The 288,358-nt window shown below is 41.3% G+C and overlaps 1 long non-coding RNA gene and 1 other non-coding gene across 2 annotated transcripts; one reads left to right on the top strand and one right to left on the bottom strand.

Annotated features, from left to right (window-relative positions):
- Positions 1-102,086: 102,086 nt before the first annotated feature.
- Positions 102,087-102,948, bottom strand: LOC123459514. Its single transcript, XR_006636304.1, has 2 exons — positions 102,826-102,948; positions 102,087-102,467 (listed from the first exon to the last, which is right to left on the bottom strand). It is a non-coding gene; the product is annotated as an uncharacterized LOC123459514 (long non-coding RNA).
- Positions 102,949-151,609: 48,661 nt separating this feature from the next.
- LOC123459698 lies at positions 151,610-151,712 on the top strand. The gene has a single exon (XR_006636456.1). It is a non-coding gene; the product is annotated as a U6 spliceosomal RNA (small nuclear RNA).
- Positions 151,713-288,358: the final 136,646 nt, after the last annotated feature.

Raw genomic sequence — 288,358 nt, forward strand, 5'->3', positions numbered from 1 at the left:
TATATTATCCAAGACAGGGTCTTGCTATATTGCCCAGGCTGATCTTGAACTTACAACCTTCCACTCCAGCCTCCCAGGTCGCTGGGCCGCAGGCATGCATCACCACACTAAAATATGTAGGCCTCTGTCTGTTCTGTCTGTGTTTATGCAGTGTATGTACTGGCATGGCATGCTTCTGAAAATTCTCCTACACACTCTGGCAAAACAAATGCATGTGTATTTATCCTGGACATGGGGAACTGTAACCATTCCCTCAGGAGTTCTAAATAGTGCAGCTTTGAAAGTGTGGGTGAAGCCTTTCTGTTACCCACACGTGGTGGTGGTAGTTAGGAAGGGGGATCACAGAGGAAAGTTGTACTCATGGGGTCAGAGGTGGACAGTGGGGAAGTCCGAGGACAGCAGGAGGAGCAGAATCCCAGTGCAGTGTGAAGTCGTGGATGGAAACCAGTGCAGAGCTCTGCCCACAGTGTCTGCTTCCTCTGGGCCCTGCTGAGATTTGGTGAGGTTCATGACTTCAGGGTACAGATGGTCACTGGGAGGATAGAGGATTTAAACCTACGGATCCTCTTTTAACACCTGGTAATTTTACAGTTGGGGTGGGATTATCTGACTCTAGGAGGGAGAGGCTGTTTAATTTTTTTGTGGGTGTGGGAGGGTGGATAAGGCCTTGCTTTGTACACCAGGCTAGCTGCAAACTTCTGAATCTCCTGCCTCAACTTAATCCCTTTACACTATTAGAAACCAGTTCAAAGGATCCTCTTCCGACTGTCCAGGACCCACATCAGCCAGAAGCACAAGGGGGGCGCAAGAGTCTGCAATTGGTTTGCAGTGGCTGGAGGCCCTGACGCGCCCATTCTTTCTCTCTCTCTCTCTGCCTCCTTTGTCTCTCAAATAAATAAAAAATGTATATTTAAAAAAAGAGAAATGGTCTTTTAGAATTGGAACTTTATTAGGAGAGTTGAAGCCAGCGAGAAGGACTGAAAATACAAAAGCACACAGCAAGGTTCTTCCTTTCTTGTGTCTTAAGATAGACATTATCACCTAGCATGCACCACACATGCCTATAACCCCAACACTCAGGATGTGGAGGCAAGAGAATCAAGTAGTTCAAAGTCATAGTTGGCTACATAGCAAGTTCAAGGCCACATGTCACCCTGTTTCAAGAAAAAAATTTAAAGAAAAAAACAAATCTTTCTGCCACCATTACTTCCTTGTCCTAGATAGAAGGACCAAGTCTATCTTAAGAAACAACAGACCCAAAGCTGAAGAACAAGCAGCTTTGGCTGGAATGCAGACATAGAGCCTATAGTTTGGAAGCATGGAGAGGATGGGGATGTACAAGAGGCTCCTGGTGATGTCCTGTTATTTTGATCTCATTGATGAGAAACACTGTCAAGAAGGAAGCATTAGAGCCTGGCAGAGTGGGTCATGCCAATGACCCCAGGGAAGGGACCAGGGACCATCCTGGGTTCAGAGAAAGGAAAAGACATGTCACTACATTTGCTCCAACTTCCTTGGTTTTAAAAGAAAATTTTTGAGAACCTGACTTTGGGAAGTTGAGGAAGAAATGGTGTTATGCATATGAGACTAGGTTGGTCTACACAGAGAGCTCCAAGCCAGCCTGGACCCCAGAGTAAGACATTGTCTTAAAAACCACTCTCCTAAAACAGTTATTTAAGCCTGGCATGGTATTATCCCAGTGCTTACGAGAGAAAGGCAAGAGGATCAAGAGTTTGAGGCCTGCCTGGGCTAAGTCGTGAGATCTTGTAGCAAAATAGCAAAAGCAACCAATTAATAAAACACACACATAAAAGACCAAGAACAAGAAAGGAACATGAAAGTTCTAATGTTACCCAACTGCAAGATGAATTTAACCCAGGTCTATAAAATCCCAAAACTTAAAAGAGAAGTGTTCTGGTAAGTGAAAGAAAATTAAAAAGGAAGGGAAGAGGATTTTGAAACCAAGCTCAGGTACTCAAAACATTTCATTTAAACCTGAGGAAGGTAGAGCAAGCATAGTTTCTTGATGTTTCCTTTATTTGGACACAGATAGGTCCATGGTCCCATTCTAAGACCTGGTCCTTCTATCTAGGACAAGGAAGTAATGGTGGCAGAAAGATTTTTTTTAAAAAATTTATTTCTTGACACAGGGTGACATGTGGCCTTGAACTTGCTATGTAGCCAACTATGACTTTGAACTACTTGATTCTCTTGCCTCCACATCCTGAGTGTTGAGGTTATAGGCATGTGTGGTGCATGCTAGATGATAATGTGAGAGAAAGGAGCTGAGATGAAATGGCCTTTTAGGGATGGAGAGATGGCTTAGGAGTTCAGGTGTTTGCCTGCAAAGCCAAAGGATTCTGTTTAGACTCTCCAGGACCCACATCAGCCAGAAGCACAAGGGGGCGCACGAGTCTGCAATTGGTTTGTAGTGGCTGGAGGCCCTGACGCGCCCATTCTTTCTCTCTCTCTGCCTCTTTTTTGTCTCTCAAAAAAAAAAAAAAAATATATATATATATATATATATATATTTTAAAAAAGAGAAAAAAAAGGTCTTTTAGACTTGGAGCTTTATTAGGAGAGTTGAAGCCAGCGAGAAGGACTGAAAATGCAAAAGCACACAGCAAGGTTGTTCCTTGTGTCTCTGAGAGGAAGGGTGCTGCTGGGCCCAGATGATGTGAGAGAAGTCATGGAGGCAATGCTGGGAGGGACAGTGGGAGGTCAAGAACGTCCTTCAAGGTCTCTGAGGGAGAGAGGGGCCTGTCCTATCCATGCTTGAAGCAGGCGAGGGACTCCGGGGAGGCAGCAAGGCACATGGAAGAGTAAGTTAAAATGTAAGTTTGCCTCAGCTTGTGAGGCAGGGGAGCTGGGCTCCCCCTTATCCTCCTGCCTTAGCCTTGAGCATCAGGGGAACTCTTTGGCTTCAGAGTCAGATGCCCTAACGGCTAAGCCATTTCCCGGTCCCCAGGGGTACTCTTAAGGTGACCGCACCCATGGTCTAACACTAGGCAAGACCTTTACCAACTGAATAACAATTCCAGCTCAGATTCAGATTTGAGAGTTTTTAAGAATGTGGGGGAGAACCACAGATGCGCTTGGGTTTCTTGAATTATGAAGTCCGGTGTTTTCTTTTGCTTTTCTCTTACACTTTCCTTACAGGAGCTTCTTAGAGAACTGTGACCAAATAGTCTTAAAAAAATTTTTTTTTGTTTATATTTATTTGAAAGCGACAGAGAAAGGCAGATACAGAGAGAAAGAGAGAAAATGGGCACGCCAGGGCCTCCAGCCACTGCAAATAAGCTCCAGATGCATGTGCCCCCTTGTGCATCTGGCTAACATGGGTCCTGGGGAATCGAGCCTCGAACCGGGGTCCTTAAGCTTCACAGGCAAGCACTTAACCGCTAAGCCATCTCTCCAGCCCCCAAATAGTCTTTTGTCCAGATCATGGTGAAGCCCCGGGTGTCATTCTTTGGTTCCAATCTTCTGTTGTGGTTTTAGAAGGATCTGAGAACAGCAAGTCTAGAGCAAGCCCTGACATCGGCTGAGCTCAAACAAGACGACGATCTCTGCTCACGGTTTGAGAATACCCTGGCCAGGTTCAGGCCTGGCCCCTTCGAGTAGCGGTGAGGGCAGAGGGGCTGCGTAACACAAGCCCTTTGGCCGCTGGGTCAGCCGTTATCAGACACTGTTTTGCAGCACAAGTCTAGCAATGGGCAGTTGGCACCACTGGGTGGCAGCATGGTGCTCTTTGTGTCTCTTTGTTTCTAGTGAGCAACAGCGTTTTCCAGATCTAAGGAACCATGTTCCTTCTTGACATTCACCATTGCTGTGTCATTCCTGGTGTGTCTGCCCTCACACCTGACTTCCAGCGCGCGCGCGCGTGCTGCCTGTGTGTGCGTATGCGTGTGCGCGTTGATGATTTAGAAGCGAGCAAAATAATTTGTTAGGACCCATTCTGTCTCTTTACACCATCTTTCTGTACCTCTGAACAACTAGGTAAGATTTTTGCTTTTATTAATGGGGATTTCTAATAAGTAATTATAAAAAGAGCTACCATGAGCAGCACTGTAGGAAAAATACGTTTCTTCAGCCTAATGAGAGGAAATGCAGAGGCAGCCAAGGTAGTCAGGAAATTACATGTGGAACTGCTCTGCCATCGTGTGGACGAAATGATAATTGCAGGTTGCAAACTACTTGGGTTCCCAGATTTCTTTGAAACGAGCGAATAAGCAATTAATGAAGCAAACAAAAACTTCACAGTTATCATTAATAAACACATAACGTGATCTTATCAGGAATCAAGACACACAGGGCTCTCCTGTAGGTCTGTGAGGACGTTTCTAGGATTAACCTAGGAAGACCCCCCTCCCCCGGCCCCCGCAGAGTGGCCAGCAGCCCTTCTGGTGGCAGACTGTATACGAGGAAGCTCCAGGGATCATGCAACGCCCAGCTCCCGGCTTCCCTGGCTACTTGCGTGTGCGTGCATCTACTCCACTGCTGCCGGCTTTGCAAACATCGGAGCCCGCCTTCAGCGTCTTCCAGCAGCATGGACTGAAGACCGGCAGCTTGCTCTCCGGTAGCCCCAGACTGGTTCTGCTGAGGCTTCAGGCCTCGTGGACGGAGCACGTACAGGTTCTCAGGCTCCACAGCTGCGCACAGCCATTGTGGGATTCCCAGACTGCATCGTGGTGCCAGTCTGACAAATCTCCTTTACCATACATAGTCACACGAATGGCGCTTTCCTCTAGAGAGCCCTGACTGCTGTACCTTTTGATTTTGTGAAATTATATTCAAATAGCTTATATGTTTGCTGTCATCTACTTCTAAAGGGGATAGTAACTCCCCATGAGAAAATCTTCAGGCAATAAAGGATGGTCCTTTAAGTGGAGTATTTAGCTTGATACAATTATCAATACGTTTTTCTTATTTTTATAATTTTGTTACAAGGGGGAAATTTTTTTTTTTTTACCAAGGTTTTGTACTGCTCTGAGGATTTATACTTAAGACCCTCCTACCTAAGCCTCCTTAGAGCTGTTGCATGTGTATTTGTGAAGTGTGCACTGGGGTGTTATAAATAATTTACAAATTAGAAAAAGTTCAAATATGAAGTTAGAAAACATGAATGAACAGGTTCCTCTCCCTCTTCTGCCCCAGTCCCTCAGTGAATCTGGCTGTGTCCTCCAAGCTGTCCAGTTCTGTCAGCCCATCACATTTATGTATTTTCGTGTTCTGCTAAAAATTCATGCATAGCTTTTCTATATGGACATCTAATTCCACTACATGGTGTCTTAGACCATTCTGGAACCTTCCTCCAGTCTACCTGTACCAGTTCTGAAACATCCATACGTCTAGCAGCTGTCAGCTCACTCTGGTCTGGTCTTGACACAGCCCCTTCCCTCTCACATACATATACCTTTCTTCTCCAAGTTCAGCTGTCCTCTTTCTTTAGAGTCCCCTGATCTCTCCTGCAAATGCTGATGGGATTTTTGGACAACCAGCAGTGATGGAGGGAAAGCAGGCTTGTTGCAGGAAGGAAAAAGCAGTATAGTTCCCAAAATGGCACCACTCTTCCATCAAAGAAAATGGTGGTGCTTTAGGCTGCATCCTCCAGAGAAAGAAGACTAACGAAATGTATTATGTGTGTGTGTGTATATGTGCACATCTGTGTATATGTATGTGTATATGTACATGTGTGTATATGTGTATATGTATATGTATGTGTGTGCATATGCGTGTGTGTGTGTATGTGTGTGCATGTGTGTATGTGTGAGTGTGTGCATACATTATAAAAGGGGATTTATCTGATTGGCTTACACAGTAGGGGATGGATATTCCAGCAGTGACCATCTACATTCTGGGATGGTAGAGAATCTGATAGTTGATCAGTCCAGCAATGAGGACAGACAGGTAACACTCTTTCTTTGGATCACCAGTGGAAAAAGGGTGGCTCTTCCCTATCAATTGATAAGTTTACTTGGAAAACCTTCCCCAGGTATATACATATTTTTTGAGGTAGGGTTTTGCTCTGGCCTTTATTATTATTGTGGCCAACATAAAGGAAGGAGGATCTGACCCTGGAATTGTCTATCCCTGTGGCTCCTGACAAAGTGAGAAGTCAATACTTTTGACTCACAGCAGTTCCTAAGTGCTTGTTACAGTCTCTTCACTTGACATGTGCTAACTTGTGTCCTTACACTGAAACTGTGATCATAAGTATGGTGTATTACTGACATTTGTGAAAGCTTCCTGAAAATTGAGAAGGTTGTGGGAACTCCTAACTTCATATCTAACTGGTAAGAACTATGGATGACTTTGGTCTGGGGACCCTAAACTTGGCAATGTTGATGGCGACTGTGTCCTCAACCTGTGGGGTCTATGATGTCTCAGGATAGTTAGTGTCAGATTTGAATAGCAATACTGCAGTGCCTCAGCTTCTTCATTCATAAAATGGGAATTAATAAATCATATTCAGATGACACTGTTATCAGGGCATTAAATGCATTAGTGCTTGCCTAAGCCATGGAGAAAGTAAATAATGTTTAGATGACAATTCTCCTAAAATTCTCATGTAATCAAACTCACAAAGCAGGTCACATAGCAAGGAATCTCTTAGCCTGTTATAATTTCTGCTCAGTCCTGGTGCTTTTATTGAGCTCCAGCATAGGCCCCTATGTTAGGACCTCCCTGAAAGGTGTCCTGGGTCCAGGCCATCCTGTAGATGTTCATAGTATAACCTTTGACCCTTGGTGTGGTCTTAGGCCTGGGATAAAATCACAACCACTAAACAATTACAGATGGTCTTCAACTTAAAAGGATTGACATTCATCTTTTGATATTTGGATGATATGAAAGCCATGTGCATGTGGGAGAAATTGTACTTAGAATTTTGATGTTCCAGAGCTGGTCCTGTGTAGTTTATTGTACTCTTGTGATGTTAGGCAGTGAGAGGGAGTCACAGTTCCCAGTCAGCCATGTGATCATCTGATAAAAAACTGATGCTACTGAATGGTGTATTTTTTGCACATATGTATATGTGTGTGCATGTATGTATGTGTATAGGTGCATGTGTGTTCACATGTGTGGAGGCCAGAGGTTGATAGTAGATGTCTTCCTCAGTTGCTCTCTGTCTTGTTTTTGAGGCAGAGTCTCTTACTGAACCTGGGGTTCCCAGTTGGGCTAGTAAGTTACAAATCCCAGGACTCCCCCGTCTCTGTTTCCCTACCAGAGGATTATAGGCATATGACACCATGTTTGGTTTTATATGGATGCTGGGGATCCAAACTCATGTCCTCATCCTTGTCTAACAAGCACTTTACCAACTGAGCCATCTCCCCAGATCCTTAGTGTCCATTTCTTCTTTTGAACATTAATGTTTAGGCTCACATATGAAGTAATGGGTTTCATTGTAACATTTTCATAATATGTCATACTTTATTTTCATTCATGCCTCCCTGTTCTCCCCCCTCCCCCCTGACTGGATCCCTTCCTTTCCCCAGATAGTCCCACTATTGTTTTCTTAGCACATGTACTCCATTACCATCTCTTCTTCCACCTTACCGTCTCTCTTCCCCTCTCATGATTCCCTTTCTCATTTCATGGCCTACATGCACACACATATAATTTTAAATATAGCTTCTGCATAAAAGAGAAATATGAAGTATTTTGTCTTTCTGGCTTATTTCACTTAACATAATGACATATAGTTCTATCCATTTCCTGAAAATATTATGATTTAATTTTTCTTCACAGCTACATAGAATTCCATTATGAGTAGGTACCAAATTTTCATTATCTATGGGTCTGTTGATGGACATCCATACTGGTTCCATTTCCTAATAATTATGAACAGTGCAGTGATACACATGGGCATATAATTATCCATGGAGTCTTTTGGGTATATACTCAAGAACAGGATTGCTAGATCATATGGTAGTTGTATTTTTAGTTTTTTTTTTTTTTTTGAGGAAACTCCATACTTACTTCCATAGTGGCTACACCAATTTACATTCCCACCTGTAGTGAATAATGTGTTCTTCTTCCCCTACATCCTTACCAGCATTTGTATTTGTTTTTGTGATGGTTCTCCTTCTGAGTGGGTGAGATGGAATCTCAAATTAGCTTTAGTTTGCGTTACCTTGACTGGTCAATGTTTGTTGATTACTAAGGTTTGCATTTTTGTATCCCATCATATCTACAAGATGTTATGAGTACAGGAAACATTCAATCTTTTAGTATAAGATAGGCCTTGCCTTCCATTGTTTAGTTTAACTATGGCTTTAGGCATGTGTTCTGAGCACATTTAAGGAAAGTGAGGCAGAGCCATGATGTTCAGTAGGTTTGGATTAAATGCGTTCCAACTTCTATTTCCGTCTGTGATGGGTTCATTGAGACGTTGTAAGTTGAGGAGCGTCTGTATTTTGGCTTTCTGAATTTTACTCAGGTCAAAACAACAGGAGAGACATTTGCAGGTACCTTGAATGGCCAAGTAATAAAGGACATTTCCTAGCAGGTCACAAAGCATTGCTTTGAGCAGCATGATACTGGTGCCAGCAAGACACAGGGCCACTGCACAGAGCAGTCTAGGGACAGATGAGATCCTGAGGATGGAACACACTTTGTTTTTAGGTTTCATTTTATTTTTGAAAATTTTATAGATCCATAGAATGTATTGTGATCATACTTACCCCCATTGCCATCTCCTGCTTTCTTGTCTCCCTCTCCTCCTGCTGGGCCCTTTCTTCTACCTAATGAATCCCTCTTCTACTTTAATGTCTTTTTATTTATTGATTTATTTGTGACACGTGGAGCTTATTTAGGGTGCTTGCTTTCCTGAGCATGGATGGTGGGTTATTTACCAGATCCTGGGCAATTTACCATTGGCTATATCACTGAAATAAATGCTTCCCTTCCCTTAATGCATTCTAATGGCAACTGTTCACGTCAGCAGGAATGACATATGTCAACATGTAGGGCAAGGGCAGTTGGATGACTGGGCAAAAGCTGATTTTTCTCTGGGTCACAACGTAAGTCCCAGAGTTGCTGAAAAGCTTAAAAATAAACAGGGGGTGGGGAGATGCTTCTGTCATTAAAGGCACTTGCTTGCACATCCTGCCAGCCTGGGTTCAATTTCCTAGTACTCACATATAGGCAGATGCTCAAAGTGGTGCTTGTGTCTGGATTTGCAGGGGCAAGATGCCATGGCATGCCATTGCTCTCTTTCTTTTGCTCCCTCTTGCAAGTAAACAAAAGTATTTTAGCAGAGCATTGTAGTATACACCTTTAGTTTTAGCACTCAGCGGCTGAGGTAGGAGGATCATGATGAGTTTGAGAACAGACTGGAAGTACAGAGTGAGTTCCAGGTTAGCCTGGTCTGCAGGGAAACCCTACCTCAGAACAAATAAACAAACAGCAAAAGAGTAAACCATTAAATAGTTGGAAAAAATAAATGAATACCTATATGATGCTGACAGAAGATCATAAGCAGAGAAGTCAAGCCAGACAAGTGTGGTAGTGTACACTTGTAATACAGCCCTTAGAAGGACAAGGATCATGAGTTTAAGGCCAGCTTGGTTTGTATAGTCAGACTATTTCTCAAAACAACAACAGCAACAACAAATACAAGTATGCCTGGGTGGGTGGGGGGTGGCTCAGAGGATATGAGTGTTTGCTATTCAAGCATGTGGACCAGAGTTCAATTTGCAGCACTCACATAATAAACCAGCATGATTTCACATGCCTGCACCTCCAGTGTTGGGGTGAGACAAAGATGGCATGATTGCTGGAGCTCTCTGCTCAGCTAGTCTAATCAAAAAATGGGGAGCTCCAGGTTTAGTGTTATCTCAGGCAAATAAAGTAGAAGAGTGTGTGAGAGAGAGAGAGGACCCAGCATTTTACCCTGGCATGTGACGTGAGAATCTGATATACCACCCCTGCCACACACTCACACACACCATACAAGTCTACATTGATTGAACTGATTTTATGAAATAAAATCCTTACAGATGCTAAATCGCGGCACTGACAGATGGGGATATATTTACAAAGTGTATCAGAAACATTTAAAAATTAACTCTAATCATGAAGAGTGGCAGGGTTGTGGTACAGGTCAGCGATAGGCAAAGTTCTGCAAAGGGCCAGGTGGTATGGTATCTGCTTGTCCTCTGCAGTTCCATTCAACTCTGCTGCTGAAGCACAAAATCACCATGGACAATGGGAACAGATGGGCTTGTTGTGTTCCAAAGCAACTTTGCTTGAGGACAATGAAATTTAAACTTCATATAGTTTTCATGTGTTAAAAAATGGATTTCTTCCTGAAATTTTGTTTTTCAACCATTTAACAATGCAGAATTATTTTCAGCTTAGGCAGCTGGCCTGGTTGGTTCAAAGTCTGCCACGTGCTGACCACTGGTGAAGATGCCAAATCTGAGAGGGTCTTTGGGATTCTTTCATATTGTAGGAGATGATGGGTATGTGGGGGCCACGGCCACAACTTATCAGAAGATAGATCTGTTGGGATATGGAACAAATAGGTTGCTAGCTAGGGCACTTGGTCCCCAGGATGGCTATGATGACATACTGGGTAGCCCTTTAAAAGGTGGAGTCTAATGGAAGGTCTTTAGTTCAATTAAGAATGTGTCTTTCAAAGAGGTCAAGAGACACTAGTCTTTCTCTTTGGATGCTTGTTTGAGATGTGACAGTTTGCTTCTGAAAGAGTTTCTGCCATTACGTGCTGTCTTCCATAGCATCCACCAAAGACACAACTAATGTGCCTACTCAATCTTGGACTTCAGACCTCCAAAATTGTAAGCTAAATAAACCTCTTCTTGGTAAGTAAGCCAGCATCATTTTCTTACAGCAAAGAAAAGCTGACCAACACACTATCTAAAGTACAACTGGACAGATAATAGATGTGGGAACTACGTCAGGGATGTCTAGAAGAGTCAATGACTTTGTACGGTGCTCAGGACAGAAAGCAAGAAGAGGCAAAGGAAAGCTACCCAACTGAGTCATGCTGCCTCAGCCTGGCTCTATCACAACCCCAAGCACTGTTTGAGGGATTAGATCCTGCGGGAACCTTAGCAGAATGCAATGAGATCACACCTGATGGAACTCTTGTTAGACCACAAGCTATGTAAAGTGCATGCTGGCTTTTGCTGATGAGAGGAAAGAGTTTGATAAGTGAGGGGAGTTACGTTAGGAGAAGGGAATTTCAAGTTCCAGGGGCCTGACTGGAGACTGGCAGGCTATGGCTCCCAGAAAGGTGGCCACAGTCCTGGTGGGTGAGGTGCTGGTGTCTTCTAACTCCCACCTTGTTCCAACAGGGCATTTTAAATAATGTGTTAATGAAAGGTTTGCTTTCCTTCTATTTTCAAATATTAGTTTGGGATCGGGTTGAGCTCCTCTACTCCCCTATAATAACTTGGTTTTCTTGGTGATGTTAGAAGTAGAAAATGCTTTGATTGGCAGAGTGCTCCAGACACTTTACTGAGCACTTCCAGGGCCATTGCAGGGCTCTCTGTCCTGTCTAGTGCTCAAGTCCACCTGTGTTCCACCCCCACCTGCTAGAGCTGGTGCTGCAGACCTGCCTGGGCTGTTAAATAGGGGGGTGGGAGCCCGGAGAGCCCAGGACCATTCTGATATAAGCCTTTTGATGATTGCTTGCTTTAATTAGTGTTCTGAGACCCAGAGCTGCACATGTACCCTTTGGATGTAGAAACCTGGGTTTGGTGTGTTAAGTGTTTAATTTTCTTACATATTTTTTTCTCTGTATTTGTTCAATGAGTTACTGTGAGAAAAATAATAAAATCTCCAATTGTGATTGCTCCTTCCCTTTTTCTCTCCCTCCTTCCCTTCTTCCTTCATCCTTTCTTCTCACCCCTTCCTTTTTACCCCCCTTCTTCCCTTCCTCCCTTCTTCTTTTCTTTTTTGTCAGGGTGTCATATATCCCAGACTGGCCTTGAACTTCTTTTTCTTTTTTTAATTATTGTTTCAAGGTAGGGTCTCTCTATAGCCCATGCTGACCTGGAATTCACTATGTAATGTCAGGGTGGCCTTGAACTCACAGCGATCCTCCTACCTCTGCCTCCCAAGTGCTAGGATTAAAGATGTGCACCACCATGCCCGGCAACTGGCCTTTTACTTCTGTAGATGAGGATGATCTTTTTTTTTTTTTAATTTTTAATTTATTTATTTGAGAGCGACAGACACAGAGAGAAAGACAGATAGAGGGAGAGAGAGAGAATGGGCGCGCCAGGGCTTCCAGCCTCTGCAAACGAACTCCAGACGCGTGCGCCCCCTTGTGCATCTGGCTAACGTGGGACCTGGGGAACCGAGCCTCGAACCGGGGTCCTTAGGCTTCACAGGCAAGCGCTTAACCGCTAAGCCATCTCTCCAGCCCGATGAGGATGATCTTGAACTTCTGATGTCTCTTCCTCTGCCTCCTGAGTGCTGGGATTTCCAGGTATGTGTGCTCATGCCAGGATTATGTGGTGCTGGCATCAAACCCAGGGTTTTGTGCACTCTGAGCAAGCACTCTACCAGAGATGCCTCCCCAGCCTCTACTGTATTTCTCATTGCATTTCTATCCAAGTTTGCTTCATGAATTTTCACATATTTTATTACTGCTTCTACTCTTTTTTTTTGTTTTTTTTTGAGGTAGGGTCTCTGTCCAGGCTGACCTGGAATTCACTCTATAGTCTCAGGGTGGCCTCGAACTCATGGCGATCCTCCTACCTCTGCCACCCTAGTGCTGGGATTAAAGGTGTGCACCACCACACCCAGCCAGATAGATAAGATAGATTTTTAAGACTAAAAAGACTATCATGCATTCGGAGAACCCAAAACAAAGGACATATCTTAACACTTTCTAATTCTTTCATAAAATTCATACCATTGGTAATTTGGGTATGGGTTCAGTGTATATATGATCTTAAAATGTAGAAGCAGTAAAGCTGGGTGTGGTGGCACACACCTTTAATCCCAGTACTCAGGAGGCAGAGGTAGGAGGATCACGGTAAGTTCAAGGCCACCCTGAGACTATAGAGTGAATTCCAGGTCAGCCTGGGCTAGAGTGAGATCCTACCTCAAAAACCAAACCAAACAACAACAAAAAAATGAAAAAGAAAACCCCAAAACCAAACAACAACAACAAATCCATCTATCTGGAGCTAGATGAAGATGCTCATGGAAGGACTGCAAAAGAAAAATGGGCAGAAGGAATAGCAGAAAGCAAGATTCCATCTTTGTATTTCCTTTTTTCTACTTGAGGCCCAAACATTCAATAATCCTGGAGTTTTTGCTCCCACTCTACAATTCAGCAAGTCATTCCCACCACACACAAGATACTGGAGAAGAGCTGGGGAGGCAGGCAGGAGACCAAGCAGTCCAAAGGCATGTATGGGTGCTTAGTTTTCCATATGGAGACCATGTTTCTGCTAAAGGGGCAATTTAGGTCAACTGCTCTTGATTCAACAAAATCCAGGCTCGACCTCCTCCCACTGGATCGTGGCACTGTGAGAACACTGGCTGAGCTTGGTGCAAGGCAAGCTGCATTTTGTATCCCTCTGAAAGCACTGAGGGTCGTCTGCCCTCTCCTGCCACACAGAAGGATGTGGAAGACAAAGAGGGACTTCACAGGCTGTAGACCAAAGGAAGGCAGAGGCAAAGAAGTTTAGCTTGTGCTGGAGGGCTAACATGCAATCCAATTTGACTAAAATGTGGATGCACTTGAAGCAGTAATAAAGCAGAGGTCTCAAAAGTGGGAGTAACATTTTAGATGTTTAGAAATGTCGCACCACATGAGACATTTGTAAATGTGTATTAGAGAAATGGGCAGGTTTGAGTGGGGCGGAGCTGGGGGATGCTGGGATGAGACAACTCCTCACATAGCGGCCTCAATGTCTGAACACTTTATGAACCCCCAAAAGTGCCAACATAAGTCACTCCGCCTCGTTTTTAAAGTGGCTTTCTTAAACTTGGATGATGTTACAGTCTTACTTTTGTTGACCCAGTGGGGACCTCCTAATTGTATTTTGTTTTAATTTAATAGATTCTTTATTTGTCTGCTGATTTTCTAAGCTAATTTTTTGTGGACACAGATTTGTTATATATTTTTTTTCCAGCAGGTTGTCACCAAAAGTGATTGTCAAGTGCTTTGATAAAATCTTTCATCCAGTGACCCTGACAGTGACAGACCCAAGGCTAATCTGCATGATGTGTTTGTGGTGACCCAGTTTCAATTCTGAGTCATCTGCACATACTCCTGTCAGTATTTCAAAATGCCCTGTGGATATCCAATCTTTGTTGCTCAAATATGACACCCAACCAATTTCATTTTCAGAACTTTTTATCCATAAGCGTCTGAAAATTCCCTCACTTTCTACAATACAATATTTTCTCATTTATTTATTTATTATTTTAGAGATAGTGAGAGAGGGTAGGTGGAATTGGTGTGCCAGGGCCTCATCCTCTGCAATCGAACTCTAGATTCTTGCGCCACCTTGTGGGCATGTGCGTCCCTGTGCTTGCCTAACTTTTGTGTGTCTGGCTTATGTGGGATCTGGAGAGTTGGATATGGGTGCTTACGCTTCTCAGGCAAATGCCTTAACTGCGAAGCCATCACCCCAGCCCTTTTTTTTTTTTTTATCACATTTAAAAGAAAATATCACTGAACCTTAAAACTTTTCAGAATTCATAGTCCCATTGTAGGATGTTCCAGAAGAATGGATAACAGTGTTCAGACACCTGGCTTCAAGAAAAGAGATTTGGGGGCTGGAGAGATGGCTTAGTGGTTAAGCGCTTGCCTGTGAAGCCTAAGGACCCCGGTCCGAGGCTCGGTTCCCCAGGTCCCACGTTAACCAGATGCACAAGGGGGCGCATGCGTCTGGAGTTCATTTGCAGAGGCTGGAAGCCCTGGCGCGCCCATTCTCTCTCTCTCCCTCTATCTGTCTTTCTCTCTGTGTCTGTCGCTCTCAAATAAATAAATAAATAATTTAAAAAAAAAGAGAAAAGAAAAGAGATTTTATTTATTTTTTTGAGTCAGGATCTCTCTGTGTACCACAGACTGGCCTGAAAATTAATTTGTAACCCAGGTTTGTTTCAGACCCATGAGCCTCCTGCCTCAGTCTCCTGAGTTCTGGAGTCACAGACATATGCCACCATGTTTTGCTTCCTTATTATTTTAAGAAATTGATTCAGAGTAAATAATGTTTGTCCTTTAAGATGAAAAAGAAACAAAATTATAGTATATAATAAAATTCCTCCTAATACATTTTATTCTAACTAAATATTGGAGCTATTACACATAATTATTATTAATGTGTAATATCCCAAATAATTGATTTCACTGTGACATTTTCATACATGTATACAATTCTTTTTGATCAAATGACTTTCCCCTTAGTCATTCTTATCACTTTCCCCATTTTCATTGGTCTTCTATCCTAAAATTTTCTATCTATTTATATATAGATTATAAAAATTATTTTTCTGTTTATGTTGAAAATAGTTTCATCAACATTTTTTACATATATACCATTGTACTTTGCTCATATTTAACTCCTCACTGCCCTCCCCCATCCTGTCTTCCCCCTTCCAGTAGTCTCCTTCTTCCACAAATAGTCTGAATTCTGCTTTCATGCCATAAACACACACACACACACACACACACACACACACACGTTATATAAAGATCCACAGATGAGAGAAAATATGCAATATGTTTTTGTAACAATCCTATTACCCGCTCTTATTCTCCTTTTAAAAAAATATTTTACTAGCCAGGTGTGGTGGCGCACGCCTTTAATCCTAGCACTCAGGAGGCAGAGGTAGGAGGATTTCCATGAATTCGAGGCAACCCTGAGACTACATAGTGAATTCTAGGTCAGCCTGAACTAGAGTGAGACCCTACCTCAAAAAACTAAAAAAAAAACTAAAAATATATTTTATTTTACTTAGGCAGGCATGGGGGGCAGAGAAGAGAGAGAATGGGTATACTAGGGCCTGTAGACACTGTAAATGAATTCCAGATGCGTGTACCACTTATACACTGGCTTATGTGAGTACTGGGGAATCAAACCTAGGGGTTTTAGGCTTTGTAGGCAAGTGCCTTAAGTGCTAAGCCATCTCTCCAGGCCTTATTCTCCTTTTTCAGTCCTTCCACCCATACATTTCCCTTTCTTTTATGTCATATATACACACAAAAATGTATATACTTATATATGCAAATATATATGTATATACACACACACACACAAATTAAATTTCTACATATGACAAAAAACATGTGATATTTGTCTTTTGTGTTTGTGGATTACTTCACTTAACATGATCTCCAGTTTCAATTTTCCCCAAATGACACAACTTAATTCTTATAGCAGAATCGAGCTCTATTGTGTGTGTAAGTATATGTATATAATTTTTTCTTTATTCATTTATGTTGATAAGCATCTTGGCCATTTCCTTATCTTGGCTAATGTAAACAATGCTGCAAGAAACATGAATGTGCAAGCGTCTCCATGGTATTCTGACATGAATTCTTTCAGAGGTATGCCCAGGAATGGCACAGCTGGCTCACATGCTATGTTTCCTTTTAGCTGGGTGTGCGCATGCGGGCATCTGCATAGTACTGCACACATGTGGAGGTCAGAAGATAGCCTCAGGTGTCAGTCCTCTCCTCGCCTTTCGCCTTGCTTGAGGCAGTGTGTCTTGTTTGTCTCTGAACTCACCAGGCAGGCTAGTCCACAGCTCCTGGGAACTTCTCCTGTTTCCACAACCATCTCGCTGTAGGTGCTTCTGAGTTACGGACAGCCACCAGCATGCTAAGCTTTCCATGGATTCTGGGGATTGGAACTTAGGTATTCACACTTATATGAAAAAAGCTCTATCCACTGAGCCATCTACCCAGACCCAGTTTTTAGTGTTTTGAGGAACTTCCATCCTGATTTCCATAGTGATTGTACTTTTACATCCCATCGGCAGTCTCTAAGGGTCCCTTTCCCCTGAATGCTTGCCAGTATATGCTGGGATTTATTTCCTTGTAGAAAACCATTCTAACTGAGGTGAGATGAAATCTTTTTGTTGTATTAACTTGCATTTCCCTAATGGCTAGAGATTTTCAGCATTTTTTTTATATGTATAGAAACCATTTTGAGAACTTTGTTCATTTCATTAGCCCACATATTCATCAGGTGTTTAGTTTTTTGGTATTTACTTTTTGGAGTTGTTTATATATTCTAGATGTCAATACTCTGTCAGATATAGCTAAAACTGATTTTATCCTTCTCAGTAGGCTGTGTCTTCCATGAATTGTTTTCTTTCTGTGAAGAAGCTTTTTATCTTATTTTTTGAATTCATCATCTTCATACGTGTCATTATACATTGTTTTCATTCATTCTCATCCACGTACTGCTCTATCCCAACTCCAGCTTTGAGGCCCGGGAGAACTATGGGCTTGTCCTGTGAGTGGGACTATTGGTCTCTTCACTGGGGATGCGTGGTTTCCTTTGAGATCAGGCTCTGCTTCCCGTCCCCTGTCGGGAACCTCTGAGGCTGGAGCTGGCCCCTGCGCCATGTTACTGGGCATCCTTTCTGTGTCCCCACACTCTTCAGTTGTCCTCTTACCTCCTTTGTGATTTCTGATGTTCTTCCTCTTTTTCTCACTGTGGAAAACAGTTATTCTTTGTTACCCTCATTCACTGAATCACATGCAGTCTGCTTTGCATCCACTACTGTCTATATCGGGGTTTTTTTTGGTAGGGGTAGGAGTGCTTTATGTAGCCCAGGCTTGCTTTAAACTCATAATGTTCTTGCCTCTGCCTCTGAGCTATAAGTGTATTATGTGCTTATGTTAATTATAATCTTTGTGGTGAAAGATATACATATGTCTCTTATTATTTTTCTTACCTTTATAGTTTTATTGAGATGCAAATTCATTCAGGTGAAGTGTGCAATTTGATTTAGTATAGCACAGATAACCAGCTTATCTTGTATTCAACTCTCAGCAGTCTGCTACCATAATCTGTGGTCTTAGTTATCACTACGGTTTCTTAGAACATCCCTATCACCTCAAAAAGAAATCTGTATTCTTCAACCTTCATTCTTCTCTTTCCCTGTCTCCTCACAACAGCCCCTCACAGCCATATTTCTCAAAATAGAAGAGGTATTTCAAACATGAATTATTACTATTTAACCTGAGTGTTGGTGAAACATTTCAGATATTCATACAAAAATAATGATACACCTGGGGCTTTAAAGCACATAAGAATTTACTGCTATAGACTCCTATATTAAATAGATTCTTTTTCCTTTTCTAATATTTCATTTATTTATTTATTTGGGAGAGAGAAGCAGATAGAAAGCCAAAGAAAGAATGTGTGCACCAGGGTCTCTAACTACTGCAAATGAATTCCAGATGCTTGCCTCACCTTGTGTATCTGGCTTATGTGGGTACTGGGGAAGCAAACCTGGATCCTTAGGCTTCTTCACAGACAAGCAGCTTAACCACTAAGCCATCTCTCCAGCCCTCTTTTTCTTTTTAGTTAAAACATAATAATTGCAGGCATCCATAGGATATGGTATGATATTTTGACACATACAAAGTGCAATGATCAAATCAGGATAATTAGCAAACATTACACCTCAAACATATATCACTTTTTTTATTTTTTTGTAGTTTTTCAAGGTAGGGTCTCACTCTAGCTCAGGCTGGCCTGGAATTCACTATGTAGTCTCAGGGTGGCTTTGAACTCATAGTGATCCTCCTACCTCTGCCTCCTGAGTGCTGGGATTAAAGGTGTGTGCCACCACGCCCAGCCAATATATCACTTCTTGTTGTTTATTTTTATTTATTTATTTTTGAGCAACAGACAGAGAGAGAAAGAGGCAGAGAGAGAGAGAGAGAGAGAGAGAGAGAGAGAGAGAGAGAGAATGGGCGCACCAGGGCCTCCAGCCTCTGCAAATGGACTCCAGATGCATGCACCCCCTTGTGCATCTGGCTAATGTGGCTCCTGGGGAATTGAGCCTCGAACCGGGGTCCTTAGGCTTCACAGGCAAGCACTTAACCACTAAGCCATCTCTCTAGCCCTATATCACTTCTTAATGCTGGGAACTTGGATACTGTTTCTTTTTCTTTTCTTTTAAAATTTTTTATTGATAATTTCATATTTCCCTCCTCTCTCCCATTTTCCCCTTCATGACTCTGCTCTCTATCACATCCCCTCCCTTTCTCTGTTAGCCTCTTTTATTTTGATGTCATTGTCTTTTTCTCTTATTATGAGGGTCTTGTGTAGATATTACTAGGCACTGTGAGGTCATGGATATCGAGGCCAATTTCTGTCTGGACAGTTGCATTGTAAGGAGTCTTACCCTTCCTTACATTCTTACCTATTACATTCTTTTGCCACCTCTTCCACAATGGACCCTGAGTCTTGGAGAGTGTGATAGAGATGTTTCAGTGCTAAGCACTCCTCTGTCACTTCTTTTCAGCACTATGTTGCCTTTTGGGTCATCCCAGTGGCCACTGCAATCTGAAAAGAGAAGTTTCTCTAACCAAAAGTGACAATAACATTAATATATGAATATGAACATTAAGTGTGGTGCTTTCAGGGCAGTTTGGTGAGAATAATATATGACTTTAGCCAGATAAGAGCAAGCTTTATACCCCTAAGGCATATGACCTCCACTGCCATAGGCTTTTGATTAGGTGTTCAGTATCAGGCATGTATTCCCTCCCACAGAGCGGGCGTCCAGTCCAGTTAGAGAGCAGTTTGTTTCCCCCACAGTAGACATGCCACTGTTGTACCTGTTTGGTCATTTGGCCTGTCTGGCCAAACTTGAGGCTTCCAATGTCCACAGTTTTCACCAAAGATGACTTCTGTCTCCCATAGGGCTGCATGCAGTGCATCTTTTTCCAGCTTACAGTTGGCTGGTCTACAGGGAGAAGGTTTTCAGCTCAGCACCAGCTTGCTTTTTCAGTGATCTTACTGCCCATGCATGTGAAGTCTTTAGTCTTTTACTCGTGGGAAACCAAGGGCCTTGGCAAAAGCCTCTAATGTTTTGGAGGCAGCAGGGACCTCCCTGGCCAACACCTCACCGGTAGGTGGATACTGTTTCTTTTATAACTTTTTAATAAAAGATATACTCTTAATTTGTAGCCCTTGTTGGCCTAGCCATGAAGCTAGGCTAGCTTCAAAGTCATGGCAATTCTCCTGCCTCAGCTTTCTGACTGATGGTATTATAGGTATGTGCCATCATGGTTCTGGGGATTAAACCCAGGGCCTGGTGTGTGCTAAGCAAATGTTTTACCACTGAACTATGTCCCCAACCTTTTCTTACTATATAGCCCAAGCCGGCCTCAAATTCATTATCATCCCCATTCTACCTCATGTGCTGGGGCTCATGACACCATGTCCCGATTACACACATATTTTTCTTTAACAATGACTTAATCTTAAGGGTGCATCATTGCTTTGATTAAAGTTCTGGGAGGTATGAGCTGGAGAGAAGCCATTTTGACCAGATCCTGGCTTTTGGCATGGAGTACTAACTGCTACCACTTTCCTTTTTTTTTCTTTCTTTTTGTTCATTTTTATTTAGTTACTTGAGAGTGACAGAGAGAGAAAGAGGCAGATAGAGAGGGAGAGAGAGAATGGGTGTGACAGGGCTTCCAGTCACTGCAAATGAACTCCAGACACGTGTGTCTCCTTGTGCAACTGGCTAACGTGGGTCCTGGGGAATCGAGCCTTGAACCAGGGTCCTTAAACTTCACAGGCAAGCGCTTAACCACTAAGCCATCTCTCCATCCCCCTGCAACCACTTTCCCACAGCATGGCTTTCTGAGAAAACATGGATCCTGCTTGGAGGTAGGGCTGGTGCTCATTCTACATGCCCCTAAACATGACTAACTTGGCACAGACATGAAGAAGTCTGTCCTCTTGCTTTCTACGGGCTTCAGGAAGCCTTTGCTTTTCTGCTCATCATGTTGCGAACAAAGCAGGTACTCTGGAATTCCATTTGATACTTTGCTCTTCCTGTGGACCACCTGAGGGACTCCTTTACCCACCTCTCACTGGTATATTTGGGACCAGACTATATCACAGCTCATTGGATTCTGTAAGGCTTATCTCTTACCCACAAAAGATGGCCACTAGTGGGCAAGTACCTTCTGGGACAGTATATTCTAGGGAGCATCTGGCAATTCTGACTCTGGAAGGCTTGTTTCCCATGCCTAAAGTACAGTAGCCTTTATATTATTCACATCCAATAGCGTTCTGTGCTAGGGAATTGAATAACAAGGAACAATAAAAAGGTTTTCTATCTTTATTGCATTCTTGAATACTTCTAGTCTGATATGAAGGAAGGGTTTTCTCCCCAGGATTTGTGAGACAGTGATGGGGACTCTAGTTCATACATGGCAAAAGTCTGGCATATTCATTGAGCTGGTACACACTATCCATGGTGTGGATGTCTGACAAGGGTGGAGCTGTGATTAAGAACTTCCCACACAAAGGATGCCCATGGGCTTCTCTCCAGAATGTGTCCTGTGGTCACATTCTGTGACCTGTGAATCAGCTGTCACATCTGAAAGAAGCCTGCCTCATATTGTTACACACACAGCTTCTCTCTAGTGCACATATTGATGCTTGGTCAAGGATGATGCCTGATCAAAGAATCCTCTGCACTCTTTACTTTCACAGGGCTTTTGCTTGAGTCAGGTGTGATGGATAGTTGAAGCTTTTCCCACACTCTTTACTTGCAAAAGTCTTTTGTTATGTATGAATTCTCAGGCATTTGATGAGATTGTTTTCTGATTAAAGGTTTTCAAATACTCATTACATTTGTAGGGTTTCTCACATATATGTTTTAACAGATATTTAATAAGGCTTGAAGTCATGCTAAAGGCTTTGCCACATCCATTACAACTTCAGTGTGAATTTCCTCATGCTCACCAAGCTTCAGTGTCTCCCTACAGCTATCATCACATTCATTACACACATATGGTTTCTCTCTACTGTGAACTCCTTGAGAGGGTCTGAGGTATGATTAAATTAACCCACACACTGCATACATCCATGGACTTCTCTGTATTATGGATTTTTCTGATGCCAAATTAGATGTTATTCTTGTTGAAAGGCTTCCTGTACAATAGAATTTGCGCCCAGAGACCAACATGGTCTTCCATTCTTGGGATTTCTCTGCTGCATTTGTTTTGAGGGGACACTGACCATTTGCCTGGAACTTCCCTGTTAGTTCTGTCAAGACTCAAACTCTTGTGGCTCACCTCTTAGGAAAGCTTTCCCATTCTCTCCTTATAACTATTCTCCTGTGGAGCTGATGTTTGTTTCTGTCTGGATCTAAAATGTGTACAGGGAGGTCCCAGCAGAGGCATGGCCCATGGGATCTTGGAGATGACCCAGGATGTGGAACACGGGAAAGCGTCTTTTGATCTCTTAGGGGTGGCAATGTCCCAGAAAGACTGTGATGTGTTTCATTACTGTTTTCTGAAGGCAGGGTCAAGATGAAGGGCAGTGGGCGTCTCTTCTTTCCTGGGTGCATTGTTTAGTGCCATTAATACTTGGAAGTGGACATTGGTTGGTGGATACATTGAATTTCCAGGTTAGGAGTGATGATTAGAAAAATCAACCTTGATAGGTTTTTGGGAATACTAATGCTCAATTACATATGCTTAGGGTGATAAGTTCTGGAGCAGCAAGAACTAAAAGAAACATCAAGACATGGAAAGTGAAGGATATGGCATAGGAATGCAGAGATATAATTGAATACCATCTTATTAAAGTCAGTAGGCTTAGTGCCAATATCCCCACATGGAATTCGAAGCCTCAGTTTACATTTCTGCCTTGGTCCTTGTACACACTATTTAATTCTGCATGCCTCAGCCCTATAAAATCCAGGTACAAATTCTTCCCCTGCCTACTTTCCAGGTGTTTATTATCTCCACATGGAATAATGAGTTTTAAAACCTTTGTAAACACCAGATTACTGTAGAATAAACAGACCCTAGTTTTACTCTTTATTTGTTTGAAAAAATGTCAACTTGTGTTTTCTGGGCTGCTGTTATTTTAGGTGCTCAGAGAACCTGAATTCATAGGGCTAAAACTAAATAGGAAACTGTATTTGTTTCAAAATATCACATAGCATCACATGATTCTATTAGCAATGCTATGACAAATCATGTGGCTATGGTTTAGATAAGTGCTTCCCAAAGGTGCTTGTATTCCAGGATTGGTGCCCAGCCTGTGGCACCATTGGGGGCATGCCTTTGAAAGGCACAGAGGCACCAGGTTTCTCCTCTATCTCTTTCTGTTTCTTGGCTGTCAGGAGATAAATAGCTTCTTCCACATGCTCCTGTTATGATGGGCTTCCTTACCACAGGCCCAATAGCAGCAATTAGGCAAACTGCCTATGGACTCAAGTATCTAATTAATTCAAAATAAGCTCCTTCTCTTTTTAAATTGGTTGTCTCAGGTATTTATAACAGTGACAGCTGACTAGCTGGTCAATAACAACAATACATCTCTATAAATTTATATGGTTTCTTGCATCTTTTTCTTCCCTCCCTCCCTCCTTCTTTCACTTCCTCCTTTCCTCATTCCCTCCTTCCCTCCATGTTCTTTTGAGACAGTGTCTTACTATTTCTACCAGGTTGACCTTGAGCTCCAGACTTCCTGTTTCAGCTTCCCCAGTGCAGGATTAAGTGAGATCCACCACAACTAGGATCCTCATCTCTGCTCATTGTATTCACAGTATCAGCATTCTAGTTCTCATAGGCATTCTTATTCTTGGACTCAGACTACTAATTATAGGAACTAATCCTTCAGCTAATGCTGCTATCCACTAAATTTTGAAAGCTGTCTTTCCAGAGAAATACTAAATTATGCGATATGGACCAGTAAATGAAAGTTAGCTTTAATATTGTTCAGCTGATTAGCTATTAAGTGCCAGATATTTCCAAAAAGCACTTTCTGTTTAGTTTTCTAACATGCAAATCATTATCTTTATTTCATAGATGAAGAAATTGAAGTTTAAGAATGTGAGAAATTCTACACCCACAGCCCTATGATTTGTACAATAAGAAAGTCCAGGGCTGGAGAGATGGGTTAGTGGTTAAGGCACTTGCCTGCAAAGCCTAAGGGCCTAGGTTTGACTCCCCAGGACCCACATAAGCCAGAAGCACATTGTGGTACATGAATCTGGAGTTCATTTGCAGTGGCAGGAGGCCCTGTAATGCCCATTCTCTCTCCCCTCCAAATAAATAAAAAAAAATTTGAAAAAAATCCAATTAACAACTGTCGTGTTAATGCCATTTAAAAATACAATAGCATATCTGCTATTGTTGCTGTTTGGAGAAAAATGTTGACAGTGTTATATGTTCCCAAATTTGTCATTTTTACTGGTGTTGGGTGAGTTTGAACTTTTTCCCCTTGACTGCATAATCAGCTCACTGGCACCTTTAACTCACAAAAGCTGTATCGAGAAAGGTGGAAATACTTTAAGTACAAGTAGCATGCTTGAACAACAGCGAGATGAATGGAAACATGTATGACTAGCCCTATTGAGGTGTGATAATACACTCCAGCATTTTCCAAACTGCCTCTATACAGTCTTTCATACAGACCATAGAAATATGGGACCTCAAACATCATCCCAGACCTCCAGAATCAGAAGATGCACCTTAGCAACAATCCTGGGGCCAGGCATGGAAACATAAATCTGAATTCCAGCACTAAGAAGGCTGAGGCAGCAAGATTTTGAGTTAGATGCCAGCCTGGGCTATATTCTGGGCCACAGAGCAAGTTTCATGCAGCTTGGCCTACATAATGAGACTCTGTCTTAAAAATTAAATAATAAGTTAGGAAGGGGAACAAAACAGAGTAATAGAAAAAAATAATCAAATTACAGTATGTTCATGTTTTAAAGTTCTCCATAAAATGCTACAAACTTAAATAATGAAACAAAACAAAATAATAAGGAATAACTCTGAGGTTGGAAATATAGGGGGTAGATTATATATTTAGCATGTGTGAAGCCCTGGATTTAGTCTCAAGTTTTCAGACACATGTGGACAAACACACACACACATACACATACACACACCAAAACAACACACTAAAGAGAATGAAAAACAGAGAAGAACACCCTTGCATGATTCGTCTGCAAATTAAATTTTGAGAAGATTGCTCTGCATAAATGTTTCCTAAGAGAGAATGACAGGCTTTCTCTGGGCTGAGGGCATCTCTATCAAGCCTGATTGAGAGCACTTGCATTTAGCAGTGAATTTAACCAAAGACAAGTATCCTTTCTTGTATGGTAAGGGTGCGATAGACATAGGAGGGTGAGTATCTCTCTAATCTAAGGTTTGTTTGAGGTCTATGAGTCACTGATTCTATAATTTAAAAGATAAATATTCCATTAACATGCCTACCTTTCCCAGTTAACTTTGTGCTACTCTGCAGTATAATTTTATGACAATGTTACTCCATCAAGAGCCTATATAAACACTGAACAATGATAATCCCACTTGCCTTCTGAAGTGGACACTGCTGTGTCCCTGGTAGGTACATTAGGCACAGATGTGTTAATGAATCATCTCAAGATCACAGAGGTCATAACTGACAGGTTGTGATTCAAATCCAAGCAGTCTGGGGCTGTCTAAATTCATACTCTTATCCCTGACTCTGTGAGCTTGTTCAGGTCTCTGGCTCCATGGTCCATGGCATAGGAAAATCTATGGAGAAAAATAACCACAAGCTAAACTTATGATATTTAATGGAAATACAACATAAACCCTGCTAATATATGTATAATTAATATGTATTAATAAAATGCATAGATTTAAAGCATTCTACTTTTTCATAAATATCATGTGTGGCATTGGTGGTGGTGTGTGTGTGCAGTACATGCACATGTATGTTCATGGAGGTCAGAGAAGACCATCAGGTGTCTTTCCTCTAATGTTTATCTGCATATTTCCTTGAAATGGACTCTCTGAACACAAAGATGTGCTTTTTGCTAACACCAGTGGTTCTCTGTACTCTGTCTCACACAGGACTTACGTTATAGACCTGTGTGGCCATGTCCAGCTGTTTTCATGGGTCCCAGGAAATTGAACTCAAGAGGTCTCAGGCCCTCATGCTTATAGCAATTGCTCTTACCCATTGATCCATTTCCTTAGCCCTCATTTTAGTTTTTAAATGGTGCTTAATTTTCTTTTCATTGTATATAAAATATTGCCTGCAAAAGGAACTTTATTTCCTCCTTTGCCATATTTTTACTCCTTGTTTTCTTTGTCTAAATCAGTGTTAACCATAAATGCTAAACTAATGGTTAATAAATGAGAGTGTATGGACTGGGCATGGGCAACACCAAACCCACCATCTATTTTTCAATATATAGGTCTAGGGGATCAAAATCAGAACTGTTTTTTTTTTTTTTTTTGGTTTTCCAATGTAGGGTCTCACTCTAGCCCAGGGTGACCTGGAATTCACTAGGTAGTCTCAGGGTGGCCTTGAACTCATGACAATCCTACCTCTGTCTCCCAAGTGTTGGGATTAAAGGCGTGTGCCATCACACCTGGCTATAACTGTTTTTTTTTTTTTAAATTTTATTGAGTTAACGGTGGCTTTGCAAGTTATTACGGCAGAATTTCATGGCTTACAAAGCCATAATATTTGTTGTCTAGACCTTTACAGAAAAAGCTTGTGAATCTTTATGCTAGAATAATGTCAAATGCTAAATCATAATTAATAGGAGCCATCTTTGCTTGGTTTCTTACTTTAAAGGGAATATTAATATTACTGCTGATACCTGCCCATTAGGTATGATGCCCTGTGGTACTTAGGAACATATTTGCAAATTGGCACTGTCTCTGTAAGAGGCAGAGTCTAGGAATCTTCCCCTTAATGTTAAATTGACCTTTCTGGATGCCTCAAGAAATACTATGAAGAAAAATTGATTCTCTGGGTGTTTAGTCAGGCTTACATTGCTGGCAGAAAAACACCTGACCAAGAGCAACTTGTGGGAAAAAAGGGTTTATTTTGGCTTACAGACTTGAGGGGAAGCTTCATGATGGCAGGGGAAACGATGACATGAGCAGAGGGTGGACATCACCCCCTGGCAAACATCAGATGGACAATAGCAACAGGAGAGTGTACCAAACACTGGCAAGAGGAATCTGGCTATGTCCGCAACAATACATTGACTCCAGGAGAGTTTGATTCCCAAATTTCCAACAGTCAGGACATGGCATTTAGAACACCTAAATTTATGGGGGACACCTGAATCAAACATTGGACTTTTGTGGCAAGGTGTAAAAAGCTGTATCTGTTTCTCCCTGCTGGCACTGTCACTTCGACACTTCCAGTTGTCATTATAAACTGGAGCTCCCCTGAGGTGTTGATATAGGGGTCTCAAGTAAGAAGAGACGCATGGAGGTCCCCAGTTGCTGCAGCCTCAGCTATTTCAGTGTCTACAGAGTACCAGACACTCAGGTGGAAAAGCCTTGGCAACTTCCCTGGCCCCAGCCTGGGCCCAGCCCCAGCCCCAGCTCCAGTCCTAGCCACTGTTGACTGACAGACCTGGAAAGGCCTGTCTACAAAGCTCAGGCAAGCCCTAGATTTTTAAGCATAGTAAGTACTTGTTCTTGCTTTAACTCTACTACTTTTTTTTAATGGGTTGTTACATAGCAATAGAGAAATAGGACACTGGGTTTTCTGTAGGGCTAGGAATAATTTTGTGATGTTGAGAAATAATCCTATTAATAATATGTTTTATGAGGTGCAAATGAACATTTTAGCTAATGTTTATTCAGCCGCTATGAAGATGTATGGCTTTCTTCCTTAGAATTATTATAATGATAATGTATAGTAGTTGATTCCTAATAGCAAACTGTCCATTGCATTGGTGATACAAAACACACTTAACTATAATAAGTTCTATGCAGAAGAGATCTGTTTGAAAGCATTTTATTTAGGGCTATTTGCATTATATTCACAATCCTACTATCATTTTCTTATTTTGTGCATTTTTACTGAGTTTTGATTTTACAAAGGACAGATTTAGGTTTTAAGCAGCATGGCAGTTATATAATTTGAGAGGTACTTTAAGAAAAAGAAAAGCAAATAATGGCCATAAATATTTGACTAAGGATTTAGAAGTCATCCTTACCAGTTAGAAACTCAGAAATTTTAGCTTAATTTAAAAAAAGTACAATGATGGACAGTGGAGTTTCAAAGGATAAAGTGGGAGGGAAGTATCATGAGGTATTGTCTACAATTATGGAAGTTGTCAATAAAGAAATTTAAAAAATTAGAAGAAAGGTACAGTTCTTATCTCTTCAGAGGCATTTAACAAGTTCATTCACTCCACATTCGTTCATTCCTGAACATCAGCCATGTTAAAGACATTACGCTAGGAACTATGGCCTTGGTATCAAAAGGTAGAGGTGGGGACAAACACACACATTCATAACCCAGTGCAATGAGTACTGCCATGTAGGGAATGGAGGGTCCCATGGAGATACACAGTAGTGGCCCAACTCTCTGAGGGAAAATGTTGGGAGGAAGGAAGCAGTAAAAGAAGGCTTTCCCGTGGGACCAGCATGGCCAGTAAGTCAAGGTGAAGAAATACCTTGTGTTGTTCTTTCCATCAAGCTAAGAATCACTCCTGAACCTAATGCCACCTGGTGACATGGAAAGTCCTTCTAGAAGATTTAGTTTGTCAGTTGGTAGGAGACCCCAGAAGTGTCTCCCAGAGGCATGATCAGATTTAGAGGCAGGAGGTCAAACCACACAGCATTACTCAGCGGCAAGGGTGCTGAGGACAGAAGTGGGAGGCAGAGGTTGATCTTAGGCTATGGGCATGATTACCAGCCCTGGACATCACATGGCTCTGCTATGCTGGACATCACATGGCTCTGCTGCAAACCTGCCATATCCTCCTTAGCTTTAAGGGGGAAATGTTTTCTTGTTTGAAACAAAAAGCTCAATAGGGAAAATTTACCTGGCCCAAATCTTTAGCTGAAAAAGTTTTTGTGATTCTGTGTGAGGTTGTCCTTGATGGCTTGTGCTTCCCAGGGCTCCTCCAAGGATTTCGAGGGGTTAATGCCGGTTCCTTGGATTCCTTCATGTTAGACTAGCTTAGAGACTAGGATATGATGTGTAAGTTTTGAAATAGGGAGGCCACTTGGGTGAGACTCAGTTTCCTCATCTGCAGTATTAGACGTAACTTGGTGTGATTCCACATTGGTAACAGTGTCTTGCACAACCTTGTATACTATGTAGAAAGACCATTTTCTAGGGTAGTGATCCTCAGTCTTAGAGATGAGGGAAATGAGACCTGATGATTTGGCGATGTTTTGAGGAGACTCTGGGTTCTACCAAGTGCTCAAGGTAAAGCAGCCTCAGGTTCAAACCTTATCTAGTCTCAAACCCTTTTAGGGAGTGGACTAAAACAGGGTGGAGGTAGTGGCAATCCTCACTATGCTTTAGACTTACCCTATGCCTGTGTTTACACAGATATGTTTATCAACATGCCAGCAATGTGGGGGCCTTGCAATGATGTTTTTTGCAGCAGAAGCCCTAGGTGGCGTGGTGTGGAATTCAGTTTCTTGGGAAGGTTCAAGACTAGACTAGATTATGATATAGTAGAAGAAATTTAATAAAGAAACCACTGGGCTGGAGAGATGGCTTAGCGGTTAAGCGCTTGCCTGTGAAGCCTAAGGACCCCGGTTCGAGGCTCGGTTCCCCAGGTCCCACGTTAGCCAGATGCACAAGGGGGCGCATGCATCTGGAGTTCGTTTGCAGAGGCTGGAAGCCCTGGCGCGCCCATTCTCTCTCCCTCTATCTGTCTTTCTCTCTGTGTCTGTAGCTCTCAAATAAATAAATTTAAAAAAAAGAAACCACACCCAGACAATAGTCTAAATCACTGTTTCTACTGTACAAGTCTATACCAGGGAGATAGCATGACCTTGAGTCTCTTCCCTGTCTATACAGCCATACCCTGTACAGACATAGGCACAAATGCCCCGAACGCCTGAATAAGCAGCTCTACTTTTGTACTTCCTTATAACTGACTGATTGCTAAGGAATTTTCTGTTTGTGCCCCCAAATCATGTAACCTTAGAAACTTGTAACCCACCAATAGTGTGAGCTATTAAAGGTGATGTCAGACTGCTCGCCATATGGTCCATAAAACCTCTCAGAGCTCAGTACTCAGGCTTTGGAGGTTCGTTCCCTGAGTCTATGTTGATAGGAATAAATTTTCTGATTCTCCACTCTACCTCTGGTGCCATTTCTGTGTGTCTCAGTTTTCTATAACAATGACATAAGTATAGGTAGGCTAAAGCCAAAGAGGTTTTCACCAACAGAGCCAAATATGTGTCCAGTGGTCACCTAGAAACATCTCATTTCCATTCTCCCTGAATTGGCCTTCCAGAAACTAAAGAATTTGGCTCTGCCATATGATTCCCATCATTGCTGTTGTCACAATCTGAACGACAGTCTCTCTGCTGTGCAAAGCACTCAAATCTACCAAACTAACATCATTCCATTATTGGGGGGGGGTAGACAAGACTGGGATGCAGTTTGTTTTTTGAGACAGAATCTCACTCTGTAGCCCTGGCTGGTCTGGAACTCATGATCTGTCTGCCTCAGGCATGTACCACCACATCCAGGAAGACAGGCACTTGATATTCAGCAAGTTAAACCGTGGTTCAGTGGTTTGTGTACAGAAAGAAAGTTCTGTACCAGGTCCTTATGAGACACGTACTACTTAATCCTTTCAATAACCCCATATGAGGGGGATTTAATCTTGGCTCCCCAGTTGAGAAACTAAAACTATAGAGACTAAAGAAAGTCAAGTAAAGCCACAAAGCTGTCTTAAGCCAATGGCAGTTCCCCGGTTGGAATGGAGGGAGGTCAGCCCTCTGATTCAAAGGCCTGTGTTACTTCCACCTTCCTCCTTAAAAAAAAAAGTAAGAAAGAAAGGTGCTGTCTTACCTCCAATTGTTTCCAAATAGAAGCATATGTTTTGGCTGGTTGTTGAGTCTGAAATAAATCGCTCCTTTTAGACAGTTGAGACAGCCAAATGCTTTCAATATGCGCCCCAGGTTGGCGACTGGGTCTGAATAGAAGCCAGATGTCCTGGATTCCAGAGCCATTTCCTTGCGCGCTGCTCACCCAACCCCCAGCGCCCCATTAAACAGGGGAAGGAAAGGTGAGAACGGATTGAGCTTGCTTTTCTCATCTTTCCTTTTGCAAGAAGGAGGAGTGGGAGCCACTGGGGCTTAGATGGGCTGGAGCAGGCTGTGGCTTGGGGACTGGAAGAAAAATAGGCAGAAAGAATGTGCAATCGCTTATTCGGGGCCTGTGGAGCCCCTGCGCGGCCTGACCTTTCTGTATTCCTTCACAGTTGACAGCCCAGACTCGCTTCCCGCCAGGAGGAAGTGCCCTGCAGTCAGTCTGTTGATTACTAAAACAGAGCCGCCCGGCACTTGTCAGCCCTGCTTCCTCCATGCGGGTTGGCAGATTTTTTTTTTTTTTAATTTCTTGTTTTATTACTGTTTGTCAGACTAGGGAGCCTTTGAAGTTCCTTACAGATCTGACTTCTATCAGAGTATGTAGGAGTTAGGAGGTGGGAAGTGGGGTGGATGCAGCTCATCAAAATATTCTATTCTGCACCCAGCTACCTCACCCCCCATCCACCCTAGTCTTTGTCTGAAAAGGTTTTTGACATGGTGTTTCTATACGTGGCCTGCCTTCCAGATGAGAGAGTGACATCTATTGTGGTAATATAGGGAGGAAATTATGATTGCTTAATGATAGCATGTCGCAGCTTGTCGCTTCTTTATTTTCCTTTTAAATAGTTGCTGTCACGGCAACACACAATTGGCCTTCAATTCTGGGACTGAGCCTGGGACCTCGTGGAGTACAAGGTGGGGTGAGGAGAACTTATTGGAACAAGCTGTGGAGAGTAAGAGTGAAAAGCAGAAATGTTTCAGCAGGCCTGGCTCAGCTTCCTGTTCTTCCTGTCTTGATGTGAAGCAGGGGCCCTTCATCCCCCGTCATGTGGCCTGCACCGTGTACACTGGCCTTGAAATTGAAAGCACCGGTGTACGTGTCAGATGCACCCTTAGGCTCCCGATCCTAACTATTGATCTTTCCTTGTACGGACCACTCACCAGATCTGGAAGGCATTCTCCATGGAAATAGTAAGCAGAAGAGCGAAGTGAGGTCCCACCTGGCTTGTTCTTTCTTTGTGACCTCCTGCCATAGCTTTATGACCACAGCAGCACCTGCAGAGCTTCCTCAGCATGGATTCAGAATCAAAGGTGGATGGCATTCAGTTCAGCCATGAAGCTCGGGTGCTCACAGCAACATGTAACATCTTTCTTAGTCTGACCCGGATCTGCCAATACCTTCCTTTCACCACGTCTGGTCCTTTGTCCAGGCCAGGTACCCTTGTTTCCATAAGAAAATAACTTTATTCATTTTTAACTTTGACTGGATTTCATTTTGTGCATGTGTATGTATGTACGTGTGTTTGCATGTATGTGGACATGCATATGTATATGAAGGACAGAGATAGAGGGTGTTTTGCTCAGATTTTCTGCAACCTTAATTTTTTTAAAACTTAAAAATATTTATTTATTTATTTGTAAGCAGAAAGAGAGGGAGAGAAGAGAGACAGACACAGAGAATGGGCACGCCAAGGCCTCTAGCCACTGCAAATGAACTCCAGACGCATGTGCCCCTTGTGCAGCTGGCTTACGTGAGCCCTGGGGAATTGAACCTGGGTCCTTTGGCTTCACAGGCAAATGCCTTAACCACTAAGCAATCTCTCTAGCCCAACTTTTCAAAATCTTTATTGACAACTTCTATAAATATAGACAATAAGCCATGATAATTCCTCCATAATGCCCTCTTTTTTTTTGTTTTTTTGAGGTAGATTTTCCTGTAACAGACATGGCACTATTGTACCAGTTGGCACATTTGGCCTGGCTGGCCAGACATAAGACTTGCAGGGTTCACTGGAGTTTAATACCACTGGTGACTTCTCTCTCCTCAAAGGCTATATGCAGCATAACTCTTTCTAGCCTTCTAACAGTTGGTCAACAGGGTAGAGGTTTCCAGGCCAGACCCAGTTTGATTTCTCAGTGGCTGTAGCCCAAGTGTGTGAAGAATTTAGCAATAGAGTCTTGCTATCTAGTCCTGGTGGGCATCCAAGAGCCTATGTTTTGAGAAAGGGTCTCTCTCTGAACCTAGAGTCTCAGAGTCAGCTAATTTAGTGCTAGCAACTAGCCAGGAAACTCTAGGAATCTCCATTTCCACCTCCCCAGTACTGGGATTATAGGCACACACCCCATGCCTAGCTTTTATGTGGGTGCTAGGGATCTGAACTCAGGTCCTCATGTTTCTGTGACAAATACTTTACCAACTAAATCATCCCCTCAGCCCAATTTTAGAATTTTTTAGAAAAAATTATTTTTGTTTATTTACTTGAGAGTGACAGAGAGAGAGAGAGAGGGAGAGGGAGAGGGAGAGGGAGAGGGGGGGGGGAGAGAATGGGTGTACCAGGGCCTCCAGCCACTGCAAAGGAACTCCAGATGTGTGTGCACCCTTGTGCATCTGGCTAACATGGGTTCTGGGGAATCGAGCCTTGACCCGGGGTCCTTAGGCTTCACAGGCAAGTACTTAACTACTAAGCCATCTCTCCAGCCCCAATTTTAGAAATTTTGAGATAGTGTTTCATGTGTAGCTGAGGTTGATCTTGACCTCCTGTTCCCCTTGCCTCCACTTTAGTGCTGGAATTACAGAAACATGTCACCATGACTGGTTCAAAAAACTAATTTAGGGCCAGAGAGGTAGCTTAGTGGTTAAGGTGCTTGCCTATGAAGTGTAAGGGCCTAGGTTTGACTCCCCAGAACCCTCATAAGCCAGATGCACATGGCGGCACATGAGTCTGGAGTTCACTTGCAGTGGCTAGAGGCCCTGGTGTGCCCATACATTCTCTCTTCCCTCTAATAAGTAAATGAATAAATGAATGAATGAATAAATGAATAAATAAATGATAAGCATTTTTCTAAAAATTAAAAATTTTATTTAGGTCATGGAACATGCCAAACATCGGGAACAACTAGATGCTATGAATCCAGCATATAATAGTCTGCGCAGGTGTAGAAACAGTCAGTGTGAAAAGGAAGCTGAAACTTATATACAATACTCTTTGTGTAATCTTTGTTTTTAAATATTTCATTTATTTATTTATTTGGGAAAGGGAGAGAGAGAGGAAGAGGCAGATAGAGAGAATGGGCCTGCTGGCACCTCCAGCTGCTGCAAATGAAGTCCAGACGCATGTGCCACCTTTATATCTGGCTGAAGCGGGTACTGGGGAATTGAACCTGGGTCCTTAGGCTTTACAGGCAAAGTCCCTTAGTCACTGAGCCATCTCACCAGCCCCCCTGCATGTCATCTTTTAAAGGACTGAAAGCCCATTTTATCTTCACCTGGCAGGTGTCTAGTATTTGTTATGCTTAGAATCCAGTTCAGCTGTCATTCTGACTTGCTCTGTTCCTCCCCTGTGACTTCTAGGCATATATGCAGATTTCCACTGTATTTTAATACGGTGGGAAGATCGTGTCTGTTTTCACATTGGGTTCCCCCACTGAGCTGTGATCTCCTTATGACAACAATTGTGTTGCTTTGTGCACTAGGGGCATAATGTCATCAGGCTAAAATATTACTACAAGAAGCATAAACCTGATTTATAGGTACAACACATGATATAGCAACAGCTGTCTTTTATTGTTTCCAGAGTATCTTCTAATTCACTTATTCATCCTTTTTGTTTCACTTTGAGTCTTTTTTCTTTTCAGTGCTGAAGATTGAACTCAAGGACTTGCATATGCTAAGCAAGTGCTGTCCCTCTGAGCTACATTCTGAGCCCTTACTTCATATCATTCTTTAAATTATTCTATGAGAGAGCGCTGCCATCAAATGAAAGAAGAAATGATTCGGAGAGGCTAACTAACTTATTTATGGTCACACAGCTCATACATGATGCAGCTGACCAACTTTCACAATAATTTTCTTTTTGGCATGTGTATACATGTGTAGTGTGCATATACATGTTTGTATGTATGTGGGCACACATGCGTGTGCATATGTATGTGAAAGTAACACTAGATATCTTCCTAAATCTCACACTCATCTTTATTTATTTATTTTTGAGACAGGTCTTTCACTAAATCCAGAGCTCACCAAGACAGCTGCACAATTCGTCCACTAAGCCCCAGTGCTGAGATTTCAGGTGTGCACCACCATGTCTGCATTTTATCTGGGTGCTGGGCATCTGAACTCATGCCCTCATGCTTTCTTGGCAAGAACCTTACTGACTAAACTATTGCTGCAGACCCAAGATGATATTTTTTGTATTTACTTATTTGGATAGAGAGCGGGGGGGGAGAGAAATAGAGAGAGACAGAAAGAGAGAGAATGGGCACATCAGGGCCTCTAGCTGCTGCAAATAAACTCCAGATGCATGCATCAGTTTGTGCATCTGGCTTTATGCAGGTACTGGGGAATGAAACCCTGGTCGTCAGGTTTTGCAGGCAAGCACCTTAACCACTAAGCCATCTCTCCAGCCCTGATGATATGTTTCTATTACGACTTTTTGAAAGGAAGTAAATCCACAAATCAACTCCTCCTTCCCTCTCTCTCTTTTCTTTCTGGCTCTTTTCCATCTTCCTTTTCCTCATTTATTCATTCACATATGAAGAGTTAATTGAACACCATCTGTATGAATTGTATAATCATCTGGGGATAAAGTAGTAGGTAAAATTCATCCTGGCTGTGGCACCTAAAGAGGTAACAGTCATTTGGAGAACTTGAAACCTTTCTAAACAATGAACAGCATGTGGGCTGGTGAATGTTTGGTAACTTCTTGCAAGAGTGTGTTACGCTAGAATGGTGATAGTGAGATGAAATGTTTCCTGGTGCTTTGACAGAGTTCCCTGCACTTGGAGATTTTTCTGAAGCTAATTGGGAAGGGGGGATTAATTCACTTTGTTTAGCTCTGAAGAGCTCTTCCCTGTGTAGTGAATTGCTTAATGGTGGAGGCTTTGATGCTGGCAGGTACTTTTCGTGGAATATGACTGCTCTTGCCCTCTTTCGCAACCTGCACTGTTGTGTGGGCTGAAACCAATTAGAACTAAATTAATTAGCAAGAAAATGATGGGCCCACTTGCTGAGCCATTCACAACACCATGGGAAGAAAGAGGAACCGTGTTTGAAGGATGCTATGCGTTTCTGATGAACTCTAATGATTGAAGTATTTCCAAGTATGGAAGTAAATTCAAGCCACCACTGGATTAAGTGGCCTACTTCTTTTAACCCATGGAAGTCCTTTATTCAAAGACAAGTTAGGAAAGTAGAAGAGTTAGGACTTCTGAAACCTTTGTAAGCTTTGGGATAAATGAAGAAAGTATGTGGAATCATAATATAATTTGACCTTTTTTTGTTTTGTTTTTTGTTTTTTCATGGTAGGGTTTCACTCTGGCCTAGGCTGACCTGGAATTCACTATATAGTTTCAGTGTGGCCTGGAACTCACGGTGATCCTCCTACCTCTGCCTCCCAAGTGCTGGGATTACAGGTGTGCGCCACCACGCCCAGCTTTAATTTGACCTTTTAAGGCCCTAAGTAGTTGAGAAAATTGATAGCTGAAAACCACACAAGAATCAATATCCTAATACAAGAACCAATATTCTGATAAGTTAGCACAGGTAAATAAACTTTCTTTTGAAGGACAGCCTAGGTTCTCCTTGCTCTTAAGTCCCCTATTTATACATGAAGAGTTAAGGATTGAATCCAGGGCCTCACACATACTAGGCAAATGTTCTACCCCTAAGCCACACCCCAGCTCCTTCTTTCCAGTCTTCTTCATTGACACCTCTTCCTCTGTCTATTCCTCAACCCTATTCAGGAGCTCCAATCTCAACTAAGGGTCCCTTGAGGGGCATCTCGTCTTTCTCTGATGTCAATCCCACTTCCTAGATGAGATCATGCAGATTCTTTTAAATATATTTTATTTTTTTAAATTTATTTATTTGACAGGGAAAGAGGGCGAGAGAATGGAAAATGAGTGCACCAGGGCATCCAGCCACTGCAAACGAACTCCAGATATGTGTGCCCCCTTGTACAGCTGGCTAATATGGGTCCTGGGGAATCAAACCTGGGTCCTTTGGCTTTGCAGGCAAACACCTTAACTGCTAAGCCATCCCTCCAGCCCACAGATTCTATCTTAAGCTCCAGCTACTCACAATTCTTTTTCTGAGCACTCCACATTATTTCTAGAGCCTTCTGCTTCTTCTAACCAGGGAATGGAGCCACCGAACCTGGCAAGCTGGAGACGTTCTTGACCCTTCACTGTCCTAGGCTATTGAAGTGATCTCCCTTGTTTTGTGACAAGGTCTCATGCAGCCAACAATGAGCCTGATCCTCCTGTTTCTACCATCCATGGGTTAGTATTATAGTGTGTGCCACATTTTCTTCTTTCTTTCTATCTTTCTTTCTTTCTTTCTTTCTTTCTTTCTTTCTTTCTTTCTTTCTTTCTTTCTTTCTTTCTTTCTTCCCCCTCTCTCTTTTCTTTCTCTCTCTCTCCCTTCTGTCTTTCTTTCCTTCTTCCTCCCTCCCTCCCTCGCTCTTTCTCTCCCTCCCTGCCTTCCTCTCTCTTTCTTTCTTCATGGTACTGGGAATTGAATTCAGGGCCTTGTGCATACTAGACAAGTGCTAAGCTATATTTACAGCACTGGCTCCTGCCCCTTCTTTGGTCATCCTGAAATGTTTGTTCTGCCAAGGTATTTTCTGGCAGGATCTTTCTCTTTGAACACTGAATGCTACCACAGTGAGATTATCCACTTCAGAATTTCAGCTACTATTTTTGTGCTGATGGCCCTCCATGTATGCCTCTGGCTACAAACTCTCTGCTGAGCCACAGACCTATACATCTAATGATGATTTGGGCATTTCCATCTTCTATCACAGAAGGACTTCAAATTCAGTGTGTCCCTAAGCAAGCTCAGAGTTTTCCTACCAAAAGTTGTGTCCCTATTGAAAGCAGTATCTCTATCCATTCAGTTGCGTAAGTGTGTTATTTGCTCTTGCTCATCACCTTGATTAGATTGTTAAATGCCTAGGAGATTTGTAAATCCCACCTCTGTGTTTGAAAGCATTTCCAGAGAGGATTGACTAATGAGGGAACACTCACCATGACTGAGAAGGGCACTACCCAGTAGGGTTGAGGTTCAGGTGGAGTGAAAGAGGAAGACAGATGCCAGCAAGCACAGACACGTGATTCTACTACTCTCTTCTGTCATGGTACTCAGCCTCAGCGTGGCCCAGAATCATGGACCCTGAGACCTCTGAAACCATGAATCAAAATAAAGGAATCCTCTTGCAAATGGTTTTGCCATAGCAGTGTAAAGTCTCACTATCTCACTAATGTAACCAGCAAGAGGTCCAAGGGCTTCTGGCTACCCTTTCCTCTCACTGACTTCCCTATGTTCTCCATCAGCTTTCTTTTCTGGTGTGGAAACTCCATAAAATATTTTCACTTCTCTTTATTGTCATCATTACTGTCTTCATAGAGGCATGTCAACTCTTCTGAATTGCAGCAAAAGTCACTTTTATGGGGATCTTGCATATTATTTTGTAATCTTCTTTGGGAAGGGCGGTGGGGATTGAACTCAAGAGCTCACACACACTAAGTGTACACTCTCCCACTTAGAGTACCCTACTAGGATCTCTGCCTAAATGTGCTAGTTCATCTATCACACATGGTCAGATCAATGCTCTTAAAGTGATTTTTCTCTTTTAGTTTTACAAGGTAGGGTCTCACTCTAGTTCAGGCTGTCCTGGAGTTCACAATGTAGTCTCAGGGTGGCCTTGAACTCATGGTGATCCTTAAAGTGCTTTTTAATGTGGTATTGCCCCTGTCAGACCTTAAAACATTCATACTTAAGGATAAATTTCAATTTCTAACTTTGGCTTTGCAAGGCATTTCAAGAACCTGGTTTTCTAATAATCTGACCTCACTTTATTGCTGCTTGACTGTTGGCACACCATACTTTGTCCTGTCTGAATTCATTTTTCCAGTGCAGGGTCTCTGTACTTATTTCTGGTTGCAGATACAGCCAGTTCCAACTCATCCTTTAGGCTTTAACTTAGATGACACTTCTACAGCAGAAAGCCTCGCTATGCAGTGTGAGTATCTGTTATGTGTCCATCTTTCCCATGGACCAGAATTTTCTTGAATATAGCAACAACATCTTGCTTACTCTTGAGTACATTTGGAGAAGAAAGATGTTGCAGTAGTGGTTGGTGATTTTAAAATTTGCATCATGCCTCCTTGTAAATTTCCCTCCCATAAGACTCAGCCTTCTTAAGCTTCTCTTCCATACTGCTCCAGGGTAATCTTTCTGAAATGCAAATGAAACCATGCTGCTCCTGATGAATCTTTCAGCAGCTCTCCATTGTCACTTAGGAGAATGTGGACCCATGCTCTTTGTTATGGTCCCCTGTTGCTTTAGCCACACACTACCTATTTATTCAACTTTTGGCAGATCAAATTTTATTTTCTCCTCAATTTAAGAAGACTCTGAGACTGAAGTGAGGCTGACTCCATTCCAGCCTTCAGGGTACATGTTATGTTGGCCTAAGCTGATAATATCATCTTAATTCTTTTGGAGACAGTGACTCATTTAGGAATGGACGTGTTAACTAATTATGGCCAATGAATGTTTTATAGGGACTTGGGACAAAACAATGTAAGACAGAGAGTCCAGATATGACTGTCTGATCTGTGACCCAGGAATGCTTGACATTGGGACCTTGTGATTTTACCTTTCATAAGTCAATATATTTTCTTGCTTGCTTAAACCATTAGGGTTAAGATTTCTGTCATTCTGTTTACATATGTATTTATTTCACAGATATTCACTGTGCTCTTGTATTGCTCTAAGCACAGTTACTTATCTTGGAGTTATAGCAAGAGAACTCAATGATCCATATCTTATAACATCCAACAATTTCTAGGTGTTCTTTCAGCTGCTGTTCTGAATATTTGTTTTTCTATCCCAAACCCCAACATCATCATCTACTTGTAACTGTAACCATTAATTATTCAATGAGTACATTTTGCAAACTTGCTATATAAAGGGGCCATGCTGGGTGCTTCAATATGCTGACATATTCTCAAATGTGGTACATGTTAAAGGGAAGGATGCAATAGCAGGATGAAGTGATAGATAACCAGGAGCATAAACTGTTTGGAGGAAGATTTCATGATATTTCATGGCAGAAGAAAAATTCTAGGCCAATGAGAATGCCCAGCAGTGAGACTTTATAAAGATAGAGTATGGCTGGAACATGGGTCTTAAAGGGAATGTGGAAGGTAGCAAAGATGTAGAAGACTCTCCCACTTCTTTTCTTACCTCCCTCTTTCCTTCCCTTCCCTTCCCTTCCTTTCTCCCTCCCTCTCTTCCTCCCGCCTTCCCTTCCTCCCTCCATACTTCCTTCCTCTCTCCCTCTGTGTCTCCCTCCCTCTCTCCTGTCCCTTCTTTCTTCTTTAATGGAAATCAATACCACTTCACAATATCCCAGCTGAACCCTCAGAGGATGTCAGTAGCAGTGAGACCAGGAGGCACAGCTCCATGCTGACAGCTTGAAGAGTTCATTTTAATGACCTCTACTCAGGTGAAGCCTGAATGTTTCTTTATTGTTTATAATTTTTTTTATCAGGAAGTTTAATATATGAATAAGCTGTGAATTGGTCATATCCCATGAGGTTATCTTCTTTTGTCCTCTATACCTTCCCCCTTGCCACTGAGCTCCACCCTCCAGCCCTGTCGGGGTTTGGTAATTTCTACTGGGGTCATGAGTGTACCAGTTGGGGGGACAATGTCTCATAGTACACCTTTCCACCCTGTAAGCTAGAATTCTTAACTTCACATCAGAAATGAACGACAGGATGAGCCACTATGAAGCAGAGTTGGAATTTATTAAAATAAGTTTTTAAAGAGAACCAGTAATTGGCTTTATTAATCTTTTGTGTATATTTTCTTTCCTGTTTTTTACTTGCATATCAATGTTTATTTTATTTTTTGACCAAGTTCTTACACGAACATAATGTAATTTGACCATAATCTCCTCCCAATACCTTCTTTCAAAAAATAGTTACTTATGGGCTGGAGAGATGGCTTAGCGGTTAAGCGCTTGCCTATGAAGCCTAAGGACCCTGGTTCGAGGCTCGGTTCCCCAGGTCCCACGTTAGCCAGATGCACAAGGGGGCGCACACGTCTGGAGTTCGTTTGCAGAGGATGGAAGGCCTGGCGCGCCCATTCTCTCTCTCTCCCTCTCTCTGTCTTTCTCTCTGTGTCTGTCAAAAAAAAAAAAGTTACTTATTTGAAAGAGAGAGTGACATACACAGTGAAAGAGAGAGAGAGAGAGAGAGAATGGGCACGCAGAACCTCTAGCCACTGCAAACATACTCCAGACACATGTGCCACTTTGTGTATATGGCTTTATGTGGGCACAGGGGAATTAAATCCCTGCCTTCAGACTTTGCAAGTAAGGGCCTTTACCACTAAGCCATCCCTTCAGCTCCCAACACCTTCTCTACCTTCTCTTGTGTCTCACTTCACCCATCTTCCTTCACTGAATTCCTTTTTTCCAACAAAACCCTCTTCCATTTTGATGATTTTTTTTTTTTTGCTCTCTTCTGCCATTTATGTCAAAATGTTGATGAGCTAATTTTTGTAGAGGTAGCAACAGCTGTCATAAGTCATAATGGTCACTTTGTGCATCCCAGGGTTCTCCTTCCCTGTCCTCGGGCCCTTACACTTCTCTTCATTGCTTCCTGAGTTTTGGAGGGGGGTTAGAGATATCTCAGCTAATAGTGAACATTCATCCTTTACTTGCTCCCAGCACTTTGGCAAAATTTGAATCTCCCCAGTAATCACTGACATCTGCAAAAAGAAGCTTTTCTGACCACAGGTGTGATCAATACTAATCTGTGGGAATAAACACAACATAAATATTTATAGGGCAATTTTATGGGCACAACATATCCATTTGGTCAGTCAATAGAAGTGATTTTGCTCCTAGGGTCTATGGTCTTTGCAACCATAGATTTCTGGGTAACTTTTCAGTACCAGTCATGTATTCTCTCTCACAGAGCAGGTCTCACATCTAATCAGTGAGCAGCTGGTTACCCCCATACCAATCATGCCATTATTGCACCAGAGGGCACATCTTGGCTGGCTAGTCAGTTGTGTAGCATGCAGGGCTGCTCAGCAGTTGGGTAAGTCTATTGATGAATTTTCTCACCCTTTAGAGATAGGTGGGGAGTGGGAGAAACTGACTTAGAAAAAAGCCAGTATATCTTCAAAATGTCAAGAGGTTATTTGTGGATCTGGCCTTCTCAAGAGAGAGTCCTTGGAATCCTCTTTCACCCTCTTTTCATAAACAGGTTTCCATCCTAAATTCACACAGTAAGGGAGGGTATCACTCAGATCCAGTTATTCAGTCATTTCACTTTTCTCTTTTCTGTGCCCTCATCTCTACTTTCATTGTTGGCCAGTGTTCAGAGAGCCTCATAGCAGCTCTTACCTGGATTATTACCAAAGCCTCTAATCACCTGTCTTTTTTATCTCCAAAGTGTCCTCTACATGGAAGTCCAAATGATAGTTCTAAACTTCAAATTTGTATACATCACTCCATGTGTCAAACATAGTCATGGTCTCCTATTAGATCCAGATAAAGTTCAAATTCTTTGACATGCTATTTTAGTTGCTTTCATGAGAAAACTTGAAGAAGGAAAGATTTATTCTGCCTGTAATTTCAGCCCTGGGCTCGAGGTGATACTAAAACATTTTGTTGGGCCACCTGAGGAACAGAGACAGAGAATGAGGCCAAAGATAAGACATGCCCCCAGCAACACACTTCCTCCAACCAGGTCCTGCCTGCCATGGGTTTTGCCACCTCCCAATCATACATTAAATATATACTCATCAATGGGTTCACCCACTGTTGAAATTAGCACCCTCATGATCCAATCACCTTTCAATAGTGCCTCCAGCTTTTCAAGTCTTCAACACATGAGCCTATAGTGGAGATACATTATATTCAAACCATACCCAATCCCAATCAAGATGCCATAGGATTTTGCTTATGTACCCTGCTTGAGTGTCCTTTTTTATACCTGCCATGCTCTCTGGGCCTCTGTGTTATTGACCGTGCTTCATGCTTGCTTTGTTCCTGTGGTGGTTTGATTCAGGTGTCCCCATAAACTCATCTCTTCTGAATACTAGGTCTCCAACTGGTGGCAATTTGGGAATTGGATCCTTACTGGAGGAGGTGTATTGTTGGGGACGTGCTTATGGGTGTCATAGCCAGCTTCCCCTTGGCAGTGTTTGGCACACTCTCCTCCTGCTGTTGTCCACCTCGTGTTAGCCAGGAGATGATGTCCAGCCTCTTCTCATGCCACGTTCCCCCTGCCTCCTGGAATTCCCCTTGAGTCCATAAGACAAAATAGGCCCCTTTTTCCCCTCCAAAAGCTGGTTTTGGTAGGGTGCTTTGCACCAGCAATGGGGAGGCGACTCCAATAGTTCCAAAGTACTCTATAAATCTCAGCTGAAGCAGTATCGGTTTTGGTGAAAATATTTTTTCATCATTTAAAACAGGAAGATGCACCCCCCTCCAAACTCCCTGAGCTCTGTATGCCTGGGATTACATCTATAGTGAACTGTCATGGTTTGCTCATGGCCTGTTTCTGTCACAATTCTCTGAGCTTCTTAAAAACAGGTAATGGGTTATTCATGTCAGTATCAGTATCCAAGACATGGAGATGTGCAGTCAACCTTTGCCAAATGAACTAATAGCATAGCTTACTTCATGTGCAGGTCTGGGATATAACACATGGCCCAGGCTTGAATGATTTCCCTAAGTGATACTATAAAAATTTCATTTGACACAGCAATGCAAATTGTTTATAAGATCCCTTACCTGATACCCCAGATCACCTAGGTGTCTGCCTGCTCCCTGTGACAGGGTGCCCCTGGAGCAAAGAAGCCTTCTGGAATCTGTCCATCCTTTGAGTTGGTAGTTTATATCAGCAGAGACTTGGTTTAATATTTGAATTCAGTTGCTTTTATGCTTGTATGTGCTTATAATTTTAGACAGCAGAATGGAGCATTGTGAGGTTATATTCAGTCATCCTTAGCTGTGTTGTTTTTGAAAACTGCTTCTGTTCTCATCTCTACCTAAATCAGTCTTCACAGGCAACCCACAAGCAACAAAGTGAAAAGGAAAGGAAGGAGACTAAACAAATTTTTGTTAAATTCCCTATTTATTCTCCACCCACATTGGCAAGGCATTGCACGTACTATTTACTGCCACATATTCTGTCTTTCTGTTTATTATACACTTATATGTTCAAAGCACAATAATATGCCTTTTGCAACTTATTTAATCTATTCAATCACATTGTGAAGAATTATCATATGGAAATATGTGGAACCTATGTAGGGCTTGACACATGTAGGAAACCAGTAGTGGTTGTATCTGGCCTTCAGCACTAAGACTGTGGGTGCATGGGAGAGAGATGCTGGGAGGAGTGAAGCTGTAGGGTTAAGCCAGCACAACATCTGATAGTCCTTGTAGACCAAATCCAGAAGACTGGGGTTTCCCCAGCATAGTGGAATGTCACTGGGGAATAACCTTAGTAGATGTGTGCTTTATCAAGATAATTCTAGCTGCACAGTGGAGAGTGGGTCTTAAGATTGGAGGGAGAGAGACCAGCCAATAAGCTAAGGTAATGCCAAGGGTGGGCTGGACCAGTGGGGTGGGGATATGGAGATAACAATAGTAACAATTTCAGAATTCTAGGGCAAATTATAAGATAATTTATGCTGTGGTAGCCAGAATTCTGACCTCTCCCTATAGATTCACACCCTAACCCTCAGAACTTGTGAGTATGTTATTTTACATAATTAATAGTTCCTTTATTTTTTAAATATTTTTTGCAAGGAGAGAGAGAGAGAGAGAGAGAGAGAGAGAGAGAGAGAGAGAGAGGGGGGGGGGGAGGGAGAGAGGAGAGAGTGGGCATGCCAAGGCCTCTAGCCACTGCAAATGAGTTCTAGACACATACAACACTTTTTGTGTCTGGCTTTATGTATGTATTGGGTAATCAAGGCTTTACAGGCAAGCTCCTTAATCACTGAGCCATTTTTTTCAGCCCTGATTAATGATACCTTTCCTTATTTTTTTAAATGTTTATTATTATTATTAACAAGATGCTTTGTATGGATACATAATGCATTGGTAACCTCTTTTCCTTCATTCCTGTTCCCATCCTGTTGGGGACACTCCTCAGTGGGGTTTCAGGTATTCTACATGGGGTTGTAGTTTATATGTTGTAGAAAAGTAGTCAGTTATTTGTGGGGGGAGGAGAGAATGCCTCTGGGTATGATGTCTCAACCTGTGACTCTTACATTTTTCCATCCTCTCTCTGCAAAATTCTTTGAGCCACGGTAGGTGAGTTTTAAATCTACTTCAATGATGAGCTCTTAGGAGCCTCTGGATCTCTGCTTGGATAGGTGTTGAGTATCCTCAGGGTCTGTCTCCTACACCCTGGAGCTGATTATCAGGTTCAGCATGGAAGCAACGCTCATGCTCATCTCCCCAAGTCCTCTGTGGTTTCAGCTATGGCTTGGCTGAAGTGCAAGGGGCAGTTTATCTCCTTGGATCTCACTACCTTCTGAAAAAGAAGAGCAGATTTTTCAATGGAGAATGAAGTCAGTATAGTTTAAATGGGATAAGCATTATTAAGTTAGTGAAATTTCATGTATGTAGCCCTCTTTTAGCCAAAGACTAGTGAGAGCTTGACACTGGAGAGCCTAATCTTTGCATAGGATTCTGATCTGGTTCCCAATTCCAGATATGGGCTCCTCTACACCGAGTGGCTCTCTTAGCCAATCAGAAAGCTACTGGTTACTCACTGAGGTTGTGTGCCACTATTGCACTGGTGTTTACATCGTGTCAGGGTGCTTGCTTCTGAGTAGCTTAGACCTCTGGTTGCTCAGACCACTGTTGGCTACTTCCCCCCAGTAGCTCATGCAATGATCTCTAGCACTAGACAGGCTAACTGTCTGGGGACCGGCTTTCTTAGGGATTCCAGTTAGGTCTCTACATGCTCTGTGTCAGAAGTGTTTGGTGTCTTTAGCAACAGGGTCTTAGCTTTTGCCTCAGGCAGGTAATCAAATGCTTTGACAGAAAGCTATTTTGATTTGGGAGCCTTGTAGTTTTCTCTGATCAACAGCTCAATGTGGGTAGCAACCATCTCTTGTTTTGGGAGTTACAGGTCACAGACAGAAAAAAGAATTTCTTTTTAAGCTTAGGCTTCATCACATCATCACCAAAGCCCCACTTTTCAGGTGCTCCTCCTTACTCCTTTTGAGGGTTATATTTTTTAAGCTTTCTCCAAGGATAAAGGTTTCCATGGTATTAGTTCATTTTAAATTTAATTTTGTGTTTGTTTCCTCCACACCCCCACTTCCTATGCTCCTAAGCCCTTCCACCCCTATTGTCTGGGCTTTGATTTGCCTATCAGGCATGATACCAACTCTAGCAGGTCCAGGTGAGGAATCGCAGATAAGTGGCACCATACGGTGTTTGTCTTTCTGTGTTTGTGAGTTTGCTGAGTATGATCTGTTCCAAGTCTGCCCATTTTTCTACAAATTTCATTGTATAGTTTTTTTTTTTTTTTTTTTTTTTTTTTTTTTTTTTTTTTTTTTTTTTTTTACTGCTGAGTAGAATTCCATTGTGTAAATGTATCACAACTTTGTTATCCATTCGTCCAATGATGGGCACCTGGGTGATTCTAGTTCTTAGCTATAATGAACTGAACAGCTATAAACATGGTTGAGCAAATGTCTCTGTATTGATGCATGGAGCATTTACAATAAATGCCCAGTAAGGGAATAACTGAGTCTCTTGGTAGCTTAATGATACTTTTCTGATGTGAATAAGGCAAATAGTTCTGAGATGGGAGATTATCTCTGGTTATGTAGGTGGGCCAATGTAATTATAAAAGTTCTTAGAAAGGGAGAAGCTTTTCTAAGTATGGCCAAAAGGAATTGTGGTGATAGAACACAGGACCGAGTGATTATATTGGCACTGGAGGTGCAGGTAATGGGTCCTGACCTAAGAAAAGTGGATGGCCATTAGGAAAAGTCACCTGAATCTAGTAAGTCAATGAAACAGAAGTGAGCAGATGTGGGGGGAAAGAGAGAGGGGAAATCCAGAATTTACGTGCTTGCTATGACTTTGTTTGAGATATATAAGCAGCACGTTCAGTGTGTGGTTGGATACAGAAAAGGGTGTCTACAGGTTCACATCAGAGCTTTAGCCTTGATTGCTTGACCCTACAGAAGTGTAGAGATGCCGATCACTTTGAGAGATCAGTGCAACCAAGAAGTCTCCTAGTCTTGTGAACCCGGAGGATTTTTGATCGGTTTTACTCGTGCGTGTGCATGTGTGTACGCATGTGCGCAGGTCAAAGGACAACCTCAGTTGTTTTTTCTTAGGCACCACCCATCTATTTCTTATGACAGGATCTTTCACTGATCTGGAACTTGCCAAGTGGACTAGGCTGTGTGGCCAGTGAGGCCCGGGGATCTCCTCCCTGGTGCTGGAATTAAAAGCTCATGCCAACATGTGCAGCATTTTATGTAGATACTGGGGATCTGGACACTTGCGAGGCAAGCACTTTATTAACTGAGCCATCTCTCCAGTCCTTACTCTCCTTTCTTGAAGCCACAAAGTTGGGTTTTTGTCATATGAGAAAGCAATGACAGGTCATAGATTCCAGTGCCACGAACAGGTGGTTGATGCAAGGTGGGTACTCAGACTGACTTTTAAGATGTTGAACATCTCTAATTTCCAGAAGCTGTGCCAGGGGGTGGTGGTTGTAAAATGCTTTTATATTCCATCACTTATCATCCTCGGATCAGGTCTCTGCAGGGCTTTGTCTTGCTGTTTTGCCATATTATGTAATCTCTATGATTCACCTACATGTGTATATGTATGTGTGTGTGTGTGTGTGTGTGTGTGTGTAGGGTCCACACATACCACAGTACGTTAGTGGACGTTAGAAGACAACCTCAGGGTGTCAGCCATCACCTTCTCCCTTGAGACAGTGTCTCTTATTTTGCTTCTGGCCTGTGAGATGTGGAATTCTGCTGACTAGTTGAGTACTGCGTGTGGGTGGGCATCCCCCCACGCCCCACTGGTGCTGCTTCTCAGTCAGCAAGACCTTGCACGGTCAGGCTGGGCACAAAGGCTCATTTGTACAATCTCGCCAGAAAAACACGTCATGCCAGAGATTCTCTAGTTTCGAAGCCTGCACTTGTTGGATAAACCTCTGCAGCAAGTGCTGGGCCTTGCGGTGGCTCAAAGTCCATCTCAAGAAGGAACATCATGCTGTAATCTCAGAAGCTGCCATTATGGGAGGCCTGCTAGAGCTAGCACACGGCAGTAATCACCTTCATGCGCAGAACCACTAATTCCAACCACAGTTTAGTGGGAAAGCATTATCATTCCCATCTTTGTCTTTTTAGATAAGGAAAGAGCATCTTAGACAGTTAAAGTAAATTGCCCAAGCTAATGAAGCAGCACAGCCAGACTTCAAAATCACTTTCATCTGTTTCCCAAATTGATACTCTTTCTAATAGACATGTTAGCAATATCAATAAAAAGACAAAAGGGTGCATCTGGGAAGCATAGAACTTTCTGGTACTCCTGCCCAACCCACAGGTGCTGTGGGGACTTCCTATCTCCCCATCCTCCAGGTACTCAGAGTTCCCTAATCACCATGTATTAAGCACTGACTCCAGGTATAGTGCTGGATGAGGACCCTCGGGGAGCCTGCTGTCAGTGGAGCAAGTCAATGAGTAAGCAGACCTGTCCTTGAGGCTCTGCGCACTCTCAGTAGAGAGAAAGCTTACACTGGGGATCTGGATGGAGACCCATGTGTCCTTGTCACCAGGCTGGCTCTTCCTCACAACAGGACCTGCTTGCTGTAGGTTGGTTGCAGTTCTACCATATGTACAGGAATTCTTGGAGATGGGCAGATTCAACATGCATCACTGTGAACCTCTACCAGTTAGTTCCCTGCTCCATGTATCAAGGGGCAGCTCTCTTCTTCAACTCATATAAAATACTCAGTTATGTGTATAACAGACTCTGCAACAGGATATATAGACAGAATTTATTTATTTAGTGTGCATATGTGTGTGTGTGTATCCTGTGTGTACCTATGGGCCCATAATACTATAGCACATTTGTGGTGGCCAGAGGATAATCTCCGGGTGTTGGTCCTTGCCTTCCACCTTGTGTGAAGCAGGGTCATTCCTGTTTTGCTGCTACGAATACCAGGCTAGCTGACTGGTGAGCTTTGCGGTTCTCTTGTCTCTGCCTCCTGTTGCTGTGGGACCACTGGCATTACAGATGCATATATACCAGCATGCATGTCAAACTGCACGTGATTTGAGAGATCTGAACTTCAGTCATCAGGCTTGTGGACACACATTTTTAACCACTGTGCCATATCCCTGGCCCCCAAACAGTTTTTACTAACTGAGGCTGAGGAGCAGGACACCATTATCTCCCAACTGCCCAGATGCATGCTGGAGTGAGGAGTGGAGTGGGGCTGGGCCTCCAAAACCCCAAGATGAACTTCTTGGGGCTCTCCATCCAACCTGCTCCCTAAATAGAATGACAATGAAACACAATCACAATGCCGCAACATGCTGTTCATGAGAATCTAGACAGACTTCTACACATCTCTACCTGGGCTTCTTATTTCCATTGACATTTGTTTCCATTTACAAGTGAAAGTCAATGGCTGCCCTTGTGTTATGGACCTGTTCTGTGTGTCTGCTCACTCTATGATTTTGCTTTACCACTTGGATGAGATTTGACTGACAACCAAATGTGGCTGGACAGTGATTTTGATCTCTTCTTGTTTGTGCTATACGCTGCCCTCATTAATACATCAGCTTATCCTTCCTACATCTTATTTTTGCTCAAGAATCATTAACCAGGCATGGTGGCACATGCCTTTAATCCCAGCACTTGGGAGGCAGAGGTAGGAAGATCACCATGAGTTTGAGGCCACCCTGAGACTACATAGTTAATTCCAGGTCAGCCTGGAGCAGAGTGAGACCCTACCTTAAAAAATCGAAAAACAAAACAAAACAAAACAAAACAAAAAAAAGAATCATTAATAACAACTCATTTCTAGACCCTGTTCTGGACTGTGTGACATAAAATGATATTCAAGACAACATGGATCCAACATATCCACATCTGTGTAAGTTATTTACTGCCCCAATATGCTTCATTTCTTCTTTCTCTTTTAAAATTATTCCACCTGCTTCGCTCCTAATCATCCTTCAGAGATCTAGCCCCTTCCTCTACTGAGGAAAAGCCCCAATGGCCACTTTTGTACTTATGCTCTGAAGACAAATGTATGCCTAGCACATTGCTCCTTGTTTAGCTTGCTGAAATTGCCTGCTTATGCACTCCTTGCTAGTCTGCAAGCATTCTGAGGTCATGAGCTGTTAAGGTCTGGATATGAAGTGTCTTCCCAAGGCCACGTTCATGGGTGAGACTTTGACAAAATGATTGAGTTTGGAGGGCTGCGACCAAATCAATGATTTGATGGATGCATTGATGGACTCATAGTTTGATCTTGTTATTGGAGGTGGTAGAAATTAGAAGATAAGCTCTACTTGGGGGAAGTAGGTCAGTAAGGGCCTCCCTTGAAGGCTATGTGTTGCCCCTGGCTCCTGTCCATCTCTCTTCCTCCTGTCTGCCATGAAGAGAGCCACTTTGCCCCTAATAATGTGTTCTGCTCACTATGGATGGGTCCGGAGTGAGGGAGCCAAACCATCCTGGACGAACACTGAAATCTGTGAGCCAAGGTAAAGCCTTCTTTCCTTAAATGATTTTCTTGGGTGTCTTGTCGCAGTGATGAACACGTCCCTTATCACAGAAGCCAGACCTTTTGATGTCACCCAGAACTTCCAGCACAATGAGTCCTTCTGAGTGTCCTATTCTTGTTTCTCACATAAATACAAGTGAGCTCTATTTTCTATTGTATGATTTGGAAACAAAATTAATTCTGCAGTGTCTAGGAGAGTCGGTACTGAAGGTGTCCCCTGGTGGAAATGTGGGTCTCAAGATGGATCTTATCAGGCGGAGACATGAAGAGGTCATTTAAAAGAGAAAATCTGCAAGTAGGGCGCATCTTGTGCAGATTAAGAAATGAAGAAGTTGCAAGAAACTATAGACAATCAGCTCAGAGCCTAAGAGTTTCATCTGGCATAGTGAGGGCTGTGTATGGCCAGTGGAGGGGCAGTGACCACCTCTGCTTTGTAAGTTTAGTGGATTGGCATGTTTAGATTTAGCAACTCCCGAAGTCCTTTGTTTTTTCTTTAAAAAATATTTTTCGGACGCTGTGCTCAGGATTTCGAAAAGAAGTAGTCACATGTACGTAAGGCCTCCTGGGAGGATGCAGCGCTGGCGGGTTTTGTCCTCGCGTCTCCGCCACCGGAGGTCACTGTTGCACCATCGATGCGTGCGCGAAGCCCACTGATGCCCTTTTTGAAGTTCGCTTCTGCCAGTGGTGAATACAGTACCCCCTGGGCTGCTCGGAAGTTCCGTGGTGCAGACATCTTTCTGTCTCCGTGGCGAAGTGTGGCCTGGTGACCTGAAAAAAGTGGCTGAGAAAGCGGTGTCTGCCGCGAAAGGGGCTGAGGCCGGAGCCCGGGGCCAGGAGGGCCCAGGCAGTAATGCAATACCGGGAATTGAGCGGGCCTGGATCTCATTAGGCGCTGTCTGGCGCGGGAGGGGCTGGGGCCCCGTTGGGTCAAGGCGACTTTTCTCCTGCCGCATTTTGTTTCCAATCTGGTTGTGGTTAGAGAAGGTTATTGTTGTCTTACGGGCCCTCAGAGATCCAAATGCACGGAGTATGTCATTCCCCAATTTAGGACAAACCTGTGTCTCCCTTGCTGGACTCTGACAGTAGAACCTCGAAGTAGAGAAGGGAAACCGAGGCCCGCTCCGCAAACTCACCCTCTCCAGTGGCCTCCCCCCAGGGCCAGGCCTCAGTCGAGGAATGCAGAACTACAGAAGAAACGTAGTTTTACCCAGAGACTTCATGCTAGGCCTATGATGTTTCTCACTCAGTCTTCAGAGTAAATAGTCTCCATAGTAAATACGTGTCCTGCACCTCTGGAAATACGAAGAGAAAGGATGGTAAAACGACAACATGCTGTTACCGTCTAAGGATTTTTCTGAATTTGAAAACTCGAGCCCTGAGCCTCTGAAGCTTTCACAGTAACTCACAAAGGTTGAAAGTACCTTCTGGCAGGAGCAGAATCTCTCTATCTCTGTCTCTTTCTGTTAAAAATATTTTGTTTATTTGAGAAAGAGAGAGAGGGAGGGAGGGAAGGAGGGAAAAAGCAGATAGAGAAAGAGAGAATGGGCGCGCCAGGGCCTCTAGCCACTGCAAACTCCAGACAAATGCACCACCATGTGAATCTGTCTTATGTGGGCTTGGGGGACTAGAACCTGGGTCCTTATGCTTTGCAGGCAAATGCCTTAACTGCTAAGCCATCTCTCCAGCCAGAAAAACTTCTTAATAAATTACAATATGTTAATTATTTATAGACCCAGAGCACTTCTTCACAATTCACTTATTTGACTCTTATAATGATGTATTCTCATTTTTTAAATGTGCGCATGGGGGTGTGATATGCCTATGTGTACATATGCGTGTTTGTATGTATGTGTGGGGGTGCATGCATGTGTGTGGAGGCTAGAGGTTGATGTCAGATGCCTTTCCTATCACTCTTCACTTTACTTACTGAAGCAGAATCTTTCCTTTGAACACAGGGTTGCCGAATTGTCTAATCTAGTTAGCCAGCTCACTCCAGGGATTCTCTGTCTCTGCCTTCTGAGCACTGGGATTGGAGGCTGGCTGCTATGACCACCTGGCATCTACATGGGTGCTGGGGATTTGAACTCTTATGCACCAGGCACTTTATCCACTGAGCCATCTCCCCAGCTCCTCGTTCCCATTTTTTTTAATAGACAAAGGATCTAAGATGCCAAGTGTTTGACTTGCTTAGGATCATGCCATTAATTAATGATGGGAGTCAAACCCAGGGGTTCTTGCTCCAAATGCAGCACCCACTGTCTGACACTGGTTCATTACTAGATGCGTCTTGACTGAAGGAAACATTATGTTCCATAGCTGGGTTAGCGATGGATAGCCCTTACTTAGGCTGCACAGTGGTTTACTTTTAGAGATGAGGATGTTTTAACCCAGGAAGAGTCCATTCTTTGCCACAGTTTATCCAGCTCTGAGGAGAGTAATATGGTCACCCTAGGCCCAGGTTTAACCAATAGAGTACAGAACTCTTAGAACTAAAACTGTTGGCATTTCGTGGGATATATGTATGTATGTATGTATGTATGTGTGTGTGTATGTATATATATATATATATATATATATATATATATATATATATATATATATATATATATATATAGTTGCTTTTGTAGCATTTTATTATCAGGAAAACGAAATACCCAAGACTAGAGAGCAGATTAGTTTGCTATCTGTGGCATTATGTATCAGCAGATAAGTTAAAGGCAAATACTGGAAACCAGAACAAGCACATTGGTGACTTTAGAAGCTCCACGGTGAGAGTGAGTGCGCCACACTTGCTTTCTCTGTGGCACACATAGATTGCTGCTCTCAGAATTCTTCATTGATAGATATTCCCTGGCCTCTGTGATTTTAGGGTAACTGCTGTATCAGACACCCCCTTTACCAACAGATCCACTTTCCACTTTTTCACTTAACTACAGTCAACGTCCATCTGAAAACACTGAACGCCAATTTCATGAGTCAATAGTTCATCCATTTTGTGTCTGTGCCATTCTGAGGGCATGTCCCACGGGAGGCAAGCCCCTCTGCCTGTGTCTCCATGCTGCGCATGTACCCATGGGTGCTGGCAGGGACTCAGTCGTGGGATATATTTATAGTTAAAAAAATCATTGTTTAGCTGGAAATTCTGTGTTTTATCTGCCAACTCTTGCAGACATTCTAAAAGGGAATGCTAAGCTCACTGCTTTTTTGAACAGGCTTGAAATTTAGAAATGTGAGTACTTTGAAAAGGCCAGTTTGAACCCTCTAAAATAGTTTAAAGAATGTCTCTGGTTTTTTATTGCATCTTTGTCAACAGCCCCCCTGAGCCCTGCTTGTCCCACTGTAACACCTAATTGAATAATTTTTAAGTCTATCCTAAAAAAAAAAAAAAATGGCAAAGCTATTTGAAAATACAAAAGGGTTCAGGACAATTATAAAAGAAACCAGCCCAGTTAATCATACAAACTACTCGGGGGAAACCACATCATGGAAAGAAATCCCCAAGGAGTAGAGAGTAGAATATCCTAACTAGGCACACCTTTAATCAAAATTCAAAAGGAACACAGATAGCTCCCTTTGGAAACTATTATGTAATGAAATCAACCCTGCTTTGTACTCCCAAACTAATTACTGGATTTATTTGTCTTAATTTATTTCCAGGGTATCTGAACTTAAAAAAATAGTTGTTATTCATTCTTATTTTGCTAAGATAAGCAGCAATAAAAAAATAGTGATAATTTGACCTGGCAAGATATAAGTGACCAGGTATAATTTTTGAAATAGTATTAAGAGTTTGAATATTAAGCATAAGGAAGTTTCAAGCTTCTTAACTACATCTTTTTTTGATTTATCATATGTATCAAAGTAGGTGCATATCCTGTAGAGATAAATAAATCATTTTACAATTCTTTTTTGGTTTTTTGAGGTAGGATTTCACTCTAGCCCAGGCTGACCTTGAATTCAATATGGCATCTCAGGGTGGCCTCGAACTCACGGCAATCCTCCTACCTCTGCCTCCTGAGTGCTGGGATTAAAGGCATGCGCCACCACACCCGGTCATTTTACAATTTTTATTTATTACGAGAGAGAGAGAGAGAGAGAGAGAGAGAGAGAGGGAGAGAGACATAGAGGAGAGAGAGTGGAGGAGGGAGGGAGGGAATGGGCACATCAGGCCTTCTAGCCACTGTAAATGAACCACAGATGCGTGCACCACTTTGTGCATCTGCCTTTACGTGGGTACTGGGGGATCAAACCTGGATCATTAGGCTTTGCAGGCAAGTACCGTAACTGATGAACCATCTCTTCAGCCCAAGATAAATAAATCTTTATGAAAAGAAAAGATTGAAAGATTTTTTAAAGACATGGTCTTACTCTGTAGCTCAGGCTGGTCTGGAACTTAACATGTAGTCCAGGCTAGCTTTAAGTTTGTAGAGTTCATCCGCCTTATCCTCCTAAATGCTAAGACTACAAGAGCCTGGCTTAGCGTGTTGATTCTTACAGTCTTGTTAAATAGGGGAAAAGTAGACAATACACATATACACTGATGAAATATCCACTTACATCTTTTAGGATGGATAGTAACAAAAAATGTAGCAGCAGTGCTGGTAAGTATGTGGAAAGTAGATTGGCCTTTTACACTGTTGGTGGGGCTGTCCATTGTTGTTATTAAAAATACTATAGAGACTCCTCAAAATGAAAAAAAGAATTGCTACTATATGCTCCAGTAATTTCCCCACTTGGGTATGTGTTGGGAGGTGACCACACTATCTCAAAGTGTTATCTGTACCGTCCCTTTCATCACAGCGCCCAAAACCATAGCTACGATTCAGTCAACTGAGTGCTCATCAACAGGAAAAAGAACAAAAATTGTGAAATATAAATGGAATATTATTTAGTCTTGAATGGAAGTGACTTCTATCACTTTTGACATTGTAAGTAAGTCTGAAGCATGCTGTGCTAAACAAAGTGTCAGACATAGAAATACTGTATAGAATCATTGAATCCATAGAAGCTCAGAGTAGAATGATGGTTCCTAGAGACTGGAGTGGGAGGAATGAAGGAGATTTGTGAAGGGTCACTTATGCAGAATGAACAGATTCTGCAGATGTAATATACAGCTCGGCGACTAGGTTGATAGCCACATATTGGACACTTGAAAGTTGCCAAGATTGAGCTTAGGAATTTTCAGCAGACATTCAAGCAAATTGTTAACTGAGGTGATTAATGTGTTAATTATCTTGATTCTGAAAATAATCTCATAATGTATATTTATAGCAAAACTTCATTAGGGTTGGGGAGAGGGTTCAGTGTTAAGAGGATTTGTTTGTAAAGCCTACTGGGCCAGGGTCAATTCCCCAGCACACATAAAAGCTAGACACCAAAAGTGGCACAATAACTGGCAACAAGAACCTATAGAAACAGGTATTCATGTAAATAAATAAAAATGAAAAACTTTATGATGTGCATATAATTTTTAAATTTTTATTAAAAAAATTTAAAGATATTTATTTATTCATTTGAGATAGGGAGAGAGATATTGAGAGAATGGGCACACTGGGGCCTCTAGCCACCACAGATGAATTCCAGATGCATACCCCACCATGTGCATCTGGCTTGTGTGTTTACTGGAGAGTTAAACCTAGGTACTGAGGTTTTGAAGGCAAGTACCTTAACTACTAAACCATGTATCTTTCTAGCCCTAGAGTATTCAATTTTTATCTGACAAATACACATCAATAAAGCTGGAAAAACGGTGTGTCTATATCTCCTAACACTGGTAATGATTGGCATGTTGAAGTTTGTTTTTCTGTCAAGGATGTCCTTCTGCCTTTTACCTGAGTTCCCACCCACTCCCCACTTGTGCTTCTCCTTCCTCTCGCGAACTATCAGGCCTGTCTGTGCCAAATGTGAGTGTGGAGCTCACTGTGCTGGGAGCTGGCCAGGCCAAAGTGACAGCCAGAGCCCCCCCAGCTGGAGGTGGAAGGGGACCTGCACACAGGGAAGCTGAGCAGTGTAAATGTGAAAGCAAGAGGTGAAGCTGCTTCTGCCTGCAGAAGATGGGAGGAGGGGACTGTCAGATCCAGCTGAAGAGCAGTATTTATAAGGCAGGGGGCCTGTGATGTTACTGGGTGCATGGCAAGAAGTTTATTGAAGTGGAGGAAAATGTTACAGGGTAAGTAGTTGGGGTCTGTCTCAAAGTAATCTTTGTATACCAAGTGAAGTGATTTGGATATAAAAGGAAATCAATGAAAAAATTGGTGTGTGTTCATGTTGCAGCAACATCTTCATATATGCAGGTGCATATGCATGCATGTGCCGGCCAGAGGACAATCTCAGGTGTCATCGGAACCACTCATCTTTTTTGAGAAAATGTGTCTTACTGGCTTGGAATTTACCAAGTTGGCTAGATTCACTGGCCCGTGAGCCCCAAGGATCCTTCTGTCTCCAACTCCTCAGCATTCTACCATGCTTATTATTATTATTATTATCTTTTGATGTGCTTGTTAGCGGCTGAACTTTGGTCTTCATGCTTTTCAGGGTACCTTACTGGCAGAGCCATCTACCAAGCCCTCACTGGAAATCTTCAGCATGAGCACAATGGGAGCAGGTATATTTTAGATGGAAAGATGTGTGAAAGAATGAGGACCAACCAGAGGCACTGAGGCCAGTGGAGATGTCAGTACATCCTGGAGCCCAAGAAGCTTTGGCTAAGGAGATAGGGAGGAAGAAGATGGGCCTCCTGTTGTGGAATGAGACATCCCTCATAGACCAGTGTTCACTTTGGGAGGTGGAGCCTTGCTGGACATGGTGTGTTGCTAGGGGCAGGCTTTGGGGTGTTATAGTGCAGTTCCCTTTGCCTGTAGGAGCTTATCTCAGGCTTGCTGCTTTCTGTCTTTTGCTGTGACAAGATATGTCATATCCAGTTTCTGTCATCTTTTCCTTATAGGATGAAACTTCCTCCTGACCTCCCATCAGCTGCTTCTGGTTGGGTGTTTTGTCCCAGCAACATAAAGGTAAATACATCTCCTTTTTCATAATGTCATTTTTATTCTTTGGACCATCTCACATTAGTGCCCCGCAGAAGTTGAGTAGAATGATACAAATATATGATTAAATCACAAGAGGTATTTCTAGGGCTAAGAGAGACCTTTAGAGGGTATACAGACTACAATTGAAAGGGCATATCCAGAAATGTTATTCTAAACCTTATGTTTCAATCATGTTTAATAATAGTTCAAGGATGGAATCATTGGTCAAATTTGTAGATTTCAGAGTTGGAAGGAATAGTAAATACACTGAATGAACTAATTCTAAACAGATATATAAAATTTTCAGATATCAGATAAATCTGGTGAGAGACACTATAACAGAAATAAATGAACAGTGCTATGATTGGGTCCAAAAAGAATGCATAATTAAGGAATAGGTAAAATCAGTTTATAAATACATTGGTGTGATGTTCTCCCTCTTGAAATTAATGATTTCTTCTGTTGCCTTTAGTATATATGTAATATTGGGATGATGGCTGGTCCAAAAAAATAGAATACTACATTTCAGTAGCATAACATAATTAAAATTTATTTTTTGTTCACTTATTTAGTTATATATTCCTTGTTTCATGTGTTATTTTTCTTCATTTGAGGACTCAGGGTACTAGATTACTTCTTTATGGTAACTCAGTGATATGTTAAGTTCTGGCCTCAATGTATTTGTTTAGAAAAAGAGGAAAGAAGGGTAGAGAAGGATTACTGCTTTGTAAAACTTTGGCCCAAAAGTATCACATATAAGTTCTATCAATTCACTAAATGAGGGAGATTAAATAGGGACACAGAGACTAGTCTTATGAAAGTAGGACCCTATCTTGTTTGCCATCTCAGCCTCTAGGGTGTTCAAAGTGGAGGTGATATTCTTAGGACTAGTTAGTCCATGGATTGATGGAGTCATACTAATGAAAATCAAAGTAAGATAGATTTGGAAGCAACCGGGAAGATGATACAATGCAAAGGTTTGTGAGTGATTAGAAAGAGCAGGCCTAAGGGGAACACAATGGCGGTCCAATCTTTTAGAGAACACCCTCAGTGTTGCTGTTACCCAGGGTTCTATTCTAGAGTGTCACCTTCCTCAGGCTGTGCTTTATTTCTGGATTACCTTTCGTGCTTTTCAGTTCATACATACTCATTTATATGTTGGATTTATCTCCAATCATGATCTTCCGATGTGCTGCAGATTCATATCCAAATATCATTCATCTTAAGTTACAACAAACTTAAAACATCTTGTCTCAACTCCCACTATCATTTACTGCTTGGTATACCTCAAATTATCAGTATAAACACTTATTCATTAACTCAAGCTATGAACAGAGCCATGGTATTTGAGCTGACACCATTAATCTCCACATCTAACCAGTTACCAAGCTCTTTCAATTTTACTTCAGAACTATTTCTTAATATCATCATCACTACAGGCTGTATTTAGGTTTTCTTCCTTTTCATCTGACTTCCTGAAATAATTACCTTTGTTTCTCAGTATTGCCACCTGAGAAATCAATAAAGGTGAATCTAATGTGCTATTCTCTTTTTAAAACCACTTCAGAGGTCTTAGCTATGATGCGTGAGTCTTTATCTGACACTTACCTAGGCCTGTTGCCCAACTGATAACACCTACAACTAATATTCTTTATTTTTATCTTTATTTTTTATTTTTTTTAATTTTTATTAGCATTTTCCATGATTATAAAAAATATACCATGGTAATTCCCTCCCCCCACCACAACTAATATTCTTATATTTTCTTTAATATATCATCTTAGTTCTTTGTTTCTATTTTCTCCCTTAGGCAGTTACTTCTTTAGCTAAATTCTATTGGTCCTTAAAAATCCACAGAGAAAAGGGACTAGTTGAAAAGAAGAAGGCTTCAGGGAAAGGAGGATGGAAAGGGGCTAAGAGACGGTAAATGTGTGGGGGGGTTATGATCAAAATACGTTTATAAAATACATAAAAAATTTAAAAATGCACGTATAAAAATTATCAGGGCTGGAGAGATAGCTTAGCAGGTAAAGGTGATTGCTTGCCAAATCTGATGACCCAGGTTCTATTTCCCCCGTACCCATGTAGGGCCAGGTACACAAACTGGTGCATGCTTATGGAGTTTGTTTACAGTAGAAGGAGGCCTTGGTGTGTCCATTCTCCCTTTCTCCCTGTCCTTGCAAATAAGTCATAAAGATTATCAATAAAAACATTTTAAATTATTCACCTATGACTTCTCTAACTCTTCAAATCTGGGTCAAATGTTTCTTTTTATACTTTGAACATTCTGAGTGTACTCACCCACATCTGCCTCCCATTATAATATGTCTCTAAAGAAAAGATTATACCTTATTCATTAATTCACTCACTCATTCATTGAACATCTAGTACCTAGCTCAGTGCATGGCACACATTCAGTAAATGTCTATTGCCTTGAGTTGTTATGTGGAAGCGGAACAGGTTTGTGTGTTTTATCTCACAATGCAAACACACAAAATATAGAATCGCAAGATTTGGCTTTCATGAGCTGGTAATGCATAAAAGCGATTGGATGACCTTGGAAAATAGTAAATTTTTATTCATTTGTAGTGTTAAACTTCTGGTTGAAATATCCACCTGATTGAGTTCCATAGTAGGAATTTAAGCTCTCCTCCAGGGAGCTGGATTTATTTTACTTGTTAAAAAGAAATGTATTCTAATCATGGGAAATATGTTGTGAGCATACTTGATGGTCTTGGATGATATATTAAAAAGGAAATGTTTATATAATTTTCTGGTAGAGAAATTGCTAGGAATCAAATAATATATATATTTCAAAGAATTTGGGAATTCTTTGCATCAGACTCCTCTACCTTTCTTTGAAGTCCATGTAACTTTGGAGTTAGTAGCTGTTCCACAAAACGGGGTTAAGGACTCGTGGTTAAGATACTTTTATGAATATAATTCTGTTGTGTTACCTTCTTCTGCCCCTTATGAAGAATTTAATAGATGCGACTGTGAGTAAGTTTAAGTAAGCCCATGAGTAAGTTTTTAAAAATCTTTTCATTTTAATGACATTTCTATATATGAATGCATTTTTATCATAATCCACTCCCATTTACTTGTGTTGTCTCTCTCTTCTCCCCTCACTAAACCTTTCTTCACAGTTTAGTTCCTCTTCTACATTGATGACTTTTAAAAAAATTTATTTTTATTCACAACTTCCATGATTGTAAACAATATCCCTTGGTGATTGGTGTAAACAATATCTACCAAGTGTGAGAGTAACATTAATACAGCAGTATGAACATTAAGAGAAGTGCTTACTGGGCAGCTTGATGAGCATAGTATATACATTTAGACAGACAGCAACAATCATTGCACCCTAGGGATCATGACTACCCCTGTTGTAGGTTTTTAGTATCAAGGATGTATTTCCTCCCATGGAGTGGGCTTCCAGACCAATTAGAGGGCAGTTGTGTTGCAGTCTGGGTCGCATTGCTATTAGAAATCACCTAACCAAGAGCAGCTTCTGGGAAAAAGAGGTTTATTTGGCTTACAGGCTCGAGGGGAAGCTTCACGATGGCAGGGGAAAACGATGGCATGAGCAGAGGGTGGACATCACCCCCTGGCCAACATAAGATGGAACACAGCAACAGGAGGGTGTGCCAAACACTGGCATGGGGAAACTGGCTATAAAGCCCATAAGCCCGCCCCCAACAATACACTCCCTCCAGGAGGCATTAATTCCCAAATCTCCATCAGCTGGGGAGCTAGCATTCAGAACACCTAAGTTTATGGGGGACACCTGAATCAAACCACCACAAGTTGGTTTCCATCATGACAGACTATTGCACTATTGTACCCATTGGCTCATTTGGCCTGGTTGGCCAGATATAAGGCTTGCAGTGTCCACTATTGAGTATCTTCACTGGTGATTTTTCTCTCCCATTGAATTGCATGCAGAATGGCTTCTTTCAGCTTTCTGTTAGCTGGTGTACATGGAAGAGGTTATCAGCTCAGTTCCAGCAGGATTTCTCAGTGGCCTTGCAGCCCAAGTATGTGGAGTCTTCAGCAATAGGGTCTTACTATCTACTCCTGGTGGGAAACAAAGGGCCTTGGCAATGACCTGTAATGTTTTGGAGGCATCAGGGACCTCCCTGGCCAACAACTCACTGGAAGGTATCACATCTCTGGCACTGAAAATTTTCTAGTAACAATCTATGTCTCCTGAGCATTCCATTGCCCAAAAAAGTTGGTTTCCATATGATTTATATATATCCTCTTCTATTTTGATTAGCCCTCCCTCTACCTTTCCTTTATTCAACCTCTTCTCCTGACCTCACTTTGGGCCTTTTCACCCATATTATTCTATTCTTCTACTTACATATATACAATACCATCCTATTAAGTACCCCTTCCCTCCCTTCCTTTCTATTCCCTTTATACCATGAGTAAATTTTCTTGAAGGTTCTAAATACTCTGTTGATTTTTTTACATCTATTTAAAATGATGGCATTTGCAAATATTGTCGTTTAGCTTTTTGAAACCAACTTTAGAATAAAAAGAACATTCAATATATAAAGTGAAAGCTCTATTTTTATAGGAAAGAAATCATACCTTTATTTATCTCCCAGGGCACACTTTTCATATAGAAACTGAAATTGCAGAAGCATTTTTTATTACATAGCTTTTAAGCACCCAGAAAACTATCCTGAGAATATATAGGAGGTCTCTTTTTTCATCAACTATTAAGAAAGTTTTCATTGTTCTCATAGTGAGATAATATACTTTTATACTTCCCTTGCATGGAAAACAGTAGCTGTTTCTCTGCATGTAAACACTGTGAGGGAGTCATGTTGTCTATTATTCAAGAAAGAGTTTGGTATAGAGGAAAATAGTATGTGACTTGGAATTAGGTACCTCAGTTTCAAATCTAGACCCTGGCCATTGTCATTTGAAAACTCTGTCCACATCTACAGATGAGGTCATTGGACAAAATAGCCTTTAAGTTCTGAGAGTATAGAAACTATCTCCTTTGTAGCTGTACTTCAAACGTCATGTTATACTTTGTCTTCCTTCATGGACACTACCCTTCTCTTAAAATAAGGGCCTCCTCCTCTGTGAAGCCAGGCATGATGGCTAAAGCCTTTAATTCCAGCACTCAGGAAGCAGAAGTAGGATTGCCATGAGTTCGAGGCCAGCCTGAGACCACATAGTAAATTATAGGTGAGCCTGGGCTACAATGAGACTCTACCTTAAAAACAAACAGAATAAATAAATTAATTGATAAGGGCCTTCTGTTAATGCTAAATGTTGGCATAGGATTCTGTGCATCACAGTTATTGCTATGCATCCCCCTTTTTCACCAGTGTTCTCCTCATCCAATTTATCCTATAAAGTTCTACAAATCCAGTTTTCCTACTGATTTCTTACCATGCACCTGCTCAGAAAGACTTGTGAACTCTGTAGGTTATGAAATAAAATTCACAGTATTGTATATACTTTTCAGTCTCACATCCCATGGCCTCAATTTGCCTTTCAAAGTTGCTGAACGTTTCCCATGCATGCACTCTGTACACTCTGTTACAAGCAGATGCAGGGCTTTGCGGGTTCTATGGTGCAGAGCTGGAGCACATTCCTCCTTGTGTGCCTTTTTGTTCATGCTGGTTTCAAGCTGATTGTGGTGGTTTGAATTAGGAGTTCCCCATAAACTCATGCGCTCTGAATTCTCAGTTCCTAGCTGATGGCAATTTGGAGCCTTGCTAGAGGAGGTGTGTTGTTGGGGGCAGGCTTAAGAATGCTATAGCCAGCCTCCCTGTTGCTAGAGTTCAGCTCACTCTTCTGCAGCTGTTGTCCACCTGATGTTGGAAAGGAGGTGATATCCAGCCTCTGCTCTGCCATCTTTTCTCTATAATCATGAAAATTTCCTTCTAGACTGTAAACCAAATTAAAGAAAACAAAACAGCCACCAACTTTCCTCTATCACCTGCTTTTGGTTGGGTGCTTCATCCCAGAAATATGAAGGTGACTGCAACACTAATGTATCCCTTTTCTTCTTCTCTTACTCTTCTTTCTTTTATTTCAGTTTTTCACGATAAGACTTCTCCTTCCTTTCTCTATCTGTCTCTGTGTGCTTGCACTCATCACAAATCTATTTACCAATTTACCCATCTGTGTTACTTACTTTTCCAATTGTTGTGACAAAAATAAATTAATTAAGGATAAGTTTATTTTGTTTCACAATTTAAGGGTGAAACCCATCATAGTAGGGAGGGCATGGTAGGGAGAGTGGCTGTAGCTCTGGTGGTAGGAGGGTGAGGCCACTGGTCACGTTTTGTCTGCAGTCAGAAAAAATGGATAAATGGATGTTGATGGTTGACCTTCCTTGTCTTCTTTATTTAGTCCAGGAGCCCAACCCATGGGATAGTGTCTCCAACACCCTATCACAGTGTGGGCCTTCCTTCTTTAGTTAAACCTTTCAGGAGACATCCTCATGGACACTCCTAGATGTATCTTTCCAGTGTGATTCTAAATCTAGTCAAGTTGACAGTGAAGATTAACCATGGTCCACCATCAGTTCTGAATGGCTATTTATATTTCTGTCTTCACAGGTAAGCCACAAGTTTCTTGATTAAAATAAATCATGTGTTTCTCTAGGGGCAACCTTCAGTGCCTAGGGTACGGTAGACACTACAATGTTTACTGAAAGAATGAATGCAGACGTGCCTGCCAGAAAGAGCTGACTCCATGAGAAACTGATGGACTGCACTGCTCGGTGATCAGCATGAAACATAGAAGGTGATTGCCTCTGAAAACAGGATCCTTCTTTCTTTTGTTGGCATTTTCCCTATGAGGAATGGAATTTGAGCAGATTAAATAGGACTCAATCTTGAATCCACAAATGACACCAAGCCTGAAATGATACTGAGGTTGGAAGCGATTTAGTTCACTTGCATTTTATTTGGAGGATAATGTTTTCCTTCTGGGAAGAGAAATGTTAATGAAAAAAAATCGCCTTCTGACTATAACTTAGAAGTAATAAGAATTTGGCCAGAAATATGATCTTATGAAAACTCTCCAAGCAAAGCATCTTATACCATGCCTATGCCTTTGGATTGACTTTCTGCTGCTTGCCTTTCTCTGGTTTCCAGAGATCAGGGTGGAGAAAGGCGCCAGGGTAACCAGCCAAATAGGTCTATTATGGGATGTCATGCTCACTGGGCATGAGTGCTGTCTCCTAGGACATTTACAGCATTTATTACTCAACCCAACTTTAATAACACATGGACAAGCCTGGGGCAATTTGTAAAGGATCTGAGAGGTTTTTGTTATGAATGTTTGTATTATAAAATTAGTGAGTCTTGGGATTGGACTGGATTTGAAAGATGATCTCATCAAAGGAGCCTCAGCTCTACTGGAGAAGAGCTGTTTTCAATATTCCTAACATGCTAAGCAGGCATGGTACTGGGGGATCATTTATAAGGAGAAGCTGGCAGATGGTAGCTGTTAGGTTGTGAGATGGAATGTGGGCAACTTGGAAATGCTGCCCTACTTTTCCTTTTGGAGCCATGAAGATGGGCTAAGACAGGAGGGATCAGTATTCCTATCCTTTCTGCTGTGAATTGTGGAGAGGAGACTGATGGGAGCTGATATTGTAAATTAACTAAGAAAGATTCTCAAATCTTGTACATCAGTTCTTTTCAAACTCTATTATTCATCAAATCACCTGGAAATCTTTTTCAAGTTCAGCCTTATGCTTTCTGGGATGGGGCCTGAGAGTCTGTATTTCCAGCAAGTTTCGAGCAGATACCACTGATATTGACACATGAGCTATATCTTGTGTAACAAGATGTGAGAGTATACCACACTCTTCAGTCTATTGGGAATAAAGCCCAATGTTAACCATCTAAAACAGAAGAGACATAGGCTATTTACTGATAATTCTGAGAAGTTTTACCAAGTTATAGTCATCAGAATCAAAGAAGATCAGAAAAATATTTAATTTAATTTAATTTAATTTATTTATTTGAGAAAAGGTAGATGATAGATGATAAATAGATAGATAGATAGATAGATAGATAGATAGATAGATAGATAGATAGATAGACAGACAGAATGGGGCACACCTGGACCTCAAGCCATTGCAAACAAATTCCAGATGCATGTACCACCTTGTGCATCTGGCTTACATGGATCCTGGGGAATTGAAGTTAGGTCCTTCAGCTTTGCAGGCAAGTGCTTTAACTGCCAAGCCATATCTCCAGCCTGAGTTTCCTAATTTTTGCTTTTGTTGTTGTATTTTTAGAAATTTAGCAAAGTAAAATTATATGTAGAACTTCAACATATAAAACCCATAAAAACTTTGGTGAACTCTGAAATGGATGGCTTGGAGCAAACTCCTCCTCCAGCTCCTGTTGATCTTTAGGATTCTAAGAAACAATATTAGAAAACTACTAACCTTATTCAGTGTGTGGCTTCTGATGCAGGAAGATGACAGGTTCAAGGATGACTTGAGAAACATAATGAGTTTCCTTCTCAAAAAATCAAGCAGAATAAAATAAGTGAAATGAAAATGGAACTGAAATCTAAATATTCTGATTTCTAGTCTTGTGTTTCTGCCAGCACATCAAGATACTATAATTTGTTCATTATCTTGACTTGGCAGCATTTTTATTGGAAGGTGCAATAAACAACTACCCGAGCTTTGGCCAATCTCTGTCTCAATACACACTGCTTGCCAGATATTTATAGCTAACTGTGTCTTTCGGGAAGCCACCTAATCTCTCTGGGTCTTAGGTTTCTGATGTACATAATGAAGAGATTTATAACCTTTTATAAATATATCAACAGAAGAGCATGCAACAACTCGTTGGAGCTCAATAATCATTCATTAGGAATTGAATAAAAGGTAACAGAGGGGCTAGAGAGATGGCTTAGCAGTTAAGGCACTTGTCTGCAAAGCCTAATGACTCTGGTTCAGTTCTCCATTACTTATGCAAAGCCAAATGCACAAAGTAGTGTGTGCATTTGGCTTGTGTACAGTTGCTAGATGCCCTGATATGGCCATTCCTCCCTTCTGTGTTTCTGTATATCTCCTTGCAAATAAATAAAATATTAAAATTAAAGGTAGCAGAGACTATCTGTCTCTATTTCTTTTTTTTTTTTCTTTGAGATAGAGTCTCACTCTAGCCCAGGCTGACCTGTTATTCACTATGGAGTCTCAGGGTGGCCTCAAACACATGGCAATCCTCCTACCTCTGCCTCCCAAGTGCTGGGAATAAAGGTGTGCGCCACCATGCCCAGCAAGACTGTATCTCTTATTCATCATTATATATGGGTAGGTACTCAATAAATATTATAAACTAATTAAAAGATGATGATGATACTATGAGAGGCAAGAAACCATTTTAATACTTGTTAGTATTATTAGGATGTAAGGAATCATTAGACTGTCGTCATAGCCAAATAAACTCTAAAGCTTTTAGCTATTGGTGGGTCTCTGCTGTATGCTGGCAAGAGAGAGTCCTCTGCTGTCTGTCCTAGCATCTGGGACTTACAACTTATGGCAAGCAGCAACTAGAATATATACAGGGCTTAGCAAGAATAGAACACAAAGGTAATTTTTTAAAAAGGGCCTGGAAAGGAAGAGTTTTACATAAATGTGCAGATATGGGACTACATCACAGCAAGAACAAGGGCAAGTCTATTTTGGTAGAAAGTGCAGATAGTGTCACAGGCATCTTGTTTTCCCAAATGAGGCAAAGCCAGGAGAGTTTGGTAGCTTTCCTCTAAGCAACTGGAAAAGGCATTATGAAAGAAATGGGAATTTTCAAAATTTTGCCATTTTCAGCTCATCTGGCAACAGGTTAAAGCATCTGTGTGAGCAGAGTCACACTATCACCAGGCTCACTTCTGGTCCAAAGCCAAGGATAGAAAACAATTGCACTTTATGTAAGGAAATGCTCAACAGACAGGTGCATACTCTTCCTTTTGTATTTGTGCTCATTTCTGTGGAAATCAGGATAGTGGAGACATGTGTGTAGATGATGTATAGTGAGTTGTCTTGGACAAGACTGTGGAATTAGGATTCTGCAGCAAGCATGCACAGTTTAAAGAACTGCACCAGGATTCATTTATCTTCGATTTTTATTTGCAAAGCCTTGGCTGAACATATCTGTTGGTTCTGTTGGAGAAAAAAGATTTCCTGAGACATGATGTAATTTTTGCAAAGGGGAAACACATGTGGAGTCCTGCAGTACAAAATAATATTTAGGTGCTGATAGCTGGGGCTCTGAGTCACATGACAGGATACGGCTGTGGCCAGGCAGTGCTACCCAGGAGCCTTTGGAGCCTGGGGGGGATGGGGAAGGAAGCAAAAGTCTCTGGTGCCTTTTAATACACAGGCTGCTTGAGGTTTATGAGAGTCTGGAGAACACCTTTTCTGTTTTCAGTTATAATGTCTTCCCCCTCATAGTATAACATATCACACATGTGCTCCCTTTCTGCCTGGACACAAGAAGGTACAAGAAAAAGTTTCAGTGAATTTGTATTTGAATATTAAGCAAAATAGTGAGAGCTTTATCACCAGTATCATTCTTTTTTTTTTTAATTTTTTTTTTTAAATTTTATTTATTTGAGAGCGACAGACACAGAGAGAAAGACAGGTAGAGGGAGAGAGAGAGAATGGGCGCGCCAGGGCTTCCAGCCTCTGCAAACGAACTCCAGACGCGTGCGCCCCCTTGTGCATCTGGCTAACCTGGGACCTGGGGAACCGAGCCTCGAACCGGGGTCCTTAGGCTTCACAGGCAAGCGCTTAACCGCTAAGCCATCTCTCCAGCCCCCAGTATCATTCTTAATGAATGTCTCGTAATATTAGTAACATTCAGAGTAAGGAGATTGCAACATTGATATAAGGGCTTGAAGGAGATGGTAAGTTTTATTGCCCTTAAAAATTTAAAAATTAGATGCATAACCATTAGTATAAGAGATAAGTCAAAATTTGACTAGGAAGCAGGAGATGGGCTGAAATGATCTATTATCTATCAATCATCTATTTATTTACCATCTATCTCCTCTATATATTTTATTTAGTCCTTCCTCTCTCTTTTTCTTTCTTTCTCCTTTCTTCGTTTGAGAATCAATCAGCTTTATAGCCCAGAGTTAGATGCTACAAAAGTTACAAAGGTGAAAATAACTCAGTTGTCTTCTTTAAAGTTATTATTCTAGAAGGTGAGATGATATGACACAACCCTAGAATTTGTTACTGTACTTGGGAACTTGTGAAAGTTCAGATCCCAGGTGATTCATTTACACATTCAAATTTGAGACATACTGCTATAAATCACATATTATGGGAACCTAAGAGAGAAATAAATTACTTCTGAAACGATGACAATGGAAGACTTTAAAGAGAAGCATGTTCTTGTCCACTTGAAAGTGGACCAGAGAAAAAGGAATAATGCAAAGATAATGTGTTATAAGAGAAAATACTTGAATTTGAAAGATCCTTTAGAAGAGGTTACCATACTAGAAGATTGAAGTTTTGTGGTTTAGGTATAAAAACATGATCCCCTCATGTTTAAATAGTAATAACTGATAGTGATGAGAATAATAAAATAAAGTTAGTGTTTTGCTTGTTTATGTGTGGGGTGTATATATGAATGTGTGTGGTATATATGTATTGTATGTGGAGGCCAGAGGTTGACCTTAGTTGTCTTCCTCATTACTTTCCACCTTATTTTTGAGATAGGGTCTTTCCTTGAGCCTAAAACTCATTGATTCATTTAGCCTTGTTAGCCAACAAGTCTCAGGAATCCTTTTATCTCTGCCTCCCAAGTGCTGGCATTACAGGTTCATGCCACTACCCCTGCTTTTAAGTTATTTTTTAAAATATTTTATTCATTTGACAGGGTGAGGGAGAGAAATGAATGGATGGATGTGTCAGGGCCTTTAGCTACTGCAAATGAACTCCAGACACATGGGCCACCTTGGCATCTGGCTTTATGTAGGTCCTGCGGTATTGAACCCGGGTCCTTTGGCTTTGCCAGCAAGCAGCTTTCCTGCAGAGCCATCTCTCCAGTCCTTTTTCTGCAACACCTGCTTTTTATGTGGTATTGGGAGCCTCAACTCAGGTCTTCATGGTGTATGTCAAGCACTTTACCAAGTCTGAGCCATCGTCTAAACCACCAAAATTTAGTTTCTTTCAACTTTTTAATTGACAAATCTCATACATGCACATATGGGACTTTGATAATAATTCTGTTACCTTTTTTGTCCAACTCCCCTATAATTTTTTTCCACTGAAGTTTAGACTTTTTTAGATAAGTTATATTATTCCATTAAGTTCTCCTGGGATACATGTGGGTTAGGGACAGTTTTTATACTCATCAAGGGACAGATTAGCAGAGGTTGGAAGCTGTACTTCTGTTGTCTTTTGCCTGGCATTCTGGCATTATTACTGTAAGATGTCTCTAGGATTATGTGTTTTTCCTCCCTTTAGGTTGTGCATATTGCATTTTTTTTTCCTATGGAAGATTTTTTTTTGGTTCATTTGTTTTATTTTTTGAGCTATGGTCTCAGGTAGCCCAGACTGATCTTGAACTTGGTATATAGCTGAGGATGACTCTGAACTCCTGATTCTCTTGCCTCCACCTTCCAAGTGCTGGGATTAGAAGTATGCATTACCATACCTGGTTTCTGTGCATGCTTTTACAGTTTTCCATTTACCACTGGCTTTAGTAGTTTGATTATACTATGAATTGATGCTTCTTAAAATTCAAGTTGGGAAAAATTTCATGCACCATTTATTCAATTTTTTCTTCTTCATTCTTTTGCTCATCCTTATGATTTTTTCCCTTTCGTCTTTCTACCCTTCTTCCTTATCCCTTTCTTCTTTCCCTTCCTCTCCATGACACTTCAGTTGCACATATAATAGCTTGCTCCTTTTTATAAACTGTAGCCCAGTAAAAATTTTTTTTTAAAAGTTTTTTTTTTTTTTTTTATTTATTTGAGAGCAACAGATACAGAGAGAAAGACAGATAGAGGGAGAGAGAGAATGGGCACGCCAGGGCTTCCAGCCTCTGCAAACGAACTCCAGACGCGTGCGCCCCCTTGTGCATCTGGCTAACGTGGGACCTGGGGAACCGAGCCTCGAACCGGGGTCCTTAGGCTTCACAGGCAAGCGCTTAACCGCTAAGCCATCTCTCCAGCCCCCAGTAAAAATTTAATCTCATTATAGTTTTCATTTCTACATTTATTTGAACTATAGCTTTTACATCTTTGATTTTTTTCCCCATTTAAAAAATATTTCATTTGGGGTCTGGAGAGATGACTTAGCAGTTAAGGCACATGTCTACGAAGCTAAGGACCCAGGTTTGATTCTCCATTTCCCACATAAGCCAGATGCACATGTTGGTATATGTGTCTGGAGTTCATTTGCAGTGGCTAGAGGCCCTGGCATGCCTATTCTCGCGCTCTCTTTCTCCCCTTCTCTCTGTCTCTAATAAATAAATAAAACTAAATCTTAAAAAAATAAAAAATTATACCAAGTCAAGAGTTAGTAAATATGCCCTGTGAACCAAATCTGGCCAACTACTTGCTGTCACATGGGCTGTACGTTGAGAGTTTTCTTACATTATAAAGTAATGTGAAGAAAGAAAGAAAAAGAAAGTAAAGGAAGGAAGAAGGAAAAAGGAAGACATACACTAGAGATTGTTTATGGTCTGCAGACTGTAGAATATTTACGTTCTGGTTGTGTACAAAAGAAGTTTGCCAAACTATTTAAATTTCTGATTAAATCATATAACCACACAAGGCGAGTGCAGTTGTTTGAGCTTCTTTCACAACCTCTGTCATTTCTAAGTCTGTTTTGATTGACTCATCGTTTTTTCCTTACTTGCTGCTCCTTTATCAAATCTAGTAATTTTTTTATTAGATGTTGGATATTATGAATGTTATATGGCCTAATGTTTATATTTAATGACTTTTCTTTAAAAATATTTAGATTTGGGCTGGGGAGATTGTTCAGCAGTTAAAGGCACTTGCTTGCAAAGCCTGATAGCTCAGGTTCAATTATCTAGTACTCACATAAAGCCAGATGCATGAAGTGTGCATGCATTTGGAGTTCATTTGCAGTGGGAAGAGACCCTGGCATACCCATTCTCTCCCTCCCCTTTGCATATAGAATATTAAATATATTTTTAAATATTTATATTTGTTTTGGCAGGCTAGGTTATTTACAGATCACTTTCATACCTTTGAGAAATTACTTTTGGGTCCAGATTAGCCCTACTACCTAGACTCATCCTTCCTGTCTCTCTCCACTGCCCTGCATATCTGGCACTAGAATTTTTTTTCTATGTTTCTGGAGTAGCTCAGTTTATACTTTCCTGGAAATGAGTATACTTTGGATCTGCCCTGTGGAGTTTCACCCCACACATGCACAGGTGAGTATTACCTCAGGACTTGAAGCTGTTCTGGAAGACATAAAGGTATCTTTCTTTGCCTAGTTCCTCCTTCGTCATATTCCATTTTTCACAGGTTTCATATATTTATATATCTGAATTCTTTTTTATTTAACTTTTATTGGGAACTTTAATATTATGAACATATCGCGAATTGGTCATGTTCCCATTGGGTTATCCTCTTACGTCCCCTCTCCCCTGCTCCCAGCCCTTTGAGTTCCCTCTTCCCTGACCTTACTCCACTGAGGGCCCTCTTTAATGGGGTTATGGCATTTACTGTGGGGTCCTGTTTGCACCAGTCAGTTTCTGTGGGAAAGACAATGCTTTAGGTTACACCTTCCCACCTTGTGGCTCTCACATTCCTTCCACCCCTTCTTTGACAATATTCCCTCAGCCTTGGAAGATGTGTTAGGAGTCTCTTTATAGTTGAGCTCTCAGCAGCCTCCAGTTCTACTTTGATAAGTTTTGCGACTCTCAGTGTCTACTTCCATCTCCCTGGAGAAGGCCCTCTGGCTAGCTGTGAAAGCAGCATTCATGTTTAACCCACACTTCCTCTCTAACCCTTCCTGGGCCCTTGCCAGTATGACGTAGATGACTGCTCTCATGGTGGGCACTCCACGTTCACTTGTCATTTTCACTGGTCTTGGATCCTCCTGGTATTTGCCACCATCTGTAAAAAGCAGGTTTTCTATTTAAGAGTGAGAGCAGCATTGAACAAAGGGGATCAGTACATACAATTAGGAGACTTTTTATTGGGCATAGCCTTTAGAATTAGCCAGAGAATACTTTAAACTTCTCTCTATGACCTTTGAAGCCATAGGCTTTTTTTTTTTTTTCCCATGATGAGGCTTTTGACTTGGTTCTCAGTAGCAGCCATGAATTCCCTCCCATTAAACACACCTCAAATCCAATCGAGAGCAGTTGTTACACCTATAAAGCATGTGTCACTATTGCATTGATGGGTACAGCTTGCCTGTCTGGTTGACTTTGTATGTTGAAAAATCCACTGCTTGTTCAGTGTTGATGACTTTTATCCCCTGGCAACTTACATAGCACTTTTGAACATTGCATGAGCTAGCTAGCTGGCAGGGAGATGGCTTACATCTCAGTTCTAGCATGACCTCTCAATGTCCTGGGACCATTGCCTGAAGTACCATTAGCAAGAGGGTCTTACCATCTAATTCTGGTAGATGACCAAGTCCTTTGTCAATGGCATGTACTGTTGTGGTGGCCTTATGGGCCTTCCTGACCATTGTGGGGATTTACTCAGTTCTGGCACTAGGATTCACCTGCAATAGCCTATGGTTTTAGAATAAAGCTTTCTCAGGTTGGAGAGATGGCTTAGCAGTTAAGAAGCTTGTTTGTAAAGCCTAATGACCCAGGTTCAATTTCCTAGAACCCACGTAAGCCAGATGCACAAGGTGGTGCATGCATCCGGAGTTTGTTTGCAGTGGCAAGAGGCTAGCACACCCATTTTCATTCCCATTCTTTCCCTGTCTCTCAAAGAAAATAAATGAATAAAATATTTTAAAAAAGAATAAAGCTTTCTCCATCTCAGCAGGGTATTTCTGCCAATCTTCTTTCTCCCTCTCTTTCTCTTTCTCTCAGAATTGTCTTTTACTTAGCTAATGAAGAACTGTGTTCCAAAGTACTAATTCATAGCCGGGCGTGGTGGCGCATGCCTTTAATCCCAGAACTCGGGAGGTAGAGGTAGGAGGATTGCCGTGGGTTCGAGGCCACCCTGAGACTCCATAGTGAATTCCAGGTTAGCCTGGGCTAGAGTGAGACCCTACCTTGAAAAACAACCCCACAAAAACAAACTACTAATTCATGCCATTTTTAGTTTTGTGACTCCTCTCCACCCCCCCCCCCAGATCCTTGCCCCCTGTATTCTGTCCCTCTTGTCTACTGTCCCTTCCTCTAATCCCTCCCTGCTTCTCCTTTCTCCAAACCTCATCCTAGCTTCCTAACCACTACTACTGATGTTTACTGCAACTTATAAACAAATCAAACTATTTCTGCTAGGCTCCACATCTGAGAGAGAACATGTGATGTTTTCCTTTTTGAGCCTTGGTAACCTCACTTAGGATTTTTTGTATTTCTACCCATTTTCCTGTAAATTACATGATTTCAGTTTTTCTTGCTGCTAAATAGTATTGTATGTATGTACCACATTTTCATTATCCACTCATAAGTTGAAAGGCATCTGGGCTAATTCCGTGCTGTAGCTATTGTGAACACAGACGTGGCTGAATAAGTATGTCTATAATAAAGTGTGGAGACTTTAGGGTGTACGTCCATGAGTGGTATAGCTGTGTCAAAGGTAGATCCCTGGGCTACTGGAGTCTTATTCAGAAAATTTTCTTGCATCTGTATCTTGGAGTGCTCTCCCTACTTTACCATCTAGCTGTTTCATGCCTTATATTGAGGTCTTTGATCCATTTGGAATTGATTTTTGTGCAAAGAATCAGAAGAGGGTCTAGATTAATTCTTCAACATGTGGTTTTCCATCTTCTCCAGAACCATTTGTTAAACATGCTGTCTTTTATTCAGTGTGAGATTTTGGTCTCTTTGTAAAAGATCAAGTGGCTATAGTTACTACAAATTATATCTGGGTCTTCTATTCCATTGATCAATGTGTTTTTGTGCCAGTTCCCTGTGGTTTTGTTGCTATAGCTTGGTAGTATATCTTAAAATCAGGTATGGTAATTTCAGCAGTAGTAATCTTTTTTCTGAAGACATTTTTGTCTATTCGAGGCCTTTTATTCTTCCATATGAATTATGAGATTATTTTTTCCATTTCTGTGAAAGAATAGTGCTGAAATTTTGTTTGAAATCACATCAAATAAACATATTAGGCATCTGAATTCTTATTTTGGACTTTTTAATCAATAAAAACATAGGTTTGCTTGGGTTCTCATGCTCTGTAGCTGCCTGGACCATGATTCAAGCAGAGGGATACCACCATAGGGCTCACCTTGAAAATTTCTCTTATGGATTGCAGTAGCTCATTCTCTGAAAGGAATTATTTCATTTTTTTGGTCCAGTTTTCTAATTGTTTACAGTAGAAGGGCAGCTTCTGTGTCAGTTACGTCCACAAAGGTATAATCCCAGAGTATAGGCATTTGAGAGAAAGAAGAAGGAGCAGGAGGAAGAGAATGTGTGTGTGGGGTGGGGGGGAGGTAAAAGAGAAGGGGAAGAGAGGGAGGGAGGCAGGGAGGGAGGGAGGGAGGGAGAGACAGTGAGAGGGGCTGGGTTGCAACACCTTCAGTCCCACTCCTAGTAACACGCCTTCTCCAGCAAGGCTCCACCTCCTTTAGGTCCTCCAGCCTTCCAGAACAGCTCTACCTTCTTGGGGTTCAGCATTCAAACACATGAGTGTATGGGGACCATTTTACATTCTAACTACCACACTGCTTATTCCTTGAGCTTTTGTAGCTGGCTTCCTGAGCTGACATGGTCTTAAAGGGAAGTGAATTTTGAGCCCTTGTGTGTCACAAACCAGTCTCCCACTGCAGAGAGTTTTCAGTTGGTGTACTTCAGAGACCCTTTCCTAAGTAGAACTGGTTTCTGAGTCAGGAATCCATTTAGAAAGTAAGGTGACCTCTGCAAGTTCCCAGGCAGAGGAAAATGAAGGGGCCTCTGACAATCACAGCCGTGAGCTCTGACAACACCTTCACAAGTTGGTTCAGTTCCTGCACTGGGAGTGTACATTGGGAGGTACAGAGTACTCCTATAGCAGTTTACTTTGGAGATCGGAAATCCATGGTCTGTTCAGGCTGCCCTCTGCACAGTGCTGATCTCTGTAGATTTTTTGGCTCTTTCCTCTTCCTCTTCCTTTCCTTGCCCTCTGCCTCATTCACATGGTATCTATGCTGGGACACTCATTGTCACTGTCAGCTCCAATATCGAGAGTTCTTTGGTTTCTCCAAGTCTGTTCATCATTAAACTTTGGCATCAACCCACAGTTACTCAATCTTGATGAGGAGTCATTTTTCAGTTGTTTTGAATCTAATCTGTGGAGAAGAAGGTATTGGTTACTTTCTACTTTCTCATTGCTGTGAGACAAGAAGCAGCTTAAGTAAGAAAAAGTTTTCTTTTGGCTTAAAGTTTCAAGGACATACATCCCATCACAGCAGGAGCAGAAGGCCAGGTAGGCATCTTACATCCACAGTCAGTAGGCAGAGGGTGAATAGGAAGTGGGTCATGGCCTTAACACCTCAAGGCTCATCCTTAGTGACATTCTTCCTCTAGCAAGGCTTCACCTCCTCAAAGTACCATAATCTTCCCAAACAGCACAACCAAACGGGGACCCAATATTCAAGCACATCAGCAGCCTATGAAGGACATTTTACATTAAGTTTCAGATGCTTGAATACATTAAACCACAGCAGCAAGTACTGGCTGCCTCTAGTCTGCCATGTTGAATCTTCCTGTGGTGAGCACTAATTTCTGGGAGCAACATATTCCCCAACAGGAATGAAAATCAGTTTTTTTTTTTTTATGTGTGTGTGAGAGTTACACTGATATAGCACATAGCACATACTAGTCAAGTGCCTGGCAAATGCATGATGGCTGTTATAAACTTTTCACTTTGAGTACAATCAAGATGAAGTTGTTAATTATTTTGTAGCTAGTAAGCAAGTTCAGTATCTTTTTTCATGAACTCTAAAGCCCATTTTTTTTATCAGCATAACCAAGGCTAGTATACATAGAAATAATTGAATCACAGACACCAGAGGCAAAGGGCCCCCAAAAGACACATTTGTGCTGAGTGTGTTATAGAAAATGGAATCATGGTTGGATTTGAATAATGCTTGTAGTGGCAGACATTATATAATGGTGAGACATATGCTAACATTTACAATAAGTGGGTATCTTCCTCACTTGGTATTAGGTTACTCTGTATTTTGCCAATAATTGCTCCAAGTGGGATGGTTCTAATTGTTCCTACTTCCTACTCTTTCCCTCTACCCCCATGATGGAGGAACTTCAAGTGAGACTGGCTCCACCCCTTCCAGCTGCCTGCCATGGCCAGATGCCATTGTGAGATACTGTTTCAGTGCAACAGACTCCTGCATGTGCCGGGTGGGTGTTCAGGGCACAAGAGTAAACACCTGGTCAGCATGTTGAGGAGTAGCAGCCTAAGACGTGCATTTGAGATGTGATGTAATTATCCTGTGGCTGAAACTGTACAGATGGTCTAGCAAGATCCACATTCACAGAGCTTGAATGAATTTGGGTATAAAAATGATTTTCATGCTGGTCTCTGCTTTGCCACTTACTTGTCAGATGATTCTAAACAATTGCCCAATGTCTTTCAGCTGATCTATAAAATGATGAATGTAATTATTTTCTAAGTTTAGATGAGATCATATATGCAAAGTGCTGAGCACATGGCAAGAATTGGAGAAACATCATGAATTCCTTTCCCCAAATAACAATAAGAGCTCCTACCTATGAAACCTAACCTTGCAAATATCCATTCTATCCATTTTCCCCAGTTAAGAGCTTGGAGTCTCTAAGGCTCTTCTGAGCAACTACCTTCGTTCAGACATTGTGGTGGTTTGAATGGACAATGTTCCCCACAGCCTCAACTGTTATGATTACATTTTTGACTTAGTCCCCAGCTGGAGGAGCCTTTGGGAGGTGGAGCTTTGCTGGAAGCATCGCTGGGGGTGGGCCTTTAGGTTTATTGGTTCATCCCCCTGTGTGATCAGAGCTAGCTGGCTTGTGCTGCGTCTCTCTTTCTGAGGCGGATGTGTGAAGATGTGAGCTGGGTGTCATGTTTCTCCACCATGATTTGATGAAACAACCCCTCAAAATTTTAAACCCTTTCCTCCCATTATCTGCTTCTTGTCAGGGTGTTTTTTCTCAGCAATGAGAGGATAATTGCAACAGACATAACCCCAAGTCAGGCCCAATCTGAAAAACAAAATATATATTCAGAAACAGAGAAAGAGAGAGAGAGAAAGAATGAGAACGAGAATGCCAAGTCCTCTTGCTGTTGTGGATAAACTCCTGATGAATGGGCCCCTTTCTGTATTTGGCTTTATGTGGGACTGGAGAATCAAGCCTGGGCTGGTAAGATTTATAAGCAAGTACCTTTAATCACCAAGCCATCTTCAAGCCCAATTTTATTCTTTTTAGTTAAGACACAAAAATTTAGGTATCATTCATTCTGGCATTTTCAAACACAATTGGTTCACATGAGTCTTGAGCTTCCCTCCTCTCCCCAGGCCCCTTTCTCTTCCCCTTTTCTGTCTACACATCACGTGTGTCCTTTTCCCTTACCCAGACCGCTCTTCCTACTCATCGCCTTATACTTGCTCTTTGTAGGTTTAACCCATGTTTGCCCCCTCTATATACACACATATAAATATTTCAAACTAGGATCTGCTTATCAGAGAGAACATGTGGTTTTGATTTTTCTGAGTTTGGCTCACCTTGTTTAATAAAATTCTTACCAGCTCCATCCATTTTCTTGAAAATTTCATAATTTCCTACTTCTGAAAAGAATTCCATTTTGCATGCATATCACATTTGCATTAGAAAATGGGCATCTAAACTGATTCTTTTAGTTATTGTAAATAGAGCAGTAATAAATATGGATGTGGGGGCTGGACAGATGGCTTAGTGGTTAAGACATTTACCTGTGAATACTAAGAACCCAGGTTTGATTCCCCAATACCCACTTAAGCCAGATGTGCAAGGTAGTGCATGTGTCAAGAGTTTGGTTGTAGTGGCTAGAGGCCCTGGCATGCCCATTCTCTCTCTCCAATAAATAAATAAAACTATTTAAAAGAAAAACATGGATGTAGAAGTATCTCTATAATAGAGTGTACAGTCTTTAGGGTATATGCCCAGGAGTATAATAGCTGTTTCATATGGTAGTTCAATTTCTAATTTTTTGGGATATTTCCATGTTGATTTCCATAGTGGCTGCACTAGTTACATACACTCTTACCAGCAGTGAGTAAGAGTTTCTCTTTCTCTACATCCTCATCAGCGTTTGTTATCAGTTTTCTAGATAATAGCTATTCTGACTGGGGTGAGATGGTATATCAAAATAGTTTTAATTTACAGTTCCCTGATGGCTATGGATGTTGAACACTTTTTAAAATACTTACTGTCCATTTGTGTTTCTTCCTTTATGAACTGTTTGTTCATTTTATTAGTTATCCCATTTGCTTATTGGCAGGTTTTCTTGGTGTTTAACTTTTGCAGTCCTTTATAAATTTTGATTATTAGCCCCCTATCTGAAGTATATCTGGCAAAGATTTTTTTTCCCTATTCTGTAGGCTGGCTGTTTGCTCTGCAGATAGTTTCTTTTGCTATAGAGAAACATTTTAATTTTATGTAGTCCCATTTGTTGAATCTTATCTTGTGCTTTTGGAGTCCTGTTCAGAAAACTCTTTCCTGTGCATATATCTTGCAGCATGTTCCTGGAGTTTTTGTCTAGCTGTTTCAGTGTTTCAGGTTGTGTATTAACTTCTTTGATCCACTTTGATACTTGTATAGGAGAAAGAAAATATCATTCTTCTGCAGCTGGATGTCCAGTTTTTCCAGCATCATTTGCTGAATAGGCTGTCTTTTGCCCACTGAATGACTTCAGCTCCTGTGTGGAAGATTTGGTGGCAAAATCAGCATGGATTTATTTCTAAGTCCCCAGTTATATTCCATTGATCTGTATGTCTGCTTTGGTATCCATATCATGCTTTCTTTGTACTCGGTAGTATAGCTTTTGTCCTCTGAAGTATAATTTAAAATCAGCATAGTGTGTTACCTCTAGCTGTGTTCTTTCTTGTTAAGATTGTTTTGGCTATTCATGCTCTTTTGAGATTCTATATGAGTTTTTGGATTGGTTTTTCTAGTTCAGTTAGAAATACCATTGGAGTTTTGATGAAAATTGCTTCGGAACTATAGATTACTTGGGGTTATAGAGCCATGTTTACAATATTAATTCTGCAAATCCAGAAGCATAGAAGTTCATTCCATTTTGTAGTATCCTTTTTGATTTCTTATTTTAGTCTCTTTATGTTTTCATTGTAGCTATCTTTAACATTTTTGGTTAGGCTTATTCCAAGATATTTAATTTTTTTCAGCTATTGTGAATGGCATTTTTTTTTTCTGGATTTCATTCTCTTTAGCTTCATTATTGGTGCATATGAAAACTACTGATTTTTGTGTGTTGCTTTTGTACCCATCATGACCAAAATGCACTTTATACTGGGGATGCAAGGTTGGTTCAATCCACATAAATTGATAAATGAAATGCACTACATATATAAATATAAATACAGGAGTTATATGCTTATCTCAATTGATGTTGAAAAGGCATTTGACAAAGACCAGATAGCTTAATGATGAAAGTCCCTAAGATAGTAATAATAGATGAAACATACCTTAAAATAATAATGGCTCCAAAATACTAAAAGCCATATATGACAAGCCCATAGTCAACATTATGTTAAATGGAGAAAAACTGAGACCATTTCCTCTGTCAGGAATGAGGCAAAGATTCCCACTCTTGCCACATGTGCTCAATATTCTGCTCAAAGTCTTAGCTCCAGCAAAAGAACAACAAGAAGACATAAAAGGGAATATGATAGGATGAGAAGTCAAACTGTTCCTATTTGCAGAAGTTTTTGTTGCTGGGAAAAAGTGCTTGACCAAAAGCAGCTGATGGGTGAAAAGGTTTTATTTTGGCTTACAGTCTCAAGAGGAAGCTTCATGATGGCAAGGAAAAGATGGTAGAAGAGAGGGTGGACATCACCTCCTTACCAACATCAGGTGGACAACAGGAGCAGGGGAGTGGGCTGAGCTCTAGCAATGGGGAGCTGGCTATAATACTCCTAAGTGTATCCCCACCAACACACCTCCCCCAGCAAGGCTCACCTCCCAAACTGCCATCAGCTGGAAACCAAGTATTCAAAACACATGAGTTAATGGGGGACATCTCATACAAACCAGTATAGCAGATGACATACTTTTATACTTAGAAGATCCAATAGAATGTACAAGAAAACTTCTAGAGCTAATAAATGCTTTCAATAAAGTTACAGGATATAAAAATCCAACACAGGGCTAGAACGATGGCTTAGCGGTTAAGTGCTTGCCTGTGAAGCCTAAGGATCCCGGTTCAAGGCTTGATTCCCCAGGACCCACATTAGACAGATGCAAAAGGGGGCACACGTGTCTGCAGTTCATTTGCAGTGGTGGAAGCCCTGGCGTGCTCATTCTCTCTTTCTCTATCTGCCTCTTTCTCTGTCTGTCTGTCGCTTTCAAATAAATAACTTTATATTAAAAAATCCAACACATATGATTTTTAAATTTTTTTATTTTTGTTCATTTTTATTTTTTTATTTGAGAGTAACAGAGAGAGAGAGTCAGATAAAGAGAGAGAGAGAGAGAGAGAGAGAGAGAGAGAGAGAGAGAGAGGAGAGAATGGGCTTTCCAGGGCTTCCAGCCACTGCAAACTAACTCCAGACATGTGTGCCCCCTTGTGCATCTGGCTAACATGGGTCCGGGAGACTCAAGCCTTGAACCGGGGTCCTTAGGTTTCACAGGCAAGTGCTTAACTGCTAAGCCATCTCTCCAGCCCCACATATGATTTTTAAAATACATTTATTTATTGATTTGAGAGAGAGAGAGAGAATGAGGATGTGTGCACCAGGGACTCCTGCTGCTATAAATAAACTCCAGATGTATGCGCCACTTTGTGACTATGGCTTTGTCTGGGTACTGGTGAATAGAACCTAGGCCATCAGGTCTTAAAAGCAAGTACCTTTAACCACTGATAAATCTCTCTTACCCAGCACACATGAACTTTCATATACAATTTAACAAAATAACTTTAAAAACAGGCAGTAGAAGAATGAATACAGCAGCATGGAAGTAGTTGGCAGATAGAAGAGGAGAGAATCTGGTTGGATGACTGGCAGCTGAAATGATTGCCCTTTTAGCATTAAAGCTTTAAGCAAGCTATAGCACCATGGCAAGGTGGCATGGTGGATCTGAAACCAGAGAGGGAGAGGGAAGAGGAGAGAGAGAAACAGGGAGAGAAGAAGGGGGAGAGAAAGGGAAAGAAAGGGAGAGAAGGATAAACAGAGAGAGAGGGAGAGAGAGAGAAGAGAGAGAAACAGAATACAGGAATATGAAAGACAAAGTAAGGTGGTACTTTTTATAATTTTCTGGGGGAAAGGTCTCCCAGACCGATTGAGAGAAGTCACAGAGACAGTGGAGGAGAGAGCAGGAGGTTATAAAAAGGGCCAGTGGTTTTTCAAGGTCTCTAAGGGGAGGGGCTGTTTCTGCTTGTGGCAGAGTGGGTGATCCTGGAGGCAAGAAGACACATCGAAAGGAGAATGAAGTGATAATTTAAGGATATTTCAGCTTGGGAAGCAAGGCCTCTTAAAGTGATGGTAACTTTAGGACTCAGCCACCACTTCTGGGACTTCTCCTTTGAGGAGGATGGAGACAAGGTTTTCATGTTAGAAACCGAACTTAGTAACAACTCCATGAATCTGGGATTAGGACCTTAGAGGAGACCATTCTACCCTTGCTGTTGCCTCAGGAACTCAGGATGGATACTCTCCAGAGTTGGACTCAGGCACCTGAGAAGGGTATTGCCCAGGTGTTGGGAGCACTGAGGGACTATGAAAATTCTTGTCTCTGGAGCAGTTGTTACTGAAGTTAGCTGCTTCTTCTGCTGAGATGAAAAAGTTATGCTGTGTAGCTCTTAGAGAAACAAGAGGTAATCCGGGGAGAATAAGACGCCTTTCCTTACTAGCCCTGCAGTGTATTGGCAGATCCCAACAGGGTCTCACTGCCAAGAAGAGATGAGGCTGTCTGAGTCTTTGTACCAGCCTCAAAAATCAGAGTCTAGGAGGAAAAGTTTGAAGCTAGGAGTCAATAGTTCGGACACCATCACAACAGACCTTATGTACATGTGTAACAACAGATTCTTGACCTTTTCCTTATCTCCTTGGCTCCAGACTCTGAGATTCATTTCCTGTTTACAAGCTTCTCCTGGTGCTGGAATTGCTATTCAGTCTTGTGCATGCAGCTCTAGTCTCTGGGATTTTCTCCTTGGTTATAACTTGTATGATTTAAGATTCTTTGGGGTGCAAGTAAAAGAAGGTTAGCTTGTCATAGCTTAAAATTGTCCTGTGTTGGATGACATAGCTATGGAAGATGTGTGTAGCTGGGGACAACTCAAACAAAAGAGCAACATCGGTCACTCTCGTTCCACATCACTGGCATGTGTTCTGGTTCCCTTAAGTGCAGCATCTACCTCTCAGGGAAGCCTTAGCTCACAGAATCACACTGCATGGAAACAAAGGAAAGTGTTTTCTCTTTCCTTACTTTACAACTTCAGGGAAATATGATTTGTCCTGAGCCTGGACTCTGAGCCAGATTAACTATTAAATTTGTTATTTAGCTCAAGTCTTATGTCCATCCCCATGACTTGGTGGGACCAGGGAACATGAATGAATGTACTGGAAAAACAAAATCAGTGGTTAGGTATGCTATTTTTTTGCATGTATATTTCATTATGGACAAGAGTTATTTGATTAAAAATATAAAATATGTCACATGGAGTGTATGTGAAGGTAGGGCTGTGTGGAAATCATGTTTGCATTGCAAGCTGTAGATACCAACTAATTCCATGTTATGCTGACATTTGGACAAGATGTCTATGAACTCTAATGCTTGGATTCTTTTTTTTTAATATTTTATTTATTTATTCATTTGAGAGTGACAGAGAGAAAGAGGGAGAGAGAGAGAGAGAGAGAGAGAGAGAGAGAGAGAATGGGCGCGCCAGGGCCTCCAGCCACTGCAAACGAACTCCAGACGTGTGCACCCCCTGTGCATCTGGGTAATGTGGGTCCTGGGGAATCGAGCCTCGAACCGGGGTCCTTAGGCCTCACAGGCAAGCGCTTAACCGCTAAGCCATCTCTCCAGCCCATGCTTGAATTCTTAATAAGAATTCTTAACGAATTTTCTCTCTCTCTTGTTCTGAACTACCTGTGTGGCAGAAGATATTTAACAAAGAAACCACACCCAGATGATCCTCTAAAACATAAGCTTCTATTGTAAAAGCCTTTATCAGAGAGACAACGTGACCCCGAGTCTCCTTCCTATCTAAGCAGCTTCACACTGCTTGTTTGTTATCTGGTTAGTGAAGCTATAGACACAAACACCCCCAAACAAACAGCTTTCTTTGCTACATTTGTACTTTCTTATCACTGACTGATTGCTAAGGAATTTTCAGTTTGTGCCCCCAAATCATGTAACCTTGAAAACTTGTAATCCACCAATAGTGTGAAGAATTCAAGGCGGTGTTAAGACTGCCTGTCATGCTCTCTGTAATGCTTCTGAGCTGTCGGAGTTCAGGACCGAAGCTTTGGAATTTATGTCCATGTTGACATGAAGAACTTTTCTGACTCTCCACTCTCTCTGGTATTATCTCTGTATGATTCAGTTTCCTGTAACACCTGGAGACATGCAACCAGACATTAAATCTTAGATATTGCTTAAAAGATGAGTGAAGGGTTAGAGAGATGGCTTAGCAGTTAAGGCATTTGCTTGTAAAGCCAAAGGATCCTGGTTAAACTCTCCAGGACCACATAAGCCAGATGCACAAGTGGGTGCATGCACCTGGAGTACGTTTGTAGTGACTGGAGGCCCTGACGTGTTCATTCTCTCTCTCTCTCTCATAAATAAATAAATAAAATATATTAAAAAAATAAATGGGGACTGGAGAGATGGCTTAGTGGTTAAGCACTTGCCTGTGAAGGCTAAGGATCCCGGTTCAAGGCTTGATTCCCCAGGACCCATGATAGCCAGATGCACAAGGAGAGCACGTGTCTGGAGTTTGTTAGCAGTGGCTGGAGGCCCTGGCGTGCCCATTCTCTCTCTCTTTCTCTCTATCTGCCTCTTTCTCTCTCTGTCTGTCACTCTCAAATAAATAAATAAAATAAGCAAAAATAAAATAAAATAAAATAAAATAAGAAAATAAATGGGTGAAGGGTTGGAGAGATGGCTTAGTAGTTAAAGGTGCTTGCTTGCAAGGCCTTACAGTCTGGGTTTGATTCCCCAGTACCCAAGGAAAGTCAGGTGCACAAAGTGGTATATGCATTTGGAGTTCGTTTGTAAGGACAGGAAGCTCTGCTGTGCCCATTCTCGAACACTCTCTCTGCCTTCCTCTATCTCTCTCTGTCTCAAATAAATAAATGATATTAAAAATATTTTAACAAAAGGTGGGCCAAGGAGCAGAGGTAGGGAAATAAAATACATCCATTGGTTTTTGAGAGAAGACCTAATAAAGCAACAAATATATACCAATCTAAAGACAATAATCCTAGCATAACACAATACTTACAAAGAAATATTTGCTGTTGGGAGCTGGAGAGATTGCATAGTGGTTAAGTCCCTTACCTTCAAAGCCTAGGGACCCAGGTTCGATTCTCCAGTACCGATGTAAGCCAGATCCACAAGGTAGCACACGCATCTGGAATTGCAGTGGCTAGAGGTCCTGATGCACCCACACTCTCTCTCTCTTTCTATCTTCCTCATTCTCTCTCAAATAAATAAATAAATAAATAAATAAAATAGTTTTTAAATTAGAAAAAGAAATAGTTATTGTGTATGCTTAGTGCTTAAATAATTGGGAGACATGATTAACACATTGCTTCTTTATTAATTTGTTGTAGGCTCTCCCACTGTTTTTTTTTTTTTTTTTCCAAATTAGGCCATCTCTTAGTCCCTAGCACACCTTCTCTTTCTTTTCCTTTCCATTTCTTCTCTTTCTCTCGCCTTTGATTTTACAGTAAAAACTAGAGCATATCAGTCAGGATCCAAGCAGAGAAAGTGACGTAGGAGGAGATAGGTATTAAAGCGGCATGTCTGAATGCACAGGACATACTGGGAAGTTTGTATACATTTGAGCCAATCATTGTTTCCTCCTATAAGTGGTCAACATTACTACCAGTTCTCTGAGTCATCCTTTCAGGCTCCCAAACTTGAACTCTGGAGTAACCTTTGATCCTTTCCACTGCCCTCTCTCCCATATGAATCAGGTACAAGTGCATTTGTTCATTCTTCTTGATAATTCTTACAATACCACACCCCTTCCCACTCCCACTGCCACCTCTCTAGAGTGAACCCTTGGCTCTCATTCCTGGACAATTTTCTTAGGCTTCTATTAGGAAATTTCTGACTATTTTCTCATTCTTTGTGCATAATACCATCTGATTGTTAGTCATAAAATACTATTTTTACACTGCTTTAGCAAGATTGCTCTATGGCTATGACTTTATATATTAACTTGTAGAAATGTTCATATCAACATGTTAGATTAAAACACTTAGGTTCAGACTACTGTGGGGAATAATGTAGTGATCCAAGACTGTGTTTGGATATATTGTGCGTGCTTGTCTGAGCACAGAAATGAAGAAGAAAGAGGACTTGCATTAAATTATTAACACTGAATCTTTGATTGTGTAGAATGGTGGTTCTCAATCTAGATTTCACATTGGAATCTCATGGAAAGCTTTAAAAACTAGAGCTAACTAGACTGGGGTTTGGCCTGAACTTCAAAATCATGGAAGCTTTTCACATTATTGTAATGTGTTGAGAAACACTGATTTAGAGACTTATCCTGTATAAAATGATTTTAAAAGTTTCCGTTTTATATATAAAACGTCATGAAACCAAGCTCGATCAAAACTGCACGGGTAAAGTGTGTCCTTAGCCTTGCTTAATTATGTAAACAAAGAAAGAAAAAGACAACCTAACTTAAAAATATTTGTGGACAATCCATATAAGTGTATGAATGAGCATAATATATATGCCATGTACTAGTCATAGGTATTCATTTGTGTGTTTATATTTGGCATTTGATCATAGATATCCATACAGTTTATAACTGTTTTGGAAAGAAATAAGTTGTAAACACTTTCATTTTTATTTTGCATGATTTTTATTCTTCTAAATAAAGGAGATTAGTGAGAAGTCAATGGTTAAGGAAGTTGTCTCTTGAACAGTCCAGCATGGGAGGAAAGAGGAGGCCTGAGAATCAGCATTTGGATGGAAAACAAGCTTCATGGAACTTTGTTGAGGAAAATGTGGGTGAATGTTATCTGACCATCACTAAGTAGGAATCCAGGTTCCTGAAATTTCCTTTTCTCAAAGCCAAGTAACCCCAAAATAGCCAAGGGATTCCACAGAGGCAAACTTGAATCACCTTTCACAAGGGGAAAAGGGAGATAAGTCAGCCAAGAAGCCACTGGACATTTGTGGGGAACCTTAGCAACTGTAAATTAGGACCTACATTTGCTCAAAGTTATAGAAAACTGTCAAAAGCAAGAAACCAATTGCAGATTCCCTCCCTTTTCCAAGTTTGGACTTTTCCCTATGTCTATCTGATTTGACACTGACGCTGCTCAGCTGACGACAGCTGAGCTCAGCAACAGATGCAGCCTGGAGGCTGGAAGGCCACTCTTACAGAAGACCCGCTGTCCAAAGATCTGCGAGATGCTGATTGGCTGAGCACGGTGGTCTGTATGGAAGAAGCAGGCTGGTGTCTTTACCTTCAGGACTCTTCCCTGCTCTGCTTCCAGGCTTCTTGACGACTTGTGGTTTCATGAAGAGTCAGATCACTGACATCTATTGAGGGTTGTGTCATAATGTTTCAAGAGAAAAGACTTATATATGAGAATTTTAAACATGGTCATTCATAAATCTAGGCTGTATAGTTGTACATTAAGTTATATTAAAAGAAAATAATAAATGCTCATCATACATCATTTCTTGATTATCTTGCCACATTTTATTATCACCTATGCTCGTGAAGTTATTTCTTGATAATGAAAATGTGACGTCACTATGATATTGCTAAATTCTTCCTAGCTGTACTCAGAGATATAATATTGGTAGTGTGAAATCGGCCACATGGGGCACGAGGAAACATGAGAGATGCACATGGAGGCTAGGCATGTAGTGAGTGGTGCTATAGCTGAGAACTCAGGCCTAAAGCTGTAGGACTGTTTGCAGCAAGCAGTAAGCTATTTCCTCTTACATAGTTATGCTATGTTTTCTTCCATTTATTTGCTTGTTGGGCTAGCTATAAAATGGCTCAGAGTCATGTAGTCTAGCAAAGACAATCAGGGAGGGGTACCTGGAGCCCAGAGTGGACTGACTCTCCTAACAGGGATGGGGCAAGAGTGTGGCAGAAATCTGTGAATGTATTCATTCTGAGAACCAACTAGCTACATGAGCTTTATGAGAAAGTATTAAATATTTATCATTATTTGTAACTCATATACTGTTCTATATCCTTTTTATCAATAGCATTTTAGTAAACATCTACAAATATGTATATAGCACATAGCTATCAATCATCTATCTACTACTATTTAAAGACCACTGTTGGATACCTTGCATACTGGAGCTTCTTGTTCACAAGATAATCTGGGCTTAGATGGGAGACTACAAGAAGGGAAGGGAATTTCTCAGTGGACTGTTTATTGCGAGTGCTGAAGACTTTAGAGAAAAAAAGAGCTTCACTGAGAGTCAGGGACCAATGCTAGAGATAACATAAACTCCATTATTATGTTGGGAGGTAATCTGAGATATATACACTTTCTTTCTCCAACACACCTAAACTCATGCTATATTTCTGAAACATTAACACAGATAGTATTCTAAAAGCCTGAGTGGCCTGTAACAGCAGCTATGGGGGTGGAGCAAGGGGCTGGAAGAAAGAAGAAAGAAAATAGAATCCCCCTTTCTTTCCTGCAAAATATCTAATTTACTTGTTAGAGCCAACCTCACATTGTTTATTCAAACTGTCTATTTTTTAGTCTTAATTGATACTAATTAAAATCAAAATAAAATTACTGCTGCAAAACTTGGCTGGGGTTTTGATCTACTGCCAGCCTGCCCACAACCAATGAGAGTTACTATATAAACACTCTCATTTTGAAACTCCAGGTATTTTAATGGAGAATGCATATGAAAAGAAAAAGAAATTGAAAAATTGGCATGCCTGTTCTGTAATTTATTCCCAGATTCTACTCTGGAACATAACATTATTATTATTAAGATCTAATATTTTTCATTCATATTTAGAAAGCCAACTTGGTACATGTGAAAAAATACTGATATGGATCTAAAAGGGTTAAACTATTTGCTTATCAGACTAGACTTCTGGTTTCTGTACCCCTATAAGCTGATTATTTTATCTGGAGAAACTCAAATCTATAATTAGGAAGGAAATACGATTGGTGGGGTGTCTGGAAGGCTTAATAATTGGTCGTTTAGGGTTGGGCAAAATTGTGTGAATGATTAAAAAGAAATTGGCCACCACTATTCCTGCAAAATGACTCTGAAATATATCTTTTATTGAGGCTGGGTCCTAAATATCCTCTCTTGTGTGCTACAATACACTTAATTATGACACTGAATTGAAGATAAAACTTTGTCGTAACTCTTACTCAAAGGAGGTTGTTGGAAGTATCAAAAGGTAGGATGAGAGCTGGAGAGATGGCTCAGAGATTAAAGTGCTTTCTTGCCTGCAAAGTCTAAGGACCCAGGTTAAATTCCCCAGTACCCACATCAGCCAGATGCACAAGATGGTGTATAAGTCTGGAATTTGCAACAGCTGGAGGCCCTGGTGTGTCCTTCCTATTTCTGTCACTCTCTCTCAAATCAACCAATTGATCAATCAATCAATCAATCAATAATCAGTAAAGGTAAGATGAGATTAGAAAGAAGGTGGACATGGATATGAGTTAGACTACTTCATGTTAGATCCAGTTCTAAATGTCTTATGTTTTCTTGTATAACCTTCATCAAAGTCTATGAGGTAGGAACTTCTGCAACCCCATTTTCTACATAATAAGTTAATCAATTCATGTGATAAGCAGGTGAACTCATCATTCATATTTGACATCATGTCTGCAGAATTTCAAAACGCAGACCCTGTGCCACTCTACTATGCGATCTCTACACCCTTTTGTGCTAAAGATAAAATTATGTGTTTCTCAGGATATGGTTATTTCTCTTAAGCAATCATCATGATAATGCATGGTGTATCCAATTAAAGGTATGAGAATCATTAGATGTTGTAGGTAGATTTTATATAAAGGCTTGTCCAGATATAAGGTACTATAATTGGGGCTCAGTGCCTGCAAAGCTTGACACCCAGCTTTGATTCCCCAGTACCCATGTAAAGCCAGACGCACAAAGCGGTGCATGCAAAGTGGCTGGAGGCTCTGGCCCACCCATTCTTTCCCTGTTTGTCTCTCTCTGTTTGCAAATAAATAAATAAAATATTTTAAAAATGTAATCTTAATAATAGTATAAATCCTAGTAAGAACATTAGTGTAATGTGAGTATATGCAAATATTGATTCTTGTCTCATGTTTCTGATTTAATAATTTACTTGTAAGTTCATTTTGAACTTATTCATTGAGCTACTTAAATGAAAGAAAAAAAAATACTTGGCTTTGGAGTTAATCAATTTTAAAATTATTTTTGTTTTGTTTTATTTTGTTTTGTTTGAGACAGGATCTCTCAATGTAGCCAAGGCTGACCTCTTAGGCCACCTGAGTGCTGGGATTACAGGTGTGTAGCACCATGCCTGGCTTTCAATTTAACATTCTGGGCATCAAACCTTAACTCTATCACTCAAGAGCTGTGGGAACTTGGACAAATTATACTAACTCTGAGTCTGTCTAAGAGCTATTTCAGTAACTATGGGAAAGGTTCAGCAAGACAAATAACTAACTTTCTTTGTCTAACCCTAATATCTGCTGGAGAGGGGCATGCAAAGCACACCAAACAAGTGGAAGACAATTGACTACATAATTTTAAATATTTACTTTTTAGTTGACAGGGAAAGAAGGAGAGAGAGAGAGAGAGAGAGAGGCAGAGAGAGAGAGAGCGAGAGTACGAGTAAGCACACCAGGGCCTCCAGCCACTGCAAATGAACTGCAGATGCATGCGCCCCCTTGTGCATCTGGCTAACATGGGTCCTAGGGAATCGTACCTGGGTCCTTTGGTTTTGCAGGCAAGTGCCTTAACTGTTAAGCCATTTCCCCAGCACTTGATTACATAATTTTAGAATGAGAAAAATGTTTGAATTCAGCTAATCAAAAATTCTCACTTGATAGGCAAATAGATGAGGTGCAGAGGGATTGATCTATTATTATAGAGCTGATTCACTGTAGAAAGTACAACTGAAACTCAGGTCTCCTAACTTTCAGGTTAGTTGAGGTTCTGTGTTAGCTAGCTTCCCATTGCTAACATAAAACTCTTGAGATAATCATTCTATGGAGGAAAAGATTGTTTGGGCTCACAGCTTTGGAGGTTTTGTCCATGGTCCCTATAAATTCTGGGCTTTCATGAGGCAGCATATCACTGCAGAGAGTATGTCTGGAGGCAAGACAAGGTATTTCAAGGCAGCCTGGAAGTGAGGAGGGAAAGAAAGAGATGGCAGACCACAAACCCCTCTAAGACCATGCTCCTAATGACCTCAAAGCTCCTGCTAGACTCCACCACCTAAAGTTTCTACCATCCATGGATAGTACCAAGCTGAGCCCTTGGAAAAGCCAAACTATATGTTCCTGAACAATGAGAAAATGCAATTAGTCTTTATAGCCTCATTTTATAAAAGGCACTGGTAGTAGCATGGTGGGGACGCTGAAGGAAGAGCTATGAACTTAGGTTGGAAAAGTAGGTTGGAGATACACAGAAGGCCTCAATTGCTATATGGAATATATACTTTTGTACAGAAAATAGTGGTCTTCTAAAGCATCAGCAGTGGGGGAGTGACATGGACATAGAGGAAGATGTAACCTGGTAGTGCTGTGACGGCTAAGGAAAGAGACTGGAGCTATAACCTGAGGGTGGAGCTTGTTTCAGGGAGCTGGTAGGATAAAGGCCAAAATGAAGTGTGTGGGAGTTGTGAAAAAGACACTATAGAAATCTTTGTGAATTACAGACCAGGAAAATCAGATGATTTTTCAAGTCATCAACAGTATGAGAAGTTAGTGGTTCTTTGACAAAAATAGAAGATGGTGAAAAAATTTGAAGGGAGGGGAAGGTGAGTACTTTGAAATAATAAGGCCCTATCTAAAAATTTTATCATACCTTTCTATTTCTGGTGATTACTGAATTGGCATCAGGCAATATCCTGATTTATATTTGCAGACCATCCAAAGGCTGTAGCATACTGCAGATCTCTCACCCCATCTCTCTGTAATGGCTTCTCCCTTTTATTATTTTCTTCAGGAATTCTATCTGCCTCAGTGCCTCCAAATTTGACCCCTGTATCCTCAATTCACACAAGTGTCAGCCTGAGTTTTCTTCCAAGGTAGTAAGCTAGGCAATTTCATGGCTCAGTTTTATTTTTTGTCTTCTATAGGTGGTCATTAACAATTTTTCTTTGTTTAAATTTAGAAGGTAAATTTGGTTCCTGTTATTCCATTATGGCTGCTACCTACTGTATGTCCTTTTAAAGCCTTATTTCTTTCATTAAATATTATGGCTACCAGGCTGAAGGGATGGCTTAGAAGTTAAGGCATTTGCCTACAAAGCCAAAGGACTCAGGTTCGATTCCCCAGGACCCATGTTAGCCAGATGCACAAGGGAAAGCATGTGACTGGAGCTTGTTTGCAGTGGCTGGTGGCCCTGGTGTGCCCATTCTCTCTCTCTCTCTTTCCTTCCCTCTCTCCCTCTTTCTCTGTCAAATAAATAAATAAATAAATAAAATATTAAAAAGTATTATGACTACCATGCTCATATCTGTTGTTATGTGTGTCAGTGGTTTAAAAATGTCTATGTAGTATTCCACTGTAAAAATATCCCACAACTTTTATTTCTTTTATTGTCTTTGCATATTGGTGTTGGGTCTAAGTCTAGATTATTATAAACAAACCTGTTATGAACATTTTTATATCTGCCTTTTGTGGGCAAAAACCTGGTATTTATTTTGAAAAGCATTTGCTAAATCCTTTGAATAACTGCATTTTATCAGTAAACCTAATCCATATGTGATTGTCCTTGCTCAGTGCTGAATATTCTGCAGATAGACCTTGACTTTGAAAGATTGGCAGGATTGAAGAGAGGTTACTCATCAAATATCTTCCTACATGATGTCCCAAAATGGTGATGTGTCACTACACAAGCCATCCTTAATGCTTAAGGGCAATGCCACTAAAGAGATACTCTCCACCCGCCTTAACAATCCATACACATATGCCACCACAAGACTTTGCATAAGGGCTGCAGGTTTACACTGAGACACAAAATAGTGTGTAGAATACCCAACTTTCACATAACTAATTTTTTTTTAATTGAATTCTTATCTCCACCTTTCTAACTCTTGCCCCTAAGCAAATTATCGAGCTATTTGCCACTGTTTTCTCCTAGAGAATCCTATTAGTACATATGTTATAGGTGTAAGAATGCTTGAGCTGGCAGGTACTAAACACTCAAAACAGTACTATGTAGAGGATCCACTGAGTTCTTTAAAGGAAGGCCAAGGCATAAAGATTAGGGATGAAGCATTTTCCCAATATATATACATACAGACAAAAGGCATGGAAATAGAAATTTATTTATCACCAACCCTAGAGGGGTAGGATTATTTATTTATTTAGTATGACTAGAGGGGTGGGTTTGTTTATTTAACCCTTTTGAGACCAGTTCTGTCTCAGTAGCCCAGGATGGTTTAAAACTTGCTAATAAACCAGGCTGTCCTTAATTTTTTTTTTGGTTTTTCAAGGTTTTACTCTAGCCCAGGCTGGCCTGGAATTCATGACGGAGTCTCAGGGTGGCTTCAAAGTCACAGAAATCCTCCTACCTCTACCTCCCAAGTGCTGGTATTAAAGGCATGAGCCACCATGCCCGGCTATGGCCTTGAAGTTTTGACAATCCTCTTGCTTCAGCCTCCTGAGTTCAGACATCATAGGCATATGACACCATGCCCAGGTATCTAGAAGGGTGAGTTTAAAAAAAATATTATTTATTTATTTATTTGACAGAGAAAGAGGGAGAGGGATGGCGAGGGAGAGAGAGAGAGAGAGAGAGAGAGAGAGAGAGAGAAAGAGAGAGAGAGAGAGAGAGAGAGAATGGGTGCGCTAGGGCCTCCAGCTACTGCAAAAGAACTCCAGATGTGTGAACCCCCTTGTGCATCTGGCTAACATGGGTCCTGGGGAATTGAACCTGGGTCCTTTGGCTTTGCAGGCAGACGTCTTAACCACTAAGCCATCCCTCCAGTCCTAGAAGGGTGTTTTTGAAAAATAGTAAAAAATCATATGGAATTTGGGTATAAAGGCAGATTGAGACTGATTGAAACATTTAATCATTTCCAGATGCATGTTTCAATGCTACCCTCTAGGGAAGTGGTGTGTATGTATGTGTGTGTGTGTGTTTGCTAAATCCTTTGAATAACTGCATTTGATCAGTAGACCTAATCCATATGTGATCCATATGAGAATGAGCAAGTGTTTAGGGAGAAGCAGCTGAGCCATGTTTGAAAAGCTGAAGGAGAAGAGATAGGAGGCTCAGAAAATCTGTGCTTTTCACGGATGAATGAACCTTGTGGGATACTTCCAAATGAGGATTTTATTGAACTAGTCAAGCAGACCTGTCCACTGTTCTCTCGCTGGTCTCTCGCTATAGGCCATTTCCTTCCCTTCTCTCTCTGCCAAGTCACGTTCCAATCTTCTTTCAGAACCTGGCTCAAGGTTCATCTCCACCAGGAGACCTATTTGGTGTCTGGTCTATAACTGAGTTTTAATTTGGGTCAATGATCTGTTAAAGAAAAGTGGTACCACCATGCTGTACTAGTGGAGTGACTGCTGAGAGGCCAAGGTAGCATAGGCAGCTTTGAGAAACGGTACCAGGGGTCAGATCCACACCAGCCAAAAAAATAATGTCAGAGAGAGGGTCAGATAGAAATGAAATCATCTCTTCCTTGTTATATTTTCCTCTTTGTATTCTTTTCCTGGGATGATGCCCAGGTCCACGAAGAGGCTAATAGGCACTGCTCTGAATGGGTTCACTGCAAGCATCTGTGTTCTTGGATCCAACAGCCTTGGGAGAAGGAGGCTAGTGGTTGCAAGCAGAATGAAAAGTAGCTAATACAGATTATGCCCACATGGGAAATGGAGGAACTGCATCATGTCATTTTCTCACATGTTGAGACTGTTCATATGCTCGTGCTTACTCTGTGACAATGACAGAAAAGTGACAAGACCATACTGGGCTTGCAGTTGGCTCCAATATTCCTTCAACTCATTGCTTGGTCCTTTTAGTCAGTTTGTTATGGTCAATTTTGTTGTGGTATAATTGACATAAATACAATTCATTCTTTTCTAAACTTTCAGTTCAATGAGTTTTTGACAAATGTATAGCCATGTAGCTGAGGTCATAAAGAAGAAACAGGACATTCCTTATTTTCTTTTTCTATAAATCTTCTATTCCTATGTCTAGTCAATCATCTTATTTATATTGCTAGTCTTCTTGGTTCCTAGTGTTATACAAATTAAATTTGGCCTTTTTCAGTAAGCCTTGGAGATTTGTCCATATTGTTCATATACCAGAAATTAAATGTCTTCTTTCTCAGTGGTTTCCATGGTATGGATGCACAGTGCTTCGCAGTGGTATTCCACGGTATCAATGCAGAGTGCTTAAAACAGATCAAAATTAACTGATGGGAGTGTGAGTTCTTTCCAACTTTTGCTAATTGAGAACAAAGTTGTTGTGAATGTTAACATGCATATCTGTGGATGGAAGTATGTTTTTATAATTTGTTTTAAGGAAGTATGTTTTAATTTCTTCTGGGCAAATACTTCCAATAGGATTGCTGGTGTGTTGAACTTTAAGAAATGGTCATGTTGCATTTCAAAAATACAGTACTATTTATTTTTTATTCCTACCAACGAAATATAAGGGTTCCCATTGCTTTATATCTTTATCGGTATTTGGTATTTTCAGTCTTTTAAAATTTTAACCATTTGAGCCACGTGTGTTAACAATATATTTCACATGAATACATCATGTGTTGGTACCCTCTTTTCCCTTGTCACTGCCCCCATTCCACTGGGGATCCTCCTCAGTGGAGTTTCAGGTATTCCCAATGGGGTTGTGGGTTATGCGTTGTGGGAGCAGCAGTCAGTTATTTTAGGGGGAAGGAATACCTCTGGACAGGATGACTCAACCTGTGGCTCTTACAATCTTTCCATTCCCTCTCTGCAAAATTCCCTGAGTCATGGTGGGTGAATTTTAAGTCTACTTCAGTGATGAGCTCTTAGGAGCCTCTGGATCTCTGCTTGGATAGGTGTTGAGTATCCTCAGGGTCTGTCTCCTTCATCCTGGTGCTGATTATCAGGTTCAGCATAGAAGCAGCACTCATGCTCCTTTCCTTGATTCCTCTGTGGTTTCAGCTGTGGCTTGGCTGGAGTGTGAGGGGCAGTTTATCTCCTTGGATATCACTACTTTCTGAAAAAGAAGAGCAGATTTTCCCATGAAGAATGAAGTCAGTATAGTTTAAATTGGCTAAGCATTATTAATTTAATGAAATTTCATGTATGTAACCCTCTTTTAGCCAAAGACTAGTGAGAGCTTGATACTGGAGAGCCTAATCTTTGTTTGCATAGGATTCTGATCTGGTTCCCAATTCCAGATATGGATTCCTTTACACTGAGCAGATCTCTTAGCCAATCCGAAAGCTATTGATTACTTGCCAAGGCTGTGTGCCACTATTGCACTGGCATGTACAACCTGTCTGGGTGTTTGCTTCTGAGTAGCGTAGACCTCTGGTTGCTCAGACCATTTCTGGGCACGTTCCCCCATAGCTCATGTAGTGTTTTCCAGCACTAGATGGGCTAACTGGGGACTGCCTGTCTTCCAGATTGCAGCCAGGTCTATCCGTGCTCTGTGTCTTGCCTAGGTTTTTAGTAAGAGGCATAAATTCTCTCCTGTTGAGTATGCCTCAAATCCAATCAGAGAGCAGTTTGTTACCCCATAACCTTCTTACTACCACTGAAATAGTGGACTCATTTTACCTGTGGGGTTGGTTGTAGAGCACCTACAACTAGTCGCAGGCTGCTGATGATATTTTTCATCCAGCAGTGTGCATAGCATGAAGAAAGCTAGCTGGTGGGGAGGAAGTTTCCAGCTTAGTTCCAGTTTGGTTTTTCTACATCTTGCAATCAAAGTGTGTTTCCATGTGGCTTATTCATATGTCCTTAATTTTGTTTCATCCTCCCAGCACCCCCTCTTTCCTTTGACCATGTGCCACTATCACTGCTTACCTCTTTTCCTCTCACTGTTAATGCCTTCTACTTTCCTATCACATGCATCCTACTAACGGCTCATAAGACTCCTCTCTCATGGCTCCTTACTTCTTGGCTTCTACAGACATTCACCCCTTCTTATACCCATTAATCTAGATATTTTAAGCTAGGATTCACATATGAGAAAGAACACGTGCCATTAGCCTGGGTCACCTCACTCAGTATAATCTTTTCCAGTTCCATCCATTCATAATTTTATTTTTCTTTACAGCTGAGTAAAACTCCATTGTGTATGTATAACAGTTTCATCGTCCATTCATCAGTTGATGGATATCTATGCTGATTCCATTTCCTAGCTACTGTGAATAGAGAAGCAATAAGCATGGCTGAACAAGCGTGTCTGAAGTAAAGTGCAGAATCCTTAGAGTTTATGCCCAGGAGCTGTATAGCTGGGTTATAAGGTAGTTCTATTTTTCAGCATTTTGAGGAACTTCCACTCTGATGTCCTTAATGGTGGTATCATTTTTCACTACCACCAACATTAAACGAGGGCCTCTCTTCCCCACTCCCTTGACAGCATTGGTTGACACTTTTTTTTTTTTTTTTTTTTTTTTTTTTTTTATGCTAGCCATTCTGACCAAAATAGGATGGAATCTCAAAGTAATTTTCATTCACACTTGGTGGTTAAGGATGTTTAAAACTTAAAAAAAAATACTTTAGTCATTTTTTTTCTTTTGAAAATTCTGTTTAGTTCCATAGCCTACATTTAATTTTATATGAGAGAGAGAGGGGGGGGATGTCATGACAGGGCCTCAGCCACTGCAATCCAACTCCAGATGCTTCTGCCACCTAGTGGGCATATGTGACCTGGCGCTTGCCTCACCTTTGTGTGTCTGGTTTATGTGGGATCTGGAGAGTTGAACATGGATTCTTAGGCTTTGCAGGCAAGCACCTTAACCACTAGGCCATCACCTCAGCCTGATAGCCTATGTTTTGATTGAGTTATTTGTTTTCTTGGTGTTTAGTCTAAGTCCTTTATATATTCTAGACATTAATCCTTCATCAGATCTATAGCTGGCAAAGATTTTTCTCCCACTCTGTAGAATGCCCCTTCACTCTTGATTTTTTTTTTTCCTGTGTTTTCAGTTTCATGAGGTCATTTGCTGATTGATTATCTTATTTCTTGGGCAATCAGCATCCCATTTATAAAGTCTTCCTTTATGATCATATCTTGAAATGTTCTTCCAGACTTTTTCCTCTGGCCGCTTCAGAGTTTCAGGTCTTACTTTCATTGAGGTTCTCCTATCTGAAGATAATTTTTATATGGGGTGAGAGGTAAGAGTCTAGTTTCATTCTTCTATATGCATATATCCAGTTTTCTGAGAATAATTTGTTGAAAATGCTGTCTTTTCCTTCAATGTATATTTTTGACATCTTTGTCAAAAAATCAGATGGCTATAGTTACATGAACCTATATCTGGATCCTCTATTCTATTCCACTGACTCCGTGCCTATTATTGTTTTGATGACATATATGTTAGATGTTTAAGACTAATAACTAGAATGAAAGCTATGCTATGGAAATTTCCCATTTCTCACCTTTGATATCTTTGGAACATATACCAATATCACTGGTGACATTTTAGTTCAAAGTCAGACTTAGATGCTAATTATTAATGCTTTTCACACAACTGTCTGAAGCACATTCTGTTGGACATATGGGACTTTGTACTGATACTCTCTCATGATCAGTCTATAGGGATAAAGTAAATTGTTTGAGGAAATCCTTGAGGAGATATCTTGTGTAGTATCACATTGGGAACAGACAGGGCTCAGAATTAATCCTCCACTGTTCCTCATTTCCATGTAAATAGTAGAATCATCTATTATGGTGAAAGAATAGTGGCTTTTGGAGCCAAAAAGAAGTTAATACATATTTTTTGACCCCTAAATTTCCTAGGTATGTAGCTTGGAACAAGTTACTTAATCTCATGAAACTTAGTTTTTTCATAAATAAAATGGTGACTATTATTTACAGCCTAAGTTTATTTGAAAGTTTAATGTGCAAGAAATCAAGCCTCTTGTCTCAAAAAGTGTTCTCAGTAACTGAGCTTTTCCTCCCCTTGTTAGACAAGTGGTGTTGTTTGTTACTTACGTTGATTGTTAGTTTCCTCACTGGCAAATGACATAATGACACTTATTCACTGGGTTGTTTCAAGGACTATGCGAGTGATGTTCATGTGGAGTACATGATATTTAGTGGTTTTTAATTTCTTCTTTTCTTCTTTTCCAGTGCAATCCTAGGAGATGCCTGATGGTATTTTGAATTTGTCAGGATTTCTAGAAAACCTTTAGGTTCTTGTTATGTTATAGGTGACCTAGGAAGAGAGGAGCATGAGGGCATATTATTCCTTTTACAGTTGCATAATCAGTGCTCAATGGCTAGCTCTTGAGAGAAGTACCTGCTCTGTGTGGTAGATTCACCTTGGAGCCTTACTTCTTGGTCATGCTAACCAATGAGAAGTCCGAAATGGTCTGCTACAGCTCATTGGTTACTTGTGGCTGCCTATGTGTGCTGACTGACAGTTTTCAACGCTTTATCTGCAACACTTTGGTTGTTGTCAGGGTAGCTGCTGACTTCAGCTGAATCAAAGTTTCATACCCAAAACCATGATCTATTTTCTTCATTCTATACAAAACCCTTCCCACTAACTGATGGTAGTCCATTCTCTTCTACTACTTGGAAAACTGAATTTTCTACAGTCAACAGCTACAACAGAAACAAAAGTGATTTTTTATTTCTCTCTAAATATGACTGAAGTGATAGGTGGACTGGAATAACTCCAGTGAGGATGTCTTTATGATGGTGTGTGTTAGGGGATGGGTTTGTGGAGGCAAGTGTTTTTGGCAGATGACCATTGTGGAGAGCTGTTCCCCAGGAATAATGGAGTAAAGGAAGAATCTCACCACATTTTTTTAAAAAATTTTTTATTTGTTTATTTGAGAGTGACAGGCATAGAGAGAAAGAGGCAGATAGAGAGAGAGAGAGAATGGGCGCGCCAGGGCTTCCAGCCTCTGCAAACGAACTCCAGACGCGTGCGCCCCCTTGTGCATCTGGCTAATGTGGGACCTGGGGAACCGAGCCTCGAACCGGGGTCCTTAGGCTTCACAGGCAAGCGCTTAACCGCTAAGCGATCTCTCCAGCCGTCTCACCACATTTTTTATCTTGTACTATGACAGACCCTGCCGATTATCAGCTTACCTTTAATTAGTGACCTCAAAGACTCCTAGAGGATATGGGTGTGACATGGATGGGAGATGGTAGATAGAACATGGCTAATAAGAAGATGGGGAGAAGCAGAGACCATTTTTGGGAATGTGGGGTGGATGGAGGCCGTTTCAATGTAATGAGACAGTTTAGACATGGCAGAACCCCAAAAGTAACTAAAATGGCTAAAGATGAGAAATGTCCTTGATCTTGTAGGAAGAAGTGGGTTCCTCCTTATCTCTTTCTGCCTTAAGGAGTCCTTGCAGCCTCCACTTTGCTAGTGGCCAGGGATGTCAGAAGGTCTGATCTTTCCTTATCTCTTCTTTCCCACTCCTTTCCCAGAAGAGATAATCACCCCTTCCAAGAAGGGGTTATATCCTTTCCTGAAAGTGTAGTGGTGCTTGGATACCTGAAATGGGGGTTTGACTGACCAATTCAACCCTCATCCAGTAAATTTCCATAAAAGACCCAAATCTGGGTCTCTAGGTTAGTTTTCCCATTCCCAGAAACACTCTCTTGGGCAGGAACTCTATCCTTTTCTCTTCCCTTAAAGCTATATAAGGTCTATGTCTAAATGGCCTATAATAAATCTTTGTAACCTTAACCATCTATGCTTCATGAATGTCATTCATCAAATTCATAAGAACCTGGAGGTCACTGAGAGAGTGGAAGTATTTTGTGGCTGAGTTTCTGGCACCCTAACTCCTGAATTATTGCCCACCCAAGAGCAGAGAAAGGCTGCTGTTCTCAACCTCATTTTCAAATTCCTCTATCAGTAAGAAGCTTTTGGAATCTGGAGGCAAATAATTTATTAGCCAAACCTCCCATTTCCTTGAGAGACTGCTGTTGGAATGTGTCTTATTGAAAAAAAAAATCTGTGTTTCTTTGGGGGAAAAGCAGTGAAGCTAATATGGCATTCAAATACTACAGTGGGAAAGGAAAGAAGGCAAAAAACGTACTTGGCAAGAATTCAGAAAAGCTAATTGTCTTTATTGAAACGGCATTGAATTAGAAACTCAAAAGACATAGAAGGCATCTTCCCAATAGAGAGTTCAAAAAATAGGCTACCCCTTTCTAGTAAAGTGTAGAAAAATAGTCTATGCAAAGTATTTTTTCCTTACCACCAAACAAAGAGATCCCTGCTTGTGATAGAAATATTTAAACATATTGCTTAGTAGGGTGCCTACTCTGTGCCCCTCTCCAGAGGTTCAGGCAGCCAACCCTACTCCTCTCAAGACATTCCAGGCTCCCCAGGAACGCGCCCCACCCCCACACAGGGCTCTTGCTTCCAGAACATGCACTTTCTTGGGCAACATTTTTTCTCTCTGATGAATGGCCAAGAATGAGATTCTGGAAGAGAACAATTAGAAACTTTAATTACCCTCCAGGCACCACACAATTATAAACCACATTCTTATTTTTATAAGGAATTAGCTACAGATTGGGTCGCAGCGCTTGCCATGCTTTGAAACATTCCTTGCGTCTTCCTGGCAGAGCTATGTCCTAGTTAGAAAGCTGGCGCTTCTCGCGTTCCCACTCCCCTCCCCTCTCCCCCATCGCTCCCGCTCTCTCTCTCTCTCTCTCTCTCTCTCTCTCTCTCTCTCTCTCTCTCTCTCTCTATGCATGCATGTATGCAATGAATGTACGTATGTAATGTATATATATATATATATAGGCTTGCCAATTCCAGCACCTTCAAATACATTACCTCGTCCTTTCCTTTCGTCTCTAAGATGACCTGAAATGACCTTTTGCTTGGCACGAGACGTGATTCAACTGATAATAAAAAGGGTTTTGGGGGGGGGGGGGATGGTGTCTGGCTGCTCTGGGCTGCAGAAGAACCGTGGAGAGAGGGGTGCGGGGTTGCAGAAGGAGGGGCCGCACCACTTTAAAGACAAATACTGGTGCATTTTTGCTGTGGCATTTCCTGTAATTAATTTTCCACGTTTCACCTATTACACGGAGGGGAAAGAAGGATTTTTTTTTTTTTTAAAGGCACACCCGTCTCTTTGTTTAACTCAGGAGCCCGGGCTGCTCAGCCATGGCGCTGGAGGGAGTGTGGACAGGGATCCCCGCAGGGATGCCACAGCCCTAGGCGGGGACTGCGAGGTCCCAGGCCAGGAAGCTAGCTTGCTTTCTGAGCTCTCTTTGCAAAGCTATAGCGACTGGCTGCTAAGGTGAAAGACGCAGTTCCATTTTACACCAGCAGCTTTGGAGGGGAGTGGGCTTTCCCCCACAGCCCTGGGTTCTTTGTTTTAGGAAGCCCCACTTTTTCAGTAACTCCAGAACTCCGAGTAGATGTCCATGACTGGTTTTCCCCCTCCCGACGTAAGAAGAAAAAAATAATAATAATAAAAAGGAAGGAACTATTTATTTGGATACTCAGTGAGGTGGCAGGGGTTGCCACAGCAACGGCATTGGACCTTGCATAGCCAGAGGCTCTTATTGTAGCGTGTCCTGCCTTCCCAAAGACTTCCTCTTTAAAAGGACTTTGCTAGCGATACTATATCAATTTGCTGGGTGTATACATTGACATATCATCGAAACCATTTGAGGAGACAAAGGCAGCGGAGTATTTTTAGCCAAGCTCGACTAGATGTGAGAAGTGGAAAAATGGACCGCAGTCACGTTGGGACCTGAGACTAGAAAGCTTCCTGTACAAAAGCTTGTGAAATGCTGGCACACAGTATAAAGGTGCCTTGCCCTTCCTAGACTGAATGAAGGCTGACAGGGTTGATCCTGCAGACTTCTTCCCCCTCTCCCTTTTGCAGAGAACACAGCCAAGAACAGCTGAAAGCAGAGGGCGGCTAGGAGCTCCTTTCTGGATCTCAGAACTGCTCTGCAGGAAATGCCCACGGGTTGAAAGTTCCTCCACCTGCAAGCGGTTTCACATTTTCTGGCTTCCCTTGGGAATCACTCTCTCACTCTCTTCGTTCACTCATTCATTAATTTATTCATCTATTCACTCATCCATCCATCCATCACAGATAATATGCATTTTGTTTCTGTGCCAGTCACTACAGATAAAAAGACAATCCAAGATTAATTTTAGTCCTGTCCTCTAGAAGTTTACCATCAAGCAGCGGAAAGTTTTTTTTTTTTAAATATTTATTTATTTATTTATTTGAGAGCGGCAGACACAGAGAGGAAGACAGATAGAAGGAGAGAGAGAGAACGGGCGCGCCAGGGCTTCCAGCCTCTGCAAACGAACTCCAGATGCGTGCGCTCCCTTGTGCATCTGGCTAACGTGGGGCCTGGGGAACCAAGCCTCGAACCGGGGTCCTTAGGCTTCACAGGCAAGCGCTTAACCGCTAAGCCATCTCTCCCGCCCAGCGGAAAGTTTTAAGTACGCAGATCACTGAACACAGGACAGAGCAGTGAGGTTATTGCACTGCTCGGTGCCATACAGCACCGCAGACAGACCTACATTCATTCATTCACGTTTAGTTTAAGGAATGTTTGATCAAATGCTTACATCGACTTTTCTCTCCACCACCCATTATTCTTCCCTTTTCCTTCTTCTTTTTTTTTTTTTTAAAGAAACTTTATTTTTATTTATTTATTTGAGAGTGAGAGAACAAGAGAAAGAGGCAGAGAGAAGGAGAGAGAGAATGGGCACACCAGAGCCCCCAGCTACTGCAAAGGAACTCCAGACACATAAGCCCCCTTGTGCATCTGGCTTAAGTGGGTCCTGGGGAATCAAAGCAAGGTCCTTTGGCTTTGCAGGAAAATGCCTTAACCGCTAAGCCATCTCTCCAGCCCCCCTTTTCCTTCTTCCAAAGTGCTTTCTTAGGGCTGTACAGATGGCTTATACAGGTTAAGATCACTTCTTGTGCATGCCCAAGGGCCTGAGGGGGCACTAGAGACTGCCTGCTCAAGTTCTATTTTCAGGATCTATATAAGCAGCTGGATGTGGTCACACACACCTAGATCCTCCTCTAGTGGAGAGGAGAGAGTGGAGAATCAAATTGTGAAAAAATGGCAAGCTCTGGGATGGGCAAGAGACTCTGACTCAAGTAAGAAGAGTAATGGGGAGGAAAAGCAGCTCATGAGGGCAAGCCCTTCTGCAGGTGAGTGCCCAGGGTGCAGCTTGAGCACCTGCCACTCAGTCTCTCTCTCCACATTACCCACATGGAAAATGAGTGCCTCCCTTTAGGAAAATAATTGCTATTCTGGAAGAGATGGGTGCCAGCAAGCTGGCTGAGAGAGTTGCTAAGGGAAGGTGCTAGTGTCTTGATGGAAACTTCAGCTCTGTCTCTGACATGTTCTCCATATTACTCAGCTCCTTCCATGTGCCATGCACAAAACTATTTATCAATCTATATCTTACTGAACCCTCATATAGTCACTCGCCTCTTACCTGCCTTTATCTAAACACAAAATGTAGAAAATAATTCAAGCAGCTATTTTCTTACTTACCTTGAGGTTGTATACAACCATCACCCATAGGCTTAGAACAACTCAATTTATTTCACACAGTGGATGATGGTAGGCATCAGTTATGACTCTCTCCAGCATCCATATTGACAATGCTGTGAAGTACCCTAACAGCAAATGAGGAAACTGAGATTCAGGAGATTACTTGTGGTCACATGTCCATCAGTAGTCCACCAGGCATTCCTTGAATAAAAAAAAAGCAATAAAAGCACATCACATGAGGGTGGTAACACATCCTGCAGTGCCAGCAGAGGCCAGGGATTTCCCTTTTCCCTCCCCAAATTTATTGTCTTTCAAGATTGCTAGAAGACTTTTCATTATACTTCTTTTTTATCTGTAAAAAAGAGAAAGAAAATAGTGTTAGCTTTAAAATTTTCATGATTTACTTAAAGTCTTAACTGGACTTAAGGAATGAGTTTGATTGGAAACACTGTATAACAGCATTAATAAGAACGGAGTCTTTTTCTATAGTTTCTTTCTTACAACTGCTTTTGGACTTATGCAGTCTCATAAAGTTAACACTCGTCATGACATGAACACCAGTGATGAGGTCAGCCATCTCAACCCAGAGTGACCCCTCACTAAAGTCATATGAGTTGCAAAATCAGAGAGTGGATACCTTTGTCATCAAAATCAAGGCCTGAACCTTTAGTTCTAGTGCTGCCTCCCAAAAAGCTAGGTTACTCTTAGGAGCAAACCTGGCCTGTTTGGCAAAAGTGAATGTTTTCATAAGGACATCATTTTTAAGAGTTGTCCTATGAACCTCTCAGTTCATATGGTAAGCGCTTGCAGAGAGGATTCCCCTGAGCGCAAGTGTGTGTGCAGCTCTGAGCATGGTGCCATGTTCACACAAGACGTTCACAGGCTAGCAACTGTGATGCCAGGTATTACCATCACTTTAGTTTTATTAAAAGTGGTAAATTGGGGCTGGAGAGATGGTTTAGCGGTTAAGCGCTTGCCTGTGAAGCCTAAGGACCCCGGTTCGAGGCTCCGTTCCCCAGGTCCCACGTTAGCCAGATGCACAAGGGGGCGCACGCGTCTGGAGTTCGTTTGCAGAGGCTGGAAGCCCTGGCGCCCCCATTCTCTCTCTCTCCCTCTATATGTCTTTCTCTCTGTGTCTGTCGCTCTCAAATAAATAACATAAAAAATTTAAAAAAAAAAAGTGGTAAATTGGAGCGTTGGCATTTCATTTCCCATGTCTAGAGTGGGCCATTAGCTATGTTGTGGGGTTGGTGACTGTTTTCCCCTCATCTCAGTGCTTTTGTATGTATATATGCATATATTTTGAGATAGGGTCATATTATGTATCCCAGGCTAGCCTGTGTCCTTTTTTTTTCTGAGGTAGGGTCTTGCTCCAGTCTAGGCTGACCTGAAATTCAATATGTAGTCTTAGGGTGGCCTTGAACTCACAGACATCCTCTTACTTCTGTCTCCTGAGTGCTTGGATTAAATGAGTGCACCACCACGCCTGGTCATAGCCAGTATCTTTCTACGTTGCTTAGGCTGGCCTCCAACTCACAATCCTCCTGCTTCCACCTCTTGAGTGCTGGAGTTATAAGCATGTGCCATAATACATAGCCCATCTCCTAGTTTTTATTTTTTATTTTTGAGACATAGGCTAATGGAGCCTAGGCTGGCCTCAAACTATGTAGTTAATAAAGGCTGGGATTATGCTGTGCTGGACCACCACATCCAGCTCTTCTCTTGTTTGTAAACACACATTTGTTCTACCCTTTTCTCCTTGTCCTTTCCTAGCTCACTCAAACAATTCAAATAAATATTGCTCTTAAAATGGACTAGGGTGGTGGGGCTGGGCAGATGGTTCAGTGGAAAAAGTGCTTGCCATCCAAGGAGAGTACTTGAGTTTGGATCCCTAGAACCTATGTCAAGCTAGATACTGTAGTACTACTGTCTATAAAACCCAGCATTCCAGGGAGGCGGAGACAGGAGAACCTGCCAGAAGCTTGCATGCCACCAGCCTGGCCAACACAAGTGTGAACCAGAGACCTTGTTTCAATTAAACAAAGCAGAAGGCAGTAGGTGACCCTGAAGTTGTTCTCTGACCTCCACACATGTACCATGGCATGCAAACATCCACGCTGGAACATGCGCCCACAGAAATACATCATTTTATACATGACTGATTAGTGATTTATCTATTTATATTTTATTTATTTATTTGAGAGGCAGGGAGAGAGAGAGAGAGAGAGAGAGAGAGAGGGAAAGAAAAAGAGAATTTCAGATGCATGTACTGCCTTGTGCATCTGGCTTACATGGGTACTGGGAATTGATCCCAGAACCAGGGTCCTTAGGCTTTACAGGCAAGTGCTTAACCATTAAGCCATCTCTCCAGGCCTGGATTATTTATTTTTATTATTTTTCTGTAAGGAGCCATACAGTAAGGAAGGAGTTTAGGCTCTGCAGGCCTCATGATCTCTTGCAATTGCTCGACTCTGTCATCGCAGTGCAAAAGCAGTGATAGACATGGTGTAAATGAACAAGCATGCCTGCGTCCCAACAGAACTTTATTCACAGACACTGAAGCTATAGCTGGATTCCATCTGATGTTTACATGTCAGAAATACTTGAATTCTTTTTTTCTTTTGACTATTGATAAACATGAAAGCAGTTCATATCTCCATTGCTGTAGGAATGTAGGCAATTTGCTGACCCCCAACTACATGAGCTTCCACCCCAGTAACAACCTCAGAAGCATTTGCATTTAATCTTACTTCTGCAAGTTCTAGAAGCAAATACAGAAAGCATTTCTTGCCACAAATGGTTTATCACCCAATGGCGGCCTCCTCTCAGCTCTCTTTGGGGAGGATGCCTGGCAGAGCATGAACCAGTTTGGCGAGCTCAAGACATCCACTTACAGGAAACCTTCCAAGCATCTGGGAAAATGCAATAAAAAGTGCATTTACCATGATGTTGAACTTGGCTTCGACAAGACTTGGACACTACCTTCTTAGGGGTGTTCTGATTCAGGCCAGTCACTTAATGTCTTTGAGTTTCACTCTGCTTAACTATAAAGTGGAGCTAATGCCTACTTGGAATCACTGGTATGAGGCTAAGTTATGCAGAGGCTCTGTGTGACAACATATTTGAAGAGGATGATAATTATAGCGTGGTAGGCATTTCATAAATGTCCACAGGGTACTCATAGGCACTTGGCTCATGTTCCCTTCCATCAGTCACTTTCAGGGCCAGGGGAGGTCAGCCTTGACTGCTATGAAGCAGAATAACGGGAATACTGGACTTGTAGCATTACTAATATTTAAATTTTTCTTTCTGACCTTTTCAAGGGTAGACATGGAGGCTGGTGAGAAGACAGGACAGTTTTGGTTGAAACAGAAAATATAAACCTGTGGCATTTGTGACACTTCAGCTGGAGGCATGCGAGCAGTGGCCTTGTCCTCAGGTTAGGGCTTGGCTCAAATGACACAGGCTTCTAGAAAGGAAGCCAAGGTGATAGGGTCATTTCTGCACTGGCAGATGTCTTTAGGTAGACATCTGTCACAGTTGCATCTCACGAGTCAGAACTCCTACAAAGAAGGATGAGGGTTGTGTTATGTGAGAGGCTCTGTTCAAGCAAGTCAGAGAGGTATTTGCAAGAGGTGGGGGCCCTTCTGACAACTACTGTAACCCTGAATGGTAAGAAGCAGGGGAACTGTGGCCTGGCAGGCCAGAAGCAGTGCAGAGTGTGCTGGGGGTATTGTGCCCTTCTCGGGGCGGGAACCAGACACCTCTGTCCCCTGGGAGCTCGTAGTCAGGTCCTCACTGCTGGCAGAAAAGTCTGTTTTGGCTTATAAACTTGAGGCCATGGTGGCAGGGAAAAATGATGGCCTGAGCAGAGGGTGGACGTCACCTCCTGGGCAACATCAGATGGACAACAGCAACAGGAGAGTGTGCCAAATGCTAGCTGGTTATAATATCCATAAGATGGCTCGCAATAATACACTGCCTCCAGGAGGCGTTAATTCCCAAATTGCCATCAGCTGGTGACCTAGCAAGCATTCAGAACACCTAAGTCTATGGGGACACCTGAATCAAACTACCACAGAACTTGTAAGTATACCTTGTAAATATATGCATGCAGAGATTTATTTGCATTAAAGTAATTTATGTAATATTGCTGATATTCCTGATAAATTGATGATTCTTGGTCAAATTAGAGAGGTTTCCTTTAGCTGTAGAGTAACTAATTCTTCCCCCTGACTTTATAAACTTATAAATGTATGTTCATATAATATTTTATGTAAGACAGGATGTGGGATTAGTTTCTTATGATTTAAGACTTCTAGAAATTCTAAAATTTCTATGTAAGTTGAATAAGATATCATTATTTTAACAAATGGGATAAATTATAATAATACAGAATCATATTTAAATATGTGAACTTATAAGAATACACGTCCTGTACAAGGTATTCATCATGTGAATCTGGTCATGCTGCAAATTCTATGGATATGATTTCTTACTTGAGGTCACAATTTCAAGGTTGTTAGATAATCTCAGTGATAGATTAAATAGAGTTTATTAATATAAATTTTGGATGTGTGGGCAACTTCTAAGTCTGAAAACGATGCAAATATTGATTACTAAATATAATTTCAATTACCCAGGGTACATATGTTATATATAAATGACTAAACACTCAGAGGTTAGGCAAAGGACGCTAAGTAATACAGTGTATATGGTTACTTTTCTAAATTGGAATTAGGTAAAGTGGCATAAAATATGTGTGAAAAAATTAGCTACTTTTATTTTGCTTATTACATTTCAGCATTTTCATGTCTGCAGAGAAAAGGCCAGCTTGCTATACTAAGGGAAGTAATTAATATAAATTGTTGAGACAATTCTAGGCACAATGATCTTGAAATATTAAGATATGTACAAAATAAATATTATTTATTTGGTCTTTAAGGAAATTGTAGTCTATTAGGTTGGAAAATTCAATTATTTGTATATATACCACTATATTCATATACACATTGTTTTTATTTTATGTGCCAATAAAGTCAAAAGGCTTAATTAAAGTAATTTATTTTCCTAGCTCCATATTTGTATATGTCTAAATGAACACATATAAAGTCATATTAAAATTAATTTGAAGCATTTAAATTTTAAAAAATGTAATAAAAGACTAACATTAAGGCAAGCTGTAAATGTAAAAGGTCTGGGGAAGGTAAAATTTTGCTTTCCTGGGCTTGTAATGTTGCCATGAGTTTCTCATTAATCTTTTTGGAAGTAGAGCTTGGGGAAAGATTCTGGGAGTGATAGTATATATTTGGAGTCTCTTTCTCTCTCTCTTTTCTAACCTTCTAAGAAAAGGCTTTATTTAAACTTGTTCCATGTTTGTTCTTGTTTTCTTTTTCTTCAGCCTTACCTGATGTTCTTTACTCTCAAAATTTCACCTGCTGGAGACATGTACCTCTAATGAATGATACACTGCTTCCCTGCACTATTTTCATCCCAGTTTTTTGTCTATTAATAGAAAAGTGGATTCAATGACTATTACTGACACCTATTGTTGACCAACCACATCTTGCTGTACAGATGCTTGTATTCAAGATAGTCTTTGGATGTCATTAGAAATCTATCTTGAGCCATGAAAGATAAAACAATCTTTAGAAAATTTGATTCAAGACAAGAAAGGAGTGTCTTCATTTAGAATGAAAACTTGATGTTAGGACCCAGGCCATTGTCTCCTATTGATTTAAGTTTTTTCACATTTGACAAGAGGCTTCTGAAGTGCGAGAGCCCTATAAGGCATTGATCAGAGAAAGGAGAGCCAGACAACGCCACTGATCCAATGGAGTTTCTTGTCCATGAGACTTGTGACATGAGACCAATGGTGGCAATCACTTCTATAGCCATTGATGAACCCCCGGAGCTGTGGGAATGATGTGTTACCACAGTCCTTGAGGACTTTCCTGTTTGTCCTGGAAGTCAGTGGGAGATAATTCCACAACACTGGGAACATTTTAGTTACCATGGAAGTGTTTACTTTAAAAATGTGAATCTCAAACAAGAAAACAAGAATAGAACTAATGAGATGTTCATCACTTATTTGAAGGCCTCTGACTTAAAGTGCCCACTACCACAAAGCTACTGTGTCATCACCTTTTCCCCATTTCAGCCAATTTTATGCCCTCTTAGAATATCTCCAAGTCCTATAGCCCATGACCTAGAAACTTATAATTCTGTTTTTTGACCCTAATGCTCTGTGAGGCAGACAAACATAGGGGGATAATTTAGCAACCTCATTGCTTGGTTTAGCATTAAACACACCTTCTTCACAATGTACTTGAGCAACCTGCTGTCAAGCTGGGAGCCCCTAAAAACCAAGCTGTATCCCAAACCGAGAAATAGGTTTCTTCTCCAAAAGTAAACATTACTTGGGATCAGTTTCTCAGTTTTTATTCAAATATATTCTTACATATGTATGGAAATAACAGGGGGCCATCCAGCCTGGACTGATTTTGGATGCATGCACAGTTAGTCCAACTATGTTCCCTAAGTTAACTTGTAGGGAGCAATTCCTTTCTGACCATCTTATGCCTAGGCACGATTAGGCAAACATATGACTAAAATCAGATGCATCATGGGAAAGAATATGAGCAGGAAAGGAAAGGTTATAGAACTCAAGTCTGTCAGTCCAAATAGAGAAATACCCAAACTATGTCCTTTGGCAAATGACCCCTTTGGGGACTGATTCCTTTAAAAGAAGCCCTAGGCAATAACTGAGGGCTCTTGAGGGCTTTCCCAGTCAAACCATCTTCTCATCCTCCTGCAGTGTATTCAAACCTTTATTATTTTTCTCTTAATACAGTTTCTTGTTGCTTCACTATTTGTGTACACTTATCGTTAGTCCTTTGAGTAAGACTCCAAGACCTAGAAACACTCAGAGAACACTGGTAGCATTTATTTGAGAAAACTTTGCCTCTCTTACAGTAATTGTTTCAATGAATTTAGATTGGCTTATCAGTAGATTCTTTTTTCAAGTGGTTTTTGGAAGATTAACATGATTACTCAAAAATCAGGGGACTAGCTAGGAAAAAGTAAGGGCTTACTTGGCAAGAATGGGAGAGGGAAAAGAGACAGAAATGGGGGACAAATATGTTTAAAATGCATCATATACATATATAAAATATCAAAAATAAAATAAAAATTAAAAAAAAATGAATGCTCTTTAGAAGCTAAGTGTAGTGGTGCACATTTGTAATCCTGGCACCCAGGAGGCTTTTAGACAGGATGTGTGTGTGTATTTTATCTGGAATGATGTATTAGGTAGCTAACTACAAAAATCACCTTAAAACTTGGTGTCTTAAAAATCACACTGTGTCTGCATTAACAAATGAGCACAAGTCAGGCATTTTTGCTAATGTTTATACCATCACTTGGGGGGCTGAAACAGGAGGATCACTGTGAGTTTGAGGCCAAGCTGGGTTACAGAGTGAGTTTTAGGTTAGCTTGGGCTAGAGTGAGACCCTGTGTCAACCCCCCCAAAAAGAAGGAAAATAATTATGTGCATACTGCAGCTGTCCTTGTACTGATAGCACAAGCTACAGTCACGATGGAGGCTGTGGTCTCATTATCTCAACACTTACCATGGGAAACCTAGCTTTTGAGATCACATGACTCTTCAAAGAATTCAGCTTCCTTATGGACTATGGAGGTCTCTGCTTCTCACTGAAGATAGTTTACAAGCTACCTGCGGTTTCTTGCCATGCAAGTGTCTCCAAAACAGTTTGTTTCATCGAAGGAAACAGACGATGAACTGAACTGACTTTATAAGATGGAATTCACCTTTTTCTATCATCTGTATCCTGTTCATTAGAAACACCTCACAGGTCCAGCCCACACCCAAGGGTGGAGGAGCCGAGAGCATGAATGCTGGCAGGGAGCACGGAGCCCTCTCTTTACGTCCCGCCAGCCCGAGAGGAACACCGCACCCAGTGAAACAGTGATCCTACTGACCACAGAGACCAGAAAATCATTGCTCACTTGTCTTTCTCTAAAGTTGTAAATATAAAGAGCCACAAGTAAGTTTTATCTTGAAGTTTTGTAAAAGGCTAATTGATATGCACAATGGTTTTTATGAGCTCTTTCACACTTGTCTGAAGTATTTTAACTGTTTTATCAGAGCAATACTAGATATTTTAAAAATAGTAGTGTCTGAAAAGTTGTGCTACTTTTAGTACAGTATACTTTCTATACCTGTATGTACCTGCATTTATGAAATCAACCAACTGTAGATTAAAAGTATTTGAAAAATAATTGCATCTGTACTGAACATGCACATGAAGACAGACCCTGTCTTCTCCTCATCCTTACACAATACTGCATCACAATGCTTACATACCTTTACACCGTACCGGGTATTGTAAATGATCTAGAGATGATCTAGAGAAAGATGAGCACAGTTCTATGCAAGTACTACATCACTTTATGCAAAAGATTTGACCATCGCTGGATTTTGGTATCTTTGGAGGGATGGTATTCGAGAACTAATCCCTGAGAATAGCAAGGGACAACTGTGTTTGCTATTCCCTTCAATATGGCAAGGTGTATGTTCTTATAAATCTCCTTCCAGCCAAGTACCTGGTGTACAGTTCTCTTCGTAGAGTAGCTTACCTGAATGAAGCAGTTGGCTAACACTTAGCAAAGCACCCGCGCATATAGGAAATCACGTTCTTTACTTTGGAACCAGGAGAGGTTATAGTGTTTTCTATCAGAACTATTCTTTTTTAATATTGAAAATTTATTTATTTATTTGCATGTGTGTGTGGGGGGGGCAGATAGGTGCACCAGGGTATTTTACCACTGCAGATAGGATGCCAGACATCCACCTTTAAGTGTTCAACTTTAAGAGGGTGGCTGGTGAATGGACCCAAGTCTATAAGCTTTGTAAGCAAGCATCTTTAAATGCCGAGTCATCTCTCCCCAGCTCTCAACCCCCTAATCTCGACTTTTCAATTCATAGAGACAAGAACTTGGTTTTGCCCATATGTGGCAGATTATTGACAGATGTCAATTCATTCTCCCTTAAAAATGGAGAACTTTGGTGAGCACAACATATGTTTTAGTGGGTCAAAGATTTTATTGGTTTGTGATCAGCAATACTTGGTGAATGTCTTTATGAATGAAGGAAGGAATCAATGAATGAACAAAATCTCAATTTTATGATAGATATACTAGTTGAGTGATCACGGAAAGTTTGTTTCCTTTTTCTGTGCTTCAGTTCCTTTATATTTAAAATGAAAATTTTAGTACAGTTGAGTTTTGAAATTCTTTTCAGCTCTGGATTTTATGACTTGATGAGAAACGTGTCATTGGGTGATTTCACCACCGTCCAAGCTGCATGGAGTGAGTGTGCTTACACAAACTTAGATGGCTGTTTTGTCACCAGGCAGTGTTTTCTTCTGGGTTACTGCTGTATATATGTGATTAATCACTGACCAAAGTGTCATTATGTGAGCACCAGTGACCTCAAGAAGAGGAAGAAGAAAAGCAGCGTTAACAACAACTTCTGAGCACTTCCTGGATCATACAGAGGATTTATATAACAATGCTGTTTCATCCTAAATTCCCCTGATACAAGAGACATTCGGGGAGATAGTTAATGACCAATAGTTACTTTCATCTTACTCGGAGCCAGATACTCATAATCTTATCTTACTCCTCATTTTCATCCTGTGAAGGGACTTAATTGGCAATCATACAAGAGAATCAGAGCTGAGCTGACGTTCTGGAGCCCCCATCCGGAGTCACCCTGATAAACTGGGTGTGCACTGTACGTATGAGGTCTCGGAGGCTCACTGCACGGCTCTACCTGCATTTACTGTTCACTGAGGCTCATAAGCTTCAGCTCAGATACTTTAGCTTGTTTAGTTTCTTTTACTTTCCAGTCCTAATCAAGTCTTAAACTGCTAAGCAAGTTGCTGATTTGATAGATCTTATACAACAGTACCCCGTCACTTAAATGGTGGGTGGAAATTACTATACTCAGCACCAGGCTGTTTTGAAGACTGAAAATGGAGAAAAAAAATAATTGTGAAGTCATGTCTGGAGTGTGGTGGGTGGATGTTTGGCTCGCTCTGAAAAATTTAGCTGAAAACTCCAGAGTTACTCAAATGTTTGGACTGGTGAGGCTTTCTCTTCTGGCCAGTTGGCGGCAGAAAGACATTAACCAAACCCATGAAGAACGAGAAAGATGAAGCTGGGTGTTACAGATAAATATCTACCTTGTTTTGTTTTAATGTCGTTAGATTCTGTCTTAGAAGTATTGATTTTTTTTTTTTTTTTTTTTTTTTTTGTTTTTTCGAGGTAGGGTCTCACTCTAGCCCAGGCTGACCTGGAATTCACTATGGAGTCTCAGGGTGGCCTCGAACTCATGGCAATCCTCCTACCTCTGCCTCCCAAGTGCTGGGATTAAAGGTGTGCGCCACCATGCCCGGCTCTGATTTTTTTTTTTTTAATTTATGTATCTGTAAGGAGGGAAGAGGAGAAGACAGAGAGAGGGAAAGGAAGAGGGACAGAGAAAATATAAAAATGGGCACACTAGGGCTTCTTAGCCACTGCAAATGAACTTCAGCTGCACATACCACTTTGTGTGTCTGACTTTATGTGGGTTTTGGGGAATCAAGCCCACACTGGCAGGCTTTGTGAGCACGTGCCTTTAACCACTGAGTCATCTTCCCAGCTAAAGGAGCATTGAGTTTTATTTCTGAATGCCTGTTATGACTAAGAGTATATTAGTTGTGCATCTGATTGAGAAAAAGCTGAAATTGGACACTTTATTTTCTTTAAAAGCAAAAGCTGAGCATACTTATGTATACCTTTGATCCTAGTACTTGGGAAGCTGAGAGCAGCAGGATTGGTTAAAGCCAGCCTGGGCTACAGTAGTAAGACCTTGAATTATAAAAACCATGAAAATAAAAAAATGAAGTTCAGGTGCTGGTGGGGATACATAAAGGCACATGTTCTGAGCACTGTTATTTATTTCACTTGGGCTGAATCTACTGAGTACCTTGCTCCAGTCTGAAGAGCCTGTATGCCTGTGCCCCGGCTGTGAGAAATGGTATTTTGGGTAGTGTGAAAGAGAAATAGCAAACAAACTACTCAGTGAAGAAGTGCTGTTGTCAAGCAGGGTACCCAGTGGAGTGGAGCTCAGTCACCAAGTGGGGGAGATTTGAGAAAAGAATGCAGTAGCGTCAGCTCTTTTCTCTCCGATACTGTGGGTAATGTCTCTGAGTGTTGATTTGCTGGTGACTTCTGTAATTCACGCTTTCCTTAGGTCAGTGTCGCTGGCAGAGTGAAGGTGATGGTGCACTCTGTATATGGGGTGTCTCAGCATCATGATAACCAGCTTCTACTGATCTTTTGGTGATGTACTGTCATTATTTTATGCCACCTGCCCAGTGTCCACACACTATTAATACATCTATTTCAGATCTTGTTAGGATTAAGTTCAAGAGCTATATTCTAGTTTTGGATATTGATTTAGGTACATGCACCTGGACAAAACTCATATGAAACTTCTTTTTTTTTAAATTTTTATTTATTTATTTGAGGGCGACAGACACAGAGAGAAAGACAGATAGAGGGAGAGAGAGAGAGAATGGGCGCGCCAGGGCTTCCAGCCTCTGCAAACGAACTCCAGACGCGTGCGCCCCCTTGTGCATCTGGCTAATGTGGGACCTGGGGAACCGAGTCTCAAACCGGGGTCCTTAGGCTTCACAGGCAAGCGCTTAACTGCTACGCCATCTCTCCAGCCCCATATGAAACTTCTTTAGGCCTTAATTTCTTAATTTGTGAAATGAGAGAGAGCGTAAGTATAAATGTTTCATGTTCTGATGAAATATTAAAAGCCTGTACTTTCCACTCTGACACTCACCTAAGAAACACATTTGTGCATCTCCCCTATCTTACCTATGGAACTTTCCTTCCAGAGTCTCTTCAAAGAAAACTTTCAGGGCTGGGGAGACGGCTCTGTTGGTAAAGTGCTTACTAGGCAAGCATGAGGGCCTGATCTCAGAGGACCAACTGTGGTCGCATATGCCCATGATCCTCATGCTGGGGGTGGGAGCAGAGACAGGGAATCCCTGGAGCTCACTGGCTAGCTAGTCTAGATGAACTGGCAGGATCTAGGTCAACCAAGAGATGTTATTTCAAAGAATATGGTGGAGAGGAACTCAAGAAGATATCAAAGATGCTGAACCCTGGCACCCACATGCATGTGTACACATGTGCACCTGCACCTGCACAAACATGTGTGACACGGTATACACATGCAAAAGAAGAAAGAGACAGACAAGTTGTTTTTCTTTTTGAAATGACTGTTAAGACTCCTCTCTGCTCAAACATTCTATTAAATCAAGCATGAAACCATCTAACATAATTATTATATTTTTTAAATCAATTATAGTCTGACTGAAAACTTCATTGAGGGGGATTCTGAATAGAAGGTAAGTGTCTGAGTTTCACTTTTTCCTTTCCACATTGTAACCCTGCTTTTTCCAGATGCCTCTGTGCCCAATGGAAGCCTGGAATTGTGTATGTTTCATGTCTGTGAGCCTGTAGTTTAGCTTGGGAAACATATGAGAGATGTCCTGGCCACACAGAGACAGTAGCCTTCCCATGTGCTTTTCCTTAGTAAAGATTATTTACAGAAAGATGGCATCATGTTTTTCTTTCCCCATATAAAATTATTCAAAGTGCCCATTATCCGAATTCTCAGACAGGGGTATTTCTGGCAACTCGAGTGCCTGGTGCAGCCCTTCTTGGTTCACAGTACCAGGGCCTTGGGAGCCCTTAGGACCTCTGTGTTTTGTTGAGGTAGTAAAATGAAATTTGTTGGGCAATACATTACTGGTGATTAGCAAAAAAAAAAAAAAAAAAAAAAAAAAAAAAAAAAAAAAAAATTGTGTTGCAATAGTCACAGAGTATTGGTTCATGGAAATTAAAGTTGGGGTCCATATTTTTTTTGCCCAAATGCTTCATCCTTACATAACAACATCATTGAGGTGAGTGTTCTATGTTCTGTTCTCCTTGTGTTTGAGCCTCACTGGAGACTATTTGAGGCTTTTACCAGTGTATTTGCTGATGTTCCCACATGTCTGCAGGGAGCTTGCACAATTCTACCTGCAGAAGGCACTATTCAAATTTATGTGCTGGGGGGATGGAATGGGAGGATGCAAATCAATCGAGCATTAAGGATGCTACATTCAGCTTGGGCCATCTTCAGTAAGTGCCTGGCTTGGTTTTGAACGCTGTCTGGTACCCATGAGACTGGATTTGACAGTCATGGGCAATATAAGTGACTGGCACTGTTTTTCATATAAGGATCTTCATGCATGGTCCTGTTTCCTGATGTATCACAAACTACCTCAAGATTAAGTGAATTCAATTAGAAATAATCACTTATTGCTTGTGTGCCTGAAATTTAGGCAGGCTTGGTGGGGCTTACTGGGCCTGTTGTGCTCCATGTCTTAGCAGACTTTCTACAAATGGTGAGGAGCTGGAGTAGGTCCTGAGTGCAGGGGACTCCTACTCTATCTCAGGATCTCTCTTCGTGGCCTCTCCAGTGTGACATCTTCCAGGCAGTAGAACTTCTATACTAGCACAGGACCTCCAGAATTACTGTTCCCACTGGGCCACATTGAAGCCAGCCACAGAGATCTATCACCTAGTCAGTCACTTAGCCACTACATTCAAGGGAGGACATTGCCTTCTGTCATAGCACTAAAATTGGCCTGTTACCTAGGAAGCTAAAGTTACTGGAAATGCTGGTCAGAGTCAAAACTAGAATCTGATTTCCCTAAAACAGGCCCTTTGGAACTTTTTAACAATTTCTTTAATTTACAAGTAGGAGCCCCCCCCCCCAAAAAAAAGTCAAAAAAGTATCAAAGAAAGAACGAATGTTTGCATAATTTTTTTCTTTATAAGGGTAGGGGGAATGATTAGGATGACCTAAATCCAACACATTCAGCACATCATAGGGACTCTAGCAGAGCTTCCAAGGAGGGATCTGGAAGTCTTTTAAGCCTAGGTGCTACTGTGCTGGATGGAAGAGGTCATAGTGTGGACAGTCAGGGAACACCAGTATGTTGTCCCCTCCAATCACCATCAATGCCAGGAAACTGCACAAACACCAATGATTTGATCTTGAGTTTGAACAGTTGGGGAAAATTTATCTTTCAATGTGGTCTAAAATTGGTTATGTTCTATTTAAATGTATTTAAATGATTGTATTAAATGTGTTTGGAAACTCAAAGTGAGTAATCTGACTTTAAAAGGAAACTTTGAATTCTCTTGCATTCTAGAAGGTCGCTAAGGATGCCACTGCTTCACATTTATGGGCCACTGAAAGTCTTAGGCACCTTTGTAAATGGGAAATTAAGCTTTCCTTTTTTCTGTCTGCAAAAATGGTCTTGTGTCATCCTGTTGATATGGATACCATTGTAAGTCTCTGGTCTCTCCTATTGTGGCTAAATAGTGAAGAAAAGCAATTTCTTCTTTCAAAGAAAGAAAGGAGAAGTCCAGATAGAGTGCTGAACACTGCAGGGAGAGAGATAAAGAGGGAAAGAGAGAGAGTGCATGAGCCAGCCTCTGGCTATTAAATAACTTTCTTTTAGGGGAATAAAACCTACAAAGGAAAAAAAATATTGTGGGAGGCTTTATTTTTGTGTTTTATTTTATACCTGGTGAAGTTATTGGAAATCTCAGAAACAGGGACCACTGAGGTGGTGTAGTCTCAAAGCAAGCAGTCCATTTGTAATTAGTGTATAAACTTGGAGGCCGTCTGGGGTACATTTATCAGTGTCTATGACAGTTATGAATTAGTGCATGCCATGTCTAAATGAACCTACCAGTGTGGCTTATTTAAGGTTTTTGTAGCAATTAATGATAGTAGGGCTTTTCATTCCCTTTTTAAACAAAATACTCATTTTGAAAAAAAAAAAAAGAAACAGCAAAGAGGAAACAAACCTGCCTCCTCTGATTACCATGGGAAACCACGTAATTTGAACCACAAAAACCAAAGCTAATATATTGCTGGAGACTTTGCAGTTGCTTACTCTAAATGCAGGCCAAATATGTAAGAAACAAACAGGCAACCTTATAAACTCAAGCCCATAAAGAGATCACAGTTATTATACTTAACATAATGCAGACCACAGATTTACACAAACCTTATAGCATATCCGAAAAGTTCAGTTATCTGCTTTACATGGGGTCTTTGTGGACAGAGTGGAAACAGGGGAAAACATTACAGAACTAAAAATCAAAATTATTGTTTTAAGAAAGTTTAGTTTGGTTCACATGATCTTGGGTAGCTGGATATGAATTTCTTTGCCCTTGGGGGAAGATCTATAAAACTTCATAGAGCAAGTTTTTGAAGGGTTTTCTTTTAAAACTGGTTTAATTTGTTTTCCAGCCACAAAATCAAGACACACTAAAATCTCCAGGGGACTGTTCACTTCTCTGACTACCTGCAGTTCTAGCTGTGGGGCCCTCTCGCTTGCAGAGGCCCCCACTGCTCAAGGCAAGGCCCCATTGCCAGTCAAGACTGCCCACACAATACCAGATGTGGGGTGTTCTTGAGCGCTTTCCTATGCAGTTCACTTCTACGCCCCCTCTGACTTGATATCCACGAGCAGGCATGCATACTGCTAACGTGCAGTATTTGAAACCTAGCACACAAGCATGCCGCCCAACCTGGTAATGGTTCCCAGTGAAAATGAGAGTTGCTAAACACATTTTGGTGACTTGTATTTCTGTGTTTCTCAAAGGATACGCATACTTTTGTTTGCACTGCTAGGGATCAAACCTAGGTCCTTTGCTCATGCTCCACAAGTAGCTAACCCCCTCCCCGCCAGCCCCAAAGGATGTTCTCATGAACAGGGGAGAGGAAGTCAGCACAGTTTGGGTCCATGCAGTATTATTCCCAGCTTTCCTGGACATTCCTTCATAGCACACCTAGCTTTGACTGGACAGGAGGCATTGTTTGTTGCTCTGGACAAATCATTAGCCATTCTTCCTGCCCCTCCTTCACCTTCCAGCTCCTCTGCAGGTGGTTCTTAACTTCCAGCCCTCAGTGAGGACGGACTGGCCGACACTAAAGCCAGCACTGGCCTTTAGGCTCTGGGGTTTTGCTGAAGGTCTCACTGCCTCAGCCCTCAGAGGCCGGGCTGTTTTCACCTTTGAACAGGCTGCTGACTTTTTCTCTCTCACTTTGAGAGTGGTGAGCTCTGCCTTTCAGAACAGGAAGCCAAGAGAAGTTCTCATCTAGATTATCATCACTATATTTGTTTTGCTTCTAATGTCATGGTCATTTGCTTCTCAGAAGGTTCTAGACTGGGTTTCCTGGCCCCGTGACACCAAGAATCCTGACCTTGAACATAGGCCTTGTTTCTGGGGGAAAAGAGATAAATGGATTTTTGTCCATTTTTAAACAGTGGCTGAGCTATTGACATCAGTTGTCTTCAGAGGGCCAAAGCCCTGAGAGCTTAGAAGGAGCCCGCCCTTTCCTTTAATTAACACATAATGATTGTTCACATTAATGAGTGTCACCATGACATTTCCACACCTGCAGTGATCGTGCATGCCCCACTCCCAGGCCTTTTCCCGGTTCCCAGTAGTCTGTCACCCACTTTCATGTCATCCCTTTTCAGTTTCCACATAGGAGTAACAACATGCAATACATGACTTCCTGTCTTGATCTCATTTTGCTTAACACTATGTCCTATAAGATTTTATTCTTTATGATGTGCATGTGCGTGAACAACATGATCTTTTATTCATTTGTTGACAGATTCTATAATTTGGCTATTGTAAATACTGCTGCAGTAAAGGTAGATGGTAGGCATCTGTTCTGTATGGCGACTTTGCTTACTTCAGGAGCAGTATAACTGCATCATATGATAGTTCCATTGTCAGGAGTTTGGGGAATTTTCACAATGACTAGAAAATGTTACATTCCCACAAGTAGTGTATGAGGATTCCTTTTTCCCTGCATCTTCATCAGCATTGTTCCTGTTTTTATTTATTTATTTACTTGGAGAGAAAGAGTATGGGCGCACAGGGCCTTGTGTCACTGCAAATGAACTCCAGGGAATTCTAGACACATTTACCACTTTGTGCATCTGGCTCTATGGGGTACTAGGGAAGTGGGATTGAACCTGGGCTGACAGGCTTTGCAAACAAGTACCTTTAACTGCTGAGCCATCTTCCCAGCCCTGGTTTATTTATGCTAGTCTCTCTGACTGATTTGCTCTTTTGCCCTTCTGCCATCTTGTCTGCCAGGCTGTTATCAGCTGTTTCCATATACTGTGTTCTAAAAAGCCAGATGTCTGCCTGCAGAGTCCAAAGATACCACTGGGGGCAGAAGTAGGAGGAGACAGAAATATGGGAATTTTGTGCTTCTCTTCTGCTTCAACCAGAGGAGAATGCTTTTAACCTTTTCTGCATATATTTTGAAAAGGCCTTGAGATGAATTAGGAAATCTCTGGGCAATATGGAAGGATGGTATAGACATTTGCCAGAGGATGACATGAGTTTCCTCTGCAGCATGTTGGGCAGATTGTGGCAGAGGGACACTGAGCCAGGGCTCCTGGGGTCCTGCCAGTCTGTGGCTTGGGCTGCCATGGTTGTGTTTTATGGATTCTAGTACAGATAGGGACTAAGGAAAGGGATCTGTCCCTGGTTACATGATCTCAGCCCTTCCACCCTCCTTTTGTTGCTGCTGTTGTTTAGTTTTGAGACAGTGTCTCATGTATCTCAGGCTGACCTCAGACTCACTATATCTAGAAGAATCTTGAGCTTCCAGTCATCCTGCCTCTGCCTGCCTTGTGCGGGAACTACAGGGATGGCCAGCGTATGCAGCACTGGGAATGAGAGACCTGAGGCTTTGTGCGTGTTAGGCAAGCATTCTGCCACTGAGCTACATCTCCACTTCCGCTTCTACCCTCGTCTTACCTCAGGCTTATTTCTGTTCCATCTGGGTTAGCTTCCATTCATGACAGGCAAGAGTGTTGACCAGGTTCTGAGACTTCTGGAAGAGATAAGACATGATTATGAAGGATTTTACCCTTGTAAAATAATCTCATAAAAGACTTCTCTTTCCAGACGGAATTAAATGATGTGTCCTGTCCTAGGGTTTCTAAAGCCAGTCTGTCATTGTTACTTTAAGAAAGCAGTAAGAGGAACCAGCTAACTGAATTATATTCTTTGGAAGAGTTTTAATCCCATAACATTATTTAAAGTCATCCAGGATGGAGGGCACTTTAGTCTCATTCTCATCTTGTAGACATGCTGGGTTAGGATGCTCCTGGTAGGCTTTGCCTGGATACAGTGGCTACTGCTGGATTCAAGGAAATGGGGTGGTGCTGTCTACTCTTCTGGGTAATTGGTCAATAGATGGTAAAAAATTTCATCTCTGGGTCTTTTTTCCTCTGTAAGTATTTAATGCTAAGTGGCAACTTAATGGAAAGGGCTTTACTAAACTTCACATTTAGCCCATGGCAAGGAATTTAGCATCAAGATGGATGGACCTTCTGCCAATGACATGAATTAAGAATGTCCTTTCTTGCTGTATTTTCCCATCAACCCTCTAGCCGCCCTACAGGAATGATGTCATCTTTGGCTCCAGCCTACTTCTCCATTTTCCTAATCCCATTAGGCTTTCTTTAATATTTTATATTTATTTATTTAGCACAGAAAGAGGAGAGGGGGGTGGGGAGAATGGACATGCCAGGGCCTCCAGCCACTGCAAACGAAATCCAGACGTGTGTGCCCCTTTGTGCATCTGGCTAACATGGGTCCTGGGGAATTGAAGCAGTTCCTATGGCTTTGCAGGCAAGCACCTTAATTGCTAAGCCGTCTCTCCAGCCCCTAGTAGGCTTTCTTTTTCCTGCCTATGTCCCTGTCTAGTAACTGATTAGCACCTGGGAGGAGGGTTTCTGTGGTCATGCCAACACTGAACTTCCTGAAGGTGGCAGGGAGGGCGATGACTCTGAGTGCCACCAGGGTGAGCTATAGGCTGCTGAGGCATTCTCTTAAGCACTTTTGGACAAAACATCTGATGGGTAGGAATGGTCTATGCCTCTGAAAATAAATGCTGGCTTTCAACTTCCACAAGATCTGTGTGGTTTAACCTGAAGCTTTTTCAGTCTCTTGATTGACTGCACACTCAGCTTCAAGGAGGCCAAGGGTCTTATTAAGCCAAACAAAAATTTCCCTTGCTTCCATTTTTAATTCTTTGTTATCTTTGCTAGCATATCCAATTTGTTTGGTAGTTTCCTTAGCAAATGATATGTAGTAGAAGTATTATGATTCAACCACCAAATAACTGGAGTCACGCAAACCCAGTGACTGGTACTGACATACACAGTGCAGGCAGTGACCAGCTTGCTGAGTTTTGCACTGGCTATATTTCCCAGAGCCCATAGTATTTGACTTCAATCCAGACTTGTTTTTGGCAAGGTTATTTGTTATATGGGTATATGTCAATTTGATGTTACATTAAATGTTATCTATACAAAAACAAAGTTGAGTGCTTTGGAAAGATCTAAGAAAATATGGGGGAAGCTACTACTGTTGTTTGGCTATGTGAAAATGTACCCACAAAATTGCTTCTAAATATTACAGGTTAGTGCTGCTCTCCGCTTCGGGCAGAGAAGCTTCTGTTTGTGGCTGGTGGTGACTACCAGGAAGACTCATAACTAGTCAAAATGACAAGACTTCTCAGCGCTTAGAGATAAGTTAAACATCTACATCAGCCTCCCACCCCAAGACTCAGGGAACACTGTAGAAGAGGGAGTGAGAGGAATATAAGAGCCAGAGGATGAAAAGGAGGGCTGTGGAGTGTCCTCTTCTAGACAAGCCATTGCCTTCATGACCTCAGATCAACTGTGGTTACCTACGCAAGACCTGCACGATATTGAATCACCCACATTCTGTCATGGATGATAGAGGATGGATGAAGGCAGGGGGCCCCTTCTCTACCTGAGGAGCTATTGGCAGTTAAGGGTTGCTGGGGTCAGGCAGTAATTTTCTGCAGTGCTGTAGCCACTGGTAAGTTGAATGTGCTTTGGTAAATAATTTCCCTAGCCCTGGTCATGTGGGCAACTCTAATTAAGTTCAATGGGACACACAAATGCACATGTACACACATGCACAGACATCAAAGTAGGAGCACTAGCTTGGCAGATAAGGGATTCAGTGGTGGGGGAAGGGGAAAAGAGAATGTAATGGTAGATGATTATGATAAAAACACATTATACACATGTATACAAATCATCAATAAATAACTTTTTAAAAAAGAATGTGTAATTTCCACAGTTTGACCATCCATTTGACTCAACAAAATGACAAATTTGGGAACCAGCACTCAGTTGGTAAAGTGTTTTCCTGAAAGCTTGAGGACCTGAGTTTGATCCACATCAAAATGATAGGAATGGTGGCCTATACTTGTAATCATGTTATTATGCTTTCTTTTGAATCCTGTTTTAATGTCTTTGCTTGTTCTACACTTATAAACACATTATCCTGTGACTTATTATGCTTACCTTGTGTTATAAAAGCTTGTCAGGGAAAAACAAGATTTTAAGAAGCTCATGGTAGCATATCATGCTGGATGAGTCTGTGGAGGTGGGTGACAGGAAGAATAACCAGGAGGGTATAGCATATTCCTAAATGTCAGGAATGAAATCAACCCAGAATATGTACATAGGACAAAGAGAAGAAGACAGAAATGAGCATTGCAGATGAGAGACAAATATTCTTGTCTGCTTGAAATGAGAGAAATGCAGATGAGAAGTCTGGTATAACCTTGAGACTTGCTTGAGGACTGAGAAAGTTTGAAATCCAGAGAATTTGTATTTGTAAGCTCTGTTAAAGAAAATGTGTAGCCAATATTTGCCATGTGTGAGAATAAACCAAGTGGGAGAGGAGGGACTGGAGTAGTCTACTGGGGTAGGGTGTTGTAGGTCTTTATTGGAGAGATATCAAACGTGGAACCGACCCCACATTGATTTTGATGAATAGAGAGAGCGCTGAGACAGGACATCACTGCAATGCACTAACCTTTTAACAGCTTCAGTGACTTATCAGCCTTGCACTGGACACTGAGTCATGGAGGTCATTTACCATTGTCATACAACAGCTGTTTCACTCCAAGAAGAGCTGGAATTGCTAATTTTATTTTGCAAAGCAGTAGTTGATAACTTCCATGAAAAGTCCATCTTCTGCAATGCTCCCCTAAAATACACATGTCACATTTGAATTGCTTGTGCCTCAGGATTCTCTATGCAGACTGCAACTGAATAACGTCACAAGGGAAGGATTCGTGTAAATGCTTTAGAGAATGAAACGTGGAGTTTAGTTATGGTTACTACTTCATTTTCACTGTGTTCTACTGAAAGATGTGTTTCTGTAATTGAGGTAAGCAATGCTTCCCATAAAATTAGCAGTTCCTAGCTCAGGATGCTGTGTAAAATTGGTGTTGAAGATGTTATAGTTTTTCTACTGGCAGTTGCACTTTATTCAGAGAGGATGAAAGGACAAACAAAGAATGAGATATGCCAGGACTCTTTCTTTTCTTTTATGTTCTTCATATCATATCTGAGTCGCCATTCCCATTACTTGTGCACATCTACCTGCCTTTGCTCCTAATCTGTCCTCAGGAACCTGGGTAGTGGTAAGTGTCATTACAGGCAGAGCTTCATTGACAGCATTGTGGCTTTGCTCACAGCTTCATGTCCACATGGACTTTAGCCTTCTGGAGACACAAGTCCTTACCTTATTCCTTGCAGCTCCCAAATGTCTTGCCTAGATTGGGCCCTATACATAGAGAATACTTAAATACTATTGAATAAAAATTAGGTGCCTACTTTAGGAGAATATGAGTGAGAGATCCAAGCATTGAATTTTTGGTGATTTGGCTGGCCTTATCTTTGATCACAGCCCTTCACATAGTCTGGGATCTAATCACAAACTGTATATTTGATATTTCTTGGACATTATCCCCATGCATACCTATAACAAACATAAGAAAATATTTTTTTACAGAAGGCATCAAGAACTGAGGAAAACCAAAATCAACAAGACAAGAAAAGATAGCTGAGTCCCTGTCAGCAGATGAAACATCCCTTGCATATCACCCAGGGCCCAGATGAAACCACAGAGCAATTGGCAAGATGAGCATCAGTGATGCTTTCATGGCGAGCTGGACAACCTGTGCCAGGGTGATGGTGATAGACAATGAAGATATTTGAAATGTGCAAAAGCAGAAATCCAGAAGCTGCTGAGAGCTCAACACTATAGTAGACTTAAAACACATCTACCAAGGCTCCGGGAATTTTTCAGAAGAGAGGTAGAAAGAATGTAAGAGCCACAGGGTGGGAAGAAATATCTAGAGGTATTACCCCCACCACATTGACTGCAGCTGTCCCAACTCATAACCCACAACTCTGTGGTGAATGCCAGTAATCCCATGGAGGAGGACCCTCAGTGGAATGGGGGCAGGGAGGAGGGAAATGATGATGCCAACACATGATGTGTCTATATAAAGTTTCTACTTAATAAAATTAGCTAAAAAGAGGACATAATACTAAGGATTGGTAAGGATGGGAAGCAAGTGGAATCCCAGTGCATTGCTTGTAAGTTGGTACAACTACTTTGGAAAGACAGTTTGGCATTACGTAATAAATACACATATCCTATGATTCACTAGTGCACACACACTCAAGAGAAATTACTGCATAAGTTTATCAAAAGAAACTGAGAAGAGTATGCACAAAACTCCAACCTGGGAACAACCTAAATATCTGTCAATTATTCATAGTAATATAAATTATAATAGATCATGCAATGGAATTCTATCCAGCAACAAGAGGGACAAATTAAAACAGCCACAACATAGATGGATCTTTCAGACATTGCTTGGGAAGTGAAAAAAGCTAGTGAAAAGAAAGTATATGGTAAGATTTACCAATTTGTCAGTATCAACCTCAACCATGGCGGAATGGGAATGGACCTATCTGTGATGGTCAGGATGGAGTGGGAGCCATTGCCAGGGAGGGGCCTGATGAAGGCTGGGGTCTTGCTGACAGTGTTCTGGTTCTCTCTCAGTACACAACTCAAAAATGACTCATTGGTCTAGAGAGAGAGCTCAGTTGACAAAATGCTTTCCTCATACATGAGGACCTCAGGATAATACCTGAGGTGGTATGCACTTGTAATCCCAGCTCTGGGGAGATGTAGACAAGCAGATCCCCGAGGCTCACTGGTCACCCAGTGTTGCCTACTTGGCCAGCTCTAAGCCAATGTGAAGCCCTGTCTCAAAAAAAGGGTGGAACTTGAGGAACACCTGAGCTTGTCCTCTGGCCTTCACACCCATTTTGTACACCCACCACTCACACACAAACATGTACACACATACACACACACATGGACACAAGAAAACTATTTTATTTCTAATTTAGATATTAACACATACAAAAAATGGGAGATTTCCATCTTAGAATCTGCATCACTCCTGTGGTTTCTGCCTCTCAGCAATGGGTTTTGCCCATCTCCCAAGGTCTTCTTGCTATCTTTTCTGCCCTCCTGAAGCATGACATAATGTCAATGTGGACAGAGACAATATAATCCCTGTTCCTCCCCAGGCACACTCCCTGGTGGATTGTGTTTTATGAAGGAAGAGGGCTGGTGCTGTTATCTGACTTACAAAGCCTAAGGCAGACATTTTTGAAAGATATATTAGTAATCACATTCCCTCCATGCCTTTGGCCCCAGTTTTCCTCTCAGGGGCTTCACTATCTTTGGCTCTGTGTACCAGCTCAGAAGTATGGACTGGGGAGACTGCTCCTACATGATCTTAGATCAGTGATTTCAGGAAGTAGGAAATTTTCCTGATAATGCTCCAACTCTGTCTGCTGCTCTGGTTTATAGTGACCAGTGGAGTTCACTTATGGTAGCAGCTTTGGAAGGAGCAGTTTTCAGTTTCAGCAAACAAAAGCAGACACATGAAATCAACAATATTGCCTCATAACAAGAATTGCTATTAAAACTAAATGCACATAGCTGGCATGCTGGCACACACCTATAATCTCAGCACTTGGGAGGCTGAGGGAGGAGGATCACCTTGAATTTCAGGCCATCCTTGACTACATACTGAGTTCCAGGTCATTCTAGGGTAAGGTGAGACTTTGCTTCCAAAACAAACAAACAAAAAATAAAGGCACATACAGAAAAATCAGAAGTGGAATGTGTAATAAGAATGAATTATTGTAAGATAGGGCTTTTCAAAGTTATATTATATGCATCTCTCTAAATTGATTATGCTTGTCCCCTGTAACCTATGATGATCTCATTCTGTGTTGGAGAATTGGTTTGTCTTTTACAGAAGGCAGTGAGAACTGAGGACAACCAAAATCTATGCCAGGATAATGGTTGATAGACACTGAAGACACTCAAGATGCATCAGAGCAGAAATCCTGAAGTTTCTGAGAGCTTATAGTAAAGTAGACTTATAACACACCTGCCAAGGCTCAGGGAATTTTGTAAAAGAGGTGATCAAAAGATTATAGGAGCCACAGGGTGGGAAGGAGTACCCAGTGGCACTCTACCCTCCACCCCCATGACTGACTGATGCTCTCACAACTCATAACCCATAACCCCATGGCAAACACTAGCAACCCCACTGAGGAGGGCCCTCAGTAGAGGGGAATGGTACCAATACATGGTTTGTCCATGTAAAGTTTCTACCTTAAAAAAAAAAAAACTAAAAAAAAAAAAATCCCCCTCAATACAAACAAAGCTAAAATTCATTATCATTCTTATTATTTGTCTTACTAGGTAACCCTGGGTGTTGTGGTACCTGCTCTGTAGCCCAAGCTGGACTCAATCTCACTGTAGTCGTCCTTTCTTATCTTTCCAAGTACCAGGATAACATGTTTGCATCACCTTACCTGACATCAGTCATAGTGGTGGTTGGAATGTATTTGTATGTCTCCCACGCCTGAGCCATTTTTGATTAAGATTAAGCTTCCTACTTAGTCTCTAGCAGTTGGAGCCCTGTTGCAGGAGGTGCAACACATTGGGGTGGAAACTGAGTCCAGCCCTACTAGGTGTGCCAAAAGCCTGCTTGAGCTCTGTCTGTTGCTTCTCTCTGTCTCTGCTAGGGATGGATGAAGTGAGCCAGCTTCTTCCACCATGATGAAGCTTCTCCTGAAATTTGTAAGCCTGAAATGAACTTTTTCCTCCCTTAAGCTGCTTCTGGTTGGATGTTTGTCCTAGCAAGGAGGAGGTGACAGCAACAGTCATGCTATATGGCAAAAAATGGCCTACATATGGGTTTCCATTTAGTTAATTTTGCATTTTAGGTTCTGTTACTTATAATATGTGTTCCTACTAGCAATTATCTGAGGAAACTTGCCATTGAAAGAACTCAGTTCAATGCAACAGGAAAATTCAAACAACAAAAACTAAATGTAAGGAGTTTGTTAGAAAATTATTGTCAAACCTTCAGAATAGATGGGAGAGACCTCAGGGCAAGAAGCTCCTAATAAGCAAAGAATTCAAGTCACAGGTTCAGTAATGCCAAGACTTTCCTTTCTCTTTATTTTTTCCTACTGTCTTCTTCTTTTTGGCTTTCTTTCTCCCTCTCTCTGTTTCCTCCCTCTGTTACTTTGCTTTCGTCTCGGTGTGTCTGTCCCTGAATAGCTCTCTGGGAACTTTTACATACAATCTTGATATCCAGATGAGCCACAAGCCCACCCCTTGTCAACTTTATACCTGAACAGTCTCCTTAAACCATTACGCCCCACTCTCGATCCCCTAAAGCTTAATTTCATCTTGCAATGTAAAGTGCATTCAGTTCATGTTCCTGAGTCCCCATAGTCTTAACTGTTTGATGGTATTTAGAAGTCCAGATCTCTTTTCAGAGGCATGCAAACTCTTAGCTATGTATCACAGTGAAATCAAAAGAAAATCATACATTGCCAATTCACAATTACACTTTTGAGCAGACATTCCCATTCCAAAAGGGAATGCATATAAGGAAGGGACGGGAAGACCACTCAGTGTGGCAAATATTAAATCCTACAGCTCCATGTCTGGTAGCACTGGGGTACCTGGTGGTGGGACGTGAGCTCTGAAGAGCTTGGGAAGTCCCACCTTTGCGGCTGTATCTCTTGCAGCTCGCAAAGCCTCATTCCTGGGCCGGATCTGCAGGCTGCTTTGCAGAAAGGCTATATCCCGACATCTCTCATACCACAGAATCTCCATTGAAATTTGACTTCATTCTCACTGCTTTACACTTTGCATTCTTGGGAGCTCCTCAGAGGAATTCTGATCTTGCTATACATTGATATTGTGTAGCTATATTTTAAATTTGAATGGTTTTCTCCTAGGGGTAAGAGGTGGTCTTGAAAGACCCAGGAAGCTAACAAAGTTTACCAGATACATGAAGTTCATAAAAGACCCCTCCCCATGCAAGCCTATAGAGACAGTAAACAATGTCGAGGAAAGAGACTCTTCACTGGAGTGACTTGCAAGGTGGGTAATGTCACTGCAGGAATGCCACTTTTGTCAGTCATCACCTTCATCTGGATGGGCTTTTTGATGATGTGCCTTGTCTTTGAATCATCCATGTTTCTACCAGCAACCCCAATAAACTCATTGGTTCACCAAGATAGACTTGGGTAGATTCATTTCTTTGGTTGGTCATTGGTGCCCTATCTGAATGATTAGGTGTTTTTTCAAGTCTCTAGGAAATGTGCTGGAATACTTGCCTATCTGGATCTTTGAAGACGTGGGTGGAAGCCTTCACAATGGCCTAGCTTTTACATTCTGCATACCTACAGAATCAGCACAATGAGGTTATGCCAAAGCCTACTACTAGCTCAAACCCCACTGATCATAGCTGTGACAGTTTCTGACTGCCTGGATGAGGAACACTGGAGGCACTTGACTAGGTAGCCCAGGACGGGCAGGAAGCCTTGTAGCTTCTTTATCAATGTGCACACAAGAACTTTAAAGTCTTTATGCCCTTGAACCAGGCATGGGTGGGGCTGGTCAATTCCTGAGATGCTTTCTAGGCATCTTTTCTATTGTCTTTTCACCAAGTATGTGGGCACTTTTTAATGATTCCAATTTCTTTAGCAGCCACAATATTTTAGTGTTAGCAGTTACCGTCTCCTTGCTGGGACAAAATACCATACAAAAAGCAGCCCGAGGGAGGAAAGGGCCCACTTCAGCCCAGAATTTCAAGAAGACGCTTCATCGAGGCAGGAAAGCATGGCATGAGCAAGATAGTAGGGCATCGCATCTCTACAACAGACTGAATGAGCTAACTGGTAAGAGGGCTGGTCCAGAAAACCTTAAAGTCCATCCCCAGTAACATACCGCCTCCAGCAGGGCTGTACCTCCCAAGAGCTCCACCAGTTAGTGGAGTGTAAGGAGGGGGCTTAATCACAAACACTTGAGGCTGCCAGGGGCATTTCACATTCCGACCACCACAATAAGCTCCACCCCACTCCATGTCTTCAGCCTGAATCCCCATGGCATTTATTTTTCTTGAGTTTGCTTCAGTGGCATCCTTCCAGGGCCACACGGGCCCACAAAATAGACACTGGTAAAACTTTCTCTGTGTTCCAAGGAACTCAGTTTCCCAAAGCAGCAGGCTTGAAAGCCACCTCCTCAAGATGGCTGTCCAGGGCCATGCTTTCCTGCGGAGAAGTGGAGAGTCTGCTCAAGGACCAGCAGGCTGCGCGGCCCCCACATCAGTTAACTGCCGCGCGCCTTCCTGTTCTGCCTCTTCTTCTGTGCCAACTTCTCCAAACCACTTCTCCCCCTTTTTCACTCTCTTGTTCTCCTCCCCTCTGCTGTATCACCCCAGCCATGGGAGCTCAGCCCATGTCTCATGCGCTGATGAAGGGCTTCTCTTAGATAATCACCAGGGCCTGGAGGTCTCTGTAACCCTATCTTCCCAGCATTATGTGTTCATGTGCTCCTTGAGCCACTCACCTTTCTGACAAGCTGTTTTCTCTTTGTTTCTTTCTGGTATGAACTGCAGAGAATCTGAAAGGTTCTGTTTACTTCCATTCCACCATCTTGCTTTTCTCCAGGGGGAGTCATCTGACTGACAAAGTTTAGGTCACCAGAGTCATAGTTTAGATAACTATTGCGTTTTCCTTAGCCTGAGTTAAGAACTTGCCCTTGAGTGCAGGTAGGAAGACATGAGTAAGATTAGGCCTTTAATGACTACTTGCCTGATTAAAGATAGAAAATGTTCTTTTTATGTCAAAACATTTTTCTCTTTAGTTCTTGTGCACACTTATTGCTGTCAAGAACTGCTGAGTTTTCACTATCTCTTTTGAATGTGTGTCTGTGTGTACATGTTCATGTATGTGCACATATGTGGAGGCCAGAGGCCAGCCTTGTGGTCATTTGTCAGGACTGCCATCCATCTCTCTTTGGTCTGGAGCTCACTAAGTAGGCTATAGTGATTGTCCAGTGAGCCTCAGGGCTCCACCCATCTCAGCTTCCCCGCTGCTGGGATTACAAACACATACCACCATAGGCCACTTTCACATGGATTCTGGGAATAGAACTCAAGTCCTCATGCTTGTAAGACAAGCACTTGACTGAATGATCTGCCTCCTGAGTCCTTCACTGATTTTTCAGTCATGTTTATTTTCCCAACATGGAGATAATAAGAATGTTTTGCTTTTCCTTGAGTTTTAAAGAATTGTGAAGAAATGACCACATAGTACTTTATTTTACTTTTAAATCTATTTATTCACCAGGAATATGCCAATCTTCTCAATAAATATATTGCACCCTTGACATTTGCTTATGTACATTTTGTGTTTGATGTCTTGAAAAACATTAAGTATAGTTTTGCAACCCAATAAGGGATATTTCTTATGAATTTACTATTAGTTCTATACTTTTTAGTGACATCCCACTAGTATTTTCATCAATCAGGAATAAAGTAAAAATACCAGATAACATTATTGAAAATTATGCATTTTTCCCAAAGTTGTAGCTAATGTAATAAAAATGAAAATGGAAAGAGGTAATACAATTATGAAAGAGGGAATTAGGCATTCTAATTATTGCAGAATTTTAAAATGATTTTCTCCAGTTAAAAAAATTTCCCTATATTCCTAAATCTTGTTTCTTATCATAGTTCCCTTTCCTGATATAAAAATCTTTAGCTGTTTCTTATTGTTGTAAACATGTCCAATCTGTGGCCACCGGGCCACATGCAGGAAAATGTGGCTATGAGTGAGACTAGCTATGAGTGCAGCCCTACACAACATCATGAACTCAAAGAGTGAGAATTTTTGGGCTGGAGAAATGGTTTTCTGGTTAAGCACTTGCCTGTGTAGCCTAAGGATCCCAGTTCGGGCTTGAGTCCCCAGGACCCACGTTAGCCAGATGCACAAGAGGGTGCACTCCTCTGGAGTTCCTTTGCAGTGGCTGGAGGCCCTGGCACACCCATTCTTTCTCTCTATCTGCCTGTTTTTCTCTCTCTGTCTATTGCTCTCAAATAAATAATTAAAAATAAACACAAAATTTTTTTAAAAGAATGAGAATTTTAATGATTGCTTTGTAACTGGGTTGTGTGGTTCTCAAGTGTGAACTTTGTAGATGGCATGTGACAGTGCCAGAAGGTTATATGTGCCTATTATAGTTTTGAAACTTTAATGATTATGTATGTTAATAGTAAACTAAATCGTATGTTATTTATATCTCCATATATTTATATAAGTTTATAAAGTAAATACCCCTAGTTATATATTAACATTAGTGTTTTTATGCACTGAAACACAAAACTCAAATTAAACAACTGAAAATATAAAAAAAAATAAAGAGAATTTCTAATGCTTTTGTTTAACATTTCAGTGAATTTCTTTGAGTCCCCTGGAGACCACATACATACTTCATTTTGGAAACTATTGGTATATAAGATGAAATTCAGATCCCACTAAAGATGAATGTGGAAAGCCAAATTTTATTTCTTATATTATCTGTAAAAAAGAACTCTTAGAAAATAAATAAAAAGGAACTCTTTCACAACTTTTTTCTTTTACAGTTGGATGAATAATTGAGTAACATTATACATGTTCTTAAATGTGTCAGTTTCCTACACAAGATTGTATTCTATAAACTACCATTCTCAAGCTAAATTTACTGGAAGGGTACTTGCACATGATATCCTCTTCTTCTTCCATGTGTGTACGTACGTGTGTGTGTGTGTGTGTGTGTGTGTGTGTGTGTGTTGGTTCCATTGATGAATAATTTTAGAGAATTAATATAGTCAGTATCTGTCCTTGCATACTCACATTAAAAATATCAAAGATCTGGGGCAAGTCCTAAAGCACACAGCTAACTAAATTTTCAAGCTTAAATTTCCATGAAATTTTATATTCACAAAACACTTATTTTGCATTTCAGAGGGGCCATTCCACAAAACCCACTCTGAACCCTCCTGTAGAGGATTTTCCAGATTGGCTTTGTGACACTGATTTCAACTGTGTCAACTAGAGTGAAGAAAAGTTGTTGGTCTCAATGAGTTTGGTAAGGTATCTTGTCACAACTGAAACATGGAAATAGTATGTTTGCCCTTTGCCACAGGAGATTTAAGTTAGGGTCCCTTATACATTTTGAGAGAGATTACTTCCAGTAATCTTCTCAGTATTGCTAATATGTCTGAATCCTCTTTATTTTTCCATGGAAGATGGGCTGTTGCCTTTTTGATGTGATGTTGCTTCTTTGTCAGAGTATCTTAATTAGAGCCAATGGGAAGACCTTCATATTCTTGATGTTCTTTCAATGAGAGGTTTTCCTTTCATTCTTTCCCAAATCAGCAACATAACCTTCATGACTGCTCTCTGCCCTGTTAAATTCTACCTGACCTCTGCATTTCAATCTGTCTAGAAATTTCTTAAGCTGTCTGATAAGCTAAAATAAAGGGGTTCAGGAAAGTGGTACTTTGGCAGAAGGGTAGTGAAAATGTAAGCTCTGTAGGCTCCTGACAGAGGACATTTGACTGAGGCAGAAACTTATGACACTTATTCTACTATACTGTGGTTCACAATCTCGAGAGAACGTGAGTGAAGGAAAATGACGATGCATCAAATAAAGTGCGCCAAGAACATGGTATTACCAAGATACCTGCTGCTTGGAACTAAGTGACCAGAAACCCAGGAACCAAGTAGGCAAGGGTCCCCACAATCACCTGATTGGCCCCAAGGCTCTGAGATAGCAGAAAACAAGTATGTGGTCATGTGACCTTTGCATCACTCACATCCCTCTTGAATCCCTCCATTGTATGTGGCTCATTATTATATTACGATGACTTCATTTGTGTGAGAACCAACTGTCTTCACTCATTTTCTGATCAAACCTCTTCAGGAGAGTGACCAGCAGCAATGTGGGAGGCATATGAAGGTTATGAAGACACGCTACCTATGATCCCAACCCCTGTCTCCATCTCCATCATCTCTCCTCTCCTTCACCCACTTTAGGTTTTCTTTCTCTTCAGCCCTTAGTTTTTATACTTAGCTGAGTGGAAGAATGGTCTAGATTTCCACCCCCAGAAGGGTTTTTGCAGGCTGAATTGTTTTATCCTGAGCTGTGGAGGATACAACTACTTGTTTGTTATTTTTTTTTAATTTTTGGCTTTTTGAGGTAGGGTCTGACTCTAGCCCAGGCTGACCTGGAATTCACTATGGAGTCTCAGGGTGGCCTCACACTCATGGTGATCCCCCTACCTCTGCCTCCTGAGTGCTGGAATTTAAAGGCGTGCTCCACCAGTCTGACTTACTTGTTTGTTCTCATTGTTGGACACAGAAGTACAGAGTGAAGCCTCAGGGAGATGCTGAATTCTGGCTCATTCTTCAGAGTCCCTGTTGTCATTGTGGAGCAAACATCCCAGCTTTTGATAGTAATCAGCTTGTTGACATCGATAGTACAGTGCTTCATGCATTTGACTTTTGATCTACTTTGATAGGAGTTAAAAGTGGTTTAGCTGTCTGCTTTGAATTAATAAAATTCCTGACAGAAGATTTACTTCTGTGGGGTAAGAACCTCTAACCTAACCTGACATTTGCAAGCTCTCCTTATCTGTTCTATCCCTCTTCCCTTCATACCTGCTCCCCTGAGACTGTACACATAGATGCATGGACAGGTCATAAGCTTCTGCCTTCTCAGCTTCTGCTTATCCAAAGCCACTATCAGGGTGGAGGTTCTTGCTTCCACCAGGAAATTAATGCATTGAGCTAGGACCTGATGCTGGAAGGAGAAGTATAAAGTGTGGCAAGTAGATCATTGGGAATGATCCAAACTTCATTGCTAGCCTTTCTTTTAAGATTCATCTATCTCAGTTTAAGTATGTTCTGGCCACTCTGTCTCCACTTGGCTGGCTGCCTCTGGTGAATCAGGTATATGTTAACAGCAGAAGATTCTGTGGCAATATGTGCACAGGTGTACCTTACACTGTGGCCTGAAGCAGTGTTGAGTGTCAAAACATGTCACCAGTTTAGGCACTGGAATAGTAATGTAGTGACAGCTATTGGGGGGCAGGAGAAAGAGAGGGAGGAAAAGTCACTTCCTGAATAGACAAGACCTTGAATAAGGAAGAGCCAATGTCTCCAGTTGGAAAGGCTGTGATGTACTCAATATGACAAGTGTGGGCTACTTTCTGGGGCAGTACTACTCAAACATACTCCACAGACCTAAGCTGTCTGCACACTCACGCTCCGTCACATGCATCACATTCTAAGTGTTCAAAAGTTTCTTTTAGCAAGCTGGAATATATTTGATGAATTTTCTTAGTAATCTATTTCATTGTGTTATTTAAAAGTGTTTCCCACATGATTTGGAAATTAAAATCAGAACAAAATCTGGCTATTGACCAAAGATAGTGCTTTTCTAAAAAATTGCCTCATGTAAAGTGATATAGCTGCTGGATCTGGGGAGATGCTTACTGGTTAAAGGCCCTTGTTTGCAACACCCAATGACCTAGGTCCAATTCCCTAGTGCCCAAGTAAAGCTAAATGCACAAAATGACACATGCACCTGGAGTTCATTTGCAGTGGCAAGAGACCCTAGCAAGGCTATTTTTCTCTCCCTGTTTCTCTTTCTCTCTCTGCTTATAAATAAATAGAAATATTTTACCAAGGACTCACCTCTACTGATGGCAGTTTGGGCAGTATCAAGAGCTTTGGGTGAGAGGGATTCCAGCTATTTTGATCATTCACTCCTCTAATTTTGCACTGTAGCCTCTCACCTCATGGGCCTTGAGCCAGTACTAAGCCAAGAAGAATGGCTACTGGCTTCAACAAGAGGCCATGACATATCCCTGGAGACAAGTAGACTGAAAACAATATCTTAGGAGAAGGCACTTTGATGCATAGGACTATGAGACTGAAGATCCTTGTGCCTTTTGCCCTATTTACTTACGTCTACCCACAAACTCCTGCCAATGCCAAATTTATGGTATGCTGGTCATTGCTCCTAGCAATATTGAGGCCCACTCTCTGAGATTTATAAATGTTATTTCTCTTGGGAAAAGCAGTCTCTGTAGATACAGTGAGTTAAGGATCTTGATAGAAGAGATCATCCTGGATTATCTGGGTAGACTATGAAGAAAATCACAAGTGTCATGAAAAAAGAAAGGCAGTGGGAGTTTCCACACACTCTGAAGGGGAATGGCAGCAATAAGATGGGTGCAGAGTGATGCCCACAGGACCAGTGGAGGCACCAACCAGCAGAAGTTAGAAGAGGCATGAATTTTCTCCTCTACTCTTCCACATCTTGCTTTCAACCACGTGATTCCAATTTCTGAATCTATCCTGGCCTCTAGACCATGAGAAAAGAAATTCTTCCTTGTTTACAGCTACAAGTTTTGGGGTTTTCTTTAGGTAGCTATAGGAAACTAATAGATTAACATTTCAATGTTGTTCACTTGGGGAAAGAAAATTTGCCACCTCTTGATAAAGACATATGTGTACATCTATGTATGTATGTATGTATCTATCTATCTATCAATCACCTATTATCTATTGGTTTATCCATCCATCCATCCATCCATGCATCCATCCAATATTTATCATCTATTTCAGGCCTTCCAACAGATGAACTGAATAGCCCTGGTTACAGCTAAACTGTGGGAGAATTTTTCTTCATCAAGTCCTTTAGCACCACTTTTGAGGAAGCCTGTCATGTGTCAGCACTCCATTTTTGCTTGCAGCAAATACTGTCTATTGACATTATTGGCAAACCAAGCTTGAACTAGTTATTATTTTTCATGGGTATGAGTTGAGGCAAAAGCCTTAAAAAGTGATATGAAAATATGACCACTCACTCATGTCTTTTCCTTGGATTTTTACGAAATGTATCCACACTGCATTACAAACTCCTCCATTGCCATCTTAGCTTAGGAAGCACTTAATTGGACAGTATCTTTCTTCTGTTGGGCAGCTCTGGCTACAAAGTCACTTGGTATCTCATTGACACTGCTTCACTCAAGAGCTTCTATTCAAACGAGAGTGATTTTGTGATGAAAAATGCATGGTTTCCCCCCAGAATCAGAGATCTGTGTTGCATCTCCTGGCAGGACCTACATCTTTATGCATCTCCATTTTCTCCATTGAGCCCAGGCCTACCTGGCCAGGAAGTTAGTCTTAATATACTGTGGACCTTGTCTGAAACTCCACAGAGAAGCAAGAAGTTCATATGCATATCAGAAAGTGTTACAGTAAACTTAACTAGTTTGTTAATTAATACATGCCAATAAATTTGTTTATTAAAGTTCAGATTTGGAGCTAAGGAGATGGCTCAGTGAGAAAAATGCTTGCCTTGCAAGCATCAAGACCTGAGTTCAATCCCCAGAACCCATGTAAAAATGCTGGGTGTGGTAGCTCACACTTGTAATCCCATTGTTGAGGAGACAGATACAGGAGGATCTCTGGAGCTTGCTGGCTAGCTAGTCTAGCATTATTGGCCATCTCCAGGCTAGTGAGAGATCTCATCTCAAATATAGGTGGATAATGTTCTTGAGGAATAACACCTGAGGTTTTCCTTTGGCCTCCACATGCACCCACAATGTGTATCTGCAAATACATGAACATGCACACACACAAACAAACATGCGCTTCAGTTTCATTTTCTACTGTGGGCAGTCACTACTGAGCTTCTCAAAAAAATTACCAATGGCTCTTAATCTTCTTCTTCGTTTTTTTTTTTTTTTTTGCATTAATGAACATAGTGTGCTCTGGAAACTTCCAGCATGATGGATTCTAAAATCTTACATACCAAAGCTCTAGTGATAAGGGAGAACTACTCAGAGAGCACAGTTAGGCCCACTGGGTTTTGATGAACCAGAAAAAAGAGGTGGAAAGCCTTTGACCCTCTGCCCAGGATTATTTGACTGGAATGATGAATAGTAAGTAACCTTGAGAGGAAAGTGGTAGAGGTCAGATGGGAGCAGAGATCCAAATGGGTGGTTAAAGCAAGGTTATCTGGGCTGTCTTGAGTGCAATCAATAAAAGAATATTGTATTCTTCTGGCATTTCTTATCCCATGTTTGGCTATGGTGACAAAGCGCTTAGCAAAGAATCAAAGGCATCAATCCATGAAAATCATGAATGCTTCTAATTCCTGTAAGACTTGTTTTCTCTCCCATCATCTCTGCTGACTAGAAAGCACTCTGTGATCGGTGGTTGCTCACTGTGCAAAGGAGGTGGCCCAGGCCTTGTCTGCGCGTGGGCTTTCTCCTTTGCTTTCATTGCCTTGTCTCTTCTGCCTGACCTCACCTTATAGCTCAGCCCTGGAAAGGCTGAGTCTACACTGCCTGTACAATGCTAGGGGTTATAGCCTGATTCCTATGCTTCAGAAGTGAGTAGCGAGCCAGGAAGTTTACTGTCTGCCTCCTGAGCTTTTTGTAAGCCACCCCACTCTGACTGGCTCAGTTAGTTCTGAGAAAGAGCGATGTTCTACTGCTGGACAGGGGGAGTGGTTGTCCTCAGCACCACTTGTCAGCATTTAGTGCACAGTTATACCTGAGGCGGAGCAAATCTCCTCACTTGAAATAATGAGCTTCTGGGATGAATAAAGATGGCCAAATACAAAATAATTAAGAAGACAAGGTCTATGCATTTCAATAACTCATGTTCCTTCTCCTTCTTCCCCTCTGAAAGGGAAGCCTGGGCCAGGGCTGGAATCCTTTCCAACTGGAAAGAGAACCTGTCTCCATTCAGAGCCAAGACAGAGTTAAATAAGCCATTGTGCCATGTGCTCATGGGTAATTAGCCATGAAAAGAATCTGCAGTCTCCCTCCATTGTTCCTCACAAGCTGTCCTTTTGCCATTGCCCAGGCCCCCAGGCCTCAGTGCTGGCTCTCTCACAGAGATATGGATGTCGTAGCCATGGAAACTCCTCTGTGCTAAGCAACTTCATGGTCTAATATTATGAAGGGGGCAGGGGTCAAAAGCCAGTGTGGGGCTTTGTCTCTGAAGCCCAGGAAAACTGTATCAGGAATGAGGCAAGATCAGGAGCTAATGGGGGAAGAGGGGATCTCAGAAACCCAGAGCACCTCCGCCCTCCAGAGAACACCTGGGAGGCAGAGATGATCAAGGCAAGACATTGCAATATGTCTCTGAGGGTCCTAATTTCTCCTTTCCCATGTTTCTCTCTGGGTGTTTCACAAGTCTTCCTTCAGGTGCCTGTTTCCTGCTGATCCCTCCAGGGAACCATGTGACTTCCACAGCTCCATCTGAATGTGGAATTTTGTCACTCCGCTTGCTGCTTGCTATTGTATTTGAGTTTCCAGAACAACCATGCACCAGGACATGGTAGAACTATTGAGAGGAGAAAGTTCTCTGCTCCCTGAATTCTTAGAGGTTTCTTTGAAGGTGACATAGAAGAGGGAGTGTTAGATTCTCCTGGGGCATGCTTGGAGCACAGAATGAGAGGCTGTATATCAGTGCTGTCCTTTCCCCACAGTCAGAAGACCTGAGAATACACTGGGCTCCAGCTGGTGTGGGTGTTGAGGAGGCTGACCTTCTAGACGTTCTGTGATTACTTGTGGCATTGCTTACCTGGTTTGCAGTGGACCAACCTCACACCATACCATTAAGAGGTCTGTGCTGAGCCTGAAAATCCCTTTACTGTGTTGACTAAGAAACTGCTTTTGATCCATATAAAGTGGGGTGCCTCCATGCCTCCCACGCTGCTACTGCCTCAAGTTTTCCCAGCATCTGAGACTGCTATGACTTAGTTCTTGGTCCCATGGGCTGGGAGTGGGGGGTATGCAGCTTATAAGGTTTCATGAAAACAAAGTTATTCTTACTTATGCATTAGTGAACTTGTTCCCATTAGTGTTTATTAATTATAATTTATAATTAATTATAAAAATAGTGGTTTTCATTAGGACATTTTTATGCATGTATATAAGGTACTTGATCATATTGATGTCCTCTGTTAACTACACTTATCCCTCTTTCCATCCCACTGCTGTCTTCTATCCCCTAATAATCTTCTTTCTACACTTTCCTTCCTCCCTTCTTTTCTCCCTCCATCTCTCTCTTTTTCCTTTTTCCTTCCTTTCTCTTATTCTGCATATGAGTGAAAACATGTGGCACTTTCCTTTTTGATATATTTATTGTGCTTAATTTAATGTTCTCCAGCTTCATCTATTTTCCTAAAAAACATGATTTTTGTACTTCTTTTTAATGTTTTTTTTTGTATGTGTGTGGTTGTGCATCTATGCTGTATGTGTGTTCATAGATATGTGGACACATGTATGTGTGCATGAGCATGGGCCAAAGATTGATGTCAGATGTCTTGATAGGTCTTCCACCTCATTTACTGAGGCAAGGTCTCTGTCTTGAACACAAGGCTCACTGTTTGAGCCAGTCTACCTAGCTAGCTGGCCCAGGACTTCCTGTTTCTGCCTTCCCAGTACTGGAATCATAAGTGGGCACTATGTCTACTTGGGATGCTGGAGATCTGAACTTGGTTCCTCACTCTTGTGCAGCAAGCACTTTACCCAGTTAACTATCTCCCCAGATCCAATTCTGGTCTTAATGGCGGTGTGAACATATCACACTTTCTTTTCACATTCATGTGCTGATGAGTGTCGCTAGGCTGAGTCTCAAACTCTGCTGCTGGAACTGCGCTGCAGTGAGCATGAGCATGCAGGCTTTGACAGGAACGCCTGGGTTTCCTCAGGTATGCATTCAGGAATGGCTCACCTAACTGGACCATATAGTAGTTCAAGTCTCAGTTCTGCGAGAAACCCCCACAGTGATGTTTGTAGTGTAAAACTATGCATCTTGGTTCTTCCCCTCCCCTGACATCCCTGTCAGCATTTGTTGCTTTTTGTTTTCATAATGGAAATGTGGTGAGATGCATTTTAATTTGCATCTCCCTGATGGCTAGGGACATTCAGCCATCATTTCATGTATTTATTGTTTCTTCATTAGAAAAGTGTCTGTTTGGCTCATTTGCTTGTTTATTGATTAGATTACTTCTTCTGGTGTGTAGCCTTTAGAGTTTCTTATGTGTTCTGGATATTAATCTCATGTCACATGCATAGCTGGCAAACCTTACCTGTCTTTTGTAAGCCAGTGGTTGCCTTTGCTGTGCAGAAGCATTTTAATTTAATGTTATCCCACCTGTCAATTCTTGTTATTTAAATTAGATTTTTGGTGCTTTCAAAATATAATGAAACTTGGCATAATGACAGGAAGACAATACTTGTGTTTTTTAAAATCGGTCAATGCAGACTCTCTGTAAGGTACAGCTTTTTGTTGTTTTGAGATAGGTTCAGAGTCAGAGATCCTCGTGCCTCCTGTATTTGTTGGTTCCCCAAGCCCTAGACATTCATCACTCAGCCAGAATTTAAGGACAGTATCAGCAACATGAGCAGAGAGCTCCATGCCCTGCATGAAAGGGCAGAAGTAGGCGGGAGTGGAAGTTGTGTGGCACTGTGTAGTCAATCCTATTTGATCTTAATGGAGAGGAGATGTGCTCACTGATTGCCAGGACTGGCATGGCTCACAATTATTAACATCTCCCATGTCAACTTCTCCAATCTCTCAACATAACCATGAATTCTATGTGATAAAGAGATAGGTGCTTATGATTGCATGTTTTAGATAAGTAGATGAAGATCCAGGCTAAGTGAGTTATTGAATAATGGAATGAGCTGTGTGAGCATTGGACCCAGTCCAGAACTAGTCCAGAACTCTTTAGGAACAAATCAATAAGGCAAACAGCCTGGCTAAGTCAAAGTAACTTATTTACATATTTTCTTTCCACTCCAATATCCATATATAAATATATATGAACAATGGAGTAGAAATATATATATTCATATATATACATGAAGTATATAAATATACGTATATTTAAATATATGAAATATATATTTCAAATTGCCCTTGACCTGCTACTACCCAAACATATCTTCATAGACATGTTTTTAAAAATTATTTTATTTTTAAAATTATTATTGATTTTTAAATGTGCAAATACAAGTTGAATATATTTGTGGTATATACTTTGATGCTTTGATATATGTATATGCTATAGAAAGGCTCAGTTCAGCTAATTAACATAGTGCTTCTCAAACATAATTCTTTTGCTGTGAGACTATTTAATTTTCAATTATTTAATATGTAATTAACTATAGTTGTTACACTTTCTAACAGCTGTCCTCAACTTATTCTTCCTGTGGAACTGAAATTTTATATTCTCTGATCACCTCTTCCCAGTCCTGCCCTAACCCCCGCAGGAACCATGCCGTTCCACTCATGGGCTCAGAGTTCAAGACTGTGTGTTCCACATATAAGGCAGCTTGTGCAGTATTTGTCTTTCTGCACCTGACTTGTGTTATTAAGCATCATGGCCTCCAGCTTCACCCATGGAGATGCAACTGGTGGGATTTGCTTCTTGAACAGGATGAATAGCTCTTCATTGTATACATGTTTCACGTTTTCTTTATCCATTTACCCAGTTGTGAACATACAAGCTGATTCCCTACCTTGGCTGTTGGGAATAACACCACAGCAAACAGCTAACCTACTGCCACACCAATTTCATTCTCTTTGGACAAGCATACAGCAATAAGATTGTTGGATTATCTGGTAGTTCTGGTTTTCTTACTTTTTCTTTTTTTTAAATCTTTAAAAAAATTTTAAACTTTATTCTTATTTATTTGAGAGAGAGAGAAAGAGAGAAAGAGGCAGAGACATGGAGAGAGGAAATGGGCATGCCAGGGCCTCCAGCCATTGCAAACCAACTCCAGACACATACGCCCCCTAGTGAACCTCACCTACATAGGTCCTGGGGAATTGAACCGAGGTCCTCTGGCTTTGCAGGCAAACGCCTTAACCACTAAGCCATCTCTCCAGCCCCTTCTTTCTTTTTCTTTTAAAGAAAACACCATCCTGTTTTCTACCATGGCTCTGCTAACTTACTTTCCCACCAGTGTGAGCCAGGGCTCCCTTTTCTCCACGTATTTGTGAGGCTTGATGATTTGTTGTTTGCTTAATGTTAGACATTCTAACAGGTGTGCAGTGATAGCTTCTGTGAATTAATTTTTATTTCTTTGGAGACTATCGGTGCTGAGTACATTTTTTCATGTGCTTGTTAGCCATTGAAATATGTATTGAAATATGTATGAAATATGTAGAAATGTCTTTTCAGGTCCAGTGCTCACTTTTAATGGAGTTATATCTTTCATTATTGGGTTGAGCTCCTTATATGTTTTGGATATTTATCCCTTATCAGACATAAGGTCTGCAAATATTTTCTTCTGATACTGAGTTTGTCTTTCCCTCTGCCAACTGTTCCCCTTGCTTTGTATGTGCTTTTTAGTTTGATGCAAGTTCATTGATCTATTTTTGCTTCTGTTGTCCAGATTGGCCTCCTTTAAAATTAGCTTTAGTTAGCTTCTTCTGGCTGCGAGTAAAAAAGGATCAGCTCAAATTAACTTGAGTAAAATAAGAGATTAATGTGAAAGTGCACCGGAAATGAAATGTTCTCTGGGGCTGAGGGAGCCGAGAGTCTGTGATTCCTGATTCTACTTTAGTGCCTCACTTGTATTTAATTCCATTTTCTTTTGATCTAAAGATTCCTTAGCCTACTTCAAGCTCAGTCTTTGCATATCCTTGTTTTATATGTGGTCCTTTGTGGATATGCTAGCTTCTCAAAGATAAAACTCTGATAGTGTTTCTTCTACTACTAGCTAACATTCTCATATTTCCTTACTTGGAGTCAGGAGAGAAACCTTGATTGCCTAGCACACTTACAACTTAGGATTCACTGTGATTATATTACATGATTGTGCCTGGTCCAGCCAAAGACATCCTGTATTGGGCTTCATATAGGCTGACATGGTGGCTTAAGCCTACCCTTTGCCAGTGATATAGGAGAAAGGGAAAGGGCCGGAGTCAGTTCGATCTAATCTCACTTTTCCTATTATTTGCTATTCAACACTGACAGGGTAGGGTGTATAATTCAAGGCTGCACTCATTTTCAGGTGCCAACCCCACTCTTGTATAAAGTTGAGAGTGGGTGTCACCTTCCAGTCTATTCCGAGAGAACCTCAGCTTCCTCACCTTGTTACCATTACCTCATTAATATGTTCTCATCATGACACAATGTCCTCCATATTGTTAAATTGAATGAATATTTTCAGACTTTCAAAGTCTCCCAGGTCTCTCTGTGTTAGACACTTCCCTGCTGTAAATTTCTCTCATCTTGTGGGGGGCACTCTGTATCTTTCTCTCCTGTGCTCATACACTTAGTCTCTTGAATGGATTCCCCTTGACAACCAGCCTTTGAATTTGGCCTATCCCATCTATTACTTAACATACTCCATTTGTACCAGTGGTTTAAACACAGCACTCCATGTTGACATGATGCAGAAGACATATTATAAATGTATCTCTTCTGATTGATTTTTATATTTTATTTTTCTTTCCAACTTTCCATGTAGTTCCATGTTTCCATGATGTTCTTTCTACCAAAGAATATCAAACTCAATATGTCTGGCACATATTTATAGCAGATCTACAAAGCATGCCCTCTGAATTCTGCACCATCCTGGTGAGAAAATTCACTACACCAGTGAAAACAAATGACCATGCCATTCATGGTTGCCCCATTGTAGCCAAATGGTCATGGAGATTCTTGATTATCTTACATATACCTTTCATTTATCCGTTCTTATCCATCTTGACATAGTGAAGTAGTGCCCAACATGTAGAGACACAGAAGGAAACTTGGAAAACCTGAAAATATTTTAACAATATAGAGGTCATTGTGACCTTGGAAAGAACATATTTGGTGATAGGAATTTTGTATCTTACCCCCTCCCTTGGACAACACAGTTGTCACATTAATAATTCTAAGTTCAAACTTTTTCACCTTGTCATCCACTTGCCATCTTAAGGCCAAAGTTGGCTTCAAAACTGAAATTCTGAACAGACTGACTCTTTACTTAAAATATTTTAAATTGCTTATCATTGTCTGAAAATATGAAATCCAGTATTTTTATCATAGCATTCAATATCTTTCATCACCCAACACCATATTATCATCAAGTCTTATTGACTATCAAAGGTCTTCTCCAGTCTTATGACCTGGCCACTAATAGTCTCCTTAAAGCTTTATTGTATGATTTATGTTTTTAAAAGCACTTTCCCTGTTTGCCTGAACATCTCATATTTACTTGCATACCACCCCTCAAGTAACATCATGTGCTAGCTTCTACATCACTGTTGAATACTGTTTCTACACTACATTGGGGCAATTCTTCTATTATTTAGCTCTTATGATACTCATTGGCAATGCATTTCTCCTTACTACATTCTAAATAAAATCCTTGGATTGAAAGGAAATTTTCCTTTTTCAGTCATAGAGCTAGCACTCAATATTCAACATTTGGAAATTATTTTACTTAGTTGAGTTCAGTGAATGTTGTTTTATTGAATGAACAAATACTATGGTCTCTAATGCATCTTCCTAGGATTCATATTGTGTAGACTTACTTCTTAATTTCTTTAAACTTCCTATCCATTCATGCCCTCCTTGATTCTCTTTACAAGAAATCCTCTTGGATTGGGGAGATGGCTCAGTGGGTTAAGCACTTGATTTGTAAGCCTGGGGATCTGAGTTTGAGCCCCAGAACCCATGAAAAAATGCTAGACCTCATGGCATGTGCCTGTAATCTCAGTGCTGTGGAGGCAGTGACAGGAAGATTCCTGGAGCTCTTTGCCTAGCCTGTCTAGCCTAATTGATGATCTCCAGGATAATGAGATAACCTGCCTCAGAAAGAGATGAGCAGGGCTGTGAAGATGGCTCATTAAATAGAGGGCTTGCTTGCAATGCCTACCAGCCCTGGTTCTAATTGCCCAGCACAATGTAAAGCCAGACACAGAACATGGCACATGTGTTTGGAGTTTATTTTCAGAGGCAATGCCTCGGCATGCCCATATTCTCTCTCAAGTAAATATACACCTTTTTATTTTATTTTTTAAAGAGTCAGACAGCACTCCTGAGGATAGCACCAAAGGTTATCCTCTGGCCTACACACGTGCATGCTCTACCATGAACATGCATGAACAACTACACATGCCACTGTACACACAAAAGAAGTCCTTTTTCCATTCTCACAAAATAACATAATAAATTAATTTACACTGAAGTCAAAATATTTCAAGTGTCAGCCATCAGGAGACCATGAGACAACACTTTCACAAGGTGGGGTTGGCCTCCTCCTTCCACACTGCCTTCCCACGGCACAGTGTGGATTTCTTGCCGGAGATGACAAATACATAGCAGCATTGACTGTTAATACTCAGTTCCCCTTTCGTTAACTTTTACTGCTTTCTTGGCACTAATTAGTCATGTTATCTTACTTAGCAAATGACTTGGGGAATAGCTGCCTGACCAAAGATAGGATAAAACACAGGATAATTCCGGAACAGTGAAGTTCTGAAAAGAATTGGATGTCCTTAGTCATTTGGAGCAGAGAAGTTACTTGATGTTTTGGGGAAGTGGAAGGGGAGGGAGGGAGATGAAGGGAGACAGAGTCTGTTTGGTGATTCATTCAACACTTTTATTAATTTTACTATAGTCCAGGAACCAGGGATTATTAAAGAATAATAAGGTGATGATTCTGCATTGCAAGAGCTCATTATCCTGTGAGAAAATTGGGTAGTGGAAGTCACAAAGCAATATTTTTAAACACAATGGTAGGTTTAAATATAATATGCTCCTGGAGCATAGATGGAGGAGCAAATAGCTCTGACAGGGAAGGGAAGGCTGTAACTCTGAGAAAGCTGCAGAAAAGGTAAGATTGACTTCTGTCTGAATGGGTGCATGTATTTTACTGATGGAAAATACAAGGAAGAACATTCTAGAGGTAATGTTTGAGGGACTCATTTAAACATTTTTTAAAAAATGTATTTGTTTATTTATTTGACAAAGAGGGAGAGAAAGTGAGAGAATAGGTACACCAGGGCCTCCAACCACTGCAAATGAACTCCAGATGCATGTGCCCCCTTGTGCATCTGGCTTACGTGGGTCCTGGGTAATCAAACATGGGTCCTCTGGCTTTGCAGGCAAGTGCCTTAACCACTAAGCAATCCCTCCAGCCCCCATTTAAACAAATATTTGTTGGGTACCTACTATGTGTGCTATACTTCTGGTTGCTTGGAATGTACAGATGACCACAGAGAGAGAGCCCACTTTCAAGACATCCATGTCTCAGTTACCAAGGAGACTCAATAATTGCTCTAAAGATTTACAGTTAAGTAAGTTGCCAAGAATTGAGTTGATAAAGGAAACTTGCTTGATGAAATGTAAGAAGTCAGTTTTGGGCATGTTTCATCTTATGTCTTAAATATCTAAGCAGTGGTGTTAAAACGTCACTTGTGGGATTGAAAAGGTGGCAGAGTGGATGAAGCAATGGCCGCACAAGTGTGACTACCTGAGTTTAGATCCTCAGAGTCCACATAAAACAGCAGGAGGATGTGGTGGTCATCTATAATCCCAGCACTTAGGAGGTGGAGACAGAGCATCCCTGGGGCAAGGTAGTCAGATAGACTAGCTGAATAGACAAGCTCTGGGTTCAAATAAAGGGCTCTGTCTCAATAAATGAAGTGAAGAGTGATCAAGAAAGATAGTTAATGTAAACCTCATGTTTACACACACACACACACACACACACACACACACACACACACCCCCCACTTCTGCATGTGGGGAAATATATAGATTGAAGTTAATATTAAAGGTTACTATCACCTGTGATGGCTAATAGAGGAAATGAGTGCGAATAGTCATATAGGAAAAAATTCCAGACACAATTTTCAGGGAAATTTCACATTTACTTGTGAGAGAAATGAGGACATACTAATAGAAGAGAATGGGTGTGGCTAATAATGGAGAGAAGAGAAAATGATGTGCTGTCTTATGGCCAAGAATGCAGTGTTTCACTCAGGATTTGCACCTGTGTCTGCAGATGCTGATAGATACAGGAGAGATGAAAACTGGGACATGAACTTTGGATGCGACAGTGTGGTTCCTGCAGGCTGCTAGGGAGCCATTTCATTGCAGTGCAGATGGCGAGCTGAGCTCAATAGGAACCTGTTTAAAGAGAGGGAGCAGGTAAGGAGAGAGGGGGTCAACAGTACTGGTCCTTAGGGAGAGGAGTCAAAGCCATCATGAGCTCATACTTTATCCCCACCTGGCAGAGTGATAATAAAAACAATAGATAAGATGGGTGGCTGAGGCTGTGGAGGCACTGGAACCTTGGTGCACTGCTAGTGGGAATGAATGGAAAGTCACATGGTGATGTACAACATAGTTTTCCAGATCCTCAAAAAGTTAGTTACCAAGTGACCCAACTATTTCATTCCTAATGTGTACTCAAGATAAATGAAAATACATACCCACCTAAGTTACACAAGATTGTCCACAACAGCAATACAACATAAGAGTGCAAAATGTAAACAGCAATACTTTAGCAGCACATACACTAGAGTTGGGATGATGCAGAGAAGATTGACATGGCCCTTGTGCAAGGATGACACTCAAATTCATGAAGTGCTCCACATTTTTATATGTCACATGACCCACAGGATGCCACCCTTGAACATGTACCCTAAAGACTACACTTTGCTATAGAGGTACTTGCTTAGTCATGTTTGTTGCTGCTTTAAAAACAATAGCTAGGAAATGCAATCAGCCCATATGAATAGAAAATGAAGATGTGGTCCATTTACACAATGTAGTTTTATTCAACTGTAAAGAGGAAAGAAATTATGAGAAGCTTGATGGTTCTGGAATTTTACTAAATGGGGTAATCCAGGCTTTGAAAGACAAATATCGAATATTCTTTCTCTTATGTGGATCTTAACCTGGAATAGTTTAATTTGTTTGTAAGTTGTATTAAGCAACAGTAGTTCCATTCGGAGAACTAAAATGAGGCTTGGAAAGAGGAGAAGTAGGGAGGGATTAGAGGAGGAGATAGTAGACACTGAAGGGACAGAATACAGGAGGTAGAAAAGTCTAAGAGAGAGACAGGAAAGGCAGGGAGAAGAAAAGGAGGGTTTCTCAAAATTAAAGACCTAAAGACCACATGAATGAATACTATAGAAAACGACTTCTTTGTTAACTAATTAAGATAGAACTTTCTTACAGAAAAAGAGACAGAGAGTTAAAGAACCTGGCTAGGAAGGAGAAAGCTTTCCTCTGAAGCCGTAGGTTGTTGCAGTTAAATCCCAGCTCCAGAAATGAGTCATGCCCCTCCCATCCTACCCCAGTAAGCCATTGGTCAGGGAGGCTCATGAGGCCCCCAGAACAGTACAGGCCACTGCCAAAGCACTTGGTTAGCCACCAGAACTAGATAGTAAGACCTTAAGCTGAAGATACCACAGGTACAGCCATAGCACATTGAGAAATCAAGCTGGAACTGAGATGGAGCTCATTACCTTCTGGATAGTGCTGGAAAAGCACTATGTGAGCTACTAGAGTATAAAAGTCATCAACAGTGTGAACAAATGGTGGATCCTGCAAAACTCAAAAGCAACCTGACAGGCAAGATGTAGCCATGTGTGCAATAGTGACACATAAGTTATGGGGGTAATCAGCTGCTCTCTTATTGGAGATAATTCATATCTGGTACTGAGAATCAAGTCAAAAGCCCAAGGCTTGGAATGATATAGACCCTAGAGAGATACTCCCACTGTTCTTCTAAATGTTTGTGTTTATCTTTAATTAATTTAGTGATGCTTTAAGTAATGCTGCTCTGAATTTTGGTTAGAGAACCTGTTTTGTACTGATAGTAGTGAATACCAGGGAGCCTTAAGACTCACCAAAATGACAAGAACAGAAAACTAAATGTTTAGCACTGGGTGAGTCATCTCTATCACACTTGCCAGGGCCAAGAGAACACTGGAAAAGAAGTGGAGGATTTAATGAGTGCTTCTGTCACTGATAGCCTGGGAACCTTCTCTATGTAGATGGCAGTAGACACTGAGGAGACTCAAAATCATCAAAGGGAAAAAAAGTTAGAGGCCGTCAGGAGCTTGACACTAAAGGAGATTTCTAGCATGCCCTCCAAGGCTCAGGGGACTTTGAGGGAGAGGGACAGAAAGAATGTAAGAGCCCAGGGCAGGAAGAATTCTATGGTACTGTCCATCTGTCATGAACAAACTGGTGATTAGGCAGTGGTTACCAGTACCCACACAATACCTGCACTGTTCTGAGATCATCAACATTTTGATGTAGAGGATGGAAGAAGATAAAAAGGAATGAGACCTCAGAACAGAGGAAGGACAGCAATGAAAGAGGAGGGTTCTCAGTGGATGGGGGGCAGACAGAGGAGACAGGAAAAAAGAGGGTAATGTGATGGGAGCAGGACCAAACTATAGTATATTAACATATTAACATTCTCAATAAAACTTTTAAAATTGCTAGATTTGAGTGGTCCTGTTTCCTGGAAGGCTGAGCTAATTATAAAAATATAATTATTTTACTTTCATGTGCCTGTTGTCTTGTATTTTTCAGTTTTTAGCAACATAAAAACCTGAAAACTTTAAAAAAAAAAGCCCACAAAAATGGAAGCAATCTAAATGTCTATTAACTAATGTAAAGATAAATACAATGTGCTATATTCTTACAATGGGATTTTACGCAGCCATAGAAATGAATGAAGCCCTGACATATAATGTGAGTAAGCCTTGAAATCATTGTGCAAGTGAAAGAAAATCATTATGAAGGACCAGATATTGGATGATTCCACTTGTAAGAAAAGTCTAGAATAGGGACGGAAGATAGATGAGTGGTTGCCTGGGGCTAGGGGATGGGGCATGGAGATGAGTGGAGTATTATTGCCAATTAGTTGGGACTTTCCTTTTGGGCTAATAAAAATATTCAAAACTGACAGTGCTAATAATTTTATAAGTCTATGAATTTTAAAATCTTGACATGTTTTACATGTTAAATGGGTGATTGTTATGGTACAAAATTATACCTGAAAGGTTTTAAAAGTAAGACAAAAATGGAAAGATAGACATTAGAAAAATCTAGTGGAGTACTCTTTCAAAAAGTCATTCAATGAAGGAAGGAGAAATGATCCATTAGTTGGAGAGGGAAGCTGGCTTAAAGAATAATTCTTTTTTTAGTAAGGGAAATATCAGCATATTTTATGTTGTAATTGATATAATGGAGAGTGAAAGTGATTGATTGGCAGAGAAGGAGTGAGGAAACATTAGTGGAAATGACAGGAGAGAATCTGAAATAGTTGTCCTAGAAAGCTACAAGAAGCAATGATCCCTGGGGAGAGTTGAGGACCACTGTGGGCATTAGTGAATGCGTGTATAATAGGAATAGTTGACATGCTTGAGTATTTTCTAGGACACCTTCAGCAGCATGGATAAAGGTATGGAGTAAGAGAACAGTAGGATTTTAGCTGTTTCACTTTTGCTAGAGTATACTGGATTCCTAGATATCTGGTTATAGGTGGAGATTTGTATGTAGAATTTATTGAGAAATGTTCTCAGAAGCAATGTCTGAAAGGTGGGGAATAAGGGAGACTGGACAGGGCAGGCTGATGAGCAGTTATAATGGAGGCCTCAGGCAATCCTGCATGGAGCTTTGAGTTGTCCTGCCTTAAGGCAAGAAGGATACTCCTTGATGGGGAAAAGATATCTCCAAGGACAAGGACACTCCATTCGGGTAGGAGGAAGTCTTCAAGAAGGATGTACCTTTATGAAGATACCAATCTGTGCTGCTAGTAGATATGATCAGTGCTGAGTCCTAAGGGGGGTAGGATGGCATGTCCCAGAACTGCTGGCCACCCACTCTCACCTCTGCTTGCTGTGTTATGCCTTCTAAGAAAAACCTCCTCCTGTATTCTCATTGGACCCTGTCTGCAGATGAAGTGATACAGGTTTGATGGGGCTAATCTTACCTTGAGACCCAAACTAGAGGCTGCCTCAGATCCTCATTCATCCACATTCTATTATACACTCTGGGTTCCACTCTGCATGTCTATGTGGTTTACCTGCTGATGGGAACAGCATCCTCAGCTACAATGAACATGAACTCCTGGATCCCTGGCCACCAAGCCATGGTGTGTGTGTGTGTGTGTGTGTGTGTGTGTGTGTGTGTGTGTGTATGCCCACGTGCATGTGTGCGCATATGCGTGGAGGCCAGGTCAACAGACCTTAGACCCTCTCCATTTTATTTATTTATTTATTTTTTTTTGAGACACAGTTTCTCCTAGAACATAGATCACATTGATTAAATCAGCCTAGCCAGCCTGGAAGCCCTAGAGATTAGCCTGTGTCTGTCTGCCTTCCCAGTGCTGAGATTATAGGAGGGTGCTGCCTTGCCCAACATTTTTACATGGGGAACTGAACTCAGGTCTTCATGCTTGCACAGTGAGCACTTAAACAGACCCAACTCTCTAGCCTAACCAAGCCATTTTAAAACATTGACACCTGTATTTATTTGTTTAGAATTAGACAGGAAAGTATTCAGGATGGGTCACCTGGTGAACAAACACTTCATTTTCTCCTGGAAGGGATGGCTTACTTGTCCTGATGGCTACGATCAATCTCTTCTACCTGTACAGTGGCTTCTTTTCTGGACTGCTAAAATTTTGGTACAAGGACTCTAGAGAGTTGATGAGAGCTATAGTTTTATTTAAAGTCTAGGGAATGAAGATATCTAAAAATGTGGGACAAATTTTCCCTTGGTACACAGACTTATGCATTATAGTTATGGGGAGAAGGCCTAAGATAGTCATGGAATTAAAATGTATAGTCTGACCTGGAGGACAGCGGGCCATCTCTCAGGGGATCATCTCAAGCTTGGCGTCTCAGCTGTGCTTTTACAAAGCCAGTCTGTGGCAGACATTAAGAAAATGATTCACCCTATAATTCCAGCATTTTGGAGACTAAAGTAGGAGTATCACTGTGAGTTCACAGCCATCCTGGGCTATAGAGTGAGTGTCAAGTCAGCCTGAGCTAGAGTGAGACTCTGGCTCAAAAACCAAACAAAAAAAGAAGGAAAGCTAGATAACAAACCCCAACAAATGTTGATGAGGGTATGGACCAAAGGGAAACTTTATACACTGATGGAAGGACTATAAGCCACTCCAGCCACTACTGGGAGCAGCACGGAAGCTTCTCAGAAAACTAAAACAGTTCTACCCTACCCCCAGCTATACCACTCCTGGTGTCTACCCAGATGTCAAGTCAGCATGTCACACGTACCACCACACCCTTGCTTACTGTAGTGCTGCTCACCATAGTTAAGTCTTGGAACTGCCCAGGTGTCCAGGAACAGAGGAGTGAGTGAGGAAAATGTGGCATGAATGTTAATAAAATGAGACTTTCACTGCTTTGTTTTTCTTTTCAAGGTAGAGTCTCACTCTCACCCAGGCTGACCTGGAATTCACTATGTAGTCTCAGGCTGGCCTCAAACTCACTCCTACCTCAGTGCTGGTATTAAAGACATATGCCACCAATAAGTAGAACAAAGTTATGTCATTTGCAAGAAAATTGATGCAATGGAAAATGATCATGTTAAGCAAATTACGCCAGGTTCAGAAAGACAAATATATTTTTTTCAATTTTGTTTTCTAGATTTTATATAGTAGATACATATACTCACATATGTACAGATGACAAGAAAGTGGAGGGAAGCTATCTAGGGGAACAGAGAGGACTCATGGAAGGAAGGGCTGGCAAGGGGATATAAGGGGGTTTGGGGAAAATATGCTCAGCATACAGTATACATCTATAAAAACGTATCCTTATGTATTGCAGTACTATGCACAATGAATGTAGACAATGAAAAATTTGACAATTCTGCAGAATCCCGGCCCCCCACACCACTGCTCAAGCCCTTCCAGGCTCCGTCACCTTCCGTGCACTCGCTTCAGCTCATCTGGAGAGGTGGAGGGGCCGTCATGGACAAAGTGGAATAATAGATGTTCTGCAGGATGTCGAAACAGTTCAGTTTTCTTTAGATAATGTTATCAAACAGGAAAGCTAGTCTTGTGGCAAGTGTGTCTGTATGTCCTTGTGTCTATCTCCACATGGTGCAAACTGCATCTGCTACTATTTTCTGGCCGGAATGGGAAAGAACACGTTTTCCAGAGTGGTGGTTAGCATACCATGTGCTTAAGGCTTTATATGTGGTAACTGTAACTGAGGTGACTGCTTGGTGAGATTTTCTGTGAACCGCTGCCCTTCATCCCATCTATCTGGATTGTGCAGTATCCAGAAGGGTGAATTAAATGGGATATGATTGGGATGTCAACCCCACATGCCTTTGCTCTTGAGTTATCTCTACCATTTCCTGCAGGGTTGAAATACTGTTTTGATTTGGTCAGAGGGGATGATTTAGAGAATTCCTCTTGAATTGGATTCTTTCTTTCATCGCTCTTATGTCACAGGCCTGGGAGTCATTGTTTGGATCCTGCTAACTACCAAAGGGTGTCAGAACTGGTCGGTGGATGGGCTTGTGGAAGAGTGAAGCCACTGTAATTTGGACCCAAAATAAGGATCCAGGTATTACCTGGTTCTCAAATGCTCCACACCAGCCTCAACCTCCAGTGTTTCTAATAGTCCTCCAAATATGTAATCATGCCCGTTCCTTGATAAAAATGGCTTTCATTCTTTTAGCTCTCTGCATGTGTATGTGCTGTGCATATGTGGTGTATGTGGTGTGTGTGTGTATGTTCACATAAATGGGTGCACAGGTGTGTGCACATGTGTATGTGAGCCTAGAAGCCTGAGGTCAAATTTGGGTATCTTCCTCAGTTGCTATCTGATTTATTTTTGGAGGCAGGGTCTCCAATTGAACTGAGAGCTTGCCTATTCAATTAGACCAGTTAGCCATAAAGCCCTAGAGTTCTGCTGCTATGGCCAACTTGGGGATTCAAGGACTTGAGGGTCCTTGTACTTGTATGGCAAACACTTTATGGGTGGAGCCATCTCCCTATCCAAAACAGCTTTCTTTCTCTAATCTTTCCCTTCCTAGGAAGATTGGATATATTATTTTCTCTCTCTCTCTCTCTCTGTCTGTCTCTCTCTCTCTCATTCACACACATACATACACACACACATATAAGGTACTGTCTCACAAATTATCCACATGAGAACAAATCCTGTTTCTTTATTCTGTGAGTTCTGCATTTGTTATAGAAATTAATCAACAGCTTTATATTTTTCCTGGAGTGCCTGCCTTCCACCCCTAACCATTCAGATTGGAATCCTTTATTCATCTGAATTAAGATACTCCCTTGCTGCCTACCCACTGTTTCCTCCTAGATTAATAAGAACTCTGTGTTTTAAACCATCCCTATAGTATCTGTGGGTCCTGTAAGAGATGCAGGATAGTGTCTTATAACCAAGGCATCTTGATGTTTTTCAATAATGATGAAAATGCCAGCTTGGGAGTGGGAGTGGGACACTGTTGCTGGTCCAGAGGGTCCAAAATAAAAACAAACAAACAAACAAACTGGAAATTGTAGATTTTCAAGCACATAGATGGCGCAGATTTTCCCATTCTAGTTGTCAGGGTTTCATTCTTTCTGAAAATGGGGTCCAAACCTTAGCATAGTAGCCTTCCATGGGGTTGAGCAATGTGTCTTAGAATTTTGTTGAATCTATGCATTAGTTTTGTGACAGTACCTAACAAAAGTAACTTGATGAATGAGGCGTTCGTTTTGGCTACAGTATAAGAGTATAATTCATCATGGCGGGAACGCATGGTAGGAGGAGCATGAGGCAGCGGGTCACGCTGCACTTGCCGTCAGTTGCAGAGGAAGGTGACCTCAGCTCACTTTCTCTTTTCGACTCAGTTTGAGAACCCAGCCCATGAAATGGTGGCATTCGCATTTAGAGCAGGTCTTTCCACATTTCTACTCTTTCACAGGTATGCCCAGAGGTTTTTCTCCTAGATGATTCCAAATCCTGATGAGAGTCAGTACTAATCATGTACCTGTGAATAAATGCTGGTCCTATAAACCTATAAACCCTTCTTTTCACTCCTCAATGTACCAGTAGTCCCCACTAATATTCTATGTAATCCCAGAGTCTGTATATTTCAAGGTTGTTGCTAGAACATTTTATTCTCTCAGTATCCTACAGAAATCACCATTAGCTTCTCTAACCATGACTCCATGATACCATGCCCGGAGCTTTCTGCTATACATGCCACCAGTGCTGACATCAGTGATGCCCATCAGCCAGCTGCAGGGTTATTAGACCTAAAATTCATTTTAGATTTTGCTCCCAATGATTGGAAGTGCCACATGCCTTGGGTAAAATTCCCTGAAAATAGACTCTGAAGTGGAGAGTTACATGCAAGAAGTTTTAGTGAGTAATGAATTTTTTTTTTTTTGAAAATACCTATAAAGGAGTAAAAGGAATAAGTCTGGGCAGAGTATGGCGGGGGGTCTGTAATGTCATCACAACAGAACTGTTAGGCAGGCCTTCAGACTTGTTTCAAATTAAGGCAAGAGTGGTTGGCTTTTGTAATTCTACTATGCAATGAATCACTGGGGAGAAGACAGGAGAGAGAAGAGTGCCCCAGCTAAGACCTGGATGTCAGTCCCTTTGGTTTGGAACTGTGCTGGGGGCCTTGGATCTGAAGCAGGCCTCTGCACACTATATACCCCTCTAGCTGTTGAGTATGGAGTGAGTTGGTTTGTGAGAATTGAGGGTATGCACAAAAGGTATCTCTGAGATGGTTGTCCATACTTTTAAGTTGGATGAGGATCAATAGGGAGAGCTTAGGATAATGATGATGAAAAGGCCATAGGGTAATTAAATTGTCAATTCTCTTGGGTTTGAAGGAGAGTTGAAATTAGGGCACAAGAATGAATGGGCAGAAGGAATTCAATGTTCTATGGTGGGCTGATATGTGGGATGTTTAAGAGTATGGAGATTGTACAGATACTGGTAATGGTGGACCCTGATGTCATCATGGGAGTGAGTGGATGAGATAACGTGGAAGATAACACTTTTGGAGGTGAGCAGGAAATGAGAGGCCAGGGTAATAGACAACAGAGAATCAAAGTGTCAGGGAATGGGGAAGAATTAATTGTTGGAAGTCACCTCACCTACATTACATTTGTGGTGATAAGTGGTGGAAGTTAGTCAGAAAAGGTAGTGTAGGGTGAGTATTCAAGATACCTTACATGCTAGACTATAAAGTCTGGCTTTTATTCTGTAGCCATTAGGGAGGTAATGGAATTTTGTCTTAATAATGTACATAATCAAAATTCCTGCCAATACATATCACTATCATCAAAGGAAGCTTGTGTTTGCTTTTTCTTATAGGTAGGAGTGACTATTAAAATGTATGATGAAGGCACCGAGTGAGGTTTGTGAAGTCCATGTCCTTTGTAAGATAAACCAGCTGAAGGCCAATGTGATAGTAGTGACTACATTATGTAGAACTGTTCATTGCTTACTTGATTATGCATTGTTTTAAGCAAATGCTTTCACCAGAAATGAAGCTCTCTGAGGGCAGGAACTTTATTGTCTCCCTCACTCTCTACTTCTCAATGCCCAGGCACATGTCAGTGCCAGGGAATGATTTGTCAACTGAGTGGCTGGATGAACCCTGATGTCATTGTTAAGACTGCTTACCTTTGACAGAGAGTGCTTTTACATTCCAGGCAGAAAAAAGCATGGCCCAGTTTGGCTGCTGAGACCAGCACCAGATCCAGGGTGACTTTGATACTCAGGGAAGAAGAAAAATAGAGGCACTCAGCCTGTGGCAGCCGGTCTGCTGGCTGAGGTCAGGTGGCTGCTGGTCAGGGCAGCAGTGCAGACGGAAGGCACTGTCCTCCATGCTGTGAAGCCTGTCTGATCTCTGGGATCAAATAAACATGTGTCCTTACCTTACTGGTGGCCACGAGGATTGTCCAGCCTTTCCAAGTGTGATTCTCTTGGGCTTCATCTAACTGCTGAAAACTTCCTTTGCTTTTCCCTGGCCTGAATAACACTTGCAGCAGGGGGCTCGGTTTTATTCTTCCCTAAGGCAAAGCACAGAAGCAAACAGAACAACCCCATGACTAAACACTCTAAACCCCTCATAATTACAGGAAGGAAAATATGTCAGAGGACATATTTTATTTATTCAATAGTGGTCAAAGATATATTTTATGTAGCAGAGACTTAAGATAAGGGGAAATATATCACAGCAGTCCAGTGGGGCTGGGGGAGGTGTTATAGGCAGGGGAGGAGCAGGTTATTAGGTACTTAGGATTACTTCCTTTTAAACTATTTTTGCATGTGCGTGCTGTGTGCAGTAGTGTACATGTTTGTATGTGTGTGGGCCATGTGTGTATGCATGTGCATGTGGAGGTTAGAGGCTAAAGTTAGGTTTATGTCTTAATAACTCTTATTTTTTTGAATTTATTATTTTATTATTTATATTATTATTTTGTTGTTTTTATTGATGTAGGTTCTCTCTCTTGAACTCAGAGCTCCTGTCTCCATCTCCTGGATGCTGAGATTATGAGTGGGGCTGTCACACCCACCCAGAATTTCTATGGGTGCTAGAGATCCAAACTCCGGTCATGTTTGAGTGACAAGGACTTTACTGATGGATCCACTTCCCAGCACCCTTAGAAGTATGTTTATCAAGCCATGGGCCAATGTTTGCTGGGCAGGCTTTGTGTCAGAGAAGCTAGGAGCACTGTATTCTTTGTATGCTTAGAGAGTTCCTTCTGCTTTTTGAAACTCTGACATCACTGCCTTTCAAATACAAGTGTGTGTGTGTGTGTGTGTGTGTGTGTGTGTGTGTGTGTGTGTCTATATAGACAAGCATTTTAATTCAAATGAGTACCTATTAATATTTATACTTTGTAGCTGGTTCCTATAAATGGCACTGTGAAAATAGCTGGTTAACAAAATATATTTCAGTATTTCTTAAAATATCAAATGTTCTTGCATTACTATGCTGTCTGCAATGGGTCTTCTCCATTTCCCCTCTTCCTTTCTCCCATATCACCACCCCAACCACCCTAGAGTAAGAATCTTGTCTTCTCAGACTGTCAGAAAAGTAATCTATTTTTAAATTTTTAGAATTCTGTCATTCACCATGAGAGATGGCTTTAGGGAAAGAGAAGGCATTGCTCAAGAAAGAAATCCTTTTGGAACGTGACCTTCATGTATACAGATGCTTACATACACCCAGCAGGTTAACCCTGATCCTGAACATATTGTCACAGTGTGCCGTGGCATGTAGCATTTCAGAGAGATGGTGAGGAAATTCTCCAAAAGAATACATTTTTGGTAGGAATTTTATTTTAACCAGGAGCTAAGAATCATGAAGGAGGGCTTTAAGAGGCAGACAGCCCTCATTCTGAGTGGCTTCGGAACCGTGATCAAGAAAGGCCTGTATGCTGGCGTTCAGGAAAGCATTCTCTTTACAAAGAAGAAGGCTGTCTGTTTTCTTTTCTGTGGGAGAGCTACAGTTTAGGACAGGAACAAAGCTGGGAACATAACCAAGGGCAGAAAAAAATCGCCCCCATGTTCTGTTTGCCTGCCTGACCTTCAGGTCACAACCTGAAAGTTTATGGATCGGGGAGGGAGGCCTTGTCTCTGTATAAGCGTGTTTTCTGGACTTTGGCTGAAGCTAAATTCCTGACTTCTGAAAGAGGGGTGGGTGTGGACTTCCAGCGGGAATAGCCAGTGGGAAGGAAGTAATATTCATTAAGAGTGTCTCATGCAAGCTGTGCAGGCCAAGCATGCTCAGTGTAAATTCTGGAGCCTGTCAGCTATGTTTGAACTCCTTCCAGGATGCTGGCCTTATTTTTTTTTTCTTACCAGGAAGAATGCTCGATTAGACTGTGTTTTGTTCTTTCTTTCTTTCTTTCTTTCTTTCTTTCTTTCTTTCTTTCTTTCTTTCTTTCTTTCTTTCTTCCCTCTTTCTCTCTCCTTTTTTTTTCCAACTTCTTTTCACCAGCACACTGGAAACAATGTAGTTTTCTGATCAGTTCAGTAGTACAATGCCCGTCAGTGTCCACGCCGGCATTTCAGTGGAGAAGAAAAGAACTTTTGCTACCTGGAAACCGAAGACTACTTAGGTCAGTAAAAGCTAATAAACTCCTCCATAGACTTACAGAGCCAGGAGTTAACTTTCTTTGATATTTAAAGGTAATCTACAACACTTTAATTGCCTTTCAACTGGTAGGAGTACATGGATATTATTCATACAAATTCCATGCTTTTCATATAAGTGATTTTCCAAACACAGGAAAAGTATGTCTTTTGGTTAATTTGCATATGAAAGAACTTTTTGTATGAGAATTTTTTTTTCTTCTACCACAAATTATGTGTTTTTCAAACACATGTTGTGGCGAGCTAATGTAGCCATAATAGTAGAATGTGGATGTGATCTGTGTGGCATTAATTCTTGGTCTGGGTGGCTTTGTGAAAGTTACGGCTTTCGTCTTGCCGACGATGAAAGGGAGTGTGCTCGTTGTTGTTGGTTTGGGTACTTTGGGTGGGCTTTGAGGCTCTGTCGTGAACCCCTTTGGGGGAGAGGCATCTCTTCTCACGTTCATTGTACACTTTTCCAAATATTCAACTTTCCTTCTAAGCAATGGCTATAGCTTTTAAAGAATTTGTGGGAGAAGGGAGGTTTTATTACTTTTTAAGTTTACTTTTGGAAAGAAATGATGTATAGGAGAAACAAGATTTGTCATGAGGAATTTAAATCAAGACCCTCATGGCCAAAAAAAAGTCCATTCTGTGTATGGACTGATTTACCTTCGTTTAATAGTTTTATTTTTTACTGTCTTTAGAGAAAGTAGATATAACATTAAGTGCTGTCTTGTGTACCAGCTGCTAACATAACACTCATTGGAGACATGCTTGCCTCTCAGTGCCTTTAACTGGGGTTATGAAACCATGTGGCCTCACATAAGAATGATGCATCTTGGGCTGTTTAGTTTTATTCAAGAATCTTAAGAGTAAAAGGGGATTTATTTCTTTTCAAAACAGAACGTCCAGGGGAGGATTATTGATTGGTCAGGGATTAAATATTTGCCCAAATACAAAGCATCACATACCATCAGTGTGTAAATCAGATTGGCCAGCTATTCAGGGGATGTAAATGAAGACCCCACTGTTTCATGGAGAATCAAATGCAGCAGCCCCTCACTCTCCATCTCTGTGCCCCAGGAGGGGTGAGAGAGGTGGAGCAGGGTATAAAATAAGACTTAGCCAAGAAGCTGACCTTGCTCTTTCAACTTCTGTCCATCTGTTCTCACTGGGCAGCTGAAGCAGTGAGTGGTGAAAGGGCACCAGGGGAGACCAGGAAGGAGAGGCCAGACCCAGCCCAGCCTGGGACCTTCTCTCTGGCCTGTGCACTAATAGAACCAGACCAGTTAAGTGGATGTGTCTAGTTCATTTCCTTCTGCTCCTGGTTTAGGCACCTCTACTGTTCCCCTGCACCTGCCTCTGATTTTCCATCAGTAGAAACCTCTGCCCATGTGTAAGGGCGGGGGGGATATTGATATAGATCAGTCTCAAAGGAGATAGTCAAGATAATCGGTTTTGGTTTTGTCTTTTCTTCCCTAATATCTGGCACAAATCGTTATTTAATTATAAATTCCTTCTGGAATGAGTGTGTGTGTGTGTGTGTGTGTGTGTGTGTGTGCATGTGTGGTGGTTGTGTGCATGTGTATTTTTGTGTGTGGTATGTGTGCATGCATGTGTGTAGTTGTATGTGGTATGGGTGTGCACTCATGTGTTTGTGTAGTGTGTGTGCACCTGTGCATGTTTGTGTGTGTGGAGTGTGTTCACATATTTGTGTGTATGGTGGGTGTGTGGTATGTGTGATTGTGTGTAGTGTGTGTGTGCACACATATTTGTGCGGTATGTACACACATGTGCATGTGTTTGTGTGTGTGTTGTGTGTAAATGCACATGTGTTTGTGTGTATGGTGTGCGTGTGTACATGCATGCATGTTTTTTGTGTGGTATGCATGTGTGCACATGTTTTTGTGTGTTGTGTGTATATTGTGTGTGTGTACAAGCATGTTTGTGTGTGGTGTGTGTTACATGTGTTTGCGTGATGTGTGCACGTGTGTTTGTGTGTGTGAACGTGTGTTTGTGTGTGGCATGTGTACCCTGCAACCTGGACTCTGAAACTCTGCTCCTTGGCAGGCTGTGCACAACCAAGTGTCTGCAGTTAGGGGACTTTCTATCACCTTGCTTCTCTACTGACAGGAGCTACATGTTCAAGAACCTTCAATATCTGTTTCCTCCGACTCTTCTTTCCCATCACTGCCTCTATTCTCCCCAGCTCTGTTTTCTTTTCATGACCTGTGTTTTGAAGGATAGCATTGACACCTTTCAAGGTACAAAGGAAACAAAGACTGGGCCTCATTCACATCTGGATAAAATTTAGATTGTGACAAGGGAAACTGGTAGGAGGAAACAAGAAAGCCTGACATTTCAATTTTTAAACGGCTTATAATTGACTTCCTAGTTTTTCTTATTTCCAGCTTTTGAGTGTTACTGTATCCTATCCACATCCCACCCGTGGGAATTGCAGGAAGGAAAGTTGTGTTCATGGATTGTAGAGAGCCCAGTGAGTTGCTCCAAACAGTGGCCAATAAGATATAAGCACACAGATCCTTCAAGCTCCAGCCCAAGGCTGTACCTACTCAAGAGTAGGAATTATCTATGTCATTTTCTATTCCTCGGACTCAGTTTCTCCCCTTTACTGTGAGGTTATGGAGTCAAGGTAATTATTTTGTGCCACACTTTCTCTAGTGAGTTTCCTGGTATCCCATTATCTCCCATTTGAGAAGTGCTTGAACATTATATGGAATTTTCTCATCTCTCTCTTGTTTCTTGTCTTCAATGTCATCTATTAAAATAGATGAGTTGAGAAAAATAATAAGATAATGAGCTGAGAAAAACTAAGATAAAATTGATTGGGCCAAGGTTGACACTTTCATCAGACAAATGATGAAACTTAAAGATTGATTGACTTGCTGCCTCTGGTCTCAGGATGGATAGGAACTGCCATCCATCTCAGCTGCCTAGCTCAGGACTAGAAATTCTAGAACAGGCTGAGTCTGAGTCATGGAGCATTTTCACAGCCTGTGAATGTGAAGAGCATAGTAATCCCTGGGTGCCAAGGAATAAACTCTGGCTGAAGAAATTGCATACTTTGCCCACAGATGTTCTGGGAATTTGGGGAGCTGGATTTGCATCTTCAATGTTGTGACCAATGACTGGGCGTTACTGGATTTCTTGTCAGCTGTTACATCAGATATTAAATGAGAACACTGCGAGGATATAGTGAAGAGTGTACATGATTGTGCAGGTGCTAGGCACATGTTCTTATTTTTGGCTGTGTTACTCCAAACAAATAATTCTTACCACACATCCCCAAGATCTCAGGGTGGTTGTGTGGTAAGACAGTACCAGTGGATAAATGACTCTTGAGGCATACATCATAGTCTCGGCCTCTTGCTCTTGGTCCAGGAAGAGGCTGGAAGGATGTGATCTGGGCAGATGTTCCCAAGATAAATAGTGCTATTGAGTCAAATGAAGTTACCTTTGGGGAGCTTCAAATGCTGCGGAGAGGCATCTTGTATGTGAAGAATCTGAGGGGAAGGCTGGCTAGTCTGAGGTTATGACGGGCTCGTAGGTATGGTGAGGACTGGGAAGCAAGAGAAGGTCTGTGCGGTGATTTCCAGATCATGTTTCTCTTGGGCCCTCTGGCCAGCACTGCCTGAGCTGCTGAGATCAATGATGTGCCTGCTCTAAAGCTCCTGGCCTTAACATGGAGTTGCAATAGAAAGGTCTCCTCAGAGAGGGAAAGACCAGGCCCCACTCCTGAGCAAACTGGTCATTGATAATGGCAGCTTCTCTTACAGAGAAATCAAACCTATAAGGACACACTATACCGTGTGGAGAAAGGGCCTGTCTGCTTAGGTCATGCTCATTCTAGATGAGAAAATGGTCCATTTAGGTGCCTATTGCAATGAAGTGCAGGTAGGCAAGGCAGGTCTGTTGATGCAGAAGGGTCAGGCAGACTTCAGGAAGTGGATGGTGATGGAAGGTTTAATGCCTACTTCAAAGCTTTCAGTTCAGAATGTTTTAGTTCAGAGTTCCTTTTCAGATGTTTCCCATGGCCTTCATGCACATGTCCCTGAAGGGATGGAGGGCCACTCCCAGGGGACAGGGCAATGGGAATGGGTGCTGGCTGACAGAGCACCTTGACTAATGTGATCTTCTTTCAAACTCGCAATCTCTTGTAAGCTTAGAGAGGAGGTCATGTGTCCCAAGAGGGGAAGGGAATATAATAGTATAGGTAGCACCAGAGGCTAAGGGAGTCCATATGTCCTCCTGACCAAGCTTATGATGTATTGCTATAGAAAAGTCACCAAGAAACATTTTAGGTGTGAAGGGACTGCAGTTGTTAATAGACTGTCCAGAATTGAGGAATATTATTATTTTTGGTGTTTGTTTTGGTCAGTGAACCTCAGAGATCCTTTGGTCTCCACCCCCTGCAGGACTGGGGTTACAGAGGGGTGTGGCTATGCCCATCTGTTTATGTGGGTGCCAGGGAATTGAACTCAGGCAGTTTCAGGTCCTCATGCTTGAACAACAATATTCTTAGCCACTAAGCTACCTTTTCAGCCTCCTGAGGAGTATTTTTTTTAAAGGTCCTTTGATGGATGATGCTCATGTCTTATCAAATCTCAGATCTGCTGACCTGTATAGTTTACTAGTGGGCAACTCAAGTGCATGAAATCAGGGCTCAGATAGCCCTGTGCTGCCTCCCTTAGAGAAACTGCTCCTACAAACCTAAGTTCTGGTCTTTTTCTTTTCGTATTGGACAAATACTTTGTTAAAAGATTTGCACATTCCGAATCAAAATCCTTGACAATTATTATGAAATATTGTCTAGCAGACAAAACTGGATTTGGAATGAAGTTACTAGGTTTTGGGTTCTGGCCATGGACTTGACTGGACGTGGTAGATTTATGTATATGATTCTACTTCTTTGTATCTGAAATTGTCCATGAGGATTTCCCCTGCTGCGATGGTCAGATCTGCTATTGAATGTTATACCTATAGGTAGATGTGGTTTAATAAATACAGTTAGAATGTGTTGAGAGGGTGGTCTTATGCTAACTTTTTTCAGCCACAAGAAATGAATTAATGAAGTGAATGATTCTTGACTGTGCAGGCTGGGGGCTGCAGAGGTGACAGTAGTAAATGGTTTGTCACACTAGCATGAGGATCTTGTGTTTTAATCCACAGTATCTGTGTAAAATGCCTGATGTAGTGGCCTATGCCTGTTATCCCAGTCCTGAGGAGGTGGAGACAAGAGCATCCCAGAGGCTTGTCGGAGAGCTTCTCTAGCTGAACTGGTGCAATCCATGGTCAGTGAGATACCCTATCTCAAAGAATAAGGTAGGGTTGGAGAAATGGCTTAGCAGTCAAGGTGCTTGCCTGCAAAGCCAAAGGACCTCTATTAAATTCCCCAAGACCCACGTCAGCCAGATTCACAAGATGGCACATGTGTCTGGAGTTTGTTTGCTAGAGGCCCTGGCATGCCAAATAAACCCCCACATAATCATAAGGTAGAGGTCTGGAGAGATGGCTTAGTGGTTAAGACACTTGCCTGTGGAGCCTAAGGACCCATGTTTGACTGGATTCTTCAGATCCCACGTAAGCCAGATGCACAGGGTGACACAAGCGTGCAATATCACACATGTGCACAGGGTGACACAAGCGTGCAATATCACACATGTGCACAAGGTGACACAAGCGTGCAATATCACACATGTGCACAAGGTGGCACATGCGGAGTCTGGAGTTCAGTTGCCATGGCTGGGGAGCCTGGAACACCAATTCTATCTTTCTCTCACTCTCATGTTACAACCCCCCCCCCCCAAAAAAAAAAAACCCAGTCATTCTGTTGGGCTTGCCTCAAAAAATTATTAGAAAAAAATGAGGTAGAGAGGGATCGAGGAATGTATACCAATGAAGGTGCGTGCAGCCCCTCCCCCAATACACACATGTGCGCACACACTCACTGGATGCAGTCTTCTCTAGGAATCTGAGCCATTGCTGTCATGCTCATGGCTTTCAGTGTTTTTTTGGTGGGTTTCAGTCCTTTCAACTTTTCAGGTATAAAGGCGTTCACTCTCATTTACTTAGATGGGAGGAAGTGAGAATCACTGAGCTAGTAGGCCACTGTTTTATATCAAAGTACTGACAACATTTTAACTGCTCAAGTTAACTTCATGGTTCCTGAGCTAGTGAAAGATGCAAGAATTGGAAGAGACAGAGACTCTAGAAAGACAGTGTAGCCAGAGCAGAATTTGGTTGTTCATAAGAAATTCCTGCATCCAGGATGATCATGCTCCAGTTGGCGGCTTCTAGGATGTGCTTCTCCTCGCCCTGCCCTGCCCTGCCCTGCCTGAGGCAGCATGGGCATCAGGGACTACTGGGAAGGGATTGTCCTCACTAACCCCAGCCTGCAAAATCAAAAGAACACAAAAGAGAGAACAACAAAAACAGAGGCAGCTGAGCAGCTGGAGAATTCCATTCAGCATGGCAGAATCTCACCTCCTCCATACAGCAGCACTAGTAACATCACTGGAGATAACAGGAGGCCGATGGATCCTAGCCTCTCACCCCTGAAATACACATACAACATCCAGGCCAGCTGATCCAAAGGACTGACTGACTTAACTAGCTGAAATGAGCCCATCATGCACCCAGGAGGACCAGCTTCACAATTCAGTGTAGGTGAGATAGAAACTTACTGCCAAAGATGGCGGTGACTACTGGGGAGGCTCAAAACTCATCAAGTGTTGACAAGGAGGAACAATGGAGTGGTCAACACTGAGAGACTTCTCTATCATGCCCTCCAAGACTCAGGGACCATTGCAGAAGAGGTAGGCTTTGGAATACTGACTTCTAGACACAAAGTGGCTGTGTCATTCATGACCTCGCAGCGGTGGACCCTACCTTCACACGACATGAATAATATGAGGGAAAAAAAATGATAACATCAAGGGCTGGAGAGATGGCTTAGGGTTAAGGCACTTTCCTGGGAAGCCTAAGGACCCAGGTTTGATTCTCCAGGACCCACATAAACCAGAGTATGTTTGCAGTGGCTAGAGGTTCTGATGTACCTGTGTTCTCTCTCTTTCTCTATTTGATTCTCTTTATCACTCTCACTCTCAAATAAATTTATTAAAACAGTTTTAAAAATCGATAACATCAAAATAGAAGTGGAACTAGTTGGACGAGTTGGAAAGAAGGTTCAGTGGAGGGACATATGGTTGCCCAGTGATCCCAGAGACCCTCCTGCTTCCAACTCCCCAGCATTAGGCTTACAAGTGTATGCAAATGTACCTGGATTTCTTATGCGGGTTCTGGGGATTGAACTCAGGTCCTCATGCTTGCAAAGCAAGCGTTTTACTCACTGAGCTATCTCCCCAGCTCTTAATGTGACCATTTTATAAGTGGATCTTTCCAATGTATGCTTCTGAGTGATGAGGCCAGAACTGGAAAGCAGTTCCAAAGCCTGTGTGATTCAGCACATCACACTTAATGGATCTAGGAGTTCAATGTCATCTCCAGATGATGCCTCCCTAGCTCTTGCTATCAGTAGCTATGGGGGGGAAGGTTTTCTTGGGACAGATATATGTCCCCCACACTCAGCTTATAGCCCTCCTGGGGCTTCCAGAGTACCCAGCATTAACATCTACAATCTGAACATAAGTACTTATTTTCGCCAATACTAACATAGCAATATTTAGCTTTCCTGGGGTAAAAGTGTAGATGTGGGTATGCTGTCTGGGCTTCCTGTGTGCAGGGCCCCCTCACAGGAAGCCATTTCTCAGGCTCCTTTGTTTGGTGCATGTATGGCGTCAAAGCATCTTTCCTTCTGCAGCTGTTGAAGAATCCTGTCTTCTTTATTGATTTCCCACAGAACCATTACTGCTCTCCAAGGTGTGACCTGTGCCTCTAGCTAATTTATTTCTGTCATGGCTGTGGACTTAGGAATGAGGTAGGGGGATGGGAGGCTCAGGGAATGGAGGGTGGGGGAAGCTGGGGAGTGAGAGAAGTGTCCAAGGATGTGAGAAATAAATTCAGCATTGGAGCAGCCCCCCACCCAACCCCACCGCAGTCCTGCAGACCTGGAGGGCAGCACACACACAGCAAGGGGACTTTGAAAATCTGCTCTGTAAGATGGAAGCCACCACGGCGGGAATGCAGAGGACCAGGAATCAGAGTGCGGGGCTGGGGTAGGGGGGTATGGACATGGGAATGGAAAAGCAAGGAAAGAATATGTTTGAAAATGACATCTTAACTGGCCCAGAGCCAGTCACCATGAAGAGCAGCGTGTGGGAGAGCTTTTTTCTTCTCTTTTTAATGAAACTTCTAGGGGCGGGGAGGTGGCCAGTGAAGTCTCATTCTCTTCTTCGTTATGGGATTTTCACCAGCAGAGCATTCAAGTGTCAGTCCCTGAGAATGCACTCACCACGAGTGGCATGGGAGATATTAAATTGAGCCATTTTGACATAAGCCTCCCAGTGCTCCATGCCTGGAACAACGCTGTAACTCAGCCTGCGCATGGTGTGCTTTCACTACATCAGTGTTTGCATTTTCCTGGGAAAACGACTTAAACAAAAATCTGCCAATAAACTAAAACAAGGAACAGGTGATTATCTTTACTGTAATGCTACTTTCTTTTGTTTGGTAGAGAGATAAACCATATTTGAATGGCATTAAAATTTTTTCAAAGCTACCTAATCTCATTGCATTTCTTTAACAATTGTGAGAAATAGGTATTACTGCTTTCGGCACAGTCTCTGTTGCTACTGCTGGTGTAGCCTGCTGCTCGTTAAGGTCACGTGGCTGAGGATCGGGAAACACAAGATTCATGTCTGGAGCTTGTAATTCCAGAGCAGGCTGCAGTTCCAGGCCCCGGGGCGAGAGGACACAGTATTTTACCATGGTCACCCACTACTGCTTAGCAGGAAGCAGAAGGGTCAGGGGCATGGTGGTGGATATCTGCCCAGCCACTTTAAAGACCCCCATGGGACAGAGCAGAGCTGAGTTGAACAGACTTTTTTAAAAAATTAATTAATAATTTATTTATTTAAGAAAGAGAGAGAGAGACGCAGAAAAAGAAAGAAAGAATGGGAGTGCCAGGGCCTCTAGCCACTGCAAACGAATTCCAAACACATGTACCACCTTGTGCACCTGGCTTTGTGTAGGTAGGTACTGGGCAATCAAACCTAGGTCCTTTGGCTGTGCCAGCAAGTGCCTTAACCACTAAACCATCTCTCTGGCTCTTTCTTTTTAAAGCTATTATACAAAATAATGAGTTTCTTTCTTCCTTTTCTTTTTCTGTAGTCTAGGCTGGCCTCAAAATCTTGATCCTCCTGCCTCTGCCTCTTCAGCAATATCCTACCGGCATGCGCCACCACAAGAGAGCTGGAGAAATGATTTAGTGGTTAAGGCATTTGCCTGCAATGCCAAAGGACCCTGGTTCGAGTCCCCAGGACCCACATAAGCTAGATGCACAAGGTGGCACATGTGTCTGGAGTTTGTTTACGGTGGCTTTAGATCCCAGATCACTGATTCTCACCCTCCCTACCTCCTTCTCTCAAATAAATAAAATGAAAAACAGATTTAAAAAGTAATGAGTTTCATCATGTTATTTTCATATATATTATTGAATATATATTATTGTATTAGTCAGTGTATATTATTGAACCTTGATTCCATTCATCCCATTCCTCTTCCCCAACTATTGCTTGTCTTCTTCCTCTCCCCAGGAGTCCTCCTTCTGCTTTCATGTTGTGTGTGCGTGCGTGTGCTTGTGTATTCTGCATATGTGAGGAAACATGCTGCATTTTCTGTTTTATTTCCTCACACCACCCTACTGTGCCCCTTCTTCCCCATTCTTTTAGATCTCTTCTTCCCCTCGTGGTGCTTTGTGCTCTCATGTCACGCATGAGTACATACATGAATATAATTCTACATTCTGCACATGAAGGGAAACTGGCAATATTTTTCCGAGTCTGGCTTTATTTATTTGCATTGAGGTTCCTGGAAACAGTGAAATTTCATTCTTCTCCGTGGCTGCATAAAAGACCATTGTGTACATGTGTCCCAGGCCCTTCATCCTTTCATCTGCTGATGGCCACCGTGGCCCCTTCCACAACTTGGCTATTGAGGACAGTGTAGCAATAAACATGGAGGCATAAGCATCTCTATGAACACAGACTTCTAAGCTTCCAGTTATATGATTTGTGCCCAAGGTCAGTCCACATATAGTGAGATAAATCCTTAGACAGAAAGGCCAGATATTTCTAGAGAGCATCTTCTCCCTCCTTTCCACACAGCAGCCCTCAGCCCAACCCCAGTGGACATAGAATGTGGTGGTTTCAATCAGATGTTACCAATAAATGCCTGTGTTCTAAATGCTTGGTGCTTAGCTGATGGCAATTTGGGAGGTGGAAGCTTACTGGAGAAGATGTGTTGTTGGGGGCAGACTTAGGGGTGTTACTGTCAGCTCCCCTTGCCAGAACCCAGATTATGTTCCTGCTGCTATTGTCCACCTGCTGTGGCAGAGGTGATGTCCAGCCTTTGTTCATGCCAAGATTTCCCCTGCCACCGTGTAGTTTCCCCTGGAGACCAAAAGCCTGAAATTTTAAAAAAAAGCAAACAAAAAAACCCTTTCTTCCCATTAGCTGCTTTTATTCAGATGCCTTATTCTAGCAATGAGAATGTACCTGAGACATATAGGTACTCTACTATCCTTATAGGAACTAACAAAATAAATCACATCTACGTAGCACATCAGTTACCATTTACCCTGTGCTGACTGAACAGCAATTAACTGTGAGGCTAATTCATGGAGCTCATCTCTGTGACCTGGTGTCTGAAGGTCTTCTTCCATTTCCACCACATCATCATGGCAGAAAACACAGCACTGGACTAAGGGACTCTCTGCAACTTGGACCCTCATCTCCAATCTTCCTGTGCCAGTCTAACTATGGGGAAGGATGTCCATTATACCCCAGTCACTAGCTATGCACCCCTCTCAGGGCTTGGAAACCCAGGAAGAGACTCCAGAATTGAGCCATTGCATTTGGGCAACATGGCCAAATAGCACCAGGGGTTATCTGTTTACTTACTTCCTAATCACCAGAGGTTTGGCTGAGTTTGTTCAAACCTCCCATTGGCCCCTGCTCCTCTTTGGAGGTATGTTTGGAAATCTTTGATGTAAGCCCCATTATCAGTAGGACTCCAGCTTACTGCTACAATTGGGAATTTCTCAATAATTAGAAAAAGCTGAACATGGTGGTATGTGCCAGTAATCCCACCACTTGGGGGGCTGAGACAGGAGAAATGAGTACCAGGGCAGCCTGGATTGCACAGGCAAAAACTGTTAATCCTGAATCTCCCACCACCAAAACTAAGTTTGTACAAAATGGAGAAGCTATAGTGGGGAGGAGGGTAAAGAGCACCCCAGCCTGGGCTGGGGGGATGGTTCAATGGACAAAAGGTACACCATGTAGTACGAATCCTTGAGTTCAGATCCCCAGAATTCATGCAAACTTGGATGCTGTAGCATGAGCACTGCCATCCCAATGTCCCTCTGGTGAGATAGGAGGCAGAGACAGGAGAATCACCTACAAGTGTACAGGTGAGTTAGTCTAGTGAATTCATTGGTGAATAAAGAGAGAGCCTGCCACAAACAAGAGGGAAGGCTAGGATTGACAGGCCATAGGTGTCCTCTGACTTTCATATGCACACCTATACACACATACACATGCACACCCTTCCAAATGTGTAAAAATATTTCATAATGGATGTAATGACCTTGACTGCAGTCAGTGTGGGGTAGAGGATGAACGAGATACTGGGCAGAGGATCAAAAGATCGGACTTCTGCCACTTGCCCCTGACACTGCAGAGCTATGTGTGCTTATCACATCTGCGTCTTCATGTCTAAAGTAAAGACGAGACTAATGGTGCTCACCTCACACAGCTAGGGTTACTCTGCGCGACACAGCACGTGGTGGTCCTCACCTCTCGGGCTCTGCAGGACACAACAGATTATAAAGAAGAGGACTCCACATTGATTTGGGGCAACGTTAACACAGCTTTTTGAACAGGTTCCTGAGGGAGCAGCGTTAGGAGTTTTAGTTGTGCTCATGCTTGGAATCTCAGCTGCTTGGGAAACAGTAACAGGAATACTGCTGCAAGTTTAAGGTCATTCTGGTAGCTTTGGCTGCATGCTGAGTTCCTGGCCACACTACATAGGTAGATCCTGTTTCCCAGAAAAAGAAAGAAAGGTAGGAAGGGAAGGGAAGCAAGAGAAAAAGATTTATAAATTGTTGATGGGATTCAGTGAGTACTAAAGAACAAAACCATCACCAATAATTGACATCACCAATAAAATGACTATGTGTGACCTCACATTTTTCAGCCAGGCTGGGCGTGGTGGCGCGTGTCTTTAATTCCAGCACTCTTGCAAGGCAGAGGTAGGAGGATCACCATGAGTTCCAGGCCATCTTGAGACTAATGAATTCCAGGTCAGCCTGGACTAGAGTGAAACCCTGCCTTGAAAAAACAAAACAAAAAACAAAAAACAAAAAAAAAAAAAAAAAGAGAGAGAGAGAGAATATTATTTAGCCAAGAAAAGAAATGAACACAGACAAGATTCTACAGAATGGACAAACCTTGGAAACATTCTGACCAGTGCAAAGAGCCAAACACAAAAGGCCACCAGCTGTGTGATTGTCTTTCCATGAAATGTCCAGAGCAGGAAAATTCACAGGAATGAAAAGCAGATTCTTGATTCCCAAGGGCATGTAGTTCCCAAAGGCTGGGGAAGAGAGAAAAGGAGAGAAATTCCCATTGCTGTTGAGTTGTTTTTTTGCATGGATTAAAAAATTTAATTAATTAATTAATTTGAGAGACAGAGAGGGAGGGAGAGAGAGAGAGAAAGAGAGAATGGGTGTACCAGGGTCTCTAGCGGCTGCTGCAGCAAAAAAATTCCAGATACATGTGTATTTGGTTTAGGTGGTGTTGTGGGGTCATGGTTGATTCTGGTGTCCCCTATAAACTTAGTTGCTCTGAATGCTAGGTTCCCAGCTGATGGAAATTTGGGAATTAATGCCTGCTGGAGGCAGAATATTGTTTGGGACAGGCTTATGGGCATTATAGCCAGTTTTCCCCTGACAGTGTTTGGCACACACTCCTGTTCCTGTTGTTTACCATATGTGGGCCAGGGAGTGATGTGCATGCTCTGCTCATATGATTGTTTTCCCCTGCCATTGTGGAGCTTCCGTTTGAGCCCATAAGCCAAAATAAACCTCTTTTTCCCCCCACAAGCTGCTCTTGGTTGGGCAATTTCTACCAGCAATGCGAACCTGACCGCAACATGTAGGTACTGAACCTGGGTCCTTAGGATTCCCAGGCAAGCACCTTAACCACTAAGCCATATTTCCAACTCCTGCTATAGGGTTGTTAGAGAAAAACAACTGCTTTAAAGCTAGGCTGTTTTGGAACATTGAGAATGTGCTGATGTCCACTAGAGTTCCTTGTATTAAAAGACGCTGTTGGAGCCCTGGTTGTGGATGCTCACTGAGAATGCCTTTGTGGTTCCTCAGAGAGCTTTGGCCACTTGGTGAGTCTCATGCAGAAAGTCTGTACTATTTCTTCCCGTTACCCCCTGTCGTAGCACCTTGTTGTCCCATGACTCCCAGAGTCCTCCAGGTCTGTTCTTTTATTTTTTCATTCACACATTCACTGGCTGGCTGCCTAGGTGACTGGCAATGAGCATGTAGTCTGGGTCAGAGGGCAGGGAATTGGTCCTGCTGTGGGACATGTGCAGGTGTCTTAACACTCTGGTTCTAGGGAGACAGTCACTAAATTTCTTATCACTTTCACTTTTCAAGTTCTTTAACTATTGTGTTAGATAATTTCTCTGATTCTTTTACTTTGAATTCATGTATCAAATCTAGCTAGGCAGACAGGAAAAATAAGCCACCCTTTGAATTAGTCTCTTCTGTTTCATTACACTTCAATAATAAGGAGAATACCCAGCTCTGGCCCGCCATGGGATTTCTTTGACCATGGCAAACCTTTCTTCACATTTCTCAAGATGAATAAATGTGCAGAGCAGAGGACTGACAGGCTTCTAAGCGTTGAAAAGGATCAAAATGATCTTTATCTGTAATTATAATATGTAAAAGAAAGTTGAGACTGCAGCAACTTAATACCCCACAAAACACTCTACCCAAAGGTCAATTAGCATTTCCATGATAAGCTGCTATATCTAGAAACTTAGGTAACCAAACAGAAGCTGTGGTTTTGACCATGAGGCTATAACTATAAGGACTGATCATGGTGGGAGGGACAGAGAGGTCTGAGCTTCCCCTGAGACACAGAGCCAATCACAGGGGACACAGCAGAGCAGGCAGACACAGACGTGCTGTCTCCTCAGTGTTCTTTTGCTACAGTCAGGGCAAAACTGTGTGGGAAGGGTGATGTCATCCTTAGCTGATAAATACTCAGGAGTGGATTCTCCTCCCCACCTTGGAAGCTGGAGGAAGAAGAAAAGAAGGTAGTCTTTACTCATTATCATCAACCTTCTAGCTTCCCTTCTTCTACTTCTAATGGAAATATAAGAATTGAATGATACTCACCCAAGGTGTACCATTCTTTCCATATCAAACACCTACAAATTGGCATCAGGTATAAATGACCTTCCTACACGATCCAATCACTGCAGCAGAAGTAATGTCTGCTTCCCATCACCAAGCTCAGTATTGTTCCTGAGGCTGGATGACTGGAAGGACGTGGGGTAGAGCTCCATGGAAGTGAGGTACTGTCTGAGTAGGGTCTCCAGTGGACGGGAATAAGCTCTATCCAGTTATGAGCACACACTTTCTATCCTTTGTGTTTCTCATGCTCCTTCTCTACATGATCTTAGCTCTGTTAGATTTGGCTTTTTTTATTTTGAGAGAAAGGAAGAGAGAGGGAGGGGGCAGAGAGAGAGGGAAATAGAGAGAGAGAGAATGGCATGCCAGGGCCTTCAGCTGCTGTGAAAAGCCTTCAGACGTGTGAGTCCCCTTTTGCACATGTGTGACATTGCGTGCTTGCATCACTGTGTGTCTGGATTATGTGGAGATGCAAACATGAGTTCTTAGGCCTTGCAGGCATGCCTTAGCCACTAAGACATCTCTATAGCTCGCAACTGCCTTTAAAAAATATTTATATATAGTTTTTGTTGTGTTGAATTTCATTACACATACTTACAATTGATCCCAGACTATTTCATATGCAATTGGGTGTTGAGGAAAGGTAGACACCATGCTCTATTGGGGTTCAGATGCCTTCATTTATCTGGAATGTGACTTGTCTTGCAGAAATATGAGCATACATCTATTCAGCCCAGATAAGGCATAGAGAACAAACCCAAAAATGATTCTACTAAAGGCTAGCATTGTGATGAATGAGTTTATTTGCACTAACAAGAGGATGAGAATTTATTGATATGGGAGCATGAGTGACTCAAAGGCAGCTGCTTTCTGGGAAAGCCCACCCCAGCACAGGTAATAACTTATGAACATTGCATCTCCTGAGTGTCCGGTACAAGTTACAGGCAGCTCCCCTGAAGAGTCTTTCCACCACACAGCTGCTCACTGTCTATATCACCCTGGGAAGGGGCCTCATGAGTCTTGTAAGTTTGATGAACTTTCTGAGCATAAGGAGCCTCTGCTTCCCTCTAGGAGGAAATAACTGCACAACATATGCAGTAGAAATAGAGTACAAGAAATATAAAATACTCATGTGTTAAAATGTCGTGCTGTCCCTGTCTATTCTACCTGTGAATCATCCTTTGTGCCGTGTGTTCTTGTTGTACACACTACTTGTCCATCCTCACTAAGTAGCTGTGATGTTCAGTCCTCTCTGCCAGCTTGACTGGATTTGGAGTCACCCAAGAGAGACCTAGGTGTGCCTGTGAGGATGCTTCAAGGAGGTTTAGCTGAGTTGAGAAGATCCAACCTGAATGTGGGTGGCATTATCTCATAGGCTTGGGTCCCAAAGTGAATAAATAGAGAATGCCAGTTTAGCACCAGCTTTCACCACTCTGCTTCCTGACTCCAGACACATTTGACCAGCTGCCTCATGCTCCTGCCACCATGTCTTCCCTGGCATGATGAAGTGTACCTTCATGCTGGGAGCCAAAATAATTCCTTCCTTCATTAGTTGATGCTCATCTGGATTTGATCATAGTGACAAGAAAAGTAACTAACACAGAGACCATCTAATTTATTTGATAACTAGCAGCATTGCCACATTTCTGTAGAGTTCAAAACTGTCACTGACCTGGCAGGAAGAAGATTTTATAAATAAAGACGCTTATGCTATCAGACTATTGAAACAATAGACTCCAAAGAATTATAATTTCCAGAGCGGCCTATGCTGAGGGAAGCAATAGGCCTAAACCTTGGGTCCAGGCAGAGGAAAGACTTACCTCTCAAAAAGAGTTTTCATGTAGTTCTGGCAGGTGCTGTGAGAGTTATAGGAAACAGTGTCATGCCCTGTGTCCGTCCCCAAATGCCTGAAATCATATTATTTTGATCCTTAAATATTTGATTAAAAATTTAGAAGGAAGCTTTTCTTATGTAATCATGGTATTATTATATCCAACAATACTTTCTTTGACTTATCTAATTTATATACAGTTTTCCATAATTGCCCTTCCACCCTCACATGAGTGAACTGGAGCCAGGAAAATGGCTCACATAGTAGAATCAATACTCAAGATTCTGTGGTTTCTCGCACTATGGGATGGGATGGTACAGGTCTGAGACTTTACTGTCTACTGGAATCAACACTGGTGACCTGGTGAAGCACTGGTGTTAAATGATGGGGATTCATGCTCCTTAAGTAGAAGTGACTGCCAACAAGGGCAGCTGTAGTATATTCCATAAGCCTTTATAATGACAGAGAGAGTAGCCCAGACTCCAAGGGAGGCACTGAGGGAATAAGAAATGGATGAGTTGGGACCCTGGGCCTCAGAGATTTGGGGTGAGCAAAAGGTGATCTGGGAGCACAAAGCCACAGTCACAGATCATTGTAGGAAAGTGGGGGCAGGTGCATCTCTTCTGTCTTCAAGTTCTTTTTTTAAAAAAATATTTGTTCAATTTTATTTATTTATTTGAGAGTGACAGAGAGAGTAAGAGGCAGATATATATAGAGAGAGAATGGGCACACCAGGGCTTCCAGCCACTGCAAACCAACTCCAGATGCATGCACCCCCTTGTGCATCTGACTAATGTGGGCCCTGGGAAATCAAGCCTCGAACTGGGGTCCTTAGGCTTCATAGGCAAGCACTTAATCACTAAGTCATTTCTCCAGCCTTTCAAAATTCTTTTTAAAACAGAGTTTGCAATATAGAGGAAAGAATCTGAGACATTTCCAGGACAGGTGGGGACCATGGATTCAGAAGGAGATAAAATGACTACCAATTACCTCAACACTGAGTTTTGAAAGTTTCTGCTATGTGACCAGTCCATGAGACCCTGAGGTTGAGGCAGGAGAATGGCTCCCCTCAGAGACAGTCAGAGCACAGCGCTGCAGATTCAGGCTAAATTCCCCCTCCCACCCCAGGCTCCTGGGTTGGTGCATTAGACAGCAAGGCATGATGTTACGTTTATAGCCCAGTTGGAAAGTGCTCAGTGATTACAGAAGGTTCTGGGTTCTGCCCTCCATCTCTAACACCCTTTTCCTCAGTGACATGCTGTTTAATGTTGCCCTGCTCGATAAGTAGAGATTGTGTTTGACAATTCCTGAGTATGATAAATTCACTGCAGTGGGGGGAGGGGGGAGCAGGCTCAGGGGAGTGTGTGTCGGAGGCAGCATGTTCCTAACACCAGAAGTGATCACAGAGTGTGGGGAGTGGGTTGTGCAATGGAGTGCTAGGACCTGAGACCCAGAAGACCAGGGTTGAACTCCTCACTCTCTGCTTACCTGCTTACTTGGCTTCATAAGCCACTCTAATTCCTTAAGATCAGTTTTCCTACTAATAAAATGGATCCAGCAATACTTTTTCATGTAGTTTGTGATGAAGATAAAATAAGTGCTGGCTTTGAGAAGTTTGAGATTTTTGCAGCATCTCCTTCAGATAAGAAAGGCATACAACTTACTGCTTTCATGAGAGAGAGGAATCCTGTCTGAATTCTTTGAAAGAAGAGTTATGGGAGAGGCATGTGTAGATTGGAGGGTGGGAAGCCAGTGTCTTTGGAATCCATAAAGAACAATCATTTAAGACTATTTATTGATTTTTCAGAATAAAGAATAATGGGAATGCTGATGAATTTAAAAAATAACATAGCTTAGTCCCTATGTCTATTAGTGTGGTTGGAGAAATAAAATAACCACATAGATACTGAGTTAGGCTAAGTTTAGTGGTGATATTAATGAGAAGAGACCCTGTGTCCTGAGAAAATGTTACAATAATGAAAAATGGGCTAAATGAATATAATATGAACTTAATAGGTGATCAGCCTGAGCATGCAGTAGACAGGGCAGTGAAGGTGTAGTCACAGGGCATATTGGACACATGAACAGATGTCATGGCTCAAATGCAGAGAAACAAAGTGGGTGTGGAGATTGGGTTCCTTGACTTTCACACAACTTTGAGCTGGGACCTTAAAACTGAACCAGCTGTTGTGGCTTATAGCTGTACTCCTAGCACTTAGAAGGCTGAGATAGGAGGGTTCCTGAGAGTCTGAGGCCAGGAAGGACTGAATAGCCTGGACTAAGCAGTAAAAGCTTGTCTCAAAGAAAACAAAATGAAAGGAAACAAAACACAAATGCAAACAACATCACCCACACTGGGAAATGGAAGTGATGTCCTCAATGTATGACACCGCGATGCACGACAATGCAGGGTTGTGTGAAGCTAGCTACCTGCTTTGTTCTCAGCATTCATGGACAACCACGAGTGAACCAGGCCTTCACTCCAGTGCTCAAGTGAGTGCATCTGGAATTGGTAAACAGAAATTACTGGATGAAGTTAGAGGGTGAAGAAATATCAAATATGGTTTGGCAGATAGTTCAGTTGGTAAAATGCTTTCTTTTCCAAGCATAAGGATCCAAGTTCATTTCCAGAACCCATGCAAAAATGCCTGGTATGGTAGAATCCCAGGACTGGGGAGGTTGAGAGAAGTGGATTCCTGGGGCTTGCTATCCAGCCAGTCTAGACTACTTGATGAAATCCAGGATAGCAAGTGAGTCTACCTCAAAAAAGGTGGATGGCACTGACAATGATACCCAAAGTTGTCCTTTGGCTTTCACCTGCATATACATGCATACATAATAAGTATATGCGTACCTGAAAGAAAAGAAAAATATAGAAGTATCTAATGCATGAAGTGATGCTCAGAGGGAAAAAATGATCACTGGGCAAATGACCTTTCTGGCAGTGTGGTCAGCACAGGCACACTCAAACTTCACCAGGATTCCAAGTTGTATGCATGGAAGCTTCGTAGAGAAATAGGACTAAGAGTGGGCAACTGCTCCATAACAGGGCCCTAGGTATTAGTTGTTCTCTTTATAGATATGTAACAAGTTGCTTCTAAAACATGATCTTAGGACTTTATCAATGATAGAAGAGTAAAATCCATGACGACAAGGCTTTGCCTACCTTGATTATAACAAATCTCTGGTCTGGTTACTACAGCATCTCTAGTCACTCTGGTTATCTTGACAATGAGTGGGAATTGAGTTAAATTAAAAAAAAAAAAAAGAGGGCTGGAGAGATGGCTTGCCAGTTAAGGCATTGCCTGCAAAACCAAAAGACCCAGGTTCGACTCCCTAGGACCCATGTAAGCCAGATGCACAAGATGGTGCATGTGTCTGGAGTTCATTTGCAGGGGTTGGAGGATCTGAAGCCCTGATTCTCTCTATCTGTTTCTTTTGCTCCCAAATGAATAAATAAAAATAAAATATTTTTTTTTAAATTGAAACTTGCTGGACAAATATTTTCTTTGAAATATAAAATTTATTTAAAGTTACCACATATATCATGAAACTCTGAGCGCATTAAAATCTGGAAAAGATTTGAACAATTTTAAGATCCTTATATTCCTCCCACAGATAATCACAGAAAATCCATGCCCAAGAGGATTCACTTCTGTGAACCTTTTGGTCCTCTGATCTTTGATACGTAGCTTGGAAAAACAAAGTTAGGGAAAGTAACATGAAGTGAATATTGTACTTTGAAAGGTTTAGACCTTAAAAGTCAGTATGTGATCAAAGAAATAAATCTTTTCTTCTGGGATTGCTTGTGACTTTTTTCTGGCCAGTACTCCCTGTCTCTTGCAGCTTCCTCCTCCTGGGGTTCTTAAAGTTCTACCCATCACTCACTTGCTGAAACGTTCCTCATCTGGGAATGAGAAGTTTTTGGCATAGCTTGGAGTTTTTGATATAAGAGGAGATGTCTGTGGCATATATAATACCTTCAATGTGTTTCCATGTATGGAACCATCTCTGATGTGTCCCTGGAAATTCATAATGGCAGATGGGCCCAGGAGAAGGAGGTGTGCTCCCCAAGTGGGAGTTTCTTTAGAAAGCAGCCCTCCTCCCCAGGTGCGTGGAGATATTCTTAGCAACTGGGGCTCAGCACATTCACCCCCAGCAGAATTAGATCTCTGCCAAAGGGCTGCTCGAGACAGCTTTGTTGCTTAGCGTTTTGCTCCAAACAAGAGTTAAGCAAGGCAATGTAGTCTTAGACACAGAACAATCTAGAGCCCAGCAGGTAACTCTTCCAGCTGTATGGCTGGGTTCATATCACTGAACTTGTTTAAACCAGGCTGCTTCAGTCCTATAAGGGGAGTGATGAATTGTTTTTTTTTGAATTTGAAATTCTGAAATAAATTAGGAGAACATTTTTAATTAATGATGGAGATCATGAAAGTTTAGCTTTCTGTGTTCACTCTAACTACCTCTTAAAATATTTTTATTTATTTGCAAGGAGTGAGTGAGAGAGAGAGAGAATGAATAATGAATGAATGTGTGCACAAGGGTTTCTAGCCACGGCAAATGAACTCCAGATGCATGCATCGCCCTGTGCATCTGACTTTTCATGGGTTCTGGGGAATTGAATCCTGGTTGTTAAGTATTGCAAGCAAGCAACTTAACCACTAACACATCTCTCCAGCTACCACCTACTTTTAAAAATATATATAGCATGGAAATAATTAGGAACACTAAGGTTTTTTTTCCTTGTTTTCCTCAAATCTAATCTAGTTGTAATCACATGTTCTTGGATAATGCAGCATTTCATTTGGGGATGAAGAGTGTGTGATTTGATCATTTATTACAAGGTTAAGTTACAAACAAATGAAAATACAAGCTGAAGTAGAATTAGCAATATTTCAGTGTATGGCTTCATGGAGAGCATCTGTTCCAATTTCTTTTTACTACCATTTGTACAAGATGATGTGTCTATAGATTATTTCATGGTTCTTTCTTAACATGTACCATAAAAGTTCAATTATGAGAGTATGGGTGTATATGTTTGATGTGTGCATAATGGGTGCACATGTGGGACAGCACATGTGTGGATGTCTGAGGACATCTTTGGGGTGTCTGTCCTCTCCTTCCACCTTGCTTGAGAGAGGGTCTCTGCCATGTTTTTGTTGCTGTGTTTATATCAGTCTAGCTGGCTCTTGAGCTTTCAGATTCTCCTGTTCCACCTTCCACTGCCATAGGCCTATTAGGACTACAAACACATGTACCACTTTGTGTTAGACTTTACCTGGGTGCTAGGGAATTTAACTCAGTCTTAGGCTTATAAGCAAGTGCCTTTCAATGCTGAGCCATCTCCACAGCCCTTAGTTTTGTTGTTTTTCATCCCTTGGAACTAAGAATCAAACCTAAGGCCTTGCAAAAATTTCTAGGCAAGTGATCTACTGAGCTGTCTCTAACCCCCATTTTTAAAATTTGGGCACAACTGCTTTCTTGTTTCTATCATACCAATGTATTTTACTGAGACAGCCTGTCATTTTTTTAACTATAGCTTTTCTTTGTGTGTGTGTGTGTGTGTGCGCGCGCGCGTGTTATTTTAGCAGACAGATAAGATACATAAGAAATACGGACAGCATGTTCGAGTAGGATATAGTTGAGAAGTTATTGGAGTTGATGCCGAGATTTTGCAGATGATACAAGAAGGACTTAGAGACACAAAGTGACTGTGTTTTGGAGTTGGTGACTAAGCTGGGCCACAGAGGCTTTTGGAAGAACCAGCAAGAAAGAAACCTGAGATTGTCTTGAGCTAATTTAGGATTATTATTGAAAATAACTTGTATCTTTGTCATATAGGAAATTAAGCATATGATCTTGTTTCTCTGAACTAGTAAGAATATTCATTAAATTTGGAAATATTATCTATTGCAGATGTTAATAGACTATATCCATCATATAGCTTTACTCAATTTGAAACATGTTAGACAATGTAGAGTAGAATAATTATAAATAAATGGAACATTTTCTATTCTGAATTTGTAATACATCCATCATGCCCACTTGACCTGACCTTCCCCTGTACCCTTCCACTGCTTCTGTCCTCTCTGTGCAGCCTGAAGACTCTAAACATGGTCTCCTGGCTTTGCTTCCCAGGGGGATCTCCCTCATCTCTGCATGTCTAGGTTGGCAGCCTTATACGCCATTCTTGGACTTGGTGTTTGACCTTGGTTTCTGTAGTGTTTGGATACTGACCTGTTCAGAAGAGGAAACAGGGTTAAATGAAAGCAATACCAAGTCTTAAACTGCAGGTGAGCACAGGTTCTCTTCCAGGCAGGACTTGTCATGCATGCCTTACATGTGAGTATCACAGAGGTGTGGTGTCACAGTGGAGGATCCTCCATGCCAGGGTCATGTCTGTACCTTCCTTACTTCCTTTTGCTTTGATCAGGTTTTTAGTTAGCAGTCTCCTGGTTCTAGATGTTTCTTGTACTACACCTCCGTTTCAGGTGATACTGTACTTCTTTTGGGTAGATCCACAGGTGTGTATAAATTGTTCTTTAGTGAAATAGAGTATAAATGAATATTCTTTAGGGTAGCATTTATCCTTGTGCCAGTGTGTGGACACACACACACATACACACACACACACACACATTAACACTCCTTCCAGATAGTAGTTTAGCTCTTGAGCTTCTGATCAACATAAACAATGCAGATTCACCCTAGAGTAAGGGACAGATGAAGGTCAGGAGACCTGAACTCTACACCTGGCCCTTTTATAGACAGTGTTATTTGGCAAACAATGAGTCATAGCTTGTATAGCTGCAATATTACTGATTTGAAACTGAAATATTTTACAGATTATTTCTGTGAGATAGATACCTTTAGCATGGATTTGGGGAATCTATCCTCATGGGAAATTATTGTTGAAATATACTAGATCTCATCCACCAACTATAGTGGTTTTTAGGATACCTACATGTTGGTTCAATCACTACTCAGAACTCATGAGAAAGGAGCTCTCAGAGTAGGAAATGCATCCCTAGCTATTATTCTGGTCCTGCTTACAAGTCCCCACACTGCCTCAGTACTGCTGACAGGATGGCTGGCCTAAGAGGATTCTCTGCTTCTAGCATCTGACTGGCATGGACTACATTTTGTTTAAGATACTTTACTCTTCTCACATAAACTAATTAACTGTCATACTTTATCTTTCACAGCGTATCCAAATATAAGGTTGGCTGACAGTCAGTTGGCTGAGCCCTAGAGGATAATAGCTATTGTCTCAAAACAGCCTTGGTTTAAAGATTTTCGATTCAATTCTGGCATCACTTGTGATGCAAAAGATATTTATGAAGCTTGGAAGAAGGTCATATGTTGGGTACTAGCTGTTTGGGGTAGATCAAGCAATTTTAATTTTCTATTCTATAGCTTTTTGTTACTGGCCAAGACATTGAATGTCCTTTCACTATATGCTGAAAAATGTCTGAAAGCGTGGATATCTGACTTGCTTTGAATGGTCAACTGCAATCTCAAGTATACGAAGAAATTAGGGTTGCATAGTAGTCAAAAACTTCAAACAGTATGGATTAGGAGACAACAATACCCTACTCTATGTAGGTTCCTCTTCTGTAAAAACCAACCTCCATATATAAGAAGAAAATTCACTTTCAACAGCTTTAATGAGAGGGAGAAATTTTCATCTTCAATGGCTCATTTAAACCAACATATTAATGATTTATAAACAAATGAAGAAATAATATAAGGATTGCATTTCTTTTGAACTAAGTTGTAAGAAGCATAGAAAAAAGGACTTAGTTCAAGATAAATGTTTGTGGAACTGATTTATTGAAACCTTCTATATGCTCTTGGATGGAAAATCAGAATCAATTTGTCATATATATACTAAGCTTTCTAGAATCTGGCTTTGAAATTTAAATTTTCACCAGCATAAGCACAATTTTAGCACTTGTAAATTCAGTTGAGGTTGTAGATGCCACATGTTCCATTCAGGAAAGACAGTCAGTTGAGCATTTAGCACCCTAAGGAGAAAAAGAAGGGCTGGGAGAGTGGTTTTTACACCTTCAATGCACTTCTGTTCCATTATGGGTCACTGAGTATTTGCTGAGTTCCTTCTATGTGCTGTTACTAAGTTGTGTGCCGCAGTTACAATAGCATAGAAGGGACGCAGTCTTTGTCTTCATGTTTATGGCAAAGTGACATGGTCTAGACAGAAATGCTGATGATTTTTTATTTTTTGTGGTGCTGGCAATTGAGCCCAGAGCCTCATGCATGATAGGCAAGTGCTCTCTTACTGAGCTGTGTCTCTAGTCTGTAGGCAGGAAAGCTGAACTCTCATTGGGCAATGAAATTACCAGAGACCAAGAAGAGGATTTTGGAAAGCTGATGCACCCCAACTCACAATGGAGGGAAATTTTGGCAAGCCTGTTTTAAGTTGGAACTACCATAAGTTGAAAATGCACTGAATATGACTAGTCTACTGAAAAAATGCTGGCTGAGCAGCACATACACTATGAAGTATTAGCTCTTCACCATCATGATTGCTGGCTGCTGGAAGCTGCTGGACATTGCTTCTGCTCAGCATCAGGAGACAATACCCCACTGCCAAATGCCAGGCTTGGTCAAGATCAAAGTTCTGAGCACAGTTTCTTGCGAATGTGTTAATGCTTTTGTACCACCATGAACTTGACATAGGAAGGGACGGGAAAACCTTAGGTGGGAGGGGAAGGCTGAGCCCTGGATGATGGGTAAGTGGCCCAGGTGGCAGTTGAAGGCAGTGATGGAAGGCAGAGATAGCAGTATGTGGTAAGCCCTTTCATTGTCATAGAGCAAATGTGTCCACAGAAGAGTAAGTGAAGGGTGGGAGTTGTCACAGAGAGAATGTTCTCACAAGGATGAGGTTGTGAGCAACTGGCAATGTATGTCTCTCTCTCTCTCTCTCTCTCTCTCTCTGTGTGTGTGTGTGTGTGTGTTATCTCAGAATAATTAGGAATTGTCTGCTTCTTGTACCAGAACTTGGGAGGCATAGGTAGGAGGATCACTGTGAGTTCAAGGCCAGCCTGAAACTATATAGTAAATTCCAGGTCAGCCTAGAGTAAGACCCTAACTTGAAAGACAAAAATTAAAAAAAAAAAATTGATTTCTTGCCTGTTATCACACTTGATTCTCACATTAGAGTTATGGAATAGTATATTCTTAGTCTTTTGGAATGAGGACCAAAAATATGAGGACTTTCCCATGTAACTTCATAAATAGCTGCTAGCATTGTTGTGAAGAAGTGCCCTTCCTGAATACCTTGAAAGAGGAGGGTCTTCAGTGGGTGAGGGCAGAGGATAAGGAGCCAAAGAGGGTAATAGGATGGATGGGAACACAGTCAAATTATAGCATTGATATATTAAAGTTCCTAACAAAAAAGAAGTTCCCTTCCTTTTCTACTCCCTCTTCCTACCCACCATTATCTTGTCGGTCTTCATCTTCAAAAATGATCATCATTCTGGACTGCCCAACATGGGCCCATCGTCACAGTGCCACTGATTCTTAGAATGGCTGGCACGATAGTGGAGAAAAGACCCATGCCCTACCTGCCCCATGCTGTCTCCACAGCCTCTTCTGACTTCTGTCACACTTGAATAGCATTGATTTGTGGATAATGGGAGCATTACTTAATAACAGCTAGTGTTATACAAAGATCATTGACATATTTTATCCTCTGGATGTTGTGAGCAGCATTACTTATCAGGTTTTTCCTCTTTGGCTGCATGCCAGTTTCAAGCTACATGTGGACCCCCTTCATAGGCCCTGTGAAAGTAGAGGCCTGTGCAATAGAGTTTATGTTTTTCTGTATTCATTCCTTTCTCTTACTTATGGAGCTATCCATGATTCTCTTCTTTTTCTCTCCATCTAATTTATCTTATCATTTCTTGACTAAATCAAGATTTAAATAATTAAAATGTAATTCAATTGCCTAGCATAGCATGGAATTGGTGAGCTTTGTTTTGTCATTCGCTGCTGCTGAGGGTGAGCTGCCGTGCCAGCCCTCTTACTTGCAGTCACCCGGTCTTCCTAGGAACCTGGCTCGTGGTGAATTGGCTATCCAGGCTAGAGGATGTTCCTGGAACACAGGATACACTGGGTTTATAATTCTCTCAGACCTCCACGGGTAGCCTTGGTCTAATCAGCCCAAGTTTCTTTCCTTGGAGCTCATTCTCCAGCTTCTCTGCAGGTGTCTCTTGACTTGTCTTCATAATGGCCTCATGACTTCTTTTGTCATATGAGCTGAAGCTCTAGGAAGACCTAAGCCATGTTGAATCCTGTGTGCTTGCTCCCAGAAAGATGTAGCCCACTGTCATTTGAAGTGAAGACATGAGATTAAATTAGAAAGTGTCTCCACAACTTGACCATCGAAAACAGGTACTATCTTGTGTTTTTTTTTTTCTTTTGTAGACAGAGTGTCTTTTATAGCTCTGTCTGACCTTGAACTCTCCGTGCAGCTAAAAATGACCTTGAACTGCTGATTCTTCAGCCTCTACTTTCCAAATGCTAGAATTATAGGCGTATGCTGCCACTCTTATAGAAACTAAGAAATTCCTTGGTGATATTTATCTGGATCTGTCAGATAGCTATATCAAGCTTATGGCAAAAGGTTGTTTAGTATCAAGTGCTAGGGGTCCAGAATCACATAAAAAAGTTATTAACTTTGTAATTTCAGACCAGTGAGTCCATTGTGCTTTCTTCTTATTCTTATTGATTAAAAAAGAAATGTAGCTTCTCTTAGACTTCAGAGTATTAAAATGCTAACATTTGGAATTTCTTGGTAGATTTATTGATGACCAGTATATGTTAGCTATTATCATTGGCTCATCTTCTATTTCCTGTTTGTTTGCATAGCTGTTACCTGAAAAAAAAATCACCAATACATAAATATAATAATAATAAATAAATATAAAAATAATAATTGTTTCACCCACCATGGGATGGCCACACAAATAGAGGTTCAGTATCATCAACATTTTTATTCTTTTAAACTTTTTATTTGCTCATTTTCTCCTTACCCTCTTGATTCCTCCTCCCTCTGTCCTTCCCCACTAAGCTCTTCTATCAGCTGTCATGTATTTCACTTTATTTCCTCCTCTTGTGAAATGTATGGTATGACTGGGCAGGCATGTGTGTGTGGGGGAGGAGGATGCTTTATTCACACTTCAATAATTTCAGCTAGAACATAGCTAGGCATGCAATAGTCACATGAATCTATATTGAATCAATGAACAGTCTTCAAACATCATCAAAATTTCATTAATATGAGCCTTGATGATACTTGAAAAAGAAAGGGCACTTGTTTGGCTGAGGGCAAAAGCTCTTTCTGAGGAAGTGGGTGCTTGAAAGGCCAAGGGAAGATGGGGTTGCCTGATTGCTTGCTCAGAATTCTGTTATAAATTAGTTTTAGTCTTTTTGTCACCAGAGAGTGGAGTGCCCACTGAGAGCCAAGGAGAGAGTAGATAGGAAGCCTCTACATGCCTCAGAATACTGCTCTTTTCTCTATTTCGACTCAGGTTATTTGACAGAAGCAAGGAACATGAGTATCTGAGTCAGAAAATACAGATGTCAAGTATTTTTCATATATAATTTCTGACCTGCTAACTCATTTAGGTCATAGGAGTGGTTGTTTTGCATTTAAATGCCATATTAGCTGAAACCGAACTGAAGAACTGTAAGATAAATTTCATTCAACAACTGTTCACATGCCACAGAGTGAATGTACGAATTGGAAATACTGTTTAAAAATAACTTCCAGGCTGGAGAGATGGCTTAGTGGTTAAGCACTTGCCTGTGAAGCCTAAGGATCTCGGTTCAAGTCTCAATTCCCCAGGACCCAGGTTAGCCAGATGCACAAGGGGGCACGCATCTGGAGTTCCTTTGCAGTGGCTGGAAGCTCTGGTGTGCCCATTCATTCTCTCTCTCTCTGTCTATCTGCCTCTTTCTCTCTGCTGCTCTCAAATAAATAAATAAAAATAAACAAAAAAATTAAAAAAATAACTTCCTCTTTAGCACATGAGGTTCAAAGCACTGGCTCATTTGTTGTTTTTTTCAAGTCCTGACAATTTCATTCTGAATCAGATAATTATGTGATTTCATGAGTAGAAAAACACGGAGGTTAAGTGTGGCTGAAGCCAATCATTTAAAAAAAACTCACCCAGCAAATGGCAACTAGATTCCAAGAGCACTGCTGTTTTCTCCACTGTTTCTAATGACACCATAATTCATTAGATGTTGAGGCTCCAAAGAAATGTTTTGGCATCCATTTTTTTGTTTGTTTTTTAAAAATATTTTTTGGCATCCCTTGTTGAATGAAAATATTATCAGAAACTATGACACACATAGGAAGTGTGGTCTAACAGAACAAAGCTTAGTAATACACGAGACTTTTGAACACAGTCATATTAAATTTAAGTTTCTAATAGGTATCTTAAGAATGAATATTGGCTAGTAGTTAAGAAATACAAAAGATAGAGAAGTAGGAACCAGCAAGTCAAATCATTTCATGACCTCTGACACCTGCTAGGCTTCCAATGACAAAAACTACCCAGAGAGGAACAAGATGAGGAGATGCTCATCATTGTCCTAATCTGACTATGTGAAGATGGTGCAGAAGGTAAATGGATTCTTTTGTCAATGTATGTTGTCCTTTGTGGTCCGGAAGCTGTGCGTGTAGCACAACAGATTCTTATCTATTGGAATTAATTTGGGGCAGAAATCAATGTAAAGTAATAGAAAATTTGAACTGAAGATGAGACCCAAAGTCACTTATTTTAACCTAAAAGCTGAAAGACTCAAAAAAGGAAGTGCTAGTTCTTTGATAGCCCAGCTCTAAGGTACCCTTTTATATTTCAGTCTTGGAAACCCAGAGGGACAAGTGCTTTACCAAAGCTCTTGCAGCTGATGAAGGACCCAACACCACCAGATCCACTCAGCCCCAGGCAGAATCTTCTGCTCCCTTTGGTAGTGTATTCAGAATTAACAAGAAACTTTCCACCTAAAAATTTCAGGTCATTTTTGTGTACGTACAAAAACTATAAAAGGACATTAATTTGTATGTGAGATGGTGCCACCACAGTGCTAAAACCCATCCCCCATTTTCCTGTTGTTCCTGATTTTTCAAAGGGCATTGGTCGTACAAAAGTAATTTAAGATGTCTGGTTTGAATTATCTTAGATTTTGAATTAATGTGACCCAAATTAATAAGATTTCATTTTGATTCTGTTATAAAGAACTTAATATCACCACAGAGATGCTCTGTTTGATATTATCCTAAATTTAAGAGATGGTTTCACATAATGCTTAAACAGTTTCCCACAATCTTTACGGGATTCTCTTCTTTACTGCTTACACAGTCTATGGCTCTCTAAAGAACCGTCCCTTATGCTAAGTCTGGAGGCACACATCTGTAATCCCCCACCCCAACACTGGTGATAGAGGCAGAAGGATCAGGAGTTCATGGTCTTCCTTGGCAACATAGTGAGTTCAAAGCCAGGCTGGGATACATGAGACCCTGTCTCAAACACTACAACCACCACCACCCACCAAATAAGCAAGTGAGTAGGAAAACATTCCCATAGTGTTTTCCTTTGGAACTAGGGGTACACTTATAGCAATCATCTTCTGAAGGCCTTATTTGTGTAAACATTTGCACTATTCTGAATGAAATCACGATGAGAAAATCACTATACATCTAACACTATAGTAAGTGCTATTTGGGGAGATTGAGCAATTTGAATAGTTTGAAGCTCTGTGTATAAGAGCAGAGCAGGTGACTTTTCCTTACCATTTTCTGTAAAGGACTGGTGCAGTTAAGTGTGCTTGTTTTCTTTGTGCAATGCTGGAGATGGAGCCAGGGCATCACACACTCTAGGCCAGCGCTTGATCCCTAGCTACAGTTTGGCCAATGTTCATCTCTTGAGAAGTATTTTTGCAAAATGTTGTGTGCTGTCCTGAGTCACTTCTTAAAGATCCTTCCAGCTATAGATTTCTGTTTGTAGGACCACTTGTTTGTTGGTTTTATGGATCCCAGTTCAGCTGGCAAAAGTTATTTGGGTTTTGAATAATAGTGTTAGACTTTTTTTCTGGGGAGACGATTTCTATTCAAGATAGAGAGGACAATGATAGATGAAAGAAACTTTACGTGAAAGTCCAGCTGGGTGAACCAATGAGTTTTACTCAGTTTATGTAGAGGTGCACTGAAAAGCCCTGTCCCTACATGGGTGATGAACTCCCAACAGCTGCATTCATAAATCCTTGCCTTCAGTTAACTTTTCACTTTCTATATTCTCCTGCACCTCCCCAAATCATCTGCAGCTGGGACAAGACCTTATGCAGCTAGGGGAGGTAGGGAGTGGCTGGAATATTAGGTGAAGGTCTGATGACCTTCCCACCCCTCTACAAAGTCAATAAGATCTAGACCTTGTGATGATCTTATGCAGGTAATTACAACTGCTATGATTTTATGACCCACTAACTATCCCATGCCCTAAGGACAGAGTTCTGAAAAAAAAATAGATAAATTATAGCGAAGTTACATCAGGGTTTTTGATTCATGTAGACCCTGTGTCAATAAAACCTATTGGTGATAGTTCCTAAAAGAAGAGATTGTGTCAGGAATAATAGGTGACATCTGAAAACCCATCAAGAGGTTGATGGGGCAGGAGTACCATGAGTTTGAGGCCAGCCTGAGTTACACAGTGAGTTCCAGGCCAGCCTAGGCTACAGACCCTATCTCAAAACACACACATGTGCATGTACACACACACACACACACACACACACACACACACACACACACACACACACAGCGAGAGAGAGAGAGAGAGAGAGAGGGAGAGAGAGAGAGAGAGGGAGAGAGGGAGAGAGGTTCAAATTAAACAAGATCAAGTACTCCCTGTCGGTTTCTGCATATGTTGCTTTGTTTTTCTTTTTTCTTCTCCTCTGTGTTAGTCTGTGGAATTATCCAAGGGATGCCTTATCTAGAGAAATCTGTGCATTGAGCTAAAAAAGTTATAATTTCTATCCCTTCCTAAACTCCTGGAGCTCCAAAACTCAGGTGATATTATTTGCCTTATTGAGCATTAGTCATCTTGTTTCTTGCCTGACTCAGGACTGTCTTAGGAAATTACCAGGCCTCTCTAACCAGTCCTGCAGACTTTTGTAAGATAGGCATTTGATTATGCTCTGAGCATGGAGAATCCTGTCAAGTATTTTCTGTAGAGCTGGTTTTGTCTTCAAATATTTCTTTAGCCTGATTTTGTTGTGGAATGCCCTTATTTCTCTATTTGAATGGATAGCTTTGCAGGATAAAGTAACCATGGTTGACAGTTGTTATCTTTAAGACCTTGGAATATATCATTCCAAGCCCTTCTGTCTTTTAAAGTTTGTGTTGAGTAATCTGCTATGATCCTGACTTGCCTTTGTGTGTAACTTGATTTTTCTCTCTAACTGCTTTCAAATATTTTCTTTGGGTTGGATGTTTGGTAGTTTAATTATAATATGGTGAGGAGAGTCTTGAAAAGCACACATATAAGAAACCTGGAAAAAAATGAAGCATAATCAAATACTAGTTAATAAAAGAGAAAACATAAAACTGGAATAAGTACAAAAATAAGAAAAATGGCAAAAATATATAACAGACCTTTCAATAATAGCTCTTAATATCAATGGCCTCAATGCCCCAACCAAAAGACATAGGTTTGCAGACTGGTTTAAAAAGCAGGATCCTTCAATATGTTGCCTCCAAGAAACTCACCTTTCTACAAAGGATGGATCCTATCTTAGGGTGAAAGGTTAGAAAATGGTGTTTCAAGCAAATGGGCGTAGAAAACAATCAGGGGTCGCTATTCTAATATCTGACAAGGTAGACTTCAGTCCAACATTAGTTAGGGAAAATAAGGAAGGTCATTTATATTAATTAAAGGCACTCCAACAGGAGGACATTATAATCTTAAACATATATCCACCTAAGATGGGGACTCCCAACTTTATCAAACAAACACTATTAGAACTAAGGTCACAGACAACACCAATCACAGTTGTTGTGGGTGACTTCAATACCCCACTCTCATCAACTGACAGGTCATCCAGGCAAAAAATAAACAGGGATTCATCTGGATTAAATGAGGTCATAGAACAAATGGACCTAATGGATACATACAGGACATTTCATCCAAATGCTTCAGAATACACATTCTTTTCAGTAGCACATGGAACATTCTCTAAAATAGACCATCTATTAGGACACAAAACAAATCTTAACAAATACAGGAAAATTGAAATAATTCCTTGCACTCTGTCAGATCACAGGGATCAAGCTATAAATCAATAGCAAGAAAAGCTATAGAGCATACAAAAAATCATGGAAACTAAACAATATACTGCTAAATGATGCATGGGTCAATGAAGAAATCAAGAAGAAAATAAAAAAAAATCAGAGTCAAATGATAATGAGTACACAAATACCAAAACCTTTGGGACATGATTAAGGCAGTCCTAAGATAGAAATTTCTAGCTTTAAGTGCCTATATTAAGAAATTAGATAGGTCAAAAATAAACAACTTAATGCTTCACCTTAAAGCCTAGGGAAAAGAAGAACAAGGCAAACCAAAAATCAGAAGAAGGGAAGAAATAACAAAGATTAGGGAAGAAATTAATGAAATTAAAAAACAACGCAAAAAAACAATGCAGAGTCTATGAAACAAAGAGTTGTTCTTTTTTAAATTGTCATTAACAATGCTTTTATACAAATGTGGTATGTTTTTAAATTTTGTTGTTGTTGTTGTTTATTTATTTATATTTGAGAGCAACAGACATAGAGAGAAAGAGAGAGAGAGAGAGAGAGAGAGAGAGAGAGAGAGAGAGAGAGAGAATGGGCACGCCAGGGCCTGCAGCCACTGCAAATGAACTCCAGATGCGTGCGCCCCCTTGTGCATCTTGCTAAAGTGGGTCCTGGGGAATCCAGCCTTGAACCGGGGTCCTTAGGCTTCATAGGCAAGCACTTAACTGCTAAGCCATCTCTCCGACCCAAAGAGTTCGTTTTTGAAAGGATAAAAAATATTGATAAAACCTTAGTAAATCTGACCAAAAGAAAGAGAGAAGAGACACAAATTAATAAAATTGGAGATGAAAAGGGCACCATCACAACAGATACCAGATAAATTCAAAGTCATAGGGGCATAGTATAAGAACATATATTCTACAAAATTTAAAAATCTGAAAGAAATATATGATTTCCTTGATTTATATGACCTACCTAAATTAAATCAAGATTAGATTAACCACTTAAATAGACCTAAACAAGTACAGAGATCCAAGTAGTTATATAAAATCTCTAAACTAAAAACAGTCCAGGCCCAGATGTATTCACTGGTGAATTTTACCAGACGTTCATGGAAGAACTAACACCAATGCTTCTTAAACTTTTCCATAAACTAGAAAAAGAAGGAATCCTACCAAACTCCTTCTATGAAGCCAGCATCACCTTGATACCAAAACCAGACAAAGATAGAACTAAAAAGAAAATTACAGACCAATCTCCCTCATGAACATAGATGTAAAAATTCTCAAGAAAATATTGGCAAACAGAATACAAGAATTTATCAGAAAGATCATTCACCCTGACCAAGTAGGCTTTATGCCAGAGATGCAGGGATGGTTCAACATATGCAAATCAATAAATGTAATACACTATATAAATGATTATGCTCTGAGTGGGAGGAATGCTTCTCATGGAAGGTGCCTGGGATAGTTCATCTTAGGTTGCCACTTTTACGGGATTTCGAATGACCATAGAAACAAACTGCTAGTCATGTCTATGAGGGATCTTTTGGATTAGATAGTTGAGGTGGGAGGCTCCACCCTAACTCTGGGCATCACCATCTTATGAGCTGGGTTCCTGGATGATATAAGAAGGAGAAAGCTAGGTGAGACTTTACCATCCATCTCTCTCTTCTTCCCAGTGGAGGTGCCCATGTCACTCCAGCTTCCTGCTCCTGTCATGCTTTCCTTGATTTGATGGACTTCCCCTTGAAATGATAGGTACAAGCACACCCTTTTCTTCCTCATGTTGCTTCCGGTCAAGAGTTTTGTTCCAGCAATTGGAAAGTAACCAATAAAATGCCTTTCTGTGTACCCACTAACCTCCTCACCACACCAAAGTATTGAAAGATATAAGAAGTATCAGGAGGCTAAAGGATTCAATCAGAGGCCTTAGTATAAAAGTGGCCCTATACACAGGAGATGTCTTTCAAGAAGTCTCAGTGATGCCTGAAGCCATGGACCTATGATGAATTTTAATTATCAGTAAGGTGCAGAGAGAGTAACAATAGTAAATAATAAAAAAAATCATCATAACAACATACTGTAGTAACCACTTAAGTGAATATGGTCTATCTATAAATATCAATATTTTATGACTGTTTTTAGCTGTGGTCAGCTGTGATAATAGGAAGAGAAACAGCAGATAAAGGGAGAAAATTGTGCCTGTGTGCTCTGAGAATTTTTCTTGATGACTTTTCATAAAGATTTGCTTAGTCCAAGGATAAATTACCCATGTGTTAATCACTTTTTGACCTGGAACAAAATATCTGAGAAAAGAACTTTAAGGTATGAAGGACTTATTTGGGAATCACCATTTCAGTGGGTTCAGGCACTTGTTCATGGAGCCATTACTTTCTGTCTGAGAAGAGGCAGAACATCATGGCTGCAGGAGTGTCTGGGGAGGAATTGGGGGCTGTTCACCTCATGGCAGGTAATAAGCAAAGATAGACAGATAGGAAAGTAGTCAGGAACATTGACTTCTTTCAACATTCCAGCTCCTTCTTGCCTATTCAATATTAACCAACAAGCTAATGATCTTCAGTCGCACCATCATCGGAGGACCAGGGATTCAATGCTGATAGATATTAGAGAGAAACTTGTGCTGGTTTAATAGGAGACAAATAAGACTTTTACCCTTCCAGAATTAAAGCGTTATCAAGAGAATTTCTAGCACCATGCCAAGGTGGTATGGTGGGGCACAAAGCCAGAAAAAGATAGAAGAGAAAAAAGGTAGGCAAGAGCAAGAGAACAAGAGTGATAGAGAAAGAGAGAGAGAAAGCCAAAGAAAACAATGAGTTTCTGGGGAGAAGGAGTATGCCTGGGCACAGAGTACATGAGAAAAATCCATGGAGGAGAGAGTGGAAGATAAAGAAGGCCCTTCAAGGTCCCTAAGGGGGGAGAGCTATTCTGTTCTGCTGGAAGCAGGGTGGGGGGGTCTCAGGTGAGTCAAGAAGACACACAGATAAGAGATTAAGTTATAATTCAAGGTTGCCTTGGCAGCAGGGCCTCTGAAAATGACAACATTTATGTTCTCAGAACCATATGAGCTTTTAGGGGAACGTTTTTTAGTTTCAAACCACAACACTCCTTCTGTTCTAATTGCTCTTCTGGAGAATGTTCATTTCCTTTAAAGATAATGCTAATTCTTTCAGACCAAAGAAAGTACCTACTCATAAGCTTCCTAAGTTACACATGGGAGACTGTTAGTCTGAATCTTAAAGCATTTAGAGATACCACAGAGAATCACTTAAGTCCTGGGCAGTCTAGATAATTGAATATTTTGATAAGAACTGTTCCCTTTGTCCCCAAATCAGTAAACAGCAAACATCAAAGGCCCCTGTACTAGTGCCCCTAATTATGTGCTGTTAGTGAGTCCAGTGGTAGAAATCAGTCCCTGTGTCATTCAGTTTAGACTGAATGGCACCTTGTTAGCCAATCCGTGGAGGATACCAAGTTCTGTACTACAGGGATAAACAAATAGTTCTCATCCAAGATACAAATATTCCATTGCCAATGCTTACACACATATCAAGGTTTCTAATATTGCAAAGGAGCATGTAATATGTCAAAGAACATCACAAGAGCCAGCACACACACCATGTGTGGGGAATAGTACGGGGGTCGTGGACTGAGTACGCCTGAGGGTTTGGTGTACATGCAGTGACACAGAGGGGCCCTGACAGAGTGGAGAATCTTCTTGATCCCACTGCATTGAGCTGCTTCTGAGAGCAGCCCAGTGAGGAAAAAGGCAAGCAGTGCCCTACCATGAGGTACAAAGGGGCCTGCAGGACTGAGTTCTAGTCCTGACTCACTATGCCGTCCTGCTGTCTGGCTCTGTGAAGAAGGCCCCTGTATAAAGTTAAGAGTCAGCAGTCCCTGGGACCCTGACAGTCCATGGAATTTTATGAAGTAAATACAAGTTTGTTTAGTATTGAATTATAATTCTAATAGCTAATGCAGTTTATTGATTGCTAGGTGCTAAATTGACCATTATCTTATCCTATTCTCATGCAGAGTTACAAAATAGATATTTTTCCAGTCAGTTTATAAACAAAGAAACTGATTCAGAAGGAGTTCAAAGATTCTGAAATGTCCAATACCTTGCTCTTAACCACTGTGCTGTAGGTAATATTTACAGCTAGTCCTGTGACTGGCAATATATCTAGCAGTTCAGATACATTAACTCAGTCAGTTTCACAAGTCAGTGTGGTAAATGGTATAAGATCTTGATTTCCATTAGATGCATGGGGAAACTGAGTCATGGTAATTGAAAATAATTGTCCTAGTAAAAGGAAGATCTGAAAATAAAACCTAGCTAATATGGCTCCAGATGCTAAGATCTTACCATTAAAGTATACTTTGCTTCATTTTATATAACTGTAGATAAAATCTGGCTTTTACAATATGGTGGCATTGTGTGTGTGTGTGTGTGTTAACATATAGGACTCTTCCCAAAATAAGTCTTGAGTATTATTTGGAAATAGGGGGAAGGGTATGGTTTTAAGAGAGGAAAGAAAATTATAGGTGAACTAATATATGTATATATATATATATATATATATATATATATATATATATATATGAATCTGAAATGTCCCCCTTAGTCTTTTGTTTTGAGTACTTATTCCCTGATTTGTCATGCTTTCTGGGAATTCTGTGACTAGGGGCACATATTAGAAGGTTGTATCTTGGCCCCAGTTCTAGCCTATTTCTGTTTTCTGGTCCATGGCGATATGAACAATTGTCTTACTACATGCTTCCCCTAAAATAATGTTCTACTTAAACACATGGGTTCAAGAAATTATAAACTAGAACTTCTGAAACTGTGATCCCAAACAAAGTTTTCCTCCCTTAAATTGTTCTGTCAGTCATTTGCCTCCCAGCAAACACAAGTAATATAGTTATGTAGGACCGCAGCAGTAAACAACAGTGTTAATGAACATAAGCAGTCCTGAGGCTTTGGGTCATGTGACTAAGCAGCAAGAAGATGGAGGACTTTGGTGGTCAGCTCGTTATCAGTATCACCAGAGACAAAGTGTTGATGTTGACCACAGTTATTCTGATAGATACAGGAAGAAAGGAGGACTCAGACAGAGTGGTGACAGGCCTCTGGCTGGTTGGCAGTACATGGAAGATTCCAGGAAAGATGAGGAGGAAGATTAAGACTTCAAAAGGCAAACTACAAAGGTGATGATTGCTCATCTTGGTATAGAGGGCCCAGGGAAGAAAATCACTGCCAGAGCTGATTTTGTTCTTTAGTAGTCAGAATCACAATGGCCTGGGTGAGTTTTATAAGTCGTCATGATCTTTCATCCAGAGGGCTTTCAGAGGTTGGCTTGTGTGAGCCTGTCTCACACAGGCTTGATCTTGTTCCAGGAGAGGGTGGACTGGACTGGCTGTGAGGAATGATAAGGGTGTGGTACTCAGTACTCCGTGATAGGCATGTCCCTGGATCTTCATGGGCCCTATTCCTCTAGAACTGGGGCCTGGCCCTACATATTCAAATCAGTATTTTAGAAAATATCAGGTAATTTCTGATGCTTGAAAGTGGCATGCAAGCTAAAATGCAGTTGTCTACATGGTAACTGAGGTTTGGAATGTCCTTTAAGGACTAGATGATTCTTCTTCCTCCATGTCACCCCTGCTCAATGCTTCCTCTACTGCTCTGCTTTCCTACTTGGTTACATCTGCATGCTGACAATTTTCCCCTAAAGCTCTAAACCAAACCCTGTTCTCCCTCACTTGTTACTCTCACTCTTAGTATTTGGTATTAGTCTGCAAAGAATTATGTTTCATTACTTTTTGTTTCCCACATCCTCATTTCCTCATCCCTCTCCCCAGTACATCATCTCCGCCTACTCAGCATCCTTTCTGCCTTCTGTTTTCTGATTCTTTTTGAGAGAGAGAGAGAGAGAGAGAGAGAGAGAGAGAGAGAGAGAGAGTGGGGTGGGGGGAGGGAGAGGGAGAGAGAATTGGCGTCCCCAGAGCTTCAGCCACTGAAATCTAACCCCAGATGCTTGCGCCACCTAGTGGGCATGTGCAACCTTGAGCTTGCTTCATCTTTGTGCATCTGGCTTATGTGGTATCTGGAGACTCGAACATGGGTGGTTAGGCTTTGCAGGCAAGCACCTTAACTGTTAAGCCATCTCTCCATCCTGTGTTTCCTGATTCTTAACCCTGATAATTTCACTTCCTAGGATACTTGGCTGATCATGCCTTTGTCCTTCTTAGGGGTCCTGAAATGGCCTCAATTCCCTTTTGGAAACAACTCCCTACAATATAGTCTGACAAACATGCCTCTTCTCCTATTCTCTTTGTTCTCATTTGTTCAAAGTCACCATTATTATATCTTTACCAAAACAAAGTATGTGGATCGCTCAAACTCATGTTGTAAGCAGAAATGCTACAAACCTTAATGAGGCTCTTGTTATAATTTTTCTTTTCTATTACTCTTTAAGCCTGTTGAAAGCCAGACCTGTATTTCACACATTTGCACTTCCCTGTGATGCCAAATACTTTGAGGCCTGCTGCTGTGAACAAAGTAGGTGTTCAGGAAGTCTTCTGCATGGAGGTTGAATCATCTCCGCGGGAGGAGAGTGGGCCTGCAAGTTGTCCTTGCAGTACCGCATGGCCATATGAGATTTGGTCTTCTCTAGAAGTATGAGACCGCAGAGCTTGTCTGATGCTTCTCTTCAAGCTTTTCTTCCGTAACTTCCTCACATACCTACACTTACTCCTTGTTCCCTGCTTTAATCCCGGGTTAGGAAGTAAATAACTGAGGGTGAAGTTCTGCCATTCATCCCAGTGTTGGCACCTAAGTGAGTCTTTGCTCCTTTCACAGTCAAAGATGTTGTTGGTGTGAGAACATAACAAGGGCCAATAAGAGAAAGAGAGGAGAGAAACAGAAAGAATGGGTGTGGCAGCGCCTCCAGGCAATGTAAACAAACTGCAGATGCATGCTCCTCTTTGTGCATCTGGCTTTATTTGGGTATGGGGAATCAATCCTGGGTTTTTAAAATTATTTTTTTTTTATTTATTAATTTGAGAGTAACACACAGAGAGAGAAAGAGGCAGATAGAGAGGGAGAATGGGCACGCCAGGGCCTCCAGCCACTGCAAACGAAATCCAGATGCGTGTGGCCCCTTGTGCATCTGGCTAACGTGGGTCCTGGGGAGTCGAGTCTCGAACCGGGGTCCTTAGGCTTCACAGGCAAGTGCTTAACCGCTAAGCCATTTCTCCAGCCCAATCCTGGTTTTTTAGACTTTGCAGACAAGCTCCTTAACCACTAAACCATTTCTCCAGACCCATGCTATTGGTTTCAATTAAAATCATTACCTTAGACATGCTTTCCAATATACACTAGTGCAGAGGGTAAGGAACAGTCCTGGATATTATTATGAAAGTGAATTTGTCTATAAAATCATGTGCCAGTGATGTGTCAGATACCACTAATCCAGCTTTGTAGAATTCTTGACAAGTGTCTGTTGGTAATCTTGGTGCTATACCATGTGCCGCGTCATACTGGAACTTAAGGAAGAGATACAAACATCTATGTTACTGCTCCCTGTCTCATTTTTTTCTAATTAAAAAAATTATTTATGTGTGTGTGACAGAGAGATAAAAAGGCAGATAGAGAGAATCGGCACACCAGGGCCTCCAACCACTGCAAACAAACTCCAGATGCGTGCGCCCCCTTACATATGTATCTGATGTGTCTTGATCATAGTCCCTCCCATTACCTTTTCCTCGATAATACAGAAATTTCACCTGCTCTGTTTCTATCTCCCCATAGCCCAAGCCTGATAGCTGGAGTGCCATCAGAACTCAGGGTTTTTATTTTATTTATTTATTTGAGAGACAGGCAGATAGAGAATGGGTGCACCAGGGCCTTTAGCCACTGAAACTGAACTCTAGACACAAGTGCCACCTTGTGCATCTGGTTTATGTGACTACTAGGGAGTCGAACTTGGGTCCTTAGGCTTTTCAAGCAATTGCTTTAACTGCTTGGCCATCTCTCCAGCCCTCCCTGTCTAATTTTTTACTTTTTATAAAATTTCATTAAAATACCATTTTATGGCTTTCTGCAATTTTTAATACCACCTTAAATTTTTTGCCTGAGGCTGGTGTCTCACTCACCTTACCCTAGTCCCAGTCTCAATTTATTTCATATTAATGTGGTCTCTCTCTCTCTCTCTCTCTCTCTCTCTCTGGGTGTGTGTGTATGTATGCACTATTGACAAGTGATATCATTAAAAATAATGTTCTCATTATAGAAAAAGTGTGGGCATCCTTTAGGAAGCATAGATTAAAAAGATAGTGAATAGATCTCATCTAGCCTGCAGCCACTCCACCAATATCCATTATACCTTTGCTATGAACATTTAATAATTAATTGCTCTAAAAATTGGCTTAGTATTCTCTAGAATGCCCTGGTCATATGTGATGCCTTCCCTCCTAGAATCCTGTCTTAAATGTTGGAAACATTTAAATCAGTTGACATATGGTGAGCACAAACGTGCTGCAGAGGCTCTGTGAGCAGGTGTGCAAGCATTATCAATTCTTGGCTAATGCAGTTTTCTGTGCTAGTCATTTTTAAAGTAGACTTTGTTTTAGAGTACTTTTAGATTAAACAGAAAGTTTCTATATGTGCCATGACTCTCCACATATACACAGCCTCTCTTACTATTTGCACCCAAAATGGTACATTAGTACCAATCCATGAATCTACATGGACATATAATCACCCCAAGGTCCATAGTTTACATTAGGGTTTACTCTTCATGTTGATATATGTGTGGCAGGCACCTACCATTATACTATTACATAGAAAAGTTTCACTTTGCAAAGGCCCTTTGTGCTTCTATTTATTATTAATTATTATTAATTTCTGGAAGCTACTAATCTTTTTATATTGTCTGTGCTGTAGCTTTACCAGGATGAGACTTGATAGAAATTACAGAACTTGAAGCTGACTCAGATGGGCTTCTTCTGCTTAGTAATATGTATTTATGCCCCGTGTTCTTCTCATGGCTCAATACTTCTTTACCTTTGGTTATGAACAGATTCCTTGGCTGCATGCTGTCACACCTACTTTCACATTTGGAAAATGGGGTTTAGTGTGACGAAGTGCCTGCTCTGAAGTGCCTCCAGCACGCAGGAGGCAGGAGTAGAAGGACTGATCACCCTGTCTTCAAGGCCATCCTGGAACTGCAGAATGAGTTCCAGATCAGCCTGGGACAGAGTGAGACCTTACTTCAAAATACATTACAGGGGGCTGGAGAGATGGCTTAGCGGTTAAGCGCTTGCCTGTGAAGCCTAAGGACCCCGGTTCGAGGCTCGGTTCCCCAGGTCCCACGTTAGCCAGATGCACAAGGGGGCGCACGCGTCTGGAGTTCATTTGCAGAGGCTGGAGGCCCTGATGCGCCCATTCTCTCTCTCTCCCTCTATCTGTCTTTCTCTCTGTGTCTGTCGCTCTCAAATAAATAAATTAAAAAAAAAACCAAAAAAAAACATTACATATATATGTTATTTTTCTCCACTACGTTAGGTCATCCTTTTTGCCTTCCAAAAGAATCATGTAGGAGAATTTAGCCTTTTGAAGTCCACTAAAACTATCAGGATATTCTAGGCATCTTCAGTTTGCCCAAATGTAGATGAGATACTTAATAAGAAAAAGGAGAAAAATGTTTTGTTTTTGATGTGTCTACATTAAACAAGCATTATCACTTTGTGATAACAGAAACAACTGTTATGTTGTGGATTGTCAAATTGGACGAGGCTACTATGTTACCACATGTTAACAAACAGAGTGAAGCCAAATTTTACTGAACACAGTTGCAGAGATTTTATTCCCTCAATAATGAGGTATAACTTTGTTCATTTTATTTTAAAATTTGTTCATTTTAGAGGTGAGAAAACCCAAGCTTAAAAAAATCGAGTTGCTCAGTTATCAAAACACCAGTATGTAATAGAGTTAAGGTTTCTAGTTATATCTATTAAATTCTAAGGCTTTCATTTACTCCTTCTATTATACTCCATGGAATCCTATGAAGTTCAACTCCCTGGATAAATTTGTTTCCACTATTTATTTATTTATTTATTGAGGTAGGTTCTCTCACTCTAGCCCAGGCTGACCTGTAATTCACTATGAAGTCTCAGGGTGGCCTTGAACTCATGGCCATCCTCCTACCTCTGCCTCCCAAGTGCTGGGATTAAAGGCACACACCACCACACCTGGCTTTGTTTCTGCTATTTACTAATTTATTTTATATTTTTATTTTTATTTATTTTTTGCTTGTGTCTGTACGATGTGGTGTATGCATTGCAGTGTGTGGTGTATGGCTGGAAATGAACCCTGGCAGTGCCCCATACTGTGGTGTCTAGAGTCAAAGATTGAGTGTTCTGTTTCATCGCTCTTCCTCCCTATCTTATTTCACCTGGAGTCTCCTACTGATATAAGAACTTGCTGTTTTTATTAGTGAGCTCAGGCAATTCTCTAGTCTCTTGTCTCTTTGTTGGGCTGGCCAGCTGTTTATGGAGAACTTGGGCTTATTCAGGCCCCCTCTGGCCCTCATGCTTGTGCAGGAAATGCACTTAATTGCTGAGCCACCTATCCAGCCTTGTTTCCTTGTTTCTGCTTTTTATTTATTTATTTGTTTTAACTCTGTGGAATGTGTTACCAACTGGACATTTAATAAAGACAGATGTGATTCAAAATGCCTATAAGGAGGGACACCATGATCATTTTTTAAAAAGATTTATTTATTTACTTATTTATCAGAGATGGGTAGGGGGAGAGAGAATGATGGTTATGCCCAGGCCACCAGCCATTGCAACTGAACTCCAGAGTCATGTACCACAAAGTGCATCTGACATACATAGGACCTGGAGAAACAAACCTGGGTCCTTAGGCTTCACAGGCATGTGCCTTAACCACTAAGCAATCTCTCCAGACTTCATTTATTTATGGGGTTGGGTATTAAAATCAGGACCTTGTATAAACTAGGCAGTTGCTCTACCACTGAGATTCACAACCAGCCCATCAGGAGCATGTTTTGAGTATACCATGACCATTGAACTGCTCAGATGATCTTTGAATGAAAGCTCAGACTTATGAGCCCCCATTGTCTAAGTTTCACACTCTTCTTTCTATAAAGTGAAGTGCTAGTTGTATCAGAAATCCTGGTTTTTCTGCAAACTAGATGTTCAGCTCTCTGAACATCATTTTGCTTTCACTGCAAGATGAGGAGGGGCTCGACATTCTGAGATCTTATGACCTATAACTACATCATATGTGCCTTTTAATTCCAGGTGTTTGAGATGGAACTGTATCTTGTAAAATTCTCATTTCTCAGTTTCTGCTCTAATTACTAAGCATCTATCACAGCCAAACAATTTTCACTGCCATCTATAGGCCAGTCTGGGCTACAAGATCATCTCTCAACAAAACAAACAATACCTAAAAAGGCCAAAAGGAGGAAGGTCATTACAAACAGAGGGAACTATGCCTATAGAGCAAAGTACTATGGAACAGGCTGACTTGTACAAGGAATGCAAAGATCTTCAGATGGCTGGATCCCAGAGAGAAAGAGTCTGAGACTTTGGCCCATGTTAACTCTAAGGGATTGGGCAGGGGCAGACTGTGAAAGGATATACAGAACTTGTTAAGGAGATGGACATTGATCTTGAAAGCAACAGTGTAACACTGCATGATTTTAAACAAATGTGATGTTCCTCCTTTTAGGACAGCACTCTTGAGCATGTGGGCAAGTACTGCAGGGTGTGGCTATGGGAAGCAGGGCTTCTACCATTCTCCCACCTAGGCAAGAGGAATGGAAGTCTTGCATTGAGATACAATGCAGGCCTAAGAAAAGTAAACTGGACTGGTGAGGTTTGAATACTTTGAATACATTTAGGATAACTGGTTATTGCAGTGGAGGATAAATGACTGCCAGGTTTCTGGCTTGCTGGTTCTGTGGGTGGAAGGGCATCGTGAGCAACCCAGCAAGGAGAGGAGAGGAAAGAGGGGGATGTTGACTTTGCCTTTTTAGCCATATCATGTTTTAGTTTCTGGGAGAAGTCGAGGAGCTTTTTGGAAGTATTTGTCTGGGGTCATGCAAAGGGGGCTCTGAATGCGGATTAGATAAGGGTGAAGCTTCAGCTAGGGCAATGCTGGCATAGGCAGAACACATGCAGGAGGTTGCCTGGCTGTGTGCCCAGTGACCAGTGGACTTGACTGTGAGTGTAACTGAGCAGAAAGCTCCCATGGGAAGCGCAGCTCCTAGCACCTTCACTTGCAAGTCTGGAGTCACTAGAGAGGGATTTGACAACCAGCAGGTGACTGGGTTCCTTTGCTCTTCTGTGTCCCTCCTTTCTTTTCACTGGTGAATAGAGTAAAGGAGCAGCAGGACAAGAGGGTCCTCTTGGTTCCATGTAAAAGATCCCTAGTTTGGAGGTGGACCCTTGATGTTTTACTGCTATTTTGGATTAGTGTCATCATTCCCAGAGGCTATTAAGGATGATAGTGAATTGTTGGTCTTAATTATAGTTAGTTTTCTTACTCTAATTTTGTATGAAGCATTTTATTTTATTTATTTTATTTTATTAGAAGCCCCTCTCCCCAGGTTCTTTCTCCAGAAATAGTCAGAGTTGTCTGATATGTTCCTGAGAAGAACTTCTCTTTTCAGATTAGAATTTTATCAGCAATTCTTATGCTAAGAGGGGTCAGGAGATGAGACATTTCTCACGTTACCCTTGAAGCTACTCATGAATAATGGCCTATATCACCTCTATTGTCTGCCCGGAAACAGAAGCAACCAGACATAAGAAAAGAAATTAAAGATCATGAGTGGGCCAGCAGCTCAAGGTAAGGCAGAGATGGTGTGAAGAGGTAGAAAATTGAAGGTAGAGCAGATAGTTATGTTGGGGGAAATGTGTGTGAATGTTAATAACTCAACAGATAGTGGATGCACCAGGTTCCCTGGTTTGAAAGCAAGAACAATAGGAAAGCATTCTGAAATATTCTCAGTGAAATTGCTGGCATTTCTACTAATAAGCATCACACTTAAAATTAATTAGGGGTCATTATTACAGGCTACATGCAAACTGCACTAAGATACTTGCTGTGTTTTTTTTTTTTTTTTCCCCTGCCCCTTCCTGTGGTTTCCTGTGGCTGCCAGTCTGTGTGGTGTGGAGGAAATCTGTCGTTACATGCCTTTTCTGTTCGTCAGTGAATTGATTTCCCTATGCTCCAGCAGAGGTTGTATGTTTCAGGGACTAAGCAGACAATGGAAGGTGCTCAGATGACAAAATGTCCATGAGAGCAAAATAATCACAAACTGGTTTGCTGGTTGGACCTGCTTAGAGACTACAGTTCATTGTGTTGTGTATTTCTTGTCTTGCTACAGGTAGACAATATGCATAGAAACAATGCTTCCTTATAACTTTACGGTGAGACACCTGCTTATTAAAAAATGATAATAAAACAGCCAAGATTCACGAGAGGGGCCACTTTGAAAGTGAAAACTTGGCTGGGTTTCAATGCCATGCCAGCTGAGTCATTTTAAAAGGAAACAAAGGCTACACCAACCGAGGAGGTCACGGAGTGTGACAGGGTCTGTGAGAGGGCATACCGCGCCGCCTCACTGGAGAAAACCAGGCTTTTGTGCTGGGGCGTGTCGAGGGGGTAATGGATGCTTTATGTGTCCAGGCTCAGACCTTCCTGTCTGTTAGTGTGGCTGCCACTGAGCAGGGGAAGATGCCTGGCTTGGGGTGTCTGGCCTTTTGTTTCCATGTCTTCTGAGGCAGTGACATCAGAGTCCACAGACTGTTAGTGCCCTCAGAGAGGATAGTTTTATGTACCTATGTGTTTTTTACTAGAACTTGTTAGAAGTAAAAAAAAGCCCTTTAATCCTAGCTGGGAATAAAGATGCTGAGTCTTCTAAATGAGAATAATGAGGGGACATAAGTTCAATTTGACCCTTCAGGACTCTCTGAAAAGATTACCTCATGCTATCCTCCATTAAGATGGGAAGAGGGTCACAGAGCACTGTACTTGATGCTCAACATTCCTTGTTTTGTTTTTAAACAAAATGTTTAATGTAACTGTTCTTCCCCTTTCTCTCTCCTACACAGAATCCCAGCATCAGTGAGGTAAACCCATTTGGTTACAGTTTGGCAGCCCCAAGAATGTGTATTAATCTGGTGAGGGTAAGATCCTGTTAGAGTAAAGGACTCCGGTGTATACAGAGTAGCTTTAAAAAAAATTTCTTTTTCGAGGACATCCTGAGACCCTGAGTGAATTCTAGGCAGGTCAGCCTGGGCTAGAGGACCCTACCTCAAAAAACCAAATATATATATATATATATATATATATATATATATATATATATATGTTGAGATTTTATATACATCTATAATTTATTATATATATAATAATACAAATAAATGAATATATATAATTATTCATTTGTGTTATTATATATAATAAATCATATATACATAATATATATTTATATATATTATATATATTTATTATATATTTGTTATATATGTATATATATACACACATATACATATATATACATACATATATATATATACAGAATATATATATACATATACACATAATATATATATATAATATATATAATGGATAAATTTTATATACATAATATATATATATAATTTATCCATTTATTTGTGTGAGAGAGAGAATGGGCACACAAGGGCATCTCACCACTGCAAATAAACTCCAGATGCATTGACACCTTGTGCATCTGGCTTATGTGGGCACTGGGGAATTGAACCTGGATCCTTAAGCTTCATAGGCAAGCGCCTTAAACTCTAAGCCATCTCTCTGGCACCCAGCGTAACTTTTGAGGACATGGCTCAGGGACCATTCCTGAGGGCTGGCCACCTCTGAATTGAGGTGGCAACATGTTAGAATCTACAGAATCTGAGTTAGAAATGGAAAGTACTGTGAAAGGCCCCTCTAGACCATGACACACCACTGGCTGGAGATACCCTTCAATTACCATAAACAGATGAAAATTCCAACTATAAGACTGCATGTCCTGTGTTTAAATAAGAACCAAAATACAGGATTAAATACTCCTAAAATGACTATCTAGCCCTTAGGCAGTGATGGCTCAATTTTGTCATACTTAGAGCACTTTCTTTTTCTTTCCTTTTTATAACCTTCAGAAATCTTACGGATACATGGATTAATTATAGCATTTATCCAACTGGCATTTATATGTTAAGTGCCTAGAGTGGGCACAATACTAAGCTGAGCCCTGGGGAATACAAAAGAAGTAAGGCAATAGACCTAGTCCTTCAGAAGTATATCATCTTATTGAATTACCAAGCAAGCAATTCACTGGTGGCTTGAGGACAATGCAGCATGGTGTGGGGGAAGCATGCTACTGTGGGGAAGCGACATGCCCTGGGTTGGGAGGATGTGAGGTGGAGCCAGGCCAGTCCTGAATTAGATCTTGAGCAAGTGTGCTAGATTTAAATTGGTAGAAAGTAGATGGCAGGATGATGGGACATCTTAACTTGCATGGAAATTACATAAGAATTTGAGATTTTATTCCTGGTCCCCAGAGGTAGTTCCTCTCAAGTTAAAGGAGACTTATCTTCCTACCTTATCATCCATGACCTCCATTTGTCCCCACCCACCAAGGCTCCTGTTAGTCGTTTGGATGAAGCTTCATGCTCCCCTCTCCAAACAGCACCCTTCCTAAAATACACACTTTGGTGGGTGAGACGAGACCTGTGTCTTCTCCATTGTCTCCAGTAGTGAAAAGATGATAAGCTTAGGTAGCCAGGAATCCTGTGTTGTCTAGCTTGCTGTTACCAAGAGTGTTACTTCTGTGGGCTATCTCAGTAATTTCTTTAATCTGGCCTTCTTCTTCCAAACCAATGAAGTTTTCATTCAAAGTTGGTGTTGCTTCTTGCATATCAGGCTTCATATCAGCTTAAATGCCTTTCCTCTGGGAGGTCTTCCTCTGCAGATCCACAGAAACAATCCTTGTCTTTGTAATTGTGGTACTAAAATAACAATTTGTTATCATTTTGTCACCTGCGTGGGTATGTAGTAGCTTGATTCTCCCTGTGGAATATGAACCAAGAGAGTTTCATGTGTGGGGCTTAATGTATTTAACTCCGACTTAGGTATACAAAATAAATGATGAATGGATACATGAAAGAATTGAAAACTAAAATCAGGAGTGGATAGATTGATGGTTCTGGGAATCAGGACATCGAAGATCTCCTTGGGATTCTTATCAGAGCCTGAGTTTCCTCACTGCTGGCTGCTGGCTCTGAAATCACCCACAAAATCCCCAAGAAAGCAGTTCAGAGGGAATTCTTGCTGTCACAGCCTTGAGGAAAGACATCCTGTGCCCTCTGAGTGAACTCGGAGGGCCTTGGCACTATCCTCGCAGCTATGTGAGAGGTGTGTCTGTCTGATTCCACGTGGGACGCCTCCAGCGTTGTCCCAGGAATTATTGCAATGTGGGTTTCCGTTAGGGAGAGAAATCAAATCAGAAAATTAACTTCAGTTAAGGTGTACTTCCAAGGAGAAGAAATTCTTCCTTATTTCATGTCTTCAGCTTCGTTACTGGCTTTTGGCCTAGGGAGTTTAGCTTCACATTCTGGGCATTAAAATGAGAGCAACTGCACTCCCACTGTTGCCACAGTCAGGCCCTGCCCCAAGAGCCCGTACGTTTTACTCCACTTACTGCTCACAGCAGCCTTCTGCGCTGGACAGCACTGTGTTAACACAGTCCTTTCACAGAGGCAGCACAGAGGCTGAAACAAAAGAACATGAGGCTGAGCCTGTGCTCTGTTGTCCCGATGTGCCTCCAAGGACAGGTTTGAATCTTACTCTTGCATCGCCTGGTGCAGGTATAAGCATTTTGCTTCCTTTGTTTTTAACATGTGCATGTGAGTGATGTATGCACATGTATCCGTGTGTTCACATGTGTGTATGTGTGGTCGTGTGTGTAGGCTAAAATTTGATGTTGAGAGCCTTCCTTGCTGCTCTTGGCCTTATGTGTTTAGAGTTGAACCTAAAGCTCATTGATTCAACTAGACTAGCAAGCCAGTTCTAGGAATCCAACTGCCTTCACCTCTCGAGTCCTGGGATTATAGGCATATAACACGATTATAAGTATTAACTAACTGAGTTGTTCGCCTATGAGGTGAGCACAATTATTATGCTCACGTTACAGTGAGGATGTTGAGGAAACTTACTCAAGACCATACACGTGGTTGCTGGTATTTCTAGATTCAGGCTTTGATCAGCGTGCTCCAATGACTATGATGTCAGCCACGGTGCCTTAGTCCTACATACTTCTATGAATGTCCTTCCTGTGTGGGCGGGGCAATGTGGTAGCACTGTGGGAGTCACCTGTGCCTCTCCTTCTCGCCTAGTGCACTGATGGTCATTTAGCAGAGGAAGCACAGAGGATGAAACATAGAAGGAGTGGTTTCAGTTTCCATTCTTTCCACTTGAACTTTGCACATCATTCCTGCCACTGCCAAGGAAGAAAGTGAATGAAGCCAGAATTGTCATCTGTCTATTTCGGTCTAAATTTTATTTGTGTACCAGTGAAAAATAAGAGAATTTAAATAATCCAAGTCAGCTTACTACATGAGAGCTAATGCCCAATGTACTGGGGAAATACAAACTGAAGCTAAGTTTCTGAGGTGCTCAAGTGCGTTCATGTTCCTTGGCTCTGACTCAACCTATCTGCACATGCACTGCCTGCTCCAGACACAGATGTGCTGGCCCAGAAGAGGTGCTGAAGCCTTACCCCTTGCCCTTGCACTTGCCATGTGTCTCTCTTTGATGTATTTCCACTCCTGTTTTCATAGTTCTGGAAAGATGAGTTATTCTGACCCGATCTCTTTAAACTTTAATTTCTAAGGGTTCTTTTCAATGCCTGGGCCTTGATTCTCCTGCAGGTCTTAGTTGATTAGCCCCTTTGACTCCTGACTTTTCTGGTTGCCTTGAGGTAGAATCATCAATCCTAATCTCAACCCCTCTAAATTCCATTTCAGTCTTTGCTAGTTTGGCCAGTCCTGGACCCAGCTAGTTCCTACTGCTGTGTTATCCCACCTTCAATCAGCAGAAAGCCCCTGCATAATCCTCAAACAATGGGGAATGTTTGTCTCTCACTCTGATTGCAAGAGTTGTTCAGTCCCAGTGCTGATGAGATAGAAAATACTTTTAAAGTTTCACTTCCTAGTGAGATCTGTTATGTAAGCTATACAATTTACATTTATAAAAGTCATTGCTAATTAAAGAGAAATAACCCTCTCATAGCCTCACCTCACAAAATATGTCAAATTAAATTTCAGGGCTGGAGAGATGGCTTAGCGGTTAAGCGCTTGCCTGTGAAGCCTAAGGACCCCAGTTCGAGGCTCAATTCTCCAGGACCCACGTTAGCCAGATGCACAAGGGGGCGCACGCGTCTGGAGTTCGTTTGCAGTGGCTGGAAGCCCTGGCGCGCCCATTCTCTCCCTCTCTCTCTCTCTATCTCCTTCTTTCTGTCTCTGTCACTCTCAAATAAATAAAAATGAAGAAAAACAATTTAAAAAAAAATTAAATTTCAGATAGATTAGTTGCAGTAATTACACGTATAAATAACTTAATACAGAGGATATATGAATAAAAGTACTTCAAAATATGCATGATCATACATAATAAATAAAAAATAAATAAAAAAGTAATAAATAAATAAATAAAAATAAATAATAAATGTACACGAGTAAAAGTTTTATAAGTTAAAATACAAGTAAAAGTTTGAAAATGTGTTTATGATAATGACAAAGAAGAAAACATGAATATACGCACATAATCACTAAGAAAAACAATACCAATGCAACACAGAAAATAGCAAAACAAATGAACAGATTGTAACATAAAAAGAAATTGTCAATGAATTCCTGAAATATCAGTCTGACACCACTCATCTTCAAGCACTGCTGTAGAAGTAGAAACTACAACAAATGAAGCAAAACTCAAGGCCAGTTAGACTGCGGAGAAATGAAGCTCTATTCAATACGTGTGTAAATTGACAAAAGTTTCAAGAAAGCTCTATTTAGTAACACACATATAAATGAAAGTACTTTGATTCAATAGTTCCACTTCTGATCTGTACTAAGGAAAATGACCAAGTGATTATGTAAATGATGTATTTTTTTTTAAATTTTTATTTATTTATTTGAGAGCGACAGACAGAGAAAGAGGGAGAGAGAGAGATATATATATAGAGAGAGAAAGAAAAAGAGAGACAATGAGCACGCCAGGGCCTCCAGCCACTGCAAAAGAACTCCAGACGCATGCGCCCCCTTGTGCATCTGGCTAATGTGGGCCCTGGGGAATTGAGCCTTGAACTGGGGTCCTTAGGCTTCATAGGCAAGCGCTTAAATGCTAAGCCATCTCTCCAGCCCAGTAATAAATGATTTATTTTGTAATCTTATATTTAATAAAAAAATTGATAGCATCTTAAATATGCAGTACTAGAGCAATGGCTAAATAAGTTATAAAATGAATATTGCATGTTTCTTTAACATGTGCTTGAATTGTACTTAGATATCAAGTCTACTGATATGATGTCCAAATGAGAAATCAGGAAGAGAAACGATAAATATGATCTAAACATGATGCATACATATATGGATTAACTTATGCATGTGTGGTGATCTGCAACTATTATTGTAGATAATTTTGTCACCTGTGTGGTTTTGTAATTTTTCACCTAAGATCTTGGCAGCAAATATGTGCCATTATGTTCAGGAAAGTAATAGAATGGCTTTATCTGTGTTGTTTCAATTATTTGAACTTTCTCTTCAATATCAGAGCACAGAGGTGGAGAATCTTCCTTCCCTTGTGCTGCCCAGACTAGCTACGGTGCTCAGAAGCACAGGGCGTATGTCTCCAGGGGACTCCAGCCAGTCCTGAGCTGTACTTGCCTCACAGCAGCAGAAACAATCCCCAGGTGCTTGCCATAGATAAAAACCAGCAAGTGTGGCTATCATGAAACTGGATGCTAATACTCCCGAGATCTGCTCTTGTTCAGGAAGTTTGTACCCAGCATTTTCTGTTCTCTTCAACCTGCTCTCCCTGAAAAAGCTATTTCTGATTAGAAAACAAACAAACCAACATTGGTTTTAGCTCCAGTTTCTCTAACAGAGTCTTTCATCCTGTGTTGAGATTGCTCATTTTAGTGGAGTTATCCCCAACAGCCTGAAGGCTTTGATACACAGGGCCCCATTGTGTGGTAGAGATGTACCCAGCAATATGCTTTGACCGAGTGTGCCCAGTGAATGAACTCATGTGGCTACGTTTTGTTTCTGACTGTAAGTTTTTGATTCTGCAGAGATGCTCAAATTTAGCTTATTGCTCATTTGATGCTATTTTTCTGAAATTCTGTCTGATAAGGTTCTAAGAGGAAAAGACAGATGAGACAAAGTGGTTAAGAGCATGTATTCCACCATCAACGTGTGTAGATGTGACCCTAGCTGTATCGTGTGCTGTGCTGCTGGCCTTGTGACCTTAAGCAGGTCACTTAACTTCTCTGTATTTTGTTTCTTCACCTGTAAAGTGGTGAGGATGCCAATGGCATGTGCTGCACAGGAATGTTGTATGAGGATTTGATGGGTTATTAGACATAAAACTGTTAGCACCATATAAATCATGAAGCAGAGAATAAATATTCTAGAAATTGGAGTTGTTACTTTTCATAAAAGCAGCATACATCTTCAGTTAACTCTACTGAATAAATTTATTTATTTATTATTTGGTTTGTATAAGCCTTCTGGTATCAGTAGGTATAAAGTGATGGCGGGGTGGTATGTGGTAAATACACGTGTAGTAGGTGTGATGTGGTGATGTGTGTGGTGTATGCACGTGTGTGCAGTGGGTATGATGTGGTATATACACATGTGTAGTAGGTATGATGTGGTTGTGTGTGTGTGTGTTGTATGCACATGTGTGTAGCAGGTGTGATATGGCAGTGGTTTACACACATGTGTGTAGAATGTGTGATGTGGTGGTTTGTGGTAGATGCATGTGTGTAGTAGGTGTGTTGTGGTGATGCATATGTGTGTGATGTGTGCATGTATGTGTAGAAGGTGTGATGTGGTGGTGGTGGTGGTGTGTGTGTGTGGTGTATGCATGTGTGTAGAAGTTGTGCTTCATTTGTGGTCAGAGGCAGGAGGAGAGTGTCCTCCATTATTTATGCACTTTTTGTTCCTTGAGAGGTCTTGTCACTAATTCTAGAGCTTTGGTTGGTTTTGTAGGCTCCAGTGCTTCTCCAGTCTCTGCTTCCTACAGGACTGGGGCTAAAGACATGCATGGGTACACCTAGCTGTTTGTGTAGTTCTGAGAAATCTAATTCAGTGATCTCAGACGCCCTCCAGTTCTCATGCTCATACAAAAAACACTCTTAACCACTAAGCCCCATTTAGTAATTATTTTAAACTCTCTTATCCATTGTCTCATTTTATTGTTAGTTATTATCATGACAAAGCAATAAAAGGATATTTTTATGTGTATGTGTGGTGTGCATTCATGTGTTTATACATATTCATATGTATGGATATGTGTGTGTGCTGGTGCATGTGCACATGTGTGTGGATGTGTGTGGAGGCTGGAGGTTAATGGTTGCCTTAATTGTTTTCCACTTACTTATTTTTGTGTGTGTGCATTTGGTATATGTGCATATTTGGTATATGCATGTGATTGTGTGCAGATGGGTGTGCCCCATGAGCACACACAAGAAAGTCAGAGGAGAACGTCATGTGCCTTCTTCTGCTGCTCTTCTGTGCTGATCTCTTGACAGGGGGTCACTCACTAAACCTGGAGCTACCCGTGTTTTGCTAGACTGGCTGACCAGTGAGCCTTAGCCATCCTTCTTTCTCTGCCCTCTACTGAACTGGAGTTACAGTCATGTGTGGCCACACCCAGCTTTTGCTTTCTAATACCAATTATTTTTCTTTATTAGTTGTGGATATTTTCAGCATGTGAAAAGCACATGCTGGTTCCATCTTACCCTCATCCCTGTCCTCCCCCCTCCACAGGGACCCTACTCTTTGGGGATGCCAGTTATCTGCACGGGGACTGTGAGTCATGCGTTGTGGTGGTAGCCACATCAGTTACGGGGAAGAGGCAATGTTTCTGTGTGTAATGTCCCAACTTGTGGTTCTTAACAAGCTTTCCGTGCCCTCTTCTGTGAATTTTGGGAGTCATGTTGGGTTCATTTTAGGTCTATTTAGTGATGAAGTCTTGGGAACCTTTGTGTCTCTGGATCTCTGGTTTGGTAGTAGTTGAGTGTTCTGTGTCTATTTCCTTCACCCTTGTGCTGATACCAGGTTCACCAGGAAAGTACCACTCTTGCTCATTTCGCCAATGATTCTATGGTTTCAGCTGGGGCCCTGGTGAGGTGCAATGGGCTACTTCTCTCAGGTTCTGCATCCATCTGAAAAAGAGAAGCAAATCATCCAATGGAGAGTGAAGTTAGCACCAGATAGATGGGATACCATTATTAGTTTAGAGAGAATTTAATAGGTGTAGGCCCTCTTATAGCCCAAGAAGGGTGGGAGCTTAATATTGCAGAGTGAACTCGATAGTTGGATATGACTCTGACCTGTTTCCCAGTTCCAGCTATGGGTTCCATTGCACTGGGTGGGTCTGTTAGCCAATTCAAGAGCAGTTGGATGTGCTGGAGAGATGGCTTAGTGATTAAGCACTTGCCTGTGGAGCCTAAGGACCCCAGTTTAAAGCTTGATTCTCCAGGACCCACGTTAGCCAGATGCACAAGGGAGCACATGCATCTGGAATTCTTTTACAGTGGCTAGAGACCCTGGCACACCCATTGTCTCTCTTTCTTTGCCTCTCTCTCTCTCTATCACTCTGTCACTCTCAAATAGATAAATAAAAATGAACAACAACAACAAAAAAGAGCAGTTGGTTACCCATCATGGCTGCATGCCACTACTGCAACTTGTGTGAGCATCATGTCAGGTTGTTTGCTGCTGAGTAGCTTAGACCATGAGATGCTTGGACAGATGTTGGCCATTTCCCCCCAGTAGCTCATGTAGCACCTTCTGGCACTAGATGAGCTAACTGTGTAGGAAGTGGCTCTCTTCCCCAACCGGGTCTCTCCATGTTCTGTACTGACAGCATATAGTGTCTTTGGCAGTAAGGTCTTATCATTAACCTTTGGTGACACCCAGCTTTTTATGTGAGTGATAGGGATTGAATTTAAGTCTTAATGCTTCTTTAGGAATCCCTTTACTGACTGAGCCATCTCCCTAGACCTTAAAAGGGGTGTTTTAAAAATACTTTGGTATTAAAGATGTCAGATACCAATTACCATAAAACACTGTCCCCAGACTATTAGCATTTTTCTTGTTAAACACTTTACAGTTATTTTCATTTTGTGATTTAAAATTTGTGCTTTTATAGATAGGCTTCCTGGGGTAAAAGGATTTTCCTGGGTATTCTACCTATTTGGTTCTCTGTGAATAATTTATGGATAGACAAAACACTTAATGGATGGACAATTAGATCCTTACTTCTTTTATTAAAAACAGACTCAATGGTGATATTCTTCTCAGCAAACATATTTTGGACACATTGTTAGGTTCTGTTTTTGCAATTTCATCTGGGAGCTTTAAATCCTTATGTTTTGTTTACCTTCGGAGATATCACTACCAAGATTGGGATGCACTGGAAAGCTGTTGATGATATCTGATACACATGGTACATCTTTCCCCACTGAAATGATTGCTGTTACCGTATGGATGTGAATTCCATCAATGGTCAAGGGCCATATTACTATTCTCTGATGCATTGCTGGACTTTTATTTTTGGTGTGTGTGTGTGCAAGTGTTCCTGTGCCATGGAGGGTATGTGGAGGTCAGAGGACAGTGAAGATGTCAGTTCTTGCCTTTCACCTTGTCTGAGGCAGAGTCTGTTACTTTGTGTCATTGTCTCTCCTCCGCATTCTCCCGGCTTGCTGACCTGCAAGGTCTGTTCCCTTATCAGTGTGAATGCACCTGGATTACAGATATCTGTCTGCTGGAGCATCTGCTTTTCCGTGAAGCTCTCAGACTTTTGAGGCAAGTGGTTTATCCACTGAGCCATCTCCCCAGCTCTTCTGGCTGAGTTTATAAAAGTAGTCTTGCTATTTTATGCCAAGAACAGTATAATAATACAGTTTAGTTGTACAGCACTAACCAGTTTAAACAGTGCTCTGCATCTCATTTAATCCTTGTCATTAGACAGTATTCTTAATTGGTGGAAATCCGAAGATGGGGATCAGAAAAAGTTGGTTATTATGAGTCATAGGATTCACAAACATTTCCCCAGACAATGTTCCCAGGAGACCCTACAGTCAATAATACTATGTCCATTTTACCAACAAATTGATCTGAGGTCCCAAGATGCTGGAGTTGAGATCCAAACCTCACGTGTATGGTTCTGGTGGCTGTCTGGCTATGTTCTTGCCTCATTTTAGAGGAAGGGTGCTACTCTTCATTGCTGAAGTTGACTTTCAGAAGCTTTAAGCCAGCCCCTCTGCACCTCATCCTTGCCACAGAGTGCTTGTTCTTTGCTGTTCCATCACATGCCTGCTGTTAACAATGATGGTTCTGTCTGTCACTGCTTGCATAGTCTCTGAACAATGGAATATTCTGGAATGTGGTCAGCTCAGAGAGCATTCTCATTATTCTTTCCTTGTTCCTTCCTCCCTAAACCAATTCTTCTGTGCAGAATTTCACAGGAAAAACAAACAAACAAACAAACAAACAAACAAACAACAACAAAATCCCCCACCATGATCTGATACTTTGGTAGCTCAGGGTTGCCTAGGAAGTACAGAACAATGGTTTCTTTCCCAGATACTCTCATGGGCATTTAAGGGCATTTGCTCCAAAGTTCTGAGAAATGACCCATTTGATTAGATCTGTGGCAGTGTGAGTGTACTGCAGAGCATCTTGTGAAGAAAGAATAGGCTCAATCTTGAAAAGACAATCTCATTGTCAAAATTCTAATAACACTGGTTGAAGGTAGAAATCCCCATGTTCATTTTTGGGTCAAGGAGTCATGGTGTGGCATGCTAAGAGAATTCATTTTCCTTGAGTGTATTCCTTTCAAATCACGTTTTACTGCTGGAGTTACTCAGCGAATTAATAGGTACAGAAATGCAAAGCTCTTTTCTTATTACATTCTATCGATTGGGTTGCAGTGTCATTAATTGAAAGACTGGGAAAGTGTGATGGATAGTACAGCTCAGGATTCTACACCCGTCTTGGCCCAGAGCTGTTGGAAACAGACTGAAAGAAGCCTTTGGTGTGACGTGAATCATTTTTTCTTTGTCAATCCTTGGGAGAGTATTATTCAGTCCCAGGGTGATTTACAATGTGAACTTGTAAGCTGCTTCTGCCCTTAGAAGAAAATCAAAACTCTGGATGCTTGCTTGTAGAGCTGGAGGTAATCCATTCTGCAGAACTCTCTTTGGTAGATTATCTACACATGACATTAGCAACCTAATTCAGGCAAAATCAAATTCTGACCCAAAAATGTAGAAAATAGACATTTTGTTTCTATTTTTAGCAGTTCTGTTTGAAATTCTGAAGTTTGAAATATTATTTTCATTTATTCACACCATCCTCATTCTTGTAGTATATGAAACTTTTAAAAGATTGGCCTTCAGCTAGAGATGTTTTTATGGTTTTTGAACTTTTTTGATTGCTTAAACTATTGTCTGGATTTCTCCCACAAATTCAAATTAAGTTAAGAATCTTGCACATGTACAGGTATTTCCATAAACATATTTTATAAGTTCCTTTATATGTAAATTTAAAGGGCATATACAAAAGTATTTTGATTTCTGTGTGAAGGAAAAATTTTCCAGAGCAGATAAAAATACACCAGATTATGTTGAATTGGTTCACAAAGGTGAAGCTTATCTCTTTGCTTTCTAGTTTAATTACAGATCAGTGAGCTTGAGCTAGTTTTCTATTGGGATGCCTTTTAAATATTGAGCCTTGATGTGAATGCGAGGGATACCCAACTTTTTAGAACCTCTGCATTTGCCTAACTACTTCATTCATCTCTTGCTGTTCATGAAAACAATGTCCCTTGGGGAAGTTTAGAAGTGCATTACTAAATGTTATCAATAACATCCGACTCTCCTAATATGCTTATCTTTCAGTGTATGATATGTGGTGAGCTGTCTTTCTCAAGGTGTGTTTCTGTTTTTGCTGGTGCTTTCAGACGTGAAAAGGACAGGAAATACACACACTCTAGCCTCTTTTGGGACTCATCTTGAAAATGTATTGACTGCTTTCTGAGGGCAGAGACAATGGTTTATAGTCTGGGGTCCTCCTCCCGGACCTTTGGCTTGGTGAGAAATGTGGAGGCTTCCCTTGCTCCTGGCTGCTTGCAGACTGCAAAGGAGGCGGCACCAACCAGGGCTGTTGCTGAGCGCCCAGCACAGGCTGCCTTCCCCATGATATTGTGTCTAAAAATACACCCATGGAGACGCAGGCATATGCTCGCGCCTGGGTGTGAAGGGAGCTCTCGCCTGTTTCTTGCTATACCCATCTAAATTCTGGAGCGAGGAGTTAAATTATTCCAGAAGCCCTGCCAGGTTTTGATTTGCCATTGTCTCTGTTTCCTCGTTGCCTTTGAATGGGACCCTTGATCCAGGGCTTTCAAAGACCAGCCGGTGTCGATGGGATGGGTCTGTGACTTGATGCTGGCGCCTGCTCTTTCTGCTCTTGTCTCGGGCATGACTTTCTGTCCTTTAGGGAGGGAGAGCGCACTGGGCACCTGACACGTTAGAACTCCGTTGTCCCTGCTGTGGCTGTGACTCCCCTCGGCAAGTCAAGGAGCAGACAGGACGGTGGGTCACCTCGCAGACTATTTAGTACCATTTCCTTTTCCCTCTGAAATCGCGTTGGGATTTTTGTGCTCGTTTTTGTTTTCTCTAAGTGCCAGGGCTTGGGGGTTCCTGAACCCCCCTCCCCCCACCTCTGCTCTGTCCTGATAAGAGTCTATCGCACTTTGTAACGCCTTTGCTTTTTAGGAAAGCTTTCTAGACTAGACTCTCATTCCAATCTCTGCAACCCAAGTTTTATGCTCTGTTGTGGGAGGTTGTTTCTCTTTGAGTGTCAGCTGAAAATTTCTTAGCTTCTGCGGCTACAACACGTGGTGAAAGGGGAGAAATTATTGAGCTATTTTGTCTATGAAAAGAGGAAACAGAAATCCCTGTTTGGAGTAATAATCCCAAGAAAAGGAAAATGAGCAGAGGGACACAGGCGGGTGTTGCAGGCATCCTGCTCCAGCCTGGAAGTAAACACCTCTCCAGGTGTCCTTTAGATTAAGAGGAGGTTACCATCAAGATATTTTCTGTATCTGGTTTGAAATAACTTCAATTCTAAGAAGAAGGGCTAAGCAAAGGAAATACCACTCTGTATGCACGAGAAAGGAGGCACAAAAATCACCAAAAAGGAGGAGGGGAGACAAAGTATTTACAATTCTTTTGGAAATTATCCATATTTCAAATTGAGGAACTGTTCCCTAAGCCTCCCTCTCTCCTTGTGTATTCAAGTAGCAATATTTTCATGTCCTTGAACACTGACAGGCTGTCCTGTTTTTCAAAAGGTTATTTGTTTTGAGATTTCTGTAAAATGAGATAAAAGGCTCTTCATTTTGTTTCAGGTGGTGAGTACAGACTATATCCAATGCAAGTAAAACAGACACGTCTCACATAAACTGTTATTCGCAATGAGCAACCCCCCCAACACCCTTCCCCAAACAGACACACCCAGTGTTAACCAAAATCTCCACGACTCTAAATTGAAATGCTTTTGTCTGTGGAGGAGTATTACTCTCTCACTATGCCTCTCTACGGCTGATAGTTTCTGTCCTTTTCTTCACTGCTATTTTCTTTGCTTTTTTCATAAAATGCACTGAGCCAGACAAAGAACTGTACATATAATTCTAGAAATGGAGTAAGGCTCAAATATGCTATAAACTCTTATTTGTCACCAGGCATTTCCTTACAGTTCTGCTCCACACATTTTTGTTTCCAAAGATACCAGAGAAACATTCATGCTTATGGACATTCTGTGCCTAATTATGCAGCTGCACCGATTAATAACCTGTAATATTACAAAGAGTTGAGGGCTAGGTTGAAGCAGTAGGAGAAGGTTCTGTTATCTGTAGCCAGAAAGTTGTGTGATTCAGCTGTGGGAGTATTTGCATGTCTTTCCATCTTTGTTCCTTCAGAGGCTTTGAGAGTCTCAGCTATTGCTGACTAATTAATAGTAGTAAATGCTATAGGCTCCAAGATTAGAAATGCATGCAGATGCATGTCCTGATTCAAACATTAAGGAACACACATGCCACTTACTTACATAGGCAGAAAGTCTTCATACTAACAGAGGTGTGATGGAGATTACAGGACATCAAACAGGAGGGAGAGAGACAGAAAAAGAGAGAGAGAGAGAGAGAGAGAGAGAGAGAGAGAGGGAGAGAGGGAGGGAGGAGAAAGAGAGAGAGAGAGAGAGAGAGGGAGAGTGAGAGAGCGAGCTGGCAGCAAGTCTACCCCTGCAAATAGTTCTAAAATGCATTTGCAAATGCAGAAGCCTTTCCGAACCATCCAACAATTCAGACACCCTTTTTATTTCTTCTCTGCGGGACGCCTCCATCCAGACTATTCGCAAAAACTCGGAAAAGGTGAGCCCTGCCATCTTAGCTGAGAATCCATCTGATTTCCTTTTTTTCCCCCTGCCTTGTATTCCTCAGTCCATTGTCCATGCCTTGGATGGCAGCCGCGCTTGCTCTTGGATGCAGGTGTCACAGCAGGCGCAGAGAGGGCTGAGGGAAGGCATTGTCAAAGCCACAGTTGTCTATTGTTTCTTTGCTTTCACTGCTCTGCTTTTTTTTTTCCCTCTTCCTGAGGCTTTCCTTTCCCAGTGGCCTCTGTCCAAGAGGAGGGAGAAAATTATAGGAAGGAGTTCGTAGAGTAGAGGAGTGGAACATTTTTATAGCACACTGTTTTGATAAACAGCTCAGCAATGCAGTGCACAGAATGAGGAAATGCAGTAAGGGTGGATGGAGGATGGTGGTGGGAGGTGGAGGGGGAGGCCATGGAGACTTGCCCCAGCCTCCATGGTACAGGCAGTTTCTTCTGAAACAACTTCAGCCAGGGCTGGGGCTTGCTATTGCATTTCAGTGCCTAAAGATCACGGGGACAGTCTCACCCATCTGCAAAGGTTCCCATTTGTTTCATTTTTGTTGCGTTGATGTTGTGCGGTATAATAAGTAGATGGAAATTTCAAGGAAACCCCGGACTGCTGTTTGTGATTTGTCCTGAAACTCCTTTAGCCTGAATCGAGGATTACCTTTTCAGGTCATTTAAGCCGGTATGTGAAATTTATGTGGTAATATTTGGAACTATATTACAAAAGGAAAAAGACCATCACTTTTGTAGCTCTGTCTTTGTATTGTGTTATTTTGTATCTTAAAACCTAGCTTTCCATTTGAGTAATGTGTATGCAGGAGTGATCATCTTCAATAATAGGCCGACTCTTGAAAATCCCCCAAAGTTTTCAAAGGTTGCAATTACACTCTCCAAATACATTTGTAGGAAGTTAGTGCAAATGGATATTTGACAGAAAACAAAAGTACTGGAATTTCACCCAGCAACTTAAACTTCATGCAATTTGTATGTCTTCAAACAAAAGTGAGAAACATGATTTCTACATAGAAGAAAGATTCACAGAAGCAGATTCAATGTGAACTCTACAGGGAAATAATTTAGCTACCAAATAATTTTATGCACTTCACAAACTTAATTCAGTTTAGAAAAATAATGCACACCTTTAAGTGGTTCAATATCATTTTCTTGCTTCTAACTAATGTTTGATCATCATTGTCTTGAAAAAATTATTCCACCTTCTTCAGTTTTGTCTTCAAGCCCTCTAACTTCTAGCTTGAGTCCCACACATCACTATTTTCAGAATTTGTTAAAAATTCAGCATTTCAGTTCCAAAGTGTATTTTGCATCAAAGGGCAGCCGGGGTGGGGGAGCCATATCTGCATACAGAGAACATATTTGCTTTCAAGGAGCCATCTCACTTTACACCACATGCTGGAGGGGTGTTGTTTAATGTGAACTCACATCTTCTTTCTTTTCCAAATAATGATCATAGTCTGTGAATGTGAGGGTGAAATGTCCCTAAGGAAATACCCTAAAATTTCAAGTCTGAGATCTCATATATATGAACATCTGGTTTGGCATAGTGCAAATACATTCTTCTCCCCCTTTCCATTCTCTTCACCTTTATATAAGGACCTCAGGCTGAGCTACCTTGCCTTTCTTTTGTGAAGGGACAGTTTGAAATGTCTATAGAAAGCAAACTTGTTGAAGAAATGCAGAGCAGGCCTTGGTGTGAATACAAGCCTAAATTTAATTGCAGCCACCCTGGTTGTCCACTGTTGAATTGCTAGCATGCATTTTGTGATAATTATAGCAATTAATTATAGGCCAGACATTGTGAGAAGAAATATAAATAAGTATGAAAATAAATATAAATAATATGTATTCCCTGAGCAGTCATTTGAGATTGATTCAAAAGTCAAAAATTGAAAAAAGAAAAATGATTCCAAAGCTTTTGTGACAGAAAACTGGACTTGGCTGCTTCTTTGAAAGCACCTTATTCAGAGAGAAATGGAGTGAATGGGCCAGCTTCTGATCAACTGTGCTTTGGAAAAGGTGAGATGGGGGGCTATGGGAACTATGGCTGAAATATTGTGATGTGCGGTTATCCTGACCCCTGCCCCACTTAGAACACTAGAAAAGCCAATGAGGATCTGTAGGATGGAGCAGTCTCAAACTCCCATTGCCCTTCCATTAGGGTAGTTCTCCACAGAGCTGGAGGGAGTGCTTATACCCAGGGAGAGAGACTTGGATAGAACCATCTTAGCCTGTACTATTAAAGCTATTTAACTTTTCAGAACACCTTGAACAAATCAATTGAACTTCGGGTCAAGGTGGATCCCCAGATATTTTAAAGGCATTGTTCAAGTTCAAACATTAGTTCAAATATTTTACTTGATAGATAACTGGTTGTTTCAGTAGATATGCTTTCTTGTTTTGTTTAGTTAGGATATGGTCTCCCAGTGTATCCTAGGATAGCCTGGAAACTCACTGGGTAGCCCAGATGGAATTTGTGGCAATCCTCCTATCTCAGTTTCCCAAGTACAGGGATTGCAGGAGTCTTCCATTAGGTCCAGTTGACATAAAACTTCTAAAGGATGTTGAAACCTAATCTGAGAATTTCTTGAAAATGGGCTTGCTCTAAGTTTCACATTTTTTTATGTAGTGAAATATTACATTTGTTCAAAATCTTATCTGTGCCTTATAGCACCTGAAACCTAACATTACAAACATCTTTTCAAAAGAAAGGGCAAAGCGGCACTTCCTGGTCAGGTTGGACACTTTACCAAGAATCAAGAAAAAGATTACACATATGTGAGTGAACATGGAAGATAAACCAGAACCTAGCTCTCCACTTCTTACCCACAATGCCCCCAGGCTGCTTTAAAGTAGCACTACAGTGGCAAAGCACAGCTGACACTAATAAACTCAGTTCCAGTCCCATGGCTAATTGAAATGTTCTCATTTTCCAAAGCAGGTGTCTGTCACTGAGACTATGGTTCAGAAGCAGATACTCCTCCATGTTTTATCCCCCTTTGGATTTCCAGGTTTTCCTCCTCCATCCAGTTAAAAGACAAAACTCCTCTTATGAATGTGTATTATGCCTTTCCTTTCTCAGTGTCTGAGGCCTCTGTAGCTAAATGCTTACTTCATTTCTCTTGTGATGCAGAGATCCTCCTTGTCATCAGAAGCATGCGACATGCACATGAGGAAGAATTTCCCCCAGTGTTAGTTGACCCACATGGTAGTCTATCCTCATGATATTTGGGACACATAGAAAGTTCCTAATGGTTTACTCAGTTTGTAAAAACACGTAGCACCTAGGGATGGTGTTTCATGTTCGAGGAGTTGAGTTTAAAATTAGGCAAATATGTAAAAAACAATGCTATCTAAAGATAGAGACTTATCAAAGTTTAATAGAAGGAGGAGCTGGGAGTACTCATTACTCCTTCTACAGACTGGTTAGGGGACCTTGAAGTCCTTTGTGACTCTGTTGAAAATAATTATATCCTCTTGGCAGTTGGCATGTTCAATAGATTATAAAGCTCTTGAGCATAAGAGAAACTATATAAATTATGTGATAATCCATGGCACATACATACATACATGCATCATACATACATACATGCACACATATGAGTAAATAAGTATATCTGGTATGTTTATTCTTTTGCCATGAAATTTTATGTAAAAAAAAAAAGCAGAGAGGATTTAGAGAAAATACCCTTGTTGCTATTTCTCTGGATATATATTTACAGGGATGAGAAGATATGGAAAATGCCACTTCAGAACCATAAAAACATGACTTTGGGAGGGAGGACATTAAAAGGCATACCCAAGATTGACAATCCTTAAAAATGTCAGCCATATTATGATACTTCTTTGCTCTTCAGTCCCTTTTAGTGGAGACTGTCCCTTTGGACTCTCTTGATCCATCCTCACTTCAGTCTCTTGTAAGGAAGAATAAAAATATGCCTGGTAGAAACAGTACCATTGCCCATCAAGTGCAGGTTTCTTAAGCATATGTTGAAAAATTCACAGGATAAACATATTCTCTTTAGTGTATTGAAGGAAATGTTATTGTTGCTGTGCAAAAGTCATTTGGCAATGAAAATCTAATTCATTTTAATAGTCTTGAAAGAGAGATTTCTTTTGCCAGCCTAAATAGGAAATCGAGGATCCAGGAGAGATTTATTAAGAAAAAAAAAAAAACTGGTACTGAATTGTCACCAGTGCTATGGGCCAGCAGTCAGTGTTTTTCAAGGTTATACTTGACATTTCATAGGAATTTGGTTGCTGTTGTGGGCTGGCTAGTGCTAGCAAAGACTTCAATTGCTCTTAAGAAACTCAGAGTCAAATGAGGTGGTTAGACTGCAGAAAAAGTTCTGGTGTTCTGTTGTCTATCAAGTGCCTATCTCAGAGTAATGTATTGATATTTTTAAGCTCAAAGAAAACTAATGAATTTATAAAAACATGACTAATTGGAGATAGTTATACATTTACACATTATACAATATATGAAGGTATTAACACAACAGTGAAATATGTACAATATTGTGAGAATGATAAATGAAATACAATAAATTAAGTGTTGAAACAAAATAAAAGCAATTGAATAAGAAAGTTGTTTCAATGGGGTGCTTTTTTTCTGGTTTTAAGGACCTATTCCTGGTACACAAAATAAACCCTTTTGCACATTTGAGGCAGGCTAAATAATTTTTGAACTTTTTTGCATGTTATACTTTGACAAAGTAGGGTATGTGGACATCAGAGCGGACAATACATGGGGCACTGAAACTTTTTTAAAAATTTTCTTTCTTGAGGCATGCCCAACAGACTGCCTTTTTTAAAAGTTAGAGTGAGAAAGAGAAAGAGAGGGAGAGAAAGAGAGAGAGAGAGTGAGTGAGAGAACTGGTGTGCCAGGGTCTCAGCAACTGCAATTGAACTACAGACACATGAACCCCCTTCTGTGCATGTACAGCCTTGCATGCTTGTGTCACTGTGGATCTGGCTTATGTCAGACCTGGAGAGTCAAACATGAGTCCTTAGGTTTTTCAGGCAAGCACCTTAACCACTAAGCAATCTTTCCAGGCAAATGAAAGTTTCAAAATGTCTTATTTTCCCCAGTGTTGCTATCTTGGGAAATGATTGGAAATGGTGCTCAAACCCATAGAATGGAACCTGTGGCATCCCTGGAAAGGACTGGGAATTTTGGCTTCTCTACACGATCCCATTTTTGCTATCATAGATCTCATTTGAATGGGTTATTCTTGGAATCACTTAAACACACCTTAATCATTCTTTCATCTAGTATCAGATTTTATAAGAATAATTGGTCTAGGTGTGGTGTTTCAACCTTGTAATGCAGCACTTGGAAGGCTGAGGCAGGAGGACTGCTTCAAGCTTAAGGGTAGACTAGGATAAAAATGAAATTCTATCTTAACAAAAAGCAAACAAAACAGAAAACAAATCTGGACTATTGCATCAAATATCCATTTTACTTCATTCTTTACATTGAAGCCTCATAATACTGTCAATTATACAGGGACTCACTAAAGACAGAAAGCCACCTGTCTTTGATCATGGAACTTTTGCATAAGCAGGGCTTTGGGGGATTTTAAATAAAAATGCCAAATGTGAGTTGGCACTTGCTTGTAAAGCCTGATGGTCTGGGTTCGGTTTCCTAGTACCCACATAAAGCCAGATATACAAAGTGGCATGTGCCTGGAGTTAATTTACAGTGGCAAGAAGCCCTGGTGCACCCATTTTCATTCTTGCCCTCTCACTCCTTGCAAATAAATAAACAAAAATATTTTTAAAAACCACAAAATGTGACTAGAAAGGAGGAGAGTGATTAGAGCAGTTCCATGAGCTGGGAAGAGGAACAATGATGAATCCACGTTCTCATGATGTGGGGGTCAGGCTGAATTCCAGGACAGACACATGACAAGAAGTAGCCACTGAAAGACCAAATCCTTGCTTTCCTGAGAATGCTTCTCATGGGCAGGCATAAGCTTACTCAGGAACATCTGATAAGGATTTACCAGTGAACAAATGTTTGTCAAGGCATATTCTCAGTCCTGACCTGGGTGATGCTATTGAAAATGTCAGTGGTAAAAGATGCAGTATGAACGCTTGCAGAGTTTATTGTCTGGAAAGACCTAACAATTCAGTTCAGTTGTTCTAGAACATGGATGTGTAGAACTGTCAGGTACTGTGGTTGCGTCCACCCAGAAAGAATTATCATCTCGAAAGAAGCTAGACTTATAAGTAGATGATTTCTAAACCATGTGGCAGGATGTGATTTCTATAAATACTATGTGGTGGTGACAGAAGTTCATAATCACTTCCCAGGGCTGGGAAGAGTTTACTGAATAAATGACGTCTAAACCGAACCTTCCTGAACTATTATGAATTTCATGTCTACTAAAGTTTGGGACCTTTTTTGTGCTCGGGATTCAAAGAAGAAAAAAAGCAGTGTTTATGTGTGAAGGCATCATGATCTAATTTAGGAGAAAAACAGGTTATAGAACTTGCCAAACACAGGGTCCAGTAAGGTAACAAGCATATCCAATCTTGTGACATTATGGCACAATGTTGTCATCATCTACAGTTCGAGTTTGAGAGCTATATACTTGCGTTACAAAAATATTTGCAAAAATGTCTTATGTTTTTTTTCCACACTAACTCTATTTGACTTTTGATTATTGCTAATACTTCCAATATTCTGATAATGTTGGTATTACATCTTAACTTCTAAGTATTTTTTCTTAAAACATAATAGATTTTCAAAAATAGATCCTTTGTGTAAGATCCCTTATGCAACCCTCAAGTCATTTAGCACACAAAATAGCAATTTACTACTTACAAATAATTTCCCATATAAGAAAAGATTTGATTTAAACAAGTTTATCATTATGTGCTGGATACATTCGTAGCCATATGAGAAACCCATATCCTCTTGAGAGAGTCCATCAAGGTGGATGGCCCAAGCCATTCAGGACAATAGCACCATGATAAGAAAACGCAAAGGAAGGAGCAATCAATTCTGCCTGGAAGAGGATGGGAGATAAAGACCCCTTCATGGAGAAGGTGGCACTGGGTCTGCCTACTGAAAGTTAAGTAGGATTTTCCCCAGGTGTGTAGAGAAAGATGAGAATAGGAAAGAATTCCAAGAGAAGAGGTGGCACGAACCAAGGCATGGGCTTGTGAAAGGGTGTGGTGTACATAGGGGAACAAAGTCTCGTTTGGTTTGGCTGAGGCTGATGGCAAATGGAAGGAAATGGAGGAAACAAGATCAGGAAAGTGTTCAGGAGCCAGGATGTGGGGGCCAGGCAGAAGAATCTGTTGTTTGTTCATGGTTTTGTATCTGAAAAGAAACAAGGAGTCATTATTATTGGATTGGAGGTTTCAAGAAATAACTTGGTCAGTAGAGGGGCATAGGATAAGGGAGAAAACCAAGACCATGGTTTTCAACAGAGATATGCAACATGTCAGAACAATCTGGGAAAATTGTGATAAACGTAAACTCTGTTTTTTGTCTTCAGGTGTCTGTCTTCTCCTTCACCCAAGTGTGATTATGTGAGATGGGAAAGTAAGTCAGGGTACTTACAAAGCTTTCTAGGTGATGTAGACATATCATTTCCTCTACTATTGGATGCTCAAGTCAGGTTATGGCAATGAAGATGAGAAAGATGGATGTGAGAGATTCATAGGAGCTGGACATTAATAGGATGGACTAGACGATGCTATGATGGAAGAAAGCCTGGTAAATATGAACTATTTGTTTGAAGCAATCAAGATGAGCCCAGAAGAGGAGCAGAGTGTCTGGATAAAACTGTGGGTTCTACTTGATCCATGTAGGATTTGTTCTCCCTACATCAACAGTTGTTAACAGTAGAGGTTGAATTTTGGAAAAGCTTAAAAGCTTAGCAGTTATAGAGCAGTATGGTAGCAGATAAGTGTTCAATAAAGCCAACAGAAAGCTGGAGGCAATGGAAGTCCATGTTGGTGGGGGCAGACAGAGAAGTCTTCTTGGGAAAGTGGGATGTCAATTTTGTCTTAAAGCACAAGAGGAATATTGTTTCAAGAGATGAGATTTAAAAAGAGTTAACAAATGACTAGGATGAGAAAGAAAATGCTATTTCAATAGGACCGGTTAATAATATAAGTAACTTATAGTAGGAGCAATTGTTCTTCATAATTTATTGAAGAAATAGTTTCAGAGAAGTTATTAATGCCCAAGTAGCACAGTGTGCCTTGAACCTAGACACTTTAGCTTCAGTCTTGTTCTATTAGTTGGGTTAAATGTCCTTAAAGGATGAGCTCTTTCTTTTTTCTTATTTTTCTTTTTTATTATCATCATCACTTTCATTATTTATTTTAATGTGTCTTATACATTATATACACGCATGGCAATTTCAACAAGTATCTGATGTATTTTAAACACACCCACTCCCCACTCCCCATTATCCTTTTATTTTCCTCCCACTCCCAAAAAACCTCTTCTTCTATTCAACTAATCTACCTACATTCCTGTCTTTGTGACTGTGTATGTGTGTGCGTGCGTGTGCGTGCGTGTGTGTGTGTGTGTGTGTGTGTGTGTGTGTGTGTGTGTTCCACTGAGTTTAATTAGGGTTGCTGGCATGAGCCTAGGTGGGGGTTATTTACTAAAGTGTGGCTAACTTACCAGTGGCCACACTGCTGAAGAACATGACTGCTTCTCCCCCAGTAACTTCTGATTAAAAATAACTCCTCAGAGAGGAGTGGGATCTCATGAATCCCTCCCCTACCCATGACAGAATGATGACAGACTCAGTCTTGTGCAGAAAACTGCAGCTTCTGTGGGTTCATGTATATGATGGCCATGCCATGTCTAGAAGACAGCATTCCATATCATCCTTCCCATCCCTGATTCTTAACATTCCTTCTTCATCATGTTTTAATTTTCAAGATGTTTATTCTTACACATGGTACAGGGTTACATAAGGACATTTTCACACAGGAATATATTATATGTTGAACATATTTCTTCTTTCTCCCTCTTCCACGTAATACCTTTTTTTGGTGGTGTTCTTTTTTGTTATTCAAGGTGGAGTCTCACTTTAGCACAGGCTGTTCTGGAAATTCACTCTGTATTCTCAGGGTGGTCTCAAACTCATGGTCCATCCTCCTTCCCCTACCTTCTGAGTGCTAGGATTAAAGGCATGTGCCATTATGCCTGGCTCACATAATACCTTTTAAGCCCCTAGATGCTTTTGCTTCAACTTTCATGTCATATACATATATGAGTTTATGTATTGGTATGAAATCTAGGAACCACACATAATAGAAAACATACAATGTTTGTCTTTCTGAAATTGGATCAATTTCTTTTTTTATAATTAATTTATTTTCATTTATTTATTTGAAAAAGAGAGAGGAAGAAAAAGAGAGAGAGAGAGAGAGATAATGGGTGTACCAGGGCCTCTAGCCACTGCAAATGAACTCCAGATACGTGTGCTACCTTATGCATATGGCTTACGTAGGTCCTGGGGAATCAAACTTGGGTCCTTTGGCTTTGCAGGCAAGCACCTTAACCACTAAGCAATCTTTTCAGCCTCAATTTATTTTTTTTTAAAATACTTTATTTACCTAGTTGAGAGAGAGATAGGCAGAGAAAGAGCAAAAGAGGCAGATAGAGAGGGAATAGGTGTGCCAGGGCCTCTAGCCACTGCAAACAAACTTCAAGCACATGTGCCACCTTGTAACCAGGTATTATGTGGATACTAGGGAATTGAACTCGGATCCTTAGGCTTTTTAAGAAAGTGCCTTAACTGCTGAACCATTTCTCCAGCCCCAAATTTCTTAATATGATTTTTTCTAGTTGCATCCATTATTTCTGCAAATGACATAACTTTGTTCTTCATTACTAAAAATATTCCATTGTATACTTATATCTATCTGCCTATCTATCTATCTATCTGTCATCTATCTACATCTTTTTTATCCATTCCTCTGTTGTTGGACATCTACAACTTAGCTATTGTGAATAGTGCTGCAATAAACATTGATGTGGAAGAATCTCTGTGATATGCTGATTAGGAGCCTTTTGGGTAAATGCCTAAGTATGATGCACCTGGATCATATGGTAGCTCTAGTTTCAGTTTTTTGAGAAACCTTCATACTGATTTCCATAATGGCTGACTAGTTTATATTCCCACCTGTAGTGTATAATGGTTCTCTCTTGTCCATATCCTATCATTTGTTGTTATTTGTTTTCTTGATGACCACCATTTTGATTGAGGTAAGATAGCATCTTGATGTAGTTTATATTTTCATTTTTCTGATGGCCTGTGAGAGTTAGCATTTTTGTATGTTTATTGTACAATTTTGTTTTATCTTTTTAGAAAGGTCTATTTATTTCTTTAGTCCACTTGTTGACTGGATTGTTTGATTTCCCCCATTCTGTAGGCTTTCTCTTCACTCCATTGACTGTTTTATAATGTGTCAAAGTTTTAAAATTTCATTCGAGGTCTCATTTGTTGATGATTGGCAACTAAAGTCCTACTCATAAAGTCTTTAAGTATGCCTATATCTTGAAGTATGTTCCCTACTTTTCTCCTAAAATTTTCAAAGTTTCAAGTCTTAAATCAAGATCTTTGATTCATTTGGAATTGACATTTGCATAGGGTTAGTGAGAGATAGAGATCTAAGTTCATTCTTTGGCATTTGGATATACAGCTTTATAGGTACCATTTGTTGAAGGTGCTGTCTTTTCCTCAATGTTTTTTGTTTTGGCATCTCTTTCAAAAGTCATGTTTCTATAGCTTTGTAGGTTACAATCTAGGTCCTCAATTCTGTATCACTGATGTACATGTTTGTTTTTGTGTCAGTGCCATGCTTTTTTTGTTACCCTTGCATCTGTAGTATCAGGTATGGTTGTATCTCTAGCATTATTCTTTTTTTTTAGGATTCTTAGGATTGCCTTAGCTATTGAGGGTATTTTATATTTCCACATAAATTTTAAGATTGCTTTTTCTAAAGGCAGGACATTTTTTTTGGTAATCATTTTCACCTTCCTCCTGGCTATTATACATCCTGAAAACAAAATAGACTCTCAATGTATTTCTTGAATTAAACTTAAAATTGTTTTGTGCATTGTTAAACACAGAAGTATACAGCAGACAAAACAGTTCTTTAAAGGTCCTCTAATCCAACCAGCTCCTTTCCCACAGTAAATTAAGGCTCTGAGAAAGGAAGAGGCCAAACATCTCACAAATAGCTATAGTAGAAAATATGGACCTGCACCCACTTCTCAACCAGCACTATTCTCATACATTATTTTTTTTTATTATTTATTTGAGAGCAACAGACACAGAGAAAAAGACAGATAGAGGGAGAGAGAGAGAATGGGCGCGCCAGGGCTTCCAGCCACTGCAAACGAACTCCAGACGCGTGCGCCCCCTTGTGCATCTGGCTAATGTGGGACCTGGGGAACCGAGCCTCAAACCGGGGTCCTTAGGCTTCACAGGCAAGCGCTAAACCACTAAGCCATCTCTCCAGCCCTCATACATTATTTTTGATTTACTTTTGGCTTGTGTGTGTTTTTGTGGTATGGTGCGTGGTACATGTAGTGTATTCATAGCGCATATAAATCCATGTTGTGCCCCATGCTCTAGTCTTCAATGGGATGTGCTCACCTGCAGTGGCCACAGTGGAATGACAGTGGCCTGCATTGTCAATCTTCTGCTTGTTTTTATTTGAACTGAAGTCTCTCACTGGTCCTGGAGCCTGCCATTTTTCCCTATCTCCAGTGATTCTCAGGTCTTTGCTTCCCTGCAGGCCTGGGATTACAGATGCCCGTAAACATGCCCAGAAGTTTATGTGAGTGTTGGCCATCAAATTCGAGCTACCTGTCAGGACTCATCAGACCCTCATGGTTACACAGGAAGTATTTTTAACTGTTGAACTATCTCTCCCGCTCCTTATATATTTTTTGATCCAAGAAACCCACATGTGTAAAATTTAAGACAGTCACCCCTTTTCTGAGCTTCCCAAAGTTAGACAGAAATGAAAATCATGAGTAGACTTTGGAGGAGATTTGACTGATATGAACTCTGTTTATTAAATGAACAGTCTAATCACTGAGTAAGAGAAGGCTGATGTAGGAAGCAGACATGGGAATAGTGTGGCATGACAAGAACAGAACAAAGGTTGAGGTAGGTTGTAAATTTTCCCGTGGAGTATGATGGGATGCTACGGAATCACTTGTCTTGGTTTCTTTGCATGTGAAATCTAGGTTCATCTACTTACAACAGCTGAGATAAAATGCTATCCTAGGATAGGGAGCTGAAGAGGACATGATATGGAACATATTGACAAAGGTCTGGAACTGAATACCAGACCTCATAGGTGTTTGCAAGCTTTCTGGTCTTGGAGAATCATAGTGTTGTGCTCCCTGAGCTCTTTGTCAGCAAAAGAGTTAGGCGAATCTGGCTTTTGCTTGCAACTTGCTCTTTCATCTAAACCCCTGCCCAAAGCTATGAGCTCTCCTTACCAGTGAGCCAGCGAGAAATCCTTGGAAGCTGTCCTGTATAGCCATAGTTGCTGGTTCTAAGGGTGAACAGACTTTAGCATTGCACCAACACATACTGGTGCTCATGATGCCCTTTCTGCGTGGTAACCACATTGTGGATTCAGGTCTTGTCCTTTTGCCTGTCCTTCTGGGCTCAACACATTCTGAACTTCTAGGCTTTGCTTGTCTGTAGATTATTGGAGATACCCATGATAAGACTTTATTGTCACTCTTATTTTCAGTATTAGGGGTGGAATCCATGGACTTGCATGCCAGGCATGTGCTCTACTACTGAGCTGCACTCCAGCTTTCAGACCTCACTCTTTTTATCTGCTTACCCCATACTACCTTCAGGTTATATCTCTTTGTTGTTGTTATAGTAGTTCTATGAAAATGCATTATTTTTTGAGGCAAGCCCAACAGACTGGTCATTTTAATGTAAGAGAGAGAGAGAGAGAGAGAAAGAGAGAGAGAGAGGGGGGGGAGGGAGGGAGGGAGGGAGGGAGGGAGGGAGAGAATTGTCACGCAAGGGCCTCCAGCCCCTATAATTGAACTACAGATGCATGCGCCACCTAGTGTGCACGAGCCACCTTGCCCACTTGTGTCACCTTGCATCTGGCTTACGCGGGACCTGGAGAATTGAACATGGGTCCTTAGGCTTTGCATGCAAGAGCCTTAACCACTAAGCAATCTCTCCAATCCTAAAATGCATCATTTTTAACTTTAAAATTTTTACTTTTTATAATTAATGCACAGAGATATTTATAAGTTTTTGCTATAACTCATGTTTTGGGTCATTGGAGCAGGATACAGAATAATTATCACTCTAAAATATTTTTCCATGCCATTGCTGTGTGGTTGGATACTTCTGCTATCCCCTTCCTTACAATCACTGATCTGTTGAGAATATTATATGTATACGGAATTATGGAAATGTACCTTTTGGGAATGGCATCTTCCACTCAGCATAATGCCTTTAAGACTCATCTGTGTTCGTATATGTCAGTAATTTATTCTTTCTTTAGGTCTCATTGTTTTTTGAATCAGAGTCTTGCTATGTATCCCAGGTTGGACTCAAGCTTTCATTATTTCTTCTGCCTTAGCCTTCCCACCTCCACAATGTTGGGATTGCATACATAAGCATGGCATAGAGCTTTAATGTACTTCTTTATTTTGCATGTGTATATGTGCATAGTGTGTGTATGTGTGTACATATGTGGGTGAATGCTTATATATATATGCAGATGTGTATATGTGTGTGTGTGTGAGAGAGAGAGAGAGTGGAAGCCAGAGGTTGACACCACATGTTTTTCCTCAAATATTATGTACCTTATTTTTTTGAATGTAGAGCTCATCAGCTGTCTCAACCTTTACAACACTGTGGATACAGGCATGCACCACTGTGCCTGGCTATTTTGCGGTTGTTGGAGATCTGATCTCAGGTCCTCATGCTTGTGAAGCAAATAGTTTACCCACTGAGCCATATGCCTAGTCCCTGACATATTCCTGCTTATTGCTCAATAGTATCCTATTAAATATCTATACTCGCTTGGTTAATCATTCACTGATTAAAGGACCTTTGGATTGTTTTCAGTTTGGGATAATTATAAATAGAATTGTATAAATATTCATTAACAGATATTTGTGTGATTATAGGGTTTCTTTTCTTTAAAGTGAATGCTGAGAAGTATGGTTTCCAGGATGAACCCTTCCTTTGGATTCCTTTCCAGTTTTGAACTTGAGTTTGCCTCATTCTTTGGCCTTATGATTCTGGATGAAGACACTTGCCTTTCCCAGCCCTTAGATGAATAGACGCTGCTCTTGCCTCTCCTAATCCTTGGATGGGCCGACCATGTCTACCAGTCTTGTTTCTACCTCTTCCTTCTCCTAGCCTCCTCTTTCTGGCTAGGAACTCCCAGCATGCAATCAGGTTACAGCCCATTTTAATTAATCTGAATCATCCTGGGCTCTGGATCAGCAATCACTGGACTTGTTGCACCAGTATTGTAGTACCCTCTGCTGGCTGACTCACAGAGCTGGCTTTGTGCCTGTGTGAGAGCAATTGTAGGTGCCATGGAAAAGACAAAAAGAAGCTGGGGAGGAGGAAGGAAGAGTTGTGACAAGCTCCCATCTTAGTGACAGCCTGACAGGGACACTTCATGTATTTGATTCTACACATATAGATAAATGCTGTAACATTTTTGTGGAACCCTACAATATTGTACTTGTCTTCTCAATTGTAGGCAAAGATGGGCTGTCTGGAAAGCTGGACCCAGCCTGGAGCCTGCCACCCAGATTGCTATTTTGTGAAGCCTTCCGCATACAAATGACTCAAATCCAAACATTCAAAAGTGATCTCTGAAGGGCCATCTGGTTCTTGCTGGTTCTAAAAGCTTCATTCAGCCTGGGGTGTGGATCCAGTTCAAAAGACAGTGAGGCTCTTCATGGAGGTTTAATGTGTTCCACTGAACAGGGCTAGAAGCTGGCATTTGAAAATAGCAAACAACGATTCTCCAAAGGCTAACACATAGTGCCTTTCCATAGTCAGTGGAAGTCTGATAAATTTAATTATTTATTTGATGATGATGCAGTTGTATAGTAGTACACACACACACAATTTTAACTAGGAAACATGTGTTAATTTGTTTGGGTGTCTGAAAAAGTCTGGAAATTAGACTGAACTAGCATGCAGGCATCAAGATCTATCAGAACCATGTAATCGTTAAGATGTGTCATTTTTAATTTGTGAAGACAATGCAACAAACCCTGCAGTCTGGCTATGGGTACCGATGTCTTTGCTATCTACACTTGCTGGCTGCTTACCTTTCTGATCAAAGTAGGGCTGTATTCTCTGTGGGTAGGGGACAAGTAGTGTTTCTTCTTTGGGAAGCTCACAGTTTGAACACAAGATAGAAGCCTGTGATCTTAGCCTGAGTTTTGGCCTTTGACCAAATCTAGGCACTGGGTATCAGGGAACACGAAATGAAGCTAGTCACCCCAGCAAGCAAAGTGCATATGGTGACACTGCTTCATTCACCTCTTGTTTTGATGGGTATTAGCTATCTCATCTTCAAGTGGTGTGTGGGGAGAAGTGTGTGCTTTCCCTGGTAAATGCAGATCCATATGTATCCTGTATTTATGACACTGCAAACTGCAAACCACTGGCTAGCCCTTTCTCACAGTCCAGGATGTAAAGTTATCAGATTTAGGGGCTGTATCTTATTTGGGGACATCACAGGACTCAGCATAAGGAAGATACAGAAAAGGACCTTATTAAATGCTGGGAATCAAGCTGTAGCATTTTGTTTTTCTGTCTGCATGTATGTGCATGTGCTTGTACGTGTATGAGAGCATGTGTGGGTACAGGTATGTGTGTGTTGCACATGGGTGTGCAGGCCAGAGGTCAGCATCTACCTGAATTACTCTTCCACTTTTTCTTTTTCTTTTTCTTTTTCTTTTTCTTTTTTTTTTAAATTTTTATTAACATTTTCCATGATTATAAAATATATCCCATGGTAATTCCCTCCCTCCCCACCCCCACACTTTCCCGTTTGAAATTCCATTCTCAATCATATTACCTCCCCATTACAATCATTGTAATTACATATATACAATATCAACCTATTAAGTATCCTCCTCCCTTCCTTTCTCCACCCTTTATGTCTCCTTTTCAACTTACTGGCCTCTGCTACTAAGTATTTTCATTCTCACACAGAAGCCCAGTCATCTGTAGCTAGGATCCCCATATGAGGGAGAACATGTGGCGCTTGGCTTTCTGGGCCTGGGTTACCTGACTTAGTATAATACTTTCCAGGTCCATCCATTTTTCTGCAAATTTCATAACTTCATTTTTCTTTACCGCTGAGTAGAACTCCATTGTATAAATGTACCACATCTTCATTATCCACTCATCTGTTGAGGGACATCTAGGCTGGTTCCATTTCCCAGCTATTATAAATTGAGCAGCAATAAACATGGTTGAGCATGTACTTCTAAGGAAATGAGATGAGTCCTTTGGATATATGCCTAGGAGTGCTATAGCTGGGTCATATGGTAGATCAATCTCTAGCTGCTTTAGGAACCTCCACACTGTTTTCCACAATGGCTGGACCAGATTGCATTCCCACCAGCAGTGCAGAAGGGTTCCTTTTTTTCCACATCCCCGCCAACATTTATGATCATTTGTTTTCATGATGGTGGCCAATCTGACAGGAGTGAGATGGAATCTCAATGTAGTTTTAATCTGCATTTCCCTGATGACTAGTGACGTAGAACATTTTTTTAGGTGCTTATATGCCATTCGTATTTCTTCCTTTGAGAACTCTCTATTCCTCTTCAGCAAATGGTGTTTTGAAAACTGGATAAATATCTGCAGAAGGATGAAAATAGATTCTTCTCTCTCGCCATGCACAAGAATTAAGTCCAAATGGATTAAAGACCTTAACATCAGACCGGAAACTTTGAAACTGCTAGAGGAAAAAGTAGGGGAAACCCTCCAACATATTGGTCTTGGCAAAGACTTTCTAAATACAACCCCAATTGCTCAGGCAATAAAACCACAGATTAACCACTGGGACCTAATGAAATTACAAAGATTTTGCACCGCAAAGGACACAGTGAAAAAAGCAAAGAGGCGACCTACAGAATGGGAAAAAATCTTCGCCAGCTATATATCTGATAAAGGATTAATATCTAGGATATACAAAGAACTCAAAAAGTTAACTAATAAGGAATCAAACAGGCCAATCAAAAAAATGGGCTAAGGAGCTAAATAGAGAGTTCTTTTTTTTTTTTTTTTGAGAGAGTCTTTCACTGGGCCAAGTACTCACTGATTTTGCTAGTCAGTTAACTATCATATTCTGGAAATCCTTTCGTCTCTGCCTCCCTAGTGCTGGGATTACAGGTGTACCCCCAGCATTTTATGTGGGTGCTAGGATTCTGAACTCAGGTGCTCATGACTGTGTAGCAAGCATTTTACTGACTAAGGCCTCTTTCCAGCCCAAGTTGTGGGTTTTTAAGGGTACCAATATGTTGGATGGCATATCTGCATATTGGGATCAGGAGGAAATTGTCATAACTCTACCCCAGGTAATTTGCCGTTTTCATATTCACTGTCAGTGAAGGTTCTGGTGTTCCATGCCTGGCTGGTCCCATCTTTCCAAGATGAACACCTCAGGAAATGTTAATCACTGCCAACCAACTGAGACCTACAGCGTCTTTTAGGTGAAACAAGATTGTTAAGTCTTCTTAACAAGTTAATATTTACTTTCAAAGTCAAATAACTGTAGAGATCACCTAGGTACTTACTCATGGTTCTTCTAGAAGACAGGAGGGGTAGCTTCTCAATAATGAGAAGCAAGACAATGATTTTATCATTTTTGTCCATTTCAGCGCTCCTATTCTTATAGAGATGAAAGTGACATTTTCAATGGCTTCTTTCAATAGGGAAATTTAACATTGTTGGTTTTCTCAAATTCTGGACAGGCTTATGGTCTTCAGGACTGGTTGGAGCTCTGTGATTTATTGGCTTTCTTTCACATTTCTGCTCCTTCTTTGTTCTGCATGGCATACATTTGCACTGGCTCTTGTGACTTCTTTATGAACTTTTCTGTAGCTCTAGAGTGACCCCTTGTAGGCTAGGCACTGAAGATCTATCTTGGTTTCTGGAGATATTACTGATGGCAATGACAGTGTGTGCACATTTTTATTATATAGAAGTTCTCATGGATGCATTTTTAAATGGAAAGTATAGTTGTGTATTCAATGTATACTTATTGTTGAGTTACCATCACCACTGAAAAACTTAAACACCATACCTAATAAGCAATAATTCCTCCTTTCTCTCCTTTCCCAGCCTTTGGAACACACATATCTGTTCTCTGCCCCTATGAATCTGAGCTACCTTATGAACTTTATATAAGTACAATCATATATTTGTTGATTAGCTTATTATCTCTCAGCATGATGTCGTCCAGGTTCATCCACATTATAGCAAATGTCACACGTCTTCACTTTTTAAGGCTGAATCATGATTTAAAAGTATTTTAATTGTAATTTATCTATTAGAGAGAGAGAGAAGGAGAGAGAGAGAAAGAGAGAGAATGGGCACACCAGATCCTCTAGCTACTGCAAAGGAATTCCAGATGCATCTGGCTTATGTGGGATCTGGAGAACCAAACCTGGGTCCTTAGGATTCGCTGGCAAGCACCTAAATTGCTAAGCCATGCCTCCAGCCCTTGAATCATGATTTTTAAAAAATTATTTTACTTATTTATTTTAGAGAGGGGGGAAATGGGTGCATCATGACCTTCAGCCACTGAAACTGAACTCCAGATGCATTTGCCACATCTGGTTTATGTGGGTTCTGAGGAATTGAACCTAGGCCCTTAGGCTTCCCAGACAAACACTTTAACCACTAAGCCATCTCTCCAGCTCCCTGAATCATGTTTTGATGCATGTAGGTACCACATTTTATCAATTCATTCATCTGTCCTTAGGCATTGGGTTTGTTTCACATCTTTTGGCTATTGAGAATAATTCTTCTGTGTACATGAGTGGTCAAATATCTCTATGATTTCCTGCTTTTGTTCTTTGGCTGAAATGGAATTCCAGATCAAATAGGGTTTGTATCTTTAATTTGTAGAAGCTCTGTCACTGTTTTTCATTGTGACAGCATCATTTAACACTCTGCCAAGGATTCCAAGTTTCCTACAATCTCATCAAGACTTATTTACTATTTTTTTTTATTTTTATTTTTTGGTTTTTCAAGGTAGGGTCTCACTATAGCCCAGGTTGTTCTGGAATTCACTGTGTAGTCTCACTGTTGCCTCGAACTCATGGCAATTCACCTACCTATGCCTCCCAAGTGCCGGTATTAAAGGTGCGTACCACCACGCTTGGCCCACTATTTTATTTTTTAATAGTAGCCATTCTAGTGGGTTTATACTGATATCATATTATGTACTTGATTCCCTTTATACTCTTTCCCTTGTTCTTTCCCTTCCTTCCTTCCTTCTTTCCTTCCTTTCTTTTTTCCTTCCCTTCCTTCCTCCCTCCCTCCCTAGCTCCCTCCCTCACTCCTTCCTTCCTTCTTTCCTTCTTTCCTTCCTTCTTTGGGATTGAACCTACTTCATCTCACATGCTAAACAAACACTCTACCACTGTGCTATATCCCAGACCTCTTTCATATTTTATTTTGGACCAGAGTCTCATTAACTTGCTCTGGCAGGTGTGAACTGGGGATCCACTTGCCCCAGACCCTGGTTGCTGGGATTGCAGGTCTACACCTCCAGGCCTGGATGATGTGCATGCTTTCAGTGCTTGGTGCTATACAGCGTCTTTACAGATATTCATTGGTCATTTGTGTATCTTTGGAGAACGGTGTATTCAAGTCCTTTCCCAGCTTTCAAATTGGGTTATTTCTTTGTAGTTGGATTGTATCCATTCCTTCTATATTTTTGTTCCCTTATCAGATGTGTGATTTGAAAATATTTTCTGCCATTCAGTGAGTTCTGTTTTCATCCAGTTACTCTCGTCCTCTAATGAAAAGAAGCTTAAAGCTTTTTTTTTTTATGTGGTGTAGTTTTTGTATTTTTCTCCTTGATTATCTATGCTTTGGGGATCATATCCAAGAAGCAGTTGCCAAATCCAGGATTTGGAAGCTTTTCCCTGGGGTACAGTTTGACATCTACAGTCTATCTTCCCAAGTATCTGCTCACACCTCTTACCTTTAGCCCAGACAGTGAACTTCCTGAACAGAGACTGCAACTCTTCACTTTATTCCCCTAGCTGAGCTTGAATTTGGCACATGGGATGTGCTCTTGGTAAATTATGATCAAATGAAACACCTTTATAAGCTATTATGAGAATAAATCAAATGTTATAGTGATTTCCCATGTCTATAATAATTATTGTAATTTTAAAATGTTAACTACCTTGAGGACCCATGGGGGGGGAAATCTCTGAATTAAAAGGAAATGCTATTTTCATGACACTGAATCTTATTTATTTACTTTTGCTGAGGATTCTTAATGGACTCATTGGAAATGTATAATAACTATGTTCTATCACATTTGGCCTGAGTACCTTTGCCAAGGGCTCTGTGTGGTTAGCTCTGCAGTGATAGAAATAACCAGATTGTTTGTTTCATCCGCATGAGTCTCTAAAGCCTGTGGACCTGTGGCAAAGAGAAGTACTGAATGAGGTATTAGCTAAGTCAGTCTAGTGGACACACCAACTTATTCTCATCTGTGAAGCTTCCCTTGGATTTAATTATAAAGTGAGAGGAGAAGATTCTGGTGTCTACACGATTCCTTCCAGCTCTACAGTTTAAAAAGAATTATTGGGGCTGGAGAGATGGCTTAGTGGTTAAGCGCTTGCCTGTGAAGCCTAATGACCCTGGTTCGAGGCTCAGTTCCCCAGGTCCTACGTTGGCCAGATGCACAAGGGGGCACACGCGTCTGGAGTTCGTTTGCAGAGGCTGGAAGCCCTGGCATGCCCATTCTCTCTCTCTCCTTCTATCTGTCTTTCTCTCTGTGTCTGTCGCTCTCAAATAAATAAATAAATAAATAAATAAAATTAAAGCCGTGCACCATCATGCCTGGCAAAAACAAGAATTAAAAAAAAAAAGAATCATTGGGCTGGAGAGATGGCTTAGCGGTTAAGCGCTTGCCTGTGAAGCCTAAGGACCCTGGTTCGAGGCTCAGTTCCCCAGGTCCCACGTTAGCCAGATGCACAAGGGGGCACACGCATCTGGAGTTCGTTTGCAGTGGCTGGAAGCCCTGGCGCGCCCATTCTCTCTCCCTCTATCTGTCTTTCTCTCTATGTCTGTCACTCTCAAATAAATAAATAAATAAATGAACAAAAAAAATTTAAAAAAGAATTATTATATGTATTTTATTTATTTATTTGAGAGAGAGACAAGCAGATAAGAGAATGGGCATGACAGGGTCTCCAGCCACTGCAAACAAACTCTAGATGCATGCGCCACCTTGTGCATCTGGCTTATGTGGGTACTGGGGAATTGAACCTTGGTCCTTATGCTTCCAAGGCAAATGCCTTAACCACTAAGCCATATATTCAGCCCTCTATAGTTTCACAACTGTAGGGGCTGGTGATAGAGCTACTCCAAGAGGAGTAGACATTTAACCACTTTTGGGAAGAAGCCAAGGCCAGCCACCATAGTTTGAGTTGTAGAAAGCTTGGTGGAGAGAAGGCTATATGACTCAGTTTTCAGAGTGGCATTCTTGCTTTTACTGTAAGTGCTGGTGAGGGGACAGGGGGCCTTGCAAAGTAAAGAAAGTCACTGTTACTTGTACTGTTACTACTGAATTGAGGGCATCACATTCCAGACTGAATTACCTTGTATGTGGCTGTTATGTGTGCAGCTCAATCACTTGAAGTATGAGAATTCTGATTTTTACCACTGCATAGTATGGATCTTGATGTCCCCCCAAAGCCCTTGTGTTTGAAGGTGTGATCAGCAGCTGTGGTGCTGTTGGTAGGCAGTGAACATATAGGAGGTGGGGTCTGGTAGAAAGAAGTTAGGAGAGAAGATATTGGGACCATGCCTTCTTTCTTTGGATCCTGGCCACCATGGGGTGAACAGGCTGTTCTCCTCCAGGGTTCTGCCATGTTATACTCTGCAGCTGCAGGCTCAAAGCACTAGGCCATACTACCATAGCCAAGACCCTGAAACCAAGAGCCAGAATAAACTCTTTACCCCTACAAGTTGACTCTATCAGGCATTTTGCCACAGTGATATAAAACTGGCTAGCACAGTTGCACTGTTAAGCCATGAGTTCCAGCCCCCCTCCAAACCTCCCACATCCCATGCTTCCTATGTAAAAATTGCCTCCCTGACATATATCTGTGCAAGATGTGGCCTAGGTACCCTGTGTTGTGCCAGTGATTAGACCTTTTATTTAAAGATGAATGTTAGGCTATTTTTGTGCTTCAAATCAAGTCACAAAGCTGAGCAACTCATCATGAAATCACATACTACCCTCTGTTCCTGTCTGAGTGAGATTTATTAAGCAAGTGGCTTGCTAGGAATGGATTTCTCATATTTTAGATTGTAAGGATTTTGGGTATTGCTTTACATGCATCATTTTTAAATTTAAATTTTATTTTCAGAGAACTAGAGAGAGAGACAGACATAGGGAGAGAAAGAGAATTGGTGTGCCAGGGCTTCAGCCACTGGAATTGAACTCCAGACACTGCGCCACCTAGTGTGACCTTGTGCTTGCCTCACCTTTGCATATCTGGCTAATGTGAGATCTGGAGAGCAGAATATGGGTCCTCAGGCTTTCTGCTCTAACCACTAAGCCATCTCTCCAGCTCTTGCATGTATTTTTATATAATAGTGTTTATTACATTATAGTTCTTCTTTTTCATGGATTGGGGGAAGGAATGAAACAAAATTCTATTTTCTACTTATGAGAGATAATATGTAAGATGTTTATATAAATTATATTAGTAATGCTCAAACAGTTTTATGAAAAGTTATTGGTGGGTCATCTTAGGATGGGATGCTTGATGTTCAGAGAGGTTAGTTGACTTGCTCAAGGTCACTCAGTTGATACATATAGTCACTGTTCTTGTGCTTATATGTTAGTCCCAAGACCAGTGCTATTTCCTGCCCATGAGTGCCTTGAACATGATAGCATGCTGACATAGTCCTCATAAATAGGGGCCTGATTTTATTTCCTACTACTGTTAAAGTTGCTAATTTACTCCCTCTTTTAGAGTTCCCCCAAAAGATGATCTCTTCTCCTTTGAGTCCTGTTTTTTCCCCCTCTTTGAATTGGCAGGTAGCACTTAGAACCCCATAAGCCACAAGTTTTCAGAGGGAGAAGTAAGGTTCGGCCTGATTTGGGTGGTGAACAGTTCTTTCCAAGACAAAGATCCAGACACAAGTCAGGCCCCATCCTTCTGTAATCCTGCCTTACAGCCCTTTCCCTCAACATCTCCAAATGCTCACTCTCCTTGGGGCCCTGGTGAATGTGATGGTGTCCAGATGCCTGCTGGGGGTTGGGGGGTCCTTTGGATCCACAAAAGGCCAAGTTGACGTCCATTCTGCATCTGGCTTATTTGATGGCTGAGGAGTGAGTGCTCCAGTCTCCTGAGGGAGCCAGGAGAGATTTGCCTCCTGCAGAGGTTTGGATAAGCCCCAGCTAATCTCCATGGCTTCTTAAGGGCACACCTGCTTGCCTGCCAGCCAGCAGCCTCCTCACTCATTTCCCGTGGGACGGCTGGGGTCAGAGGGCCTCCAGAAACCCTTTTGTCTTTCCCCGCCCCACCAAGCCCCCCTCAGCAGCACCTGGGTCTGCACATAAGACTTCCTTTGAGGAGAGGTCAAGATGCTGTCCCTGTCAGAATGGGGGCTGGTGCCCTTTCCTTCCTTTTGACGCAGCTTCCTTCTAAATAAGCATTTGATTCAAACTTTATCATGCATGGCCCAAACGTCATTGCACCGGGCTGAGCTGATCTGAATTGCTTTCCCGGGTGCTGAGCTGCGAGCACATAGTAGGCGCTCAGTAAGTTAAGGTGCTGCCTGACTGGGGTCTGCTCCTGAATCCACAAAAGACTCATAGCGGCTTTGCTGCACCCGAAACTATCAGAGAATCCACTGTCACGTCCACTTAAGGATGCTCCCCACCCCTTTTCTCAAATTGCATCTTCCTTCTTAATTTTGTTTAGGAGCAGTTAGTGGTTAAACTGAATTTCTTTCTATGAGCCTACTGGTTAAGATAGGTGACCAGAGATGCATGCTATTTGGCCTGGAAAGCTCCCAGGAACAACTTTCTTTCACTTTCTTTCCTTTTCTCTCCCTCCCTCCCTCTTTCTCTTTCATTTTCTGTACTCAACGTAGAAGCATAGATCATTCCTGAAGATGCAAGTATTAATAGTGATATAAAAATTTTAATTAAAACAGCTGTGCTCCTCTCTGTTCCCTTGAACTTGTTAATTATGGTGCAAGTTCCTAATTCCACTTTCCCTTAAGTTAACTAGCTCTTGAGCTCAGCAAGACCAGAGGAATTCAGTCCTGTGGAAACATCAGTTTAGGGGCTGGTGGCCAATTTAAGTATTAAAGAAGGAAGGGGGAATAAAAACCAGCATCAGCTGTTCTGAAAATGTCCCAGTTGTGACATCATAAGCTTATGCATACTCGCATGCCTCTCTAGCCCTGTGTATGATAGGCAGGATCACCTTCATTTCAGAGATGAGGAAGGGAGACCTCAAATGCCTGGTAACCTGGGAGAACAGCTCCAGAACCAGACACTGATTAACCCAAAACTTGTGGATCCATCTGCTGTTTGAACCTGGAAGTAGATCTGAATAACCCTCAACTTCTGTTCTGTTTTCTTTGTGCACAAACATGGCTGCAAGAGCAGAAGAGACTTTTGAAATGCTGTCTCTTTCCATACTTAATATTCCAAAATGGCTTCTGTTCAAAGGAGAAAAAATGTAGTGATACGTTCTCAGCCCAGTGCTGATTCTCCCTCTCAATGTGGATCTCATTTGATGCGGGGGGGGGGGGGGGGTTGTCTTGAAGTAGTGGGTTTTAGTTGTTTTAGCTGAAGTGTTCTATCTCTTCCTCTACCTGCAACTTTCCCTCAAGGAGGCTTCTTGCTCAGGGATGGTCTCTGTATTGTCTCTCTTCTGATAATGTATATACAAATGGATCCTCCACATCTCTATTTCCACCAGTGGAGTACACAAAGGGCAGACAGACACCAATGAAGAGACAGCAACTCTGGTCCTATAATATTGTGGCAGAAAGTGAAAAATATAAACAACCAGTGCTGGGTGTAGGAAGATAACATAATAGGATAACTATCAGGAGGCAATAATGGCCCTGGAGATGCAGAAATTCTGGGAAGGTAGGGCAATATAAAAGTAGTCACCATCTGTGGGACCTGGACAGTTGTTAGTGACTCTGAATGGCACAATACCACACACAGTAGTAAAGTAATCATCTGCCCTTACAATTGTCAGCCATCCTTTGTTTGAAATGCCACCTTCCTTGCCATGAGTACCAGTGTAGCCATGGTTATAACAGCCAGGCTATAAATTGCCTCTTCCTCCAGCTAATTAAAGTTTCCAAAAATGAGAATTAAATAAAGAAGAATTGATATTCTTTTCCTCTTTTAATGGACCCTTTCCTTGGCCAAAGGTGGACACTGCACATGTCCCACTGCATCTCACTCAGAGGTGGGCACTGCACATGCCATCACTGTATCTCATTCAAGCATTATAAATAGCTATGTCAATAAGGAGTGATATCTGAAGACACAGAAAAGGAGATTAAGCATTATTGTAAATGTGTGCATGTCAGACAGGGTGCTTGGCATCTTGTATCCATCATCACATGTGGTTCTCATCCTTACAGTACCTTGGGGTTGGCAGCATTATCATGATTTTCAAGATGAAAAGGGCAGGATAAAGCTCAAGGTAGAAAACTTATCTACTGTGTTTCAGGCTTTGTGTTAGGCTCCCAGTATTGCAAAAATCCAATCAACCCATCAATCTGTCAGTCAGGAAGAGGTAGCTTAGTGAAGTACAGTGACTTTATCAACATCCCCCAGTGGTGAATGCAGGATGCTCGTGTGGGTCTGAATAACTTTAGATCTTTGTTTACCTGAGTCTCCTAGAGATAGAGCAATCAGTGAATGTGTCTCATCTCAGACATATGCCCAGTTATTTAATACCCTTCTGATATGAAATTCTTCATTTTAAAATTTTGGAAATTTTTGTGTGTGTGTTTGTGTATGTGCACATGCATGTGGACATCAAACGTGTGGTACTAGTGTGGAGGTCAGAGGGCAACCTCAGGTATCAATCCTCACAATCCACCGTATTCTAAACAGGTCTCTTTGCTGTTTGATGTTTGGGATGCCAGGCTAGCTGGCTCAAGAGCCTCTAGGAATCCTCCTGGCTCCACCTCCCATCTCACTATGGGAGCATCCAGCTTACAGTTGTGTATTACTTTGTCTGGTTTTATATGAATTTTGGGGATCTGAACTCAGGTCCTCATGCTTTCACAGCAAACACTTGATCCACTGAGCTATCTATCTCTCCAGGCCCAAGTTAGAAATTTTAAATCTTAAATCTTTGTGTGGAAATCTGGAATTAACCAACCAAAACATTCAAGTAATCAGGATATTTCTGTATTCCAGCTTCAGTTGACAGACACAAAAGAAAGGCAAATTAATTAGCTTTAGAGTTTCAGCAAAGCACTGACTTCTAGAGAAATTTATTTTAGCAAAGTTTATCAGCTTATTAATCTCTATGGTTTACTCTTGAACTCTTGCTTCTGACATTTAGAATGACACCCCTGAGATGTGACAAGGACAGGAGCTGCTGAAGAGGACCAAAGCAGTGTGCAGAAAACAGAGTGCTGTCTTTGAAAGTACCATGTCCGTAGGCTTGGACCCCTGCCCAACCAGATGGTTCAGGGCTGTGGGAAAATGGAACACTATTAACTCCAGTTCCATCAGCTAAAGATAGGCAAGCAATGCTTCAAATAGCCATTGGGAGAAGTTGCGGTGATGTGCTTACTTAATAAATCTTAATTTATTTCATAAGTTGGAAAATTAACTTTCAGTGATAAGTAAATCCAAATGATATTGGCCATTTATAATTTTTCTGTTTTTATTAATAGGGTCAATAAAGTTGTTCAGATCATGTCATTTTGCGTGTGTAAAAGGCAGTAGTGGGCGGGGAGATTGCTTGTGAGGGGGAGTGTTTGTTGTGCAAGCATGAGGAAATGAGCACTGATCTCTGGCTTGCACAGAAAACCGCAGGGTGGTGGTATGCATCTGTCATCCAGCACTAGAGAGGTGATGATGGATTCCCTAGTATTCACTGCTGAGCTAGTCTAACCCATTCAGTGAGCTCTGGGTTCAGTAAGAGAACCCAAAATGTCAGGTGAAGCATGATCAAGTAAAGGCCCCTGCAATTGGCCTTTTGGTGCATATATGCATGCACAGGTGTAAATGCATCCCCACTCAGTAGTGTGCCCACCCATGCATCCCCCTCCCCCACACACATGCAAACCAAGAAGGCAGAAGTGCCCTACAAGTAGGCTCCTCTTATGGAATTTATGCTCTGGTGAACATCTCTCTGCCTCTTATATTATTCTTGACTCTACACAGTGAACAGAAAAAAAAAATAAGCCATCCCTACACTATAATTCTCCAGTTTATTGCTTTAATTCAACAACACTACTTTCTCTAAGCGGGGTTAGCCAAGGAATGTAGATGGTATAGCTAAGCTTAAATCTCGATGTCATTTGCATTTTATATGTCACGACTTTGTACCTAGAGAGTTCAATCACTTTCTGATGGTTTTTCTCTTATTCCTATGACTTTAGGCAGGTCAAGAGCCCAACAGGGGTCCAACATGATGCAGTCTGTAAGGAAGAGAAAGGCCTTGAGAGACAAGCAGAGGAGCCTTGCAAGGAGTAATAGATGCAGCTTTGTAGTGGAGCAAACCTGGATCTTCTGATACTGGGAAAGTGACTCAAGTTTTCGGAACTTCAGTTTCCTTAATGTAAAGAAAACTGGGCTCTTACTTTAAAAATGTGATATTTAAAAATGTTTTATTTATTTGCAAGTTGAGAGACAGAGAAAAAGAGTATGGGCTCACCAGGGCCTCCTGCCACTGAAAACAGACTGCAGATGCACATGCCACTCTGTGCATTTGACTTTACATGGGTTTGGGGGAGCTGAACACAGTGCAACAGGGTTTGCTAGCAAATACCTTTAACCAATAAACAACGAATAAATATTAATAAATAAATGAGATATTAAATGAAATTAACTTTTTGTTTATCCCACTGTGAATCTTGTTTAGTCAGATGGGCACTAGCCTGTCTGGGACTTCTCAGTTGAAGAAAGCATCATCCTGTGACATCACACTTGGCACTTGCCACTTCTGTCCACACCTCTCTTGTGCACTCTTTCCTCCCACAGATGGATGTCCCAGGGCTAATGTCAAAGTGGCAGGTGGCAGGGCTTCTATCAGGAGACCTGAACACAGAGACCCATTTTATCTATCTGCAATGATTTGTTGCTCACTGCAGACACTGCTCGTTAGCATTGTCGATTTCCCCCGTCTACTGGGCTGCAGCAGACGCCTTTGACCCAGTTTGCTTGAGGAGTCATCAAGGGGCCACCCAAGACTGTCTGGCATTGTGACGAACCATTGCGATGTAGCTGATTCAAACCCTCCTTACACTTGCCTACGACTCTCTGTTCCACCCTGAAATGTTTGGACCATTGCAAGTGGGCTCCAGCATCTACATCCTCAGATGCATGCTTTCTCAGACAGTAGCAGCATACCTTGGGATCAGATTTTCTTTCCTTAAAGCGTCCAGCCATCCCAGTGATGGAAAAACTCTCAACACCTCTTTTCCAGGAAGCTAATCAATATGGTTTCTCAATGAAACAGGCTGTTATGTCTATGGATTTATTTGCTCTTATAGAGAAGTTATTTCATTTGTACATATAAACATTTATCCATATAATATCTACATATAATTACTTAATTTGTACAGATAAACAGAAATGACAGAATGAGCTGAGAAGGAAAATAGGACTGGAGATTAAGAGTATGGATGCCAATTCTATTGTCATTTCTTAGAATTGAAATTTCTCTGGAACTATCTTCTAGGTTTCTCATGAGTACTATCTGAAGATATTTTCTTTATCCTTTTATTTTACCTATTTGAAGAAGAGCTGTGACTATCGGTGTTCTCTAACCATTCTTGTTCGCCAAGATACACTCCTTCAGCTGGCCACACCTCATATTCTGGACACTATATGATAGCCTAAGCCACCTTCCATTTGTGTCATCTCTAGATGGGGCAAGTGAATAGAAGTTTCTAAGCCCTAAGGCTAGTTGGAGAGAAGAATGATGTTGCTGGGGAAGGTAAGATAGTCATTTGGCAAATGATTACTTGAATAACAACTAGGATGCAGGAAACGGGTCTCTGATCTGCAGAGAAGGGGTAGGTAAAGATCCCTGTTTGCATTGCACAGCAAATTTGGAGTTGGGCTGAAAAACTTATGCCTAAAACTCATCCCAGGAGTATTTTAATTACATTTATTTTCACTTCAGTTCACAAAGTCCGTCGAATTTTAGCTCTCTGGCTCCAATGACTCCTGTTTCCCTCTCTATTTACATAAATCTTATTCCAGGGAAGGGTGAGCAGGATGATGATTCTCTGCAATAATCTCTGAGTTCTCAAGTGCATTTCATTCCAGAACTGGCTGTCGTATCACAGTGTCCACTAACTAGGATGTTCACTGACAGTCCCTGGGTCGGGGGCATAGACAAAGTTGACTACCACCCCACAACCTTGAGTAGTTAGTTTTCTTTGTATGATTTTACCACTTCTTTATTTTATTTTATTATTTGCTAACATGGCTAGCACCAAGTATTCCAGTACATCACATATTCTGTGTTGCTTTGTTTCTATGACCTCAACATTCTTTCACAGTAACAAAATTTAAATATGTGTCTCTGTCTATGAAGAAGCAACTATAAGATTACATAAAACCAAAGCCACATCAGTCTGTTTCATATAGTATTCTGGGAAGCTTCCTGTCATAACAATTATTGCATATAACTTCATAACCTGTAATTCCTATTTAATTCTTTCTGTAAAATACAAAATACTCAAACCCTTCAATAGGAAAATAGGTAGATGTCTTATTTAGTGATTCATTGTCTTTGGATGCTTATATGTGATGCTTTAGTACACTCATATTAGTTATGGTACACTCCATTGACAAAAGACTCAAGATATACAAGGATATTGTGACAGTCAGGTAGGTCAGGCTGGCTTCAAACTTGCTGTGTGGCTGAAGATGAGCTACTGACCCTCCCACCTCTATAGTGCTGGGATCCCAGGAATGTGCCGTCACCCCTGGCTAAGACTTTTACAGTAGACGTCTTTTTATAGTCTGCCATTTTTAATATTCTCTTTTATAATAGCCCAATACCTTTCTTTGGCTCCATAGTAGCTTTTTTCAGTGCACTGATTTAGGGATCCTGGTTTCTTCTATTACAGCTCACCTAACTCTACTACTCACCAATCCAGGCATCCACACAGGTGGCAGCAGACAGAAAAGAGTGTGTTAGTCAGCTTTCTGTCACTATGGCAACGTGTGAGCAATGCAGCTGATACAGGGAAAAGGTTTACTTTGGCTCACAATTTTAGAAGGTCTGGTCCATGAAGAGGCAGAATTCATTGCTCAGGCCACTAAGGGGTGGTGGGCCGCAGTGGGGAGGAGCACACATTAGAATAACACTGTTCCTTCCAAGGTCAAGAAACAAAGAGAAGGAAGGAAAGAATTTGGGCCCCCAATGTCACCTTCAGATGTGTGCTCCCAGTGACTAAAAACCTCTTGATAGGCCCACTTTTTCAAGCTACTACCCCTTCCCAATAGTTATATGCTGGGGAACAACCCTTTAACACATGTGCTAAGGAAGGGGGCACCTAATTTCCAAGCTATAGCAGAGAGTGTGACAGCCCATACACACCGCACAATTCAAAAGCCTCAAAGTGAAGTAGTTTGCCACTTCTCTTCATTTTCCATTGGCTAATATTTGTAGCTACACTAGGTCTTCCAAAACTGTGAAGCCAAATAAATCTTTTCTCTTTATCAGCTGGTTTTCTCAGGTACTATAGTACCATAATGGTGACTAACACCCCATCTTGTGAATACAACCAGATGTAAATAGAATATATATTGCCATTGACCAGGTACCAGTTGGAGAACCATGAATGTAACAGCTGTCTGCCTGTCAGACAGGTAGCTAGAAGAACCTTCCTGGTTCCTGAGCAAGCCATAGTCTCCTCTCACTCTACCTGTGTAGTCCAGAGTTAGTGACTGTGACGAGGTCTTTTCTCCAACACTGTGTCATTGGTTCCATTGAATCTCCTGCCAGCTGCTATCACTGCCAGCATGACCTACCTCTGGAGAAGAATTCTCCTGTCATTGCAGCATTACCGAGAATGCTAAGTTATGGGGAAATATCAGGAGAATGCGAAGACGCTACGAACACCGAGGACACGTTACCTGGTGGTGTCATGAAAAGACCAACCAGATAAGTGGAGACACCCACAGTGCATTAGGAATGACCAATCACCAGTCTTCCAAATGATACCAAGATCCAGAACATGATGGGTGGGATAATGTGTGGATTTATGGCAATATAATGTGTTTATTGATGAAACAAATGACACGTCATGATGACAAGACAGCCTTGAAGTGATTTGAAAAGCCACAAGTATTTCAGTACCAGTCAGAGATAGTACAGAGTAACTGATATCTATATCTACATCAATTACTAATTTATCACTTAGTAATTCTTATTTATATTTATAATTATTATCAATATTTGCAATGGTAGCAATTATTAATATTTACAGTGATAACATAGGAAGGAGAATGAATGAAAGATTTCCTTAACATCATTTATGTGAAGCACTTCAATTAATCCCTCTTGAGAAAAGACAGAAGCTAGATTTGTGTCCAATATTTTCAGTGACTTTGGGATGGTACTCAGCCCAATGAGCATGGCAGGCAATGAGCTGGGTGAAAGGAAGACATGGTTGTCAATTATTTGGGGTTTGGTTTGCAAAGCAGAATCAACAAACAAAATAATTGACAAAAACATGAACATAAAGGCAAAGTTAACAGACAGAAGAAATTGAGGCAGTTATTTAGATAACCGAATCACACCCCTTATCTGAGAATTATTGTACTTATTTGCAGTTTTTTTTTTTTTATCACATAGTGCACACACATTCTTTCAAAGTTTTTAAGGAAAAAAACATAACTTCATAGTTTGCCATGGGTTTCAGATTTTTGGGCTTGGGTTCTAGCTGTGATTTTTGCAATGTCTTTCATCTAACACAGTCAATTTCTTTCTTGACCCCTGGAGCCTCAGCTTTTACAAATCTCTATGCAGACAGTTGATATGATGCCTGCATCCTGGGATTTTTTTTTTTTACAGGCCTTGAATTCTAAGTCTATCCACTGAAGGTTTGCATTTTTTATAATTGTTTGCCTGCCTTTCTTCCTTACCTTCCTTTTCGTCTCTCCTTTTTGAGATCAGATCTTACTCTGCAACCCAGGCTGGCCTCAAATTCTCTGTAATCCTCAGGTCTTAGCCTCCCACATGTTGGCATCTTGCCACCACACTGGGTGTTATTGTTTTTCCCATGCCTTATTTGATCAATGGCCCAATGGAAGCTTTAATCCTGCCTGAACCCTCTTCTGCCATGTAAGCGCCTTTTCTTCCTCCCATCATACTCTTTCTTCCCAAGATTTCAGTTTTATCAGGTGCAGCTTTTGTAAGAACTGACCCAATGGACTCAGTGAGGAACAGCTCGCCTCATACATATATATGTATGTATTGGGGGTGGGCCTTCAGTTTGGTTCCCAGCACCACAAATGCTACTAGTACTATGAACTGAACTACTGAGGACAGAATTCAGTACTAAGACCTAAAATAAACGTTGCTTCTCCAACTCCTCCAATTTACAGCTATTACATTGATACCATATGAAGTAATTCTTTTCAGTGAGGCATTACTTTTCCTATGTTGTGATTGTTTAGTGACATAGGTGACCCAAATTTTCTTAATCATATAGATTCCACAGGTACCTGGACTTTGCCCAGAGGAGAACACAAGCTGAGACATAACTAGAGACAGACACGTGTGTAGGATGAACTAGGCTGAGGACATCTAGCCATCAAGACACAGAGTCGTCAGGTCCTCAGTCCAAGACAGCACAGGAGAGCATTGCAGGCATGTGGGTAGGGAGAGAATTGATCTTTGGTTTACTACTTTCTCAGTGTTGTGAATAAGCGGCTTTTCTACAGAATAGAACTTTCTGATGAAGTGTGCATTATAGAACAACGTTGCCATTTTCCTGCTAAATCATTGAAACATAACATGCAGTAAGTTATCTTAGACATTTCAGAGGCTAACTTGCCCATAGCTGAAGGGATGTCTATATGACATTCAGTTTCTATGGGTCTTTTCAGTTATATCAATAATAATATTATATTGTCATTTTACCGATCTTCCAACTAACTAAAATCTTCAAAAGAACTCTGAGTGGTTAGTGTTAAGATGTAATGTAGTACTAATTGGAGTTTTAATTATAGGTGCAATAAATTTTCCACACGTATTTTTCAAAACGTATTTGTTTATTTATTTATTTATTTATTTATTTATTTGAGAGAGAGACAGACAGAAAAAGAGAGTGAATATGGGCATGCCGGGGCCTCCAGCTGCTACAAACAAGCTTGGATGCATGTGTAACTTTATGCATCTGGCTTTACATGGACACTGGGAAATTAAAGTAGGCTTTGCAAGCAAGTACTTTAACAACCGAGCCATCTCTCAAGCCCCTCTACATTAAGTTGTGATGAGTAATGTTGTACTTTTAGCTGTTCTGATGGTAAGAGGGAGGCCTTCAGCCTCAGAAAATCAAATCTCCGGTATCCTTTATGTAGCTAGTGACAGCCTTAAACATGAAATGCCTCAGCTCTGGAAATGTTAGAATGAACATTGAGAGCCAGTGTGGGAAAGACTGAGACACTGGATAAAGCACTGTCTCTCTAATAACAGTTATTCTCTCTCTTTACATTCTGTTTTTCTTCCTTTTAAATTGTAATTCTTTACTTTTCTTCTTCCTACTCTTTTTCAACAGCCTTTTGATTAACTATGACAATTAAAAGTGCCAGAAAAGCTTTCACCATCATCATATATATTACTGAGCTGAGAGTATGCACCTTGAGGAAAAGGTTAATAATGAATCTGTCCTCAATCCAGCCCAGCGTTAGTAGCAGATATGTGTGTATGCACTTTTGTACTTGAGAAATATGAATCAAGCACAAATGTTCTATCATTATCGCCTGTTTTAATTTACTCATAGAAGTGTTAGTTTACACTAACACCGCAGTACAGAGTATACCATGTCATCTATTTCCAAGGCCTTGGGAATAAAAATAAAATCTGTCAATCATACAGTTCTTGGCCCCCAAATCATCACCATACATTTAGCCATCTTATTGTTCAGTATCTTAATGGCCTTGTGTCTCATTTGAACTAAATTATATCACCTCTTGTGCAAATGTGCTGGAAGCTGCTTTCTAGCTTACCCAGGTATCTATCTATGTAGCTAACACTTGGTGAATGGCAGTGATAAATGACCATGTTCATCCTGAGAGCACAAGTATATTTCTAAAGGTCAAGCCCATTTGATTGCTCTGTTGACGATCTGTAAAGGTGGAAATGAGGAGCCAGGGCAGGACAAACAATAGAAAAGCTGAGGTTCTGCCGGAGCACAGTGACCTTGAGCAGGGAGAGCTGAATGGCACAACACCCCTGCTTCTTTGCCAGAATTATTTTTCAACAGTTCATGAGCTTGGTGAAGACATCATCTTAGGCCCTGTCCTTGTCAGTGGCAGGCTCTTTGAGAGTGCCCTGAGTCCTCTGTAGCAGCTTGTGTCAGAGGTACAATGTGGTACAACTCCTGGAAAGAAGGTCCTTCATTATTCTTGAGATATATCTGCTTTGTCATCCTTCCTTTCCATAGGCATTTTTCAAACTTATCTGCTTTGACCCTTTAAGAAAAAAACCCTTTACTAACATTCACTAATGAAGTTCACAGCTCTGTGAATTGTGTACCCCCTTTCTATGACCTGGTTTATTAGATGGAGGGAGGTAAAGGATGATTTGATCTGAAAGCTAACCAGACAATCAGAATGCTAGTTTTAAGATGTTCCCTCTGCTTCTGGGTCTGAGTTTACAATGTTTGTAGTTATCTATGGTTTATGGACATAAACAAATTATTTATTGACCAGAATGTCCTTACTGATATCATTTTGTAACAGGTTAGATTTAAAAAAAAATTAAGATGAGTAAAACCATCAGGAATTTCTATCTAGAAGAAAGAGAGATAATTGGAAGTAATCCTGATGTGATATAATTATTACAGTAATAGAGACATATTGCTCCCAACTCCACCTGGGGAATAGGAAGTGAGAAGAGTTGTGTTTGATCTGATTTCTGAAGCATTAGTAAGATGTTTCTTGGAAGACAAAAGGAGAAAATGACGTTTTACTATAGTCGGGTAATCTCCTGCAGCATTTCCATGTCTTTTCTAGAACTCTCCACAAATGCACTCTCCTGGCTGAGAAGGTCATGACCATCCAATGCACAGTGACTTGACTTCCACCATGTGAATATTTCTCTCTCCTTTCATCTATCTCATCTTCTACCATGTCAGAGAAGACAGTGTTTTCCTCCTCACTGAGCCTAGAGATTCCACTGGAGTCATGGTATACAAGCTCTCAAATTCTCTCCATTTCCAGAAAGTTTTCTCAACTCTGTCTTGCATCTTTACTTTTTATTTCTCCCCTGATGAGTTCCTCCTAATAACACATGGAGTATGCAATATGGGGGGCAGAGGATTCACTCCTTTGAATTGACTACCATCCCACTCCCTTTTCCTTGATCAGGTAAGACCTGGTCACCCTACCACGACACTGTACATAATTCCGGGATCCTCCCCGGTGAGTAGGTAGTGCTGAGGAGGGACCAGGCCTGCTGATTCCTCCCAAGGGTTTGAGAAGGAGTGCAAATGACGGACGACTCAGAACCTCTCCTAGTCACCGGAGAAAAACCACACTGCGTTGGTAGTCTTGTCGAAGCAGGAACTTGCTTCATTATTACAAGCAGTTGCCTATATAATGTTGGGAACGAAGGCGGGGATTCTAGGATGGGGGGAAAGGTAAGGGCCAATAATAAACTGTGACTGTTGAAATGATAATTTCAACTCCTGCGTGGAAGTAGCAGGCAAGAAGCCATTAGGCATCTTGCTGAGTCCTAGCTGGCCAGAGACAGGTCGCCAAACTCTAACTAGGCTCAGGAAGTTCCACTAGGCCTCATGCTCGGGCCTCTCAAGGCCCAACACATACAACTCCCTAAGATCAGACAGTGTACCAGACTTCAGAGCAGATTGTTTGTTCTTGCTGCTCATCTTATATTCTTTGCCCCTCCAAGTTCCTGACACATAGTATATTAAGTAGTCAACCAATAAAGCAAATAAAGCTTTCTCCTGAGAATTTCAGATCTCCTAAAGAATGTGCACATCGTGGTAGGTCTGAGTAGCAGTGGAGAAAGATTTTATTTTTTAAGTGAATGTGTAGGTGTGCATATGTTTGTGTGTAAGCATGTGTGTCCACGTGGACACCAGAGAACAACCTGTGGTATTTGCCTCAATAATACTATTGACTTTGCATTTTTGAAACAGGGTCTCTCTTATTGACCTAGACCCACTAATTAGGCTAGACTGTCTAGCCAGCAAGCTCCAGGGATCTTACTGTCTCTGCATCCTCAGTACTGGCATTCAGTGGCTCACTGCCTTGCTGGTATGTTTTTATGTGGCTATTAGGGATCAACCTCAGATCTTCTGCTTACTAGTCAAACACTGTATCTCTCTAGCCCTTTGTTCTCCTATGCCTTTCTGGGCATTGATGCAGGGAGCATGTTGACAGGTGCTCTCTAGTTCTGTACTTGATTATACCTGCCAGCTATGCTTTCTCACTCTCTCTGTCTAATCCTGAGTCCTCCAATCACATCTCTATCTTATCTCAGGTAAAACATCAATGAAATAATATCTCCTACCTTCTAGTCATACATCGTAGTAAACTCTAGAAATGAGCAGCCTTTCCTGTGGCTCCTGTTTCTTCAGTTTTTCCTACCACCATTCTTCTAGCAAATCCTATGACATGTTGTAGTCATGTCCGTGGGGCATGTACATCAAAACTCATAGTAATTTTTCTTTGTCTCAGCACCAGCCATTGCTTAGATGCACTGAGTTTGCTTCATACATTATTTCATGTCATTCCTAAATAGTGGCTAACAGTGCAAGCACTAGTGTTTGGATTAGATTTGAAGGCTGGCTTCACATATCAGCTGTGCACCATTGGATAACTTATTTCAACACTTGTTGAGTTTTTCTTTTGTATGAAGGATTTGGCATCATAGCAGTGCCTATTGCAAAGGGTGCTTGTGAGAAGGAAGTAAGATAACACATGCCAACTGCTAAACACAGCGCTTGGCACATAGTGAGTAATCAAAAACACCATCATCACTACCTTGTTATTAGTCCCCAAAGTAAACCTGTAAGTGGTTGTATTTTAACAGATAAGCAAGGAGAGGCTTTGAGCCCTGGATGCATGTGATTAACCATTATTTGTACCACCTCATCATAGTTCTTATTGGATTAGGCATAAATATGTGAGTCAACTGGTCTCTAAAAAGTGATGAAAGCTTCCAGCATGGTATTTAATAATTTTTGCATTCTTTGTCTCAGGTAGTACAGACCAGGTTCTCTGATCTTTCTTCCTTATTCTTATCACCACTGGACAGGGAACAAAGTCAATTTGCAAGGACAGAGCAGTTCCCAGCTATGGTTGAGCAGTCACATCCCAGCTGCCAACCTCCCCACCAGCTGTCACACCCCCTACCTGCTGCCAAGTGGCCCTGGAAGAACATCCAAGTGATTTCTGGACCTCAGGAACATCAAAGACCTTGCTCTCCCTCCCCCTGCTTCCCACTGAATGCGCCACTGGTTGATATAAATGGAGGCAAACTCTGAGTAGCATCAGCCACTGGGGAGGAATTCAGGTCCACGGGAGGGGGGCTTCATGACCATGTAATGTCTGGGGAGATAGCCGGACACTCGGGCCCTGGAAAGCACCCATGTGAAGCCCAGTAGGTTCCATGTGAAGTCATCTACCTCATACTCTGAGTGGGTCCCAAAAGGGAAAGCCCGCTGCTTGGAGCTATTATTTCCATAATACATAATAATCAAACCACTGTTTTGAGATCATATCAAAGGTAACAAGCCTAAGAGCCACTCCTGCTGCTGAAGAACCAATCAACCTAAACTAATACTTTAATGACCACTTTTCCCAACGAAAAAACAAATTCAAGGGAAAAAAAGGGGAGCAGGGAGCTAAGAAGAACCTTGTCTGGTCAATAAAAAGAAAAAACAAAAAAAGAGATGTCTGGAGCCATGGCAATAGAGTAGAGATTACTTTGATCTGGAAAATAGGTTTCTTTTCTCTCTCTGTCTCCCTCCCTTTTTGTCTTCCAGTGCATGTTCTCAGGCAGCCAAGAGATGCCATCGACTGTGATGAGGGAGGCCCTTTCAGAGTGAAGGGGCGCTCCCAGCAGAGCTCAATGACTGCCTTCATGAACAGCCTCTTTAATAGGCTCATGTTTGAAAAATATGCAATTAAAGGAAATACTATTACAAATGGCCTCTATTTGTTGCTTTAAAAATGTTATCGATTAACTGGAAAAAATGAGAGGTGTGCAAGATTATGTTAGGTGTAAACTATGGATTGAAAGAGGGAGTCTCTCTCTCTAACACACACACACACACACACACACACACACACACACACACACACACTCCCTAAATACAAAGAGATGGATAAAAGGACAGAGGCTGTGAATGCTAAGTGCTTGATTCCTTTACTAATGAAAATGACTTCCAGGGAATGTCTTGCCTACCACATTTTAAAATCACCCTCTTAATGTTACTACTGTTCATAAAAGTGAAAGTGCTATTGGTTTAAGATTCAGTTTCTTATAAGTTTAATCTGCAGCAGTTGGGGGTGGGCGTTCTTCATGCATGAGAATGCTGCTTTTTAATCAATGTCCTGTTCATATTTTAAATGAAACAGTAGATACTCTGAACAGTTTGATCTTGTATTTTCCACTAATATTTACCTTTATATCAAAGCCCTCTGCCAAATCCCTTTTTAATCTATGATCTACTTGTGTATGGCTTCTTCACTCCTTTCAAACTATGACCCATGTTCCTTGGGAGGCAGTTGTGGTGTGTGCCTTTAGTGGAGGATAAAGGGAGACTTTGTCCTCCCTGAAATAGATAGAGATCTCTGTCTAGTCTTTTAAGAGATTACCCAAATCTTCATCCAGGTAATATGCCTGTTGTCATGGCAATAACAGGATGGTTCCTGTCTCTTCCTTTACTCTTTTTGCTTGGCCTTCACAGATTTCTTTTACAGTTTTATAATGGATATGTAGCTTTCACTTAAAATTAGATGTTTATTTTTCTTGTGCCTATAGTAGGCAATAAGAAAATTGAAAGTTAATTACTAGCTTTAGGCCTTTGGTCTTTTTATTTTCTCCCAGAAAAAGTTGATCAGGTATATCAGTTAGTTCGTAATATGAATAGTTTTGTTCAACATACAGGTCATATTAGGTCTTTAATAAGCATTTATTATGTATTGGTCCTCCTGAGCCTTTTGTCTGCCACTTATCCTGGGAACAGATCCCTGTGTCAGCTCAGTATGTCATTTCACAGATGGGAACAGCAACTGCAGAAGAGTTGAGTCCTGGATTCCTGTCACATAGCTTACAGGTGTCAGAGCTGGGCTCACATTCTGGCTGCAGGCTCCAGGGTGTTGGTGTCATGATGATTTGAGGTGATTTCCTCAGGAAAGATTACTTAGTCTTCCACCAGTCATGAAAACATTGCCAAGGCTTTGGCTAAATTTTAAGCAAAGGGATTTACTTCAGACCTAATTGAGACCATTTTTAAAACTATCTTGACCCTGCACTGAGCTGTTCAGTGTGCTGTGGGATCCTTTGGGGAATCTGAGAATATGAGAAAACACTTCTGGAAGCAAAGGCCTGGGCTATTCTTACTTTGTTCTTCTGTAAGACCGAGGGTCTCTCAGGATCCTAATTCCATGTGGATGGTGGCATCATAGTTGTTCTCTACTATGCTATCAATCTCTGGTGCTAGGAAATTGTAGTTCCTGGGAACCCTGTACATCAAAGGCCTCTGTACCTCAGCCTCCCTGCGGGGACAGGGTGTCCACCACAGGGCTGAGTTGCAACCCTGTGCCCTCACTGGGAAATAGCTAAGTAATATTAAATGCCTTTTGTGTTCCAACATCTCCCACATGAATTATTCTTCTGATCTTTTTATTCTCTTGGTGTGTGTGTGTAGTAAATATGCATGTATGTGTGTGCACACAAGCATGTATGCATGTGTTTGTGCCCTATGTACATGCATGCAGAGGCCAGAGGGACACGTTACTCTTCTGCCTTATTTCCCTGAGACACGGTCTCTTATTGACTATGGAGCTGTCCTTGAGCCCCAGCAATCTGCCAGTCTCCATCCTCTTCAGCACTGGAATTACAGGCATGCACAACTTTTTACATGGGTGCTAGGGATTTGACTCTGGTTCTTGTGCTTGTATAGCAAATGCTCCTACCCACAGAACGTCTCCCCAGCCCCTCTTTGTGACATTTATAAATGCAGGGTCATCTCTCTGAACCAATTTTTCTCTTCATCCCTCTTTCTTTTTCTTGCCTCTCCCTTCCCCCTAGTGACTGATGTACCAGAGAGGAAAGACAGTATATTAGTTAAATGTATGACCTCTGGGAGCCAGTCTATCAAACGGCAGACTCTTATTTACATCATTCATCAATATCACTGAGAAAATTACTCCATTTCAGTCGTATTTTTTTAATTACTAAACTAGAGGAAATAGTAGCCTCTGCTCAAAATTATTGAGAGAACTAGGTGGGATGACACATCTAAAATGCCCAGAGAAGTGACACACTCAATGATTTCATTGACATATCATCATTATTATTACATAGTCCTAAAAATTCCAGCCTATGCTACAAAATTTGCCAAATAATTTTCTCATGGTGCCACTGATTTCTGTACCTGACCCTGTTGTGAGCCTCTGCAGTGCTGGTGTTTCCCTTGTTTGTCTGTCAACACTGGAACAGGGGAGAAAGGGCTCCTTCAAGGAGTCAATGCCATTATACATGGGATTTCTAGTTTGGAGTGTTTTGTTCCACTGAGAAATTATGGCAGAAGGTCTTGTTGCCTTATTTACTTTAGCTGAGCATCTTCCAACAACCATAAAGGAATGTTTTCAGAAGCCAGTTGGGGAGCTGCTGGTAGTATAAATCCATCTCCAGGTATAGAAAGGGCAAGAGGACTCCACTCCAAGGGTGCTGAACACTTTTTTTTTTTACAATTGGAATTACTCTGGAGAGTTTCTTAAGTCTTATTTCTGCAATTTACTTGGTGATGGAGCACTTTCAATTTGTACTGGATAAAATAAAAGTGACAAATACAATACAAGACCTGAAGCTCAAACATGCTTAGCATCTGATCATGTCTGTGACACAGATACAAGTGCCCCTGCCGTTGGCTTTGCTTTCTCTGGGCCCAAGATATTTGATAATTTGTTACACTGGTAGGATTATTGAAGTTATTTTAGAAAAACTCAAAGAACCATCAGTCATTATTTAAAGATATATTTCAGAAATTAAATCCATAGTCTGTTGAAGACTGCTGCATATATTGCATCTGTCCCAGCTGTCTTAAGCTACAAATCTGGGGATTTCTATTCCATTTTGTTGAGTAGAAAATGCTGGCCATTTTGGATTTTTTGTATGTCTCTTTAAAACACATGTCCCAGAGTGACAGCACAATAGAATGAATGTTAGAAAAGACCATACAAAGCAGACAGTATTGAGAACTTGATTGTTTCCTGCTAAAGGATATGCACATTTGGACTCAGGAGTCAACTTGGCCAAGAGCCCTTCCTGTTACTATAGGATTTAAGAAATGCCACATATGCTCTGGCTGAAAGGTCTGCACAACTTGGAAATCCACTTGAAGATGTTTCCAGGTGGTCAGCCTCACCTTGGAAGGCTGCTGTGTATACCTGTACACACACTTGCCTATGCATCTAGGGGAATTTTATCTAATACTGGTGCTCTGAGTCACCAATCAGTGCCAGCCCAGGTTTTGTCATTATCTCTATAGGATATACACTGATTCATCTTTTCACGGATGTAAATTTGTCTAATACATGTCAAAGGACATGAGATGGGAGTATATCTCAGAGTGGAAAGCTGAGGATCAGGGTAAAGCAGAGGATAGTTCTGTGCAGAAGAGAAGCTGGGGGAGGGATTGCATTGTTATATCACAAAGCGATCTTATGCAGCTGAATGCATTCAAAACAGGATGCTAATAGATGCCATCGTCTGATGTGTGATGATGGGGCACGAAAATATTGTCAATGAACAAAGTATAGTTCAGGCTATGAAAAGTTCTTTTTCCTTCAGAGGGAGAGGTGACAAAATATTAATAGTGATATTAATTTAAAAGTTTTTAACATTTTTAAATTTTTATTTATTTACTTGACAGCAAAAGAGGGAGAGAGAGGAGAGAATGGGCACGCCAGGGCTTCTAGCCCTGCAAACAAACTCCAGATGAGTGCTCCCCCTTGTGCATCTGGCTAACCTGGGTCCTGGGGAATCGAACCTGGGTCCATTGGCTTGCAGGCAAAAGCCTTAACCATTAAACCATCCATCCAGCCCTCATTTAAAATTTTAAAGATATGTCCATAGCAAATAATTCAATGCATATATTTTGGAACCAACTGGGTAGATTCTCCAAGATCATTTAAGATGTTTTTAATTACATCATGGAATCCTGCTGAAAAGTCCCAGCACTGAGCTGTGTACTGTTTTCAATTGCTGCAGTTATCATTCAAACTGGGAAGCTATGATTTAGGAGCAGAACTGTGTTTAAAGTCTTACTGTGTCTCAGCAAGAATTTTTTGTCAAAATTAATTCGATTAAATTACTCTCGGCAATTGTATATTTGTATTCTAAAGTATTCCACCCCCTTGAAAAATTACAACATTCTACATATGAGGAATTATGCCAATGCTAATTAGCCCTAAACTAATGTGAAACTCTTACATAAGTCTTACTAAAATCCTTAGCCGAGTATGGTGGCACATGCCTTTAATCCCAGCACTTAGGAGGCAGAGGTAGGAGGAACACCGTGAGTTCGAGGTCACCCTGAGACTACATAATGAATTCCAGGTCAGCCTGGGCTAGAGTGAAACCCTACCTCAAGAAAACAAAACAAAACAAATCCTCTTTGTGTGCTGTACTTTAAATTGTTGTGTTCATGACATGTATAAGGATAGCATGAATGTATATCTATGTATTATGGATATGTTATATACAGATACATATATGTATATACACATATAAATATATATGTATATAAATCAAGTAGTCCTTCAAAACATATCTCTAATTCTTTTATATTGCAAAGTCTTTAATGTTACCTTCCCCGCTTACATCGGCAGTCTTTTGCACCTGGTCTACTTGGTGGGTGCCAGAGCTGTTGTACTAGGTGGTCTCCTAATACGCTGTGTGGCATCTTCTCTTACCACTTCAAAACTTATTCTTGACATTGTAGGCTGAGTTGCATTTCTGAAAGCTTCTTAAATTAGATCACTCTTCAGTTCAAAACTCTGTCAATAAGTCAAGGGGTGTAGTTTGAAAGCGTGAGGATCTGAGTTCCATGTCCAGAACTCATTTCAAAATGCCAGGCATGGTGGCATGCACCTGTAATCCCAAATATGCCAGGGGCTTTCTGTCCAGTCAGTTCAGCCTAATTGGTAAACTCTAAGCCAATTAGAGAAACTGTTTCAAAAGAGGTGGATGAACTTCCTAAGGACCAACACTTGAGGTTGTCCTTTTGTCTCCACACACATATGCACACATACGTACATGCACATACATATACATGCATAATAATACTTTTCACTAACATTTGGGATAAAACAAGGATCCCCTATTTTGGTCTCTAAGGCTTTTGTGGCACTCATGGTTTGGTTGTAAGCTATCATCTTGTATCTCCCAAGACCCAATTGAAAATAGATATTGTCAGCATCTCAGGAACTAGATGGCCTGAAGAGGTCAGAACATGGCTAAACACAGTTGTGGGAATGCAGTCAAATTACCATAGTAAGGGGACAGCACAGAGTATGTCCAATGTAGGCTAGTGTCTGTGTTCTTAGGGGTTCAGTCTGGGAGGTACTGTACTAGGATTCTTAAACAGGAGAGTGATCCTCTATGCATACTAAGTGACTCCATCCTGCTCTGGTAGCTCAGAACCTCCAACCCATGCTATAAATTCATCTGAGTTCAGAATAGGAGTCCAGTTGAGGAGGGAATTGGTGGGCACTGTGGAAGCTAATGGTTAGGGAACAAGGTGGAGGGGAAAAGGAGCCACTTGGTGTGCAGAATGACTCCAGTCAGCTAGGGTCTCGGGGAAGTGGGGTATCTCCGTGTTCACATTCATTGAGGGTGCACACAGTAGATGCAGCAACTCCTTGTGTTTGAGGCATTTAGCACCTGCAGCTGGGAGGAACTGCCCTCCAGGATCTGTTTATATATATATATATATATATATCTTTGGCATGGTGGCATATGATTTTATTTATTTATTTATTTTTAAATTTTTTATTTATTTATTTTTTTTTTCCATTCTTATTAACATTTTCCATGATTATAAAAAATATCCCATGGTAATACCGTCCCTCCCCACCCCCACTTTCCCCTTTGAAATTCAATTCTCCATCATATCCCCTCCCCATGCCAATCATTCTACTTACATATATACAATACCAGCCTATTTAGTACCCTCTGGTCCTATCTTAAGGGTCAGTCTTCAATTCTCATTCCTGCTGAATGTGTCCTTTTCTGCACTGTTCAGCTGATACTAGTTTCAGGGGAAAGGGCATCACTTGCAAAGACGTTCTGGAAATTGAATGTTATACTGAATTACAAGGATCTCATCATCCACTCATTGTGTTGGCCTTTTCAAAGGAAATTTTAATAACTTTTTTCATTTTTTGTTTTATTCAATTTTATTTTGGGGCTAAGGCTTAAGTGCTTCTCCAATCAACTCTGTGTGGGGTTTCCTGTGGCCTATTACACAGCTGCTCTGAGCTGCTTCTAGCAGGCCTCCAGAGTTCCCCTTTCACATTTCTGTTCTTTCTTTCTTCATTATTAGCATGAGTGACATGAATCTTCCTAGAGTCTTCCAGTTTTCCTTCAGACTTGCTCCTTGTGCCCTACAGAGATCTGATCCACTCCAGCTTCTCCATCAGTTTATTCCCCTTGTTGGGATGTAGATGTGTTTCTCCTGCATTTTGATTCACTGTGCTCTGCTTAAATAAAAATTAAACTTAGAAAAACAACAACAGGGGCTGAAGAGATGGCTTAGCAGTTAAGGCATTTGCCTGCAAAGCCGAAGGACCCCAATTTGATTCCCCAGGACACACATAAGTCAGATGCACAGAGAGGCACACACATCTGGAGTTCGTTTGTAGTGGCTGGAGGCCCTGGCACACCCATTCTCTCTCTGTGTACTTATTACTCTCTCCCAAATAAATAAATATTTTTAAAAAGAAAAATAACAACAAACTCTGAAGGAACCAAGATGTGTCCTAGTCCTTGCCAGCACCTAATTTCCTGATATACAAAAAGAGTGCACATTCCCTTAGATTTTCATCAAGAGGCATGCTGCTGTGGTGGTGGCTGACCTCAGTGTTGGGCATAGTGGGCAGTGAGGAACAGGCAGCATATCAGTGAGAAATGGGGTTTTGTTTTTGTTTTTGTGTTGTGGGAAGAAGTCTCCAACTTGGCTCTTTTGCCTGAACAATGAAGGCAGAGACAAAGATAATTAGATTGTTTTCATAGCAGGCTTTTCAGCTGTCAAAAATAAATATAGAACTTTTAAAACAACAGTGAGGCATGAGTGTAGGTTACCAATTATAGATGTGGAGTTCTTGGAAATCATTGAGAAAAAGGAAAAAGAGCCACCTGACTGACTAGTGCCAGGAATCCAGGTGGGTGTACTGTTCTAAAAATAGAACAAAAAATGACTAACAAGAGAAGGGAAATTGTAGGGTATCTTTCCTCATGCAGGCAGGGTGCAGTGGCTACGTGAGCATGCTGTGGACCAGCACAAGCAGATAGTGTTATCCTGCCACATTTTTCTTGTCCACATCCACATGTAGAGACTTGGCAGTCTAGGGAAGGATGAGGAAGGAGGGTGGTGATTTTCCTGAGGTGAAGCATAGAGAATCTTAAGGAGGTAAGAATTAGCTCTGCCTTCTGTGACACGTCGTGGTTTAACAATGGAGGGTTAATGCTTATTTAACAATGGAGGCTGATGTGCAGTGTGGAGCAACTGAGTCTTCTGAAAAGATGGAAGTGTTCTGGATCCAAACCATTCTGTGATAAGCTGGCTTTCACTAGCAAGTTATTTCTGAGTAGCTAAAATGTGGTTACTGTAACTGAAAAGTGAGTTTTAAATTTTGTTGCATTTTAATTAATTTCAATACCCACCTGTGGGCTAAGATGTGCCATGTTGGACTGCCTAGAACATCTTAGTCCAAACACTCATTGGTTGGCAGAATAAATGAGATGTCAGATGAATAAAAAGGATAATGAATAAATAAGTAAATAAATAGATGTCTATCTGCTTCTCTCACAGGGGTGCTATGAGATCCAAGGGCTCAACATGCCCAAGAGTTTTCACCAACTACAAGCTGCCTTTATGGAGAAGCGCGACTGGGAAATGAGGTACTAGTTGAAAATTCACATATATATTACTTTTAGAGGGGAATCTTTCAAATGCAGCATAGACTTTGCTATCTAAAAAATTTCTCTTGGTTTCCTGGTATTTCTTCAGTCAAATAAAGGATAAACTTTAATATCATTAAGAATATTCACTAATGAGAATAACTGTATACCTGATGTTGGTTCTTGACATATTTATCAGCTTCCACTTCTCTTCTTATCATGCTTAAGTTAGAGGCACCTCACCCTCCCTTTTCTTCTGTTTTGTTGTTTATGAGGTGGGTGCTCTAAAGAATATATTTGATGCCAGTGGATGGTGGGAAGGCTCTGGCTAACTCCCCAGGAAGGAAAGGCAAAGGTGGGTCATGTGTCCAGTTGGGAATAGAAAGGACAAGGTAAGGAAGGCCCTCTCCTGAAAGCTAGCGCGGAATTCAGATGCTGCTTTCCTGCCCTCCTTGCTGGACTAAGGCATTCTCCTTAAGACAACATATGGTCTTTTCTATCATTGCACTTTACTGTTTTATTTACTTGTTTTGATTCTGAGCACATTCTTTTTAGCTCAGGAAATCTCATGTTGGCCAGGGCAGTATGCACCTAGCTCCTAGCACAGAAAGAGACATAGTTGAGCTATGGATAAATAATTGGTGGATGTCTATCTAGCAAATGAGATGGATGAGAGAACAAACACGAAAGGCTTGCCACTAGGTTTTTGCAGAATTAGGTGTATACCAGCTCTTGGCTTGTCTGGGTCATTTTTGTTGTCTTTACTTGATTGCCTAAGAAGGCTTTCCTGGTATACTCAGATATAGCTGTCTGTTCAAATATGATCCAACAGCAGTCTGGTTTGTCAAATACCAGAAGCTGGTAGTCTTGGTCTTTTCCCTATCTTTAAGCAACATGACATGAATATCACAAGAAGTTGCTCTGAATCCCCTGCTGGCAGTCACTGCTTCCCTAAGGCTAGCTGAATTACAGACAGCCACGAGGTCCAATTTGATTTCTCTCATGTAATTGCCAATTTTACTGAATAACTGGAGAGGACTTCATTCATTTCTGTGGCAGAATATGGCTAAGTCTAACATAGCAAGTGTTCGATAGTTGTGGCTCCATAGCCCTTGAACTTAGCTGAGAGGCTACTAGACTGTCATTTCCTTGGGGGTCCAATAGGAGGAGTCGTAAAGAATGGACAGGCTAGAACTGTAGCACTGATGGCTCATCCTAAGGTAGAGACAACTCCAAGAGGAGAAGTCACTGCATTCCTTTTTGCCAGAGAGCCTGGTTTTGTATGTGGTCACTGTCACATCTGTTGTCTGGCCCAGAATCAGAACTTCTGGAAGGTATTTTTATTTCAATTGTTTTTGAGGTACATGGCTTCATGACAGGAATTGAAAAATCAAGTCCAGTGAAATACTATTCAAATCAGCACATGATAAAAGACACCAAAAAAAAAAACAAAACACTTTTATTCTATTGCTAGGAAGGAAGATCTCTTCTACCCCCATCATTCATTTTCACCATAGTCTTATATTTTGCAAATCTTGAAGTGGGGTTGATCCATGTTCATCATTGCTGTGACAATATACCCAAGATAGTCATCTGAAAGAAGGAAAGATCTATTTTTGGCTCACAATTTCAGAAGCTTCTGTCTATGGCTAGCAGGCTCCATTATTTATGAGTCTTGGTGAGGAAGAACATCATGGCAGAGGGCTAGCTGGAAGAAAGCTGCTGTCTCCATGGAAACCAGGAATCATAGCACTAGCAGAGGGGGCCAGGCAAAATAATCACAGGCACCTCATATACTTTGTAAGGCTCCGCTGGCTCTCTTCCTTCAGTTAGGCTCAACCTCCTAACAACCAATTCAGCTGTGAACTCATCAACAATTCATCTGTTGATGAAGGTAGTGCTTACATGATCTAATCTCTCAAGAGCACCAATAGTTGGTGACCGGGCCTTTAACACATAGGCCTAATTGCAGCACTTGGGCCTTCACAGGAGAGAGCAGGTCAACCACAGTGGTGATAACAAAAAAAAAAACAAAAAAACAAAAAAATCCAAAAAAAAAAAAAAAAATGAAATCAGGTCCAGAGAGATGGCTCATTTGTTAAGGTGCTTGCCAGCAAAGTCTAATGACTAGAGTTTGACTCTTCAGGACATATGTAAAAGCCAGATGCACAAAGCAGTACATGCATTTAGAGTTCGTTTGCAGTGGCTAAAGGCCCTGGTGTGCCCATTCTTGCTCTCCCTCTGCCAGGCCTGTTTGTGCTTGCTTTTAATCCCAGCATTCATGAGGCAGAGGTTAGGAAGATTGCTGTGAGTTGAAGGCCAGCCTTAAACTACATGATGAATTCCTGGTTAGCAGGGGCCAGAGTGAGACACTACCTCCAAAGAAAAAAAGAAAAGTAATCAGTGAATCCCAGGGTTTCCAGAAGGAAGCGGTAAGGCAGAGAAGAGAGGCAATCAGCCCCATTCAGAGGGTTACCTCAGCCCTTCAGGGAGCACTTACTTTTGCCAGTATCCCAGAAACCTAGAGATGACCCTGAGGAAGGTAACATTCCAGGAAACTTGTCAGGGGCTCTGAAGTTTTGAGCTCAGAGAAATAAAGTTCTAGTTTATTACTTATTCATGGACTGCATTGCCACTTGTGTAGATGTATCTATCTCAGATTTTTCTTGATGCATTTAGGAGGGAAAAACTCCCCCAAACAGTGGGTGAGATGAAAGAAGGAAAACAAAACCAACCAAACAAATACATTTAAAAAATCATGTCATAACTTATTATCCTTGAGTGGCTTTGGTCCTGTCAATTATGTTGTGGGGACAAGGTTGACAGAAGTGCCAGCGATGTCAGCTCTAAGGAAAAAACAAAAAACACTGGTTGGAAAACTTCACTGAAGGCTTGAATGGGACCTAGATTCTTATGCACTGTTAATAGGATCTCCTTCACAAAGCTATGCATGGTGCCCCTGGAGCCCGTATTTCAGAATTTGAATATATGTAGACTTGAATATTTGTTAGAGTATATTTTCATGGGCTTTCTGCATGAATGAATATAGAAACCCACATGTGCTCCCAAATAACTCTTTATATAATATATATCTAAAACAGGTAGGGTTGTATGCAAGTGTTCCAAGAGGACTGAAAGGGCATAAGATAACAAGAGTTGATTAAAAGAGTATGCATGACCCATGCTATTAAGAAGTCACACATGACTAGCTGCAAGCTAATGAAGGAATTGCATAAAGAGAAACAAAGAAAACTAAAGTATTTAAAACACATGTGCAGACAAGAAAACACACACACACACACACACACACACACACACACACACGCCGCTTAACTCAAAGGTTTTACTAGTCTCCTATTAGAAAATCTTAACTTATTACCAATGGCAAAACACAGAAGAAACTCATGTCACACATCTGACATAGGGATGGATTGTGCATCAAATAGTGTTCCAAGTATTGGCATTACTGATAGGTTTTAGGAAAATGAAAAAAAAATGGGCCTTTATAAATCAATATTAAAATAAAGCCTTCAGAAATGAGCTTCTCACATCTTAGAACCATCACATGCTTCATTTTGATGATAATTCCATTGAAGTTTTTTTTGAGACTATAGAAAAGATCAGTTTCTTTTATCAGCATGTGCCCAATAGCCTCCTGGGAGTTTGTTTATATTTCAGCTTCCTGGGATTTACCAAAGAGACTAGAATTCAGTAAGCCTCAGACAGAGCTTAGGAATGATTTGAGATGATTCTGGATTGTATTCTGAGGAGCCCTGACTACTGTATACATACTATCCCCTTAGTGGAAAATGCTATGTTAGGAATTTTCTTATTAATTATTTATTTAGTCAAAATTGATTCTTCAGACCCTCATATATGCTCAATGCTGGGCCAGGAATATAGAGGTAAATACACGGAGTTCCTACCCTCATGAAGTTCAGAGTTAAGAGGAGCTAAAGAATCTTAGAGGGCAAGGCAGATATTGCTACTTTAGCTCCAATGTCAGATATTCTCACTAAGACAGTGAATGGGACAGGGGAAGGTGCATGTCTCATGTGCACCTGTGTTAGAGGCATCTGGGTGATGATAGGGAAGATGATCTGTGTCACTTCTGTTCTCCAGAGGAGGGGCCACCATGCCGTGCCGGTCCTATTGGAAGCACCCATGTTTTTTAGGGGAAAGGAGTGATAGAAAGCCTAGGCCAGGGTCTGTCTTTCTGGGATTTCCACAGGGAAAGCAAGACATGGAGCACAAGCAGGTTACTGGCTACTTGAATACTTCTGGAATCCTCTGGATTACATAGGGGTCGCCTTTTGGTACCTGGATCTTGTGGGATGATTGCAGACATCAAAATATTGGCTTAGTTTGTAAGTGCTAGAAAAAGATGGCTTGATCTCAAGCAAGTTCATTAATATCTTTAGAAATTAGCCAGCCCTGGGAGAGGTAGTATTGACCTTGTGGTGAAGGAACTCAAATATAAAAACCCAAGATTGCTGAAAATAAGAAATAAAATAAAATATATAAATAAGTGCATATAATTGGCCCTGTGATAAATAGATATCAAGTAGAGAAACTCAGAATCTAAGAAAATGTTCAACACATACTCCTAAGACCAATTTTATTATTTAAAACAATAGCTGAGAAAAGGCAAAAGCAATGCTGTTTAGCATAAAACAAATATGAGCAAAGTATGATATAGCCTATAATATCTATCCATCAATTAGTTTAGTATTTTCCAAAATATATGTAGTAGCACAGGGGTTAATAATATATGATTATTTATACCAGAATCAGTTTCTAAATGCCTGGATGCTATCACATCTTCTTAAATCCTTTTCTGGGTGAACAAGTAAAATTAGTGCTGGGAATGGGAAACTGAGGCTACTGGCCTAGGAGGAAATTAGTGTCTGAATGCTACAAATAGTTTCTTTTCCTTACCTAGATAGGTCCAGAAATCTAGGTAGTTTGTGAAATATACAAATTTAATAATCTATTTGTGCATATGCTTAACTATTCGTCTTGGTACCACAGAAAGTGCTTTTTTTTTCCTTCATTTGGGGACTATGGCGTCCAAGACACAAGTTGTTTGATGTGATCTTTTAAGATTGCACTAAAAACTAGCTGCAATACAAGGAGGGAATTGCTATTCCTGTTTTTCTCCATTAAGAATTTGCAATATAATGCCCTTTATATTTTTCTCTTCATGGTGTTTCCTGGGGGGAGGTGGGGTGACTAAGATAGATGTCTATGAAAGAATGAGTATTGATGACATATTATGTAAGGCTCAATGAAAGTTGTGAATTCACCAGATGCTTGGAAAGTCAGCAGCTTCTCCATTAGGCATATCCTTGGCCTAAAATTGGCCCTTTTCCAAGAAACAGTTGCAGAAGTAAGTGGAAGGACCTGGTGTGTGTGTGTGTGTGTGTGTGTGTGTGTGTGTGTGTGTGTAAACTCTAACTTGTTTAATGAGAAATGTGTGAGCAACTTTCCAATCTTGCTTTAACTGAATGATGAGCTTGGATTTTACAGGAAATCAAATTAGAAGCTGGAAAAAAAGCTTAGATCTTTACTTCTAAGCAAGCTGGCCTCTAGGCAATCATTCTGTAAGGGAACCAGGTCCTTATTGCTAAGTTTGCTTAGCAACACGTTTTCTTGATGATGGTTCTCAAAGCAGAGGGAAGTGAATGGAGGTTTGATTAACCACAGGCCATAATGGCTATATCAGTTTCTTTTGTAAGTGAAAGATTGTCTTTGCATATTCATAAGGGGGAGTCTAAGCAGCCCTGCTGGAGCTGTCAAGGCTCTGCACTAGGCTGGATTAGGAAGTGTATGGGAGGCCTCCCAATGGGTGGCCCTGGGGACATTTTTTCACAATCAATGAATTCAGATTGTACAGAATTTACTCACTGTAAAAGTTGTTAGGCATAGAAGGAGGTTATAGAATTTATTTTTCCCATAGATCTTTAAGGACACGACAGAAACTCACTGAATAGGTTGGGTTCAATACAATCCTGAAGCCTTTGAAATTAACTATTACTGGGATGGAAGAGATAAAGGAGACATAGAGACTGAAAAGCATGAAAGTCAATCCAATTATCCTAGCAGCTGAGGGTGGGGGCTAGTGTATAAATTGAGCATTGTGAGATTAAGGTTACATTTCGTATTTTAGGATAATACAGATCACCCTAATGCACCACTGCAATGAGCTTGCCCATTACAGGCCTACCTACTGAAAATGTGTTCTTACCAGTGTAATCCGAATTAGGAAATAAAGTCTGAGGTTTATGTTACTCATTTAACATCAACCACTTAGTACAGGTGGAATTTTATTTCATTTACACCCTCTCCTGTTTTAATGTTACTTTTGAAGGTATCGCATACAGGTCTAAGTGATGAGAATCCCGGTTCAGTCATTTACCTACTCTCTTAGAATGACTGGCAAGGCTAAGAGTGGAATCTCACACTTTCATCCACACAGCTCCTTGGAAGACTCCAACCTTGGCATTGTCTGAGTCAGCTGTTTGATGACAGCGCTGCTGTGGCAGGGACTATTGCATTCCAGAAACTTAAGGCCACAGAGGCCATCTCAGCTCATCTGTTCCAGAGTAAGTTCAGACGTGGTTTTCAGTACCATGATTCTCCTCCAGTCAGCATGTCACAAAACCTAGGAGTTCAAGCGTTTTTGTAAGAGCTCGATGTGAAGGTGAGAGTTAGACTCTCTTAGCAGCTCAACAATAATTCCTACTCAAGACAGAGACTCAGCTCAGTGAATACCCACGCTGAGCATTAAAGGCTTTTCAGAGAGCTGGGGTTTTTCCTGAGAGCTCCTAGAGACCATTTTTTGATCCCTAAATTCAGCTTACAGGAACCTTTAAACAAATGCATGCTGCATTATTCTCATTATTCAATTATGACAGTCTTTCCCCCAGCATTTTAATTAGCACTCATTTACTGAGAATTAAACTGTCATTTTAGTTGAACTCAAAGGAGTACCCCAGGGACATGCATTCCACAAGATAATAAAAGCACCATATAATTCTGATGCTTCAACAATTTAGACTGAAGCCACGACAGGGCTTTTCTGTCAGCCATTTCAGATGGAACTTAATCATTGCTGTTGAAGTGGGGAACACAATCATTCTACACCTGAAAATTTGATGCCTAATCATGTTCATTTAAGAAAATCTGCTCTTTGATTCCTACTCGATGCTATAAAGCAGAAAAGTCAGTAGTGAAGATCTGCTTGTCAGCACTGGACATTTGGCTTCTATCACAAACTTTCTGCAGATTCTAGGCAGTGGGACACTGTGTGGTCACATATGAGGCCACGCCATGACCATGGCCATGGTGGGCGGTGACTATGACTTCCACTGCTTTGTGGGTCTGTTATTTTACTTCCCTCAGGCACATTGCTTTTTGTTTTCTAAAAGTTATTTCCTGTCTGAATATATCAGAACACTATTAAAATGATGAGATGGAGAAGAATTGTAGAATTTCTCAACATTTTCTCTGAAAAGAAATTGCCATGTTCTATCATTTCTAGCAGCCCAAAGTAGAACCTGTGATGCCTTTGTTGTTGGTGGTAGTGGTGATGGTTTTTGTTTAGCCTGGTTAAAATGTATTAAACATGAGATCATTTTAGACATCCTTACCATTTCAATTTAATCACTGTATTCTGCAGTTTTAGAAAGTTAGTGCCCTTAGCTGATTAAAATTGTCCTAGCAGCTGAGGACCACAGGTTTGTAGGAAGGTCATGGCTTCACTATCCAATAGCATCCTATTTGAAACTGAGGACACTCAGGGTCAGAATGAAAACTGGAACCCATGGATCCTGGGTTCTATGTACCTTTTGTGACATATCTGTGGGGCAGAATCATACTCTGAGGAAGTACAGAAATTCTGGGGTCCACATATCTGAATATAGTTCCAGCTCTTCTACTTCCTACTGGACAACTTTAGGGAATATCCTCTTTCTTCCCTCTCCTCTCCCCTTTACATCCCCTCTTTCTTCTTCCTCTGTCTTCTCTCTTTCTCTTTCTCTGTCTCTATCTCTGTCTCTCTTTCCTCCCCCATCTCTCCAGTGTCAGCATTTGGGACTGACCCTAGGGCCTTTCTCATAGTAGGTAAGTATTCTACCTGAAAGCTACCTCCACACCTCAGGTTCTCTTTGGTTACAGAATTTGAACAGCTTTCACATACACCGTTCTGATACCATGCATACTTGTAAAACCTTCAGATGATGGCCACTGTTATGGAGCTTCATTTTTGATGGTGAGTGGGTAGGGTAGTACACATCCTCCATAATTATGTTTTATGAATACATTATACTGTTATCTACTAATGTAATTTATCCTTTAAAACATTTTTGCAATAAACATTAATCTTTTCCACTTCAGCTTCTCTATGTTATCCAGGTGGAGAAGGAAGATTAGAAATCATATGAGAAGAGTGGTTTTCTAACATGAGATCCTCCCTTCCCTCCCTTTCTTCTTTTCTATTTTTCCCTCCCTCCCTCCCTCTCTCTTTCATCCCTCCCTCCCTCCCTTTCTTCCTTCCTTCCTTCATGAGGCTCCATATGGCTTTAAAAAGACAGAAGCAATGAAAAACCCATGAAAAATATACTAGGATGACCAAATAAGCTCTAGCCCAGGCTGACCTGGAATTCACTCTGTAGTCTCAGGGTGGCCTTGAACTCACAGCAATCTTCCTACCTCTGCCTTCCAAGTGCTGGGATTAAAGGCATGTGCCACCACATCCAGATTTATTATTTATTTATTTATTTAGTTTTATTGAGGTAGGGTCTCACTTTAGCCCAGGTTGACCTGGGGTTCACTATGGAGTCTCAGGGTGGCCTCGTATTCATGGCGATCCTCCTACCTCTGCCTCCCGAGGGCTGGGATTAAAGGCGTGCGCCACCACACCCGGCTTATTTTTTATGAGAGAGAGAAAGAACAAGGAGAGCGAGGAGAAAGAGACAGAACTGAAGAGAATGGACACTGCAGGGCTTGTAGTCACTGCAATGGAACTACAGTCACATGCGCTGCCTGGTGCTCATGTATCACTTTGTGCATCGAGCTTACATGGATTCTGAGGAGTTGAACTGGGCCCTCAGGCTTTGCAGACAAACACCTTAATTGTGAAGCCATATCTCAAGCCCAAATTATTATTTTTTAATCTTTTCACAAAAGTTACCAGCAACATTTACTTTGTTTTGATTGGTAGTTTGGTTGATTAATACTCTTCACACAGAAATATGGGGAAGTCTAGGACTCCTACAAAGCACTGAGCAATCTCTTCAACCCTCTTGTTTCCTTTTACTGGAAGTGAATTTTTCCTGCTTTAAAATATATTAAAAAATTATTTGCAAGGAGAGAGAGAGAGAACGAAGAGAGAGAGAATGGGCACACTAGAGCCTCTAGCCACTATAAACAATATCCAATTGCATGAGGCACTTTGGGCATCTAGCTTTCCATGGGTGCTGGGAAATTGAACCCAGATCTTTAGGCTTTGCAGACAAGTGCCTTAACTACTGAGAAATCTCTCCAGGCCCTCTTTCTGCCTTTTGTATGTAATTTTGAACTTTTTTTTTCATCAAAGCTAAAGAGCAAAAATAGAACCCATCCTATACACATGAGCATCCCACATTCACATTAGTTGGAGGGAAGGAGACTCTTTGCTGGAGTTTTCATCAGAATTAGAGTGTTCTGGGGTCTGCCCTGAAAATATGAAACTGCAGGGACTGGAAAGAACTGAACAACGACATAGCAGACCCAACACAACAGGCGCTGGTGAGTCACCCTCAAAGATAGTGAAAATAACAACCATTGTCTGCAGCCAGTAAACAGTTGCTCTAAGTGACAGAAATGCATCAATGAAGCAAATGGTATTTTTGCCCTTAGGAGTTTGCCTTTTAGTGAGAAGAAAAGCTGTAAACATGTAAGTAAATCAAAGATCTGATAAAAGTAGTTGTGATTTGGGCTGGAGAGATGGCTTAGCGGTTAAGCGCTTGCCTGTGAAGCCTAAGGACCCCGGTTCGAGGTTCGGTTCCCCAGGTCCCACGTTAGCCAGATGCACAAGGGGGCGCACGCGTCTGGAGTTTGTTTGCAGAGGCTGGAAGCCCTGGCACGCCCATTCTTTCTCTCTCCCTCTATCTGTCTTTCTCTCTGTGTCTGTCACTCTCAAATAAATAAAAAATAAATAAAAAATTTAAAAAAAAGTAGTTGTGATTAAATTGGTAGACACTAGGTATTAGAGTAGGCAACTACGACTTCCTGGCTGTAGCTCTTTCTTCACCTTCATGGACTGGGACCCTGTAGTGCAGCCTTTGTTTCCTGTCACGAATGTGAGTGTACTCTATGCTACATCTGGGCCATGCTCATGCCGCTGAATAGTTGGACACCCAATCCAGTGACTACACTCCATCACATTTATATCTACATGCACTGATCCTGAGTCTCGGCCCCTGATTCATATCTAGAACCATATAGCTAACAGTGGATGATCTTTAATTTCATGCCTCCTAAACATGGAACTCTTGATTTTCTCCTATTCCCATGCATTTTTATTTTACCCACCAAGATATATCTCCTCCAAAAAAGTGGACGCAACCACCTGCTCAGAAGACTCAGGCATAGGAGTTACTCTTAATTTCTGCCCTTTCATCACTCCCTACATCTAATCTATGAACAAGTCCTATTAATTCCTCATGTACTTGTCTCAAGCTGTTTTCTTCTCTGTTATTTAGCTTTCCATTAATCTAACAAAATATCTGCTATGATAAACTTAGAAAGAGGAAAGTTTCTTCTGGCTCACAGTTTGGAGGTTGTATTTCTTGGTCAGTTGGCCCGGCTGCTTATGTGCTTGTGTTGAGGTAGCACATCATGGTGGGGAGCTGCTCACTTTGCATCTTGGACATTAGGTGGAGGAAGTAGGAGACACCAGGACTCCAGTCCTCTTCAGGGGCATCTCTCACAATCACTAAAGATCTTCTGTTAAGCCCCACCTCCTAAAGTGCTAAGGGAGTGCTAACTTGGGAAATGAGTATTTAACAAATGGGTCTTTAGCGGACATTCTCAATTAGAATCTTAGCATGCTCATTTTCTACTCATGCCAACATCCCAAACTAAATCATCATTATCTACTGCACAGATTCCCACAGTGGCCACTTAACCCACTTGCCTGTCCTCCCCCCGCCCAACACTGAATTAGCCATGCGCTGGACAGTGTCTGGAATGATCTTTAAGACACAAAATAAGACAAACCACAAAGCACATTCATATCTTTCCCCTGCTTAGGTCTTTCAATGATGCCCAAGTCTACCTAGCAGATATTTAAGCTTCTTTCTCAGCCTCCAACACCATGTGGGGTCTGGCTTCTTCCTGTCTGCTTAAGCTCCACCCTCATTCAAAACTCCTGCTCTTCCTAGTCTATTGCCTAGACCTTTCTGGATTTCTGATGGTTTCTAGATTATTCTATACTCTTTCCCATCCCAGGAACTTTTCAACTGCTATTTTCTTCCCCCTCTGGCTTTTAGGCTGGATGCTTGTTTTTTTTTTTTAAATTTTAAATTTAAACCTTCTCAGAGAGATTTTCCTGGCCACTGCCTACTCCTTTTCTTTTCTACTGATTCATTTGGTTGAACTTCTCAGAATTTGCTTTTTATAGAGCAAGTTCAACCTGGAAGTAACTCCATGTGTCTGAGGCCAATCACCCAAATTTCTGTGCTATAAGGTTAAATGTCAAGCCATCTATGTGTATTTTTGTGCTTATATCTCTCATATAGCTTCTCCTATAACTCAGCCTTACTACCACTGTGAATAAAGCTAATCAATTTATCCAATCCACATAGCAGCAAGCTTCCTGTTTGTCAAAGTTGTTTGCCCTTCAGCTTCCCTGACAGTGGTGCTTAGTGAGGTGGTTGCACATTAAGGAACCAAGACTATATTAGTCACCACCTATGAAAGGTGATATTGGGGGCTATGTGTGAATGTGTATGTGGTGTGCATACATGTATGTGTGTTTGTGTTGGTGGGTATGTGTGCACGTGTGTGTGTGATTACTTTCCAAGACAAGATCTCTCACTGAACTCAGAGCCCACTGGATGGGTAGATAAGCTAGCCAGCAAACCCAGGGGAACTTTGTCTTTTTGCCTCCCCAGTCTGAGCCTACAGGCACATACTGCCGTACCCAAACTTTTACGTGGGTGCTGTGGATTCAAACTCAGGTCCTCATTCTTGCATGTCAAGAGTTTTGCCCATGGAACCTTTTCCCCAGCCCCCAATGGGTGCTTTTTACTTAAAAAAAAAAAAAAGCAATTCCAAAGCTATGGTGTAGTGATTTGAAGTTAGTCACTACCTGTGCCTCTCTTTATTATCATCAGCATAATAGAAACGGAACTCCATCCACCCTCCTGTAGACACGATATGAAGCCCTATGATGTCTCTCTACCGTCATTCCATGTAGACACAACCTAAGGACTGATGATGTCTCTCTATCCTCATGTAGACACAAGTAAAGACCCATGATGTCTCTCTTCACCCTCATGTGGACACAGTGTAAGGTCTGATGATATCTCTGAGCCAGACAGGCACTCTTGCTGTGACTCTGAGTAATTCCTTCTGATTTCTTCCATCATGATTTCAAACCCACCAGCAGCCAATTCTCAGGACAAGCCCCGTGTTTTACTGCTCACTCTTTTCTTGTCTACATTGTCTTTCTTGTTACGTACCTGCTTCAGGGTAATCTTTATTGGAGAGAAAGTGAGTAAGATAAGGAAGAAAAGCATGACACCAGGAGACATTTCTTGGGTTGGAGTGCAGGAGAGGTTGTAGGAACAATCTTCCATTCTGCCTGTTCTAATTATCTCTCCACTTGATTCAAGGCTAGTTTCCATGTGGCTGTCATGAACTGTGGATTCAGCTCATGAAATCTGAGTACATTAGAAGCTTACAGCACAGACATGTAATGATGCTCAGTAACACACAGTAATTAAAGCCAGCCAATGGAGCCATAGGAGCCAGATATGAAGGAGATGATACCTGAGAGGGTAAAATAAGGGCAGGGGTGAGAGAGATGGAAAAGTCCGAGCTCCACATCAGGAATAGAATGTGCAAATGTTGGCCATTGCCTGTTCTACCCTTGCAGCTCATGGAAGATGCCCGGCTCTGTTGTTTCTTCTTCAGGGTGAGGGCAGATGTTGAGGTTCAGTTGGGGAGTGACTTCAAAATAAACACACAAGAAAGCTTCTTTCCACGGGGAAAAAAACCCATGCCTAGAGTATGAAATCAAGAAAAAAAAAATCAAGCTTCATGCAGATCATTTTCATTCCACTTTTTAAATGTTAACCATTTTCAGTGCAGAGCTCAGCTGTGATTAATGGATTCATAGTAATTGCAAGCAGAAGGCATGTTCCACTGATGGAACATTTTGATGGAAAAGCTGAATCATCTTTCACAATTGGTACAAAACTGATGGAGGTAGGGGTGGCTATGGCTGCACTGTATTTATGACCTATGCCGGGGTTAGCAGCATGGATTATTTATACTGCTGGAGTGGTAAAATGAGCCAAAGAGTTTCCAATGACACATATATTTTTTATTTAAGAGAGAGAGAGAGAGAGCGAGCGAGCGCATGGGCATGCCAGGGCCTCCTGCAACTGCAGACTACAGACACATGGGCCACTTCGTTCATCTGGCTTTACATTGGTACTGGGGAATTGAACCCAGGTCTCCAGGCTTTGCAAGCAAGAGCCATATCTACAGCTCCCATATATATTTTTAAGGCATATCTTTATCTAGGTTTTTGCCTGAGGACAACTTTGAGTGCTGACCTCCAGCGAATGCTGTCCACTTTGTTTAAGGCATGGTCTTTGATTGGTCTGGAGCTCACCAATTAGGGTAGGCTGGCTGGCCAACAGGCCACAGTGATCCAGCTGTTGCCACTTTCCTGCCTCTGAGATCACAGGCCTGGTCTTTTTACACAGGATCTGGGGATTGAACTCAGGTCCTCATGCTTGTGAAATAAGCACTTTATGAAGTGATCTATCTCCCTCTCTTACCTGCTCAAAAAGTTTTTATTTGTACATTTCCTTAGCACTCTAAAAGCAACAAAACGTGTAGATGTTACAAGAAAGGTTAGAGGACTTTTGTTGTTGTTGTTGTTGTTTTTGGCCTTTGCACAGCTTTTGTACAGGTCATCAAGTAAAGCAATGCTAAAGGACTGACGGATTCTTGGAAGAATATCTGGAAAGCCAAAACAGTAAATAAAGCTTATTTAATAGATAATAGTAGTGCACATTTAATAGATTTTTATTTTGGACTGTTTGGACTTTGATACAGATGCTGTCTCCAACTGCATGCCAGACTTAAGGACAACCATCCCTCCCTTCCAGAAGAAAAAATTTAAACCTTGGATTTTGTTCTCATCCATTAAAGGATCCATTGTGACTGGTTCCAAGTTCTCTCTCTATGGTTATATCTCCATGTCTCCAGTTGGGTAGTAGATAGGATTGCCAAATTGAACAAATAAAAACAACAGAAATTACACACACACATATGTATATATACACATGCATACATATGTATACATACATGTATGTATATATACACATACATATTCATGTATATGGTGTTAGAAGTTTTGCTGAAAGGCTCCTGGTAATAGGGTATTGTCATGCATGCTTTCATTTAATAGAAACCTGTTTGCTTGTGTTAATTTTGGGAAACCTGTCACATTTCTCATTACTTTCAGATTTGAAAAGATGCTTCCATTCTAGATGACAATGGAATTAATAGAAATGAGGTGACAGAGCCAGTGTCTTTCTCTGTCCCTGTAGTTGTCTCTAGTAGGAAAGAAATGCACTGGAACACTCTGCCCACAAGGTGATGCTGGAATTGGCAAGGCAGACCTGGCTTGGGTTATGTCACTTCTCTTTCATACTTATTTCATCTTAAAATTCTGTAAGATTTCACAATCATAATGATATGCTTTCATTGGGAAAAAAAAAGTACATCCATTAAGTTCTCCTGTATTTTAACTCAACTCATCCCTAGCCAGGCACATTCTTGCAGGATAGGGAGAGAAGTCATTGGCCAAGTCCAGGAAAAACTCCTTGACTGTAGAAGTCTTCCATGCAGCATGAAATCCTCATAGAAAGCAGCAAGTTTTATTTCCAGTGCCAGGGAGGGCTATTTCTTCCAGAGTTCTCAGAGGCATTTTCTCCATGTCCATGTAAGACATAGTCAGTCAATCAGTGAGCTGACTTTCCAACACTACAGCACAGATGAGGTAGCAGAACTGGCTGAGGCATACGGGTTCTGGGTCTGGGGGTCATAAATACGGTTGAGGAACATCATACCAATTGCTTCTATCCCTTGACACTTTTCCATTTTAAGGTTAAGTATCTTTAATTACCCTTATCCTTTTCCCATCTTTGCTTCTTTTTGACATTACATAAGATATTTTAGGAACAGAGAAAGGTTAATGGGCCCATGATGGGACCTGGAATTAACTTCCTCAATTAAGCTTCCAGAAGACATCTTTTCATTTCCCTTAATGACCTGTCTTGGTTACAAAGGACCCAAATCTCCTGCTGCTCCATGTGGAAAATCTTTTGTGAGATCATGCTTTGTCTCCCATGATGTCCTGATCCAGCAGTGCATAGTCACCAAGGCAGGAACAGGACGGTACATGTCATGGGAAGAAAACTGTGTCCATGATGTACCTTGAGAGATTTTTATCTTGACAGTTTGGATACTAGACAGTCCAGAGACCTAATAGGGAAGGAAGTTGAATACATCTCTTCAAATGATGGCGACCAAATATTTCCAAATATTTACAAATTACTGCCACAATCTCGTTTTTGTTTTTCTTTTTACAGTGAGTGTGCATGTGTGTGTGTGCAAAAGGACAGTGGGAGTCCTCCCTTATCACTATTATGCTTTATTTCCCTGAAGCAGTCTCACTGAAACCAGAACTTCCCACTTTCCATTAGACTGGCTGAGCAGGGAGATCCCATAATCCTTCCGTCTGCCCCTTCGCAGTAGAGTTACATGTGGTCCTGGCTTTCCACATGGGTGATGGGGATTGAACTCAGCTCCTCATATTTGTGCTGCAGGCACTTCTACCCACTGAGCCATCTCCTCAGCCCAAGCAATCTTTTCTAAAACTCATATTTGTATTTATTTATTTTTTTGGAGGTAGGGTCTTGCTCTCACCCAGGCTGACCTTGATTCACTATGAAATCTCAGGCTGGCCTCAAACTCATGGCAACCCTCCTACCTCTGCCTCCCGAGTGCTGGGATTAAAGGCATACACCACCATGCCGGGTGTATTTGTATTCTTAATTCATCCCTTAAGTAATAGTTTTTAAACATACAGGTTCTCTTAGGTGAAAACCAGCTAAGCATCCATGTCTCATCTCAT

This window comes from Jaculus jaculus, chromosome 3 (assembly GCF_020740685.1).
Source record: "Jaculus jaculus isolate mJacJac1 chromosome 3, mJacJac1.mat.Y.cur, whole genome shotgun sequence".
Classification (NCBI taxonomy): domain Eukaryota; kingdom Metazoa; phylum Chordata; class Mammalia; order Rodentia; family Dipodidae; genus Jaculus; species Jaculus jaculus.